Here is a 257,709-nt window from a genome sequence, read left to right on the forward strand (position 1 = left end):
GGGGGAGGAAGAGGAAGAGTTCAACTAGGAGAGAAACACAAACACAGACACCAACTCCCAAAACACACATAAGACTGACACTGACAAAGAGGAAGACAAGACTTCTATAAACACAGGGGGTGACCAATAGAACACAGGTGGGGCTGGAAACAGGTGGGAAACCAAAGAAAGACCAGAAGTAAAGGCACAAAAGACACACCAGGGAAAGTAACTACCAAAATAAAACAGGAAGTGAGCGGAACACAAGGGAACAGAATATCAAATTAAGACAAGAACTGAATATACAAGACACCAGGAGGATAAATAACAGGACAGAAGTCATAGAACACCAGTGGCGGGGGGTCCGGAGGAGAAACCCGAGGGCAGAGAAAGAAAGAAAAACAGGAATCTGACTCAGGAGCTTAGGAGCCAGGGAGAAGAAAAGTGAGCAGCCGACCTGAGGCAGAAGAACCAGGCGGAGCCGGAAGGTCCCCCAGCAGATGGTCCAAGGGTTCGAGAGTCCGGGAGCGAGAGACCTCAGGCGGACGGCCCGGGGGCTGGAGCCACCGGAGGAGCCACTAGGGAGAACGGCCCGGGGACAGGGACCCTCAGAATGCAGGGCATGAAGGCGACGAAGACACAGGTGAGTCCCCCCCTCGGAGGCCTGGCAGGAGGCCGACGGTGACGAAGCAGAACCACTGACTGGAGACCTGGGACTGTAGCTGACCTGACAACTGACGTGGCTAGTGTCAGCCAGGCCGTCGACGTGGAGCTGGCGTTGGCTGATGAGGTTGGTGTCGGACGGTCCGCTGACTGAAGAGGCCGTGGGAGTCGGCCCTACCGCTGACGAGGCCAGTGTCAGCTGTGCTGCCGACAGAAGGTGAGGTGCGGAGGCCGGACCGCCGACAGAAGAGACACGTGAGTCAGTCAAACTGTAGACAGAAGACCTTGGAACCGGAGTTAGCCGGACCGCAGACCGGAAAGATGTCAGCCGGGCCGCCGACAGAGACGTCGGGCTGGAGTCGTCCGGGCCGTCGACACTGGCCATGGAGCTGGGCAGCTGAAGCTCAGGGGTGCAGAACAGTTGGGACTCGGGGTTGTTGGACAGTGTAGACTGGAGGGTGCTGAGCAGCCGGAGCCTGGCATCGCAGGAGTCGACTGGACCGCTGACGGGATGGGTATCAGCCGGCTGCCGACCGGAGACCTGGAGACCTCGCTGAGGCCAGTGTCAGCTGTGCTGCCGGCAGAAGGTGAGGTGCAGAGGTCGGACCACCGACAGAAGAGACATAGGGGTCAGCCAAACTGTGGACAGGAGACCTTGGAACGGGAGTCGGCCGAGCCGCCGACTGGGGAACGCTGGGAGCTGGGGTCGGCCGGACTGCAGACCGGAAAGATGTCAGCCGGGCCGCCATGGACCATGGAGATGAAGCTCAGGAGTGCAGAAGAGTTGGGACTCGGGGTTGTTGGACAGTGGAGACTGGAGGGTGCTGAGCAGCTGGAGCCCGGCATTGCAGAAGTCGACTGGACCGCTGACGGGATGGGTATCAGCCGGGCTGCCGACCGGAGACCTGGAGACCTCGCTGAGGCCAGTGTCAGCTGGGTTAACGGCAGAAGGTGAGGTGCAGAGGTCGGACCACCGACAGAAGAGACACAGGGTTTTGGCAGGGAGCTGGAAGCTGTGGCTTAGGCTGATCTCTGGAGATGAGATGTGGACTGCCGTCTCCGAGGCCCACACTTCCCTCTAAGAGCTCTAGAGGCCTTGGGGAGATGGCCAGGGTCGTCTGGGTCAGGAGCACGATCCAGGGGCGCACACCAGGAGGCAAAGGCAGCAAAAAGACTGATGTACCTGGGGCAAAAACAATCCAAAAGCTCCAGGGGAGGCCAAACACAAAAAGTCAAATTAAACACAGGTGAGGCTGGAAACAGGTGGGAAACCAAACAAAGACCAGAAGTAAAGGCACAAAAGACACACCAGGGAAAGTAACTACCAAAATAAAACAGGAAGTGAGCGGAACGCAAGGGAACAGAATATCAAATTAAGACAAGAACTGAATATACAAGACACCAGGAGGATAAATAACAGGACAGAAGTCATAGAACAACAGAGAACTAATAATTATCAATAGAACCAAAAACCAGAGTCTCTCTGGAAGGGGGGTCACGAAACATTTCAGTGTCATTGCTACGAAATCAGTCAGTCCATGCCCATAAACATTTCAGATTAGGATGGGACAACACTTCTTGTCTGTATTAAAACCAGAGTCAACACTTTGTGTTTGACGTCAGCTGAGGACACGAACTGATTCCTTACTGGATTCATGGATCCTCCAAGGCCTCTGCACCATCTATGTGTCTTTGTTGAACGTCTCTGGACTTCACCCTCTCCTCTCATGGATGTGACGCATATGACATCTGATAATAGAGGAGCCCAGTCTACAGACAACGTTGTTTGAAGCACTAGGAAAGCCTAAAGAGAACAGCAAACCATAATTAAATGCTTGTAGCAATAAGATTTGAGTGTTTACTCAATGATATGAAGGAAATAGATAACAAGCAAAACATCTTAACTACAGTTGAACTGCTAATATACTTTCATAGACTTATTAAACTAGTCCATTAGATTTTAATCACAGAGCATAATGTTCTGTGCTAAATTAACAGAAAAGACAATCATGGGCAATGACTCAGTGGTAGTTCTGGTTCTGCAACCAGTTTATTACATTTTTACCTGTGATCACTGCACCAACACCGCCTAAAGGAAAGAAAAAAAGAAATGGAAAATGATTAAAATCTAACTTTCTCTGGATGAATTAAAGTTAAAGCTTCCCTCTGTGTTTGTGTGAGCTGAGTCAGACGGCGTCATCTGTTCTGTGAAGACTTTACAGATTGTCAATGTGTCAGCAAGGCTCTGGACAGATGGAGAGAATAAATATCAAATCCATGGAAATCTGCAGTATGGCTGCTGGTGAAGCCAGGCATCTTTCCTGTTAGAAAGCAATCCACAAACACTCTGACCACTGGATGATATTTATATTGCTAATATTAAAATTACTGTTTTATATTGTTGTGTATGTGAGTGTGTGATGTTAGACTTATTTGTCACAGGAAATGAAGTACTTGGCAAAATCTCTCAGAACTCTTTAGTCTTTCTGATGGGTTTTAGGCTTCAAGTCTTTCTCAGGGTCATAGGTTCATAGATTCATGTGCTGTTTCTAACCTATAAGAGCCCACAGTGACACGGGCGTAACCAATCCTTCCAGTGCTGTGGAAAGTTCCTTGTAAGGAAATAGAAAGAAAATAAAAAGTATTTAAAAAAATAAAACTTCTGAGAAGTGCTATGTGTGGTCCATTTAGTCTGTTTTATCTCCCACAATTTATAATATTCCTAAAAGCAGAAATGGGTCTGGGCTCTTACGGGCTAATCTTAACTATGTGTTTAGAGTTGCCTTAAGAAAATCCTTAAATCCACAACCACTCTGTAATTACAAGAAGCTAATATATCATTTTGCAGAAATAATTATCTTTAAACTCTTTCAAAAGTAATTCTCTTGGTCAGGTCTGAACTATAAATTCATTAGTGTTAATAACTGTGTTGAGGTTGTACTTGTAAAGTGTTGTCAGGAGTTTTCACACACACGTCAGTGTAGATATATGTAGTGTTTTCTTGCTGCAGCAACTTGTGGACATACAGGTCCATTATTTTTGCAAGTTTTTTTGAAAGTTATTTTTGATTTTTTTGTAGGAAATTAGCACCTAATACAAACTTTGAATTAAGAGAAGTATGTGATGAATTGTTACACGCTATACAATACAGGCTGTCCCGCAAACATCTTGAGATTTGTTGGTTGTCCTCAACAGAAGACACAATAAAACATCTATCTTACAATTATTAATCACTTTGGTTTTCAATGTTGCCCTGAGGATCAAACCAGCAGACTCAAAACTCCACTGCATGGATGGATGGACAACCTGAAAACACAATGCCTCTGTCCATGGCTGTTGCCATAATAATGGCATAAAAATGTGTTTAATGTTGTACTGTAGAGACTACTACAGACAGAGAATCAATGTGGTGTATATGGCACAGTGGAGGGAGTGTGAGATATACAGTAATGTGTAAATGATCTTAAAGAGATGCTTTGTGAAGCTTGTTATTTGTATTTTGTGATGATAACCACATTCAGACAATGAAGCATTATTAATGGAAAACAACACATTTAACAAGCAGAAAATATGACCTTCCTACTTGAGAGCTGAGGCTGACTGTAACCATGGCCTTCCAGGTGACTTCACACACTGACAATCTGTTAAAACAAAAAAGATTTCATTGTTAAAATGGCTTCAAACCAAGGTGACATAAAGTGACAGACTTCACTCAATTCACTGAGAGAAAAAGGTATTGGGCGGTTTAATTAACCTCAGTTTCAAATTTACATTTCATTCACAAAAGAAAAAAAACATTTGGAGACCTTATATTGTAATATATAACTTCCATATCATAGAACAACCAGATCAAAATCTCATTATTATGAGAAAACTATCTCATAATTACGATCATGTACAGAGGGGGAGAAAGTGAAATGCTTCAGAACTTGCCTGAGAATAATCAGGTTTTAAAGATTAATTTAGTATCAGAGTAATTCACGGGTAGTTGTCAGTGCATCTAATGGTACATAGCAACAATGAACTGTACTAAATTTCTAAAATATAAACAAATATGGCCTAAAAATTTGTTCATACAAGTTAAGACTTCTAACTTTCAATGTAACATTTTCCAAAATACTTTGTTGAAAAAAAAAAAAGAGTAAGCATATTGATATTTAAGCTCATATTCATTATATAGATGTATAAACAAAAATAAAATTATAATAAAAACAATCTATGCTCCTCATTTGTCTCCCACTGTTTCAAACCAATCAAATCAGGTGTTAAATCAGGTGGCACCATCTTGACCACCTCTTTTCCCATAATTGTGATCATAATAATGAATTGTGATCATAATAATGAGACATTAGGTCATAATTATATGATAAGAAAGTCATAATTATGAAAATAAGGCCTCCAGATCTTTAGGTCTCTGTACCACATGGAGGCTGTGGGTTGCTGCCTCTCAGGTTCAGGCTTGAACAGTTTAACATGAGCACTGTGGCTAATGTAACATCTGATGGGTCAGGTAATTTGCTCATGATTATGTAGTATTGTTGTCTTATTCTTAAAATACACTGCATTATCAATACTACATCATCAGCTAAAACTAGTTACTGATTATTGTAATAATCCGTAATGTCATCATCTAACTATATCTATCTTTTATAATTTCATTCTTTGTGAGAAAACATTCAACTGATGTGTCTAAGAAAGCAACATAAGACCACTTCCATCAAAGAGGAGTCTAAATTAATGAGTTAGCTCAGTGTTTAAATAATAAAATATAAAGCTGAATTCACAAACAAGAATCAATAAAACACTAAAACAAATAAATTAGACGGACACACACTTCTAAGCTGATAAACTCACTCTGTTCCTCTGCACACACTTCAATATTCTGTCTTTTCTGTCTTCTTCTGGAGTCCTCCCCCCCTCAGGCCGCAGTCTGATTCAGCTTTGATCCATTTCTTCACATCAAAGACTCCACACAGCTCTTCAGAGGTCTGCAGCACATAAACCACAGTGACGTCTTCCTGAGCTCACGCAGATCTAAATCTCCTTCACAGCAGAATCATTCATTTCATTCGCACAGAAGGAACAAGAGGGAAGTGTCTCCTTGACTTTTCTCGGATCTACACAGCAGATTAATCTTCACCGAGTATCAGAAGAAAGTAGAGGAACAGGATCAAGTTCACACTCTGCAGATTTACATTTTGACGTCTGAGTTGTCCACCTTTGTGACCAATGAATATGTTCAGGCAAGGCGACTTGGAGAGCCTGATCCATCTTTTTGTTTTTATTTCTGCTGTATTATGAAAACATACTAACACACCTAATTCACTATACAGGAGACACTTTCATTAAACAAATGCAGACACATCAACATGTATAATAAAGATCTGTATGCAGAACACCATTGTCGACTGAGTCTTCCTGATGGCTCTCTGAGGGCCTAATCCTGACAAATGAATAATTCAACAGATCAAGTCAAGGAGTTTGAATAATCCTCTCTCCACAAAACATGTACTCAGTCTGCTGACTGACTCTATTACCTCCACACTGCTCCATGCTGATGATTAAAAAGACAGAACAGTCCCGTTTCCCCACAAGACTTATCTTGTTTCTGCCCAAACTCGACTTTTCTGCAGCAATGTGCTTCTCACTGTGGGGAGATAAGAGAGATTCATCGGTTTTGTACACTCATGGTTGCCTCATGCAGCAGTGGCCACAGTTCACACTTGTGTGAGTGTGTGGTTGCCATTTAATATTATGTTTCCTCTTGTTTAAAAAAAAAAAAAAAAAAACTGGACTCTGTAAGCAGCAGAATATTTGACTTATTAGTATCAGTGTATATGTCAGCCAATAAAAAACATTCATCCATCAACTGTAAAATAATAATATGAAAAAACAATCTCCATTCGAGGTCCACTTACTTGTTTGTTCCAGAGTTTTTCACATTTCTCATCGACAGATAAGGTTTGCTCAGGTGTGATGGGACTGTAGCTGTTCAAGGAATGTTTAAGACTTCTTGTCTTGTCTTGCTCATGGCTTAAAAGTTGAGCTTGTCAGTACATCTCAACCTTGGAAACAGCAGCTGAAAAAAAAGCTTTCAAATAGATCACACAGAATGAAGAGAAGTGTATCTGTAACGTACCCCATGGCACTGACCGTGGATCAGTGTTTTTACAAGTGCGTCCTCAATTGGTTTATATAGCGCACACTCACGAGGATGCATGAGCATTAGCACAAGCATGCTAGTAATGCAAAAAATGTCTTTCAGTTGGTTTCACACTACGCAACTGATTGACCAAGAAACATAACAATGCTCCAATAAAGGCAGAGAAAAAGAGGACTACAAGCTAGTAAACATGGATCTAAACAATGGATGATTTAAAATAATAATAAAAAACAGACTGATTTTCAGATGATTTATGATGAAGGAAATGCATTCATCAGACCTCAGGGATTAACACAGTGCCTTTTGGTAACAAAGACTGACTGGAATCCTAATTTCTCTTTGTTTACAAGGATTTGTTTGATCAGCTGTTGTTTTCCAAGGTCAAGAAAATGACAACAACCAGTTTAACAATCCTCATTTGTTTATGATATGTGTTTGTAAAAAACAGAATATTAGCAGATATACAGCACTGATTGAATAGCTTTTAAACTCTTAAATATTGATTTCTGTTGGGCTACGTACTTAATAATCAAGTTAAAATCAAACTTAACTCACATTTTCATGAAATAATTAACTTTAAGATTAGAGTGACTTTCAGTGACCTTTGTTCCTGACTGAAGAAATAGTGTGTCTTTTATCAGCATGTGCACAGACAGAGGCAGAAATCAACATTGTCCTTGTATTGTTCTGTAAACTTCACCTTTATTTTCTACATTTGGATCAGCTCAGTGTTGAAGCCTGGACATGTCAGTCAACTGCAAACCCCCGTCCACCCCACCCCTCCCACCAAAAAATCAGAACAATCGATACAATACCCCCTCTGTCTCACAATCAAAAAACGTTCACATCTTCACCACAGTCACTCGCTCAGACATGACAAACACCAGCTGACGGCCTCCTCTTGCTACTGTGTCCACAACAAAGATGAACCAATGACATGTCCTATGTGTAAACCCTTCCTCCACTGGAGGAAGCTGAAATGGTTAAAACTTTTATGAAATCACCTCTCCTGCCCTGACTCGCAGCCCCAGGAGTGATACAAAAAAAGTATAAAGAAAGCATGATGGTTGAAATGAGACACTGATGTAACTGTTCAGCCTGTTTGGCTCGCTGAGATATGAAAAGTGAAAATACTGCAGGTGAGCTTGTAAAGAGAGATATGCAGTCATGGATTAAGATATGTCATCTGCTGCTGCTGTGCTCTTTGTAATCCACAGTTCAACCTTTTCTCTGCCCTCAGCTCTCTACAATTATTCCTCTGTCCCTGATGAATTCTCCTAAATGCACCTCAGCGACGTCTCTTTGATATCCTAACAACTTCCCAGGCATCGTTTCCTACTCTAGATATGTCCTCAGGAGAGTGCAGAGGGTTGGCTCTGCTCTGCAAAATAGAAGCAGCTTTTGCTTTTTTTTTTTCTTTTTTTTTGTACAACGGAAGCAGGAATATGCTGATCTGCTGTCAGTCTATGCTACGGGCTCTTGGTTTGTCCGACAGCGAGGGTTCTGAGAGCTGTTTGTTCTAGTAAACAGGGGAGCTGATGGACTGGGATTAGTACTGAAGACACACGCTCACACCCACACCGACGCATCCATCCACACACTCCGCTGGAGGAAAGAAGCCCTTGGAGTGTATTTTTTAAGAGGTCATTGAGAAGAAGATATGCCAAGATGGATTAAAGTATCAGGCAAATGCAGCCTTTTTCCTATATGTGTACAGGATGTGGATGCGTGTGTGTGACTATGTAGTGTCTTATGGGAGAGCTCCCTATGGTTTAACACTACATTGGGCAGTGAACATCAGTTACATATGCAGAGTCCTCTATGTGTGTGTGTGTGTGTGTGTGTTAGCTCTATGTTAAATATCTTTAAAGACAACAGAGACGGACAGACAGACTAGGATTACTGCTCTGTGGCACTCTCACAGGACTGTAGAAACAGACAAATCCATGTAAAAACTGGACATAGAAATCTCAAGATATCACAAACATCGTTTTTCTCTATCTCTAGATCTCTGCTGATTGGCAGATGTCCGGTCCTCGTGTTCAGTCCTCTTGTTTGTTTGTTTTTTTTTTAATGTGCAGTCCCTTGGAAAATTCCTCAGGAGGCTTCAGTCTGTGGGAATGAAATGCCGAGGAGTAACACCAGGGGGAGACATACACTGCTGCAACACTGTAGGAGGGGCTCTGACACATGCACACATGACACTCTCACACATTCACACACGCACACTCAGATGCTCACGTACTCATGCACCCTTCTTCATAGGAGTTCACCAGAGTTTGTTTTCAAAATCCATTACAAAATTAAATTATAAAAAAAAAAAAGGAAATCAAAAAGGAATTCAGCCCCCTTCTCAAAGCATACATTCATCTCAGAGTACACACACCCATTCACACACACACACACACACACAAATAAGTGCACACACTCTCTCATAAGAGGCAGTCAGTAAACCTTAAGTGATGAGTTGAGGGGTGGACTGCTTTGTCCAGGGAAGCTGTGAGTGCAGAACCTCGACTCCACCAGCCAGTCTCATTATTCACGCCTGAGAGCGAGTCACTCTGCGCAGTTAAAATCTCTTCTTAAAAAACACAAAACAAACGTAAGACAACAGCCATCGTCTCCTAGAGGGAGTCTTTCCTCTCTTCCTGCTCCGAGGAGGGTCGAACACACTCCTCCCTCTGATCTGTGGCAGAGGTAGTACCGTCCAATCCGTCCTCCTCCTCCTCCTCTTCCCAAGTCCCCTCATGGGAAGTCTTTCCTTTTCCCAGTGCCCAATTTCAATAAACATGTCCATTCCCCTCACTGCTTACTCTGGGCCGCTGTGTGTGTGAGTGTGTGTGTTTGTGAGTGTGCGGAGTGTGGTCAGAAGACCTCTGGTAGTGTGACGTTGCGGAGCAGCCACTGTTGAGAGCGCGTGTGCGTGCAGTCTCTGACGCTGGGCACCTGGCTGTCCTCCTCACTGGCCTTGTCCAGACACTGGTTACTGTTGACGTGGACCAGAGTCAGCTTCTGCACGACAGGGAAACACAGAGTGCATGTGTGTGTGTGAGAGGATGCAAATCAGGTTTCTGACTGGTTCATTTGAATTCACACGAGCACGTATATAAATCTTTATTCAAATAGCTCATCTGTACACACAGTTCCTAGTTTAATTTTCTATCTCAGACTCTAATTCTGAGGCACAATTTAGTTTTGGCTCTCAGTGTGAGGGATGCTGTGGTTGGGTTGGGTAATGTTTCAATGAAGACATATTGTCCTAAAACTGTAGACATAAATATCCCACTGACTGAAATGACAGCTAGTCTGAAATATGTGTTATCATACCGTTTGCGTACCGGGAATACACAGGGCTTATTATTTTCAGTTAGAAAAACAGGAAACTCATCTTTTAATTTACTAAGAAACAGCTGAAAACTGTAAGAAACTGTCAAAAAAGACATAATACAAAAAACCAAAGTGAAAATAGGATTAAAAAAAAAATGACATTTGAAGTGCAAAGCCATTTTTCTTTAGTTGCAAAGAAAAAGTTAGGTGAATAATAAGCATCTCATTTGTGTTTGTCCACAATTTTTCTCTTCACTTTCTATCATGGAATGTATTTTCTGGGCTGTGCTCACTGCACGAAGACTCTGTTTACTGACAAAAGCTCATTTCCTTTTTGAAGTTTCATCATCATTTCATCTCCTTTATCGTTTTCATTTCACCAGTGCTGTTTTTTTTTAATTTATATTAGTTTCAACTGGAAGAAACTGAAATGATGAGCCTTCTGAATATATAACTTTCCAGGCTTACTTCTGTATCTGTCAAGACCTGCGTGAGAGCCCACTGTGTATGTTTCTATGTGTACATTTACTGTACCAGCAAATCTGTACATTTATTATATCCTCCCATACAGCCTTAACATGTACATTTTCATCATTTCTTCCACTCACCACAGGGTCGTACTCCCAGAGCTGGTTGCCTTTGAGGTGGTGGCACTTGAGCATCATGACGGGCCCATTCAGCTTGGACACGTCTAGACACAAGTCGTCTGTCCTGATCTCCTTGTTGGCCGTGTAGGAGAAAACCTGCATGTCACATGAACAAAGTCGAGCTTTTAAATCAAACCTTGTGCCTTTTTCTCCTCCTAAACATTTTTTCTGTCTTCTCTGGCTAACAGTTCATTGTATTCATTGTATTTATTTATTTATTTTTTGCTCTGTCTTGGTGCCATGTTACCTGGTTGCCTCCCATGCCGTGGCAGTTGAAAATGCCGACCTTCTCATTCTCCTTGCGGGCCATGTTGTCCAGGCACTGGTTGGTCTCCACATTGCGTATCTGAGTCGAATACAAACAGAAACCACAGTCAGTAATACTGTTACCTGAGCATAAAACCTCATTTAAATGCTTTCTATCCTCTTGGATTTCAAACTAAAGGCAGTGAGTTGCAGATGCATTTGTGTCTGTCTGTCTTGCAGTGAATGACAGTGTCTAAAATATTTTGAGTCAGATAGCGCTATATATATATGTGTGTGTGTGAGTACCTCTCCAAGCGAGTAATAGTGTCTGGGGATCTGGGAGTCAGGGTAGACGTTCTCCAAGTACCAACTGAAGGGTTTACATTGAAGCTTTTGTCTCAGAGAAGTGCGAGAGGTGATGTCACCGTAGTCCACTTTGGTCACACCTGGAGAGACACACACAGACAAAGAGAAAAATAAAGGTCAGTAACTATGGTGCCAAATTACATTTGCATAGTCCTGGGTTTGTTGTTGAAAGGTTTTTAAATGCATTTTTCCATATAAACATTATTTAAAGGGTGTCACTGATGAAGTAGAACAAGGCCACACATTAATTTGAAGCACACAAACACATATCCAATATCACTGAACTGCAGAGCGCACTTATCAGATCAGGCCAAGTGCTTGAAAGGGCATAATGTTGAAGGACTACTCCAACAAAAATCCATTTGTTGAGTATGAAATCATCTTTAGACTACATGGGGTTTGGTCCTTTGCTGAGGGTAGTGGCTGTAGTTGCTGTGGATTCATGACAATTTCAACAAAGACCTGGTTTCAAGGAAAAAGTCTAAACATCTTAAACCAGCCTTGCAAGATCATCCAGTGCTTACTATCCACTGAGTGATCTGACTTGCTTTTTTGGTCTGGCGGTATCCTCGTTGACGGCTGTTTTGCCTGTTTGGAAAAGCAACTGAACCAATCAGAGCTCACCTCTGTAGACGTGAATTAGAATGGGAATGTTCTCTATCTTTGCCAGTATGAGTCCATTTACATGAATAATAATAGTAAAATAATAAAACTTTATTTATACACCACATTTCATTCAGTGTGCATTTTATACAATGTGCTTCACAAAACACAAAAAGACAGATAAGTAATAGCAACATTAAAAAATGTAATGGCAAGGATTTCATTTAAAAAGAGGCTAATCAAAGATATTAAGAAAAACAATACTATCAATAAGCTTAAAATGCAGTTTCAAGGTAAAAGCAATTTTGAAAAGATGAGTTTTAAGTTTTGCTTTCAAGTCAGTAAACAACAGGCTGTCCCTTAAAGCAGCCAGCCAGCCAGCATGATATGTATCATATGTTAATTACCACTACAGCAGACTATGACTTTGACAGGGTGGATGCATCAGTTACTACTCATGGAAAATAATACCCCTCCAAAACCGACAATGGCCAACATGAACACAATGTCCCAGTGTTTAATAACGTGAAAACAAACTGACAGTTCAGTCCAACTACATGCTGTAACTCTAAAAGTCACTGCATGCAGCGGTTTAGTGTTAAGCAGCAGCTATTACTTTCTTTGCCTGTAGGTGGCGATATCAACATGTCTGCATCTGCAGGTGTAAACTGAGTTTGTGAGAAAGTTTAATAACAGCTTCCACATCCAAAAAAATTCTCTATTTAGGGAGTTTTGCTTTAGTTTTGGTTGGGTCTCCTTTGCCAACTTGTGTGAGTGTGTGTGTGTGTGTGTTTGTGTGAGTTAATAGATGCTTTGTAGCGTGAAATTACTCGCCGCACCCCCCGTCCTGCACTGCTGGGTCGCAACTGCAATATCACACTGTCACTGGGTTAATGGATAGATCACACCTGCCACAGAGATTAACCTCCCCACATGAGCACATACATGCATACCAGCATGAACACATACACACAAGTACACACGCACGCACGTCCGCACACACACGCACGCACGTTCCTACTCACCAGGAGAGATGATATAGAAGAAGTTTTTGAATTCATCCATCCACACTTCTGCCAGGCGCCGGTTGTTTTTGTTGATGATCTGTCCTGTTCCCCCTGGAAACGTGTAGGGCGTCGCCTTTCTGAACACGTGACCCACATGAGAGCATGTGACAATTTCTAGAGTCCCACCGCACTGCCAGATCTGTGGAGACCAACACACACGCGTACAGTATACTGTGCAGAATACACACAGTGTAAAGCTCGATCACTGAATGAGCAAAGGCTGACAGTGAACTATGCTGGGAGATGGATTGTTTGGTCCTGTCTGTGTTTTGACAGTCTGAATAAGTTTGATTGAGAGCCAGTCAGGATGATGCCTGACAAAGTATTAGTCAAGTCAACAATTTGGTCAGAGTAGTCACGAGTGTAATGTGCATATATGGGTGTCTCTGGACCCGAGCAGACACTCCTGAATGCCTGCCAGTGAATGGAAGAATGCAGTCATGTCAATTGGCTGCGGGTGTGTTCACTCACTCTGAAAGAGATTTCCAGGTTCTCTCCGCCCCAGATGTCCATGCCGGCATCATACGTGCCGATCTCCTGGAAATAATCTCTGTCTATGGAGAACAAGCCGCCTGCCATGGTAGGAGTCCTGAAGAAAGAGTGAGGTGAGTTAGTGCCACTTAATTCACTTAAGGCCTGCTTTCTAAAGGTCACACAGTATCTATAGATGCCATCAGAGTTTTCTATTTCACCACTCTCAACCCCTGTACTTGGCTATTTTCCTGTTTGTTCATTTTCTGTTTTTCTGCTCACTCCTCTGTTGTTGTGATGGCCGTGTCAGTGTTTAATGGCCTCAAGGCTCTCTGCTCTCTCTCCCTGGTTTCCTCCTTTGTGCATCGGGCCTATGTTCCTTGCTGCCTGGTTTTGCTTTCATTTAACATCGAAGTTCACTTATCAACACACAATACTGTGCATACTGAGAGCACATGGGGTGATGGTTTGTTTGCAGCATTTAAATGAGAGTGGGAAATAATGAGCAACGCAGAAGTAAAGAAAAACAAATATTCAATTGTTACAACAAAACACAGATGACTATAATTATATATGTATGTGTACTTTTCTGTTTACTTTAAATATCAAAGCTGTCTAACTAAGCTTACAATTAAATTATCATTTTTACAAAACACATCACAGCAAAGCAAACAAACCCTAGTAATTTACACAGAATTTTTGACATGTACAGTGCAGCAGAAAACTATTTGTTTACCACTTACAAAGACTGTTCATTACCTAAAAACACACCATGACACAGTAATAAACACTAACATTGTTACAATAAATAAATAAAGCGACAAAAACGATAAACAAAAGGTTGGTATTTTGTACTGAGATCGTAAAACTAGAGGACTTTTCTACAGTAGACTGTTTTTTTCCCAGGTGGTGCTGTGGAAAATTCTCTCTGAGGATTTACAGCATCTAATTGACACAAGGTCATTTAATATGTTCAGAGGATTTTTCACAAGTCTTCCTTAGACCTTGGATACTTGGTGCGTTTTTTCTGTCCAATAGACAATCTTTCCAAGTGACCTCAGAGTTTTGCACAGTACTCTAAATTACAAGGTAGATGAGCCTGTAACAACCAGTTTAGCTGCTGAGGTTTCCTCCTGTCCCATTACTCTCTGAGGCCTCTCAGTGTGTGACAGCAGCAGGCCTGTAGCTTGCTATGCACTGGCTAATGAAGAACAATTCCCTTGGTAACCATATTAACCATATTTCGATAACAGCCATTTAACACCAAATGACAAGGTGAAATCACACCAGTGTACTCAGTGTACGGATTCCCCACTGGCACATCCTCTATTATGAGAAGTATGTTTGTGCTCTTTTGAAACCTAATACATAATGTTCCTTATGAAATCTCTGTTGTTTATGTGCAATAGCTCTTAAGTCTTCCCAATAATATATAACTGCTTTGTGACAGGACAGGGTTTATGTAAATCATGTCATTAGTATAAAGTACTTCTTAATTTCCTGCCCTGACACTACAACCCACTTTTTGTTTTTTAGGCCACTTACAAGACACCCTTAGGAAAATTTTGTCAGGCAGAACTGTGAAAAACAACTGAAAACAGGGGCAAAGAGTGTTACATAAGATATATTATGTGTGTGACCCTGAATAATGGCGTCAAGCATGCTCAGAAACAAGAGCAGGAAGAATAGATGATAGACAGGCAGAAATAGGCTCTTGATTTTACTTCCAAGGCCTGGGCCATGAGAAATGGTACATGGAGCAGAATTACAGAGAATCTTACATTAACATCTTGACTTTAACTATAGAGGAGGGCTCACTGTATGCTTTCAGTATTCCTGCCTTGAGAGCATTTTATGATTATTATCAGCTGAAAATTAAATGGTGAAGTACGATTATGCTGTTTACATCAATCGTGAATGCCTCTCAGTGATGTTAAAGCTTGACGCATATATTATTACCATTAGCTCACTAACACAGCAAGTGAGTATGATCATGTGTGCCTAGATATAATACTGACATGATTAAAGCCTGGTCCCTGTAGGGAAATTCTCTTTTTGCTTGACCCAGCAGAGAGGTCAGAGGTCAGGGTCAGCTGAACAGCAGGAGCCCTTAAGCTGGTCGAGACTGAACTTGCTGAAGGACACCTAAATACCAAAAGTCAAACCCACGTGATTCAGTTAAAGGTTCGTTCAACTGTATCACCCACCTGACAGGCAGCGTGCGGTCTCCTTTGCGGCGGTCCATCTCTCTCTGAGGTACAGGGTACCAGCGGAAGTTGAGCTTCCAGTTGAAGCCTCCGTATGTCATGTCGGATCCCGCCATGTACTCAAACGTGTCATCGCTGATCACGTCAATGATTGGACACACCACTGTTCTCCTATGGCAAAAAGACACACAAATGTATCAACACAGAAATAAACACAGAAACACACCACACCACACACACGCACACACAGTACATCAGCCTGTCATTTATGACCTTGGGTGGTCATCAATTATGACTAAGTGCTTATCTGCAAGGTGTGTCACCTCCAGAAGCAAATGCATCTGAACAATAGTGCATGCTGTGACTTTCCATCACTCATCACTTGTTACACCTTCTTAAACCTTATGTGTTTTCTGTGTGTGTGTATGTGAGTACTTGCTTGTGGAAAGCAGTAAACAGAGAATGAGTAATTAAGCATCAAATAAACACAAGGACAAGCCCCCTGCAGGCTTAACAATAGTTTATTGATTTTTTTTATGCTTGCCAATGGTGTGTGTGTCTTTTGTGTGTATGTGTGTGTCTTACTTGTCTTGCTTGATGCGGGCGAGCAGAGGCTCTAGCCACCCTGTTGTGCATTCACAATGAGCATCCAGGAAGGTTATAACCTAGAAACATGGAGAGAAAACATTAGACAGACCCAACAGTGCATACACCATATGGAGAGTCACTGGGTAGTGGATGTCACATATGTACATGCGCGCGCACACACACACACACACCTGGCCAGTGGAGATAGAGGCTCCTTTGAGACGAGCACGGATAAGTCCAGACCGCTGCTCCATCCTCACCACTCTCACGGGGACTTCAAGCCTTCTGACATACTGCTCCAATGGCCGCTTTAGGAAATCTGAAACATACAAATGAACACATGTGAATTAAAACTGATACAATACACACACATAAACCCACACACACGAGACAGACAAAAACACACACGGCAGAGCCTGGATTACAAGCAACCCCTCCAACCTATCCGTTTTGTACCAGCAGAGATCAAAGCTAAGTGTGTGCTTGTGTTTTTGCTTGTGTGCAGGTGCCTTAGCATGCCTGCTGACATCCCCTCTACCTGCAGAGAGCTCCCCTCGCCACACACACCAACACACACTCAGCCTTGCACCATCAAACCTGAGGTCCCATAGGGTGAAATGGTGCTGTGTGGTGGCGGCTTGGGTGGGGGGGGGATTGAGGGTAATAACAGAGTGTAATCCCTGCGGCTGGCAAATTAAAGACCTAATCTCTCCCAAACAGGGATTAACAGCATTGAAGAGGGTGGAGTGGCACACACAGCACATATATGCTGACTAGCTGTTGGACTCGGACACACACACACACACACACACACACAGGAACCAAGCAAAATCATACAGTAGCTCTCTAAAAAATAGGCTAAGCCTCAAACAAGCAGCACTGAAGGAATTATCTGCAGTGTGTGTGTGTACATACCTCTCTCGCTGGCATCGTCCACCAGGACAATCTCCTCTAGCAGTGTGTGTGGAGAGCGGTCGATGACGGAGTGGACGGTTCGCAACAGCGTGCTCCATGCCTCATTGTGAAACACAATCACCACGCTGGTACGAGGAAGATTATCAGGGTATAACTTGTTCTTGCACCTATGGAGAGAACATACAACAACCAGAATAAAATCTTTAATAACAAAAACCTATGTTCACTGTGGAATGATACAAAGATACTTAATACATCTGATTATTCAAATACTGAAATGACAATGGCGTAAAAACAACAAAAAAAACCTCAAGGTGCAATAAGAGAAAATGTGTGAGCTGCATCAAAAACCAACACAGACATGGTTAGACAAAGACAGCCACATGCGCAATAAGTGAAGCTGTGGTCTTTGAACACAGACAAAACTGAGCTGACAGAGACAGAGGGAGAAGAGAGAAAAACACTCTAGTAGAGACATCACAATCCAGCCTCTGTCTGATTGGAAGAGACTGCTACAGACAGAGCGGCAGCTAAAGTGAGTCTATGCAAGAGAGAGCCGAACAAGAGGGAAATTGCTGGGACTTAAACATCAACTAAACCGCATTAGTCAGTCACGGAGTCACTGCTTAATTAAATCAACATTTATGGCCTCGTGAAAAATCATATTTTTATCGACTTCAAAGAAAACAGAGGGTGAATAATGAGCAAGCAACTGCGCATATATTCCCAAATTTAGACAAGAGACTCGCACAGAAATAGTGGGTCAGCACGATGACAGTTGATTAGTGATGCTAATTAGAGTGTGAGTCATTATCATAGTGGTGTAGAGCACACACACATCAAACTCTCTTATTGAGAGACAGAGACAGATGTAAATGTCTAACAGAAGAGAGCAGGCATGAGTGAATAGACAAGAGAAGATGGATATTAGTGAAGTGAGGACTTAGTCAAATAGTCTCTAAACTATTCCCCAAGAAATACTCTGTTATTAAGTACAACTTCTGAAAGCACAGTTAAGGTTCATTTTCTACCTTCCAGACAGGCAAATATTAATGCTTAGGTTATTTTAGTATGACACTTGCTTGATCTAGCTAGCCTAGCATAGCGAACCGTCACCGTAGTTGGCTTGATTTTTTAAAAAAAGGTCTGCAAGGTCTTATGGAAAGGCAGAACACATCCCAGTAAGGTTATTTTTTGCCTTTATTTTTTTTAGTACAGTGAGAGAGAGACAGGAAACAGGGAGAGAGTGGAGGAATGACACGCACTAAAGGTCCAGCCGGATTGGGAGTCAAACCGGAGTCTGCCTGCTCAGACCACTAGGGCCCACATGGTACGTGTCCTAACCATTTGGCTATGAGGGCGCCCCCCCCCCGCAGTCTGGTTATTTTCTCTATAAATGGATCCTCAAGTGAATGTCCAGAAAATGTAATTCTGTATTTTATGATATTATCACATTTGGGAAACATCATACACTGTAAATTGTATTCTCAGTGTCCATCCCTAGCTTGCAGCTTGTAAACACTTTCATTAGTTTTGCCAGCAAAATCAGTTCTGGGGTTACAAGAAACACAATCTTTTAATTTGCAGGTCCCTTTAAAACAGTGTGTGATTTGACATTTTAGGCAGTTTTATGTCAGTGTTATGCAGACTACACTAGATGGAACAGAGATTAGTGCAGATAGTACACTGTAATACTCTTGTATAAAATACATCTCTAAAAACCACAAGTGTCACAAAGATAGTACACTGCCATTTTGCAAAGGCTTTCCACTTTTTTCTAAGGCATGAGAGTGTTTTGTAATCATCTCATCAACAAAAATGTACAATTAATTTTCTAGGAAACAGCTTCGAGAGCATGCTCTAACCATTGAGAGTGACACAGATATTACAGATGGGTTGATTTGCACAACAGATGGCACAAAATATGGACATAACCCACGCCAAATGAATGTTAAATGTTACTCTCCAATTTTTTAAAAAAAAGCTTAGTTTCACTGGAGAACACACATTAGAATGACAGGAGAGCAGAGCAGAGATGCACATCTGTTGTACAAGAAACCCTGCAGCCTGCCATGATACCTGCATGCGAGCTGTCTGACATTTCGCTGCCTCACAGTCAAAGTGTCTTCTCAAAAGAACCCGTTATCTATTGATGACAAAACTGAAACCAGCCTGTGACTTCCTCCCTCTGACAGATTCAATTCTTACAATAGCCAAGTGGAATATGATCTCTCTTCCTCCATCCTCATAACTCCCTCCCTCCCTGTGATCATCCAGAGCACTGGAACGTTTCCTCTCTCTCGCTTTCTTTCTCTCTCTGCTGTCGATTCTGACAGAAGGAATGTAAGAGCGAGAGCAGAGAGGAGGTCAAGAATATACTCCATCCTGCAGCTGCCTCTGGAGCATGTTAAATAACACACACAGGCGGCGGTGTGCATGCTCATTCCCTCCTCAAAGAAGGGAGGTTGATGAGCACACAAGATGATTCACTATAAAAACAGAGACACCCTTGGAGTCTTTCAAATTTTATACACGTCATTTCATTATTTCGCTCTCCTCTGTTTCACAAACACAAACAAAACAACCATGACTTTCCACTCCCTGGACATGATCTTTGCTGCACAGATGATGGAAAACAAGATTTCTGCGTTTCCACCAAACTAATGTGTTGACACACGTCAGTGTGTCACATGATGTGGATTTTAAAAACTGAGGTCTTGTTGTGAGTCCTGTGTCAGTCGGGGGTTAGTGGTGGAGCAACATTTGGCAACAGCAACGCAGGCTAATGAGCTACAGGCTGTTTCTCCAGCCAGTGCATTGCAGGGATAGTTAGGATGGGATGGGTGGGCAGACTGGTTCTGATTAAACAGCGTCACTCTTGCAATATTACACACACACACACACACACACACACACATATGTGTGTGTGTGTGTGTGTGTATGTTGCCATAATGTTGCAGTCAGGATCTAAAAAAAGGAGAAAATGTCAAGTTTTCTGAAAGGTGTGGTCATGGAAAGCGTTTTCATATACTGCAGATCCACCCAACCACATGAATGCACACACATACATAAAAACACAGGCGTTAACACAGACACACACACGCATATAGGCTTGACTGTAATGTCTGAATGACCTGTTCTTTTGCCATTTTTTTCCACTCAATGGGTGTACTGCTGACAATAATGAAAATAAACCATCAGTGAGTTTCTGCTTCAAAGTTCGAGCTAATGGCGACCTGCTTAGCAATGATGAATTCATTTGCAGAGTTTGCCTACAAACCTGCCGTTCCACACACACACATACAAACACACACACACAGGTGCATACACAGAAATAAACACAAATGTATGAGTGCCTACACATCGCCTTGCTCGATATTGACTCGGTCTTATCTCCTAATTGGAAAAGCAGAGAGACGGAGAGAAGGCTGAGTGAAAACACACCTAGTAATCAACTCTCGCTCAAAGACTAAAACCCATTTCACGGATCAATGTCCTCTTTCTTTCCTGCCTGTCTAGTGTGCATGTGCCCCTGCCTGTCAGTCTTTGCATCTGTCAGTCAGTCTTTCTGTCTGTCTCTCTGAAAAACCTTCATTACTCATCAATGCATGTTCGTCCGCTGAAGTGAAAAAAGGGGCAAAGGGGGATGGAGGGCTGAGCTGGTTTCCACCTGCTTGAACTAACCTTGACATATCTTCCAAGCTGCTGGCCAGAGGCATGTCTGTCTGCTGTTCTGACTGCCTCTGTGTCAGCCTCCCTGTCTGAAGACTGAACAACCTGCAGCCACTGGTACTGACAGACACTTGAGCAACACTAAAATCCTCATTATAGACATGAATTACTTGTGTTTGCACACATAATTTTGTATTACTCAAGTAAAATAAAAGAGTCTACTGTCATTGTTACTCTTAAAAACTGACGATTGTTTATTTTTATTTGTTTTTATTGCTTTATATCTTAGTGAAACTCAAAGGCAGTCAGCTCAAGGCATGGTACACCAGAGGTTAATGTGTGTTGCTATCCTCAAGTTCCCATGACATGGTGTCATTACTTCCTTACTGTGATGTTATTTCCTCTTGAAACTGGACAGTGAGGGATCAAACTTTAGGGGGAACCAATGGGTTGTTAGTTACGTTGTGAAATGCAGTTTGATTTGATAGGACAGGCAGAAAGGCAAAATTGTAATATATATATATATATATATATATATATATATATATATATATATATATATATATATATATATATATATATACATATTTTCAATTTACAATTTACTAGTGCAGCATGAGGTCACTACATATAAATGTATCAGCTAGCTGTGTCCCAATGTGGAGCCATATGGGGAAATACACTTTAATGCTTAATTTATGTTCTTTAGTGTCACAGCAGAAATCACTATGGGTCTCTGTGTCACACACTTTTTAAATGGAGTACTCAGAGAAGGATAGAAGCACAAGAGTTACTATGTTTACCAAATCATTTACATAAATACGCTGCATATACAGGTCGCTTACTATAAGGCTGTTTCCTGAACAGTTCATGAACAGCAGTTGGATCCATTAGCATTGCATCTTTTGAAATCATACTAACACCACATACATACTATGATGAATCCTGTGGTTGAGCCGTTTGCTTTCAGACCACAAACAAAATGTACCAGGGTCCACAGTCCACACCAGACCCTCATTTTCAGGCGAATACACCAGGGTGTGAAAAGCACTCTCCCCAAAAAAGGGTGTTGTTCATGGACTGTGTTTTTCCCAAAATGCATTGCACAAAAGACATTGAGGAGCTGGTCATAGCTGGAAAAAATTAAAATTAACTGTAGATGATAGTGAAACAGATGTGTGAACAACCACAAAACAAAAAAACAACTATAAAAGTCTTTGGAAAACACTGCGCTGTCTATGTGTGAAGTTTACATGGCAGTAGTGTTTCAAAATTGCAGCTAGACTGATATGCATTGATACATGTATTCTATCACTCCTTGTTAGTACAATATATAACATTAAGATATGTTCACTTCTTTGTATCCTAACTGCAGGACAGTATATGAACACAGTCAGTATTTTGTATATACTGTGTACTGACTGTATGGAATTAGGACACGCTGACTGTTTTTCAGGAAGTTTATGTGCCCATGGGATCTTTCAAGCCACCACACCCTGTCTAATTCTCTGTCTAAGTGAGTATGACAGTTTAATCACTTCCATAAACATACTTGTTTGTATTTTTTATCTCATATATATATATATATATATATATATATATATATATATATATATATATATATATATATATATAGAGAGAGAGAGAGAGAGAGCCTTACTAACACTAATAAAATGTTTTCTGATTTTATTTCTTTTAAATATATGTCTTAAATAACACTTAAAGATTAATATAGTTTTAAAATGTAATTAGAATTTTTGTTGTTGGTAATGCTCTCTACTTTGACCTATGTATCCTATGTATCTGTCATCCTCCATGTCATTATTCATGACTAACCTTAGCAGTGGCTCACTGTGTGACTGACAGGTTTTGGGTCAGACATCTGGCTTGTGGTTTATAACAGAATACCACTGTGGTCCATCTCAAAAATGGATGCCACTAACAGCCATTTTAAGGAGAACTTTATGAGCAGAGTAAAAGTAAGTGACAGATATTAGCTGCGGGGAGGCTGCTCACCCTTCCAGGCGGACGTCAGGCAGCGAACGATTGAGGGCAATCATCTCAGAGGCCATGAGGTTGAACTGGTTGATCTTAAACATCTCCTTCATCTTCTCCTGGTTCTCCTTAGGGATCACCACAGGCTTCCCCCCTTCACCGGGCCCGTCCCGCGGCCTGCTGAGGCCATCTACAATAGATACATACACACCATCGATCAGAGAGGATGCTGGAGGAAGTGAGTGTATGTCTCTGTGATCATATGTATATGTGTGTATCAAGGTGCACTCACCGTCTCTCCCGGGCAGTCCTCTCTCCTTCTTGTCGTCGCACTTGTTGCACTCGCTGAAGTAGAGCAGGATGAACATGTCCAGCATCACCCACACCAGAGAGGTGGCTAACACCACCTTGCAGTAGGCAAACCTCCGCATCCTAAAAATGTAATGAAAGGAAGACAAAAACATTAAAACTCTGGCAGAGGTGAGCAGTGACGGTGAGCCCTGAGCTGCACACAGAATCACAGGCTTTTTCAAAGCTCTCCAGAGATCGTTCTCCATTTCCTCTCATATCTCCCTTCGTTTTTTCCTCACTCCCTTCAACCCCCACCCCTCCCACAGCTCTGTGCCGGAGTATCTTCTCAACACCTCCATCTGTCCTTCCGCCTGCATGTCTGTCTGACTCTCGGCTCTTATCTGTCGGCTGTTTATCAGTGCCTCTCCAAATGGTCACCTCCACACTACAAGAGAGCCTCAAAATGGACACTGTGCATTGTTGGATTTCTGTCTTACATCACTCCAGAAGAAAAATAGTAAATAAATCTATGAGGGCATTTGTATAAATTTATCAGTTAGGTTGGTGTCTGATGCCATTATAAACATGCTGAACACTGACATCTGTGTTGTAGAGTGGATGTTTCATGGTATCTAAGCAATGCTTTAGTTATTTTCAAGTGTCAAGCTAAGTTATATGGCAGAAAAAGACATCTACTGTATCAGAGTTCCTAAATACCCCGCAGTATACAAGCCAATCTACCTTTTGTTCATTTAACATACCAAATCCCTGTGTGCTAAAGTGCAGTCACACACGCACACACCCGCAGGTAAGCGCACACACACACATACACAGCAGCAGCAGAGAGAGGAGCTGTGATAGTAATTGCTTTTCTTTGGCAGCCAGCAAGAGACAGACACAGCCACATTAAAATTCCTCTGCTCCCTTTTCCTTCTCTCCTCCAGCACCATCTCTCCTCTCTTTGGCTGATTCTCTGCCTCAATGATCCCTCAGGTTGCAGCAGCAGAAGGGAGAAAATTAATTTGGCCACGGTGATTTCTCTCGTGCTCCTGGGGGAAAAAAAGGTGTTTGTGCATAGCTAGCTTAGCTTAGCTTAGTTTAGCTTTGCTTAGCAGCCACGGAGGATGGAGAACTGCAGAGCAGCATTTCTAAACTCCACCTGATAGGATTCTGGTAGCATAAAGTGCCGTGTACAGCAGAAAACAAGAGTGAGGATCTGTCTGTTCTCACACAGTTTGTCTTTTCTCAGACTTTTGTGCCTGCAGAGCCAAATAGTTTCAGTGTCCTGACAAAGCAGAAGTTTGACCAGTTCTCCCAAGTTAAAGCTATGTACTGCAAGTACCTACTCTGCAGCAGAGCATAAAATCCACACCAACATATATGTTTATGCAGTTATAAGTTCTGTATGTCTGAATGGGGCTTTACCACAAATAGCTACTCGTAATAAGTACTTATAATGAGGTGAATGCTACAAGAAATAACCAATAAAAATGAGCACTGTTATGTGACAAGGTGATGCCATCTGCTGCAGTTTGCTCAAGAAAATTTAAGAAATAAAATACTGTTCTCAGATACACAGCTGCAATTCACTAGTTTTGTAATCCTGCAAGATTTTATCTCTGTCAAAGAGAAAACTGGTGCAGAGAAACCACCAACCGGGGAGAAAATAATTAAATCAAATCAATTACACTACAGCGACAAGCAGTGAGTGCATAATGTTATATCAGTTTACAAATCCCCACCTTCAGTAAGCAGTAGATTGAATCACATTTAAAATTTGACCCTTGGTTTACAAGTCTTTTAGTGAACTGGCATCTACATGAATAACCATACATGTCAGATCATTTGACACCAGCTTTTTATCAGCATTTAGCTTAGCTGTCCTTCACCTCTGGAACACCTCTTAAAAAGAAAATTACACCTCTTTATATGCTTTAAATATCATTTTTATAAACTGTTGAAAATATGGAGAAATGGGTTTACGGAAATTGCAAATGAAAACACCAAAAAAAGATGACAGTATTTAGATTATTTTGTCAAACTAAAACCTTTTAAGATATTCTAATGATACACAATACACCATACAGCTTCACTTCAAGTATATGTTTTGCATTTAAATCATTATCATTTAATGTCTATCGTGATTATAGTAGACTTTAACAGTTGAAATGTAGTTAGATTATAACCATGTCTACAGTTAAAAAAAAAATAATCTAAGAATAACAATAGTTGATGATTTTGATTGTGTGTGTGTGTGTGTGTGTGCATGGAGGAGAGGAAAATGACTTGCTCCGTTCTGTAGTGCTGTCGTTTTCTTCAGTGTTACCTGCGCAGAGTGTTCACACCACTGACACTGGTTATGGTTCACAAACACAGGTGTTACTCCTAGTGCAATAAGTGTGTAGGGAGAACATGGGTGATGATGGTTGAGTGTTATAACAAACTCCATGCTGTACTGTGTGTAACTGTATCTCTTCATGGTTCTCACCCTTGCCTTTATTCTATAAATCTACATTCTTTGATATATAATCTGTCTATTTTTCTGTAAGCCACAGTAAAGCACCCAATGTTTTCTCTATTTTTCAGGGTTCCCACCACATCCCTAACACACTTAAAATTCAAAGACAGTAAGGAAAACAACTGAAAGCCAACATAAACACAACACTACAGTTACAAAACTCATTCTCATATATTTCTGTAAAGGAACCCTTTGGAAAATTCACAGATCCTCCTGGATATCCTCAAAGAATTCATCAAATTGCTTGTCTCATTGTTTGGATCACTCCTCTCAAAAATTCTTGAAATTCCAGGACCAGTAGGAAGCCTGACATTCAGTCCTCGCTCTCCAGTCTCTCTCTTCTGTTTCCCTGACCGCTGCGGGACTGTACCGGCCTTGCTTGACCTCCACACAGTAACACAACACAACCTGATAACACAGCAGAAGCTTGGACAAATCTCTCTTTTCACCTTTCCTGGTGGCACAGACAGAGTTAGGCATGTATGCCAAACATTTAACAGCGCACTCAGACGGAAACAGACACCGACATGGAAGCACTCCGTTAGATAGAGACACACATATATTCTTGCTCACAAAGTCGTGTCAAAATGCTGTCAGAGGGATGTCAACTGGTTTCCCTGAATGCTGTTTGATTACAGAGAATGTAAAAGAAGTAGACAGCAGCGCTCCGAGCAGCAGCAGAGAAAGATTTATATGCATGTACGTTGACTAAACACACACATACACACACACTTTCCCATTGCTGTCTCTCCGCCATGCTTTTCTACTCACTGTATTTCTAATCAGGCATGGCAGAGGACACCTCAGGTCTCCTCTATGCTCACGGCAGCCCCGGGCCCTGCTTCTGTGTGCGTGTGTGTTGCATGTGTGTGAGTGTGCATCAGTTTAGTTTATGTTGGGCGCAAGTCTCTTTGAAGTCTCTTTTAAACAGCCTGGCTCCCTATGACATTAAACAGACACACACTTCTCCATCCCTACATCTCCGTGCTCTCTCACTAATCCATTAACATATCACGTTGCCTCCATCTTTCTTTTATATCTCCATCCTGGGCATCTCGCTCTTTCTCTCTCAGCCACCCCACCCCCACACCCCTGTTCGTCTCTTAGTGATGTCGTCTCCTTTCAAGAGCGGTTGCCATCACTACTTCCCTACAAGAACACAATTTCCCCCTTCACATCCTTCTCTGTGTCTCTCTTCATATCCCCTCCTCTCCTCTTCTCCACAGGCTTAATCCCCCTTTAGAGATTGCACAACCAGTGTTTCTCACAGCCACTTGGAAAAACTGCAAGAGCAAAAGGATCCAGAGTTTCACTCACTTCACAATTTATGACTGAGAGCGAGGAGCCTCCCGTCTGGGGATTTTATGTTTATATCTGTAAAAGAAAATTAAGAGGAAGAGAGGGAGATAGTATTTATATGACTCAGTGCCAATGAGAGAGGAGGATTTGTGTGTTGTTAATCAACACAAAGTTTGTGCTGCTAAATCATATAATATACAGCTAAACATAGTTTGTTTGCTCTCTGTACAGCCTAGTTTACTCTTTATTCTACAAGACCAGATGGGTTTTTATTGTAACCACTTTCTCTTTCATAAACAAGCATGTAAAAATGAATGTTGCTGTTTGACACATCTTCAATAAAAAAACAGAGATGATGCTATTCAAAAGTGCGAGGTGTCCTTGGGTCATGTGGGCTTGATAAGCTCAACAGTTTCCAAGACAACGCTGATGGGAGCGGTGATTTTCTGAGCAGTCGTAATGCCTCTCTCAACTGGAGCAGAACAAGTCACAGGCTAATATTAGGGAAGTGAAACAGAACAAGGTGGCCTGAAGCCCCATCTCCATTGCTCTCTATGGAGTAGCTGTGGTACACAGCTGCTCCTGGCAAAAAAGGCGAGGGTCATTTCATTTCCAGGTCGTAACCTTGACTGCAGAACATAGACTGGTCCCACAGAGGAAGGAGAGCGAGACAAGGAACAGAGAAAGACAGAGAGAAAGACCTTCCATCAGTTAATAGAGAAAAAGTTAGACAGAAAAGATATGCCGTATACTGTATGTGTTTGTATTCATAAAATGCATAGAATATGAATACATCTATATTCATGTCATGCATCCAACTGCAGGGTTTCCCATGGTGTTTTATAGCACAGGTGGATCAGTTTGCATGAAACAAAAACCATCTCTGCTAACATCACAGAAGTTATTGCACATTTATGAAATAAAACATTAACTTGTGGTGATAAAGGGCAGAGGTGTTACTTCCCACAGCAAACGCCATAAACAGGTATTTAATGAGTCTGGTTATTGTTGAGGGTGTAATCTCAACAATCAATCACAAGCCAAGGTGGTAAGCCACAGGCCAAATATTTTCATGGGAAAAACCCTGATTTGCATGTTACATATTCCATTTGACTCATTGCTGACATTGAACATTAGGGGTGTTCCCTAAATGTTGAGCATTTGAATCACCAGTTAAGAAACCCCCTCAAGTCGACTGCATTTTTTCTTCCTTTTAAGTCATTATGGACAAAGCAACACAGGATAACAGAGGCAGGCTATGGACTTTCTCTCAAAATGATCTCACTACAAAACTAACTGTAATGGAAATACAGAGGGGTGATGTAGATGCAGACCAGCTCAGCTTGTTTCTGTTTGCTGCTCAGATACTTTCAGCTGTGCTGCTGAATGTTAGTGAATTTGGCAAACTTACTTTTGAACCAGATACAGATACAAACTGCTCCGCTGGCACCTGGTGTGATGACTCTTCACCCAGCAGCTAATCAGAGGAGACGCTCCTCTGTGCGTCAGGACACTTTTTATTTCTCTATGCGGAAATGTGATATTTTCTGATGATGATGACAAACAAGGAACAGGCTGTTGTAGGAGTTAGAGTGGGGCAGCTGAACTGCACTGGAACTGGGTGAAGATCATGAGTAATACGTTTCTCCTAATTGTGGGTGAGGTTTACAGACATATTTGTCTGTCTAAGTACTTTTCCCAAGGTCAAAAATGAACATTAATACTGAGTTTAGAGTCTTTAAGTTTTATTGGCAGCAGTTTTACTAATTGACTAATATATTTTTTAAATTTTAAGGGGTGCTATGTCTTCATGTGAAGAAAATGCAGTCGATTTACATATCATAATCATATTTTTTCAACCCTAAAATACTGATGTTTATAATGGCCTCAAACATTGAATATTGGTTGGACCCTAATATACTTTTGCCTAATGCCTTTTTTTGTAAGAAAGAGAGAGAGACAGGATGAGAGAGAGAAAACAAAGTTTAAAAACTCAGTATGAAAAAAGCCAAAGAGTATAATGGATAGAACTGCCCATGGCAGCGTAAAAGTCCCAGCTGAAATTGATTACCAATGCAAAGCTTGGCACAGGCACAAAGTGGAATTAAACACTTCAATCTCCAATCACTTGGGCATTTGCAGCCAAAATCAATACACATTACTGTCACAGGGGGTGTTCCCTTGACGGTTGGAGAGAGCACAGCTGCCTGGCTACACCATAAAACTACAGATACACACACAGGCTCACAACACATGTATAAAAATAAATGCATTACAACAGACATAGGAACATTCAAACCACAGAATCATACCTCTTGGTCTGTGTGATGCAAGTGTGCTGTAATTGCTCTATTAACAACTCATAATCCCACGTTTTCTCTCCAGTGATATTCATTTCTGCCTCAGACAGACATGATCTCACCTCTCAAACTTGCAAAGGTACGGAGCAGGGGCTTTGTTGATACCGACTAACACAGTTCACAGCACTAACACAGATAATTTGACAATTTACACAATTAAAATACCACCACAGACTGAGTGTTAATTGTTGTTAACACACACACACATATACACACACACAAAGACCAAATCATAATACTTACAGTGTGAGCTGTTTGACCCAGCAGGTGTGTGTATCTGGCCTCTACTGTATGTCAGCTGCTCTCGGCACTGCTACGCCCACTACTACTCATGCCAACCAGGCAGGATTTATGAGGCTCTGGCATCACAGCAGGGTTTCCCTGCCTACTAACCACTTTAACAGTCTACTTTGATTTTTCATCTTGACATAAAAATGTGAAAGACATGCTTTTATTTTCTAGATAAGAATTTGTTGCGATGCAAACATAATATTTTGTGACTATTTAAATCCAGATCTTTTTACAGCACCGTGAGAAAATAAGGGTAATGTTCCTGACTCTAAATCTAGTGTTTTTAGAATCTCAAATTATTACTTGTACTGTGAAGGCTTTGAGGAGAGAAAAGAAAGACAACTGTGACCTACAAGAAAAAATTTTTTGCTTTGGTAGAGGTTTTGATTCTCTGAAAATCTAACCCTATTGTTTGGGCCTTCTAAGCAGTATCAAAAGACCATTCAATTTGATGGGTACCCTTCAGAGAGGATTCAACCCTATGTACACCCTTGTAATGTCCCTACCTGTTTTAAGAACTACATGCCTGATTTACACAATTCAACAACTGCAGCTGTTGGGTAATCTATAAACCCTCACTGCACACAGACAAGCTGGTGCAAGCTGGAAACCTCATCAAGTGATGACACAGACAGTTTATTTCTCATCCTTAAACTGGAAGCCACACATTCAACACATTGGTCAGGAAGTGTCGCCAATGTGCCAAAGACTCAAGAAAAACAGTTAATCACTAACTATGGATTTGGCTTGAAATGTATATCACATCTTAATCTTCTTAAAAATACAGCTAAAGCATTAAAATCTATCCTCCATGCAATGAATCACTAGGAATCAAAAAATATCTAAAACTTTTTAAATCATAGCAAAAACAGAATGAAAAATACAAAACACTTTAAACATCCATGAACAACATTAACTATTTCAACAACCCGCTGGCAAATATGCTGTCTTATATAAAGTGTTTTAGTTTATTGTTCTGTCTGTGTGTATTTATCTAGGGATTTATATTTATGCTGTGTTGAATCTTGTCTTTTTTGTACCCTGAGCTCATTAGAGTAATTCATAACTTTTGTTGTAATGGCAAGTGTTAAGCTAGGAAGATACGTTCATGTGTTTTTCAAGCTTATCTTAAAATAAACATTGAAATTGTTCCCCTTGCTCATCCTCAGTGTGGGTGATGGGGAACAGAATCTACAGTCCTCATTCTGTGCAGCGGTGCATTATAAAATTTGGCTTTTCCCAAAATTTATCTTTTCAGTCTAAAATTCTCTCTGTGTAACTTTGCCTTCACCACAGCTCAGCAAGGTAAAGGTATTGTTTTAAGATAGACGTGAAAGAGCTGTGAACTCATCCTTCAACTCAGCTCAACTCACAAAGGTTGCCCTCTTCAATTGTATGAATATGACTGGATGTTACACACCAGCTGGGATCTGTTTAGCTGATGCGTCAAAGTGCTACTGATACTGAAGCATGAGAGGAACAACTGATAGCAAATTAGCTGATGCAAACGACTTCAGCGTTCTGCCTGAACTAACACGCTGCTTCATTTCCATACAGTCCCATCCTTTCTGTACACATACCTGTGACTAAAGTGGGGTCTCTAGTCAGATGTGCAGGGTGCTCCACCGGCAGAGGGGGCGGAGCGTCAGAGATCCCACTTCCTCGTTTGCTTGTCACTCAAACATGCTCCTTGAAGAGACAAGAGAGAAACAGAATGAGCATTTGTTACAGATGTGAAAAGCGTGCGAAAAAAGCAACCCTGGTGTGCTATGAAAGATCTAAGTCAAGAATACTCTGCATGAACTGTGACTCCTTGTTCATTTCTCTCTCGTACATTCCAGTTACAGTGTGTGGATTGGGGATTGTGGTTTTTCCAAACGGCCTAGAAAAGAGACCAAGAGCGTTCTGATCGCACAACAAAACCTCAATGTAACCACAGGAAGACCAGCGCGAATCTGTCACTCAACGGTCTCAAACACTCTTCCTGGCCGTGCACACACAATAATAACGCTCATCTCTCTCACATAATCACACAGTCAGAGTCACAATGTCACCAGGCATGCTTCCAGTTGCGCCAACACTTGTGGAAAATGCATCATCAAACACGTCTGAAAAGCGGACATTGGAAAGCTGTCACTCATTTACTAAATTGTCGGCACTGCTCTGCATCTTCTCTGTATTGTGTTATAAATCCATCATCCTACCTCCTTCCACACCCACCCAAAGGTTAAACATAGCCAAAGACACTCTGCCAGCCTTGGAGCAGGATAAAAAGAGAGGGAGGGAGAAAACAGAGGGATGAAGGGGGAGGGAAATAGGGATGGACAACTGACGGATTCTCAGAACTGCTCATTTCACTGGATTAATCTGCTATTTTTGAAAAATCCGCAGAGAATGAAGATGAATGTGAATATGACTCAGTGTGGGTGTGTGCGTGTGTGTATGTCTGTGTGTCCTTCAATCTGGTCCTTGGCCTACTTTAAAGCCAAGTCATCATTCTGGTCCACTGGGACTTCATATTGCCAGCCAGTGTATGTGTGAGTATTAAGAGTTTGTATTACAAGAGGAGCCATACCATAAATCTCTTCCTGCCAGCCCACACACTCCTGCGTTAGTGAGTGTGAGGGGGCTGTGCTGCAGTGCAGGTATGCTTCAGTATGTGAAGGGTCCTGGCCACCAAAGGTGTCTGTCTGTCTCCTCCTGGGTGAGTCATCATTCCTCATCTCCTCCCTGTTTTTGTCTCTCTCTCTCTCTCTCTCCCTGTCTCCCAGTCTCTCCATCTTACAACACACATCTCAAACCGTCTCTGTCTCCACCCCTCTTTTCTGTCCCTTTATCTTTCACACACCTCCACAAAGTTTGAGTGGAATGTAATCCATCTGCAAATTGGAAGCAGGACAAGCAAGAGCTTCTATAAATACTCATCAGATTCCCCTGACAATCACAAAATAAACCTATAGAACCACACACAACACTGCAGTGCAACTAGCAACCCATCTCTGCCCCTCTCTCTGTATACTCTCACAGAACTGGTCCTTGCATGAGTGCTGTATGTTGAGGAGGAGAAAGACCACAAAAAGCAAGGGAGACAGGCAGTGTCTCTATTGTTGGTTTGTAGAGAATAAACATAGGTATGGCAATATTGTACTTATCTACTATTAAACCAAATTTGAATTTGAAAATATGAACGAGAGAGAGGCTCAGTGTGTGTGTGTGTGTTTTACTGGGCTCCAGTCCAGCAGTGCAGCAAAGTTGGAAGGTCTTCCAACACATGCAGCTACCTCAGCTTTTCCTACACCTGGGCATTGATTGTTCTCTTATAAAATGTAAGCCCTGACCTCATACCATGAAAAACCCCAAAACTTGCCATAATAGCTACTGCTGCTCTAAGACAGACCTGATTTCACATGCACACAAGTTGAAATCAGATTTCACATGCACACAAGTTGAAATCAGGTCTGAAATCAGTGTGCTCCTTTCAGCATAAGGGAGCCCACAGCTGATGCACCTACGATGTGATGCTTCAATGGTTAGGCTAACAGATGGACACTTAGTCAGATGTGTAATGCAGAGCAAGTGAGCAGAGGTGGACCTGTCCAAACAGCGAGCTGCGCCAGTGGAACATGAGATTATGTAGGCCAACACTGCACTGACACAAGCATCCATTGAGCAGAGACAGAAATCGACTGTGTGTGTGTGTCCACTTTGTTTAAGAGGACAGGTGTTGTTGTGAAGGTTACTAACTCTCAAACGTCTATTACAATAACACCAGTATCAGTCCTATGATCCACCACTCTTAATAGTACACTTGTCTCTTCTTCAATCCCAAAACACCCATTCTCTGCAGGAATCAGGCATCAGTGCCAACACTAACCTCATTAAGGGGATCAGATGTTAGCCAGACGTGACTGATCCACATTAAAATATAGTTTTCTGTTCTGCTCCATTCATTTGCTGCAGTAAGCTTATTTTGATGCATTAAGCCCTCAAGTCAGGATATGGTAAAATTTTACTTGTGGTGATGCATAATAAGTATAATATCTCACAGACTGTCTAGCAGAAAATAATTAAAACATAGACAAAAAAATTGACGAGTGAATATCCACACTTAAGAGTCAGACACTACCAGTTCTGTGTAGTGAGGCAGTGTAAATTTGAGAATGGACACCACTGGTAGCATAAAGGCATTCTTCATTGGCAGATACTGAGTTTTGGTCTCTGAGTTGGTATTTGGCGAAAAAAAAACTTTTCTGCTTCTCAGAGTCTTCATCATCCCTCCTTACTTCTCTTCATTCTGGCTATGACCAGCTGAGAATCAACGCAGGGAATGTAGCACAGCAGCCAAAATGCTGAGTCCTTATCATCCCACCCTTCTCTTGCCTGTATCTCTGACCCTACTGGACACTCCCTGTTATTAATCGGCAAAGTCCAACTGTCGCCTCTCCCACACAGGCCTCTTTCCATTCAGTCTGGATTGAGGTAATAATTCCTGTCGTAAATCCAAAAGAGCAGCGACTGAGCCAGGCTAACAAATGCAGAGGTGAGGATGAGCTCATGGGTGGACTAACGAAGAAATCTCTGCTTGCAAGCACAAGCCCTCTTACAGGGAGTGGAAATCAACCAACACACACATCATGTGGTTTACGCAGGCCTATATCCACAAAACACCTTGCGAGTTACAGTTGCATTGCTAAAGTTTGAGGGTTCTGAGGTTTCAAAGCAGGACTGAAGCCAAACAAGGTTGAGGAGCTCTGAAGCAACCTTTGTTCTGGATAATTTAGAGGGTGGTGGGGGCTGAGCTAAAACTAACAGACAAACAGTCAAATCAGTTCTTCACAATTCCCCTAGCTCAGAGGGAACACACTGTGACCGACCAGCCATGGCCAAGCATTAAACCTAACTGTTCCGCTCCCTCTCTAAAGACTGCCAGAGAAAGACACTAGAGAGAGCTGAAACTGGGTAGGACAGGAAGAAAGGTCTCTTTTCTTAAGACCGTGTGATTGCTTGCTATGACCATGTGTGTGTGTTTGGGACTCAGCCAGGGTTTCTCTATGTGTTATGTGACACTGTTTGTAGCGTATGCTGTACCAGAAGGAGTCCAAAGATGACATCTTTGGTCTTAACAACAACAAACAGTGCTGCGCTTACCCTGTGCCAACTGCGCCTCCCCTCCACCACCACCTCCTTCCAGTCCTCCCTTTGACCTCCTGCTCTGTCAAACATCTCATGTCTCCAGTGGTGTGGGAAAGGAAGGCCCTGAGGGAGCAGCAGCACCTCATGCACGCACAAACTCAAAATCCATGCTAAATAGAGACTAGAGGAAAGGCAACAAAAAATGACAACAGTATCACAGGTGACTGTTGCTGTAGCTCACCATTTCTGACAGCTTTCCAGGGGAAGCCCAGGGAGGAAAAACAGGAATACCAGGAATAGAGCGAGGAGAAAATAGGTAAGAAGCAGCTGGTCCAACCTCCCTGAACACGCCACCGTGTCACACTTACCCTGGATCAAACAGCTTCCACAACAGCCTGTTTTGCTTTCCATAATAAGGACTTGCTCTGGGAGCCTGTCGCTGTCTAGATATACTGTATGTACACACAGGGAGGCAGGGTAGGAAGGGGAAGAAAAAGGGACCAGAAAGCAGACAGAAGAGACAGATTAAAGGAGAGAGTCACAGAGAGAAAGACAGAGATCTGCTTCCTGTTTATGGAGAGTAGAGAGCACAGGAAACAGAACAGCAGGTCACTAGACCACTGTTAACAGGAATGGCAGCGACAATACACACACCGCACAGACACACACATAGTCACTACCTTCCCCCTTCTGTGTCCTGAATGATTACACAGAACAGATTTAGCTCAAAACTTTTCCATCCATCTTCGTGTGTCCTGGCGACATCTGGAGACTCGCAATTTGTTCTTGGTTCTGTATCTCCCTGCTGTCCCTGCTCTGGCCAGCACCCGCGTTAACAGGATCAAGCTTAAATGCGTGCATGCCCCCAGCTGTGCGCTTAAATGCTCCCAGCAACATCCTTAAACCAGGACAGACTTTATAGCAATTCTACGCAGCATGCGATCTCTTTCTCTTGCGGTGTTGTGGCAAAATGTGGATTCAACACATAGTGTGGGCAGCAGAAACTGTTTTAGCTGCATATTCTGCAATCCCATTAATGATCCTGAAGTTAATTTCCCATGTAGCACTTAACAAAAAGGTATTACAAAGCTTTGAAATTAACACAAACCAAAGTATAGTAACATATACATGTAAAAGGAAGATAATTTCTAGAAAACATCTTCACAACACATTAAAAAAGAAGCAAACACCTAATACAAACAATCATTGCACATAAGAGATCATGACATACGGATTGTATGACACATTTCGCCTTGAATAAAAACTTCCCCTCACTGCAAATCTTTTTTAGAAGTCAGCTTATAGCCATACCACAGCAAAGAGGAAGTTGTCCTGAACTGGTTAAACCTGAATTTGTAAGGATCCTGGATTAGATTATTTTATGTTGGAAAAGGCAGTGATTGGAAAACTTTGCCAGGATTCTTTCAGTTTGATCTTTTTTTTGTGGAAATGTTTCAGGGATGGTGCATAACTGCTAGCTCTCACAGATACAGGGTATGTTGAATCACCGTATTGGATACTGTTTGTTAGAGGCATCTGCTGAAAATTTAACTGAATAAACAAACTAAACTAGACTCATAAAAAGGTTCTTGGCTAATAAATGTTTGGAAATTCCCATCTTACTTAAACATATACAGTGCTGATAAGGCAGAGCAAGCCTTAAATTGAGTCTGGTGCAGGTTTGCTAGAAGCATGCCCACTCACAACTTTATATACTGTATATACTTTGTTCTTTCCTTTTTTCAAGTACTTGCAGGAATGCCATCATTACATTGATGGTGCAAACTGCTATGTACAACTGCTATGTAATGCAATGTAAAACAGAAGAGTACCATTGATGCACCACATCTTCAATTCCCCTGGAGCTATGACAACATGATACATGTGTAGCAGACCCCATATAATGTAACTGGAAAGTCAAGTGTGCTGAGTCACTGCAAGTGTGTATAGTTCAGCCTCTAACAAAAAGCAAATCTGTTACTTCTTTCACAGGGGAGAGAGACATTTTTCATCTCACTGTTCACACAGTGCCATTAAAATGACATATCAACAAATAAAGACATCCTCTATTAACTGCTGTCTGTCATTGGCAGTCAGCAGCATCATGTAACCTACCTGTGCCTGTCTGCACACTTGGTCCTCATTAATCCTGCTATTTAACACTACTAGGCCAGGTCAAGTGGTTTGGTCTATGAGACCATACTTCAAAAAAATGGGCACTCAATAGCCTATCGGCTGCTGCAAAATGCACAATCAATCACTGAGCAAAGATCTAAATATACACATAACAACTCAACTTGCATATGCACACACACATTTCCTAACCAAGCTAGCACTATCAATATTTCATTTAAGCAGCTCCGTCATGAGGTCAATAGCCTCTAGACACACACACACACACACTCCTAGTCACACTACATAAACTCCAATAAGCTTTCATTGTGAGTTCCAAATGTTCAGCAATAACTTTGGCTTAATGACTGCAGGTGAAATCCACTATGAGCCCCAGGCATGACTAATCTGGCCGTCCTCTTTCCAATCTAGCTTTATTAAGATGTCACACTGATTTTCATCTTCATCTTTCATTTCTATCACTATGCCTCTGTAGATCCTGTTCTAATAAGTCTAGCTCCACAGAGTTTTAGATGCCCATGTTGACACTTCCAACACATCTATCTAAGTACACAGGAAAAAAAGGCTAGAATAATTAAAACAGCCAAAGCACTGTTGTAGCATATTTTAAAATACAGTCATATCTCAAGTGCAGACTGGCCCCTGCTTCACTTTGCATTGTTGTGAAGCATTTTTTTAGCCAGGCTACAGCACCCTACAGCAAGTATAGAGGCAGTATCCTGCTGCTGCCTCTCCCTGCAGAGCTGCAGCCACACTGACCCACATCCCAGCCTCTGGCAGATTACACTGCAGCACATACGAGACACACACACACACACACACACACAAATTCCCAAGACACATGAGCGCAGTGTGCCTGACATTTTTGGCTTGTAGAAATGCAATTTCTGATGGCTTAGCATATACACCCGCGCGTGCACACACACACACTCAAAGAAACAATGGGTCGGTTGTTCTGCAGTCCATCAGCTAGGAGTAACTGTTGATATGGCTATCAGTGTGACTGGGCTAGAACAACTCCACTCAAAGAGTCCTTAGACACACAAACACAGAACCACGCACATGCACATAGACATTCAGACACTCAGAGTAGCAGCCCAGTAGCAGATAAGAGCTAGAGATGGATGGTTGTGTGTATGTGGGCCCAGAGGGCAGTGCTGTACCTTGGTCAGGGTGAGCCAGAGGCAGATAGGTTGCTCTGTCACAGAACTAAGACAGAGCACAGCGCTGCCACGGCAGGCAACTGTCCTCTCTGCCCTCCTCTAGTCCTCTTCTTTCCTCTGTATCAAAAGGCTACAGACACATACTTTTCTATTTGGAACAAATTTTGTCTGAGGTCATGTTTGCAACAATTAATGATCTATACAGCCTTATGAGTGCATTCACACCTTTGATTTATTTTCTTTGTGGAAAAATGTTTATACCATTGTATTTGTTTGGGTTCACTTTTAGAAGTAACCCTGGACAAGTAAACAAAAGCTACATGAACTCATTTATTGCTGTTCTTTTGAACAAGGTAGAGAGAGATCAAATTAAAGCTGATCTGGTTGCCAGTAACTACAGCTAAAACAGTTTGGTTTTGGTCGTCACCACAACAAAAACTCAATGGTGTCAAGATCACATGAACTAAGCTGAAAATAAGCAGCAGTAATGGCTGGACCTTGTTTATAGGTGGGGTGTTTTTTTACAACCACATTCCCATGTTGCCCTTGCTTAATTTGGTTAAGCTTGTAGCTGTATCATTCTTAGAGGGAGTTCAAAAAGCAAATGTATTAACTCTTTGCTCTGAAATTCAAAAACAAAACTTACTATGTTGAAAGTTCTTTTTCTTATCTTCTTCCAGGTTGGCAAGTCAGCAACTGAAATTTCCTGACTGAGTTATGAGTAAACTGACAAAAACTTGTTTAAGCCATTTAAGTGTACCTTTATGTTTTCTTGCCATAGTCCTGCTCAGTAGTACATAACAACAGTCACCACAGTCCAATACGCAAAGCTATAGTAAAGGGATAGATGCTGAAGTACAAACAGTACAGCGAAAATCTCTGAGGGCAGACACATTAATAGCACTTCCTGTTACATATTACAATTTTCCCCACCACTAATGACATAGGAGATTGACATAAATAATACACTGCACAGCACAAACACGGCAAGCATATTTGTCAATTTTCATCAATGTTGTCATCTTGATTTCTGCAGCGTAACACTGTACTTTGGCACACGCTCGCTGGTCATCCACTTGTAATATAAGCCCTGAGAGTCATCCGTTATCCACTGGGCATTTTCTTGGATGACCTTCAAAGTCCTTTCACCTCTTCCCTTACAGAGACTGGGTACGTGAAAAGTAATATTCGTTTCATCAATCAGCCGATTAGAGGTTTGGTTTAAAAATCTTAATCAGAGACACTACTAATAAGCATCATGCAAGACTCATGGTCCTTCTTTTAAGAGTGCTTTAAGCAGTAAAGGCCTCCACGTGAAAGCACTGTGAACAAAGACCCATTAAGGGCTGTCATCCAGGTACAAACAGTGCTCTCTTTTTGGGATGAAAGCAGAGAGAATTGAGTCTTAAAGCTCTATAAATCCTCTGGGCTTTTCTAGATTTACCAGCTCCGTGAATACAGTGGCTCTGTGGTTCATTGTTTAGTAAATCAAGAAGCACAGGTCCTGGGTTTGAACCCTACTTCTACCCTACTACTAGGGCTCATCGTGTCCACAGGAATGCTACATTAGGCAGTACTCCTGCCATTGTCCTGGACCAAGGAAGTGGCTCCAAAACTGGAGTTAATCTCTTTGTATTGTTCTGTGGCTGCCTGCTGCTCTTGAACAGTAAGGTTGAGTCAAATATAGAGAACAAGTATCCCTGAAGAGATCAATAAAGAGTAATGCTGCATAAAATACTGTTCATTTTGACACAAAATTATCAAAACAAGCCAGAAAAATAGTATTGAAATTTCCTGTGACATTCAAGTTTTACTAAACTAAGCACCACACAAGCTGGATGGAGAAGCCAACATACGCTCATAAACAAACAGTGTGAAACACATTAAAACGCACAGAAAAATGACTCCAGGCCAAAGTGAGGAGAGATATCTGTGTGTAAGTGTGTGTCTCACAATTGTTTCTACATGAGTCAGCAGATTTTTGGACATATTCCACTTCCTCCTATGGTGGGCATGGGGAGGGGGGTGGTTGGGCAAGGAGTACGGCTGTCGCCATGGAAACTCTTTTCCTGTCGGGTCATATCTCAGACTGAAACAGATGCTGTGAGCAACATACGGACACATGAACAGGACTCTCTTACAAGGAAGGTCATTGTTGAAGCTAAGCTGAACATAGTATATAGGGTTACTCAATGTTGCCACACGAGCTGTTGACGTCTGAATTACTTCACTCTATTCAGGTGTTCAAGGTGACTCATATAGCTTCATACTAACCAAGTGCAACTTCTGCTTCTGAAGTAAACCATGTCATATAATAACTAGCACTACAGTGCAGTACAGTAGACTAAAGCCAACTAGACTTGCAACAACAAGCCACATTGTAATTGCCGATCCAACTGGATTTCATTCAATCTAACATAGTTGCATTGACATGTCGAGGTGTAATAGAAATGTGGGAAAATGGGATTTAAATGTCATCCTGACAAAATAAGTGACAGCAGGATTCAGCATTGACATACACACTGAAATCTGCTCACAAAAGCCAGATTTGAGTGCATTTTACTCACACTTGTAATGATAAGGTCCCAAAACATGCACTCATCTAACCTGTACAGACATTTATGTAACTTTCCAAAAACAATGATACAACATTCACATTCATGTCACGCCATGACTGACCAGCTGTGCAGTGGTGAGCAAGCAGCCAGGGTTTGAACTTCTCTCTCTAGGTTTCATTTTTCATTCTTTACACTATTTCTGTCACTTTTCATTTAAAAACCAAGTGCAACACTATGAAAGTCTTCCAGGAGAGACTGTCTGGAAATATGTGATGTTATCCCAATATTTAAACAATACTGCGTCTTCCCCTTCTCTGCGATGGCCAGCTTTTCACCCTGCCTTCAAGCGTTGTTTGGAACAACTACAAACACTTTTGATTTCCGATGTGGTCAGACAACACGTCGCAAGAGCTAATTCTGATTATACCCTGGCTGCTGAATACCAGGCTAAATCCTATTTCCTTATCATTAAGCCAGCAGAAACACTTTGTCCATCCAGCTGAGACACACTGAGTGTGACAGGCTCTGAATCATCAGTAGAAGCCTTATATTCAGTCTAAACATACTGTGCCATAGCTTAGGCTTGCTGCTCTTTTTGCCTTCACAGCTTTACAATATTTCTGTTTCCAGCAAAGCTGTTTATGAGGTGTCAAAGTACAGTGAACTACGCAGAGACATCACACTCCTCACACTCTGCATCTGCGCATAAACACACACACTGATAATTAATACTCGCAAACAATGCATACACATATGGGTTTATGTGTTTGTGTTGGCCTTTAGTTGGGTCCAGCCTGAGAGAGAGCAGGGAGCTGGCAAGACTCCCTGGTGGCACTGGCTGACCCACTTCTATGCAACTCAATCCCTAATGTGACCCGTTGGAGAGCCAGAGGACACACACACGCATAGGCAAACACACATGCACACACAACTGAAACTGCCTGACTACAAACCCTAGAGGACTGAGAGGTAAAAAGAAAAAAAAACTGCTAAATGCTGCTGATGGCAATCTCTCTCCTTCTCATCCCTCTCTGTTTTCTGTTTCTCTCACTTTGTCTGAAGATCGGCCATTTAGGTCACTGCTATCTGATCTCACTAAACTAACTACAACATCCGGAGTGAGTTACTGTAAGATCTACTATGCTGCCAGTTTCAAGTGCAAAAGTTGATTTAATAATACTGAAAGTTAGATAAACAAGTAGCACATCTACGCTGTTTCAAGTCATAAAGTTACAAATGGGGCCTATGAGTGGAAGGAATAACAGTGTCCCGATTTGAGTAAACTAAATAAACTAAAAATGAGACCATTCCACTACTCTAAACAAACACACAAAAAAAAAATATGTTAATGTGGCTTTTCATTGTTCAGATTATCATAATTGATGGAAAGAAAATTTATAATGGGGGGATCTGTGAGAAATAAATCTGATTTCTTCTGCACTGCTGCATTATAAAACCAATTGATGCAAAGTGTGGAGATAAGTCTGTCTGATGTGCCTGGAAAGAAGTCACTAATCAGATGTCTGATGTTTGTGCAATGTTTTCTTGGGAGAGGGAGATTTGATTAAAAGGATGACTTTGAAGTAAACAAAGTCAATCTGACATTTTGCCAGCTCGAACACATGCTAACAGCAGAGGTGTCGCTACACTTGCTCTAGTCTCTCTATGACAATTTGAATCCATATTATTATTATTAGTTAAATTGTAATTTCAAGGTCACAGTGGTTGCATTTTGGTCTATTATTTTCATGATGAATGAGTACGTTCTTTTTTTTTTTTTTGATTAATCAATTTGCTGTTTGGTCTAGAAAATGACTGTCAATTGTGAAAATTGCTCATTAAATTTATCTGATTTCCAAAAAAGATTTACTGCATCTCAGCTTTGCTGTTGACTGACTGATTTACCAGCTGTTTCAGCACTGGTGACATGTTAATAGCTTCTCAGTCACCGTACATGCCTGTATTAAATCTAAAACAGGTTGTAGATTATCAGCCGAGTTAAAAACAACAGGACAAATAGTGGAACTACAATAAATTCAGCTTATATTTACTGAGCTTTGCAGCTAAAAATACTAACCAGCCACTCAGACAAGCATATTGCTCTGCTACTAATGTCAGGCCTCAGAGGGTGAGCAGGCGCAGGCCTGATGTTTCACTGTCTATTTATGTAAGCAATGACAACATAACAAAACAGGGTGACCTACGTTTTGGGGGACAGGAACTCTGGTATGAGCTCCTCTTGCATGTTGTGTGCTAAATGTGTGTACATGCATGTGTCTGTTTACGTGCATGCATGTGCTTGGATGTGTGTGTCTGATCCGGCCATAGTCTGGAAGGAGGAACAATGGCATTCCTGTGCTCTGAGCTCCAGGTGGCTGTGGAAACCCAATCCCAAACCAAGCCTTGCTGGCACACAGAGTGCCGGGAACGCCGAATGCTGCTGCCTCCCTCCGGAGACATGGGCCAGAATAGAGCTATTGTTCCAGACCAGCTCGGAGCAATAAATGCACCACAGCCACACTCGATGACAAACACAGACACTCGCAAATACCAATCAATGGAGTGGATATCTTTCACTTTCAATTCCATAAACTTAACAGCAAAATCAAAGAGAAAAAAGCCTCATTTCTGACCATAATTAAAAACACAGAGAATGGTAAAACATCTTGGTTGCATTTGTGCACATGCTTTATAATTGGGAGTTTTTGTCAAGATTAAACTAATTTCATTCCAAAGCGTGCTATTATTGTAATTATAACCACCTGTATTGCCATAACACTGTGGAAACACACACAGTCCATTACTTACACATACCCTCTATATGCGCTAAAGCCACAGTGATGTACCTGCACCACACACACATTTTTAACTTCATACGTGCTGATGGCCTTGATTGATGTCATTCACGTCTTAGATGACTGACCTAGTTTCATCATAATCCAAATACTCACCTCTAACAAAATGATTAAGAAGCGTGGCCAAAAATCAGCCCTCACAAATATGAAAAAGTGGAACATATACACAAAACCAGGCACATCTGCTGAAGTCTGAACACACAGTCAACACACACACACACACACACACACACACACACACAAGGCAGGAAACGCATCATGTCGACTCCATGGCCTTGAAATGAGGAACATGATTCATTTCCTTTCTGTGCAAGACAGTCATGCCTTAACACAGGGCTGAGTTCAGACATACAGCTGCGAGGTAGGATCCCAAATGTGACACATACAACCTGAGGTCAGGAAACTGCATGTGCTGAGAACGTGCAAGTCACACGTACTGAATGCGTGTGTTACATTATTGCAATATAGTTGATGCAAAACTTTGCAATACTGACCTACATGGTCAAGTCCTTGCTTCTTTTGTGGTGTTTAGCTGTACCACAGAGATATTATTGCTCAAAACATGATCAAAGTCATCAGCTCAACCAAAGAGACAATGCTACAGGTAGCACAAAGGCACAGCAGCTTCCCTCCAGCAACGCAGCTTATTCTCCTACTGCACACGCACAAGTAATGCCACACACGCAGGGGGATAAATAATACATGCTCCTCTTTTCTCTCCCTTTAAGGAACATGACAGATTAATTTAACTGGTTCCCTGTCAATCCTACATCTTCATCAGCTCTGCTTCGCAACTGCCACCTCTTGGAGGATTGATAGTGAATCCATTTTCTTATCTCTCAAGATAATTACAGCTTTGTTAATGCATGCTCACTCATGCACGCTCATTGTCTCTTTTTTCACTCACTGAGTGAGTCTCTCTTCCACACACAGACAGACACACACAGACAGGTCAGGCCCCACATAATTCGACCAAACCCTATAAAATATCTCTTAGTGACTGAATTATATGAAATGTGATTAACCTCTGTTAAATAGAGGAGGAGGAGGAGATGGAGGAGGGCCCTCAAAATCTACAGTCCAAAGGGAAGGAATGAGGTTAATTGTGGTCACTATTTTTTTCTTCTTATTTGCATCAACCTAAGCTAAATCATCTGACCTCTATCAGGACACAAGAGACACAACAAGCACCAACCAGGGGTTAAATTCCAAAAGTACAGCTCATCTTTCCAGGTTGTGATGCAACACTGAGGTTTTTAAATGTTCAGAGGAGAAAGACTACACCTACAGTCCAATGTAACCATTACATTTAACTTTAACATTAACTGTTTTATAATGCTTTGCCTGGGTATTATCCTGGCCGTTAAGGCAGGGGTACCTCTTAACTGTCTCCATATACTCAATTTGAATAGACAGGAAACTGGCTGCAGTCAAATGCGGCAAGTATGAGATAATGTTAATCTGCCAGTGGCCCATTCAACACAAATCGACAGTCAAGAGTGATGAACGCTAACATCTGATGACTGTAAAAGTATTAACGAGCTTCATTATCGACAAAACAGACATTCTTTCATTAAGCATGTCTCAGGCTGGTTGTGGAGCAGCAAATGCCGGTCAATTAACTGCGAAGTAAAGTGACAATTTCTGTGTTTGACGGTGAGTCGCATCACATCTCCGTTGCTTGGCTGCTCCTGTCAACAAGACCCACTCTGCCATAGCGCAGCCAGTCCGTTGATACAAGATAACGGCACTGTTTCTCCGGCCAGAAACAAGCCTGCGGTTGATAATGAGACTGAGGGGGGAAAGCAGCAATACAAGGTTTTTCCACATATGTTGTTCGCTTACCTAGTGAGTGGCGAGGCACCTCAATCCACCGCTGTGGCGCAAGAGACCGCAGGCTAGTTCCGAGGAAAACTGACGCCGATACGGTACAAAGTATCACTGCTAAGTTAGCGGGCTAGCTAGCTTAGCGAGCTAGCGATGGTGGTGGTGGTAGCGCTGGCGAGGAGGGGGGAGGGAGGGAGCGTGGTCCTCTCCGTGTCGTCGAGACGAACCAGTTACCTCAAAAACCGAACCGGGGATGAGGTGTTTCTCAATGCGGCTAGGAGAGCACCGTCCAGTGTCAAAAGGCGGTGTCAGAGGAGACGTCCATTTGCAAAGACCGTGAGCACCGTGGCTGTCGGCTCAGTCGGCGGCGGCGGCAGCAGCAGCAGCAGCAGCGCTATGCGGTGTGAGCTCCCCCTCTCTCTCCGGACGGACGTGCTGCCTCTGCTTCGGGCTCACTGACAGAGAGGGAGAGGAGCTTGACTGCTGATGTGCGAAGCAAACACGGACAGCATCACTGCTCATCCCCTCTTCACTACCTCAACCCGGAAGAAATACTATAACTGATCCCATCCCGTTTTGCATAGTCTAATAGCGTTACAACTGCATCCAAATGTGTTCAGGACTGCTGAAGATAAAGATAAATTAGCCAAGATAGATTAGTCTTGGCTAGCGGTTTTATTCAAATTGAATCCAGGGATCTTGCAGGAGCCACAGAGCACGATAAATATGGGGTTTTTATTCACGCATTATTTGACTCATTAAACTATTTGACAGAAAAGCTGTACAAAAACGGAAAGATGAAGCCTGAGCTGAACTGCATGGGTAACAGTGATATATGGCCTAATAATTTAACACAAATTATACCAAGGGCCAAGTCAAGAATAAGAAAAAATACACCAAAGTCAAACAGCAAACAGTCAGGGAACATTTGCTATCAGCCTATAATTGTAAATCACATATTAGAATCCACCAGAGGCTAAACCTCTCAGTTTATCTTGCTTGAAGCAAAATGGGAACTGCAACAACAACCATGTTTGACCCTGAGGGAAGCTGCTGCTCCACATTTGCAAGACAGGAATTTCCACTAGAACCCTCTGTAATATAGCTGATTGTTTTATATGAGAAAAAAGACAGAACAGACAGAACTATTCAAAATGATAGTGAAGTGGCTTAAGTATTAAAGAGTAAGATAAAACAATGGATAACTTGGCACATAACTGTGTAAATCATACCTATATCAAAGTTAAAATAAAGATCCTTGACATCCGCCCTTTTTCATTGGTCAGACAGTAGTAAGTGATTGTTAAAGATTTCCATGGGATTGTATCACTAGTGGCTAAAAGGCCTAGTTTATCCTGTTTTAACCAAAAAAGGAAATCTTAAACAGCAACACTTTGAACCTCAGGGAAGCAGCTGCTGTTCACATGGGAAACAGGAATTTCAAGTCACACACTTTAAAAAGCTAACTGCTTTTGTTTCAGATGTGGAAAAGGACAGAAAATACTGAGCCTAAACATAATTTAAACACAACCTCTAACCTTAGAGTAACCTTTATCAAGTGTTATCACACTTGGTTGTGTGAGGATTTAACACCTTACTCTTATTTGTACTTGTTAAATGTCTGTTTTTGAACAAGCCACGCAAACGAAGGCTCTTCTTTTTAAACTTGAGGGCACTGCAACTCCGCTCTTATCACCAAGCAAACAACTTAAAATAAACCATAGAACTCACCTGAAGCTTTGTCTGTCCTTTTGTGTTTGAAGTAAAGTTTTGTAGAAAGTTTGGAATATTTCACTGCCTACAAAAGCAGGATATGAAAAGTGGCTCCTGCATCCGATATCCTTGTCCTATTTTTTCTATTCTTAGTGATCTGGCTATCTGTCGTCTCAACTTATCAGACTGTATTAATCAAAAGCAGCTTCCTGTTCCCAGCTCATTAGATAGTGTGCAAGTAAAAGTTTAATGTCTGAATTACTTGGGAAACTCTCATCTCTCCAACAGGAAGATGCATGCACGTTCCTAGGAACATTTTTGTTTAGTTTTCTATGAAACATATGTGGTTGAGTATGTACAGATAATAAACTGGCCAGGTCAGTATGATAGAGGGCCTTTTACCTCTTTTTATTGGCAACTACCTGCAAACATACCATCAATCCAGTACGACCTCAGATGCAGTTAAGGGCTTGTCATACTGTGTATTGCTATATATTAGAAATTGCACTGAAAAGGAAGAAAAAGTAGAGAAAAGAGAATGGAAAAGAAGATTGTCTCCATTTTTCCACCACAAGGAAAAGAAGAACTGTTTATGGCAAATGGGATCCTCTCAGTCACAAGACGCTATAAATAAGATGTCAACAGTATTGCTCACTATTACCTGTTCCATCAGGGGAGTGTTTAAATGTCTTCACCGCAGGCATAACCTTTTTTTCGTCACGATTTATTACCAGAATAAGAGAAGCACTTGGGAGTGCTCAGGTCGTCGCCAGTGCCAGGCAGAGAGCTAGCTGGCTGACTCAGTGAGTTCATTTTCTTCAGTTGATACCAATTTATTGACTTCTCATTCACAGGGTTGGTAAATTCTGTTTCCGATTGGATGTAATTCTCAGAGAGAGAGTATGGCCGATATGCGATGTGCAAGAAATGGTGTCGCTCCACTTTCTCAGAGTTACACATGCAAATTGGTTTGTGTCAGCATCATTGCCAAACTCCTGTTGCACATAATGAAGTCAGCGAAGAGCCGTGTCTCATTTTTATGACTCGCCGTTTCTACCTGCACAGACAGAAAACACCCTGCGTCGACTTGATGAGATGTGAATAGTGATACTGCTGCACTTCTAGGTCAGGTCACACACAATGTATTCAGGAAACCATATCGAGCACAGTGAATGAGTAAATATGTGATACACACAGCCTATTTGCATCCTCTCCCCGACAAGCTTGCCATCTTGTATTAGTCATTATACATCTGCAAAAGGCTCTCACAACCTTGTTTTTTTTTTGTCATCTCTAATTATATCTTTCATTTGGAAGGGAAAGCCTACTGTCAGCTGCATCAGATCTACTTTAAAGCTGTGAAGGCTTTAATTTGATGGAGCAGTTTGATTTCTGTTATTCTTTCAAAATAAATGTTGTCCACATCCTTTGTACAGCATACATATAGGTTAAAGACGCAGCGCTGGGATTGAGAAATTGTAGTTTTAAACACAGACCAGGTAGGAAAATAGTAGGGCTCTGTCCTCCTGGCCAAAACCCCACTGATGCCAGCTTGAGCAAGATACTAAGCATTGCATAATTTATCAGAGCTGTACAAATTTGTGTAACTGTGATGCAAGGCTAGACTGAAAAAGAGGCTCGCTCAGTTTTCTCTCTATTGATAACTGTCCTTGTTGTAGAATATACAGTTTGCATATGCTTTAAATATCTCAGATGTTTTGACTACTTCAGCTGGGAGGCTAAAAGTACACTTTTTCTCATGTACTTTTTCTCTTATTCACCACACAGACTCATACATATTCAAAGAATCTTTCCATATATACAAATGTCCTCAAACTATAGGCAGGATCTGCCTACACACACACGCATGCACTCACACCCACAATGTGAGAGCTATCCGTTCCCATTACAAACATTGACACATATCCAACACCAGTCAATGGCCTGCTGACACAGATCAATAAGTTGTGCTTCAGGCTGCTGCTTACATGCATACCACCCAGAGCTGCTAGAGCAGAAAACCCCACCAACCGGCTTACATAATCTGCTTTTAAATGGCATCCCTGGGAGCGTGTATGCATATGGGTGCGTGTCAACTCGAAAATCAACTTCATGGTGAGAATGCTTTTTCTATGGCTTTCTGCAGCGATGGGACAGTTTCAAGAGCATAACAGACAGCTGAGAACAGGCTCCCTTGTTTGACAGAAGAGCTCTCTGTAGCACCCAGGTGTGTTTAGACGATGAACTCGAGTACAGATGGTGCAAAATCTTTTACTTTGATGTGGCTGGTTCCAGCCTGCTGTCTGCCTGAAACAGTAAGTGATGTGTTCATAAGGAATGGGGTGTGTGGGTCCAATGGCCCACAGTTACAGCTCATAGTTTAAATTCACCCATAAAACATTCATATCTGTTTGCAATTGAGCTCGCGCAGAGTCTCTAGATATACTTTATTCATGTAGCTGGCAGCAGCAGTATGCCAGTGCTGAAATATGAATGAGACATTTGGAAAGACCTTCCTCTGAATCAGCATTTCCCCTGCGAGTGTGGTCCTCTAGTCACCATAAGACAGGACAAGGACAGAAATGAAGCGGTAAAGCTTCTCTGAATGTGTGTCTCACACACACCTCCACACATACAAGTATTACACCAAGCATCCCTCAGTTCATCAAGGTCTCCGTGGTGGCTCAGAGGGCACTATGTTGAATTTGGATGTGGTACATCTTTGTTGTGTGGAGATGTGTGGATGCTGACAGGGCCTTCCCCGGTGGGCCAGCGCAGATTGATGGATATGCTAGAGGCACTCTCCCCTCAAAGGTGTTTGCGTGAAACGCTTTGACTGAGCGACAAGAGAATAACCGTGTACCTCCCAAGGCATGGCATCCAACTCTAATCACCCAGCAGATAACCGGAGGCCACTTCAGCCTGCAGAGTTATGCTGACAGGTAAGCTTGTTTAATTCCACCTGAACTACTTTATAGATCCCTGTAAGGCAAGCTTTTTCACTCCCACTTTTCCACACACCAGATCCAAGTAAGTTTCCTTGGTTGCTGGATAGTTTTTTCCTCTTTAGGCCTTTAACACTTTCAGTTTCAGATGACAAAATCTTTAAGCCTAACAGGAGCTTTCATCATTTGTTAAAGACAATGAGACAAACAGGAGGTAGGATATATCTCTGAAGCTGTCCTGTATGTTTAGACAAGTGACAGTACATTTAATATTTGTGTATGTGGATTTGATTAGTTCTAAGTTTCTTTAACTGAAAATATTCTTGTATGTTGACATATGTATAAATGAGAGATAAAAGGCAGCAAAGTAAAATGCAGTCAGGTCACTCAGTGCTGAGTATGAACAAGAACAATGTGCATCTTTGGAGGAATGTTAGCATAATCATTTAGGTCAACTGACTAATTGTAAGTAATTGTCTTCACTTTGAGTGTTTATCTATTATGTAATACTCGCCCTGAAACACATGGTGGCAGCAACATTTCACTAACAAGAATGTGTCTGTGTCTGTAGCCTGCACCTCACTATATTATCAATATTAGTGTTTTATCTATTTTTTCTTCATTTTATTTCCACGTGAAATGATTATTCGTGTGCGTGTTTTAATTTACCTAAATACATTATTTGACCACTTAAACTAAAAAGACCCACTGCCATAACCTAGACTAAGTTTATAAACGTGAGCGCTCGTGTGCGTGTGTGTCTGTGTGGAACATTCGGCCTGCCATTCTACAGATTTTTACGACGTCAACTCAACATTCCACATGGAATGTGGAATTCAGGAGTTTGGATTTATATTTCATTTCATTCCTTGATCGCCCAGTGAATTCAACGAAGAAACAAAATTCAAAACCAGCAAGAAAGACCAACTTAAAAAACAAACAAACAAACAAACAAACAAAAAAACGTCGCTACAGACTGATTCATGTCTTCAAGCATCAAAAGTAAGTTATTGTCCCCAACAGAGATCTATAGAAAACTGAAAGCAGAGCAAAGAGACCTCTGTATGCTGTCTGTTGTCTGTAATATAATTAATCCAGTTATGGTTATATGTATATGTATTTGGGTAGGCTAAATGTATTATCAGACTTTTTTTCAATGTATGTAAATAGGGCTTGTCAAACTATTATATATGTGACTATATAAGCTATACACCAATATTTAACTGTTTCAGTCTAAAAAATGTAACTTCATTGTGCAGGATTAAAAACTGGCACTAAGATGAGAGAAGTTAGACACGTGTGATTATGACTGCAAACAGACATAAGTTGCTTTTTTGAAATTTTTCCTGGCTCTTGTGTGTCTGTGGATCTGTACTGCGGTGAGTTGTAAAAAAAATAGTGTAAAATTTAGGAAAGTAACACTGTAAGTTTTGGTTTACAGCCATGTCACGAAGAAGCCATCGACTCGAGAATTCAGGATATTATGATGAAAATATGGAGCCTATAATATCCTATAAAGAGACTCTGCATAGGTAAGTTGTGTGTGTATATGTGTGTGTTTGTGTGTGTGTCACTGTAATGCTGTATGTGCACACATGGCATGTGTGTGTTTACCAGTCATTTCTTCTTTCTCATACATCAAAGCTCTCACTCTTGTCTCATTTTCATCACATCCAGGATTTTCAAGAGGCGGAGAAATCGTCGTCAGCCCAAGAGAAGAGAGGCCATCATCAACAAGAGCGACAACAACAGAGGCTTCACTACATACAACCTGATTTTGTCCCTTCTTTATTGTGGTATGTGATCGTTCCCTCAACAAACAGTTAAATCTAGTACACCACCTGTCTTTTGAACAAAACATCCCTGACCTGTTTATCCCACGCTTTATCCCTCTTCATCCATCAGGACTAGTCTACATGATTCTGAACCACAACTTTGTTGATCATGGACTGACAGAATCACCGGTCTCACCAACCATCACAATTGAGGTACGACCCACAAAACAAACTTTTGAATAGAAGCTTTTTTTTTTATTATTATTCTTCCTGTGGACCTATAAACACAATCATAGTCCAAAGATATTCTCATCTACACGTGAAACAAACTCTGAAGCTGCCAACATGCAATGTTAATTTAATCTCCTCTCATTGACAGGATCCAACTGCGATTTATACAAATATAGAGAAGCGTCTGAGACACCTGCAGGATGAGGTGCTGAGGTTCAAGGAAGAGATGAACTCCCTCCTTCCAGTTGCAGACGTTATGCCCAACTTTGCCCTGGAGTCACTGGGTGAGACATCCAGATCATCTTCATTATCTTTATCTGTCAGATTGTAATTAACAAATGTATTTTTTAACATCTGAGACTAAATTCTCACCGTCTTTCTCTGTTTGTGTTGATATGTGCAGGGTCAAGAGTTGTATTTTCCAGATCATCAGAAGCGTACCAGACACAAGAGGCACACCTGACGTTTTTGGGAATACCTCTGAGGAAACCACCTGTCAGCCCGAGGGTTGTTATTCAGGTAGGAATTACACCCAAATTAGATTGCTATGCAGTGTGACCGTATGATGTTATAGTTGTAATTTTTTATTTCTTTTCGTCCTTTTTTATTCATACAACACACCACCTAAACTCTGCTTTTCACTCTCTCTCTCCTCAGGGACACTCACCTCTGCTCCCGGGTCGTTGTTGGGCCTTTGCAGGTGGACAGGGGCATTTGTTCATCACCCTTTCTGACCCAGTCACCATCAGCCATGTGACACTGGGTCACATTTCAAAGGACATATCTCCAACTGGCGCCATAACCAGTGCCCCCAAGGAGTTTTCTGTCTATGTGAGTCACACATTTATCACTGTTAACAATGCAGACATCCTGTGTACCTGTCAATTTAATAACTGTCACATACATGGAGAACAACATGGTGTTCAACCCGAATGTCTTTCTATCAGGGAATGAAGAATGTAAATGACGAGGAAACTCACCTGGGAACTTTTTTCTATGATCAGGATGGGGATCCAGTACAGACTTTCAAGATACCTGTGAGTATTACATCATGTGATTAAACACATGCACATGTATTTTATTTAAATTTCACCCACAAGCTAATATATTACAAGAGTTACAGTTCCATCTTATCACTTTTACTGTCACTCTAGCTTGACCACCCACATAACTCTGCTCATTTCTCTTGTCTCTCAGAATCATAAAAATGGGTTCAACTTTGTGAAGCTGCAAGTGAACAACAACTGGGGCCATCCTGATTACACATGTCTGTACAACTTCAGGGTCCATGGGAAATTAGCAAACAGAGGAGAAAGATCACCACAGGGTTGTGGTGAGTATTGAGGTGAAGCAAAGTATTGTAAATAATAATCATTAAATTATAGATGTTTTTTTTTATTTTCTTTAATTTATGTCGTGGAATTTGGAGCCATGAAAGTACCAGCAAATTTTTGCTTATTTTTATTTATTTATTTTTTTAGTGGGTTTGTGAAAGGGAAGTCAGTGAGGTAGTTGGGGGTGGGGGGTGGGGGGGTGTAACCTGTGTAGTGGTGGACAGGGTGGGCGGGTGGGTAACGGGGGGAAGTATGGTGTACTTTGTTACACCATACTTCCCCCCAGTAAACCTCCTCCATGCCAGGTGAAGAGGAGCTGCGGACGCAAATGTGGCTGCAGCGGGAGAGGAATCAGACATTTGCTGGTATTTTCCGTCACTCCAAATTCCCCGTCACTATGTGGGCAGCACGGTGGTGGAGTGGTTAGCACTGTACCTGCGCAGAGGGAGGTTTGTCTCTCTGTGTAGAGTCTGCATGTTCTCTCCGTGTCTGCGTGGGTTTACTCCGGGTGCTCCGGTTTCCTCCCACACTCCAAAGACATGCATTTTAGGCCAAGTGGACACTCTAAATTGCCCCTAGATGTCAGCCCTGTGATAGACTGGCGACCTGTCCAGGGTGTACCCCGCCTCTCGCTCCAGTCTGCTGGGATAGGCTCCAGCCTCTCTGTAACCCTGTAATCAGGGACACAGAAATATTAAAACAATAAAGACTCACACTAAATATATTGTTTCTGTTTGTTTCATCATTTATTTGAAACCCTTAAGTGCAATTAACCTGAATGTATAAAAGATTGTCCATATTTCAAGGCAAAGGTAACCAAATTAAAGTCCATCTGGGTGTACATTAACATTCATGTTATGATAGTGTAGTGACACTGTTGATCATGTATATCATCACAAACAAATAATTAAAAAATAAATCACTTACTGAACAACACAAATATAAACAACATCAATCCGTAACCAAGCTAAAAGAATTATTGTAAATAATGCATTCACTTTGATTTCAGAGCTCCTGCTTTTTACTAAAAATTTCCTAGTCACATGTGTGTGTGTGTTTTTGATTCAGTGGTAATAAGTCCAGTGGTTTACACATCAAACCAAAGGACATGCTGTATGTGTAATATACCTGATTCAAAAATATATTTTTTAAACGTTTTGAATATGGATTTTCACACATAGAGAAAACAATTGCCCATGGTCTGCATTTTTCATATATATCACAAAACAACTGGAATTTTTTCAAAGAGAATCAACATTTCTTTGTGGAAAAGAAGCCAAGATATCAAATTAAAATGAAGCAACAGACAAATACTGGTAATGCACGATTAAAAACATGTGCACAGTGTCTGTTTAAACCTTGAAAGTAAAAGCATGAATCTGGTGCTGCTTGGTGAAGAGGAGGCTGATGCTGAAGAAGAGGACTGCTACTCCTCTGCGGATGAAAGTGGAGTGTTTTGGAACTCAAGGCAATACAGTTTGGGGTGTCACAGTACAAAAAACAAAAAACAAAAACCCCACCCAGATCATTAGAAGTTGAGTGATAGTCTCAACTATTAGCTTACTATTAACTAGCTATTCGCATCATATCTCATTATTTTTACGGTGTCACAATATGATAATGAAAAACACTTTTTTTCTTGTAAACACTCGAGACTGTACTTTTAGTTTTTTTCGTTTTACTGCACTCACATTCAAATGGACACACTAAAAAGCGCATTTATTTTTATTTTTGTAATTACACTTATTGAATTAAGATAATGTATAAATATGATTAATACATATATATTTTTTAACCATTTTATAAGAATTAAATTATGTTACCGGAAGTGCATCAATTCTATATCCGGGTGAAGTCATGTTTACAGTCCGGATGGTGGACGGCTAGAGCCGAGTGAGAAAGATTCATTTGCGTCGTTTATGAAAGGATTTTGATGCGGGTTCTTTAGTGGGGAGGGCAAATGGCATCTCAGATCCCCATAACGGTCAGGGCCCAGCCTGCAGCGGCCAGCTCTGCCGCTCTCCGGGGAAAGAAACGCCCCGGTAGTCCGGCGGTCTCAGCCGCTCAGCAGGCCACCGGGAGCGGCAGCAAGAAGAAGAAAGCACCGCTGATAGCGACACCGACAGCACAGACACAGGTGACGGTAAACACGTTCACACAGACACACACGGTAATGTTTGCATGCATGCATTAAAACTACTTGTCAGCTTTTTTTAACCATTAATTAAACAACCAACAAAACAAAAGTACAAAATATGTCAAGTGTAATAGACAAAAAACGTTGTAAGACGCAGCATGTAATGTTAGTGGCCAATATATGACTGATCGACAGCGTCCATCACTATGAAGACACTTCATTTAGTTGTAAATACATTCATAAAGCTGTAAAAAGAGTAACGGACCACCTCTTTTACCATGGCCATTAACAAGCCTTATTGCTTCTGCAATAGCCCAAGTTCATATTATTTATTGTGCATACAATAAAATTCAAATACATTTTAACAGGATGTACTCACAGACTGTTTAAAACAAACTGTATGCAGTCTATTGATGTACCTACTGCAAAGAAACTGAATTTTTAGAAACAGAACAGATGCTGCAGAGCCTTTTTCTCAATCTCTATTTTTTTTTTTTTTTGACATATTCTCATCTGGCCAATTTGTTCATTATTATTTAAGTTTATAAGATAAGATAGATTTTATTTATGCCACTTGTGGGAAATTTACATGTTGCAGTAGCAAGAGACAAGAGTGACAAAAATAGAAAAAGAAGCTAAAAATATAATTAAAAAAGGCACAAGTTAGGCAATTATTGTTGTATGGGCTATTACTATATTACTATAAGTAACAGTAATGGCTATACTATTCCTGTCTGTGTGGAGAGGGTAATAATAATGTAATGTGTTAACTACTGTAATGTAATGCATTGCAATGCAATTACTGAGCATTACCTATAATTAATGTTATAAAGAATAACATTATTAATCTTTAAAACTACTATTAGACTGACAAGTACACAGGGGAATTCAAGACAAATATGCAGTAGAGCACAAATAAACAGTGTACAAAACTGCAGTGTGTATAGAGCCCACTTTAGACTTTGTTTACATCCAAAACACATTTAAACAATGTAGTCTAAAATCAAATGTGACTACTGTTTGACTGAAGAGCCGTTGTCTTCTCATGTTTCATCAGATAACAGCAGCAGAGACGGTGGCAGAGGTGAAGGCAGTGGGATTAGTGGACAGCGGTCAAACTGCCACCACAGAGTCCACAGCAAAGCCTCCACCATTCAAAGACCCCACATTTATGGTGAGTGTCTTCGTCCATCTTGGTTTGTTTATTTGATTCTGTTGCTTCTTCCTCAATTTCTGTCCTCTTTTATTCTTTCTCAATCTTGGCAGCATTCTGGGATTGGCGGAGCAGCAGCGGGCAAAAAGAACCGGACCTGGAAGAATCTCAAACAGATTCTAGCTTTGGAGCGGACTTTACCCTGGAAGCTCAGTGATCCCAACTGTGAGTGTTTGTATCTTATTTTACCTGATACATGTTGTATATTTGTTAGCCCTAAACAATCAGATCCTATTTCTATGGTATATTCCAAATTCTCCCATATACATGTTTAATTAATGTAGAATAATAAGACATTATTTTGTTTAGTGAACCTTACATTTAAAATAGTGAAAGATAGTGTTGCCATTTTAAAGCAAAAGTATGTTATTATTTCATAAAGTGACTATCGATTCTGCCAATGTTGACAACAGACAGTACAATACTTTCTTGACAGTATACTGTATGTTAGAGCACTAATATATTATGACATTAAATATCAGACTACAGTGAAAAGTCAGTGTCAGTTTTAGAAGACATGCTTATAATGGTGCAGTATTCAGTGGATTTTGGTGTACGATCTTTCTGTGTTTACAGACTACAACATTGATGCCCCTCCCTCCTTGAAGCCAGCCAAGAAATACTCGGACATCTCTGGACTCCCAGTGAGTAATTAGTTTGCTAAAACAAGAAACAGCATGACTTTAGCCAGGTCTTGTGTAAAACACACGCTGAACACTCTCTTGTTTTTCCTCAGGCAAACTACACAGACCCTCAGACAAAGCTGCGCTTCACGTCCACTGAGGAGTTTTCCTACATCCGCCTCCTCCCCACTGATGTTGTTACAGGCTACCTGGCCCTTCGAAAGGCAACCTGCATCGTACCCTGACAGTGTAGCGAGGCCTGAAACCTGAAACAGGTTCAGACCAGAACTGAACTGGTGTCGGAGCAGGAAGTTGTCGGGGAGGCCAGAAGAGTCTGAGAGCTCACAGAGGCAACCCAGGCCTGAACACCACTGAAAAGATTGTGGCTCACAGGCTGACCACTGAAAAGCCTCTGCACTGCTGTTATTGAGAAGACAGGATCATAATTGTTACTGTGTGACAAAATAAATGGAACAAATGTGACTTTTTCCCGTTTAGAAAAAACAAAAAAACTCACAGTGATTGCTTTATTGCTCTGTTGGTGAGGCGTGTTTACTGTCGGACAGTGTTGCCAATAGCTGGATCTTATTGTGTCACTCTGCAAGTGAATGTCCAGTCAACTGGACAAAACACGTTTTATTTCTTGAAGGGAAGGAAAGTTAATTCTTAGTTTTTGAGTTAATTGAAAAGTCAGCAATAGGCAGTTTTTTTGCTTTGTCAAAATACATTTCCCAGTGCCCTGAATGAAGCTGGATAAACCATTGCAGTGGACAACTGGTTCTCAAGTACTGAATATAAGCATTACTGGTGAGGGTGCTGTGTGCCCCCTTGTGGTAGAACATCTGTTCCCAGTGGTGTAAACGTCTCTACACAAACTTTAATACCTGTCAGTGGAAATTCAATCTGATTGATGTAGAGAAAAGCAAACATGTTGCAAAGCTGTTGGAAGGAGTTTTCAATGTCAGACTGACTGTCAGTTACTTTTCTATAAGGTGCTTAATAAAGCTAACTTGAATTTTCAGTGTGTCCCTTTTCCATCTGTGGCTCTCTGTGTAAATGTACATTTTTTCAAATGAAAATGGAGATAGATGAAATTGCTGAACTTGGCTGGTTCAGTTTCTGTTTTGTGTATTTGACAACCTGTAATCACACGTGTTGGACACTGATATAAAGCACTTCTCTTGATAGTGAAAGCCTTGACTGAAACATCCACACCTGCTACGGTACTTTGTATCTTTGATCTTCTGTACTGTGCAGCAGTGTGTAAGCTATGTAAATGTAGCTGGGCTAAGACTCTCTTTATAAGCCAAGATTCACCAAGCAGGCCTAATTTCATATGTGTCATATGTAAATGTAGAATTGGTTCCACGTGGTTTTAATTCCACAGCTGCATTTGATGTATGATTTGCTCTCCAACTGGTAGAGTGAGGATGTCCCATTAATCACACATGGCAGGCATCCAGGATCATTTCCATGGTATATTTCATGCTGTTTTCCACAAACTTGATGAATGAGGTCCAATATATTTCTCACGTGAATGATCCCTATTATGCAAATAGAATAGAATAAATAGGATTAAAGGCACCAGCACAGTCTCTGAGGATCAGGGACTTGTGAAAATGACAAAAGCCCTGGGTAAAGAATCAGACCTGCAACCCTTGTAAGTCCACTGCTCACTGAGCTGTGAATCCTTACCTGTTGAGTTGGTTTACTTGACAATAAAATGTGTCAATCATTGTGCAATCCTTTCTTTATGTTTTGTTTACACAGGCCTACCAATACACATTGCCAAGTAGTCTTTGTTGGCACCAATCCCTTGAATATTTAAGTACAATTTACGCAAAACAGTAGGTCAACTGTATATGTTACCAGGAAAGGATGATAACATAATGTGTTAGTATTTAAGCATAAGGCTGGTCATATCCTCCATTTGTTGTATTACCAACAAATCCCATGAATAAGCCATTAATAAATTGATCCCACTAGTGAGTAAAGCCAAAGCCTGGCATATGTTTCTCCTCAAAGACCTCCATTGTTTTTCAAAACCTATTACAACACAAAAATGAGCCACACTGTCACACCAGGTGACAAGTTCCAGAAATATGATCATATTAGCATTTCTGCAGATGACCATTCTTACTCATGCCTGAGAGTAACTTCTCCCAGCTCTGGACTTTGGTGAAGCTGATGAAGGCAGTATAGTATATCTATGAGAGTCAGACCAGCATTTCCATTCCTGCTGTGGCATCAAAACCTCAACATAGTGATTAATGAACAGCGCCAGGGCTTTCTGCTACCCAAGCACACGATCCAATAGAGTGTGTCTGTGTGCGCGTGCTAGTATGTGTGCGTATGTGCTTTAACATTTTTGGACATCTCTGCGGTGTGTCCGCCCAAGAAATTAGTTGTATCGGTTTATCTGTGTGTTCAGGGTTATGGAAATGCAGAGTAACATGCAGTATATTTTTTCACTCAGTGATAACATGCAGCACACAAATCCTGCAGGTACACCTGTCTTTGCAGTCACACTCTTTCACCACCTGGGTGCGCCAGAGCTCTGCTCATTCTGCCATCCAAACTTGCTGAGTGTGTTTGGTGTCCCGTCATGAGTCAGTAAGGTCACACAAGTGTGTCCATTTCTGATCAAAGCCCAGGATTTATCAGCATGTAATGATGCAGGAGAATGTGTATTTATTCAATCACAGGTCTGACTGCCTCTAACACATCAGTGGTGTTTGATAAACACTACCAACTGGTGCAGGGCTGCCATAAATAGCAATGTGATTAATATACTGTAAATATAACGAATGCTACTGTTATAGTTTAGCTGACAAACACACATTCATAAAAGTGACAGTGCATCCTGACAGCAGTGCATATACTATTCATAATAAAGTATAATAAAACATGAGCACACTGATTTAAACAGGCTGATGACAATCATTACTAATTTTAGTATGGGCACGGAAATGAATGGAAGCAATTTAGGACTACAGCTCAATCATATAATAACCATCATTAAGAAATTGATTGTGATGTGCATAAAATGACTCATCTTCCTTTGATGGAGGATTTGGCACCTGCAGCATTGCGCAGGATGTGTGTTTTCAGAGCGCACGCACAGACCAGTAGCTGAAATCAACGAGTGGCTCCTGTGTCGATTTTGTTTTCCAGTGCATACTTTGCTGAACTTCTGCAGGCAAGTTTGTGCAACACCAGGGAGATAGACTCTGTGAACTAATGTCATCTCTGTGCTCATTTAGGTCCTGTCTGCCCTGGGGGGTTTTGTCACTGTCACATTTTTGTGATGATGGAGATGGCATCTGTGCTGTATAATGCCTACAGACAGTAATTATATAGCTTCTCTCACCTCCCAGTGTATGCAATTTTCCAGGGTTGCTTTTCACCCTTGTCATTGGACTTATTGATATATGACAAATGTAACTTTTGCAGAGGTATTTTGTGGACAAACAGGTCAAATCTGAGGCACATCTGGTTTTGCTGTGGTTATTGTTAAATGGCCAAATCAGATCCAGGACTTCATAGACCAGCATGGCTCAGTGTGCCATCAGTGAGCCAGGGAGGAGAAGCTGTTTCTCTCATAGCAAGTTGGGGGATAAGCTGTCGATAGAAGCCATCTTGCATTACTCATCTGACATGTCTTACCCCTTAAATATATGAGAAAAATGAGAACTACCCTCAAATGTCAGGTCGGAGAAATGGACTGCACCACCAGCTCTGGTAAGCTGATCGATAGACCAGCTCCAGTGCCTGCTGAGCCAGCAGGGGAACTTTCATATTTATGTTTTTGACCTATTGGAACAGCAGAAGTAGCATAGTGAACTTCTTTACTGCCTGTTAACAAAGATATAACAGTCTGAATCTGTTAGATGCTACTCCTCCATATAAATTACTTTGCTAAAGCGATTGAAGCACAATGTTTACGGCGGACTTCAGTTTTGCAGTGGCTTCAACATGACACCGAACACCAAACCAAAGACAGGGATCAGCTTTAAACACAAGTAGAATGATCAGAATTTGAACTTTACCTGACAATGATCATTCTCTTGTCAACACACCAAGCTCACAGAAGTCCAGGCAAAGACATCTAGCAGAACTACAGCAGAATACTTCCACTGAAGTACTGTTTGGACAGTTAGAAATGGGAAAAAAAAGCTCCGTACAATGCTTTTATAACTTCCTGAGACCAACTGTCACCCCAGTCACATTCACTTTTTGCAGCAAACGGCAGTGTGCAGGTAGATGTGAAAAGAAGGCACAGCTCCAAGTGCTCTCAAATTCTAGTCTCCACAGTCCTCACACAACCTCTGCGTTAGGGGAGGGAGGAGCGCAGGTGAAATCTAAATCAACTTCTGAGCAGCAGCCGGGACAGATCTGCCTAGAGACAACAGAGGGACCTACCCAGCAAACCTCACTCCTTGCTTTTGAATCACAGCTGGTGTTCAACACAAACCAAGACCTGTGGCTACCAGTGGACTATCCCTGTAAAATGAATATTTTAGCTTCTGTAGTCTGTTTATGGATCTCTTGTACCAAGAACTGCTTCCACTTTATAATTCACTTTGTTGGAACTTGTTCAGACTATATTTATGATTCTACAGCAAAGACAGCCTTTTTCCTCTGGATGGAAATTTAGAGTAGTCAAGGCAGATTTATTTATTTATTTATTTATTTTACCTTTGGAGAGCCAGGCTAACGTTTCCCTCTGTTTCAACTCTTTATGCTAAGCTACACCAACCAGCTGCTAAATGTGCAGCATTGATCTTCTGATGTAACTCTCAGCAAGGAAGCAAATAAGTCTATTTCCCCAAATGTCAAACTATTCCTTTAAAGGTTTCCCCTCTTTGTGCTGTATTATGGGGCCAAGCACCACTCGTGCTTAGGCAGCTGTTTCCCCTGAAACTCCTCTGCTGCCTCTTTTTCCTTCAACATCATCACAATGTCTTCATGTGTGTGTGGTTATCTTTAATCGCTGCTTACAGCTACTGTATATTTGTTCATGTATTTCTGCTTTCTTGAGAAACCTTTGCCCTTCACTGCCTTCATAGTTGCACTTTGTCACTGCTGGTAAGATTTGTCACTCTCTTAACATGGACAAACCACATGAAAACCGATTTTTAACCATAACTGATCATGCCATAGCGGCCCACACAGTGATACAGTTTCATGGTTCATTTAACTGAGAAAAAACACTGATCGCTGCATCAAGGAGGTTGCTTTTTTTTTTTTTCCTCTGCTAGTTTAAATGCAACCCTGAGAAAATGTGATGAGTTACCAGTTGTTATTGGGCTGTAGAGGTCAAACAGCAAAATGTCATCAGATAGCTAATCAACTCATTCAGATATCATTACACTGGGCTAAATCCCTGTTAATCCCACTGAAGATTCAATCAGTGTTCCATCACAGGTCAGCTTGTTCCTCTGTTTGTGTATGTGCGCTCACATGTAGGCATAAGGGACAGAGAGAAAGGTAATTCTTCATTTTGATAGACAATGATTGTCCTTCGATGGGCCACATTCACCGTCTCCTCTCTGTCCTTCTTCTCTTCAGTTTCCTGTCCTGTCTGCTCCTATCTCCCCTCCTCTCCTCTACTGTCTTCCCTCTCCTCACCTGGCTCCTCTTCTGTCTCTGTTGGCTACAGGATTAACACTCTGCTTTGGTCTTTGATTGATAAGTCTTCTGCCAGTCTATCTCTCCCTGTCTCTCTGTCTCTCTCCTTGTATGTTTGTATCATCCTCTGTGCCCTCTCTTTGCCCAGCACTCACATACATGCTCTGTCTCTGTAGTACAAGCACAGGTTAGAGGCACTTCAGGCCTGTTTGTTTGTTTAAAAGCTATATGTTGTGACTGTTGTGTATAGAACAGTGACTATTACAGTATCTGTTGAGCTTCAGCTAAGCTGGTTTGACGTTCAGGAAGTTTTTTCTCTGGCACATTCATACCATATCTCTGAACCCACACGTAGCCTGTGGCTAATACCCTCATACATTAATTTTGAATATGTACTGCAATTAAATGGCCAGTTCAAACAGTGTTACAAGCAGTGTTATTAACTGGATTAAAATGAGTAAAATTTATATATTTATACATCTTTCAGAAAAGGTCAGTAATCTTGCCACCTAGCAAAGCAACATTAAACTGCCAGGTTTATGAATGGAGTCTGGCCTGAAAATGTCTCCCCATAAAACAGAATGAAATGTATAGTATTTCGATTATTCTACTTATTTGGAGTTTTGTATACCATATTATTATATATATAGAAAGAGTGTAAAAACACATAAAAATGTAACATCAACAGAGGAATCATTTGAACCATGTTAATAAAGAACTGTCACCGAGATCTCTACTGATCACAACATTTTAAAGTTGAAAAATAAACTTGTCAGTACTCCCTGGTGACAAACTATGTGATGGTAACAAGTCATGGACAGTAACTAAGTACATTTACTCAAATACTATACTTGGTAAATATAATATGTGGCAAATATTGTACTCTTTACTTCACTAGATTCATCAAATAAATGCAGTAGGGTCAAACATTTCCACATATTTTGTAGATTCAGATTAGTGATACAAAAACAAATAGATTATCTATCTATCTATCTATCTATCTATCTATCTATCTATCTATCTATCTATCTATCTATCTATCTATTATAGGCCCCACCATCTCTCTCTGTTGCTCAGATTAGCTCCATCCATCGCAGACCTACATTCAGGTGAATAAAGTGTCATTGGACAGAGAGAGAGGTAATAGGAGGGATGTGACCCTGCAACCCTCTTCACGACAGATGGAACCAATCTCACCAGTCTGAGACAGACCATCTATTCATACCTACCTACCACGGTGTGTTTGCGTGTAATGATAGTACCCATCCATTTACACTGCTGCTGGTGATGCAACTCAATGCCTCACTGTGCTTAAAAGCTATTACATGTCAGGACGGGATTTGTGTGCTCTCATATGCGTGTGTGTGTGTGTGTATGTGTGTGGACCTGTGTCTCAGACCTGATATTTTATCACCAGCTCAGCTCCAAAAGCCAATTTACTGTCTGAAGGCTGTTGTGTGAATTTCAATCGCTGACTGGAGAAATAATCTTTGATGACTATGAATGAACTTGTAAAATGTTCTGTTCCCCCCTGGGAGAGTATAACGCCTATTTTGAGGCCAAAACATTTTGCGTAAATACATACATTAATCCCATTTTTATTTCATAAATTACAAAAATAAAAGTAGTTTTGCAAAATGGAAATAAAAGGCAACACCTTGCTGTAGATTCCTCCACCCTGTAGCTGTAGAGAAAGTTTATATTGATACTGCAGAGGCAATATGAGCTACAAAGTCTCCAATAACAACTCCCAGACACACACACACAGACGTTTTCTCTATGTCTCCTAGCCATATTAATACACTGGAATCACCTCACAGAGTGGAAAGCGTAATTGCATTGACTTTGGAAGTAAAACAACAGTTACAGGTTTAGTGTGTGTGAGTGTGTGTTTGCACAGTATGTCTTTAAGCCTTTCATCCATCCATATCACTGTGCATAAGAGCTCTGGCCCATTCCCATTCTGCCTTATTCTCGACTTGCCCTTGGAGAACAATACAGCACCCATTGACTCCAGCAGATATAAGCTGATGTCTCGTACTCTGTCATTTACCTTTTAGGCATGTGTGCGTCTCTGTGCATGCTTTGTGTTTGTATATGGATATGTGTGTGTGTAATTGAAACAGCAAGACAAACGCTATGTACCTATATGAACAGAAAGAATGACCCCAAGCACAGACACAGACACACACACATATACACACACACTAACACTCTGATGCACAGTTAGTGTTTTGGGAGAGTGTGATGGTAAATGAAGCATGAAATGAAGAGTCAGAGAACGTTCCTTCCCCAGGGAGCCTCTACAGTGGACTGACACAGACCAGGCCAAGACAGATCAGGACGGCCAAAACCAAACCTACTATTCCACTGAATCAGCATGCCCCCTGTTGGGAAGACTGTGATGTTTTCCAGACCTAACACTAACCCTTTGTGACTGATTTATTTTCTTTCTTTGTCAATTCATTGTATTTATTCATTTGTAACATAAAATCCACAAATAAATAACTGATAATTTTATTTCATTATTCAGTCTGACTTGATTTGGGAATTTTACCATAACCAATTACAATAACTATATAATGTATAGCTGCATTGATCTTGTGCATGCTTGTTGCATTTTTTTGGCTGCTATTTTTCTGGTTGTGGCGCAATCTTAATGCTGCCTACAAAGCTCTGAAGCTCTGATTGGCTCAGTTCTTCTTTCAATTGGGCAAACAGCCAATGAACACCACTAATCTGATTCATTGAGGAAAAAAAATAATTTTCATTTTTAAATTAATTGTTGCTGCAGTGACAGATTTCTTTCCCATAAAGAAGGACCCCGCAGGGCGTACAAACAGCTTATTATGGGCCACAGTTTTATTTTTAGGCGACCTCTAGTGGTAGTGTGAGACAGCACGGGTTTTTCAGCAAATGTGCCAAAACGACCAGCCCTCTAGTGGCCACAGTAATAATGACAGGAGCAAAGGAGGAAGTCCACATAGGGAGAAGATTTGTGGTGAATGGATGGGTTTGGTTCCCAATTCTGACTGACAGTCAATGTCATTTATTTTAACTGTGGTCATTCCATTTCCTTAATCATGTGTTTATTTTTGTAAACATGATGACAAAGGTCCTCTAACCTTAAACAAATATTTTAACCCAAATCATGAGCTTTCCCTTAACCTAACCAATTTGTTTTTGTTCTTAAAACTAACCAAACATTTACTGTAGCATTATCAAATCACAAAAGGTTTAGTCATTTATCTTTAACAGTGATTTTAAACAGCTTATCTGTAGCAAATTACCTTCTCCCAGTAGTGGTAGTGATTCAGGAGATGGCGTATCACAGGGTATGGACAAACAACCTATTATCAATCAAGTTGGAGGACTTGATTTTTTAAAAGGTTTTAAGCCAAAATGACTTAAGAAGGTTCTTTAGCGGTGGATAACTCACCTTAAGAGTCCTCAGAACAGAAGCGTTCTCAGATCATCCCCATGTTTTTCTATAGTCTGTTGTGTCTACAATACCACTGGTTGCTGGATAAGCCAATTAGCTACCTTCAGCACCAAGTGCTTGCTGAGATGTGAGTCTTTGAGGAGTAACATGCACTAATGCAGACCTCTGCCATATGAGTGATGTGCTCCAACAGTAAAAGTAAGTAGTATTCCCCTTTAATGGCCATTGTTAACATTATTATCCCAGACTTGACTGCCATAGCAGGTCACCTAATTCTACTGGAGGCAGCTCCAGCCTCTCTCTCCTCCACCAGAGTCCATTACAATTGGGTCTTATCTTCTCTAATATGCTCTGCTGTTAATGAACAATCAGTCCCGTTAATGTCCTGCTAATTAATGGCCCATCAGCCTCTTCAGAGTGGTAATTAAGTGCCAGTTGAGGCGTCTAATTGGCATGGTTCTGATTGGATCGAGTCACGCTTGACCCTCTGGGACACAGGAAGTGAATTATAGCGTTGTCATCGTTGTGGAGAGGACTTTTACAAAGACTGCTGACTTGCTTGTTTAAGAAATAGAATCATCTTGTTAACCTGCGTAGAAGTGAAGTGAATGACAGTTTCAGTTGAGTGACTCTATCAAAGGACAAACTGTCAAATCTGAATTAAACAACAATCAATGGTAGAGGTCTGTTTTCTTCTACAGTTTCTAAATTGATTGAAAGCTGTTACAATTATATTTTGCAGTACATAAAATCAGCTTTCAGGGTAATGCGTTGCCACTCAGTGCCTCATAAAAGAGCATGAGGGGACAAACTAGTATAATATCTGACAAATTTAATATTAGAAATGTTTTGTTAAATTTGCACTGATTGATTTTTAGAGACTTGGGGGAGGCACAATGAGCTGCAAACACAACACTGGTGTATTACCATCCCATAAAGTTTTTAGACAGCAGACACAGAGTCACTCATTTCATCTCTACTTTTGCTCTCCACCAACTACTAACAGAAATTATTGGCACTTTAATCACTAAATGCCCCTCACTGTGTTCAGAGGATCAAAACAATAAGCTGAAAGAAGCTAAAACCCTCTGCAGAATCAGGTGATAAATATCTGTAGGCTTTCACTGTAAGTGAATCCTTTCACATTACATGTAGTCATTTCATCCACTGTTAACATGTAAATATTGATTTGAGTAACTTTAAGAGAAGTAAAAATGTTAATTATTAAATGTTAGAATGCATAATTTAAAATCCCTTTACGAAGGACAGGAGAGAGCAGCTTATGGCTATCATGGTTTCAGTGAAAACAAGGCTATCAAACAAGCCTCACACATGGCTGATGGTGAGTTCCTTCATTAATTAGTTACAGTTAAACGCAAAAGAAAATATTTCAGGGCAAACATGAGTTCAAAACCAGCTTGAATTGTGAGATAGATTCACATATGGCTGGATGCTGGCTGTGAGCTGCTCGGTTAATTAGTTTGACTGTTAAAAAGAACAGAAATAGCCAAAGGTTTAGGGCAAAGTTTAAGGCAAAGAGCAGACTCGATATAATACAAGCTAACAGTGTGAGGTGGCAGTTTTCACTCACATATGGCTGACTGGTTGCTTCAAGCTGTTGGATAATGAGTGAGAGAAAGGTAAAGAGAAAAGGGTGGAGGGAGGGGTAGAGAGGAAAAGGAGGGCAGGGGTATGGGGGGTGGGGGGTGGTGGGAGAGAAAGAAAAGAGATGGGAGGAGGGAGGAGGGGGGAGATGGGGGTGAGGTGGTTTATATAATGAGGGGACAGAAGAGACAAACACCTGAGTAGGGAATGAGAGAGAGAGAGAGAGAAGGTTGGAGGCAAATAAAGACTCCATTTGGCAGCTACTGTACACACACACACACACACACACACACACACTGATGCACAGAGTATACTGGTTGCTTGGAGCAGCTTGGGATAATAAGAAACACAATAAGGTGGTTTTTATAATGAGAAACAACAGCTGAACCACCGATGGCAGAGAGGAGAGAGTGGAGGGTTGCAGGCAATGGACAGCTCCACTTACTGTACAAAACAAGGTTCTGCACGGAAATAGAAAGTTGCTATGCGATACCTATACTTACTGAACAAAAAGTATGGAGATGGAGATGTTTAATGCATCCCTGACTAAAAGCCTGGTTCTATGTATGATATGTATTATACCTGAGAATTTACAGATGCATCATTTTAACAAACCACAGTGCCAGGTGGAAAAGCTAACAAGATGGAGAATACTGTGGGATAATGGAAATCAGTTGAGCACTGGCTGAACCCCTGTCTGGTGTTTTCAGTTTTGAACAAATTATATTTAGAGTCATAGGCCCAGTTAGCAACGAGGGCACTGAGGTCATGTCCTCTGCATCTGAGGGTTCAGCAACCTGTGTTGAGTTTATATCATACAGTAAACACAAACGCAAACAAACAAATCCAGCAGTAGAAATTTGGCTACTTTTAGGTCAAAGCTTGTCACTGTCCTTACTGTTTAGGTGGTAAAACTTATTGTTGTTACACATCAGTGTTTATTTTTCTAATTTAGTCAATCAATGTATACCCATTTTGTATGCTAATCTTTTTTTCCATTATTATTTTTATTATTTATTTATTTGTTGAGATATAGCAGTGTGTGTGTGGATAGGCTGGAGATTAGGGGGTGTTCAAAAATTTAAAATATTATAAGAAATATGTGCATTTCTCATATGTCTGAATTCTTAATGAGCATATAAAAAAAAGTTATGGAAAAGATGTAAAAAGCAAAGAAATGGTAGCTTTGAGTTGATAGGCCTTTTTGTACAGCAGACCTTATAGTCATAGTAGGAAAAAACACTGCTGTTACTAATAACATTACAATGGCTCAGTTCTATTCAAGTGTCCTACTGGGCCATGACAGTGAGACAGCATGAACAACACCAGGACCCTGAAGCAGATAAATGGAATCCAGCCATCATTAATTTTACTATATTCATTATGATTCCTGCTGTGACATGTCAAAATGTATTTTGCAAGTTTGTACACTACATTAAAATCATTATAACTATATTAAATGTACAAAGTAATTGTGTTGTTGACATTGCAGCAGAGACACAGCAAAGATAGATTACGCGTCTAAATAGTGAGATGAAGACAGATACATTACTGCAAATGTGAGTGGTAGAGACAGAAGGATATTATGAGACAGAGGCATTTAAACAACGTGCATGCACAAGTTAAGAGGCTTGCTTTTCTGTTTATGTTCGTGCATGTGAGCCTATATACTGAGGGGTGTGTGTGTGTGTGTGTGTGTGTGTGTGTTTGGGTGTGTGATCAGAGAGCTCTAGAGCCTTCTTCTTTTTTTTCTCCTGGATAAGCACTTTGTTGTCCTTGGGAGACTGCTGGTGCTTGGCTTCTCGTGCACAGTCGCCAGGCGCTGTTCCACTGAGCCGTGCACGTGAGGTGACCTTCCTTTGCCTCTGGCTCAGTCACGCTTCTGTGCACCACACACACACACACTCACTCACACACAACTACAAAACTATACACACATACCTTTGCGGCCTCAGGGTAACACACTCTGTCCCCTGCGATGTTTCAAACTGACAGACATCCTGTGTTGTTCACTTTAATGGACCAATAGAAACACAAACTACCACATTTACACCAATGAACACATACAAAACCAGTGCACAATACCCTCCCCCCATCACACACACACAGTCACACACATAGACACCATGCAACATACAGTATCCATTTCCATCCCCAGGGGCTTTAGCTAGTGCTGGTCACACAGGTGGCTGAATAAAGACCACCTTCCACTGGCAAATCCACAGTGTACACACACACACACACACACACACACACACACACATACACACCTTGATTCAAAAGTGACAAACAAATTGTGTATTACTCACTACAGTATAAATATCTCAGGACATTTTGCATGTCGTGTCTATGCATTTTAAGACAGGAGGACACATGGTGCAAACAACCAGAACTGTTGTTTGGCTGCACCAACACAAGCGTCGTTCCCCACCTGCCCTACTTGTTGCATTTTCTTCTTCATCCCCAAAATGAAATTCAAGCTAAAGATTTGTCGTTTTGATTCAGTGGAGGAGATCCAGGGCATGTTGAAAATAGTGTTTGATATGCTTACAGAGAGGTACTTCCAGAGGGTGTTTTAGTTTCCTAAAACTTCAGGCTGCAAACAGGCTGCAGGATGCAAGGTACAGGTTGTAAACCCCAGTCTCTGGTATCAAAGTCCTATGATTCATACAGCCACCATGCATCCCGGCCACCTCTGTAAAACTTTTGTGTGATACAAGAACACACTTGTACAATTCCTGTTACCAGTGAACATAATCCAGCCAACACACGCATATCCTTCATAAAGTATTCAGCTAAACCCTTCACTGGCATACAAGCTGAATTTCTAGGAGACACGTGCTACAGATCATATGGGTGCTGCTCCGTTAAAAATTTTTAATGACAGCAGTGATAAAAGTGTTGCAGGGTGTGAGGGTTGTTCTTTTAGCCCAGATGTTGACCTCGCTGTAGAGCCTCAGAGCTGCTGTGAACATGGGCAGAAAATCACCCCGGGTGTTACCATGGTTAACAGATCTGTACTGACAGATGCTCATTAGAACAAACAAGCACACATGCACGCGCACAAAGAAGCACACATACACTGAGCCAATAACTTGATGGTTTCTCCTCACTTGAATAGTTCAGCTGTCTTTCCCATGTTAGCGCTCTTGAAGCTGAGAATGAAGAATCACTCAGGCCATTTAGAGCACACATTTTCATTGTAAAACCTGATTTATACCTGTTGTGACTAGAAAATAATAAAATGTGAAAGCCACAGTGTCTTTTAACAATGTGTGACATGGACAGTATGGACAGTGTGTGGAGAATGTGCCTAAATTGTTTTTGAAACTGTTTGATGTTCAGCTTCGTTCAATCCCAGAACATTTTATGTTTCTCGTTACCAGAAATTTACAACCAATAATCAGGCTGGGAGTTGGGGAGAACCACCTCTTCTCACACCCACACCTCACAACTATGGCTCCCAGAAGAATTCATATAATTTGACACATGTTGTTTGTTTGCTGCATCGTTAATTCAGTCTTTCATGCTTTTGATTCACACTTTTCAGCGACACATCTCCTGTTGAAATTGTTAGTTGTGACTTTGATTTAATTGTGATTTATGCCCCTGAGGAGTATTTGTGATTATTTTCATATTCTTTCCTTTGTAAAATGTTCCATGTTTTGTTAATATTGGTGCTGCAATGTCCCAGTTTTACTCCATAGAGATTATAAAAGTTGAATCTTCTCTTCTTTTCTGACCTTGCATTCTAGGTTAAAGATGTACTACAAGCAGTGTTTTTGCGAGTATAAAAGACAGAGGATGCACAATTTCCTTTTTTTGATTCCAAAATGTAAACACAATTTCTGTATATACAGGATTTTTACAGAACAGTAGCAACAGTGAGCATAGAAGAAGACGACATGAACGTTATTCTCCACAGAGGCAGATATATTTATTCATAGATTCACTTCATCAATGTTTAATGTGATAAGGGTTTTTGGCCATTATCTTATGACTGAATGTGACTACAAATATTCTTTAGACTTTTGATCCAGTCTGTGCATCTTCACAATACACCTGAGTTTCATTATTCTCCATTTAAAAGCTACCAGCAGGTCATAAATGTACATCACATTAGCATACAGTAGTGGTTATGAACAGGCAGACAGGTGTTAATGATCCTCTAAGGACTCACATATTTATTCATGGATTCATTTCAGCCTAATTCTGTTCCTATATCCAAATCCACCATGATGGCCCACCCAATTTTCCCTGTGTTTTGATGTACCTTTACTGTACATCAGGCACAGTACGGCAGACAGAAAGTGTCATATTAAATCTTCATCATCGTTTTACAATGCAGGGTTCTAGCTTTATTGTACAGATGTATTCATGTGCAGAAAAACATGAAAACCATGGTGATTTTTGTTAAGACTTGTTGAGATATTGATAGATTCAGTTCATGACTGATCTCATGAATATAATTATTTTTTCCACCATGATGGATTATAACTTTTAATTGTTCCATTTTGTATGGAGGGTATTATTCACAAATGTCAGTGACTTTATTTGCTTTCAATGTGCATTTTATGCCATTTAAATTGCAAGTTATCTGACTTCATAGATTGTGATCTATGAATTATTATTACTAGAACTTAAAATTATACAGAACTCACTGAGTCTGTAGATGTTTTAACACCCAGAGTTGATACTGAGAGTAAAGAAGAAGAGAAACACTTTCTTGTGTTTTCCTTTTTGGACATTTCTGAATTTCAATGCTTATTCAATCAAGCAAGTTCAGTAAAAAACAATTTCTTATTTAAAGCAAAAGCCTTAGGGAGAATTTTTAAATTGAGTGATTGTCTTCTTCAGGGATTCTCTCGAGCTTTTATTTTTCTCTGTTTTAATTAATTAGAGGTTAACACACTTTTGGTATACAGCAGATTCAAAGAAGACAGACAATATTAAAGTGTCCTCTGTGGAGTGTGTTTTTCACACAGGTCCTACTGTGCATCAGTGTAGCATTAGAAGAAGGACAGTTTAAAATTTAATATATAATATAATTAATATATCTCTCGTTTACACTAAAACCCACAAAGAGAGAGAAGAGAGACAACCAGTGTGAAATTATTTAGTGTGACTTCATCTATAAATTCCATTCAACGACTATTAAAAGACATAACATATGCGACATTCAACACTTTTCAGTTTTTTTTAATAGTGGGTCACGTACCTTTGTTGTACAGTAGGCACAGTAAGCAGACAGACGGGTGTAAATAATCCTCTGCGGCCTCCAATTTTTATTCATAGATTCAGTTTACTCTAATTTTGTCGGCTCATTGTTGTGTCTGTTGCAGGCCCCTCCCTGGCGGCGGCGTGGCTCATGAATATTAATGCTCTAAATCTGCATAATTAGATGCAGTGTTATCATAATAAGAAAGGCCTACAGTATATTGTATCTCTAAAAGGATCCTAGACCTCAGATCAAATCTTTGAGCTTTGACCTAGAAAAGAACAAAGATGACTGTATTGCCAAGATCCCTCTTTGGATCTGCAGCCGTGGGCAACAACAGGCACAGACGCACAAAACTTTATTGTCTCCATGCGCAGGACACAAAGTTGTCTTTGAGCTGAGTTTTTCTGTATAAACATGATGTGAAAATATACTGTATGTGTAGCGTATTACAGAAGAACTGTGCAGTATTATGTTGCAGATTGTAACACAATTCTAAGTTTGTGCTCCAGTAAAATTTGTTTATATTCGGAAAGTGTTTTTGTTTTTATATTGTCTGGCAACAGTTAACACTGGATTGTATCTATCTATATCATTCTTTCTTTCTTTTTCTTCCTTTCTTTCTCTCTCTCTCTCTGTGCCATCTCCATCACTATCATATTGTCTGTAAGACCTCTCTTCAGCCACCTCTTTTTGTCTCTCTCCACCTCATGATGTGGGTTCAGTTAGTGTAAGATATGAAAGATATCTCTCTCTCTCTCTCTCACACACACACACACATACTGATGATAATTGTCTAACCCACAAGGGGGTTGCTAGATTTGAATCTGGTTTCATATTCACTGCAACACTTGAGTCCACTGACTCACATAAATACAGATAACATACATGTTAAACACACACACACACACACACACACACACACACACACACACATAACTGCATATATACACAAAATCCCAGTCAGACACAGGTTCACCTTTGAGCTCGTAAACACAAACCTACCTGTATCCACACACACACACACAGACCTACAGAGGCAGACATGCACATCATATGCAGTTTAAATTAAATACACAAGCATGTACAGAGACAGATATACACACACACACAATACACACGTGTGCAAATAATCCCCTTTACCCCCTACCCCACTGTCTCTCTCTCTCTCTCTCACACACACACATACAATCACACACACACTCGCTGGCTGTGTCCTGTGGTCTGTGTGTGCTGATAAGGGTTTAATCCTGATTGGAGCCTCAGTAAAAGGCTTTGTTATGAACACTAAATAGACTGGCCCTCGGCGAGCACACTGGGACACTGCTGATAACATATACACGTGTGCACGGACACACGCAAAATGGATGTATAGAAAGACACATATGCACACGTTTACATGTATAACCACAACACATAAGGAACTTAAGCTATGTGTGCAAATTATATGAGTATGAGTGTGCTGCAAATGCATGCCTGCAGACACACACACACACACACAGTCCATAAAATCTCTCCATAAAATCACGTGCACGCATGTGTGTCTGTATGTAAATGTGTGTGCATGGAGTTTATCAGTGGCTTGATAAAGCTCTGGAGAGCGGTGAGTGTTGGCAGACTCCAGACTGAATACGCTGTAAATAGACTACTAATAGAGAGAGAGATTAGAGGAGTGGAGGAGAGGACAGTAGAGGGGAGATATGAAAGAGAAGAGGTGGAAGAAGGAGATGAGAGAGGAATAGTAATGTCAGCAGAGCCACACTTTACCTCCATGTTTGACCAAATGCGAGAGGAACCTCTACCGTGTCGCACCTGTAGCAGCAAAGTTAACCTCACTGGAGCTTTCAGAGGTGTGATGGTTAAACCCTTTTATACATCTTTTTGTCACTACACCTGTTCGTTGCCCTGCTCGCAGGTCCAAAGCATAGAGCTGGCAAACATCTCATAGCAGTTTATTTTTGTCTGAATACTTTTATCCATGTCCTGCAGCAACCTAACAGTATCTCTCCCAAAAACCTTCCTCAAAAACGTCCGACAAACTGAATTGTATCCTGTTGTCCTAGATATGTACAAATCATGATTAATGTTTTAAGAACAAAGACAACAAATAGTATGCACAGTAATAGATAGTATACTATTATAAACAAATAACTGAAAAAAATCTTGAAAAAACAACACACGAAAAAGGAAACGCTTAAAACACTTTAAAGGACAGGAAAAGGAAAGAAAGATGTTTTCCTTGCTTCCACACCAGTAGTACTCAGAATGATCAGTATTGATGCTGATACTTTAAAAAAACATCTTATAATGTTGGTGAGAGCAAAGTCTGTTTCAAACAGAAGGGTCCAGTACTAGCAGCACCAACCTATAATCTGTAATAACAGACCTCCAGCTTCCCCCCTCTGTGCTGCTTCTCCTTCCCTCAATTGACTGTCCAGTCAGTTAATCACTAGATCTGGTCCCTTCCTGGGGTCACCGTGGCTGTGGGACATCTGCTCTTGACCTTTCATCAATGACCTTTTCCTGCCCGGGGGTCATTAGATGTATCCCAGTATCATTACAACTGTCCCAAGAGGTCAAACCTGAGGTCAAGGTTACTCCCCGAGGTCAGAGGTGAAAAGTTGCTGCTCTGTCATCGATAACAAACAGGCTGTAAGGCCTATTGTTGTATACAAGTAGTGACAGGTAGAGATGAAAGGGGGTCTGGTCCCACAGTGTAGCTCAGCTTCTGTTTATTTTGTGTGTGACAGTTTTTAAAAAAAAATGCAGAATACATTATGCACTACAGCTGCACTATGTGTTGCCCTTTTGGTGTTGAATCCGCTCGCTTAAGATGAATGTTCACCTTGTGGAGCTCAGTCAGATGTGGTAGCTTTTTCAGGCCACGCATACAAGCTTTGCAGATTCAGTCCACAGGTTTCTTGTTTTGCACCAGCTCACGAAAACACACACACACACACACACACACACACACACACACACAGCGTATACCTGGGTAAACACACATCTTTACTGTCTGGATCACTCAGCTTTCGCTGCCTTGTGTCCTCTATGAACTCTATGAATAATCCTGTTTCTTCGTTTTTTTGGCGTCCCCATCCATCCAACTCAGATCTTTTCAAAAATGTTGCGCAAAATGAATAATTCTGAGAAAGCTGATTTTGCTTTTTTATGTGGATGGAGAAACACGGTTTTTCAAATATGCTGATGTATGAGTGTAATTTAATCTGAGGTGACTGATTGGCATGTGATCCACATCCAAAATGGCTCTCTGGCACAGTCCGCTCTTCATGTTCGCTCTATAAACAACAAACAAAGCTTCAGAAACTGCAGAGAGCTGCTTGCATTCAAGTGGTGTATGGCTGCCGCCTCAAGTGGCCTGTACATGCCCAAAAGAAGAAGAAGAGTGTTTTTCTGCTGGTTTGAAGTTTCATTCCAGACAACAAACTTCTTGTGAAAAAAAAAGAAAAATGTAAAACTGCTTGTGTGGATGGAAAACTTTGGAGTGGCGTTTTCAAATTGTGGACATGGCCTCTATCACCTCGATGCTTGTCACAGTCCTTGCTTTGTTTGTTTCTCTTTTCTTTCTCATTCAACTTTCCCCCTTTTTCATTCTCACCTTCATTTCCTCATCCCCTTCTACCGCCTCTGATTCTGACCCCCCCCCCCCCCCATCTCACCCCTCCCTCTGTGTAACCTTGCAGGGTAAAGCTCCATTGACATCTGCTTCATAAGTATTCAGGACTCAGCGCCTTTGACATTAATCAGCCTACAGTACATTATCTCCCCACTCCTCTTCTGCCCCCGCCCCCCTTTTGCCTCCTGCTCTCCCTCTCATCCCTATCGCCCCTCTTTCACCTCTCTTCTCTCCCCTCTGCTGCCTGTCTTTACCCCCCTTTTCCCTCCTCTCTGTCCCCCCCCCCACCAATATCATTCGTCTCAGTTTTCCATCCAATGTTTTCTTATCATGGTGTGATAACTAGAAGAGAAAAGGGCATTACTAAGTACGTATGTTGCCTACCTGAATGTCTGGCTATCGAGATACGTCGTCTATCTGTTTGCCTGCCAGTCTTACGAGTAAGACAGCAACTTTAATATAGCAGTCACAATACAGTAAAATTAGAGGAGACTTTAAAAAAAGACACAATGTTTCACCAAACAGAGGGCAAGTAAAAGCGCATGAGTGCAGACACGCAAATATTTATCTTAATTTTGGTTCTGGTTCGACTCCAGCTGCCAGACATGTGTCTATGTGATAGACTGTAATGGTCTGGTGCAGAGTGTACCCTGCGTCTTGCTCAGCACATGCTGGGATAGGCTCCAGACCCCCTTGACCCTGAACAGGATAAGTGAGTACAGAAAACGGATGGATGGCTGGATCTCCATACTATATCTTTGCTGCATTAGTACAGGAGAAATGTATGACAGAACCCACTATCATTTTCCTACAGAAGACAGAAACCTTCTGGGTTGTTGAATTTTGCCAGAACTATTAAAACTAAAACTAAGATAAAACTAAACTCACCAGTTCTTTTAGAAAGTATTTCCCGAGGTAAAATGATGCAGACAAACTTTTTGCAAATGGCCGATGTAATGTGGTCCACACAATAAACCAAGCAGGCTGCCCCATATGGGCGTTCAGACCAGAAACAGTGCTGTGTTACAAAAATGCAAGTGACTGTGATACAATCAGGAGGGCCAGTTCGGGTAATAGATCAATGAGTTTGAAGCCTTATCAGATATAACAACACTGCCCAGTAGTTTATAATACCATGAGAAAGGATTTTATGACCCTGGAAATTTATCACATCGACGTTTCATTTTATCCTCCTTCTCAATTATTGTTAAGTAAACGTGGAATCGATTGGCCGGCACAGAGCATTGACGGATGAGGCAACACTGCAAAAGCTGAGCCAGGTTCAACTTTTTTTTTTTCTGGAAAATCCTGCATTATTCTGGCAGAGCTCTCTCTTTGTGCCAACACAGAGGCCTGAGTGAAATATAGGAGAGATCTACTCAGTGCTAATGTCAGTTTGAACACAGCCTTGTGGTGGTTTTAATCCAAAGCCTGATGGCGAATAGTTTGTGTAAAGGTAGAGCGTAAACTGAAGAGATTAATTTTATAACCTCATATACAGATGCACAAAATTAACTTTTTCACGATTCGTTTCTATAGTAAAAGTGTTGCCTTCATAACTTGCACTTCCCAACTATGCCAGAATCCCACTGGATGCCTACTATCTCCACGCAGAAAAACCTGGCGGAAAATCAGTGTAGTACACGCTGCTATATGGCTCGCAAAAGCTCTTTCCATCCACTGAGTCACACAAGGTTTGTGTGAACTTCCATTTTCCAGAGGCATTTTAATACTAGAGAAACCATGAATGTTATACAACATAATGTCGAGTGGATATTGTGCCTATAACAGCTTTTGACCCCCTCTGGCGAGCAGAAAATGGCTAACACCAACATATAAACTTAACATTTTGCACTGTAATTCTGTAGTTTGTTTTAGACTGAAGGGAGATGGTCCAGACAATAATTGTGGTGTATACATATCATCACCAAAGTAGCTGATAGAGCGACAATTCCAGAAGGAGTAGATTATGGGAGTAGATGAGGACAAGGCGAGGTGTGTAGCTGTCACACAGCGCTCAGATCAGCTTGGAGGTGTGATGTATGCCTCCGCTGCTAGCTAACAAGGGATTAAAAAGCTCCATATAATCCTGGATGGGCGGGCTGGCTCAGGACTCTCACTGTTACTGCATTAGCATTAAGCATTAATAGTGCCCTAGCATTAGTGTTAGCAGCTAATAGTGTCCCTGAATACATTAACAACTAATAATGCGATGCTGTAAGATTAGCATTAAGTTATAATAATACCATAGCATGCATTATGAGTGTGTGTTAGAGGACTGAAACTGTGTGTGTGAGTGTAATGAACTGAAGTGTGTGTAAGGACTGTGTGTGTATGGATGGTGTGTAGGTACCTGTGTGTTGATGCATGTGGCAGTGGTGTGTGTAGGAGCATGCATTAGCAGATGATAGAAAATGTACAGAGAGACACAATAGAAGGTTACTGAAGACACTGAAGGAGGGAGGACGGAGGCTGTAGCAGGTGAGGGGTTTAACAGAGTGTGTAGCAGCATGCATTAGTTACAGCAGGCAGTGACGCAGACACACAAACACAAGGTCATCTTGCAAAGGATATGTCATTTTCTCACGTTCCACAGGAAGGTCAATCAAAAAATAGAATAAAATCTACAAAATTGAGGACATTAACACTGTGGCCTCATAGAATGACATCATTTGTCTGTGCCTTCAAGAACTGTTACTGTTCCAGTACACAACAGATTTAAAGATTGTTTTGTGTCTTGGATTCACACAAATTGTTGTTTGACCACATCCACGACCAGGCAGAATTAGTTATAACTGTTCAAATAACGGTACAACGGATGCACAGTATAAGACAGTTCTTCCTCAACAGCCATTTATAATGTTGCACTTGTTTATACACACATAAAAAGTGACAAGTGACAGTAAAAAAAAAAAAAAAAACTGCATGAAGAATGAAAAAGAAAGCCTCTGCACACTTGGCCAATTGCTGTGTGAAGTGGGAGTGATTGCACACAGTTAGATTGGGTTAGGCACAAAATACTTGCTGAGGAAAAGATCATGGTTTGGATGAAAAAAATCTACGGGGTTAATATGAAGGAGACAACTGACTGTGTGTGGAAAAACAGAAAAAGAACGCCATTCTGCTGTGCATCAATTGCATCAACTGTGGCTCTTTAACAAAGTCAAGCCACTACTTTAGCATCTAGTGTTTAGCACAGAAAAGACAGACAGATAGATAGAGCTGGTAAAGTCTGTGGGTAATGAACTCTAGACCTGTCAATAAGGAAGAGGAGGGGCTGGAGTACAGACAATAAAAAAGAGGAAGAAGCAACAGAGAAAATAATAAGAATAAAAGCTGAAAGAGAGAAATAGACAAAGAGGAGCAATGCAGACAAAAATGCAGAAGTGGGGAAAAAAGACAAACATCTCACAGAAAGAGGTATAATCATGCAGCAATTCAGCTGAGCCATTATCGGGCTGTAGGCTGTTCGGTTCTTTACAGAATAACAGCAGGGGTTCAGAGGAGCTTCTAAACCACCCACAGATACGCACCGAGAAAGGTCCTGCCAGCTACAGTACTATCTTTAGTCGCAATTTTTTAAGTGGCATACCACTCAATCTCAGATTTTCTTCCTATGACCCAGGGAAGAATCAGGATTTATGAGCTTGCAGATTAAAGTGTATATTCCTGAGGAGGTGTTGAGCTGCTAAAGAGGTGGGTTTGATTCTAAAGTCTTATATTCTTAAATGATTAAAGCAGAAACAGGCAGAGAGAGACAAAGAGAGACAGAGACAGACTGATTGGTTAATTTTTGGTATCAGATGTTCATGGATAGCATATGTTAATTACCGCTGTTAATGATGCCATAGATTACCACATTAGATGACACAGGAAGGCTTGCAGCTGAGACAAAGTGCAGTCCTGTGTGTGAGTGTGTGTGTCTCACGGTCACCTCCCAGGATGCCTGGAATCACAGTGCTATTAGAGGTGCATGTAAGTATATGTATGTATGAATGTGTGTGTGTGTGTGTGTGTGTGTGCGCGCGCGCAGACATGTTTTTGGTGAGGCCTCTTCTGGTACAAAACACCAACCTTGTCAGGACCAGATGTTCTCATGAGGACCAAAGCCTGCTCTTAATGAGGGATTTCTGAGGTCCTGGTTAAAGATGTGAATTAAGGTTAGTTTAAAGTTTGTGTCAGGTATGAATTGGTTATAATTAAGATTAGGGTTAGGGTTAGGCTGTCCAAAATAAACTGAAGACAATGGATTGTCCTGACAAGGATAGCTGTGCAAACTTGTGTATGTGTGTGTGTTTTTGAAAAATCCAGTGTAATTGCCCTGTCTATCCATATCCGCCCACAGCACCATGTGGGACCCTGGCTAAAGTGGCTGCCACTGCTTTAGAAATAGCCGTCTAAATGGCTGGAGGGAGTTGTAAAATACCCCATTGTCTCGATGGTCACATAGCTCGGCCTTTAGGGACCCATTTACTCACTCACTCCAACAAATAGAGGCCACAGACATTCTTTCTTTGTGCACATTTGTTGGATTTTCAGAGAAATGCATTGTGGAGAGTTGTAGTTGAAGTTTTGGGAGAGACATGATTAGAGTTCCTGCTCTGCACAGTAGACCTTTCGTGTAATCCTCAGAAATCCCAAATGTCTGGTCTGCTGAACAGGAAGTGTACGGTTTGATTGCATGTGCCTTGTTAAAGGGATATCTTGCCATTTTCAATGGTTCACACGGCACAATGCGAGAAAAACATCTCCACATTTGAAGCTCATTTATCCCCAAATGTATCCCTGTACATCCATCAGTGAGATGTGACATTATAAAAAAATTTAATTCCTAGCAGTTAATAGATTGGTTAAGAAAACACTACATCATAAAAGTACACCAACTTTGACCGGCACAGTTGCTTTCCTCAGCTACTGAAGCATTTTTAGAAACCTTAGCTAACAATGAGATAAGTTAGTGTTACTTAGTTATTTTCAACAGAATAAAATTAAATAACTACTTGTATAGAAATAGTTATTTCCCAAATAATATATTGACAAATAGGCTGATGTGTGGTATGGTGGACAACACACTCTTTAATGTCTTTGCGTTAAAGCTGGAGCTGGATCCAGGAGGCAATTAGCCTAGCTTAGCATAAATACTGGAAGCAGAGGGAAACAAATAGCCTGGATCAAACACTACCACTGAGCTCCAACAATCTCACTAGCTCTAGTAAAGTATGGCTGTATCTCCATATTTAATCCACAAATATGAGAGTGGTATCAATCTTCTCATCTAACTCTTAGAAGGAGAGCAAATAAGTGCATTTTCCAAAACGTTTAAATATTCATTTAAATACTCTCTAAAACCTTTCTTTCTCATTAACCTCTCACAGTCTCTTCTCTACTTTCTCTACACCAGTCTTCTTCCTCATCTTCTTCCAATATAGCTGTCTTTACATTTTGTTATTCTTTTCTGTTCCTCTCCCTCTTGCCTCCAATGCCCTGGAGACATAATGAGCCAGCATCACACAGCACTCACATACACACACAAATGCACAGAAACACTTGTTTAATAAGTAAATCCTCTATGCAGCTCTCAGAGAAGGTTTGTGTGTTTAATATTTGCATATGAGCAGAAGTGTGTGTGTCTCTGCCTATAATGTGGATCATTATGCATTTTGCTGAACATCAGCACACACTCACCCTCTATCAGGAGTAATTAATCAAATCCTGTCACCAATCTGTAATCATTTACATCTCCGCTACTTACTATATGTCTGTCTGGCAGTTCAAATGTATGTGTGTGCATGTGTGTGTGTGGGAGTCACCTACACCATCTGGAGTATAGGAGAGTGTGCACGAGCATGTTGCGACACAGAGGGGGTCCTCCGAAAACACACAGACACATTCTAACATCCCCCTCATGCTGCAACACACACACACACACACACACACACCAACACACACACGGATTTATGTGTTCATTACTAACCGTAATCACAGCCTATATCATCTCACACCTGTGTTCTCGGCTCTGTTACATGCTTGGAGGTGTGTGTCCATGTCTGTGTTTGCATGTGAGGAGTGCTACTCAGAGAGGGATGTCTCATTTCAGAAGGCTCTCACTTTGTAGTCTTTGAAACACGCTTGGTTAAATGTTTTTGTCATTTCATTCTGGCTGTCCTAAGCTGTAGAAATGTTGTTAATCTTTTTTTTTTTAATCTATGATTTTGCTTCCAACATGTACTCAGATGTTAACATCACAAACATATCTTTACAGATATTTGTTAATCTATTTTAAAACTCTTTTGTTTTGTTTTTGTTTTTTTTTTGAACATACAGCAGACTCCTGATGCATGTCTCTTGCTTGTGTCATGGCTGAGTGGAATTGTGACTCTTGTTGTTTGTCGCCTTTCAGAAGAACCCAAATGAGCATTTTCCAAATCTGGTGCCCGATGGACAGGATGACACAGTTTATCTGTGCCTTCCAAAAGCATCAATTTTTTTCTGATCTGCTACTTCTGTGGTGAAGTTTTCCACGAGTTTTGGTGACTAAAACTATAGTTTGGGACAAGGAAAGATCAGTATATGGTTAAAAGAAACTTGTGTTGACTGTGGGTAGGAGATGAGATCAGTACCATAGTGTCTGATGTAAAAGCCAGACACACTGAGTGCCCTACTAACCATCCATTTACACATAAAGGGCCAGAATAAATCTATTACCACCAGAAAATTCAAGAAAACTTCAGTCAATTTTATTTATCAATCAAATCATACACTCTGTGTTTCTTTCTGTCTAGCATTTGAAAGCTCTCTGACAACAGTAGCGTCAAAGACAAACAGAAAGTCAGGGGATGTCTGGCAGTATGTGCAGGAGCATGAAAAAAAATTTAAATTCACAGGAGCTGTGCAGACACTGAAAGTTTGCTCAGCGGTGCTCACAGAGATCTGAGGTCTTGAAAGAGATGCCAGCGTGCCTTTAATTTAGTCAAGTCCCAAGGCAAGAGAGGGCTTAGCTTATAGAAGGATGCAGTCTGAGGCAGCATACACACTCGAGGACAATAACCTTGATCACGGGAGCACTTCAGAATTCATCACTGCTTGGAAGTGTGATTTATGTTTGAAAGAACATTTTTCAGGACGCACAGAGAAACACAGGAGGATGCACCAGTCGCAGCCCGGAGGCAGGGGTTCCCTTGTACACTTTTCTCTGAGAAAACACTCAGTAATGACATTACTATAATCCAGAGACTTGTTCAGGAGCAGTTTCAAAAGAAAAGGCTGCAGCTGGGATGTTTCTTCTTAAAATCAATACAGCACAGGAAATAACCTCCCAAGACCAGAGCTGAGTGAAACAGATGCCTCCACTGTACATGTTGTAAAGTGTGAAGATGCTTCAAAATGATGACTAGTGAGATGACTGTGATGAGAGCCTGACACGTGCAGAAGGCCAGTCAAGCAGACATCCATGTTCAGCGTATGAATACAGTCACAGAGGGAGTGGAAACACTAAACTATGCACTGATGGAATTAGATGGAGTTACTGATAAATGACTCTTGATAGCGTTTTACCAGTTCTACATGAATAAGAAACATAGGTAATCAGCTCTTATACACGTGGCACAGTATCAAATTCTCTTCTTTGCTGGCCATTAATGGACTGCAAACGTCTGGTGGCGGTGGTGGGGGTATTCTTTCATCATCTACATGAAAATGAGAGGGGCACCACATTGTTCCTCCACACATGCTGATTTACACACACACACACACACACACACACACACAAACAGATTGGTTGGTCACTGTGTCTGCGAGTGAGTGTGTTTTGTGTGTATCTGTACATATGCTCATGTGTGAATGTGTCATTTTCCACACTATTGTTTACATGTTAATCCCTCCATTCAGCATATAGCCCCACATGGGTTGAGCGTGTGAGTGTGTGCGTGTGTGTGTTTCAGAGCAGACGGCCTATGTATGTATACTGCCATTGTGTTTGACCCCCTGTAGTCTGTCAATTATATACTGACCCCGCTGAGGGCAATCCACTCATTTAAATACAATGAAACTGACATTAAAGAAATAATAAACCAGTTAGTCATTCATGTGAGTCTTTCAGTAGTGTGAAGCAACAAAGGCAAGATATCATATCCTAAATCTTTGATGTCTTCTGTTAAAAAAAAAGTTATCCTGGTATTGGTATGGTTATAGTTCATTTATTATTAGTGCTGGTGGTGTGAAGGTAAGCATTTGCCTTATGGTGTAGTTTTCCTGTCAGCTTTGTCATACATCATTGTGTACATGGTAACTGTTAATTACTTTATATGATAACAAATCAAGCCATTGTATATCCCACTAACGGGAAATGACTTATCTAAACAAGCCTTCAGATAGTCCTGAACTCACTCTCTGATGGACTCCTGGTGTGGCGCGTTTGCACAATCACAATGCATACTGTGCATAGACAGCGCTTGTCTTTATGTATATATGTTGTACATGAATGCAGATTTCTAATGGCGTCAGCATCTTGTGTAATCTTGTCCTTTAATGCAAATGAAGTTCAAATAAAGTTCAGCCAACCTCTAGGTTCAGCAGCAATATTATTATAACACAACCACTGAATACAGAGGTGAAGACACGCAGTGGTAGCCCTCATTCAGCTTAGTGACATAGGATATAAACTAGAGTAAACACAAGGGGTGTGCCTGTCTTTTTTTTTTTTTTTTTGGCTTGTTTTTCATTTTGATTAGAAATCTTGTTACTAAAGGAAACATTAAATAGGACAGTCTCACCACCCACCATGTCAGTTTAGCCCTTCTGCCCTGGGCCCTGCCATGACTGTAAACTGGAGACAGAATGTGGTGACATGTTGCAGGATTTATGAGGCAGGCAAACGGGTGCACTGCAGCAAGTGAAAAGGAGGAGACATCAGGGACAAAGAAAAACAAAGCCATACTTAGATGAGAAGTGGAGACAGCAAGACAAGATGCAGAACTCTGCTCATTGGAAACATTGCTGCCTTTTTTTGGCCACATTACTAAAAGTAATCTAATGACCTGTAGCGTGTAGCATGTGGGGTCTATATTTGGTTTTAGTCATTCAGAAAGGACAATTACTGAAAAAAGTGGTGTCGTGTGAGTGAATAGTAAAATTTGGGGATGTGTAAGATGCAATCTAAGGTGGAACTGCCATCTGGACTATAGAGTTTTTTCCTGTGCTCTTGGTGATTTTTGCTACACTGATATAAAAAGATAAATAAAAAATGTGTGTGTTTTCAGCCGATTTTAGACCAGTTGCCTGAATGCAGCACTGTGCCTGTAGCAGACTTATAAATTCTTGTATCTCGACTAAATGTTTCTCTCCTCATCAACTTAACTTCAGCACTGAAACTTTTATGAGAGAAGCTGACACATGGAGATTGTGTTGAGTATAAACTGTTACCGGATCAAACATATGTACATGTTGCAAATAACAGACTTACACACTGGTAGTGTAATAAAATAGTAGTCTACCTTTTCTCTGTCGTAGTTGACATTTTTGCTTCTCATAATGACTGAGTAGCTTGATATAATACAAATACAAAAGACCTAAATCTTTGTATTTCAAGGACCTATTAATTGGAAAACTCACAGATCCTAACTGGACTCTCTTAATAAAGGCAGGTGCACTGGAAAGGTCAACCAATTATGAGTATATTAGACAGGACTAGCATCAGCAGATGAATATTCAATATGCTGCCTGCTACTGGCACCTAATTAGCGTGATCAAAACACTAGCCATTTCAAGCAAAATTAAAAGCCACAGTTACTTCAAAATGCTCTGTTCTTTATTAATATTCTTGACTTAAGAAGTTACGTGAGCAACTCAAAGTCAAAAATGATATGGAAGGTGTTTACTCTGAGTTACTAATATCAGATTGTCATTATTATTCAGTCTGCTGGAAGTGTACTGAAATGAGATGACAGAGTGTAGAAATCCACAGCTCAAGTAGCTGAAGAACATTTTTTTCATCCACAACGTCAGTTACAACAGTAGCTGATTATTTGACTTGCTATTAAATAGGTAATAACTCTTAAAATATACTAATCCACACCAATATTTGAATTACATCAAAACCTGACTAATACATGAGCCAACTCAGTGCCAAACATGCCATGTTGTTAATTTAAAGGTCTTGTTTTGGAGGACTGAATGTGATATAAGTTTAACATGAAAAAGTACCAGATTTTAAGTTTGTCAGAGGAAACATAGATTGATGTAAATACATAAAGATAAGGAGATAAATTTGGTCTTTGGTACTGTTTCAATACAATAAAATCAAGTGTTCAGAGTGTAAAAATTAAAGTGATATAGATAAAGGAGAAGAATAGATTTTCCAGCTGCTAAGACAGGAGAGGGGAGACGAAAATCAAAGAGCATTAGCATAGCTGCTCTTTGTCTCCAGTCTGTCTCTTTACCCTCTGTATCTAATGAGTAACCAATGGTCTGCCAGACAGAGATAAGGTGTGTGTGCGTGTTTGTCTAGTCCCAGTGTTAGTCCGTCTCTCCCTATGGACTACAGTGTGACAGTTAGATGGATGTTCCCCTCAAACACCAGCTGATTACTACACATGCAGTCAAAACATACGACGACTGAACAGAGCTGAATGACCGTGTGTCAAAATGTGTGCTGCAGATTCATGGCTGTGTTTTCTCCAGTGTAAACAAACACATACAGTAGATGACAATGTATAGCTGCCTGCTTTGAACCCTGCCCAGTCCGACATTTGTCAAGGTCTGTACATCAGATCTACTGGAAAAGGAACATTTTTATTCTAGAAAGCAGGAGATGTGCAACTGGGGAACTATATTTTTTGGACCATATCAGCACACTGTTCCCCTCTTCAAATGATGAGCTTAAAAGCTTCAGGAAATCCTGACTCAACCTCCTAACTGAATACTTTGACCTTTCTGGACTGCTTAAGCAATGAAGAAATAAAGATCAATTTAAAAGGACAAAAGGAAAAATGGAAAAAGTACAGCGTTAAATGTACAGTTTGTCACAAAAAATGAAATTACTTCGTACTAATCTCTTAACTGCAATCTGTCTTGCAAAAGTTTATTTTGGCTGAAGTATTTTCTGAAGCTATTTGGGAGTTTCAATTTGTCCTCTTACTGATGTGAACAGTTAGTTACCAATTAGTCACAAAAACCTATGGCTGAACTTGGAATATAAATGAAAACAAATACTTTATCTAAAGTTGACTGGTTTCAAGGAGAAGTTGTAAGTGATGAACTGCCCCTTGTATCTCAACTTGCTGAATGTTGTGACTGGAACAGATCATAATTACCGAAAAAGCTTCTCCACACCAAGAAGGATCTCTTCCTCTGCATATGGTGTCTCCATCTGGAGACTGTGATATGGGAGACAGTTAGCTGTGTAGCTCTCCAAATTATTCTATAGTTGCTAACTGCATGTGCAAGTTTACAAAGTTTATATAGCAGGTTTTTTTTAAAAATCATGAATAACATCACTTCAATGAATATGGAGACTGTTATGGACTCTTACTGAATGTGGTAATATCATATATTGTTTTCTCTTGTGCTTATTTAACTATCTATTATTACATATCACATATATAGACTGTAGATAATTTATACATTTGTTATACATGATGATGTTATACATGCTCTTCTTTCCATTTTACTGAGAAGATAAACCATGTTGAGCTGTGACTTCTTGCACAGTCAACCACTGCATAAAAACAGAGAAAACTTTATACCAATTCTGCATTGGGAAAACATCCCTCCTCTTAAAGTCCTTATGAAGATTGTTTTGTCCTGTTAGGGAACCCAGCAGATGTCCAGTGAAATGAGTATACTTTGTCTTTATTTCATGTCATCTGAATTTAATACATTCATATTAAATGGGTATTAAAAGATTAAACACTGCACTTAAAAAGTTTGTATTTTTAAATTTCATCTCTCTGGCTTCTAGCTACTGTAGATAAGAACCTTTTCCTCTTAGCTTCGCATGGCGGGAAGCCAGATGCAGCACAGATGACCTTTATAAGTTAAACTCGGATGTAACTTTAAGCTGTTGGCAATTATGTGAGTCTTATTTGGTGGCTACGGACACAGCTTTATTTACAGAAAGGCAACAATATAATTGTATAAAGGTGTGCACAAAGAATAATCTCTCTTTCATGGAAAACTGTCACAGGAAAGTCCTGACATGTTCAATTTCCAAAACACTGTCTCTTTTCTCATGATGACATAATTGGTAAAGGTTTTGGCTCCCATCTTCTAGCTTTGGAAAATTAGTTATGTTATCAGATATGTATTGTGCCAAGATTGTAGAAGTAATATGTGCAAATTCTTTTTTTTTTTCAAGCTGGACTTATGCTCTGTGTGAAGATGAAATTCAAGCAAAACTCTACAGTAGCTCAGATTAATGGCCATGTGCAGCAGAGCAGGCGGCGCGGCTTAGAGCCAACTGTCCCTTCTGCTCATACGGACAGGGCCAACAGCCAATTAAAGCCCTTGTTCAGGTCTTCGGCCAATTAGAGCCATTGGTCAAAGCACTGGGCAAGTATGAAGTATTGGTCAGCGTTTTTAGCCAAAAATCTGGTTTGGAATACAGGTCTTAAGGTGGTTAGTCTGCTTATTGTTCATATCAGTGAATCAGAGCACTTTTTGTCTTCTGCTTTGAACACATGATGATGTTTTCTCCTTGCTTTTAAGGTTAACATAAATACTGAAATACATTCTTCCCCCACACAGAGTCTCCTTTAAAACATGCATTTTCTTTATTATTCACTTTGTCATATTTCAACAACAGCAGAAATGAACATTACAAGCAAATCAGCTATACCTCAGAGGCCCCCACATGTAGAAATGTACAGTATCTGTATATGATGGTCATGTTGAGCTGTACCGTTTGGCTCATCCTGCCTGGTCCTGTTGTGGACAGGCTAAGGTCGAGGCTTTTAGCCAAGAGAGGAGAGGAGAACCATCAGTGAGCAGCTTGAGCCAGTGAGACCCCTCTGCTCTGCACTCACAGCCAGACAGAGAGGTCAGGCCGGGGTCAGGTGGTCAAGACTGGGGTCAAAAGTCAACAGACTCCCTCAGTGACCAGCAGTAATAAATGCTTCACACACACATGAACACACACACGCACTCTCTAATGACTGGCAACCCTGTCCAACAGTGACCAGTGACTGTGACTAATTCTCTCTGCTGCCAAGACCTCCATTTATCACATGATCTGCACTGATTTGAATGAGCAGCTAGAAACAAGGCTCCAAAACATCTTAATAATACACTCAGCACCGGGTTCCCTGTAAGTGTACAAACCCCACAGCGTGAGATCTATATGTGATTACTTGCATGAACTAAGTACATGCTCACAGAAATCAAAACAAGATAAAAAAATGATAAATGGTGATGTACCATAAAGCCGGGAGGAGAGAGTTCGGTTTGATGCTAATCTTTTTCTCCCTCCTTCAAGTGGCCTTTCTCAATAACACATCACGGATTCAAGCAGCATAAAAGAGCAATCACAGAACAATTTAACCTCTCCTGCTTCTGTGCTCACACTCTCAGCGCGTGTGACGCCACAGTAGAAGTGGCAGTAACTGCCAATTCACAAAGCTCCCACTCGACGAATTCCTCACAAATGATAACTTTCGGGCCCCCTAGCGATAAAGTAATTTCTCCATCTCTCCTGTCGGGGGCTTGGGGGACAGCAGAGGGCTGTGATAATCTCATAAACAGAAGCTGTGTAGATATGGGCCATCTATTATGACCGGGAACAGTAGCGTAGATAGCAGCATTTATTATCTGAGACAGCAGACAATACATTCTCATTCTGTGATACTACTGCTGACAGACACAGAGTGATCCATCTTCACCGACCGAGCGGAGTGAGAGGAGGGATGAGAGAGGGAGCGACAGATGGGGAGTGAGAGAGGTACGGAGAGAGTGAGAGGGGAAGGACAGGGAAGAGACTGAGAGAGAGAGAGAGAGGGGGACAAAGTTAGTGTGTGTGTGTGTGGAGAGGGATGGGAAGAGAGGGAGAGTATGTAGAGGAGAATTATTACTGCTCTGTTCTGCATTAGCTGTGCCTCTGTCTGCTGTGGTTATAAACAATCAGACAGACTGTACGCACGCAAACATACACACACACACAGCGGCTTTTCCACCGGTTGATGTAGCTGACAGTGGACCAGTCTGCTGTTGCCTGAGGCTGCAGCTAAATAAATAAATAGGTAGTTACAGTGGTTTTATAGCCAGGCTGTTATTTTACTGCTAATACTAATAATTCAGTATAAACCAACTGCCCACCCAGCTTCTGTCTGAGATTCATTCTTACTGCTTTCCTCGATCGCAGCAGCTGTATTTGTAGTGGCACTTATAGAGGATTACAGGAAACATGCACATTATTACCACATTGTATGTGTATAATAATTATTATGGAATAATTAGACAATGACCACATAACACTTCACTTTTAATGGCCCTGCAACCAGAATAGGTGGTATTTGTTTTCGGGACGGTACAGAGTGTCAGCAGTACAATGGGTAGACATAAACAAATCTGCTTGTAATGTATCACAGCGCTCCTTGAATAAAGTGCTAACTCTCTGGTCAAATAGCCAGATAAAGTCTAGGGAAGTAAGAAATGTACTGAATTGCAATGTTAATATTCAAATGCGTTAAAAAACTTAACTTTGACACTATTTTATCTGAGAGAGCTGGTGAACTTTGGGAAATATGCTCATTCACTTTCTTTCTGAGAGTTAGATGAGAAGATTGGCATCTGATCGGTCATTACATTTAAAACCAGAAACAGGAGGTGTTTAGCTTAGCTTAGCATGAATACTGGAAGCAGGGGGAAGCAGTTAGCCTGGTTCTCTATACAATTAAAAAAATCCACCTACCAGCACCTCTACAGTTCACGTTATCAGTTATTTATTTACTCTGCACACAAACAGACATGTAAAAGTGATAACAAGTGGTTTAAAGTGGCGTCATGTGGTGCAACTATTACTTAATGGACAACAATTTATCCATTCATCCATCACTTCAGTGCAACACCTCTGCCGGCTGCCTCGAGGTGACAACAATACTCCAGGAAGTCATTGCCCCCGGCTGTTGTTCAACAAGCTATGCAAGAAAAAACTAAACTACAAATTGTTTTTTTAGTTTTCTGTTTGTGTCCTGATTAAACAAATACAAAATGTTCATTAGTGAGATTTAGAGAATGGACTTTTTTTTTTTGGACAGAGCCAGGATAGTTTTACGCTCTCTAACCTAAGCTAACCATCTCCAGCTACCAGCTCAACTGGAAAGAAAGCAAATTGGGGTATACAGAATATAAAGCAGTTTGCAGAGCAATGTTCGCCCTCACACCCATTGCAACGAGTAGAGAATACACCTTATTTTATCTCTGCAGGTTTTCTGGCATCTATTCATGGTGATGTTATGGGGGACATGGATGTCTTGGCAACCCTACTGCCTCTTCAGAGAGAGGGAGCAGTGAGAGAGATACAAGTAAACAAACAAACAGACGAGCATAAAAAGAAAGGTAATAAAAGAGAAGTTGGCAAATAGATGATAAGGAGTGAGACAGAGAGGGGATGATGGAACGAGTCCAGGTGATATTTTTATTTGTTTCTCAGATTCTTCCATTAACTCAGAGGTTTGAGCACAGAGACAGTGGACTGAAAAAGAACAGGTATAAACACAGAGAAAGCTGTGGCTTATTATCAGTGTGTAATGACAGATGAGAAGAGATGCAATTAGAATGAGCCATATGGATGATCATATGGTCATTTTATAATTAGCAGTATTCTAAAATAGAAAACAGACTTGCATAAAACAAGACAGGACAAAGTGGTGGTTGATTCACAAATAACTTTTAAAAGACCCTAATTTGAATCAGTTAAAAATAACACAGGAGAGGGAATCTTATTCCTGTCCAGGACCTGGTCCTAATAATCACTCATTATTGTTCAGAAAGTTTTCAGACATCCTCTTCAATTGGTTAATTTTCCATATACAAGTAGTCCAACCCACCAATTAACTTCTGCATTTGTATAACTGTCTGATCCGATCTTTTGCATCTACTAAGTCACTTTTAGACCCTGAATTTCTTGAGTATATAAACATTTTCTTTCCAGTATTGTAAATTCATTGTACATATTCCACCACCAACCACTGTTACTGTTATTTTATAAACTAAAAAAAGCTGATCTACACACCATAGAGACTGAGAGCTGTTTCTTGTGTGTAGGCAGCAATAAAATCTAATTAACACATTTTATATCATGAGTTATAGATTTTGCAATATGCTCCTAATTATGAGCCCCACTGTTTGGAGTATAGTTTATCCTTTCTTTTTTATTATCAAAATGTCATTCCACTCATTACTAGGAGCATCTGCATTTGTCAGAGTGAACAAGTGTTTCCTAAATGAGAAACAAGCAAGAATGAGGAAAAGATTGGCCTCTCCAGCTCTGAGGGAAAGACATTCATCAGAGTAATATAGAGGAGACAAGGCTCTCATCAAAGATGGTGTTACTGTTTACTGTTACTGGCCAACCGATGCACCGCACACTGAACTGTCATTCTTGACACATAATACAAGCGTGAGCAACAACAACAGCTCTCATAACAGCCTCTCTGTAAGAAATTACATTTTTAATAACATGATATTTGTAGATGTTGTCGGTTTTACAATTACAACCATGGCAAAGACATGGAATGGTGTTTAGACACACAGACCTCCCCATTCAAAGAGATTAGAGTGTTTGCTTATAGTCACAGTGCAACCCGAGTGAATCAACTTCTCTAAAAGACACAGAACTGTCCAAATTATAGATAAACCACAAGAGACACTAATTAAAGTATGTCACTGAGGCATCAAAGCTGACATTGGCACAGAGACAAAATGCCTTTCAGTGACTTACATAATCTTTTTCTACTGGCCTCCTGAGGGAAAAGTGATAACGTGGATATTTTGTATTTTTCACTGCATAAACCTAAACATACATTTACTTGCAACCATGTTGCTCCTTTGCACAGTGGAGTTCTTGCATCTATGTGATCCATAAAAGGTCACTGCCACACAAAACGCACTACAGCGGCGACATTTTCACATAACACTCTCCAAACACTGGAGGGAAACCCTGGAGACAAACCCTGACTGCCTGTGTCCCAGAATTAGAAACAGTCAAGTCCTCACTCAACATTCACCTTTACAGTTCACCTTCTCGTAGCTTTCAACCACCTCATTTATGTAAATGTATTTTTTTTCCCTTTTACATCTCTTAACTGTCGACTCTTTTCAACTCTATCATCCCTGAGGTCGTACATGCAGTAGTTAAAACGACTGTACACAATGTTTTTGTGTTGTGAAACTTGAATCAAATCCATAGTCAAGTTAAATACAGAGTGTTGTGGTGCCTCAGAAAGCTCATGCACTGTAAGCTATTCTGACTCTACTGTTTCATAAAGCAAAGATAACATAAAAACGGGCAAAGGCCTAACACTTATTTAAAAAAAAAAAAAACACATTATATGAGGATAAAAAAATATCATGTAATGGGTTCATTCAAAGTTCATTTCATTTCTTTATAATAGAAGTGTGTTTGTAAACTGTTTGGCCTCTGGGGGCAAATAAAGATGATTTAGCAGTATTGACAAAACATTAGAACATTTGAACAGTAGTGTGTTAGAATAGTAATGCGTTGTCCTGCTGATGGAACATCAGGCGACTACTGATGCTACAGCACCGCCTCAGGGGTACATACATACATACAGGCCGCGAGTGTGTGTGTTTGAGCATGAATTGGTGTCGTGCATGCGCCCTGCAGGGTGGTTGTGTGTATCTGTAACAATGTGAGCATGTTTATCTGTGTGTGAACATGTGTGACAGTGTGGGTCTGAGAGACAGATTGCATGTGTGTGAGATGACAAAAAAAAAAAAAAAAAAATCTAAGAAGCAATAGTGGTGTGGATGGAATAAAAGGATGAAACCTCTGATAATATTGGAAACAGAGATGAAGAGGAGGAGGGAGGGGAGGAAGAGTGAGAGCACTGAGCCTGTGTATCCACTGAGGAGTGTTCTGCACAATGCTGGCTGCTTCTCCATTCTTTTAACTGAGAAACATCTGATCCATTTTACTAACTGCACAGAGAGCTGTGAATTGTTTATTGTTTAAAGCATTGAGTAGAGGAGATTAAACAATATTTAACTAACTGCAGGATTCTTGTTTTTCAGTGCTGCTTTGCATCGTCATCAGTTAAACCTGCAACAATTGAGTTTTTGGCCACTTAGGGGCAGTACAAACAAGCTGTGAACAAATCTCAAATAACATGTTAATATGGCAGTTTTGTTAGCAAACAGTTATCTATTTACAGATTGATCAGACACAGAAAAACATTATTATTCATTTGGAGTTTCTGTCCACCTGATGATTCAAAGTTGAATTTCTGCTCTCCTTTCTCCTTTTACCTCTGTTTTGTTCTCCACCAACTCCTCAGGGAGACAGCTGTCTCTTTAGATGCTAAATGCTCCACTATGTTCACCAGCTAATCAATAACTGTGTCAGTCTGTAGTTTGGTGCTGGGCAGGTAGAAAGCAGTGGGTTTTTAGCTGAATTGTTTGTTGTAGCTGAAAGTAAAGCTGTGAGAAAAGAGCGGCTGAATCAGAACAGCAAAGTTTCGAGCTGAAAGAAGGGCTCAGAGGAACCGAGGAGAGCCTCAGAGTCAAGTGATAATTCTCCGTGCTTTTATGATTTGATCCATTGTTAATATAAAAAAAACTAATTATAGAAGCTTTAAGTTGATAATGTTTCATTTGAAGCCTGTTTTTATTCCTGATTAATCTCAAGCTACCGACAGATCTGCCCTGATCTGACATGAATTGTTGGCTGCAGCACAAACTCACTTGTGCTGTGTGATCATGTGATCCAGTCCTGTAACAAACAAAACCTAAAAACATCAACCTGATGCTGCAGTGACTGCCTTTGTACTGTACATGAATACAAGCTAAATAAGTAATGTCAGTTTCAAAGCCAAAGCTTGCATTTGCATACACTGCTGAGACTTTACTGGTATAATGTGCTTCCAAATATGTGATTATGTGTTTGATATGCTTGATCTTGCCATTTAATGGGTATACACAGTCAGAGTGGACAGAAAACAAAAAGAATATGGATTAAATTGTACATCCTTTGATGTATTGTCAAAACTGTGGTTAAATTGATTGTTTCTGACCCGTCTCAACCATTTGGCCTCCTAAATCATGGCTGAAGTGTTGGAGATTGAGGATAAAGACATAACACCTCGCTGCTGCACTGACAGTATTTCAGTTTATCGTTTTGTCTGACTTTATCGACCATCTCTCTGTTCCATGCTCCAAAGTCACTGAATAAATGGCCCAATCTGTAAAACAAATAAAAATGTTACCTGGAACGTTTTCATAACTCTTTTACTTAACTCATCGCTCTGTCTCTCATCCTCCCCCCTTTCATTTTTCCTTCCATCCTTCCCACCTCTTCCCCTTTCTGTGCTTCCGAAATATGTCTCTCTTTATCACATGTGACATCGCAGGATAGGCCTGTCTGAGGCAGGTAATGATTTTTTTGTTCTTATTTCTGTGTTGAGAGGGATCAGAGTAGAGCTGGTTATCGGGCCATTTATTACCCTGCCAGCTCGCCACTCAGCTGTCTGGGTAAATGCAATCTCTCCTGATTCACACAATTACCTCAAGATAGAGAGAGGAAGAGAAATATCTCTCGCAATAGCATTGTGGGTCAGAGAGAGTTTAGGGAACTACACAGAGAATGAGGGAAAGGCTGCTTTGGTGCTTTTCCAACCAGACCAGCAGCTTGTGGGTCCAAGGGTTGTTTGTTTAGATAGTGTGAATATGTGTGCTGTTGATCTCATACAACAGAAGTAAATGTTAAAGGCATTAATCTTCACTCTACTTTGCAGACTGTGAAATCTTCTGTTATGGATTCATTATGAACGCTATACAGTTGCATTATATGTTCTTAAGTGGAGCTCATCAATCCTATAGTTCTTCCAGATTCATTTAACTAATGAAGCATTACATTGGTTTTCTAGATCAGGCTGTAAAGACCAAACTCTGAGAAAAACAACAACAAAAACGTGTGTGTGTGTGTGTGTGTGTGTGTGTGTGTGTGTGTGTCCCACAGTGAGTAATGTAGCATGCTGTCTGAGTCAACCAATGACAGCAATTACAATTTATATGGATACAAATATTAATTTGTATGAAAACTGGTCAGACAGGCTTCCTACAGTGGGAAGCAAATCTGCCCCTTGGTGTTTTAAATAAATACATAAAGTTAAGACATTGGAAATAGGTTTACAGTTACAATTCAGTTGCTACATAATTTATATTATCTTTTTATATGTACTTGATTTTGAAATGTGGTTTCTGATAGAGCTGGTTTTGGAATTAGCTGGTTTTCATCATTGGCAAAGATCGCATCAAAAGCTCTGAAACAAAAATAAGTGGACCTTGAATGGGGATGACTCCAACTTTTAAGCTGATGTAGACAAAAACCCTCGATCAGAGCAATGAAAAGTTTGAACACCTACAGTTCCGTGACAACTGAGCAGGCTTCATCTGCTGATGAAGATGGTTTGATATAGTTGAAAGCTCCAGAACAAGTGAGGGATTCCTGATGTTTAACCTACAGTTCATCTACAGGAATTTATTTCTTTTTTCTTTTACTGTAAATGAAAACTTCTTAGACATACAAGTTTAAAATTAGATGTAAAGGCTGTTGCAGTATGTATTTTGTATCTCCTCTCCTCTCTCCTCTCCTCTCCTCTCCTCTCCTCTCCTGTTTTGGGACACTCTATCCTGTGCTAATGTACGCTGCATTCTGTTTCACCAGTACAGCGGGAGTCATCAAAAACTGCAAAGAAACAGGCCACATTTCTCCCCTAGCCCAGCACTTCTGCATGTGTCTGCAAATGTGCATGTGTGTGTGTGTGTGTGTGAGAGAGAGAGAGAGAAAGAGAGAGAGAGTGTGAGTGTGTGCGTGCCTGATGAGAAGAGCTGCTCAGCAATATTTAGCGTTACTGCGACAGAACAGCTTTAGGACAGAACAGAACAAGGCTCACCTTCAGAAAAGTCGAAATGAGAGGCAAAGAGAGAGACAGAGAGAGAGAGGGAGAGAGACAGAAATATATTTTGACTTTTGATGCTCCTTGATGGAACATTTTGCTTTAAGTAAGAGGAAAAATCTCAATGCCAAACACTGAAACCACCTGCATGCCGGGGGTATAAGATAAGAGGGCCTGCAGCAGCTGCCTGCCTGTCACATGCACCATGCACCATGCACCATGTACACACCCACATCCACCTACACGCACACACATGCACACAAATGTGCACAGACCAGATGGACAGCGGCTCCATGTTTGGTGTACAACACATGTGTCGGCCTTCGATGGGCACTGCATCAATTAGACCAAACAGGACATCTATCACAGCTAACCTCAGAGCAACATCTGACACATACACTCTCTCTCTCTCTCTCTCTCTCTCTCTCACACACACACACACACATCAGATAAACATGTTTCTTCCATATTCCCCTCAAACATGAGCAGAACATATATAACAAGCCAAGTTTTAAATAGGCTAAAATTACAAATTTGCCTCAAAGGGCTTTACAATTCATGGAGTATACAACACCTTCTACCCTTAGAAGTCGTATACAGAAACACTCCCTTCATGGAAAAACCCCCCCCAACAGTGAAAAATATGGAAGAACCCTCATGAAGAGCAACAAACGAGGGATTTCTCTCTCTTCATATAAAAGCTACATCCCTCTACTTTCTCCTGTCTGTAGTGGAATGAAACATTCTTTAAAAAGTAATGATTTCTGCGTGAAAGTCAACATTCAATTCAATACAACTGTACTTGCTTCTGTAAGGGAAATTCTATGCAGCCTTTTTTACAGCTTCCTGCTGAGGCCTTTCTGTATTAAACACACATGCACCTCACACTTTATCTATAGATTAAATACATAAGGTTTCCGCAAATACTTCTCTTGTGGAATAATTCAGACATTGAAATTTACATTTTAAAAAGAGGCAAAACTACAAACATCAATGATTGTTCATGTAAAACTTACCAGAGTTGCAGGTGACATGCTGCAAAAAGCAACATATCTGTATGAGAACACTGTCTTATTCAACTCAAAAACATTGACAAACTGGGCAGATTAAAAAGTGTCAAATCTGTATTTTACCATTCTTTTTAGTTTGCCCGCATGGTCTGCTGACAAGATAAAAATCTCCCGTTTCTCCCAAAAATAAAGCGTGGTGCTGTTAGCGAAGTGTGAGGATGACACCAACGAGAGAACACCCAGAGCTTTCCACTTTTGGCTGCAGTTCACACTCATGTGCGCCGCAGTGAAATATTGTCCCTTCCATCGCTGGAAATTACTCTCACATCCTCAATCTGATGCAGACACAGTGAGTGACTTGCTGTCACTTTGGCACTTAGTCTCTGTTGGTAAAATGTACAGTAGATCTAATTTTAAACTTTGCCAGATGTCAGCGATGAAAAACATTTCATGTCCTTGTTTAGTCAAAATCAGACGAGTGGCTTGTTGAATATTGTGTATGAATAATACGATAACGGACATGTGTGTGGACTCCATCAGCTCTACTCTTTGCTCTCAAACAGTTTTCAGTATGTATGTATGTGTAGTGCATGTATACAAGTGAGCATGTTTATTTCTGTCCATGTTTACCTCTCAGGTTGCGTGTGTGTGTCCACATGGCCTCTAATGATGATGAAAGGTGCTGTTAATGTTGTAGGTTATTTCAGTCGACTGACAGTTGTTGTAGAGGTGGTTGTGTATCGTGTGTGTTGAGCTGGTTGTGCATGTGTGCATGTATGTGTGTGTGTGTTTAATTGGACCTCCCTAAGCCAGTCTCCAGGTGACGGAACTCATCTGCTCTACCCCTGATTAAGGACAACAGATGGACTGGTAGCAAAACACACACACACACACACACACACACACACACACACACACACACACGCACCCACACATACACACGCACACACACACACACACACACACACACACACACACACACAGACACGCACGCACGCACGCACACACACACACACACACACACACACACACGATTCATCATCAAACACACTGAACACACACATATTGTACAAATTATGTGGCCTGTAATCAATACTAAATACACACACACATCTGACTCTTCTGGCCGTAGATATCCATGCATCATGCTAAAATGACCCAGGTGCTTCAGTTTGTTCAGTTTTCATCATTTTCTCATCATCGTGGTCAGCTATGCAAGAAAAATCAGCATCACCCTCATCCTTCTGCAAATCATCCTCACACTGCCTCTTTAAATTGATGTCGCCACTGTCCTTCTCCATCTGTTTGACTGACAGAGATTATGAGTTCATTTATTTAGCCAACAAGGGTAAAGATTAAGAAAGAAAAGTCTCAGTCAAGAAAAATGTGACTGAAAACTAACATTGTCACTGCCACAGAAACTCTCTTTCTTTCTCTCCTTTTTGGCACGAGTCATATTCGACAACAACAGTAACTTAATAAATATTCTTATTATACTTGATTTATGAATAATATTCCTCAGAAAACGTCAAGCACAAGTACAAGTACACACAAACTGACAATCTTTGAATAAAATGTCTTTAGAAATTTAACAATAGTCTTAATAATAATAATATTGCAAGCATAAACTTTATAGACACAGATGAACAGAAAAAATAGAAATCTCCCCGCTCTATGCATATATGACTGTACAAACAACATCTTTGAAATCTGCAGTAAATATGGATATACATTTAAAAATACAGTAAATGCACATATTTGTAGCATGAAATATTTTAAAATCTAAATATATAATACTATGAAAAGTATTTATATTAAAGGGTATTCGTATGTGATGAGAATTCAGTTTTTAATTAATAACTTTAAGGATATTTACGATGCTGTTCACAGCTGAATTCATAATCTATGTATTATATTTTATCCTACACAACTTCTTGTGCATCGTCTCATTTCCCACAGACTCTGAGTCATTATCCAGATTAAGTTTGCAGGTATCAACTTAACAACTCCGTGAGACCAAGTTTCTGCAGCTCCAGCCTCCATTAGCTCCAATAAACTCCAGTGCCAGAGTTGATACGACAAACTCTCCCATTACTGTGAATACTTGATCTTTAAGCCTTTTCTCTGTAGATCTGAGTCATCCACTGAGCTTCTTCTAACCTTTAACAGATGTTCAGCAACTTTCCAACAGCCCACAAACCTGAGTCAGTGTGTCCTACACTACACCTGCCTCATTAAAACACGGCCATACTTTTTCACCCTGTAAGAACACAAACTCAGTAATGTGTACTTTCACACCGTGGGAATAATTAACACATATTTAAACGCTGTCATTCTGGGTCTCAGATTATGAAGCAGTTAAAACCTGCCAGTGCTCAGTTTGTAGGTTATGTAGATTTCAAGATGGTCCATGACTTTTTAAAATGAAATCAGTGGAGAACTCTTATCAAACTTGTTGTCATGCCCCCTGAGGTGTGACATGTGCAAACATATCTGAAGCATAACTTCCTTTTCTTTTTCAAATGTGATATGATTATTACACCTTCTGAGAGAGACACAGCAAAAACAGGCTGAATAAAAAGAGTCAACAGATGATTCATTAATCTCTCAAATGATCTTTGTTGTTGTTACATAATACCGACACGGAGCAGAGACAATCCTCGATCTTGCAGTAAAACTTGTGAACCTGGTGTGACCCTGGAGCAGATATTACTCTACTCCCATATTAATCCGGCAGTCGTTGTAAAACACTCCATTTGGTCTACACCCATCTGCCTTCGGGGCCACATTAATGATAATTACGAGGCTCTCAGCATGCTAGTTAATATTACCCCATAAAATCCATGTCATCGCGACAAAAAAGCTAAGATTGAATATGCTTAGCAGGTGATAAAGGGAGAGGGAAAACAAACAAACAAAAAGTATATGGACTCCCCAAAAATCTTGCACAACGGGACAATATTTAAAATTCATGTTACACGCTGCGATAGCTGAATCAAATCGATGAGTGCTTAAAAAAACCATAACAATAATTTCCATTCTTATCTCCCCAAAACATGGCGCCTCTGCTCACACACTGAGAAACTAACACACACACACACACACACACACACACTCAAAAAAATGAAGAGAAAGGGAGGAAGGAGGGAGAAGGAGAATGAAAGACAGAGAAAGAAAGAGAAAGAGGGGGGTGATAACAGCTTCAATAAATCATCCGGGCCAGTCGCTGCTCCCCGGGGATGTGGGATGGATTAAATTAAGCACTCCCTCTACCCGTGTGTCCATCCATCCCTCCATCCTCTCTCTCCCTCTCTCTCTCTCTCTCTCTCTCTCTCTCTCTGCGCCGTATAAATGCCAACAGCTGATCGCGAGACGGCACACTCACGGGAACACCTCGCGGAAGCCTCAGAAAGAGAGAGAGAGAGAGAGAGAGAGACTGAGGGGAAGAGAGAGAGAGAGAGAGAGAGAGAGAGAGAGGGGGATAGAGAGAGAAAGAGGGGATGCTGTTGATCCACTCGGCCGCAGGGAGTCTTCTTGTGATTTTCTACCGACCCGAGTAGAGTCGCTCTTAACGGGAATTAAGGACTATTTCTGCGGCAAAGAAGAGAGGACAAGGTGTCCGACAATTATTTTGAAAAGCTTCCAAAATCGTACTTCCATTTTTTTGTATCCCTCTTATTTTCTTCGCATCCCTCCCTCCCTCCTCCTCCTCCTCCTCCTCCTCTTCCTCCTCCATCTCTTCTTCCTCTTCTTTAAAGAGGCCCGAGAGTCGTTGCACGCGCTGCAGGGTACCTTCCACCGCCTGTTATTATTTTTGTTTTTATTTTTGACTGCTCGCGAGCCTCTGCCCACCCCCACCCCGGCCCCACTCCCACCCCCCTATCCGAGCTGCCGCCTGCCAGCGAGCTCAGAGAGCGCGAGGCACCCCCCGGAGGGAGCTGTCCGGTGCTGAAGTTGCATTTCTCTTCTTCTCTGCACGAGGACCTACGCGGGAAGACAGAGGACGGCCAGAGAGACTCAGACAGAAAAAGAAATTGTATTTTTTTTTAAAGCAGCGGTTAAAAGGAGACGTCTGTCACCGGATCAGTTCGCAGCTCGCCGCTTTCTCAAAAAAAAAAAAAAAAAAAAAAAAAAAAAAAAAAACATCTGAAGACAATCTTCCTCCGGGTTCGCCTCCGTCTTGCTAGTGTGTAACGGGCGAAATCACCACGCTGGCCAGGCCGTCGGCGGTCGGCTGTGTTTGTGAGTGTGTGTCGTTGTGTTTTGTGAGAGTGTGTGTCGGTGTCGCACCACCATGCCAAGGTCTTTCCTGGTGAAAAAGGTGAAACTGGATGATTTCTCCACCGGGGCGGATTTGGAGAACGCCTACCGGCACAGGACAGACCTCAGCCTGCGGCTCCATGACAAAGGTAGGTCAGGCTGCCTTACTAACAGGTGTCTCAAAAACAAGTCAGTCTCTGAGAGCAGCAGCAGCAGCAGCAGCAGGAGGAGGAGGAGGAGGTGGAGGAGGAAGAGCCTGACACTGTTGCTTACAAAATAAGGCTTTACTGTATGTGTGTGTGACCGAGAGGTGGATTTACCTGTTGTGTGAAGAAGGATTCCCTGACTGTACCTGCTGTTTTAAAAATCGATCAGTTGACACATCGGTGCAGATTTCCAACTCTTAACAAAAGATGACTCACAGTGTGTCAATAGTCCTACTCGGTATCTATAATGAGCGAAGCCTATTTCATTTGTACATCTGTTTTTTTATTTTTTATTTATCTCCTCTGGCGTCGCCTGTTCCATCCTGTAATATTTCTATAATTAAACTTGTGGTTGTTTGCTACCTGTAGGGTGATGTGGGTGTGCTCTCACGGCAGATAAGTAGCCTATAATCACTGACAACAGAACAGCAGACGGCACAGAGTTATGACCTTTCTCATGGGTAATAAAAGCTTCAAAGCCTCGTGCTAAGCAGTGCACTGCAAAATAAGCAATTCTTCATGACTTCAAAGAGTTATTAGTGTAGACTGGAAGAGCCACACACACACACACACACAGGACTGCAGGAGCACAGAGGGGCACGGCTAAAGACTGAAGAACTGCCAGTCTCAATAACCAATACTCCCTGCCCCGTTAAGTGTTACCACACCACATAATCTAGCACTTTATTTACTGAGGGAAGAAAAGCTCTGATTCTGAGCGGTTCGTGGGTTGTCGGGGTTCAGCAGCAGAAAGGTCACATGAGAAATCAGCTAAATCCAGCGAGTCCCATGTTGCATTGATTTTGGCTCAGCGTCAGCAGGGACTCCCCCCCCCCCTCCCACTCAGGCTACGTGTGTTTAAAAGAGATAAAGACGGGACAGAGGTTATTAATATCTGGTTTTGTGAAATTAGAGAAGGCAAAGTTCAGCGAACCTGGTCCTATGTTGACATGCTTCTGCAGGCTCAGTGTGATGGTGATGAGGTTTAAGATGATGCATGAAACCTACACTCTTTCATCCTATAGGCTGGGTGTGGATGTCTTATACAGAATATGATCTGACATAGTGACACTTTAGTTTCTGACGATAGTTTATATGGTTTAAAAGTGGAACAACAGACCTCTGACCAATCTGTCAAACGTCTGCAGGTGCAGCACAAATATTACTTTCTATTATTCATTGTATTTTATGAAACAATGCTGTGGTCAGAAACATCACCACTACTGGACACCTGATTTGTTCTTCATGGCTGCATGTAGAATTATATATTCTACATTCTGCATAGGGGGTTTGTCTGTGCCTCTAGTCCAGGTGTGCCTGTCCCGTTTTTTTGCAGTGTTAGCAGATTTTTGCACGACGATTTCTCACCCAGACTGGAGATTTTGAATAAACGCATGACTCTGTGTTTGCTTGCAACAGCAGCCACACAGCTACATTGTCATTATTATGACATAAAGACAAAAGAGGAGCAGAACTGACATGTCTGACCACTCGTATCTCACTTTACCGTCACCGATGAACTGTTGAATATCCAGTTGAATACTGTTGGAACTGTTGAATACAGTAAGTTAACGGATCCTTAATCTGAATAACATGAGGACTTATTGTTTCACGCTGTGGTGAAGTGGTGAACATGACTAATATTTTATCCTGTATTATTTTTAGATCTACTGCGTAATAAAGCAGGGCCCATTGCAGTTATCCTAAAGCGACAGTGGTTGTTCATTGTTTAGTGTTACCCTCCGCTTCTCTGAGGCTGTGAACTTTCCCACATCCTGAAACTGTGTGCGTCACATTTTACAAGAAAAAACAGAGATGTCCTTTCCATGTAAATTAAGCCACTGCACTGCTTCCGCCCCAATGTCATTGACACGTTGATGCACATCAACATGTGTATTCCGCACGCGCTCCTCTGTATTTCTCTGCTCATAAAGAAAGAAAGAAAAAAAACCTGTCAGCGGTGTATTTATAATGTCGAGGTTAACAAGCCCCTGCTCCGCTTGACACGCGATCTGCCGCCTCAGCAGCAACCGCGCGACGCTGCCTGTCCCGACCACCTTTTGTCTCCATCCCTAACATCTGATAGCAACAGCTTAATGCGGCTTCTACGTGCAGCACAATACAGGCTTTACCTACAACAGCGCACCACGTTAGGAACAACTTTCTGCTTGGACGAACCGGCTTTAGGAATAATTTATGTCCCAACCCGAGTTGCGTGTGTTGTGTGCGATGGGACTGTGTTTTCAGACGGGACGCGGCAGCAGATATGAAGTAGCTGTTAGGCCTATCACATGTAGACAGATATATGGTGTCACACGGAGCTTGTTGCTTCTGCCGCTTACTCAAAAATCCCCCAGAGAGGCTGGATGAATAATCATAACAGGAATAAATAAATACTGAATCTTTACATGCAGCATCATGTATCTTATGATGATGATGCATAGGCTACATTAAAACACATCAGTCTTCCTGGAAACCTGCAAAAATATGTCATGTTCAGTTGATCACAACAAGTTTTAATCTTGAACATGTGAAGCGGACATTTACTTAAAATGTGTAGACGTTATAGCTATTTTCTTAATCTCCTTTTTGTGTTTTGTGTGCGTGTCTGAGGACAGTATGTTGTTTTTTGGTTGGTCCAATGGAGATGTAACCTCTCAAGTTAAATGATGTGCAGGCACTGGGTATGTATTAGGTTTGTAGGAAGTAGATATTCCAGTAAGAGAAAGGTGAAAGGTGTTGCTACTGGATGCTTGTGTTCAGGAACAGTTAAGTCTGGATTTAAGTCATTAACCTATCAACTGTTTCTTCAAATCATCAAAACAAACCTATATTGTTATACTATAAATAGATTCAAAGACAGAAAAAAACTGCCCAGTGTGTTTTTGAGTGTGTATTTAAATATGTAGTATGACCAATTGCATCTTTGTCCCTATGTAAACAGTAAATAAGCAGAAAACAACACATGTAGATTATCACTGAACAACCATGTATTTAGACTGACTGTCTGTCAACAGGATCTAAAGGTATTTTATAATGTGTGTTCTTGCACATAAGTCAGCCAGAATGTATTAATGTGCTGTATGTATAGCAGTGTATGTGATTATGCATTTCTGTATTTAGCCAGTTAAGTAGACACATTCACATATTTATGATGCCCATGAAAAATGCAAGTAAAATAGGAAAGAATTAGCATTTTTTCAGATATGCATGTGTCTAGAGGGAGTGGTAGCACCATCCAACCTGCTCATATACATATATCCTGCTTTAGAATGAGTTTCACTGTCTGTATTTTGCCCATGAGGCTTGCCGTGTAAGTCTCCAGCCCCCTGATCTGTAAGAAATCACCATACTGTTGACTGCACCGACTGTGCCTGTACAGCAGCCTTGCTGTTACTGTGCCATCGACCTGCACTGCACTGGATCTGTCCGTGGTGCTGATGCTCATTTTCACACGCTAAATCAGCTTTCTCAAGTTCAGGGTCAGCCTGTGTGCATTTATCTTCCACAGAGGAACTGTTTTAACTGCAACCTTTGAGGGCTGAGGGGAATTATATTGCTGAATTATCACTGGACTAACACTGCAGGCTTTTTGCACAGTGGCAACAGGTGTGCAGGAGAGAGACAGACGTTCTGTCCTGCAATATGCTTCACAATTCAGTCTTTCACATACGTTCACAGTTGTTTAAAGTGGTTACATTTGCTGCTGCAGTGGTGATGGTGAGTTGACAACCTTCCCTTACTACTTATGCAGAGTAAATGCAGGAAATGGGACTTGGCCTTGTCCATAGTTGCTGCAGTATCATTCCAGGGCAGACACATACTGAAGGTGTGACTATTACTGTATCCTGTGTACTTGTACACTTGAGGGGTAGAAGTTTTTTTATCGGAACATTTAGGGTGAGGGGAAGACCACAACACTTAAATACTCTGTATAATCACAGATGATCTTGCAGTTTAGATATCCAAATTTTCTGATCTGGGATCAGATCTTACTAGAACCTGTTTAGTCTACCGCATTGCCATCTTTGGGTTTCTGCTCTCTCAGTTTAAAATAAGAAAGCATCTGGTTTCTCAACACATCACATCATGTCAGCATTTCTGTCCATCCAAAGCACTCAGCAAATAGCTTAATGGTGTTTCCACATACAACACGCGATGTGAACTTTAACATGTTACATATGGCAACATGTTACTGGTTGATTGAACTAGCTGTTTGAAATATGCATGTCAACCCACTGTCTCTGTGTTTTGCATCATAATAAATGCACTCAAGTGGGCTGCAGGAGCCAAAAAAACCCATACAGCTTTATAAGGCTGGCTGTGTGTCACTAATGGTGTGATACTCACTAATATAGTTGTTTACATCAATGAGGAAGCACTTATTTAATTCCACCAATTCAGACTGTGTAATGCTGCTCAGTACACAGAATCTCTGTCATTATTGTCTCTGTGAAAAAAGATACAGCTGAGAAAGGAGGACTATCTGATTTCATCCTGTTCAGCTGCCTACAGCAGTCTAATGATGTCATTCCAAACTTTTTCCCCTGTTGCCCTCCTGTTAGATAGATTACCAATGTACGAGGGGTCTCTCGTGTGGTGGGTGCCCCTCTGTGCCTCTTAAGGTAGTTTTAATATAGAAAAGTTGCATTCTTTACTACCTATCAAATCATGTTGTGGCTGCACCAGGGACAAATACTGTTGTCTGATTTTGTGTACTGTATCTCTGATTCCCATGCCAGGGTTCAGTGTAAACCCATTTTTATTATAACTTCCACCACATTGTTCTATAACCTAATACTTTTTTCTCTTTTCCATATCAGCTGGTTACATCAGTGACTACATCAGCCCTGTTGTGTACGATGGTGAGAGTGACAGTGGGATCAAGGTGCCCTCGCCTGACCCCCTCTATGATGGTATCCACAGTGACTACGGGGCCCCTGACTCTGAGTCTCCTGACAGCCCCGGCTCAGAAATCACTGATGGCTACATCAACGGAGATGCTGCAGTGAGCGAGGGTTACACAGTCGATGCCTTCTTCATCACCGACGGCCGCTCGAGGAGGAAAGCCCTCGGCAGCCCTCGGAGCATTCAGAGGCACACCTGCAACGAGTGCGGCAAAACCTACGCCACGTCTTCCAACCTGAGCCGGCACAAACAGACACACCGCTCGCTGGACAGCAAGCTGGCAAAGAAATGTCCGACCTGTGGGAAGGTGTACGTGTCCATGCCCGCCATGGCCATGCACCTGCTCACTCACGACCTCAAGCACAAGTGCGATGTGTGTGGGAAAGCGTTCAGTCGACCTTGGCTTTTGCAGGGCCACATGCGCTCCCACACGGGTGAGAAGCCGTTTGGGTGCGCCCACTGCGGGAAGGCCTTCGCAGACCGCTCGAACCTGCGCGCTCACATGCAGACCCACTCGGCCTTCAAGCACTTCAAGTGTAAACGCTGCAACAAGACCTTCGCGCTCAAGAGTTACCTGAACAAGCACTACGAGTCTGCCTGCTTCAAAGGCCCCTTCTCTCCTCTTGGCCCCCTAGATGCATGACCCCCTGCATAGATAAAACAACAGACAAAACTGCAGACATAAATTACCATTATCCTTACAGACTGAACTGCAGACACAAACAATCTATTTTTGGTCAGAATATGACCTTGCTTTCCCTCCTTCCTCTCCCTCTTACCCCCCTCCCCCCCAAACCCCCTACCCTCCACCTTGCTTTCCCTCGGAGCCTATTCATGATGATGAAGATGATGAAGATAGCACAATTTTTCTCCTTGAGATTTGCCCACTTAAGGATTTAACTGATCTACGCATGCACTTCCTCAAAAACTCTTCACCTCCTCTTCCTCTGTCTGTTCTGGATAGAGACAATAATACTAACTCGGCTTCCTTCTGGCATCTAGATACAGTACGACACCATGTATTTTGGGACACTGATGATGATGATGATGATGATGATGATGATGATGATGAGGATGATGAGGATGACGACAAAGACAATAGTAAGCCTATAGTTACTGGGTTCCTCCCTGCACTGAAAAGCAGTGAAAGAGTTTTTCCTTCTGATTTTGTTTTTTGGGGGAATAATAGTAATAATAATAGTAATAATAATGATAATAATAATGTTCTGCTGCACCAAGTGACCATATTCTCTCCACTACTGAGGTAAAAATGCTATTTATTTACTTATGGATTTATTTATTTCAACATTTTTTTTTCTTTTTTATTTATTGTAAGTTTATACTTGATTTGATAACAACAAAGTGATACCATTATTTATTTGTTGCACTTTAATTTCTGTATATGTATGTAGGATATTTGCCAACCTCTTTTTATCACTACAGGCCAAAGCATATGTCACTTTTTTGAGTACTATTTTTTCCTATTATGTTGTTTACCTTTTTCTTATTAACGTTATTGCATGCAAAAAAAGGAAAAAAAAAAGAAATCTATGCCAACATCATAAAAAGCTTATGATTTTTGCCAAAATCCTATAGATAGAACCTGAGGGCAATATTTTTCTCTTGGAGCCTCCGTAGGACTCTTTAAAAAGCAATAATCACCTAATGCATGGTATTTTATGATGAAGTTATGAAGTATTACCTACTACTGTATAGCAGTTTAAAAATCAGGTATGTTTTACTTCACCTATAGTCATAAACAGAAAAATACTAATATTACAGACATCAGGGAACATGCCAATGTAGTGTTAGAGTAACAAAAAGAAAAGTCCTGTCTTTCCTCTCTTGTTATGCACTGCCTGCCTCTTAGTGAGTAGAACTAATGTAGGATGTAGGCTAGAGAGGCTGGGATCAGCTGCCTGCTGGGTGTGAGGCCTATTGTAGGATAACTATAACCCTGACAGACCTGCGCGACGCTAACTCTAGCATGAAACAAGCCTGCTAACAATAAGCAGGAGAGGCCTAACTCTGGATCAGGCCTCTCAACATTTTACTCAGATTGGATCATTGACCATTCATGAGAGTTCAGTGATTTTTTTAAAAAGTTTTTCCTGGGATGAAAACATCTTTCCTGTTTTATGCAGCCAAATAATGTAACAACAGGTCTTTAACAACCTTTTAATAACACTAAGAGACATCTTATCTTGCTCTTGATACAAACAAACACTATGTGATGAGGTTAATACAGCAGCAATCAGAGTGGAGAATTATGCACTGAGATCTCTGTATACTTTCAGTAGAGAACCAAGTCAAAGTTTGCTGCATTGTTGAAGTTAGACTGAGGTCAACGTTAAATGCAATGCATTATTCAGCTACCCTTCCAGTGCACTTCCAAACCATACAGCATGCATTCTTAAACCACAGAAAAAGCATGCACTTAAGCTGGATGGTCTGACTGCAGCTTAACTGTTACAGTCCCATACTGTACATACATACGACAGAGTCCTGATTATTCTGCAGTAGGCCCCATTCATCCCTACTGGTGCCGACCATAGGCTAACTCTATGAGCGATATACCTACAGACAGGCTAACTCTAATCACCCTGGACCCATAGATGGTTTAATCTTTGATCTAGCTGGCCAATACCAGTGTTGCTGAACCCAGTTCTCTGCAGCTCAGAAACCTTTTCTACAGATCCATGGAGCTTCCTGAGAGACAGACTGAGGACACACAGATCTGCACAAATAAAATTAAGCACTTCTTTATGTTCATATGCCACACTGTATGTCCACATTGTAACCTTGCATAGACACATTCACATGTGCACAAGTTTCATGGGTGCATGCCCGCACATGTGTGAACACAGTGTTTGCTGATGAGCTCTTAGAGGTGACACAATATGTGTCTACGGTCAAATTTTCAACAACTGAATAGAAATGGGTTTAATACTCAGATGTGGATCTCTGACAAAGAACTTTTGATAATCGCAGTATTTCCTCATGCATGAGATTACTCAGTTAATGCTGGAGTTGGACTTAAAACCAACTCCATTTAGGGTTAAAGACAAACTGAGAGTCTGTCCTGTTGCATGGGCCCATTATTTAACGTCATTTAAATCTGAGAGATAAAGCTATAAGACCTGTACACAACATCAAAGGTGATCACATCTGACAATGTCCTGCAGTCAGAAAGCCTACACTTTGTGATAAGTGTTTTGTTGCATAATAAGACGATACAATCTTTACGTCTTTTGCAAAGGAGCTTTTTTTTTTTTGAAAAATGTGGCTCACAAGTCAATAAGAAGGAGGCAGTTTTTGTTGTGACTGGAGCAATCAGTATGTGAGTCAGCAAACTGCAGGTCTTATCTCTCTCCCTGATGCGTGAACTAGATTTGAGCTGCAATTACTTGAATTGTATCAGACGATTAGTCATAGAGCTCCGACTTGTTATGGCTTACATTTTTGTTTTTGTCTTTTTATCTGTGATTTGTAAGACTTGGTCACAAGAATCAGCTATACATACAAAGTAGGCTGAAACATTGCATTTGGCACTATTTTAGAAGCAGATAGAATGATGAAGAGCCTATATGTGCAAAGACACAAAAGTTTGGGGACATTGATGGTGTTATTTTAACCACAGACTCTAAAATCTTATTTCTCACTTCTGTCTGAATGAGAAATAAAATCTTAAAAACACTATTGCTACAGTAGTGACTGATGACAGTGTGACGCGTACAAAGTTGCTAACAATACCGCTGACAGTATCTCTGGCTGCGATGTCTCCAGTTGTTGTTTATGTGTCACAGATTGTTTCATTGTGTATTAAACTCTTTGCATCTTTGCACTGCAGTCTAAACATTTTAAGGGTATTTGGCCAAAGTAGTTGTTGTACTGCTGGTTACCGTCATTAAGGCAGAGAAGCTGAGTTTGTGCATTTGTTTGTCTGTGTGTCTGTCTCTGGATGAGCTCCGGATCTGTTCTCTCTAAGCACTTCCATTCTAGTCATTTCCACCTTAAAGAAAGTAGCACAATGAAACTAACTAGAATTCAGGTAGAGAAGAATTAAAAACCTTGTACTAGCTTGACCTCTCTTCTTTTTTTGTATTTCCAAGTTAAAGAATGATGATAACCTAAATAATCATTTATTGCAAGAGGGTTTGTAAAGAATCCTTTGGATTGATACATTTTTACTGCTGTATAGCGATTATCTGACACACCTTATCTCAGGAGGTTTGGATCTCTGTTGCAGAGAGACAATCTCCTGGGGATTTTTTTGAGCCAGTATTCAGACAATGTAAGCACAATGAACACAAAGCATTTTGTGGCACTTCATAATAAAGAATAATCTTAATTAACCAAGGCAGTTTGTTGTAGTTTTCTGTCTTGTCCTCTATCAGTGGCTGCTGAGCCACACTTGAGTGGTGAATAATGTCCTTATGTCATTCCATTTAAACCCTTCTCTCTATACCATTTATCCTCTGTTTAAGTAGCTTTTAACACAATTCATGCTAATAAAGGAAGTTTACCTTTAAGTCAGAAGAGTGCTGAGTTCATTTACACAGAATAGCACTCACTCTGGACTCAACAGCAGTACTTTGTATTAGCTTTGTCAATATTGTATGTTTAAAGAGGGACTGGGTTAACACTGGTGCACAGTGTGCTCATTAGCACTCTTAAGGCTGGAAGCTATCTACCAGTAATGGGCTGCCTGGATGGCTAAATACAGAAGATTGTTAATTCCATATTTGGACCTTTAGCAGTGGTTAAGTAGCTTAAAGCCACTGAAAACTTCATATCTTCAGTATTTCTCTTTTCTGGAACAATTGAAGTTTAAGTTTAGAGAAGTATCTTCAGGTGTAATTGACAGTGTGCTGGTAACACAGGAAAAGCCACCAACTTAGATTTTCATTTTAAATTGCTAAATCCTGACTGGTCCTCAGAAGTATATTAAACCAGTAATAAAAGCACAGGTACAAATCTCTCATAAATCTCTCACTTGAAATAATTAAAACTGTTCTAACTTTGGCTTAAAATTGTGTGTTCTCCAAGGACCACATCACACATCATTAAAGGTTTTCAGTAAACTGAGTCAGTACCAATTACCTAGCCAACAGTTAGTAGTTGACAACAGGTCACGTGCTCAGGAGCTCATTTTGTCTTCTTCAGTGGATATGACATCATGTTACAACTACCACTGACATGGAGCAAATGAGACAGCTTGAAACTCACCACCATAATGTTCCTCTGTGGTGTCCTATTTAAAGATTTTCTCTCATATTTGAATCAAATTAAAATACTTAATACTAAATACTAAATACTAAATTATTTATTTGGGCATTTATTACAAATACAACATCATCGCCTCATTGAAAACATAGTGGTGGACATAGCCAAGTAATGAGATGACATAGAAATAATTAGAAATTTTGTTCCTCATTACTACAATTTGTAGAGACACAAAATGTCCAAGAACTGCAGAGACATAATGCAGTACTACTGTTACAGAAAGCTCGAGAGTGAAAAATACTGATGGATTTTTTTTTTTTTTAACTCTAATAACAACAATAATGACACAAATACAGAGGGACCTGATGATGCTTCTGTGTCCTGGCAGAGGGTCACATTGTTGTTGTGATTCAGGGCGTACAGTACAGTGCTACAGGTATTCTATGGGGCTGTGGTCATGTGGGCTCCCTGTCACATTGGGGACATTATGGGAAAGCACAGGAAACTGACCAACTAACCTTTACCTTGCAGTGACTTTGAATTAAAGGTGACCTGATCAGGCACCGTTTCGGCTGGAACTCACCTCAAAGTAACAACTTTTTGTACAAATGGCAATTTAGGGCACCTGAGGGCTGTATTTCTAATTGTCTCTTTTCTTTTCCTCTTTCTTTTTATTCTGTCGTCACCAGGCCAATGTTTACAATGGTTAGTTTGGATGATTCTGAAATTAGTGTGTGTGATAACCTGTTACATCATATCACACAGTGTGCAGTCAATCCCCTCTTGAGGTTGCAGTCCAGTCTTACTGTTAGTTTCCAGTAAGCACAGACAGCCCAAATCTATTGTTGCTATGCCAACACTTGTGGTATCCAAGGCAATAAACTATCTACAGTATCTATAGTAGTAAACTATCTGAACCGCCTCAACAAAGACACAATGCAGCACTCTGCAGTTTTATGAAGTACAGTACATCTCCCAACCCTGACCAGAAAATTGGTTTCACAGCAGTTGCAAAAAGACAGAAAAGTGACTGCCCACGCCAATGAATCACCTTCTCCTCCCTCCCTCCTGTCTTTCTCTTCTCCTCACCTCTCTCGTCTCTCTTTCACATTTTTACCTCGTCTCCTCCTTTCCTAACATCTGGTATTCTCTCGTCTCCTCTCCTCTTCCCTCTGTCTCCATCACCTGCTTGATTCTTCCTCCCATCTCGCCTCCCTCCCTCTGCGTGCTCTCATCCACCCCTTTTTCCTCCAACCACCTCTTCTTTCTCTCTCTTGCCAAGTCAAACCAGGCCATCAGGCCTTTGAGGACGTGAAAGTCATTTAACTCCTGGTAGATAATAAGTCTTAGAATATAGCTCCTCTCAGATAATAAGCTTTATCACTTGATTGCTCTGCACGCTCCCTACTGTCTTTAGATTCATGTCCAGGGACCTACTCAAGTGAATCACACTATTTCCTTCCTGGCAAGTCGAATTAACACTGTGTGTGAGAGCGTGAGTGTGTGTGTGCGCGCATATGAAAGACTACTCATAATAGGGACTGAGGGAATGCTGAGGAGGCAAAAATAAAATCAAAACGGCAAAGGTTACTTTCCAGGTCTGATTGTTGAAAATAGTTCAACAGTTAAGGTTAAAGTGTCCACAAGTGTGACATCAACCTCTTTACTTAACCTCACGCTGACTTTAATTTTGATCAGCTCTGATAGTCCCAGAGAAACCTCTGTCTCTTCACCTGTCCTCTGTCCTCTCTCACCACCTCTGAACTCCCACTGCATTATTAGCATTTTATTTAATCATTAGCTAGCACTTGTTGATACCTGCTGTAATGCCAGGAGCAGAATAAATAAAATGATGTCTCTATACTGAGATTTAAAATCTCTTTTCAGGTATAATCATGTGTAATTGTCAGAGTTTGCTGAAGTCAAAGACTGGAGAGAGACTGATGACCTTATTTTTTGAGACTTAAACTTAACTAGTTCATCCAGTCTAAGCTGACTGTCCCCCGTCACATCAAGGTTCCTGCAGAGAGGTGTCGAAGGGCTACCATGTTTAATAATGAGAGGAGATGATGTCATGGCTAATAAAAATGACCTCAGATGTGTCTGTGATCAGCTGTGGGAAATGTTTTGCAGGTTAGGAAAGCAGAAATTTAATGAGCACATCACTCATCCTCTCTCCCTTCCCTCCTCTCTCGTTGTGTCTCCTCTCATTCATGTCACTCCCCTTCCACCCAACCTCTGCTATATCAGGCAAAGCAGTAATAAGTCCGGCTTCCTCTGGGTTCTGTGATGTCATCTGTTAAAGCGGGCATCATTATGTGCTTTATGAGCTCAGGTCCCGCCATGCTGTGCTGGGATAGCATGTATCAATTAGACAACGCCTTAAATAATGTTCACATTTGAATTTGATCTTTATCAAAACATTCTCAAAATATTCTTCTATTATAATGTTTTTAGTTTACTGTACTGTGTTACTGTACATAGAATTCATTTTGATCTCTCATACCAAAACACTTAAGTCTTTAAGCCAAATCACCTCTGTTGGATGGGATACATTAGTAATTGAAGTAAACGTATTTTGTCCATAAAACAAGGATATCACTTATCAGTATAAATACTATGGGCAACTAGGGAGGGAGGTTTTGCAGTCCTCAGCACTTCAGCAGCACAGCTGTTCCTCCTCATCTAATCTAACAACACTTGCAGATTGATGATAAACAAACACTAACATGTACTTATATATTTTTGTATCAAGCTTGAGGTTGTAAAAATAATACAGACAGCAGAAACACTCAGTGGCCACTTTATTAGGTACACCTGTACAATTTAATGCAATGCAATACAGCAGTCCTGCTGTAACACCTATCTTTACAAAGCTCATACGTTCAGTTTTTGTTGACATTGTCCAAAATGTCTAAATGTATTATACGTTTCTTACCAAGGTTATAGATAAAGTTGAAGCTGCACTGGACTACACTGTACTGACATGTGATCCTCCTATTTTCATACATGAGGAGTGCGGGATATTAGACACCTCTGAATATTAACACAGTCCAGTGCAACACCATCACTACCTAGTGCTAAACTATATAGGTAAATTGACAGAGGTGACAGTATCAAAAATTATAAAAGCATCATAAAAATAGACACTTACATCAGATTATATTACACTCTATAGGTGTACCTAATAAAGTGGGCATTGAGTGTACTCACCCAGATCTTATTATAAGAGGGTGGTTTTGCACCAGCTTGTGATAATCCCCTGTGAATTTGGATAAATTAACAGTATGTGCATCTACTGTACATATCATACATGTATTCTTCTTTTTCTGCTGCCAAACAACAAATGGTAACATCTTCTACTCTCACTCCAGACGGGCACGATGTTGAGAGTGAAGCAGCGTAGGACAGGGCTGTGAATGTTCTCACCACATCCCAAGCTATTTGCAGAGATGGCAGCTGTCATCAGGAACATCAACGGGCTAAAGACAAGTGCTGTTCACAACTCTGCTAGGTGGAGGTGTGGAACGAAGAGGAGAGACACTGGGCTAGTAGATAAACACTCAGATTTGTTGGTAATCACCCTCTCAATTAACAATTTATCTTTTTGTAATTAAATGAAATGTAAGGCTCCAAAATGCATTTGTCTGGTACAGTTTACTCAATATGCAATGTGCAAATTTATATCATATACTACAAGACATGATATTGATCATTACAATATCAATATTACAATAAGATGGCAACTGGACAACAATTCCTTCCTTAGTTTATCTCTCTTTCCTTTGGTCTTTTACTCTTCCTCTTCCTCATACACACTGTCGCAAACTGATACTCTTTTTCCAGACAGCCAACATACTGTTCTGGTAAATTCACACATTTATTCCAGTAATATTTGTTGTCAGAAAACAACAATATTCACACAGAAGAAAAAAAAAAACATTTACAGAAGAATATTTGCAGGAGGAATGTGCATAGTTGCAGCAAAGAAACCAACCTAACAGCTGAGGAATACGTTAAAAAGATGTCAAAGCTGTATGCACTGTCTCACCTTAAAAATAGCAGCCACAGTAGCTTGTGTAGCAACAGACCTTATATGGGGAAGCTTTTAAACTGGTTTCTAGTCAATATGTTACCACTGATGCTGCTGACAAGATGAAAGGCACTGAAATAAGAAATATGATAAGATACAGTATGTGTATAAGTGCATTGGCATGAACACCCTAACCTGCATACACACGCGTGTTCAAATTTGTGCATGCAACCATGTGTGTTCATCATTGTTTGGCTAGAGGTGAAATAGCTCACCTACAGCTGATGATTCACTGTTTGGGCAAAAAGACATAACCGCTCCAAGGCCAGCTGCGGGGCCAGGAAATAGACTGAGTAGAGAAATCAAGGCCACATTATTTGTCCTACAGTGTCAATCAAATTAGTTCATTATTCAGTAAGGAAGATAAAAGATAAAACAGAAGTGAGAGAGAGAGAAAAAAACAAGAGACAGCGGACTAAAGGTCCAAACACACACATGCAGACACACATCATACGTTGTGTTATCTGTAGCTCCTAATTTGATACCTCTGTGGTGCACTGCAGGCAGCAGATTTGAAGCGTCAGCAGCAGCGGTACCTGCGCTTACAGTGACAGGAGACGTTTATATGTTTTATTTATTGTTCTGTGGCCTATTGTGAAGTTTCCTTCATTCAATTACAAAAACCTATAAATAAATAAAAAAATCTATAGTCTATGATGTTCTAAATTCAAACTACAGATTCGTTTTTGTTTTCGATTATTCCGACACTTGATGCTACACTGAACCACTGAAGACAGATGGCACATTCAAACAGCTTTTGTCTCTTTTTTTTGGCTCAGTTTGTAAGGCTGCTTCTGTTTGATTAAAATAATGATGCTAATATTGTTTCCATAATATTCTGATATGGAATTTCTGTTAACTTTGTGCTCATGGTTAAATTAAATGATCACCATTAGTATCAACAATGACCTCCTGTTTCTCCTCATCTTATTCATATTTAAAAATCTCCACTACCAACACACTGATGCAGATAAGTATGATACTTCTTTATGATAATCATCATCAGCATCAACATGCAGCTAATGCCAGTCAGTTAATGTAGGTGCTCTGCCTGAACTTACACAAATTACACAACAACATAATGTTAAGTATTAGTGGGTTTTTCTTACATGCGCGCACACACACACCCTTGTAAGGACATTACAGTGACTTCCATTCATTGTGGACAGCCTAACCCAAACCCCAATCCTAACCTTAGCCATATCCAATTCAATTCACTGAATTAACCCAGTTCATACTTTACCCCTAACCTTGACCAGGCCCTTAGAAATGATGTTTTGCTTCATTAGGACAAGGGTTTTCCCAGAAAAGATCCCAAAGAGGTAACAACAACGCATACACACACACACACACACACACACACACAAAGAAAATAACAGAAATTATTCATCATGTCTCAAAAATTTATAGGCATCTTTATTTGACTTGGACAGTGGATGAGAGCATGGGGCCTGCCTCTGAGCTCTGTAGCTAAGCAAATACTCCCTCAGATAGAGAGAGAGAGAGAGAGAGAAAGAACGAAAGAAAAAAAGAGAGAAATGAAGAAAAGAGAAAGAAAGAGAGAAAGGGGAGGAGAGAAGAGGAAGAAAAGGAAATGAGATAGAAGGAGAGAGCACAAAGGGAGATGCGTAGAAAGAGAGAAACAGAGAGTGAGTGGGCAAGAGAGAGAGAGAGGAGGAGGAGGAGAGGATGGAGGGATAGAGGTAGCTCAGGGAGGAGAGGAGGGAGACTTGACCCAGATTGGGAGCCTAACAGCAGCAGCAGCAGCTGAGTGAGCCGGTGAATGTTTAATAGCGCCAACCACTTGCACGCTGACACACACACACAGACATATTCACACACACACACACACATCCATCCACCCCCACACACACACACAGACACTGTTGACTGGGACTCTTGTTGCTAGAGTTCAGCTCAGGCCTGTTGAATTACTGTGGTGCTGATGTGATTATCTACATAACCAGAATAAAAACACAGTCTAACCATGCACTGGGTTTACTGGTGATGTACAGTGAGCACGGCCAATCCACATTCTGTTCTGCATTTCAGCTACAGTGATGGTCAAATCCCCCATCCAGCATCTGCAGCATTACAATATATACGTATTTACCGTGTATCAGCACTATAGCTGCCACTGCAAATTCAGCAAAAAAACAAAACAAACAAACAAAAAAAAAAGGTAATTGTACAGTAGATTCTACTTTATACCATTGCCAACATTTTTGTTCTTTACTGTCAGTCAAATCATTAAAATGTCTTAACTGTCTTGACAAAGATCAGAAAACACACACTTTACAATAGAATAAATCTATGCACTGTTGTCAGCATTTTTTTTTTGATGAAATTAATGAATAAGCTACTTCAACACCAGTCCTTCTGCCTTACATCTGCCCAGCAGCAGCACTTCAGTGCACGCTGCTGGAGAAGTGTTTAATCTTGCATCAATACTGCATTAGAGTTACAGCAGCCACTGCAACCTGTTCTGTCTCTAATGAATGACTCCATTCAACAGGCAACCTGAAATTTGAAATGGTGCTTATATTTACAGCACTTTGTAAAACAGTGATTAGAATGAAATTAACAAAGAATCAAATTAAACTGGACATATCATTCTTATTTAATGCTGAGAAAACTTCCTCACATATGAAACTATAGGAGGGAAATATAGTTACTATCTTCTATCTCAGTACATCTAATTTAATATTACAATATAAAGACATGGTGATAACGTAACTTTTCAAGGAAATCATTTGGGAAACCAATCAATAAACATATTGGAATGCTTGTTTTGTATAATTCTGTGACTTACAGCTAAAAAAACAAAACATGTGTTTTTCCTACTGTGACAGGCCTAATGCAAAACCAAAGTCATGTTCAGTGGTGAGAAATTAAAGGTATATCAGCATCTGTGTTGTAGCGACTACCTAACAATTAGCCACTGAGAAGGCTAAAGTAGGAGGGTGCATTTAACATTCTGTTTCCAAACAAAGGGCATGACTCCTTCACTGCTTACTCGCTGTTTATCATAGAGCAAAACACCATCACCTTACAAGAGACTCTGCACAGTGTGATATCGTGCAGCACAACACCAGAAAAATGGATGATAGCAGTCAAAAGAAAATAAGGGCTCGCTACTCATCCCCTCTCAAACAAAACAACACAGATAACAAGGAGGTGATATTAGTGGCGGAGCACGAAATCTGGCCAGTGGACATATGCAGCCTCAGTGGGCCCACTTCCACTTTTCATACATCTATTGCCACACCTGCACAAAAAGCTGCATCAACAAGTAAACACAAACATCTATGATGGTTATTAATGAATTGATTAGAATGCACAATCTGGAATTTCAGCATATTTCCAATCTCTTTTGTCAACATGCTGTAATTAATTGTAATTAATTCTTCATTACAAAACCATCTGACTCTGGCCCATACACTGAGAAAGGTTTACTCTCTTACTATATGTCATGATATAACAGACTAATTTTGAATTCTGTTTATTTGAAGAATTTAGGTGAAATAGAATTCAGTCTGTTGCATTATAGAAGTAGCATAATAAAACTTTACAAACTTAAAGGCAAAATCCATACATATTCAAAAAAGTAGCCTCAGTATTAAACCTGAAAATACAGGCTAACAAACGGCTATTCCAATATACTGTCACTGCTCAACCCTGTATGACTCTGCTTCATGTACTATAGTATACATTATGTAACTTCATTTGATCAGCTTCACCACAACGGTCGAGTTCAAGGTTGAGCCTCAGACAGACTCACGCCGAGGCCGTCTGAGGTTAAACTTCCCATTCTAATCTCTCTACTGCCTAAAAGAAAAAGATCACAAGTTACAGTTAATCGACTGAATCTTTTTACAGCTAAAACTGTAAAGATTGAGCTTGAAAGTTCTCTTCCTAGATCTGGTGGTAAACCAGACTTTTCATGACCAAAAAGTTTGCCCAACATTGGACATGAAAATGCTTCTTAATGTTGAGGCAAGTGCAAGTGAGAGAGAGAGAGGTGAGAGCAACAGTGCAACATGATGAATATGTAAAACAGGAGGGAGGGATTATAGGATGATATGAAGCTACTTCCCCAACACACACACACACACACACACACACACACACACACAGTACACACCTTCCCCTGTCTCTAATACACACATACACATATGCATACAGTACAGTGCATTTGGAATGCAGCAATTCTGAATCTCACTGCTACGCACAACTAAGCAGAAATAAGTCTGAAGTCAAAGCTGCAATTGTCTTTTTCTTTCTTTCTTTCTTTCTTTCTTTCTTTCTTTCTTTCTTTCTTTCTTTCCCTGTCACCTTGTTTCTTTCTCTCTCTGGTTCTCTCTCTCTCTCTGTTTGCCTTGTTTCAGAAGTCAGCATTCTTGTTCATGTTTTCAGCTCCAGTGAGTCACCCTTCTGTATCTGTGTGTGTGTGTGTGTGTGTGTGTGTGTGTGTGTGTGTGTGTCAGGCTGCTATTTCAGCACTTTCCAGCGCTATCGATTCAAACCAGCCTGCAGGGGAAAAACCAGGCCCCTTACAGCCACACACACACACACACACACACACACACACACACACACACACACACACACTTCTATGGTTATATACTACAGCCACACTATTTAAAATATAGTTATACATTCACAGACACATGCAAAATTTAAGTTAAAATATCATACACATATAAAAATAGTAAAATATGTTCACAGTTAAACAGTGTGTATATATTTGTGTGCATACAGTCAGCATGTATGTACACAGCGTTCATGTAGGTTTATATATTTTTGTGACCTTCACTTACAGTGCTATGGACCCAGCAGGGGAGGGAAGAGACAACGAAAGGCGTTACGCACAAGCAGCATGATGACTCAATGCTATGCTAAAGCCTCTACAGTGTGTGTGTGTGTGTGTGTGTGTGTGTGTGAGGTGTGTGTGTCAGAGAGAGAAAGAGAATATGGTAATGTGTACTGATTTGCAAGGTTAAAACTATTTTTGTATTTGTGTTTACATATGTGTGCATGATGAGGTGTGGAAGCATGTGTAGTTATTTGCATTTGTTAATGGGTGAGGCATAAGCTGTATGTGTGCGTGTGTGTGTGTGTGTGTGTGTGTGGTCAGTTCACCAAATGATATGTGTCCAAAACAGTTTGAGACTAACAAGAGTATTTGTGTGTTTGCGAGTGTGGAAGAGAAAACACAAACAGCTGTGTGTTTCCAGTGAGGCAGGACTGTGTGTTTGTATTCCCAGTCAAGGTCATCCACACAAACAAACAAACAAACAAACAAAAAACACATACACACAGACACACACAGTGGACACACTTAAACAGTTACCTATTTGTATTTGGACACATGTGTTGCATATATGCATGTATCCTTACACACACACACACACACTGACACACTCACCCTCTGGTGCTTGAGTGAAGGATACGCAGCAGGTGTGGGTCAAACCAACAGAGCCACATCACACCTCTCAGCGTGGTGTACTCCTCCGCCGCTGACCTCAGCTGAAAATAGAACCAGGAAGTAGTTATTTCAGGATCTCATTTCCACCCACACCAGGGGTAGACCACAATTAGCACAACATCTCTGTCTCTCTGACTGCCTCCTACTGACACTCCACCACCCTCCTCACACTCAGCATTCACACTGACAGCAGCTCTGTGGAGAGTGATGAAGAAATGAATTGATTCTGTCTGTGGATTTTCTGCCTAACATTAAAGTAAGACCATCAGTACTGCTACTGAAATCTAATCTTTTGATTATTTGCATGTGAAGTAAACATCAGGTGTACATCATTGTCCAACCAACCCTGTCTCAGATTCCTAATTTCTAACTTGCTTTGTTGAAGTTTCTCTGAAGGAAACATATTTATGGCCAGCACTGCGAACACTGGCAACACATTTTCAGGTTTTATCATCTTTTACTGAACAGTAATCATATGGAGAGAGGACTTTGAAAACAGACCACGGTTTGTGTCCTTTGCCCCTCCTGTGGTCCTATTTAAAGGATCAGTACGCTTCAAACAAACTACTTGCTGAACAGTGTCTGACAGATTCTGCCCCCCCACACCTCTCCAATGTTGGAATCAGGGTGCTGTGTTCAAAAATGTTTATAACTTTCTTCAAAGGAAAATCTGAGCATGCATGCATTCACACCAACGTTACGCAGTGATTGGCCTGGAATGTGATGGTAAGGACATACAGCAGTATTTGAACTTCTCTCTCAAACTCCTGCTTGTAATTTTTCACACAGCTGCTTTCATCATTCGATCTATGACTGCCTTTGAGGAGAGACAATCAGAAAGTGTTCCTCCCTCTCCATGACGGCAGGCTTTACAGCCCATAACCGAGTATGGCCACTGAGTGCTTTGAGCTAACGATAAAAAAAATAGCCTTGCTTGATTGCAAGGATTGGATACTGTTAGGAAAACAAATCATGTGTTAATGGACAGTTTGCGGAAAGGTTTAATATAAATGTTGTCTCATTTAAAAATGCTCTATTACATCAATGTGATTTTAGAAGACAGGGTAGCTCCATCACTTTCACAAGTATCATCATCTCTTACACTTCTCTTCGTCTAAATCAAGAAGCAGATGGTTGTACCTAAGTGAGAAGACAATGAAAAAGGAGGTAGCACTATCTAGTGCAAATAGAAATTGTTTCAAAAACCTAAGTCCACTGTATATAGCTATTGATGTCACTCTGTTATCTTGACTTATCTTGTCCTTTTATCTCATTTTGTCTCTCTTTTGTCTCCAGGTTTTAGTTGCTAATTCTTCTCTATTATGTCTCTCTCTCTGTCTAAGTCATCCTTTCTCTCTATTCCTCTCACCATCTCTGTCTCTTTATACTGTTTCCCTGGATTTACCTCTCTGTCTTTGTCTGTTTTTTTTTTTGTTTTTTTTACCTGTTCCCTCTACTTGTGTTTTATCCAGCATTTTTGTCTTGTTTCTCATCCATTCTTTACCTTTCTCTCCCTGCCTGATTTCTCAGTGCTTGGCAGGGGTCCTGTCTTCTCTGCAGTCTGAGTGTATGAATGTGAGTTGACAGTCTCCGTGTATACACGCTCAACTGGGTGCTTCTGTTTGTGTGCATTCATGCACATATGAATTAGTGCTGGCCCAAAATGAGTGAACTAATCTTCTCTGTTGGTATTTTTTTTGATATGAATCGAGTTTACACTGGTACCTACTGCCTCCAAGAAATAGCCATATCCTCATACTCTGAAGTCCAACACTGACAAAAACTTTCACCCTCCTCTCACCTGTTATATATTACCAAACTAACAGTCAGCCATATCAATAAAAGCATTACAACCTTAAATAGTGTTCACACTCCTGAGAGTGTTCAATACTACAAGCCTGTACAAACCCATTTACTTAACTTTACTTGGCTGCAGATCTTGTACATACTTACTGCCCTCAACACTTCATGTACATGTTGAAGTGCAGCCTGTACACTTAAGGATGCTGCAGAGACTACATGGGAGCTCAAACAGTAGACTCAGTGCCTGCCTGTTAGCTTGTTAGCCTGTGGATATTACTCCTGATTCCTGCTGCCTGGGGACTTTGGAGAGACTTGCTGCTGCAGTTTGGTGAGGTTAAACAAGTTTTAATGTCTTTTAGTGCTAATAATTGTTTTGCAGCAACACAATACTATTATCACAGTAAGTTAAATAAAAGCACTTTCTGATTCCAGAATTTATCAAGTTTATGTAGCCTGCAGGTTAATATTTTGGGAGTATTGTGATACATATTGTTTTACTTCCACTTGACGCCATCATGTTAGAGTGCAGGACACCTCATGTTTGAAGTGGAACTATAGTTCCAGACTGGTTCTTGATTCCTAGCCCTATCATCTTTTCTTTCAAAAACCAAAATCAGCATCAGAGGAGACATATTTGAAACACTTTAAGAAAACAATGCTTATGGGCAAAACAGATTTGTTAAATTTTTATCATCAAACCAGAACACAACCAAGGGTTTCGTGGTAGCACTTGAGGCAGGAAGTGTCATATTCTCCAAGGACTGTTTCATATCTTGTTTTTTTCTTCAGGAATTGGGTGAGAAGTGTGCAAGTTCATGAACTCAAGTCTCAATCCATGTGCATAATGGAATACTGTTTGGGGATCAATTTAACAGGCAGTATGCAACGTTACTAAAAGTCACTGCAGCAAGTCATTGATTGAAAGATCGGATCATGAATGAATGGCTGCCCACTAATCTGTCTCTGAGAGTGTGTGTCAAGTCAAGTGTGTATTTATAATGCATAGCTGTGATAAAGCCAGTGTCTAGCTGTTGTAAGATGGGATCACAGAGTATATGGCTGCTTGCTAATCTGAGCTTTAGCTGCTTTAGTTAGTCTCATCCTCTCACTGTCTCTGTATAAGGAAACCATGTACACGGTAACTATTACACACACGCACACACAGAAATGCAAACACTCTGGCATAGCACAGCATGAACACACAGCCTCACACACACTCACACACACCCTGCGTCTCCTACTCTCCATTAATCTTCACAGAACATTTAGACTGTAGAGGGAAATAGTGTAACAGTCAGCCAGAGTTCCTCTATCGAACAACTTCCAATATTCACTGTAAACTGATGCATCACTTTCTTGAAGACAGTGACATCACTGGAGACGGGCCTAATTGTTTTCTTTTTTCCCCCCCTTTTTTGTGCTAATCGTAAAACAATTAAAATCCATTTCTCATTTCCTTGCTTATGGAAAGCTGAAGAAAAAATAGAAAGCGTAAATTCTGTTTTTGTTATTGGATTGAGTCACTTGCCAAACTCATTATTTCCCTGCAAGTGCGTGGTACAAAGCTCCTGATAAAACACTGACGAGCTGTGACAAACGTTTTCATTTTTCTTCACGTTTTGCTGACGCACAGATTTTTTTGTAATGCATCTATTGGTTTTCACAGACTATGGTGATATACAGGTATATAGCAATAAAAATACAATTGCATTCAAACTATCACTTTGTGTGACCATCTCCATTTTTCTTCTTCTGCATCTTTCACTTCCGGACAACGCTCTTCTCTCCCGGTGATTAGCTTGCTTTGGTTCACTGCCACGATGAGAGTTGTGCTGTTGAAGCCCATCAGGTTTGTTTCTCTCACTGAGCTGTAACCTCTTGTCTCCATGGACTCAATTAACCCATAGACTGGTACTACATGGCTGTTGTCTCCACTTTTCAAAATGAGTGTATCCCTTGAAAGAGCAAAAAACTCAACAAAAGTAAATTATAGTTTTCTTGTTTTTCTTGCCTGCAAAACTTTTTCATCAGGAATCTTAAATGTTCTTCTCAGAATCATTTTTCCAGATTAATCCAAACAACCATGTCTTGTTGACTAAACAATTTCAACTTCTACAGGCTGATTCTGTAGTGGTTCTGGAGCTTTCCATAACATCACATGATCTTCTGCTGCACATAGAGTCCGTCTAGTTGACATGGAAACGCAGATGTTAGAATTTCCACTTCTTTGAGCACCTTAAAGATTTCAGATCCCTCTTGACGTTGGAAACAGCAGACACTACGTGCTGATGAAGATCATGTGATATGACACATAACTCTCTTGTTTACACTTTGGTTTTTATTTTAATTAAAGACATAACAGGTTAATTAGTGAGACTGCTGGGAGACAGATTTTGATACCTTTGGACACAGTCAAGCAAACTGAGCTAAACTAAGTTAAACTAAGACAGGCTCAGCTAACTGTCTATTGGCTGTAGCTTCACATTCAACAAATGGATCTGAGAGTGGTATTGATCTCCTTTTCTAAATCTTGACAAAAACGCAGATATGCGAATATACCAAGATTATTATCACCAAGATATTCTTTTAGAGAAGACTGACCACCACAGAGTTCAATCCTGGCCAGAAATGCACCACAGCCAGTTACCGGCGTCAGTTGTCAGGCGTCAGAGGTGCTTTAACTTACTGTAATGGCTAATGCCTGGTAGTTGCTGTTGCATGGTCAGTGTTTAAGGTAATGTATGTGGGCAGTTCAACCAACTATTATCCCTATTTTCCCCATTGAATCGCACCTATTGATTTATTGCCTCTCCTCATCCTTACTGGAAAGAAAACTTCCCATCACCATTGCCTCAAAAGGCTGCCCTCAAGACAACACATGCAGACACAACTAGATACTAAAAGCACTCTTATAGCCTCCAGGCTCCCTGCTCTGGTTGTCACTGTTTTGTCTGTTATTTGTTTGGATATTCTGAGATTTCAGTTTTAAAACGAGAAGTAAAAGTTCAGCTCCTGTATGTATTTTCACTCCTGTCTGTCTGTTTGCCACCCACTGGCTCCTCACCATCTTTCTGTATTTATCTCATTTATATCTCTCTACCTACAGAAGTGTGAAGATCTCTTCCTGTTTCCCTGCACCTTTCTATCTCTGCCTGTGTCTCTTGCTTTAGGACAGAGATAATTAATCTCAGATGGAACTCTGAGCCCCTCTCTATGTTTACATCTCCTGTGTGTGTTTGTGTGCATCTCCTATGTGTCAGTGTGCATGTGTGTGTATATGTACGAGTGTGTCTCTGCTAAGTGTTTCACCTTAAATTTGTATGCATGCTTGTGTATGTGAAATTTTGTGTGTGTGTGTGTGTGTGTTTGTGTGTGACGTGCTAATTTGATTAACGGGTGTAAACAGTTAAGCTAGCGGTAATGACTACCAAGCAGTCTGCTGCTATAGCCAGTAGGCTTCACACTGATTACTATCATCATGAAGATAAACCCGTGGAGCAGGATGTGTGTGTGTGTCTGTGTCTGTGCTAGAAGCCAGTAGGCAATGTGTGTTTGTGTGCTGTCTGAATAGGTGCATGACTGTGTGCACATACTGTGTGTTGGCTTATTTGTGTGTGTCTCCTGTATGTGTGTCAGACCAGCGCTTAAGGCTTTATATACATTTTTTTATGACTGTGTATGTACATGTCTTTCTCTGGTTGCGTGGGCAAAAATTTAGTTTGAAACCATTGTTGTGAGGACATTTTGGTATCATGAGGACATTTTGACTGGTCTGTTGTGGCGGTTAAGACTTGGTTTTAGGGTTATGGTTAAAATTAGGTTTTGGGTATGGTAAGGTGGGGGTAGGCATTGAATTTGTGATGGTTTAGGTTAGTGTGAGTGGCCTCACAGCTACAGAAAAGTGTGTGTGTGTGTGTGTGTGCTAACACAAATGGTCTAATCTTGTTTTATTGAGTTAATACTAATATCTGCTGTAAATTTCATGTGAATAGCTGCATTGGAAATATGTTTATGAAAAAAATGCTGGCGTGCTGAATACTTATTTCCCACGCTGTATATAGCTCAGAGAGAACTACATTAGGCAAGGATAACCTGTGAAATTTCCACCACTAATACCCAAATTGAAACAAACAGTGACAGTAAGCATGTCATGCTATCATCAACAATGATATAAACTCCCTCTGGACCCAAAAATACCATGATGCAGAGGTGATGCTCACGTTGTATAAGAGGTATAAAATGATATCATAAACAACACAAGGGAAACTGGTGTTTGTGGCTGTTTCACTGCCTTTACAGGTCCAAGGTTAATGCACTGGTGATCCACACTTCTTTCCTTCGAAAATGACACATATACACCTTTCTAATATGGCATCTGGCAGGACAGACTCTGTTTGTCAGTGCATTCAAAAAACATTACAAGAATGATTCATATTATCTGTTTCTGATACACCACCTCTATGATCAAATTTAGGCGACTAATTGTACTTGGCTAAGGTTAGGGTCATGGTTCAAAGAGACCAAAGTCGGCTGTTGGTAGGAGATGGAATGTGAACTGTACTTTAGTAAGTAAAACACTTTGTATGTACAACCACCCAACCTGGTCTCATGCTCTGAGAGGTTTTGGGGTGCATTAACAACATGATACTATATCCCACTTGGCTTTTGAGAGACAAAAGTCATTAGTGGTTACATGTCAAGAAAAGTGTTGTGTTAACTGTTTAAACAGTTACCACATTCTTACAATTTCCCTTAGATTTTTTGTTTTTAAATTTTCAATTCAATTCAATTCAATTCAATAGCATGTAACTGAATTCTAGCTGTTGCAGAATGCTTTGCATCAATAACCTACTTATACAGTTTAATCTGCAGTGGAGTCGTATTCTGATATGTTCCACAATATGCTCCTCTGTTCCCCTCACGACTCCCTGCTCAGCGTTTAGGTTCACACTACTTGCACACACACGAGTGTACACACACACATGCTTGTACGCGCTACATGCACAAACACAGGCATGAAAGCTCACAAGCAGAGACGCTAATAAACAGAGAACACACACACAAACATGCCAGCACTCACACAGCGGCAGAATGCAACTGGGAGGCTGCTCCCTTTCCTTGCCTGGAGAGGGAGAAGCTTATTATGGAGCCTTATTGAAGGCTTCAAAGAGTTTAAATTAGGGTGGAGAGGAGGGATTAGGAGAGGAGTGAGAGAAAGAGGAGGGGAGAGGCAGAGGAAGAGGGGGTAAGTGAGAAGAAAGGACGAAGACAGAGAGAGGGAGGAAGAAGGGGAAGGAGAGAGGTGCAAACAGAAAGAAAGGATAAGAGGAGAGAAAAGGGATGTGGGGAGGTTGGAGAGGGGAGAGAGAAGGGATGGAGAGGGCATGGGGGAGGAGACAGACAAATGGGAGGAGGTGAGTCAAAGAGTTTGCTGGCTCATGCTGATCTTACACTAGACGATGTTTGAAGTGATTTCAGAGTTTATTTCCAAGTGGGAGTCACAACACATGCTAGGAGTAAAACTCAGTCACAGCAGCCTTAAAACAGTCTTCTCTCATAATGACTGTTCTGAAAAAATCAAACACATCACACACTGTAGGAGATGGCTGCAGATGCAAGGGCTAAAAAAGTCTGCGTTCATCTCGTGATACAGTAACAACATGTGCAACCTTGACTGAGCAAACAAAAGATGCACACTGCGGTAGCCTTAGAAACAACCAAAGAAGTCAAATTTCTCATTGCAGTGTGATACAGTAAACTAACACTCACAGTATCTATCAATATCACTTGGCTTCAGGATATTTTTCAGCTGGTTTGATTTTTTTCCATGTGCCCTCAGGTGAATGACTCAACCTGTATGTTTCTGGTATTAACAAATGGATGATCACGCTTAGACTATTGTTGAATATTTCACAGCAGAAAACAGACAGACTTGGGTGCTTGATGAAGGATCAGTGCTTAGATTTCATAAGATGCTAAAAAAAGAGCAAAAGATTAAAAAATGAATGACTAAAATTAACATACATTGTCAAAATACAAGAGTTTAACTAAACCAGAATCAGGTGCCAAACTGAACACTGGAAACAGATGTATTATGAGAGACTGTGTTATGACTGAATGTATTTAAATGTATGGTTAAGCATTAATCTGCAACATCACCCTGCAGGGTTCAGCAAAACCCCTAACATTTGCTCAATACTGACACAATCCAGTGGACATGTTATTGAGTTTGTACCTGACTTCGTAACATTAATACACTGACATAAATCACTGGTTGTGAATGGGAGGAAATGAAAGTGGGCAGGAGAAGGGAGAGGAGGAGTAGACAAAGGGAAAGAAAAACTGTGTAGTTGCTGAGATGAATGGGAGGAATGGGAGAGATGAGAGGACAGAGACTGAGTTGAGATGGTTTGACCTAGAGGGATGGAAAAAGGCTGTCAAGGTTGCTAAACATGGAGCAAAGAGGGAAGACCAGGAGAAGAGCAAGAACAGAGAGGAGAGGAGATCAGAGGAAAAGGGAACGAGAGACAGAGAGGGGAAAAGGCATTAAAGGGGTGGGTGAGAAAAATGGAGGGGAAGGAGGAACAGAGAGGGGGGATAGTGCGACTCAGAGGGACAGAGAAAGGCTGTCAAGGTCGCTAAACAAGCAGCAGAGACGAGGACCTAAAGGGATTGGCTGCAGCGCTGAACAGCAGCGACCTGTTAGTCATGGTCTCACACACACACACACACACACACACACACACACAAACAAGGAAGAGAAGATGACATAAAAATGAATGAAGTGGCAGTTAACAGAGATACAAAGGATGAGCAAAGAGATGGCAAAGGAGAGGAAGAGAGGAAGATTTTACAAGTGATTTGGCTAAACTTGAATTCTGAGTTTATTTTAAAGGGAAGCGTCTAACCTCTTTCACTATCTTTAAGATTTTTCTGAGAGGGAAAAAGATGCCACATGTAGGAAATAGCTTACGTCTTTCTTGAAACCTAGTCCACATCAACAGCAAATGACTAAAATTAAATTTAATGAGCTTATCTTTTTTCCCTCCTCCAAGCTAAACCAATTTGGGTCAATTCTGTTCGCTTGAAAATCTTGTTTTTCTTAAATGTGCCACCGAAATACTGAACACCACTGGGATGCATAAATGATGCACGGACAGGCAGATAATAGACTGTCAGTGTGATAACCTGTCTGTCTGTCAGTCGGTAAAGAGTTAAAACACACGCAGAGGGAAATGGATGGTATGTATGTCTGTGTGTGTATCTGTGTCCTGTGTGTGTTACTGCTCTGTGATTGCCCTGGGGTGAACAACATGGCTGAAAGCAACAGTCACCTGTGTGTGTTTGTGTGTATGTGCCTTAGGGTAAACAAAGCACAGTGACAAAATCAGCCACAGAGTTTGGAATAATTTTACAAACAGAGCTCAGCTCTCAAAGTAACATACTTGTATTTCTCACACACAGAGACAGACAGACACACACACACACACACACATACACAACAGCAGCAGCTGTAGACCTTCTGAACAAACATACATTGCTAATGTAGAGTACTTCTATAGGGAATAGATGTTCCTGTCACCAGTAACTCCCTCTGATTAGTTTCATTTTATGATTCATAACACAAACCAGGTGCTGGCCTTCTCCTGTTCCTATTGTCTGACAGCTGTTTGTGTAACCCTAACCTTCACAAGTACATTAGCCATCTTTGTAATTAAAGATTCTGGTTTTCAACCATGGTAAGTTACTGAAGCCAGTGAGAACTGCCTTTACACGCTTCTTTAATAATTTAATAATTGGCCATGACAACAAAGCTCAGATAAACCCACTGTACGCGACCTGCTCAGCACCAAATGACAAAGTTAAACCGCGGCCAGCTGTTGAATACAGTAAAGCGTTCAGCGGGTAAAGAGCTTTATACTTCCCTCAGGAGTTGGTGGAGACCAAAACAGAGCTAACAGTCATTGGGTGAGCAGAAACACAGATCCAAATGAAGGCTAAGATGATGAGTGAAACTTCATCATGATTTTCTGAAGTGTATTACCCCAACGCACTAAATATGCATTGATCTGCCACAACATTAAAACCTGTTATCAATGTTATGGCTAGAAGTTGTATAGATGTACACTGAGTGCATGAATGTGTGCTATATATCCATATATAGTGTGTACACCATATATATTTAGAATATATCGATTTATACTGTAAATATAATCCATTTAGCCACAACATTAAAACCAGTGTCTGGTTTTAAATGGCTGGTCAGTGTATATTGCATTACAATTGGTGCATCTTTTATTGAAAATCGAAACTTGGAAACCACTGTAGCATTCATAGTAATAACATTAGAATTTCCTTGTATTTGCAGAAATCATTGGTGATAATTATTACTTTCTGTTTTTTGGTTTCTGAATTTATGGAAATTTTGTGTCCTTGTTCAGTTTTTCCACCCAAATAAGTTCCACTTCATAACAGCACCAGCAGCTCTGAACTGGAAAATGGGCCCATAGCCTTGGAAAATGTGTTTTATTCCAGGCACTGTACATCTAATTGATTTATTTACACTAAAAAAGCAGTTGCCAATTTCTGCTGAATGTTTCATGGTGTGTCTTCTGTAGTCTGCTCTTTGAGGACTTGGCAGCACTATCAACTTTCTTATCATTGTCCCTGTTGGCAGAATAAATCAGACTGTTATGAAACAGGATTGGCGCAGAGCTCAGGGATGACCAGAAATAAGAGTCTGACTTTGAGGATGACTGTAGAAGTAAAAAATTATTAATGGAAATGGAGTTATATGGATATATTTAATGTATTTATGACAAATACCCCAATGGTTTCCTTCTCACTCCCCATCCTTCTTTCTCTGTCTCTATTTGTCACTGACATGCAAAAAACTCAAAAACACACAGACACAGATTTCAGTGTGACTATCAGAAGTGTTATCTCTGCATTGCAGACTATTAAACATTGATGTGTTGTTATTGTAACAGCAGCAATCTGGATCATCCAGGCTGAATGACCCAAAATAAAAACACTTTGGCTTGCGACAAACACGGATTCTCTGATAAACAACTGTTTTGTCTGCAGTGAACAATTAGAGCAGGCTTTGCTGCTGGGACCCATTTCGGTGCAAGATTATCTTTTTTGGGAAGTTATTGTTGTTTTTTTTAGAACCTTTTTATGGAAACTGGTTTCCATTAGCACTATGAGATGCTCAAAAAAAGCGGTAAATAAGACCAAAGCATTACCCGACTACTCTCACCGCTCCCTTCACTGTTTTTGATTCACCAGGACAATCTGAAAATCAAAAAAAAAAATGCAATTGGACTGCCTCTCTGTCCCTGTATCACCGTTCATCAGTCAGTGATGTTTAGTCCATCTCAGGATTTATTTCATGATGAAGTTATGTTTTTCTTAGACCCACTTTCCTCCAGCCATTGTCTTGTACCACTTAAGTTAGTGAACATTTCCTACATTTGCCATAGTGCATTCTGCAAGCTCACCACATCTGCTTCCACAATGTGTTTAGATTATCCAGACACATACATGACAAACACTAATGTTTGCAACTCACACAAGTCTTGTCATGTGTGATGTCATCAGGGTTAACTCGACTTGCTCTTGACGTTTTTCAGAAAGCAGTTTTAAAAGACACTTACCAGTTAAAGAGGGTTTAATGACAGATGCCATTAAGCTGCATCATGGGATATGGAGGATTTTGGATCTTGACAGATACTGAAGACTAAAACTAAGGATATTTAAGCTTCTGCAACATTGATTTAGCCCTGTGGTCTTGATCTTCCTGTGTAACAGTGCCTCTTCAGTGGTAACATCATGTTGCATTAGTAGGTGTAATCGAAACAATAGTCTTCTTTTCAGCAACTCTGTTCTTTTGCTTATAAAGATTGATCCCTCACTGTCCTGTTTCAGCAGTAAATACATCACATGAAGGAAAAAATTTTTATAGTTATAGAAAAAGTTTTTATAGTTATTTTGAATGGCCACACTCAAAAACGTGGCAATCATTCATGGTGCTGTGCTGCACATTAGTAATGACAGAAGTAGTTGTATGAAGACAGCTTAAGGGGGAAGTTCAAATCCTGCTTACTGTCTAAATTCCTCCAATTCTGACTTTGGAAAACTGTTGGAGGAGGAGTCTTTAGATGCTAGTTAAACATCTGATGAAGACTTTGTTTAAAGCATATGCACAGGACGTAATAACATCATTTTACCTTTAATCTGTATCCTAACTTTATGCCAGTGTGATACTAAATTGGTGGAGTTTTCTTCCACAGGTGTCCTGGTGGCTCAGGAGGGACCACTGAGCAAAGACGAAGCACGACAGATAAATTCAAGTCAAAGAATATGTGTGAATGTCTCTCCATAGTGGAATTAAGGAATTACTGGCTTCCAGGGTGACTAATACACAGACAGAAAGGTTGGTTTAATTCAGATGAGACTTGTGCCCTCTCCCTCTGTCTCTCTTTCTTTCTCTCTTCCTCTCAATGTGTGTGTGTCAGCAGCTCACTCAAGCAGGATAATTCAGTTCTCACTCTGCGGATAAGGACTTCTATCCAGCTTTAGTCTGTCACAACATTTGTTCCACATTTAAATTAGACTGCTGCAGTGGGATGATTGCATATAGATTTGCAGGGGAGGAGAGAGAGGGGGGTAAAGGAGGGAGAGATGGGGCAAAAGGAAGGAAGAGAGGGGAGAGGAAACGGGGGGGGGGGGGGGGGGGGGAGGGAGTGAAGACACAAAGGAACAGTACTACTTTTTCTTGCCAGAAACATTCAGTACAATCAACTGTTGTTGTTTCAGCATCAGTCTGGTCCCCATGACAACTGTCCTGGATTCTGATGCATCTCACAACAACACACATCTATTATAAATAGGCTGAAAATCAGACATCACATGTAACTCTGCCTAAAACTATGCAAATGTACTCAGCAGTGCCACATACATCCATAAAACTACTCCAAACAATGTGAGTTGTTTAAACAATGGCTGGTCATATACATGTAACAATGTGGCTGCTACTGGAACAAACCTGACAGACAAACCTTCAACTCACCATCAGTGAGGTAAATATGATACAACCAAACAGTAAATATGATACTATTTGTGCTACATCTTAAATTAAACCATATATTTTTATTTGCTGCCAAAGCATATGGATGTGGCAGTGGTGGAGGAAGCATTCAGATACCACAATGGAAAAATGTAACATTTAAGATAATTATTAATTTAAAATTTAAGTTAATGTCTTGTAAAATAAATTCAAATTCATTCATTTGAAAGAGAAAGATTGCATTATTGGCCTTTAAATATAAAGTTTGGCTTTAAGTATAAATTTGAAAATCATTTTGATGATGATTTCCATCCATCGACAGCACTGGCTGTTAAATTCCCTTTCAAGGTTCTACCATCAAACGGGTTCACAAGCATAAACTGATATAACTAATGCATGTAATTAAAGTGTTGTCTGGTTATTTATCAAGTGGCTAGGTTAGGTTTAAGATTACAACATTACTAAGCCTTCAGTTTTTACAACCAGTGCTACAAATTAAAATCTGTTAGTGAGCTTTTAGAGTATGTGACACAAACTCCACTAAAAATAACAGGCTACCGTTGTAATCTGGTTTACACTGGCTGGTAGGTTCAGCAGGTGTAAATCTAGATAAATGCATCCTTGTATGGGGAGAAGCATAAAGTGGTATCTTCCTGTTTTCACTGTTGAATGTATTCTCACTAAATACATTATAAAGCCATTCACTGTTCATTCCAGAGCCAGAAGCGAAATGTGTTTGCTGTTCAGGGTGTGAGTAAGAGAAAGTGTTGGTGGTGATGTTGGTGTGCTTGTCTTTTTCTATATGTGTGAGACTTGATGTGTACATGTTTTGTACAGTGCATGTATCTTTGTATATATCTGTGTCTACTTGTGTGTGTACAGTATGTGTGAGAGTGTGTGTGTAGGTGTCTGTCATATCCAGCAAGGGAATCTTTGCTTAAGCGTGATCTCCCTATCTCCGTGTCTCTGTCTCTCCCACACTTCCTCTATTTCTCTCCCTCTCTGCCTCTCTAACCGACGGTGACAGTTGTTCTTTTTAAAGCAGAGTGGATCAGAATGCAGGCGGAGCGGCTGTTAATTATGGATGGCCTGTTTATCCTCCCAGGAGCACCCAGGGAGGGAAAACATCCATTCTAACTTTGCCAGCTAACGGCTCATCTGTGCTAATATGACAGGAGTCCACACACTGATTCTGCTAGCCAACACCTCAAAGAAACAGCCCTCTAACCTCTGCTCACACACAGAGAGAACAAACACACTAATTCATCTGGAGTCCATGTACTGAAGTCACTCAGTAACTAACACTCACAATTAAAATCTATCAACTACTGAATGAAATACAAATAACAATAATGACTGATGACTGGTGATATTAGTCAACATTGTTGCTTCGTTGGCCAACACTATGGAAACTTTCATGTTGTATTGAATTTCAATTTCTTGATATTTTTTTAAACAATCACTTGTTAGTTAGACAACAACATATGAGACAACACAGTATCACAGAGCTCAAGGTGACATTTAAATTGGTTGCTTTGTCTGGTCATTAGCCCAAAGCCCAAAGATAATCTGCATACCATCTCACATCTAAGGAAATTCAATCCGCTAAGAAGGCCATGGGATGAAGTGAAAAGCTCCAAAAAAAGCCAATAAGTGAACCTTGAGTTTAGAATATTATTACAGATATGTTTTCCCAAGGTCAAGATCAAATCCCCAATGTTTTTAATGATTTAAACAAAAAAGGGGAAAAAAAGGAAAATAAACAGTAATTAAATAATAATAATTTCATCATTTTGCGTCATAAATGAATATTATGTCGCCCAGCAGTAAGGTTCTAATCCTTAGGGAGTTTCATAGAAAAAAAAAGTAGATCTAGGAGAGAGTCAAGTGAAAAGTATTTTCAAATGAAAAGTATTCTGAATCTCTTATCAAATATAGTTAGGTTTAACTATAAAAATGTGTAAATAGAGTTATAAGTAATTAAAATGCAGCTGCAACAAAAGCAGAAGTGGCTATAGATAAAACCTGAGAATAACATGAGCAGCCAAATACAACGGTTTGCAGAGAGCACACTAACTAACTGTCAAGTTTAATTTTGCTTCAAGTTACAGAATCAACTTTGATTAGCTACAGACATCTGTCATTTCATCTGACAGTCAGCTCTAACTAAAACCTGACACCTGTATGTTTAGTACATTACTTTTTGCAAATAAAAACAATGAGATAAAAGATTCACAGATATATTTGTTAGCCCTGACCAGACCTGTGATTCTGGGTATTTTATCAATCTGTCAATCTGTCACTGGTCTGTCATGTGCCTTTTCAAAAAAAAAAAAAAAAAAATCTTACTATGATAGTTAATCTACATAGGTATTGCATACTCCACAAAAAACATCTGAGAAAGCAAAAAGTGTCACAGATGTTGCAGCACAAGAGAGTTAAATAAGAAGCAATGTGATACTTTATTGATCTCTGTAGGGAGGATCTCACCTCACTAGTCACTGTCTGCAGGCTTAGAAAACAGGGCAGTTGTACAAAAGCACCACTGGAGCTGCCTGGTTTCTGCTTGAACCTGGAGCTTTTAGATGAGTGACAGCTAACACACACACACACACACACACACTCGAAGAAAAGAAGCTACAGTAGTTAAGAACAGGCAGATAATACAGGTCATCTATAATTCACTCATATCATGGTGTTTCCTTGTGTGTGTCTGCGTCTATCTCTACGTCTGTCTCTCACCTCTGTCAATAAAAATTCACTGAAAACCTCTCTGCAATGTTGACTTGTTGTTTTCACTATGATTAATGCAAAAGACTGTTGGATTTTCCCACAGCAGTGGAAATCAGAACATGCCGGAAGTGAAAAATATTTCTGTTTTTAGAGAGAAACGTTTGTCTGCAAAAAGGTTTCCATTAGTCTTAAACAGCAGCCAGCACTTTTCATAAGCGTCTGTGAAGCACTTCTGGCTAAAAGAGGTGCCTCAAGCCTGACACACACCCGGCAAGGACATCAGACCACACACACACACTTACACACACAAACAGCATATAAAAGGGTGTTTCCCATATTTTGCTCTTTTGTCAAGGCGTCTCTGGTTGATTAATCTCTCCAGAGCTTGGTGTGCGTTTCACCTTCATCGAGCAAGCTCAAGACACACACACAATAGATGAAGATGACTTGTTGCATTCTGATATTTGCCTGACCTAACAGCATTTATTTAGTGTATATTAAGATTAACAATCTCTACAGTAACCATTCGTTTTTCAGTGGCAGTCCACACTAGAAAAAATTAGCTATAAATCATACAAACAGATTTGTTGATTTGTTAGAGGGCGTCCTATAAATAATGGCATCTTAAGCTTCAGCTATTCTATATAACAGACTGTTAATAATCTTAACTCAACACCTTGTATTTTACAGGAAGGGAATTTTGAACTGTGATGCCAGGCCTTGCTGAGTGATGTATATTCATAAGACAAAAGCTGTGAGATTTCACTGGCAGTTTAATGTTTGCCATATTATCTGCACAACATGCTTCCTGCTGGCAAAGGATACTCGGGTAAGTTTCATTTGTTTGTGGTGGATGCCTGTGACACAGTGAAAAACATCCACTTTCCCTATGATGAAGATGTGACATCCCCTGAGGCACAAACTGCAGAGAGCTAACGTCAGTGTTGTGAATACAGACAAATTCGCAGTTTCAGTCAGAGCCTGTGCTGCCTGACTTTATATAGCTGTCTTGCAGTTCCTGCTGTATCTGTAAAAAATTACTCATGTGACTCAGCTGAGATTCAGCCACTTTGGTCTGAACATCAGCCTTTGTAAACAAACTCTTTTTCAACATGCGGTCCCAAACTGAAAAGTCTTGCTTGGGGTTTTTAGATGAATGTGTTTCTCAGAGAGTGCCTATCTCATCCTCAAAGCCCCAAACCAATCAGTCAGTCCTCTGATGACTGAGGCTCATTTAGCCCTTCCCTGATTGGTTCTAAAGGCAAGAAAAGAGTTGGGATTGCCCCAGTGGGAGGTTGGGAATTGGAGTTTTGGAGTTCTTTATGTGTTTCTCTTAATTTCCCTCAAACTCTTTAATGTTTGACTATATTTAATGTGTGTGTGTGTGTATGCTAATTCCTTTTAGTGTGTATGCAGTCGACTGAGTAGCAGAGTGTCATCAAAAGTGTTTGTATGAAAGCTTGTGTGCATGTGTGTATATAGAAAAGTTTTTAATTAGCTAATGCTGCAGCACACTGTGGCAATATGTGGTCCACAGAAAACCAGATGTTTATTGTTTTTAATAGTTTAACGATGGAGATCTCTGCGAGTGCTGCATGGTGGAAAGTGTTGCCTACTGAGTCTGCAGTCAGAGCCTTATAAAAGAAATACTGTGGAGATGAAGACATGCTGATTGATGTCTTTTTCCATCTCAGTGAGAATCACATTAAATACAAAAATGTATATATTTAAATGTTTTTAAAGGGCCCCTCAGTAAAATGTCACAGTGGTAGGACACTGCACCAGAATAATGTTTTCATGTTTTCCTGCACAAACAATCTCTGGATTGTGAGACGGATTACAAATTTCACCCACCTACATGAACAGCACATCATAACGTTGTTTAGAGCATTTGCCCAACATTACTACATTTCACTGCAGTAAGCCTGTGGATATTCTCATTCATCCAGGTCATAGTTATATCAAGGAAAGTTTTAATCGAAAGCAACTGGATTTAGTTGTAGTCTAGAAGACGTTTCACCTCTCATCCAAGAGGCTTCATCAGTTCGTGTTCGCAGCTGACCAGGCTGGGACTGTCACTGTTGGACCAGTCCCAGCCTGGTCAGCTGAAACGTCTTCTAGACTACAACTAAGTCCAGTTGCTTTCGATTAAAACTTTCACTGCAGTATGTATTCATGTCCCCACCAGCACAAATTGACTCCAGAGTCAGGAAGCCAGGAGTAAGAGCTAAAATTAGTTTATTCTATATATTTCATTCTTGGACAAAATGTAAATTGTGAAGGCATCAGAGTAAATGTTGTAAGTGAAGCTTGTAACACAATATGAACCCTAAACCCTCTGCGGATATTTGCACAACAAGCAAGGAAACACTAAAACGATACTGATATACCTTAAACATGAGTAAGATGGCTCACTGTTGTGCATATGAGACCCTGTTTCAACAATGTATTGTACATTTTGGGCGCATATATCAGCATGTGGGAGGGTGGAGAGCTGTGTTGTCCATCTGCTGAAATGAGAATAGCAGCCATAATACAGGAAGTCACAACAATGATCACAGAAAGGGACGAGAAACAAAAGAGCTGCGAAGCAAACAAGCGGCAGTTTTGACGGACTAACAATACAGTTTTTGTCTCAAGGTGGAAATAATTCAAACCACAGACTCCAGCTGCAAATGAGGTACAATAGTTTCTGTTAAGCAAAAGGAAATGAACTAAAATATAAAACATATCACACAGTTCTACTTTTGAATGTGTTGGTGATTTTGTTTACCCAAGTCACCATGGCAACAAGAAGTGCTTGTCACTGCTGCTGAGGATAATCAAGTGTCGATGGAGTTTAATCTATTGATTTATTACTCTGGGTCACAGTGTAAGCAGGAGCCCGAAAGTGAGGAACAGATAGAGGTTGGTCTGCAGAGAGTTGATTCAATGATCTTTGTGAGCTGTAAAAGAGTATACTCCGACATTTTAGTGTCCGACATTTACACTTCTATAAAGTTAGGGGGCAGAATATTCAAACTCAGCGCAGCAGAGGCTCGGATGTCCTGACTTAAATCTCTAACATGGGTCAAGCTGTAAAAACACTGGGTCCAACAATTGCCTGGTAAATGCCAAGTCTTTCAAACTCTGCCCTGGTGTGTCTGTTAAAAGCATTTTTCTTCATTTTAATCAAGTCTCAAGTCTCTGCAGGGTTCGCCATGTTAAATTTAAGACCTTTTAATACCACTTAGCACGCAATTTCACCATCATTCAGACCAAAGTCTGTAAAATATCCATGAAAACCTGTTGATATCTATCTCACATTTTTGTCTATCTCCAGTATAACGGCATCGTCATCATCAACAATTGATGGAGAAGAACAAACTGTGTATAAAACCAATTCTTTCTCTCTCTTTTTTAACCAGCCAACTATCTCTTTCCTTGTCTCTCTCATACACACATACACACACACCTTCAGGACAGGAAGAGACCAGGAAGTGCCCATAGGCATCGGCCAATCACAGTCCAGCACACAGCAGGAAAATCCCTCTAGGCCTGCCCACCACAAATGTACACACACAGGCTCATGATCGTACAAGTGCGCGCACACACACACACACACACACACACACACACACAGACTCTCCTATAGGTTGGGTTGCCATATTGCCTAGGGAGTAACACCAGTACAGAGAGGACACTGGGAAGGACTGCAGACACACATGCACTAACATACACACACGCACACACGTGCATACGCATACAGGCTTGCTCTCTCTCTCTCTCTCTCTCTCTCACACACACACACACACACACACACACATACACAGGGGAGCAGGATAAAAATACTGTGCTGACAAGTCAATTAATCAGATGTGAAGGTGCTGAGCAGAACAATCCTTTACAAGGCTGCAGTTCAAAAACACTGTGTATGTATGTGTGTGTGTGTGTGTGTGTGATACTGAAGTTTCTGTGCTTAATAACCTGTGTCATAAGCTGTTGATCGGAACATTTTAAAGAAATACGTTTAAACGGCTGTGTTCTTATTGTGTCGAATGGGAACCGCACTATTTTTGATTTACAGTTTCCCTATTTTGGTCCCAGTCTTTGTTCCAACATGAAAACGTCATTATGCTTATTCAGCACAGCAGGAGTGTAATTTAAAAACATGGAGTGAATAGTCGCACAATAAAACACTCTGAAACATTTTGTTCTGGAAATTTTCTTTCATTAGGTGTTTTGCACACCCACAATGGTGTGATCACTAATCCTCATTGATTAGGTCTTTGCTCAGGGTGAAGCTGGGTGAGGGTACACTGACAATGATTACTATTTATTATTATGATGAAGCTGAGTTTATACCTAAAGCAAGGAGTTAATGGCAGCGCAGCTGTAGATATCTATGGTGTTGGTTTTTAGGGTTCAGAATGAGAATTCACCCACTTATACCAACTGGGATATTCCAATCAACTAATGTCCCAGTCAATTAAATGGAAATTTAAATTTAGACCAGTCGACCAGTCTAAAAGTAAGAAAACATTCATAAAACAGTCAAAATTGAGTGGAATTACCAGTAATTGTTGTGATGAGCTGCACTGTCTTTTCAGACTGAGCAGGATCACGGCATCTGTGGGCTACTGTGGTTAATGTTAGGAGTGCTAGCACAGGCAGCTCTCTTTCCTTGCAGATTAACATCTACACACCATGTGCTTTCACATTGAGTGGTTATATGGCAGTTTATTCTGACACAGCCTACGTGCAACCTTTTTATAATTTTCTAGATCAAAATACCACCAAACCGTGCTGGTTTTACAATCATCTGTCCCACTTCACACCATCCAGGCAGTAACGGAGGAGAGGGAGGCTGCCGTCTGCAGCCCAGGCTAGTGGCAGGTGACTGCATAAAATCTTAGTCACAACAGTTAACCTGGTGTTGTACATTCATAAAATATAACTGATTAGTTTAAACAACAAGTATTCCTGGTGCCAACTAGCAAGGGTAGCAGCGCTTAATCGCTTAATAGTTGACTAATTGTGCACATCCCTAACATCATAGCATCAATACTTACAGTAGAGTGAAAGAGATGCCAATCAGTCAAGTTTGTACATGTCCACATGATCCTGTGAAGATGCATAATCAGGCATAAAAAAAAAGAAAAACACTTGTGTGGATCAAGGTTTTGTTGGGCCTTTAAAAATAAACACTCATAAGATGTGAAAACAAACTGCCATACTGTTCATTTAACAGTATAATTGTGAACTCCACAGGCAAGAATAATCAAAATGTAATTTCTAAGCTCTGCTCATCAAGAGGAGAAGATTTCACAAATGATTCCTGTAATGTAAATACTTAAGGAAGTGACTTTTCTGCAGTCAGTCTATTCTAGCTTACAATGCGTGAACATGACAGGCGAAATGTCCCTGACAGTGGCATCTATTTAAACAAAATCCAATGGTAACACCTTCATTTTTCACTACACTGCAACGTTTTGAGAAATTCTGACTCCACAGGTAGGTCAATAACTTTATAGAGTACAACAGTGTTAATGAAACAGACTTCATAACTCATCAATGGCCAGTCTGTACTGTCAGCACCACTCAAGTGTGTTGACTCTGGCTTGAAATCAACAGTGTGACTGACTGGCTGACATCTCCTGAGCAGAGCTGAAAGCAGTCAATCAGCAGTGGGTACTGCAGTAATGACAGGGATGTGTGCACTCCCTCAGGAAGAGCTGTCAGGTCAATGGATCAGTGCCACTCTGACACACATACGCGCACACACACACACACAGACACACAGACACACACACACACACACTCACACACACACACACACACACACACACACAAAGTGAGACAATACGTCCGCTTCTAAAATATGCTGCCATTTTCCCTGTGCACACACAGTAAAACTCTCAAACAGTTCAGTGTTGACAGACTCTCGTGCTGCTTCTGTCCTGTTATTCATTATGGATTCTTCCCAGGGGACTGACACGCACAAGTACGTGTTTGCATCCACAGAATTGGATTATAACTGACACTGTATTTAAATAACAGCAGTTAAAGGTTAAGGATATCTGAGGATACAAAGAGTAAAGTCTGCACCACATGGCTACCCACAACTGCAGAGAGTGAGCTGAATTGTACTGGCTGATGGATGCTTCCTAATCCTGTTTGTTCCAGGATATTTTATCTGGCCTGTGTCTCAGGCTGAGCAACTACATTTTCTCAGTTTGGGTCCCCACACGACAAGAGCACTAATATGTTTTAAATTGGCCTGAGCCCTCGGGTGAGAAACTACATTCTCTCTGTTTGGGTTCCTGTGTGACAGAAGAGCTATTATATTATAATAGACTTGGAACACAGATTTATTTTCTCATCAGAGGTGAGAAGTGAACATGATTTACTGTTGGTTTTGGTTGAGACAGTTGTTGAGATAACTCTGTGTCTACATTAAACAGCAGAATCTAATGTCATTCACAGTGCCCTTTTCAATATTTTTCACCTATTTTACAATGACACTGGAAGAAATTCCTTGTAAAGGTAAATCATTTATTTAACATCATCAGTTAAAGTCAATGCAGTTTGAGCACAGACTGCTGCCATGATTACAGATTTGCTCCAAATTTAATGTGGCGAGCTCCAGTGCTGGATATGTACACCCCTCTTATCAACCTTGATTGAAAGCAACAAGTTTAACAGCTTCTCTCTGGCAGTCTTAAGGATGAGTGACTAAAGTAGACTCACTACGAGGAGAATGTATACCCAAAACTGTCCCAAAAACTCTCTGAACACCTGGAGAATCACACATTATATATATCTAATATCTGATGGTTTTTGTTGGAGCCAAGGTTTGAATTTTCCAAACAAATCATACAAACAAACCATCATATTCTACAGCTCTCATTTGCCCAAACCTCCAGCTCAAACTCTGTGCTTTACCATCGGCTGCTGAGCTACTCCTTCCCTTCCCAGCATGGATATGAAGCCACTCAGCCTCATCTCCACTCCCTCTTGGTTAAACAAAAGCAGAATAACTTTTTGACTTTGGTCTAGTCACCAGAATTAATTTGTTGCAGTCCTGAGTTTAAAACTCTGCTCCTCCTGTCCTTTCACATATCATCCTCCGCTACTTCTTCTGCAAAATCTTTCTTCCCTCCCTTTTTTCCCCTAAGTACTTTGACAAGGTCAAGTGACCAAGCTGTGAACTTGCAATGATGATGACTTAAGAAAATAAGTTTGCTTTGCTGCAAATTACATTGGATAACACAATCATCTATGGACCTATAATTTATATGTTAATGAAATTTGTCTGTTAAACACCACAGCGAGTTGCAGACAGAGTAGTAGACAGGTTGTTTTAATGACCTTTCATATCATGCAGTGACATGGTTGTTTACAAACAAACAGAAAGCGGTCAGACTTGTTTACCAATTAAACAGTTGTGACAGATGTGTTTACAGTCCACAAACACTGCCAGCCTCTGATGATTTTAATATTCATACCTGGCCTCTCCAGAAAACCTCTAATACTGGAGAGAAATGCATTTAGAATACTTAAAAGAGGTTCATTGTATTTTTAACACTTAAGAGAACAATTGAGGAAAAAACACCTTTATTTTCTTCCTCTGGAACCAACTGACAGTCTCCTCCACAGTATGTTTTGGATCGTTGTCCTACTGGAAGATCCCCCCACATCTCAGTCCTGGTGGATAGCAACAGATTCTTCCCAAGGATTTCCCTGTACATGGCTCCATTCATCTTCTATTCAATAATTTGGATATTGCCGGTACCACGAGAAGAGAAGAAACCCCATAACATGATGTTTCCATATCCAAACTTCACTGTAGGTACAGTATTTATAGGGTCACATGTAGAGCCATTTCTCCTCCAAACATGGCGTGTCGTCTTGTTACGAAAAAGTTCAATTTTCGTCTCGTCTGACCACGCTACATTCTCGCAGTAATCTACAGGCTTCTCCAAATGTTGTGTAGCAAAACTTCAAATGAGATTCCACATACCTTCTCTTCAGTAATGGAGTCTTCTGGGGAGACCATGTGGTAGAGTGCATTGCCTATTGTGACAACTAAACCTGCTGCTTCCAGGTCTTTCTGGAGCTTTTTTCCAGTGGTCCTTGGCTTTTGGGCTACTCTTCTGACTAAATTTCTGACTGCCCGTTTGAAAATCTTTCAAGAGGCTCCTGTACTAGTCAGTTGATGATGGAGTGACATTCTTTCCACTTAGGGATAATAGCCCAAATGGTGCTTATTAGAATATTTAGTTTAGAAATCCTTCTGTAACCAGTGCCAGGTCTTGGTAGTGTGTTGTTTTATTGAGTTAATACTAATATCTGGTTTTCATGTGAATAGCTGCGTTGGAAATATGTGTAATGAAAAAAATGCTGGTGTGTTGAATACTTATTTCTCCTACCGTAATATTGAAGATTTGGAGTTTTGTAACTGCAGCATAAGTATTTCATTTTTGTTCCAAGCAATATAAACAAAACGAGGCGTTCTGGTTGGTAACATAAGACTGTTGAACCTATCAAAAAGCATGAGGTATTAAGGTTATTTCAGTGGCACAGCTCTCTCTAGAGAGATGACTATGGAATAGTTCTGCAGGACTATTGCCTCTGACTCGTGGATTTGCCTTGATTTATTGCTTTTGTTTTCATCATTCTCAGCAGGGTAGTTCACTACAGGTGTAGCTGCCTATAGAAATGATTCATAATTTATTTCATGTTTGCAGCTTTGCCCCGCTGCTGTGGACAGGTGGGGAGTAGGGAAAGGAGAGAGCGGAGGAGACAGAGGGAGAAAGAGATAAACGAAAACAGTGAGGTAGAGACAAAGAAGTTAGAGAGAGGTAAGAGGAAAATGAAGAGGTAGAGTGGCAAATAGAAACAGAGAGAGTGGGGAGAAGTAGGAGAAAGGTCAGAAAGACAGACTAGAGGCTAAGAAACATAGAGAGATAAAGAGTAGAAGAAGAAGTGACTACAGAGATTAATACCTGGATTTACCACTGACATTCTCTGTATGTTCTTCTCAGGTATGTGTGGTCACATGCCCAAGAAACTAAATGTCACATTAATGTTAAATTAAATTTAAATTATTGTTAACTTATCAGACAAAATTGCTACACAACCAAATGTTTGCTCACTTTTTTCTTACAGGTACACTGTGGGTCAAAATAAAGTTGCAACACAATGTCAAATATTTTTGACATACACATTTGTTAACATATAATGAAAAACTGAAGGCCCCTCAAGGGAAAATGTGGTGAAGCAGCAGATAGATATTTCCATTAAAGTGAATGACCTTTGAACCCCACTGTATATGTATATAGTATACACCATTCAACCACATCATTAAAACCATCTACTAGTTTATTGTTTTGGCTGATTGGTGTACATCAGTGCCACACCAAAGTGGGTTTAATTCAATTCAATCTATTATGTTCATGTTCAAGTGATTGGGAAACAAACACTATTAACCACAACTTTAAGTTAAGATCCTCACTCCTCCTTCTTACAGAGCAATAACATATGCAGTGGACAACTTCACATGCATAATAAATCTGTGCATTGGGCCTTTGATATTGCCTTCATGCACTGTCTTTGTGCTCTTGAAATTTTCCCACGCTGCTATACTGCAGAGTGCACCTCGCCACTGTAGGGTATGTTTTCTTTGATTTTGAGAGAGAAATTCATTGTAATTTAATGATCCTTGGCCTTCACATTCCACCTGCTGTCTTTGTATATTTCTCATTTGACTAAAGGAGACAGTAACCATGCAGAAATCCTTGCTACATCTCACTTATTGTCAGCAATAAAGTCTTTATATTATAAATAACCTTGATCAATTTTTCTAGCATTTGTTTTAGTTGAGTACACTAGATTGATGATTTGCTGACAGATCTGCTACATTTGTTTTTAGCTGTTTTTTTTTTTTTTTTAGTTTTCCCTCAAAACTCCTGTTGTCTGCTTAACATCTACAACTTTTCTCTGATAAAAAATACCTAGTAAAAGAAGGAAAAAGAGAACCTGTCACCTAATAACAGCTGAAACTAGAGACATGAGGACAGAGTAATGAGAACAAGAACAAAAGCTTCTCTGCGCTGGCAAACTTTCCTTTTTCATATGTATCACTGCATGAATAAATGAGCCACTTGCCATGAGGAGAAAAGAATGAAACTAACTTGTTTAAAAATGTTTTTTTGCTCATCTGTTGATCAGACTATAAAGGGAGTGAGTACTGTATGAATACAGACAGCTTTAAATATAATAATATCCTATTAGCGAAGGAGGTGTATAACATCCAACATGCAGATATAAAACGTGCAATGGCTGTAATGGTTTATCTTGGTAAGACATGAGCAGCCTAGAGGCAAGCCCTTCTTGAACTATAGATTTTACTCTGTTGCTATGCAGCGCACACACACACAGCACGACAACACACTGTTGTACTGTATGGCTTCATATGACCTTAATGCCCTGCTTGACCCCCTCACAGCAACATGATAAGCGGACAGAAGGACAGTATTTATGGGCACTAAATGCTGCCTTCTGCAGCTGAACATGGTCCAGATTCATTCACGCTAGCATGACTACAGTCCCCCCTTAGGGAGAGTCTGTCTCCCATTCAGTGCAGCATTAATCAATACTTTGAATTAACTACTATAAAACAAACTGAAAAGACAATTTCACACAGAAAAAGTGCACTAAGTATAAAAATAAACTATATCTTCAATTTAAATGCAGAACCACGTCCCTCTGTCTCAGGGTGTGTGTTTGCACGCTGACTAAAGTATGTTTGTCAGTTGGAGTTGTTATTTTTCTTTGCAGCATACGCCTCAATGGGCTGTCTGTCTTTTTGGATGGAGCTGGGCAAGATAAATTGACAGCTTCTCACACAGAAGCACACACACATATACAAATATATATACACAAGCGTGAGTGTGCACTGTGCCACAACGCCCCGATGTGCACACACAACTCTCAAACCTCGACCACACGAACACACACACGTATGCGGTAACACAAGAGCCAGTCATACATTGGCTGATGAACTGAGTGACAGTTTATTTTCAGGATGTAAATGAACAGAGGGATAGACTTGATGCTCTGAGGCAAAGGAGAGCAGAGTAAGCAGAAGAACATGAGCCACACTCACTGCTTGAGGGTGGATAGATTCCACATTAGACGAAACACACACACACACACACACACACACACAGTGGCCTTTGTTGCTGCCGTGCGACTGTCTGCCCATGTTGGATTCAATGACCATTACTGACAGAGCTGCTGAGATAGCTGCACGAAGCAAGAGAAGAAAGAGAGGATATAGATACGTAGATTCAGTGGTCTCCCACACATCACTTTAATCAATCCTGCAGCAGAGCTGCAACAGCTTTTGCAAAGGATTAATCTTGAACGCCACACTGTAATACAGTACTGTATGTAACTGGATCTATTGTAATAGAAAAATTCCTTTCTCTCAGACAATTGGATGTCAGACCCTTCCAGGATCAAAATGTGAAAAGGAAAAAAAAATGCAAATGTTTCACAAATCTCCACTGAGCGTGGATCAACAGCGCAGCAAAAAGAGAGTGACTTTGATCATGGCTGTAGTTTTAAAGTGGATAGTTTGAACAGAATCGGCAACTACTGAGGCAAGAATGTGTTTAATTAGGACGAATAAGGTCTGCAATATTTTCCATTTTGTGAGCATGAATAACATGACATAATGTGAAAAGAGAGAGAACAGCAAAAGCCACGAGAAGAGCTGACTTTGGAGATTTTCCCTTCCAGTAGTCTAACATTACACGGCAAGAGAGGGGAGGAGAGAGAGAGAGAGGCTGAGAGGAATCATAGGAGAGAGGTGAGAGGAAGGAGAGGTCAGAGGGAGGAGGGATCATCCTCTACCCTTCACCCCTGCACACCTCTATCTCACTTTGTGTGAAGGTTTCTATAGGTAACATGTCACATCATCTCTCTATTTTGTCCATCCTGTTTCCTTTCTCCTCTGTCTCCTTCCTCCACTCTTCTCCTGTCTTTATTTAATCTCTTTAACTCTCATCCCCAGGCTACGTATTACATACATTTCCCCTATGTTTCTCCTCTACACTCTTTCCATTCCTTCCCTCATGAGTTTCTCCCACTCTTCTACCCCCCTCCTGTGACTGGATGTCCTCCATGCTCTTGTCCTCCCCTCCTCTCTCCTCTCCACTTTTTGTCTTGTCGTCATCCTCCTCCTGCTTCTCCTCCCTGTCACAGATTTCCATCCTGCATCACTTCCCTTTCTCCTCACCCTTCCTCTCTCTTCCCCACATCTACTTTTGCAGCTTTCTCCCTCCTCCTCCTCTCCTTGCCTCTCCTCCCCACATCCCTCACTTCCTCCTCCTCTCCCTGCTGCTGTCCTCTACCTCAGCTCCCCTCCTCCCCTTCTCTCTCCTATTGTCCCCTCCCCCCTCCCTTTCCTGGTCCCAGGGCTCGTTAAACAATGTCCACATTCACCTGACATCATCTGCAGAGAGCCGCCTATAGAGGTGACAGTGTGTGTGTGTGTGTGTGTGTGTGAAAGAGAAAGTATGTACATGTGGTCTAAATTAAAAGACTGTGCGAGTGCATTCATTGCTTTAGAGAGGAAATAATAAGAGTTTATAAAAGAGTGACTATATGCAGAGGTCCAAGAAAAGTGTGGGCAAAGTTTTCCTTAACACACACACACACACACACACACACACACACACACACAGAGTAAACTTGATTTGAAGTCAAACTGTACAGAAAGCGAGAGGGAGACAAAGACAGAGGGAGAGGGAGAGATAAAGAGACGTATTTTGTTTTGGGAGTTTTTGGAGTTTTGCAGTCAACTTTTTATCACTGCAGAACAATTGGTATTCACCAGAGTTAAGCACACAAGCTGTTGGTCTAGAGACAAGCACCCATCCCTCTGTCACACCCACCCACCCGCCTACCACCCCCACCCTCACCAACCACCTCACACAGTTCTCCATCTTCCTTCTCTAATTCTTTGTCTGTTATCGCTCACACCTCACCTTTCTGTCCACCCATCTTTCCATCGTCCTCCTTTTCTCTCTTTCCCTCATTCCCTTCTTTTTTTTTTGGTCTACAGATTTGTCTTTGCCCCTTTTCGCTCCTTCACTCTCTCATGCCTCCTCTCTCTGAATCCTTTGATGTCAGCTCATACCTGCTGTCACATACCACCTGTTCAGTTCTCAGCTGGACAGGACTGGATTAGACTAAACTACACTAACCTGGATGGGACTGGACTGAACTGGACCAGCCTGAATGAGACTGGACAGATGAAGAAGGGTGGACATTAAGGGAATGAAAGTTGGGATGGCACAGAGGTGAATACAGTTGTTGTCAACTTTGGTGGTCCAGGTTACTCCAAACACATTGTATATGGAGAGGGTTTCTATTAAAAGTATATGTCCAGTTAGTGCTATTTTGATACAGTATGTTTGATACAGCTCATGGTGGAGTGACTTAAACTTCTTGTTATTTATGACAACATCTGATTGACTGTATATTTCAGAATGTGTGTGTTATTTCATGTGTTTTCTCCATAGACAATCTTCTGACAGAATGTTTGAAGCCTTGCTTTATACCACTTGCCAACATCTCAGCAGTTGTTTAGAGTCCAACTTTTGGTAATAGACTGGAGTCTGGGTGAAGCTGAAGTTGGCTAAGTGTGATGGATGTGGTGTCCATCAAAGTAAGCACACCTCCAAATGCACTCCCCTTTAAAGACCCACTGAAATAAAAAAATGTATTTCCCAAGCTTTTAGCCTGCATCCCTGTGTGCTGTGCTATTGCTTGATATGTCAAATAAATGTCAAAAAGTCTTTTTTGAGTTGTAGTAGCTTAAATTTTTGATTGTAGGGCAGCCAGCTAACCCCCCCCCCCCATCATTTTAAACTGCTCTTAACTGCTCATGAGTTGTAGCTGTACAATGGGTTAGAGGTGTTTGGATAACACTTGGCAAAAACTTTGTTTACATTGTCAAAAGAGGTTTGGTTTTAATCTAATTTATGTGATAAACCATATCTATTCTTAAGTGATCCAAACAAAGCCCTAAGAAATGATATTCCATCCACCTTTCCGCCCACCTTCTTTAAAAATGTCCAAAAAGGCACACAAAAAAGTATGTTTGCTATAACTACCTTAAAAGTGTTATAAGCAGGGTTTTTCTATCCCTGCATAGCCAATGTTAGAATTAACAGCTGTTTACTTACCAGTCTAGAAGAAATGCTGTGAGTTCAGCATCAAACTTCATTTCTTTATTGACCAAGAGCTGTATTCAGCAGTGGAAAGCAACACTTATATTAACTTCTGTTTTGCTTCTATTTCTATCACTTCTTTTCTTCTATTGAAGCATTTTAACCAACCCACCTCATGATACCCTTTGCAATAGTGAGTCACTGTAGCATTCAGTCTGCCCTCAGTCCAACATGAGAATATGAAGACGTAGTGCTGCCCAGAGGGCATATTCTATCCTCTTGGTAAGTAACAGCTGTTAATGCTAATGTTGCCTATGTAGCGATAGCAAAAACTTACATATAGCACCTTTAAATTATTGAGGTAAAATGTATTTGTTGAGATATTTGAGGATTTCTTTTTCTCTAAAATGTAATGTTAAGTTCTTGGAGGAACTGCATCTCAAGGCAGTTCCACGTGGAATTCAACATTCAGCTGTGATTTTCGCAGTTTGATTTTTTCAGTCTGAGTTGGCTCTGATCTTTATCATGGTCATTTCAGTTCAATTCAGAGAAACTCGTTTCTGTTTTAATCTGTCCTGCCTGACATTGTTCCGCTTTGCTCTTTGTGTTTCTGGTCTTTTCCTCTCTCTCTCTTCTTTGATCCAAAGCAATAGGTGAGTTGAAAGGTTAGCTTGTTCTTTGACCATGACTACTCTAAAATCCCGAACAGGAACATGAGCATTGCTACAAACTAAAAGAGAGAGGCCAGGATGAGTGTGAATGTGTGTGTGTGTGTGTGTGTGTGTGTGTTCTCCCAGGTGACGGAGCATGGACGAGAGAGATACTCGTTTGATCCCTGGAACAAAGAGAGAAGGGAGGGCAAAGGAGAGAGACAGCAGGAGGCCAAGAGACAGAGAGACAGGAAGAGAGAGACTGATGAGTGAGAGAGACAGATAGCTGAAGGGTGAAAGAGAGAGAGACAGGAGAGAGAAAGAGAGAGAGACAGGAGGTTAGGAGGGATCAGGCCTCATGAGAACAGAGCTTTGTTGAAGGGGGTTTGAAGATCACGAGCAGCTTTGTCAAACACAGTGAGAAGGGAAGGAAAAACATGCGTCCAAAAAGTATGCACACATTCCTAATTTTGGCAGCTATCTGTGCTGTTTACTGTTGCACACAACATGGGAAAAAATTACATAATTTTAAAGGCTTGGTTCACCAAAAATAAAACAAACATTTATTCTGACTTACCTACTGTAGTGATATCTTGCATGCAGAAAATTTTGGTTTTGTTTGTCTAGATTTTGAGATACCTGTGTCCGAGGTTTCTGCCTGGGAGATGAAGATGGATGGAGGGTAATGTTTGTAGTTCCAACAGTGACGTCATATGAAAGAACATCAATGTAAAAACAGCAATATCCCTGACCAGAAACAATGTCCCTGATAAAATTACAGTGACATAAATTTTGTCATCAGCTTATTTAGCTAAAAATCAATGCCTGTGCTGTCATTGGTACTGCTTTCTACCTCTAAGATCTGTCGGCAAAAAGCGCTGCGAGCACCATAAACAAAATTCACTTCACTTTTATCAGGGTGGAAGCAAAAAATTTTGGAGGTGGGAATCTCAAAATCAATATTATCTGCACAGCTAGATACAGTAGCATTGAAATTTAGTGAAGAAATGTTTTTGCTTTTCCGTTGTGTGTTTTTTTTTTTTTTTTTTTTTTTTGTAATTTGAATTAACCCTTTAACTGACGTCCCTTTGACGTCAGTTAGGTTAACCCTCTTTGACATAGCATTAAGTTGTTACAGAATTTGTAGCATCACGCTCCTGTGGTTTTCTGCAGCTGGACAGTTTCATCACCAGTCATGCTGCATGCACAGTACAGTGAATTCCTTTACCTTGCCTATGCAATCAGTCCCAGAAAACAGCCTACACTACCTTCATGGCATTTTACTGATGTCGGAGAAAAAAAAAATTGCAAGGGAAATCATTTTACATCCACTACGGTCATCAAGGCTCCTGATCAGCAGGTACTGTAGTGCAAAGTGTTTCGACATGCTGAAACAACTAAAAGGAGGCAGATGGAGGAGAGGAGGTAGGAGAAGAAAACAGATCTAAACATATTTATAAGGATCTATAACATTTTACAGTACAAATTAATTAGTTATTTTTCGAGGTTTGTTTTGGCTTGTTTTAAGAGTTAATTACACATAATTACAAATGGTTCTGTAATTCTTTTTTCTCTATATAAATAAAAAGACATTGTGTGATGTTTCTAATCCAATTAAAATCAAATCAAGTCTACTATATGTACGTATGTATCCTGTCCAAGGCCACAGCATAGATTATCATACGACTGGATCACCTTCATGCACATATGCACAATATATTATAATGTACACATTAACCAGCCCCCTCAGACTCTCTCTCCTTCAACCCTCCATTTCTTCACCTCCATCAAAGACATTTCACTGCTGTTTATTAAAGTAGATTTGCATGATGAACAACAATATATATATATATATATATTCCTGTGTGTGCTGATATGAAAATACTGTTATTGTTGTTGTTGTCTGCACTACATTTAAAACATTATTCTAGGCAAGTTCTGTGATTGTATAGCAATACATTTCACATTATTCCATCCTGAAAGCTCCTCTACATAAACAAAGACATATGTGGTGGCAGTATGTTCAGGTGACCTTTAGCAATGCATTTTGCTTTGCTGGAGCTGATGGGACAGACCATTGTGTGTGAAGATGCTAATTGTGAGTCTGTACGCTAAAAATGTGCACACACACTCAGTCGAGACAAAGACAAATCACAGATTAAAATAATGAAAGTGCTGTTAGAAAATGTCTTCACAAGATGGTGATACATATGAGTGATCGCTAACTCTCACCCACCCCCCTCATGCTTCACTTCTCCTGACATACTACTGTATACTGTAAAGGGCTTTCATCAAAAGTGCCTCAAAATACCAGGAAAGCATACTGTACATCTTTTGTGTGGATGTGCCCAGAGGGAATTGAAGCAAAGATATAAAATATGTTTTCATAACACGAGTTTCACGCAGAGCATCTAACAACCCAACCCCCACATCTACCTTTTTATTCTCTTCCTTCCTCACAGACACTTTTATTATGATCTTCCAAACATGCCCAAGAGACATGTGAGTCACATAGAGAAATAGACTTGCTACTCTACAAGTTATTAATTTCATTTGAATGTTTGGGTATGATGAGGCATGGCTCTAAAATTGTAATCTACACAATTTATAAAACTGAGTAAAATTGATTTTTGTATTGTATGACTGTAGAAAATGTAGAAAATGGATGGACATAGTGTAGATCTCAACCTGTTCTCTATGTCAAAGGACTACGCTGTATTAAACAGTGAATATAGTAACATGTCTAAAACTGTTTTAACTCTTGTAGGTAGTTTTTTGATCATGTAAAGAACAAGGCTGCAAATTTCCAATGACTTCACTGATTTATTCATTTTAGTTCAAAGAACATAGCTGCTGACTATGTAGTCTGTTCGTGTTTCTTTGAAGCTAAGAGAGCACATCAGTAAGCAATTAAAACATAACTGATAATGATGTTTTGGCACTGCTTTTTTGTCACTCATGCCAGGAAGACACAGGTAAAGAAAGTAATTAATCCAGTAAAATATTTCTATACTTCTGATTGCTGAATATAAACATTCTGATTTTACTGTTTATCACATCTGAGCTGACAATGACGCCTTCACCAGCGACAGTAGTAACTTCAACCAAGTAGTTATCGTGCCTAAACAAAGCTTAACAATAGTGATGGTAGTTCAGAAAAGTCATATGTACAATAACGGCACTGACAAACAACACTGTACTATGATAGGAAGATGAGAAAATACTCATATGGGCCATGACAAACAAAGTGTTTTGTCATTTAGTGTCTGGTACTTATTGGCATAAAGGTAATAATTTGGTCAGTGCTGCTGATGATTTGATACACCCAGTGCAGCTTGAGGATTTGGTGTTTAACCTTCACCTGTTCATGTCCTGAGCAGCTCTGATAAAGAACCTTTAAAGACCGCTGATTATGTGATTTAAATATTGTTTTTTTTTTTTTGTTTTTTTTTTGATAATTCACTGGTGGCCTCTCCCTCTGTTTTCTCTCCCTCCGTTGTTGAACTAGACAGTGTTGAATCTAAGCTGCTAGCCTTTCTCTCTCCCCCTGTCTCTCTGTCAGACAAGAGCAGCAGAGAGTGCTGAATATGAGCTGGTAGCATGGTGAGTCAGCCAGTAGCTTTACATTTAACACATGCCAACGCTACCAGGACTGAAAAGGAAGGCAGTGGGGGTGCTTTCTCTCCCTCTGTCTTGGTCTCAGTCTGTGGCTCTCTTCCTATCCCTTTCTCCTCCTCTTCCTCTTCCTCTGTTTCTCTCTTCTCTTTCCCTCTATCTCTTCTCTCTTTCTGTCCCTCCTAACCCCTCTTGCGATCCATTGCCCACTGTTTCCCTCTCGTTCTCTCTATTTTTGCCCTCCCCCTCTCACTCTCACCCCCTCCTCCTCCTCCATCTCCCTCCCTCTTTCTCTCTCTCTGTAGTCTCCCAGTGGTCTTGCTGTGGGGCATATGCTGTTGCAGGGAGAAGGGGATGTCAGCTTGGATTTCAACACTGTCACAACAGGGGAACACACACATACATACGCACATGCACACAAACACACACGCAGGTATACAGGCACAGGAAGCAAATGGCCACTTAGAAAATATGCTGCGTTTCTGTCTCACACACACATGCAGTGCATGCACAGGCATACACACAAAGGTAAACATGAATCAAATGGCCACTTGTACAATATTCATGCACACACACACACACACACACAATGGAAACAGTCTCACCAGGGTAGAAAACAGTGCTTGTCTGCAAACTGCCTGACAGGCAGAAAATAGCCCTGTCTAAGGAGGTGTGAGAGGAGAGGAAAGGAGAGGAGAGGAGGGGAGAGGAGAGAAGAGAAAGCATGTGAGGAAAGGAAGTGGAGGGGGAAGAGAGGGAGAAAAGGAGAGTAGTTGAAAAGATAATAGAGAGAGAAAACAGAGGACGAAAGAGAAGACAAAAGAATATGTGTGTGATGGATGACACCTTGGGGCTACAGTGCATTATGTATGGAAACCAGATCACACCAGAAAACCAACACCAACTAACTGCTAAATAACAGTTTGTTCAAAAACAACCTATTCTTTCTCTTTTTCTGTTCCCCTCTTCCTTCTCTCCTTACCATCCTTCTCCTGCCAGTCTGTTCCTTTGTTTTCCTCTCTCATCCATCCAGTTGTGCTCCCTCCTCCCCCCAAATTCTCTCTCTCTCTCTCTCTCTCAGCTCCTGATATGGTATCAATGACCTTAGCTTAGTACAGCATGGTCACACTGGCCTGACCAGAATCCCATTACTGACACCCTTCATGTGTAACATTACTGCACTGTGTGTGTGTGTGTGTGTCTGTGTGCGTGTATATGTGTGTGTACGCCTGTATACATGCGTGACATTGCCCTTTCCATAGCAACAACATTATGTGTGGTGCGTAGCAGACAGACACAAACGTAAATATACACAAACACCAGGACACTAACACACACGCATACACAGGCAGACACAGATGAAGCTGACTACAAAATACATAGCTGTGTGCTCTTAGTGGCAAAATCGGTACAGCACATGCCCAACCATACACACACATACACACACACACACACACACACACTCTTTCCAGAAATATTCCATTCTTATTATTACAGCTCCCCTCTCTAAAGTTATTAATCCCCTACATTGGGTTTTTTTTTTTTTTTTTGAAACATTTCCGTCTGGGAGCCAAGCTCATTAAAACAGCACTCATGTGGGTACCGACCAGAAAAAAGCCCTTTGAAACAATCTGTGACTTGACGCTTAGTTTAAAGCAGCAGAAAAGTTTACATGAAACGTTTATTTTTCATCTCATATCACACATGAGGTTTTAAATCTCCACCATGGTTTAAATGTTTAAATAACATCATTTGCCGTAGTTAAACACATTTGTTGTAGATGAGGAGCATCTGCTGCATTGCCTTTGAGGGTTGCAGGGGGGCGGGCTCTGCCATGGTTATGTAAATCAATAGCAAGTTTGCCAATACAAACCCTTATCCGGGGGGCAGTTCCTCTCAACCATAAATCAGGCTTGGAAAAAGAGGCTAAACACAGGAAAAATTGCCTTTATGATGACCTTAATGATTTAACTTTGATGTATGATGTGACACTGCTGTAACCACCACCTGGAAGTCTGGAACTAACCTTACCTTGTTACATTCAAGAGCTGAGATTGAGTGGAGCAGCACTGTTATATTTGAATAATGGGTCTTCCCTCATTCACAATTGAAAAGCACATTACAAAGTTGAGAAATCATAACAAGCTCCAATAAATCTAATTATTGCAAAATGACTCAGGAATAAATCTTTTCTACAACTTGAGTTACCTTTAGGTTCTGTATAACACATACACAGTCACATGGTGACAGACTCTAACTGACTACAATCCTGTAATCTGTTATAGACTACAGGATTGATTAAAGTTGACTTTAACGGAAGAATGGCTTCGATTTTATAGGCTGCTGTTGAAATTGCTGCATCAGCTCTATTGTGGCCATATGGTTTGTGTTATAAGGATGGAACTGGCAGCCATGATGCTCTTAGTCATGATGCTCTGAGTTGAGTTTTGGAAGCAAATTTATACACAGCACATGTAAGACCTGAACACTTTAGGAATATGAGGCATAGTGAAACAGCATATTGTGATTTCTTTCTCCTTTGACTTTGGTGAATTGTTGCCCTAATCAGAAGGGGACAGTGAAATTGAAAAGCACCCACAAATGCACAGGTTTGAATGAAAATTCACGTAAGTTTGGACAAAGAATCGATAAATGTGCGATACTACAAAAACACCTTATGGGTCATACTCAAAGCTTCTTATCTGACCATATATTATGTTCCAGCATATAGATCCAATATGGTGGCTGTCAAATTCAACAAGGTTGGCTGATTTTTCTGCAAATTATTCTCAATGATTAATGGTCTTATTACTATAGCCGCCCCTCCTTCCTCCTCAAATGCACACAAGAGAGATACAAGTATATGATTAGAGGGGTGGAAATGAGAGGGAAGAGAAGCAGGGCAGAAAATAGAGGGAGACAGAAGATGAAAAAGCAGAAAGAGTAGACGAGGAGTGCCTGACAAAACTAACATAAAAATGATCTTACAGTGAATGTGGGAACTCTTGCATAGTTATACTGATTGATTTATTTTCTATTCAGCTTACAGCAGCTCTGAGGTCTTTTACTATTTAGGCCAAATAAACGACAAATCCCAAACACTCTGTATACGGAAACAAAATAAGAATGAACTGTTGGAAGGATCATATAAAACTATATGTCAAGGGTTTGAAAAAAGACAAATTAAAGTAGGAAGAAAAAGAGGGACAAATCTACATAATGCTGATTATTGTTAAGTTAGCTGTGATAACCACTAAGTGCATAATGAAGAAGCACTCTTTTGGCAGTTGGAGGTAACTCAGTGCTACAACAGACAACAAGACAAAAATAAATAAATAAATAAATAAGCAACAAACGTGTACTCCGAACAGAGTCTGGCATTTAGATGCTCTACATACTACAGTGTTCAATGGAAAGCAGAAATCATTGAGATAGTAGGTTTAGAAAAAGACCAATTTAAGTCTATGTGTGTGTGTGTGCATGTGTGTGTATTTTTTTGTATGTACAGATGCATGCATGTTTGGTTTTTATGCATTCACCTGTGTTTGTGTGGGTGTGTATGAGACAACATACTCTGTTAGACAGTGTCTCTGTGGTACCTGACATGTAGAAATATCTGTAAGGTTTTGCAGAGAAGAGATTAATGGAATTTTTTACTGTCATGTATTGTGTTATAGAGATCAACACAGTTAAGTTAATACTCATTCCTGCTCTCTAAAGAAGTGGTTCATTTAGGGTAAAATAACATCTGTTCCCTCTGTTTGCATGATGTGATGTGGCATTTTCATGGTTTGCTGAGCACAAACTTCCTTGTAATTGGTTTGCTTTCCTCCTAGCAAATGCAATGACCCCTGTTGTTGGTGATTGCCTACAAATAACTGTGTGGAGAGATGCTACTGTTTGCAAAACAGTTGATCTACATTTGTTTTTCAGATCTGTAAATGATGTTGTAGTGGATTAGTTTCCATAATACAATAACAATAAAAAAAAAGTATGAAATTAATGTGCATCCTGAATTGTCTAAAACCACAACTACAAGATACTAAACAGTGAATTTTGTCAAAATGCGTTTTCTCATCTTGACTCTGAACTTTCCAGTTGAGATAATCATCCATATTATCATGTTTTGAGTATTAACTCGCTGTTTCGTATCCACAACATGCTTTTGTATCAACTTCTTTTTAATTAACATTTTTAAAAATTTAATACCTTCTTTATGATATAATCTGGTATAATTGTGTATTTATAAATAATGAGAAATTAAAAGCCTCTCTTGCAAGTATAGTGTACTTATACTGTTGCCAACATTGCTCCTGTAAGAATTCCCGTAAGTCCTATTTTGTGTAGAGCAATGGTAGAAAGTGTATTCCTGCAGCACTGAACAGATGCTCAGAGGACAGGCATCAGCAGAGCAGAGAAGCAGACCCACCAGGTCAAGAAAAAGTGAAGAACTGGCCTCACTGATGCTAGATTAGGAATCAAAATAATTAGACTAACAGCACAAAGTGCACAAACAAGCAACTCTTTCTTTGTAATACTGCAGCCGTGCGCTGAGTGAGGAACCGTAACAAACTCTTGGCCTTTGTGCTCTGAGTTTAATGAAAACAGTCATGTTTCAGGTGAGTGCTTTTCTTCCTGTACACCTTTAAACCGCTCAGTCATACTACTGTAACAACTCTGTTGACACAAGTTCTTTGCTGAATAAGTTATTAAGATTTTAAAACTGAACTGGACTGAACAATGGCAAATTTATCTTTCATTGACAATTTGCAAATTCATCCCATTCATTTGTTTAATGAACGACTCACTTGGACAGACAAGGACAGAGGAAAGCTAATGAGGGCCAAAATCACTGCCTCATTCGCAAGTACAGATTTTATTTTCTTTAACCTGAGGAGACGAAACTACTGCTCACATCACTCAAGCTACCACAGATACACTCTTCAAGCTGAAACTACTCAACACTGCTGCAAATGAACTTTTTGATCTTATTGTGTAACAAGAATAGAAGCAGATTGATTCTGTGTCCAGTTGTTGCTCAGCCACTGACAGAAAAATCCAACTCTTTACTGCCACAACAGAACTTTTGTCTGCCAACAATCAAGTGGGTTTCAAAACTATTGAGATGCATGGGACAGATTGTCAGACAACAACATGGGCAATAACATCAGTCCCTCAAAATGGCTGACATATATCCTCATCGTCCTCCTCTGAATACAGGCAAGGGAAGGGAAGAATGTGAGAGGCAGCCAGGAAACTATGGGGGAAAGGTTAGAGAGTGAGATAAAGAGGGAGTGGGGTGAGTTAGAGACAGAAGAATGAATGGAGGAAGAGTTGGTTATGAGTAGCAAGGTGTGATGCAAGAAGCAGGATGAATCTCTAATTAGTTTTTTCAGCTCAAACTTCAATCTCTCACTGTGACCTTAATAAACAGATGATATAGACACACATGCGCATACACAAATCCATGGCTGCGTGCGCACACACATTCTGACACACACACACACACACACACACACACACACACACACACACACACAGTGTGATGAAAGTGTTACCTCAGCATTTTCCAGCTAAATGTACTCATTAGCCTAGTTGCACATGGCTGCCTGGGAAAACAACAAAGTCAGCTCCAGAAAGCAGAGAGCATTCATCTAAGAGGCTGTCAGAGTGGGAGACAGAGAGCAGAGGTCTCAGCACTACCAGAAACTCGTGGCTGCATTATTTTCTCTAAGACTAAGTCAGTTTAGATGCCATTACATACATTTTCATGACATGTTTATTTGAGGAATTCTTGGCTTTTACTCACAAGCAGCCCCAAATAAGTTGTCATAATGAATGCTAAGCATAAGTAATTTGCAATTAACACAACTAACAGTACTCTCAAGGTTTATTTTCCTATTTTTAATCTATGTCTAGCACCAAAAAAACAACCCCTATTAAGACTAGTACTTGAACCAACTCTATTTGAACTCTGCTAAATGCACATATCCTGTAAATAAAGTGGTTTCAAGGACAATGTGCATTTGACAAAGGACACTGTGCCTCATACGCTACCTCTGGATACATACAGAAGCTGGACACATTATGTCTTCTTACCTGTCAACATTTACATTTACATTTTATTTCAGGAAAGAATTTAGCATCATCTGAGCACATAACCTGTCATGTTTATCTTTTCCAGCACCTGTTGCATCAGGATAAATTTTGGATATGTATAAAGATGGACTAGGAGGTAAGTGGTGATGCAAAGCAACATGGCCTATCTTCTCAAACAGCATATCACATGGAGACAGTGAACCAAGCCAGGTCCATGTCTTCATGACTGAAATAATATCAGATTATATGTGTGGAATGGGATGAATGCTCTAATCACAAGACTGTGGCTGTCCCGCATCCAGGTTCATATCTATCCATTCTTCTATTTACATGCAGGGTCGCAGGACGCTGGATCCAATTCCAGTGCACATTTAGTGAAAAGCAGGGTTCACCCTGGACAGTTTGTTAGTCAACCACAGGGCTCACATACAGACAGACAAGGTAACCCTTAACACCTACACAAGAGTTTCAATTCCAACTGATCTGCATGTTTTCCAACTTTGGGAGAAAAAACAGAGCACAAGGAGGATATTCAAACAGTCACTGTGAGAAAACACAACTCCTCACACAGAAAGGTCCCAGAGAGCAGACTGAAACCTGAACCTCTCTCTCTGCGAGGTGACAGAACTAAGGACTGACCCACCATGCCATCCAATCCATATTCAAATTGTTTTAAATGTGTTCATGACTTGGAAAGTAAAGAAGAAAATGTTCTACCTGCCACTTTGACTGAAAAAAAGTGTTGAAATTATAAAACTTGGTGCCCTCTCACTCATGGTGCAAAATGTAACAGAGTCAGAGATTTGCTAACAATTCACTGGTGCAGGTTCTGTATTGAGACAAGGAAATATCTGCTGCATAAATCTGATTTCTCTCACTGGTCACAAGCAGGAAGATAGCTGCATTTCCTGTTAACACATGGATGGTTTTTTGTCGATCTGCAAAGGCAAACTAGGGAGCAGAGCCCTTTCAAATTGTCTTCTCTAGTTAGTGAAATACTGGACTGTCTCTCACACTCACCCAAGTCCAAAGGCGTCCTTTTCTGTGGCAGCAAAGACAAGATGACCATCTGATTCAAAGGCTGAGCTCCTGGCAGAATCTGCTGGGCGAGAGGAGTTCATGAGTGTTCCTGGCTGCTTTTGTGCATATTCCAGCCTCACATAAAGCTTCGGGCTCATGTTTGGAGTCATGGAACTCATGGTTTTCAAAGGGACAAAGAGCAGTGGTAGACCCACACACACAGAGAACATATGGCAAAGAGGGAGGCGAGAGACTGACAGTGTTTGCTGAGTACTTTAATAATGTGGGTTATAAATTATTCTACATTTTTTTCTTTAAGTGACAGAACAGTAACAAAAAGCCAACTGTAAATGAGGTCCTTGGAGACTTTGTGCCCTTCGATTCCTAAACTAAAAGCTGAGGCAAGGTGGGCAACAGGAGTGTCTCTCATCCTACAAGTGGAGGAAGACTACAATGACTTAAAGACTGGACCAGGCTTGCTCTGGGCACTAAGTCTGTAAAGGCCAAAATGCTGTCGGGTTGAATCAGGAGAGAGTATAGACAGGTGGCTAGAGTATTATTATACATTTAGCTTTTCAGGAAGACTAAAAACACCCTAGATGCAAAAGATATATTAGAGGCTGGTGGAAGATTTACTGTATGCACTTTCAGCCTCTCTATGCTCCACCTATGCTCTGTTAACAGTCCGTAAAAGTGTGCAGGTCACAACTAGTCACATCTAGTTTCAGCAACAGTGATGCAGTCGCCTCCAAATCCCTGTCTTCAGGAGATGTAGCACATACATTCACACGCTAAGGTGGCACGGATTATCATTAACCAGCTAATTACACAATCAGGGAAGATCAAAAGTAAAAACTTTGTTTTTTTTTTTTAAAAAAAAAAAGAAAACTGTCTATTTTATCATTGCATCTAGTTAGAAAATATTAGATTCAGGCTGCAGTGAGTTGTGCCAGAGCCACGCTAACTTGTCAAATTTGTCAAATGTTGTTACTCTTGTAGTTCTTCTTGCATTTTTTGGAAAATGTGGTGTTTTCTACATCTGTTGGAGTGTATAGTTTTGAAACAGTTTAGCCTTTGCACAAAGAAAATTTAATTAAGTCAAATCTAACAAAATGGACTGTATTCTCCATTTAGCTCATTGTTTTAAAGAGGGATCAGTTGAAATAAATAAAATAAAAAATTCTATGTATATAAACACAAGACTGAAGTTATAATAGCTATGATATCCTTTTGGTTTAAAATAACACACAGCATATGTGCTGTCTTTGGTTCACTGCTGAACTAAAATAGCTGGAACAGAGGGATACTAGGTAAAGAGTGTGTGCAAAAGTGTATTTTTATTTAGGCTCTGATTGAGAATGAGTTTGATTGATAGGTACAATATATAGAGGATAGAACCACAGTGAATGGTGGATTCAAAATGTTCCAAACCCCTTTTGCTAGATTTAAACTACATTAGAAAAATGTCTGGTTGATTGCATATACAAAACTGTCTGCTCCAGCTAGAAAAGCTTTTTCAGCTTCTGCAGTAATTAACAAGCAACTGGCTGTTGGTTAGTGGTAGAGTCTTGCCAAGTCCCAAGTGTATAAAATAATTGAGGCATTCAGAGGTCACAGTCATTATTTAGATTCACTACCAGACAGTAATGATTCCAAAGGTGTATTTACATATATTACAAATAAGGGGTTAAATCATTAACACTACAGAAATGTGGGTTATGTATTTGTATTTAATACTTATTACTGCTTCCATTGCACTGTTGCAGAGAATAAGTTTCCATTGTTTACATTATAATACACAAGCCTATATACAGTACTTGAATGTTGTTAAAGGGATAAACAAGGACTGTGTGGCATCAGTTTTCAGTCTCAGTGTGATGTAATTTAAAGGTGAATGCTTTTAGATTATGAATGTGAAATATATTTATTTAGATTATGATTAAGAAATACAGTATATTAATTGAGACCCAGTGGTGGTGTGATAATTGAGGAGTTCAATTTATTCATATTCATTACTCCATAATGTGCTGTATATATAATCTGTGTGAGCTGAGCTGGAGATGCAAACAAGCTCCAAGTGAAATGTTTTAATTGGCCTGTTCTATTTCCATTTCAATAAGATGTCCCCTCCTCTCCTCTTCTCCTCCCCTCCTCTCCTCCTTTGTCCCCTCCACTTCTCTCAAGCTGTCCTGTCTGATATTTGACATGTTGGCTCTCTCTCTCCGCTTCCTGTTAATGGATCATTTAACTCCACAATTTGGAGCTGCAAAGTATGTGAGGAGATAAAGATGAGTGTATGTGAATATGAGAGTTTGTGTGCGACTGGATGCAGCAGAACAAGACTAACACAGGAAGTTGAAAGAGGAGGAGATGGGAAGATGAAAGGAGAGACATGAAAGGAGATGGGACGAAGAGAGAAAAGTTGAGATTTCATGAACACTACAAGTAGAGCTCTGGCAACTGAGATGAGATGTGCTTCTGATCAGAAGCCATTACAGACTGACACCACCAAAACTGTAATCCAAAGTTATTCAAAATCTTATCAGCACTGGAATTCAAATATCAAGACAGTTTTGGGTTTGAGAGTTTCAAAACCTTGTTCAAATTCGAATCTGTTTTAAACTGGTGTGATTTTATAATTTGTGATGCCATAACATGGCTTATGTGCTGAGAGTCAAATTCAAAGATGTTCAGATGCAGTCGCTCATTAACTTGCGCACAGCAAGTCAGTCAGGAATATTCTTTCACAAAATGTTTTGGCAGCCCTGGGACAGCCAGCCATAGATGACAACTAAAGCTGAAACAAATCAACATATACAGTGTTCAAACTGCCACATGTAGTCCACATTATGTGTGATATTCTTTAGACATCTTTTAAACTTGGTAATTCATAATATAAACCTGTTCGAAGACAGTAACGTTATTTTCATATAGCAAGAACCAAAATATTGTGTATATTCATACTGTATATTAAACCACAGATATTATCTTAAAAATATATGCTGGAATCAACAACTGTAAAAAATGAGAATGTCTATGAAAAGTATACATGAAAGAAAATAGAAACCACAATGAATAAATGACACAAACCAAAAAGATGTAGAAGTCTGTGATAATCTCATGCTAACTGTAAAAAAAAAATGGAAGCAGCAATATTTACAAGTGAAAACATTCAATGCTGGAGTCCTGTCATGGCTGCACTACAAACAGCACTCTCTCAATTCAGTCAAGTCAGGAAGCACATTTGCTTCAACAATCAACTACTTAAAAACCTCTGGCCAGAACTGAAATAGTCTCAGTTTGATTGCTGATATTTAGATGCAGATGAAGAGGAAGGAGGGAGGGAAAGAGTATGGATGGGAAGGAGAAATGGATCATAAGTGAACAGAGTAGAAAGGAAGAAAACCCTTTCCTGTCTCCTTATTCCAAAATTCCTCTTCCATCACTTTTTGCTTTCTCTGAGTTTGTTTAAATTCCGTCTTCTTTTCCTGTTTCCACTTTTTCTGTCCTTAGTTTTTGTCTGTTATTCCAACAGGCTCTATACTCTCTGTCCCTCTGTTCCCCTGTGTTTCCCATCTTTCCTGGCCTCTTTCCTGGCCCCTTCAACCCTCATATATCTCCCTTATGCTCTCTCTCCTCCTTTCTTCCTCCCTATTTCACCGGATTCCCTATTCCTCTTCTTTTTTAACCCTCAGCCCACTTTCTCATGCCTCCTCTTCCTTCCATCTCAACTTCTCCTCACCCCCCCCCTTTTGTGTGCCCTGCCATTCTCCGTGCTGCCCCAGGCTCAGACATATGGCGCTCTCCTCTCTGCTATTGTCATCCATTAACACAGTTGTCAGTGGGAATTACAGACACATAGTGCAACATGCAAGGCTGTGCTTCTGATGTTGGAGACAGAACAAGGCAGGGAAAGATGTTAGGTGTCTTAAAAGGGCAAAAATAGAAATCTGATTCACTGCTTTTTAAACATTAACTCAGATAAGAAATGCTTTGCAAAATTTATACTTAAAGATTGACATAATACAACATTTTAACAATTACATTTAAACAATTTCATCTTTAGTACATTCAGTAGCTAAACAGGTAATCTAGGCAATATATATAAGTTAATGAAAACTGCCAAATGGCCCTTTAATCTACACTTAGCTGTTGATAGCTACAATGGCTTAACGGCCAAATGAAAGACAGGTTCTCAAAGGAATACTCGTCTTTGTTTCTTTGAGATAAGATCTTAGAAGCTCAGTGCTAACCTATTAATAGCCAACAATATCCATGGTGCTGATACAAATTAGCACTACTCGGAACAGAATATGTTGACATCTGACATCTGATATATATATATATATATATATATATATATATATATATATATATATATATATAACAAAGCAAAGGCATGGCTTTTTAGTTAGATGGCTTGGAGAGATCTTTTGGAAAGCTGACTAGCATTAGCTAGTTGTGGGCTGTCAGTGTGTTAGTGGTTAAATTAATTAAGTTAAGTGTGATTCAGGTGTGCCAGTTAGCGAGCAGTGGCAATGTTACTAATTAACTGAACTAACGTGCTCATTAGATTCTCTAACATAACTGTTGAGCAAGCAAATGCAACTATTATTAAAGCTAATTAAATTGTGTTTAACAGTTTGTATAACAGTGTGATTAAAAGTCTCTTCAAAGGTGGCTTTTATAACATAATTTTTTGGGGGGCTTTAAAGAAAAGCTGTTTGTAGTGATATAAAAAAAAAACAAGATGTGGCCATTCTGATTAGATGCCTCCATCAGATGCCCACATAAAAGTAAAAGTTTGCATCTTTTCTGTCAGCAACAGAGTTGATTACCTCAAGTTTGATTAGACTGGATGGAAAATCACAGCATGAGTGCACACACAAATGCACACATGCACGCACACACACACTCACACACTTCCTCAAAGTTCTAATTAAAGTGGTTGTGATGACAGAGCTCTGAGTGTGATGTACAGTATTACACAGCAGTCAGTATCACAGTCACAATGATGTGTGTGTGTGTGAGAGACACAGACAGAGAGAGAGAGAGAGGGAGAAGGAGAGAGAGATAACAGCTCTATAATAATCAGTCCATAGGGAACAGCAGAGCAGAGAGCTGTGACAGCTTGTCCGCCAGTTAACTGTCAGTTACACAAACACAAATACAAACACACCTATGCGCACTGACGCACACGCCGCATACACACCGATGCTAATCAAACCTTACAGTTGTTACATCTGATCCAATGTCAAAGTCCTATTTAAAGATATTTTTGCTTTATTATGTAGTATGCAGTGGAGATATGGGAAATGTGGTGTTTGTGGAGCAGCTGAATGGGAAACAGGTTTTTAATGACAACTTGACAGCTGATCTCTAATTTGCAACATGAGAGTTTGAACTGGCTGCAGATGCTGCAGCAGCAGTGATGCAGGATAGATGCCACTTTATAAAACAGGTAGATGGCAGAGTGAAAGGTAGACAGACTGACAGACAGTCAGGGATGAAGACAGAGAGACAGGCAGGCAGTGCAGGTAGAGAGAAAGACAGAGCCTGGGGTGGTGGTGTGTTTGCATCTCTCCTTCATCGTCTGCAGGTTTTGGTTCTGTTTGAAGTTCTCCTTTTCAGCGATGGGTTTTGTTAAGTCTTGTCAGATTGTTCGCTCGCCTTTTTTTCCTGAGTTGTCAGGACAAGACGTCTTTAATCTTCCTTATCTACTGTATCTGCAAAGAAAAGACAAATACAGCTCTTTTCCCTTTTTTCGCTCATAATAAGATGAAACCCACTAGCTGTGTCCATATTCCAATGATTTAAGCTTGACTTTGATATTGTAGTTGTTAAAGAAGCAGATGTTAAAGAAATTGACATTTCAGATCTTTAATTGTGCGCGCAGACCAGAGGTATGTGGAGGAGCACATTCAATTATTAAAATTTTGTCTTTACATTATGCAGCAAATCTCTCATTCTCACACAGCTGGGAGTTAAATTACACTTGGTCTTGGGGAAAAATGAACATATTACACATTAAACAAAACTAAGTAATATACTATAGTTTAGACTGTAGAGCTTATATTTAATGACCAGTTATATTGTTGGGAGTGAGATTTCCCTAAACTAACATATTACATACTTTTCACATTACAACTATCACAAAGGATTTAAGTGATTTGTTATGAGTGAAAAATGGTAACAAGTATAAGTAAATATGATATTGCCACACATAATATCAGTCTCTGAAGAGCAATGTGTTTCACACAAATGAGTGTTTGCAAGAGATAACTATCAAGTACAACCTAATGGTTTTCAGTGTAAGCCTATATCTTAATGGAATGCTGAAGTAAATATACTTAAAGCTGCTGAAAATAGCTTAATGGGCAATTACAGAAGGATGTATTCCAGCTCTGAGTCAGTTGGGGAATACAGTGCATCCTTCTGTCATGATCAAGCATTAAACATACTATGTTTAAGGTTATTTATGCTACGTTCAGACCACACCATTTTTTTTCACACTTAAACTGGCACTAGATCATTATGTGTGAGCTGTTCAAAGATGCAACATGAGAGACTTGCCAATGCATCACAGGAACCTGAAAAAATATCTAGCAGGCTTTATATCTGGACCTGTTGTGGAGTGCAAATCCAGTGCTGTGAAAAGTGTTGCGACCTAGCTGTGATTGGCAATGAGTGCAGTCGTGAACTACAGCCAATGAGAGTGTAAACATGGGGTGAGAAGGGAGGAGTTATACAACAACAACGTTGTTTTTTCGCTGCAAATCATTGGACAAGTGACTTGGATCACTCGTTTTTCGTGAACCTCCATTTTGTAATTTATGAACAAACAGTTTCAAGATGACAAGACAACAAGTTGTGTAGTGTGAACAGTACAGCAATCTGAGGACTTTGAAAGTCATGTAGTGTGTACATTGCATTAGGAGAGGAGAGGAGAGTTCAATAGAGCAAACAAAACAGTGCAGGGCTCAACTGAACTGAAAACTGCACTAGTGCAGAGCGGAGAAAAGCGTCATTGAACGTCCTAATCTTCAGTGACTTTGTTGGAAAGATCTGGAATCCTTGACCGTTAAAGTTAATCTCATCATAATATGGGTCTATTTTCCAGCTCACAGTTTGCTGACAGAGGAAATCATCATGCTGGGGAGAAACCAAGCGTTCACACTTCAAATTACCGGTGACCCCAATGCATACACACACACACATGCACAATACAAAGACAAGAGTGCAATCACACACCCACATGCTAACAGAGAGAGAGATACAGTAAATGAACAGATGTACAAAGAGCACATGCTGATACGCACATGCACATGTACAGATGGACACACACACACACACACACACACACATACACACGTCCATACCTGAACATCCCTACAGTTTCATGTATCTACTATTAGCAATACTGAATATGTAACAAATTGAGGCAACCACCTTCACATTTCTTTGGGGGATTCGTAGTTGACCATGTGCAGAGAGATCAGAAAGGTTTTCCTCCAAGTTATAAACCTTGTGCTACAAACATTTTCACTGTGATCAAATCACTACCAAGAGTATCTACATGTACATATATGTAACTAGTGACTCCCAAATAATTCTTCATATTCATATTGCTTTAAACACCAGAAACCAGTCATTAGGGACTGAACTTGAGCAGATTAGGCTATTATTAGCTCATTATGCTATTGCTGATATGTTCTTACCTTTATTACTCATGTATTTTTGCGTAATTATTGTTGAATTAGAAAAATAAAACCCTTCTATTAGACAACCTATTGCCAAATTATTACCTTGTGATTATTGCATTATAGTGTAAAACACTAAAACACATGTTTTCACATTGCTTGCTCGCAGTGTGAACAGGGGAAATGGTGAATTGCCTGATGTGTGCCTTGGATTAGGAGTGGTCAATATGACTAGACATGTGGTCTGAGAATTCACTGTCTATTAAGTGTCAAGATTTTTGTAACTCAGCTCTTTCATCAAATTACACATTGCTATATAGGTAGTAGCTAGTGAATATGGCAGTCTTTGTTGGGATAATCTTTACCTATTTTTATTTAGCAGACTCAGAGTCACCTCACAGTGACAGTATAAGCAGCTCCATTGCAGGATCCAAAATAAGGCCCCATCTGCTTGAACAAAATCTGTGTGCTGATAAAACAGTGCAAGGTCTCACATAAACACAAGACACATACAGTACACACACACAGGGGCTGCTGCAAAAGACACTGTGGTGTGCAGAGAGAATGTGGCAAATGAGGCAAATGCAGAGGAAAGCAGAGTGCTCTAAAAGTCACTTACAATATGGAGAGCTACTTAGTCAAGGTCATTATTGTACAGAGTCTGTGCATGTGTGTGTGTGTGTGTGTGTGTGTTCCTGCATATGTGTATATGTCTGTGTGTGTGTTTTTGTCTAGTGAATACAATAATGCAGCCATTTTCAGCTATACCAGAGCTGAGTGTCTGACAGAAGTGTTGACTGTAGATTACAGTGGCTCTAAATCTGAGACTGTCTTTGTTCCACACAACTATATGTTATTTTCAACACCTATGAATGTAGCAATGTATATGTACAGCAAGCAACACGCTGTGTTACTTATACCAACAAGAGTCGTGCGTTATGTTGCCACGTGTCATTGATAATGGTGTAGGCATCCTTCAGCTGATTTAAAATGAACATACAGAACATATTTGGTCTCAGTTTGCAGGGTGTCTTTGCCAGTAGCAGAATAGAATATGTCACCTTATATGGTTTGTGGTTACATGTTCAATACAATGCCAATACTACAAAGCCAGCCAACTTTTTACAGCTGACCAAAAATGCTACAACTGAAGGACGAAACCAACACAAATGCATAATATCTTTAATATTACCATTACAAAAGCAGCATTTAACCTGCACTACATGTGAAAAGCAAGTGTCTTTTTGAGAGAATTTTATATTACATACATTGATGGATGTGATATTAAGCCATTAGGCCACCCACCAGCCTCTAAGGAAATGGTCTATCAAATATTATCTCCAAATAAAGCTGAAATGTATATAGTGTTTTAAGTAAATCATATTCTTCAAAAAAGGATAATTTTCTCAAGTTAAACTAAACTAAAATAGAATAATATAATATAATTTGTTGCCAACATCTTGTGTGTTGCCAACAACTTATGTGGTCTCCCAAGGATCCCTCCCACTGAAAATGTGTTGAATATGTAATAACTTGCCCTGAACTGCGACTATGAATGACGAATGCACTCATGCAACCACTTGCAACACAACAGAAGCTCCATTTAATGTGTTTCTGCACTGCACTACAGTATGATTAAATAATAATTCAAGTGTTACAAAACCACTCGAGACGGGGATTCCTTACAGCCTGAATGAAGATAGGAGTGGCTCTGTGCTAATGGTTTAGATGTACAGTCTACAAACCGCGCCTGGCGATTTCCTGTTGGCGATCAAATGTTTGGGAGATGACTGATCTCAAGTTCACTCCAACAGCTAAGCCTGGAGGGAGAGAGAGAGGGAGAGAGAGAGAGGGAAGAAGGAAAGAGAGCAAGACAAAAGACTGTGTGGAAAGAGAGAGTGAGGATGCAGTTGGGGGACGAGAAAGAGAGAGATAAGCAGCATGTGTGAGCCTCTAACCACCAGCTGACACTCTTCATCTGTTGTGTTGTGCCTGCACGCCTGTTTCACCATCGGAGCACTGTGGGTTTGTCTGAATACATCAAAACAGCCAGAAAAACAGAGAGCGAGAGAAAGACGGAGGGAGAAAAGAAAGGGCGCTTTCTTAGAGAGACTCCGGCATCAGCTTTCTGTCTCACTTTCTCTTTCTTTCATTTCTCTCTGTGTAATGTAATTTTCCCACTCTGTCCTGCTTTTATCCTCTGCCCCCCTCCTCTCCCTCTCTTTCTCTCTGTCTCTCTCTCAGCGTCTCCTCTCAGAAGTAGAGTTGGGAGTTGGGAGCAAAAGGCAGGAGACAGACAAGATAAAAGCTGTTTCCTGATTCTTCAGCTCCCAGCTTCTCTGCTGTCAAGCAAGAAGACAGCTAGTCAAGACAGAGAATTTCCTGCTAGATGTATCCCTGCACAGCTGCTGTCGCTAACAGGCAGACAGGCTGTGAGGATGGAAGTGGAGAAAGACAGACAGGAGGACAGATAAAGAGGCAGAAAGACTGGTAAGCAGATATGTGGGCAGGGTAAAGAGGTAGACTGAGGATGAGCCTGCACTGTGACCCCTTTGCTAAAATGCAGGTAAGTTTATATGTCACATGTAATCCAATAAAACCTTAGAACAACATCTGTCAGGAGGAAAACAATGATAAAACATGCATAAAACAAATAAAAACCATATTTCAAACTGGTGCCAGGGTCACTAATGATGACCTACAGAGGGAGATGTGTGTATTGATGGTAAGAGGGACACATAAGATCTGGAAACATGCACGCACATGCACATGCACACACACACACACACACACACACACACACACACACAGATATTTACTGGATATCATCATGGTAGATAACAGTAAGATGGTTAATGCTTCCTGTAAGTGATAAAGAGTGTCTGTCTTTGTGTCTCCTTTTGTCTGTGATGGCTGGTGGTATACTGTATATATACACACACACATACAGCACTCACACATTTCTACCCTGACTCTATCTTTTGAAGCCCTGGCCTGAAGCTTGTTGTCTTGCAATTTGTTTGTTTTATCTGTGGGGGAATGTGCCTCCAATTCTCAAAGCAGATATACAGAAGATGAAATGGAAGCATAAAAAGTTCACAAGCGTGCAGAGTGGACTGGTGGGCTGATGACAGTCTGACTGTAATGTCACAAACTTAAATTTAATACAAACAAATATCACCCGTAACAGAGTAAGGTTCCCCAGGATGAGAATCTTTTGCTTTCTGGAAACATTTGGCAGCGTGGCAATTTAAAATATTGCCAGACTTGTTTGCGTTTTTGCTGCATCCAGGTTAACCACACTGACACATCATATTATGGCCCTGCACTGGTTCAAGCCCTCAATCAAGCTGGGCTGATATATTGACAACCTGTATGTGTGGACACACAGGCAACACTGAGGGTGCCATATGTTTTTTTTTCCTTAAGATTTTTGATGTTGGAGTGATCTGTTTTGAGAGCTGTAACAAACTTTATATTCACTGTAAATAAAAATTGTTGTTGCTTCACAATTAACCTTCCTCCAGTGAGGCAATAGAAGGCCTTTGTTGTGACGCAGCTGCAGGAAGTGTTGATTTAGCCAGAGGTTAACGAGTCCTTGTTCCAAGAAATGTGTCTAGATGACAGCTCTCAGCACTTTCTGTTAGCTCATCTACTTTAGAATATTGCATCAGAAGAATGGAAGGAAACACACAGCTAGGACTGACTAAAAAGGTGGAGGCAACAAGTATTATTGAATTTTGGACTCATTTAGTTGATGCATTTTGCTGTGGTCTTCCTGTTGTATGGAAACATGGTCAGTGCAGTGCAGTTATCCAGCCTGATGAAAATTCAACATGTGTTTCACATCCATTGCATGCTGTGGTGCTTCTCTCTCAGTGCGTCCCTAACATAAGCATGTATTTTAGTGCTGCCACTCTGCTTGATGAATACGCACCTGAGTACACATGTACATACCGCCTCTGTCACAGACAAACACACACACACACACAAACCGAGTCGCTTTCGCTTCCAGATGCCATGCAAATACGCATCAGTCACGCTGTTCAGTTCAATCTAACATGTTCCACTTTAATTATTCAATAACAATTTCTCAGTTTGGTCATGTGCAGTGACACTGATGGTATTCTAAAGCACTGCAGAAAAGACAAGCTTACTAAGTGATTTATCTTGTATTCTTATGCGTCAAGCTTGTGTTGAGACACTTAAATTCACATCACAGTGCTGCACACGCCATTATCAGCAAATTTCCAAGCCTCGCAGGACAAACAAGACCTCACAAGTTGGTCACAGCATGATACACGCCTGCACGTTCTCTCCCTGATAATAATTCAAAAGGGGGTTGGTGTCTCTTTGAATGATGCCAAACAGTCAAACCAACCATGTGACACGTGTTTGTACACGCCAGCTGTGGTGATAAAAGTCATTCTACATAGTGAGATTACCTGCTGAGGCTGCTAGCCAGTATTACTCATGCGTTAACCTTTTTGCATCTGTCCATGTCGGTCAACAGTCTGACCCCTATCCTGATGAGGGAGAGTCCTCGCAGCCGTTTGTTCTTCTTTAAAAGACAGCTGTGGTGCTTCATAGCAGCCACTGTTCATGATTTTCCTGCAAAACAGAGGCAGATAGTCTGTCACTGCCCCAAATATCAGAAAACAGTACAGGACCAAGAAATGTCTTTGCTCAACTTGCCTTATCCTTAACTTTCTATCAGACAGGACAGCCAGACACGTCCCGTGAGAGTACAACTTTCCATTCTTTCATGATATAATTCACTTGACACTAGTGTTTTTTTTCCTGACACTGTCTGAGCTACAGTAGTCAACATACAGGAAGAGCACTCTCCCATCAGACATTGCTGCTCTCTCTCAGTGGAGCTGATATCATTTCTGTCATCCCCTCTCTTGTGTCTGTCTTTTATATTGTGATCTTCTGACTGCGGACTGTCCCTCTCCGACTCTCTACTCTCTGCCTTCAGGATGAAGGCCCTTGTTTTTTGGTGTGTGTGCGTGCGTATATGTAGTGTGTGTGTGCATCCCCACCAAACCCATAGGGGCTTGTATACGAGTCTGGCCCTCTCTGCCTGCCATTGTTATGCCAGCTTTGTGCCTTTGAGCAGCTGTGAGTGTGTGTTTATGCCCATGAATGTGTGGATGTGTATATTACGTACATGTAAGAGTGTGTATGAGCATGTGTACCATATGTGCACTCGTGTACTGTATGTGTGTATGTGTTTATTGTGTGTATGCGAGTGTGTGTGCAGCTCCTTTCTGCCAAGACCCAGCTCCTCTCTGTGTCTGTCCATTGTGTCTAGTGTTGTGTTCAGTGGCTCTGGGCATTTGGCCGCTATAGAGGACAATGCAGAACGGACAATGGTCGGACAATAGATGGGATATTCTGTGGAGCAGCGGGATGAGGCACCTACCATGTACTTACAGCATCAGGAGTTTGAATGAACATCACAATCTGTTCTCACGTACCATCACTCGAAACCTCTTTGCCATTCTCTATTGTGTACGAGATGTAATGTCCTAAACACGGCATGTAATGAAACCTAATTAATTATGCAGTATATTGCGGTGCTTAAAAAGCAAAAACCATCAGGTCCAAATCTGACTGGCAGCCAAGGCTGTAAGATGTGTGTGTGTGTGTGTGTGTGTGTGTGTGAGCTCTTTAGCCACCTAGCCATCATACCATACCACCACTCCCCATCCAATGACCTCCTTCGTCCAGCAGAAGCCAACCGGCAGCTTGACATCCTGTATCTAAAATCTATTAGTCATTCTTTTTACGTCGCTCCATCCATCTCTCTGTCTCAATAAGCCATCAGTGGTTTTGGTTCTGATCCAAATCAATCCTGTTCTGACACTGACCCGAATCATTCATCTCTACCCGCTGTCTCTCTCTATCTTTCTGCCTCTCTAACAGTAGGAGTGTGTAGCCAGCTGCCAGCTAGCATCAGTCATGTTGTCAGGGTCTGGCTCTGGGGCTGCTGTTGGCTGTGAGGGCAAGTTCTGCCGCGAGTTTCTCTTTGAGTCTGTCCCTAAACAGCCTTGATGCACTGACGGCATTTAGCAGTGTTGGCCCTGTCACATGGTTTCGAAGAAGAGTTTTAGGCTGTGCAAGCAGAACCTGAGAGACTATTTTAATGCACAGGAACTATTTCTTTGGTAGAAAGTTGCTCCAATGAAATGTCTGTGTATGCATGTGTTTTTAAAGCTTTAAACACTACAGACAACAAGATGTATATCTTAAAACCTAAACACACACAACTATTAGCATTGCTAGATAACTCTAAAAAAATAATTATACACATACATGTATAATTATCAACTTAACAGGAGCTGATAAGGAATTTGTTGTTTTTTACATTTAGAGAAAAAGTCATATTTTATGTTTCTTTAGCACCTTACTGATTAGGGCACAAGGTCAGTATTTTGTTTCAAATTTTGTTTAATATTATAACAACTTTTCATAGTTGTACTATGTTTAAAGGTGTGTCCATGTGTCTTGGATACTACTGAACATGTGCATTAGGAATCTGGGGTTTCTAATACTAAATATAAAAAATGTGGTAGTTAATATTTCATTCCGCTGGGGATGCTGTAAACTGAAAACTGGATTTTTGTGGACCTGTAGTTGTTTAACCTGTCACCTTGCTGCTGTGATGTCGAAGTGTACTCCAGGGTATATCAGTGCCCCATGACATCACTGGTGGGTGTGGCTACAGGTGTTAGAAAGCACACTTCTAACTACACTGACGAGGTGCAACAAACTTGAAACTTTGAACCAGTGGAGGAAGTTAAACACAGTTTTCAACCTTTAAGTTACTCTTTAAGGGGGCTATTTTACTTTGCGAACATTTGCCAATATCCTATTCTTTGCACACTGCTCAACAAAAAAGCTTTGTTGTGATAAAATGTTTTGATCATGTTACATTAATTATGGTATTTTTTCTGTTAGCAGTACTCATTTTAGTCTTTTGTTACTCAAGTGTGTTGGTTAAACTTCCCCCGCTGGAGAAAAACTCCTTTTTGCTGATGTGGCTGGTATGGTAATGCACAGCATGAACAGCTGTTTCAGGTTCATAAAGGCACAGACAGTGATATCTCACTGAAAAAAAACTGAGCTTCCTCTTAGTGTCTGGCTCATATATTACTCTGAGACATTAGTGGTCTTTGAACATAATGTCAAATCACACAAGTTCACCATCTTGACCTGTGTATCATAACGTGTGCTTGGGAAACAGCTGTCAAACTCCTCAGATTCAGTGCCAGAGAAAGCAGCTGCTTCTTCAACTTCTAAGCACAATGATTAGCTAAGTACCTAAACTAACATCATGTTCTCCAATCCAAAGATCAGAGTCACATAAAGTTAAAATTAGACTGTGTAAAAGCAGCTGCATTGTGTAGTTAGTATGTTCTTACTTCTGTTCTTTTCTTTGCTCTGGTTAATCCTCTCCTCTCCTCTCCTCTCCTGCAGCAGATGTCATTTACCTGCTGTCTACTCTCCAGGGACTCCAAAAAAGACTTTTACAAAATTAAGAAAAGATCCACTCCCCTGCACTCATGTTGTCTTTCTCTTTCCCATTTGCCCTCTACTTCTCTCTCCAAACCCCCTGCCTTTCCATTTTTCCTTCTCCCTCCTTCCCTTCCTGTTACTCTGAGATCAAATACGTTCTGTCTACCCAACACGACAAGCAGTTTACAGCTCTTGCAGGCCTTCAAGATTAAAAAATGTAAAACTATTCTGCTTTTTTAGACGTATTTTCCACCAAAGCCCACAGAGTCTCCTCCAGATTTAATTGGCCCTATAAATAAACCGTTCTGCTGCAAAAGTCGTTTAGAGGGAGAGAAATGGTAGGGGAACACACACAGAGAGACAGAGGCACAGAGAGATGGTGAGATGCGGAGACAGAGGAGACAGACAAAGAGTGAGGGTGTGAATTACCACAGTAGATGAATGTAATTCTCTAAGTCTTGCCTGAGCAACGTTCAGACAACTGATTTAGGGATGCAGACAGACAGTGATGGCTTCATCAGAGCAGGGGAGAGAAGGAGGGGTGTGTATGCATGAGAGAAAGAGGATCTGTGTGTGTGTCTCACAAGGAGATGGAGGTGACAGAGAAAAACAGATGCAGAGCGAGGAAAAGACCAACTTGCAGAAAAAGTGAAAAAGCAAGATGGGGAGGTAAAAAGAGGCAAAGACAAATGTTTGTGTGTTTTTAGAGATAGGAAAATAAACACCTTACACTGCAACAGTCTTGCAGTTAATACCAATTTGGGAAAGTTTGTAGTGTTTGCATTTTATCGAAGCTGTCAAAGATGAAAATTTATGATCATTTTTGACACCTGTAGTTTGTGATACTCTTAACAAAATGTCCTCTTACCCAAGCTATATAGCAAATGTATGGCTGTTTTCTATCGTGGGCTAGGTCCTCTGATGAAATACTTCACTATGTGTCGGTATAGTGGCAAACCTAGAAAATACTGTCCAGTCAAAGATAAGTCAAATATAAACACACTAGCAAGCTTCATTTGCATGAAAGGCAAGGGAGAGTCTATGAACAGGCCCAAAATCCTAATGCTCAAGCATACAATGATATTTTAGATAATAATGTATTTGCAATTTTATGAGACATCCAAAAAGAAATAGTTTTGTATTCTCTCATTTTGTGTGGTGGAACTTCTCAATTTCATAGAACATCTCTAGGACCCTAACCTACGGAAGATGAGATATGCATTTAAGTGTTCACATACTTCTGTGTACCTTCGGTGTACCTCTCACTTGAAACACAGATTTTTGTTACCTGTGTGTGTTTGTTCATTATCTTCTTAAGAGTTTATCACATTAATTTTGATGCACCTGCAACTTAAGCAGCAAAACTGTGAATCTCAGGTACAAAGGAATCTGTAGACAAATGACTCCTCAAGTTGAAATTGAAGTTTTGAATACCAATTAGCAGTATGTGAGAGCTTTGATACAACTTGGAAAGATTTTTAAAGAGAGTTCTGAAGGCAATGTAAGGCAACTTAAAAATGAGGCCAGGTAACTGCTGTTTGAATTAGTAGTCCATCACTCATATACATTGTGTAATGTAGCAGTGGGAAAAGCCCATCAAGTGTGGTTGACAAACGTTCCAGAAATATTACTGGCAAAGAGTGGTTATATTGGTTGTGTTCACAAGTGAGGAAAAACAGTGTTTGCATGCATGAAAATATCAGTGTTTATGTGTGTAAGACGTCTGTATATTTGCATGTACATGTTTATGCGTATGGAAAGAAGCTGAGAGAGAGCAAGCATGGCCATGAGATTTGTGTGTGTTTGTGCGTGTGAGACAAAAACAGAGTGTAATCATTGCCGTGCAGGGTGTTGACTCTACAGGGATGTGCAGTAACATGCCGTCTAATTAACAGTGTCCTCTCCATGGCGAGGCTGGTTCCCACAGCCCCAACAGCCATGATTAAAAGAGATGCTCTCAAAGGACGGGAAGCTCTTCCAATTCACTCCAGATACTTCCTGGATGCCGTCCGCACACAATCAACCATCTCATCTTGACCAGAACGGACGCTCTTTTAACTCTCCGTCTCACTCTGTGACTGGGTCCCTCTCAAGTGTGCGCAACACTTTCCTCCGACTTTCTCTCTCATTCCCTTCATCTGTGTGCTGCCTTTTTCTCTCTCGGCTCTTCTTCTCTCCTTCTCTTCCCTCCCTTCTCACTTCTCTCACCCTCAATGTCTGCCAAGGCTTCACATCAAAGCCGATGATTGGTTTCTAACTGTTCAGCAGGCAGTATTTTATCCTGCTTTGTGTGAAGAGACCAAAATAATCAGCATGAATATGGAAAAACCTGCTTCTATGGTAATATCCAGCCCAGTAATATCCATATCAGTCAAACTAACTTGGCTTAATTTGACTTACATACAAACGGATGGCAGTACTTTACTCCAAAGTCCCCTTGGCTCAGAGTCACATTGTAAACACTGCCTTTAACTTGCATGTATAAATATACCAACTTGTCAAGGTTGTTGGCTCTGTGCTGAAATTGACTCATGTACAGAAAGCAACAATTTACTTCATTTCTGTTGTTTTCTTGGCACCACCTCCACCTCCCAATGTAAAGTCTCTTCACCTTGGTTTGACTCCTCCGCACACCACCGCTACCTCAAGGTTGTTGGCTAAGTGTTGTGAGGCTGTTTTAAGATGTTTCTTCAGCAAGGTCTCCAGCTTTAATTTAATAGTTAAGTTGAATTAAATTAGTCTCTTGTCCTTGGGCTCAAGTTTTCTGAAAATATACTAATTTGGGACATGATATCAAAAGTTCTAGGTTTTACATGCAGAGCTGTAGAATCCCTGCAAAACACTATTTTAACATTTGGTATAATATAAAAACATAAATGAACCAGGTGGATGCCCATAATATTAGTACACTTCTGAGTCAAGAAGATGATGATAACTGCTGATGGTTACAGTTAATAAGAATAACTGTAAGGAGGGTTAAAAAGACGAGTAGTAGTTTGTAAGCTAGCTAGCTCAGACAATTATTTAACACAATTTATTCAGCTTTTATGGAGCAGTTTATTCTCCAGCGGTGCAGTGCAGAGAAAAGTTGTGTTTTAAAAGTGAACGGTTCAACAAAGCTAATTAGCTGATAGCCCTCTTTGTTTGGACTCTGGCTCTCAATTGCTTCAAAATCACACTTGCTGAGACTGTTTTCTATTAGTCAACATCGTAATTCTCCAAAGTTCAGTTTAAGAAAAGGATTTGTACTAATTCACTTCACTCTGTGGGTGGATCTGCTAGTCCTGGCAATTCTGCTGAAATTAATTGATTTCATTCCATTTCACTTCACACTAAATGCTGGTGTGATTTTCTGTGAATGTCTGCTCTATCCATTTTCTATTTTCTTTTGGCTGACATAATCTTACATTAGGTCAAGTGTTAACACGTCTTGTAAAGTAAAATATAGATTGACGAATACCAAATAAATCGTAAAATGATCTGCATTTCATACCAACTTTCCCCCCAGAATTGGCACATCAAATTCTGTCATTATGCTATCTAAAGAAGCAAAAATGCTTAACACATGAAAAAAAGTGATAAAAAAAAAACATGCAGCCATGTGCACTTTAAGTTCCCTCCACCCCCACTTATTTCTGCCACAGCTGAGGCAACAACCTATACAAGCAAGCAGACCTCATTTTAATTTAAGTAAAAGCAGGAAAATAACCTTATTTGAATTTTAATTTGGGGTGTTACAGAACAACATTTACAAAGGACTGTACACCGTTGAAGCGGTAACACAAGTCTGTCAAACAGGTTCCAAAAGTTTGCCAAAAAAAAGTGTTCAGTCATGGCACCTGTTACAGTGTTGAAATAAAGCAGCTGCTGACACTTCAAATCTGCCACCTGCAGCGTGTCACAGAAGCCTCAGATTAGCAGCAACAAATGACGCATTTCAGTAAATTGCTTCCAGTGTGCTTGGGCTTGAACTTCAATCAAAGTCTCCCTACAAACCCTGGCCTCCCTGGAAAGCTACACCCTGGTTTCATAAATTCTTAGGTGGAAATGACAAACTGTCTGAACGGAGAGAAGGTACTCGCCATCTGGGGTCTTCACCTCTAGAAATAATAAGTTCTGAGTAAGCGTATTTTGATACTGCAGTATTAGGAGGAATCCCTATAGCTCAGTGGATTAAGTCTTGTGACATGATGTGAATCCTCCCAACCTTTGTCACATTGTCCTCTTTCCTGTTGCTCAGTGAAATGAATGAAGCAGAAATGCTTTCATGTGGCAGAAAATGCAGGGAGAAATACAGAAGGACTGTAACAGATTGAGGGAGAAATGGGGAGGGTGGAAAGACATATTTCCCCCTCAAAGATTGATAAAAGAGAGATATTTCTGTAACTCCAGGCTAATTCAATGAGTAGTGCCAGATCTCGCTGGGGATTTACAGGCCTGGCTTCAAAACAATTAGCTGGAGAAATGGGAGCCGTTTAAAAGACAAGGAGACGAGGAAATCTTAATACAGCTGTGGGTATTTCCCCACGGAGGAGTCATTTTTACAACCTCCTTACAGAGTCTCTCTCTTTCTCTCTCACCCTAATACTGCTAGCCAATCTCTTCTGTCTCATTTCACACAGAAGACAATTTTCTGAAAGCTGCTGTAGGGAAAAAGGAAAGAGGAGAGAGAGGAAGAGAAAAGGACAGTAGTGCCGACAGAAAGTGAGAAGAAATAAAAAAAAAAAAAAAGAAAGAAAGGGATATGAGAGTGTGTGGTCTGAGATGGTGTTAGAGAGACGAATGGAGAAAGTTACAGAGACGGAAAAAGCGAGATAAAAACACAATTGGAAGGTGGAAGTGTGGAGAAGGGGGGGGGGGGTTAAACAGTGGGACAAACAAGAATAGAAAGAGACAGAAACAGAAAGAAACACACCCGTAGAAATAGATAAGGCTCAGCAGAAGTTAGGTTGTGGTTGTCTGGGGAGTTGGAAGATTGAACATCCCTCTCTCTTTATGAGGACTTCCTGCTTGCTGCCCTCTGTATGCCAAGGGCCAATCAGTGAGTCCATCTGTCCGTGGGGGCCAATCAGTTGGAGCGCAGAAGAACTAAGTCAGCATGTCCTTGTCGACACAGGTAATCAAAGACACTGTTAAACCTCTACCACTTTTCACATGCTCTTAACCCAGGGTTATCCACGCTGTAGTGCTCACAGTAGAGGTTGCCTCGAGGTAGTTGAGCTCCTTTTCACATGGTTGTAGCTGAGTTATTGTACTCTATTAACCCTCGGACTATAATATGGGGCCTAATGCTGCGTTCATGTAGACATTACTGTAATTAGCAGATCCATAGTTATAAATACAGTTCACGTTAACTATCAAGTTGTAATTACAACTGAGAACTTGGTGCTTACCTTGGTGCTAAATAATATAGAACTGCCTTAAAAAGAAAACACATGTAGGACAAAGTCAATCAATCAAGTTAATTAAATGCTCATTTAACGCTGCCCTAATCAGTCCTTTTAGATTAATAAAGGCTCATATTGCTATGTGTAATGTGTAAGGTATCACTCATAGTAATGAGCCTACAGAGAATTATCACCTGACTCTGCCCTTTTTTTTAAGCATATTTCAGCTCACTGTTTGGGTTTTACAGCCTGCAACTTTATTATTTTGGTTCACTCTCACTGCTTTCATCGATTGCAATTCCAGGCGCAACAGACAGCTACTTTCAGCAACAAAAGCTCCGACTGAAACCCACTGCCCAGCACGAAACAGCAGATAGACAAAGTTAGCTTTTAGTGGATGAACATTTAGCATTACATTTACCCTCGGCGTTGGTGACGATTGAAACAGAGCTAAAAGAAATAGATGCTCTGTATCTCGTGGATGTGTAAATAGGAAACTGCTTACAAACAAGTTCATCACAACACCTTTGTAAAGTGATATGTCATTGTTATGTTTACTGCTTGTTGTGCTCCCCCATTGGCAAAAAAAATCTGTTCATTCATGGTTCAATAACTTCAGCACTATATGCCCATGCACATTATATTTTAACCCTCATACAAGCAGCTCTGCAATCATACAGCCCATGATCAGGGAATAAAGTCAGGGATAACTCCTTTTTTAATCGCCACTGCAAAAATTTGTTGTCGTAAACACTGCATACAAAACAGCTCAAATCAAATGAAGTTTTTTTAGGCATAACACTCTTTTTGAACAATTATTTTTCTCTGCTATGATATATGATATGATACTAATGTCTCTTTGCAAGTAGCTTTTTGATGCTGTCTGAAAGTGACACAACTGGGAGAGATACAGTGGAGGTTTGTCTACTGACTTGATTTGATGCCAGCAGTGGGCCGGGATACCAGAATCCTACTAGCACTATCCATTACTGTAAAGTGATAGTCACCTGTGTGCAAAGCTGACAGCCTAAACACTCAAAGGGAAATAATCATATTTTCAGTGTAATCTTAAATCTCCATGAAGCGAACATCTAAACAAAATCAAAACAATTCTTCTCGGGACAGTAATGCCACTGGCTACCGGTGTATCACAGAGGAGATCAATCACAGACAATGATTACCTTTTTTTGGCAGATTTATACATTAAGCTGGCCTTCAGGAAATTCCTATTTGACCTGAGCCCTTACTTTGAGCAACTCATTTGTGTTTTTCCAACCAAAACAAAAAGAGTTAGCATCACTGTTCAGCATCACATCAGTAAGGCCTTACAGATTCCCCTGTTCTATTAATCCATCTTCTGTATTTTCTTTGTCTTGCTTGTGTAGTGTGTTTTGTTACATTGTTAGTCTTATTATAATTCTTATCAATATTATTCAGTAACAAACATGTCTTCTGCACATCCTACCAACAGTATATACACATACAGCAGTTCTCTGTGGTGCAGTAGCCCATGTTATCAGACTACTCCCACTCACACTTCCTCCTTTCAGTGTGATAAATGGACTTCTCCCTGGAGAGTAAACAATAAAGTCATCCAACCTCAACCCTACCAGTCACTGTCACTTTCAGGGATACACAGTCACAGGTTACACATAGCAGAAATACAGTTATTAGACATTTAGACACATCGCGATGAAAACATGCAACAATGTCACGCAAGAGGGTGATGATAACCTGAGGCTGACTTCTGACCTGCAGGGTTCATGTAGGAAAAATGCCTTTTAAAATGCTGTCTCTTTCATCACCTTTGGGGGACTAAGCAGAGAATCATCAGGTTTATCCTCTGTAGTAACAGTATTCTGTAGGAATTAAAGGTGAGGTTGTTAGACAGCCTCTTCCTATACTCCTTACTTAATGAAGTATATATTTTTAAGTAGTTTGATACACTGCAGGGGGCTTGCTGTTTTCTTGTTTTTCTGACAATATTACTTATTATCAATAATGTTATTATTGTCAATATCAAGCTATCATATTTAATTAGTTCATACATATTGTAAGATATAGGTAAATAAATTTGATGATCATAAATGCCATCTGTTTAAACTAGTTTTTCACATCAAAAGCAAAGACTAATCTTCATTAATTAGACATAAACATGAGCTTTTGCCTGTTGCTTGCACTTTCAGTGCCTGTGGCTGTACTTTGTTGCCTTGTATATCCCAAGTTGTCCCAAAACTTTAAAATCATCAACATCAACAAAAAACGTGCACATCTCCTCAAGTACTGGACTTGTGTCTTTCTGTTAACCTGAAGCAAATTGAAAACTCTTTAAGTAAGGGTACCACAGTTGTCAGACAACCACTTGTGAATTCAACACATTTTTCTCCCTGTGTATTCTGCATTTAATTCAGAGTTTGTGTATTATTTGCATGTTAAGGTGTCTCTCTCACTGGGGACCAATTAAATGATAAAGCAGTGCTGTTACAGGTTTATGTAAATTTACTCTGCAAGAGGCTTGTATTGATAAATGGTGTGGAATTACAGAACAGCAAATAACTGCGGGCGGTGTACATTATTTTCCTTTTTTTTAATTGATAAGGTTGCAGAGGAAAATTTAGTGTCTTAAGGTGAGTAGCGAGCCTTTCTCGAGGGTCGTTATTTTTAAAGAGAGAATAAAGGAGAACAATGAAGGGAAGGAGAGGAAGAAACACATACTCTAAACTAATGCAGGGGCTCAAGAGCTTGTTCGGCTCAGGACACAAGTGAAAAATGGAGGCTCTTATTGTGGCAGCCAATATCATTAAAGCTGCATTAAGCAATATTTTTTACATTAACATTGAATCAGATAGCTTCCTGAATCAACAGCCCAGTCTGCTCTGCTGCTCTTAGCCACTTTTTCATGCTCATTCTCTCGCTTTGTCGGCCAATGGAGCCAAAACAACCCTGGTTCATACAGAATCAAGTACAGACACTCTCAGCCCACTAGCTCACACAAGCCATTTGTACACTTGGCTAGAGAGGAAGTGACTGGTGAAGGAAGTTTAACATTTAGCAAACCAAAGATAGTTCCTAAGAGTTGGTGAACCAAACCTGTTGGCTGCGGCACCAGCTCTGTTTAACTTCAAATGTAGCTTAGTTTGAAAATTACATTACAAGCAAATTAGTTATAACTCGGAGTTTAGATATAACTTCAAATTTCCACGTCGGCCAAGCAGATGAAAGTGTCAGTGTTGACTTCACACTCCAACTTCAGCTGGTACAAGAAGCTGCAGGACACAAACCCTTGAGAATTTTCGAGATACATTCAACAGGTTGTCGAAACAGAGGACTGGATGGGATATCTTGTTTCTGCCAGATTTGTAAGTAGGCATTTGTTTGCTAATGCATCAGCCGCACAAATTTCATACATTAAAGGCTCAATATTGTGAGGTTGTTCTGGAGACTTTCTGTTCCTTCCTTGTTGCTTTAAATGTTCTGATACTTATCCTATGTGGAGAACCTAACCTGAGTAATTGTCTCACCCAGTCTGATCAATACCAACACTCAATTATACAGTCGGTACATGGTGGGACTATTGTCAGTACGATAAGTATGCTCTGCAGCACGTCAGCAGCTGAGTTCATTTGTTATATGTCAGCATTATGGACTAATACAGAATGTGTTTATTGGTCACGAAAAGAAAATAACGCTACCTGAATGATGAAATAAATGGTTTATATGACTCAAAATTGCAATCACTCACAGCCACATGATCACTTACAAAGAGGTTCTTCCTAAATAACAAAGAGGACTAAGCATCTGGAATTTGTATGAATTGTCATCCACTTAGAAGAGACTGACAGGTACTGAGACAGACAGACCAAAACACACACACACATGCATATAAACACACACACTCAGCCATGAGTCAGAAAGGCCCCTTGATGTTCTCATCAAGCCAGAAGGCACAGCAGAGACTGACGATTCACTGTCAAGAGACAAATCGGCACACACAAATATATACGTACATAGGACAGGGAGAGTAATGTCTAAACATTTCCCCCTGAGAAACACTTTCATCAAAAAGTTAACTGTCTGTGATTCTGTAGGAAGGATGGATACTGTGTCAGTGTGTCTTTGGAAAAGAGACAAGCTATTGTCTTTTCATTTCTTCATAAATCAAGAGTGACAGATAATACAGAAGTTTATTAATGACAAAACTATTGAGTGAACAGAAAAAGTCAAGCTGTAATCAGTGTGCCAGTCAAGGTTGGAGAGCACAGAGGGACAGTTTTATGAGTAAGAAAATTGACAGGTTTGTGTTAAAGACTCTCTTCAAAATGTAAATTTTGCATCTCCATTTACCACCTTCCTAAACTCAAAATGTTTTCTAAACTGCTGTGTCTTCCCAGACTTTGTGTTGTCATTCCTGTAACAGTATCTTCAGTATTCACACTGACTGCTTCACTAGCTCCTCAGAGTAAAAATCATTTTTAAGTCTGCAGGACATGTTGGAGCTGAGCCCATAGACAGGGCCATACATCAATCTAGGTTATCTCTGAAGGTCTAACTATTACTTAATGTCTCGAGTGTTTGATGCTGTATTTTATGACTTTTGTGTAGTTTAGCAGCAAGAACTGTCAAGACCTCCTTTCAACACCACAGCCATTGACTGGTTTTGAAAGTTGCCACTGCACATTTTTCACATTTAGTGTTTGACAACACAGAGAAGAATATGTAATTACTCAAATTAACATTAGCGCACAACTAAAATGATCCTCATGAGCTTAATGAAGCAATGATGCTGTTAAAGACAGACCACAGAGAGGCAATGAGTACTTTCTGTAGCTAACGACTTGAATACCCCGTGACAGTTTGACATGGCTCAGTAGGGGAAGCAAAGGTGTTAATGATAAAACTGGCAATGACTAGATTCCATTTAGCGGCTTCAGCTTCAGGTTCAGGTTCAGATTCAGCGTCCTGGTACAGTTGATACTGTAAGACTGTCACATGGTCTTGAATTAGTATAAGCTCAACAGGTTTCCTACATTACAAATCATTTTTAAAAACCTTAATATCCTGAAACATGTATTTTTTTTAGTTGCAATCTTCTTTCTCTTTACCTTTAATGGTATATCCATCATCAGCAGGGAGCATCAAGATGCTTTCCCAACCTCTGTACTTGGAGAACCTTAGAAAACCAAAGCATTGCTTAACCATGATAGGAAATCTAGGGCTCTCTCTCTTGTGCTGCAAGTATTTCACACAGTTGTGTTTGTGATACTATAATGATAAAATCTAAAGGCTACAGTGATGGTGCAGGTCAAGTCTTCCATTTGTCCCTTTGGTTCATTTCCCACAACTTTTGTATATACAGTATGTGCTTTTAATTGCCTATAATTAAGTACTGGCAATCGTGAACGCCTTCTTGCAATCTGGTGTTTTCCTCTGTGTCTTTAGCAAATGCTATTATCACAGTGCTTACTGTAAGAGCAGCATCTGTTTTCAGTGACTACATAGCAGTGCCGTGCAATTGTGGATCCCACAGAGGTGCTGCTGTTAGCCTGTCAAACCAGTAGGTTTTATTATAAATGAGGGTAAAAAGTTGTTGTATACTATGGTTCAGGTCAGGTAAGAATCTGTCTCAATAATGCACCAAATACCTGTATCATTCTTTCCTAACTATAGGATTGATATAATGTACAGCACAACCTGAAATATCCATATTTTCAACAACAGTAACATTATATGTCCTGATATGTCTAATATAACGATGTAGTTCAAATTAGATTTGAATGTACTATAATTTGGCCTGGAATACAACAGGAGTGTTTATACTGTGATGTTTGGCACCCGGCAGCACTGTGAAGCAGATTTAGAAAATTTTGTTGCAAAGGATGAGGTCCTGTACACCCCTGACTTAGAGGGACAACTGTAGACTTTGTTTTAGACCACACCATTGTAAAATATATTGTCTGTGACACTTGCCAAAGTGCTCTCTACACAGGTGGGCAATTTTCGCACGCCAGCTCAGTGAGGGCAGCATGTGCTTTTGACCTTCATCTTTCCAGCTCATGAACTGTGACAGGATGGGTTGGAGTTTCTCTTTCAAATCCTTTTTGAAGCGCAAATGAGAAGGAGACACTATAAACTCAGACGCACAGTAAGGACTATGAGGCTGCAGCACTCTCTGATACCTCTAAACCTCTGTCTTAAGATCAATAATGCAGCCATAGCTACAGTATAGTGCTGCAACAAACTGACAGGACTGACTGACTAATAGGGTTAGACTGTCTTCACACTGACAGTAGATGTGGATCAGGTGATCTGCTCTGTAGATCTGTTATCATCAGCATGTTGCTCTCTCTGTAGTTCTGTAAACCTTGTCAAGTGGACTCTATTTTATTAACCTTAAAGCAAGAAATTACTTTTTCATTTAGATTTTAGAAGCAACCATGCAGTTATTTAATCTTAATTGATATTGATCAACACTTGCAAGAACTGCAGGACAAAAACATCAGTTCGTAAGCAGCCTTACTGTTTATGAAATGCATTTTCTCTTTGCAAGCATGTACTGTATGTAAGCATGTAAGGTAATTAGGTCTTGTCACTGATAAATTAGCATAAATGATGGCTGATTAATAACATGAAATTGCAGTACAGGAAAGTTATAAATATATTTCAGGTAATTTAGAAACAGTGTTGCCATTTCTTAGTTCACCAGAGAGCACTGACAAGTTCATTTTTGAACTGGTAAATGTTATATATCTATAGTATATATATGGGTCAGAATTCTTTAACAACTAAAGTTAATAAATACTTGTTTTGTTTTTTCTTTTAGGTTGTGTAATTATGTAAAAAAAAAAAAAAAAAAAACATATATCAGTCAATATGGGTTTTTTTTTCAGATTTCTTTAAACTCCTTGCACCCAGATGACAAACTGTAGTTTGTGAATGTATCTTGCAGTGCTGCCAATAAATACTGTAAATTTCAGACTGGGCCAATTCTTTATTTATACTGGTAAAATGTAATAGGTATGGAAAAGTGCATTCCAAACCAGGGCATTACCATGAGCGCATTTCATGGCAGAGAAGACAAGTGATCAGAGAGAACGTTCAGAGGAATAAATGTCTCAGTTCACACGTATGGACTCGCATCCAAACTGGACAGTGATATTCTTTCTCTACACTTCTGGTCTGTTCTACTTTCACATAATTCAAAGGTCGATTAACATCAGTAGATGGAGTTTACTCAGTTTTCATCGAGATGGTTCGCATGTAATTATGTCAAACTATTTTGTACTACTACTACTTACTAATTTGTTTTGCCTTCCTCCCATTGACTGTATGTAAAGCTTGTTGAGCTTTCCTGCCTATACATGCGTTGAACAAATACTGTTAGCTCAGCTTGACTAAGGATAAAACAGGCAGCAGCCTTTACATTTATTCTTTATAGTTCAGCAGCCGTTCTTTAATTCTGTTGTCTTTACAGTTACAGACAGTAGCCTCCTGCTTGGGCTTTAAGTACGTGTGGACATGTGTGTGTCTGATTGTGTGTGTTGGCTTCAGCATGTGTCTGTTGGAGTTGGGTTAGGGGGATTAATGTGTGCTTGTGTGTGTGTGTGTGTGTGTGTGTGTGTGTCTAGCTAAGGAGGAAACTCAGGGAGACAGTTGCCACCACCATTTCAGCACCCAGCAGCAAAGTATTGATCTCTTGTTTCAGCAGTTCTCTCTTCTTCCATCTCTCTCTCATCACTCTTTCTGTTCCTATCTTCAATTGCTTCTCTTTTTAACCATTTAATTACAGCTATGTTTGATTTCATTTTCTTTTTATGCTGTTTCTATTTCTACATATTTTATATTTTTATTTACCCTTCTAATATATAACTATTCCTTCTCCTTTTACTTCTTATATCCTCTTCCTACATCTCTTTCCCTCTCTCCAGTCACTTTTTGGAACCCTCCCCCATTCTATCCTTTCCTGTCCTCTCCTCACACTGTTTTTCCTCCCCTTGCATCCCTCTCTTCCTGACTCCTACAGATGTTAACCTTGTAGCGCAGTTTCCTCAGGTTGGAGAGCCAGAGAAAGAGAGGAGAAGCAATGCAGAGCCCAATACCTCCACCCTCAGGTAATGAGGTGAACTTTCTCTCACAGCTTGACTGTAATAAAAACAAACCTTGATGATTCATGGATTTTTACAGCAGTGCTGTAGAGAGCTGTAAATCATTTTAAGATATCGTCCTCATAAACCGTGGCATGGAATCATCGTTCCTATGCAGACAGAGATGTGTAGCATCGGGATGCTGTTTTCATGAGTCCCTCTTGTTCAGTTGAAGTGTTGTTCACATGAAGCATTTGAAGGCAACTTAAAACCCTTTTAATTCAGGCTATTATAGAGCTGAAATACAATGCTGTAAGCTCTCTGTGAAGTGATAGATAAGATGCCCAGCTCTCTATGGTCTAATGTAATGTAAAATATCTATAAATATTTCAATAGCCAAAAAGGGATCAGATGCAGCCACTGACCGAACAGTATTCTTAATAAGGGTTACATTCAGGTTATGTGATATAATTTAGGTTTGTTTATATCACCCACCAACAGGCCAGACAGGTTAGCACACTGCCTAGATTTTCAATCAAACATAAAGACCAAAACACTTGCACATTAGACATTAAATTTGAAAAAGGTTTTTACTGCATTGTCTGAAAACTGACTTGTGAGTGAGACAGAAACAGCAACAGTACATGAAGCTCCTTTCATTTGTTTATACCGATGGAACCAACAGACAAGGCTAGTGTCATCAACATAGACCCACAACTCTTGGGTCTTTAGATATTTAGAGAGTCTTCGCTAGGGTAGCGTTAAGGCTGGTTTGTTTGTTAGTTCCAGGGGTGGGAGGGGGTGTTGAGAGGCAATAATGGGAAGGGACAGGAGGAGGATGAAGAGGAGAGAATGGAGTAAAAGAGGAGAGAAGTATGGGGATGAGGAGGAAGGAAGAGAAAGGGTGTGTTGTCAGTCTCATTGCAGTTTCTGTTCCTTCACTGTCAGCCCGCGTCAGTTGAAATGCTGAAATTAGCATTTTCCCTGGGACAACACACACACACACACACAGGAGAGCATATGTGCTTTCAGACACACACAAACAAGCAACACAAATACAGGTAGCTGCAAACATACAAAAAGACACATGCATGTATACTGAACTCCCTCCTGTATGTATTCTCTATGTACAGTGGGTGCATAAAGAAAACAGAGGGATAAACCAGGATACACATATGCAAAGCCTGAGACTGCTGCAGACTGAGAAGCTCATCTTCAACAGGAAAACATTCATTCAGTGACTTCATTCATTCTGCTCTGACAGGTTTGAAAAGCTTTGAAATCGTAGTGCCTGATTCATGTTCTGTTTCAGAGATAACCAGTACTGAACAGCGACCCAGACTCCAGTTTACACATGTCAGTGTCACTCCATCACAACATATTGCCAGAGCTAAACAAAAGGTATAAATAAACAGGTGAGGACAAAAGTTTATCTCCAAATCACCACCCATTTAAAAAAACATACAGATGAAGGTTTAATTACTTTTAATTTAATTTATCATGCAATAGAAGATAGAATACAGCTACTGCACTGTCACTGTTCACATTAAATTCAAGAGAGTAGTTCTTCTCTCTCTGCAATTCATAAGTGGATTTAAATTTAACAACCCCCCTCACTATGAACACCCACATGGACATGGATCAGATGTTTCTGTTTCAACCTAAATGATTCAGGTCTTATCCAGTGTTATACAGCAAAGTTCTTCTTTGTTAACAGCAAGTTTTTATGAATCATCACAATTTAACTTTGCTCAGTTTATATTTTACTTTAATAGGGGTTACGTAAATCCCAGTTGGTTCACATTTAATGGGACATTTAAGTGCATGAAAGTTAGTAAGGAATGAAATTCCTGCAGATTTCAAGCAGTTAGCAATAAATTCTCTACAATCAACCCACCCTTCATTAGGAAATTACAAATAATCCCTGCTGTTCCCTGGTAGCACTACTTCAAATAGCCAGAATGCACACACACACACACACACACACACACACACACCACGTATATAATCACTCTATATACACATGCAATCACAGATACACATTTGAATACAAAGGGATAAACAGACGCGCGCATAAAATACACACATAGAAGTTTTCATGTGCACACCTCTTCTGGCTTTAGATCAAGAGAGGAAAGCTTTTGAGTGTGTGCATATGTGTGTGTATGTGTGTGTACGTGTGTGTGTGCATGTGTGTGAGTCCGTTGGAGTATTGTGTGCATTGCGTCTGTGTTTGTGTAGCAAGTAAAAAGAGCAGCTTCTTGGACAAATCCAGTCTAAATAATCATCCTATCCTGGCCGTCCAGATACCAACACTGTGTCCCATGTGGCTTCATTACTGTTGCTGCTAATTAAGCAGCTCCAAATAAACACCATCTTCTGCCTTCATTAACACAAACACAGCAGCATCATCACATGCTTAAACTTGATGTATTTCTTGATGCCAACACAGATAAGTATGGAAATACATTATATGCTGTTAATAGTGTAGGAAAATAACACTATATAATATGAGGTATTAACTATTCCTTGTAGAGTTTATATTCCCAACTGTTTCCATTTACATTTACCATTTTTGCTTTGTCTTACAACTTAGTAATCTATGGCTAACAGCAAGTAGTAATAAAAATGACAGACTTTAATTTGTTGAGTTTTTTGAATAATGGTAAATAATTTCTGTACATTACATTGAGTGAAACAATGCTTTACAATAGTCAAGATAATTCAGTATACTGTGTGGAAAACATGGCTATTTATAATGGATATCAATAGCACAAAGTATTGTTAAATCCAAGTTTAGAATTGAAACCATTAGCTGATTAGTTGATTAGTTGATCAGTAGATCATCATTAGTCTGCAACAATTTCAATAATCGGTTAAGCATTTAAGTCATTTTTCAGGCAACAAGACTAAATCTACACCAATGCTAGTGGCCCTCTGAGGCTGTACACAGAGCACGGTGGTAGTTTGAGTTAAATGCTAACATGGTGATATTTAGCAGGCATGTGTTTATCTTCATTTAGCATGCTAACATGCTGTGGTTTTTGCCATAATGGGCATTTTTCATTATTTTCTGATATTTTAACCAAACAATGAATCAAGAAAATAATTGGCAGCTAGTATAGATCATTTAAATAATAGTTAGCTGCAGCCCTATCCAAGTTTATTTTCAAAGCTATGGCCTATTACTACAATAAACAAAGGCATGAACAAATGAAGATAGATCTTAGTAACACCCTCAACCCCCACATGTCCACTGTTATATAAGCACCTATAAGTATTTGAACTGTGCAAACATTACTGGCTCATAGTGGATGATAAAGCTGTCCTATACCCTATATATTAACTATTAACCTGGTCTATTAACATGACCAGCAACTCACAGTATGGATAATAGGGAAGCCACAATACATCCACCTCCTCAGCTGCATCAGTGGAGACCACTGGATGGTGGTGAGATTTATCCATAGACTGTACTTATCAGCAGCCGCCAAGAGGGTAGACAACAAATGAAGATCTAGTTTAATTAATTTGAGTCTGCAGTCAAAGTGTGTAATTACAAAAGAGCTGAGTGTGGAGAAATCATTGAATTGGGGTGAATTACATCAGAAATGTTCGAGCAAAATGCTTCGAAGTCCTCTAAGGACAAGACACACATGCTTTAAAAACTGTGTCTGGCTACATGCATTTGTGTCAGGGCATATAAATACTGTACATGTCCATACTCACTGTCTGCACAGCAGTGTGTGTGTGCATCTGCGTGTGTATGTATGTAAGTGTGTGAAATAATGAGCAGGAGATAAAACATAATTGTATGCTGAAATCTCAGCACTTCAATTTATTCCTCCATTACAGCTCAGAGTTCAACACAGTGCAGAGAGAAAAAAGCCTTTGATTATGAAGCTGTTAAAAACTAGAACACAATGTAAACAACAGCAGACCAGCCAGACTGAACTTCGTACGTTTTCTTTCATCAAAACAGAATTGATCCCAGATTTGCATACATAGACATTTGGCTACGAAATGCTTGGAATGTGCAAATGTTTGAGGCGTTTGTTTGAAGACTGCAGTGTTGCAGTTTTTTCACAGAGTTTTGCTTTCACAAAGTGTGAGGTTGATAATGTCAGAGGAGCTGCAGAGTCAGAGAAAAGCTGTGATAAAATGCTTCATAACCCCGTGACTAAAGGACACCTCGCCTCTCTTCTTGTAACCCTTCAAATCCCCACCTTTCTCCACCTTTCTCATTTCCAACAGTTTACCCTTGGGCACCCTCTAAGGTGAGAAAACAGTTGTATTACTCTTAAAGTCACAGAAGACTGGACTGTGTTGGAGATAAAGGAGGAGAGATTATCTATGTACGCTTGCACAAAGGTGGAAGTTACAATGAGTGCCACAGCCTCGCATTTTGAGTTTTAAACTTTTTTTCAGGAAATTCAAGGCTTCAGATAAGAGTTTTAATACTGATGTCACAAGCTAACAAATTAGCATCCTGTGTAGAATTTTGCAGTGTTAATGAGTGCTGATTTTTCAGTGACAATTATACGGAGTTGACAAGTTGATTGGAGTGTTGCTTGTTCCATCATAGAGCTGATTTGTAGCTCTTGGGCAAATATTCAAAACTACATCTAAATCTTAAATGAACTCTAAATGGTACATAAACTTATATCAACCCTGTGTTAAAAATGAGCACTGTTTGATTTTTTTTAAAACGTCACCAAATATAATTATTTTGAAGGTAAACTGACGAGTTAGATAGCGGATATGAGTTTAAGTATTTAAATGCACATAACATTGACTTAAGTTGCTTTTCGCCCCAAGCTGCCTGAAACTTCTTGAAACCTCAAAAGCATATCTTGACATTTTGAATTTCAGTCTGTTTTTCATCATCTCACACTTGTCACACTGAGGGAAAAAGATTTTTTCAGCTGCCTAGTCTAATTTATTAGTTCGCTCACTGTATGTTCATGTACACACTTATTTATTTACCATCAGGGGCACTGATTTTGTAAGGTTTTCCATACAACTGAATATGAGTGAATCACAACTGTGAACAAAGGAGAACAGATTAAAATAACCATCTTCTGCGGTAACACAGGGATGTGTCACGATTAACAGCAAACAGATGGAAAAAGTTATGGGGGAAAAAAACTTGTTTTTGTTTCATGTTTCATGTCTGGTTATGACATCATAATGTGACACCCAGCTTAAAATTCATGAGAATGAATTAACGAGTGCAAAAAGTGTCACCTCCAACAGATCAGCAGCATCCTGACATGTTTCCAGGTTTTGTGTGTGTGTGTGTGAGAAGAATATTATTCACTCATTGACAGTAGTAAAATGACTAATGCTGCCACACAGCACAAAGCTGCCTTGCACACTGTCTCTATAAAATCTAAATGCCATCAATGCTGTTGTCACAACACAATAATTATGTGGTGCTTTTTATAGTTATAAATAGTTTTTGTATATTTTAGTAGAAAAATATATATTAGTATGTTGACCTTTGTTGAAAAAATGAGATGCTAATTTTATATATTGCCAGAAACATGATTCCAAATGAATACTAACATTGCTCAGTATTTGCTGTATGTGTAAACAGGCAAAAGTTGTCAGTAACAACTCACAATATCATATGGTGATTTTATGGCATTATATGTGACGATTTTAGGCAAAATCTTCAGCTTGAACATATGTATTAGTGAAGGTTAATCTGACTCAGTCACAGTCACTTTGCTGTAATATGGCCAAAAGCAACCACATGAAGCAGCCATGAATCTGTCCTCATTCCCTCTCATTGTGCTGAACTTCATCAAAATTTTACACCGAAAAAAAACATTCTCTCTAAACCTCCTCCATTTTTTTTTTTCTGCACAGTGCCAAGTTCACACAGCATGCAGGTTTTAACATCCCTCCAGTGAAACCAGATCTAATGAAATTCTTTTAGGCGAGGACACCAAACTCACCTATTTCACGGTAGGAGAAACACTGAGGCTACAAATGAAACAGATAAAATGTTTCTCCATTCAGTCTCATACAAATCGTTTCCCTTCTACATCACTACTCATATAGCGAGTGGTGAATGACATTTCCCCGGGCCAGCTGTTAAACATGGTCTGCTTCACATACACACACGCAGGCACAGATAAAATGCATGTGTGTAAAAACAAACTGTCTTGTCCCTCCCTGCTTATTCTCTCTCCAACTCCCACTTGTGCCCTTTAATAATCTGAGGCAAGTCAGACTATTTTAGGTGGCATTAAACTCTGCCTGCTTCTTGCATATCCCCAATGCACATCATAACAGTGATAAACTGCTCTGATTGTAACCTTCTACATGATTTAATTATCTTTGAGGTTAAGTTCAATATTCTGCCATTTCTTCTATACAGTGCAAGGCTGAATGACAGGGGGGAGAGAGTCAGGGGTTTAGAGCAAATGTGACATCTGACAGGGTGTGATTCATACTCTAACTGACAACATTGTCAACATGAAGCATGTGTTTACAGCCAATGAGACACAGGTATTTACCATCAAAAGGGACCCCGGCATGACAGTGAAAGATCCATGTTGGGATATATCTGGGATACATACAACACCATGCTATGGCCCAAGCACATATCCACTATCATATGATGAAATGGAAGTAACTATTTAATGAGAAAGTAAGCATACAGAGGCAATTAAAAATGTGACACCCAATATGAGTTAATGTATACCTTCTGTATTTCACCATAATGTTTAACATATATATATATTTTTTTTCATCACGGCAAATTATGATGGTGATGACAAGCAAACATTGTGTTGGACTAAAATCTGTTTTTCCTAAAGTGCTGTTAAAGCTATTTTTGCAATATGTTTGTCCAAATCCAATAAACACCAAACTGCTGAAGCTGACAAGAAAGCAGAAACGGTTATTGACTGGCTGTACTGTGAGGCTCTGATGCAAATGAGGGAGTTGCGCTGAATAATCTGATTGGACAAAACACAAATGCTGTCCTCAGTAACAAAAAACTTATCTAAAATATCAGAACTCTCAAAAGCAAGAAAAAAGAACTTTCAATCTTTTATAAACTGGTAAAAAAAAAAATCAGTTATTTGATTATGATAGAATTCTTTACGATCTAATTCTCAACAGAAAAACAAATCTCAGATGTTGTCTGGGAGAAAAAACAATTGCAATTTAACACTTTAGACAGACACTATTAACCAAAATTGATATCCATCAAATTATAATTGAAGTAAAAATCCACAGCATTCTCCCATAACAACAGTCCCATGCTACTATAATAAAAAATTATGTGTGGTAAGAAAAAAATAGGCACAGAAACATAATCTAAGGAGAAAAGGTCAGCTGTTTAAACACGACAGAAGGGTTTCCAGAGCGTGGCATGATTCAGCGAGGAAGAGAACCTGAAGGGTTCTTTAAAGAATAAGCTTTCAGATGTATCACAAAACATACAGAGGTTACTCAGTAGTTTTGACTATCATGGGAAGGTTATTCTACTATTAGAAGACCAAGAGAAGTGAAGGCCTTTGGATGAGTGCAGCTCATTTTTCCACAGGGAAAGATGAGCTAAGACTCCAGTAATACAGCATGCTGCATTACCCAGAGCAGTAGGACGGACCATGATCTGCTCACATGAGGGTGCAGCGCTTCAAGCAGCTGTACAAGCAGATCTCTCCCAGGGTCCTTGACATTAGGAAGTTTGGTATCATTCATTCCTTCACCCACCCTTCTCCCATTTTCTTCCCAATTCTAGCAATCTAACAGGCAGTGCATCCCTTCTCTTTCTCTTTCTCTCTCCCTCTCACCCTTTCCCTCTCTCAGATATGTGGAGATGGATGGACAGTGCGTGCAGGAGTCCTTGGCTGAACTGTAGAAGCGCTGACGTGGCGCCAAGCCCTCTAACAGCGCGATGACGCCTCTATCTGTCTCTCCATGATGCACTCTCTCTCACACACACACACTATACACACACTACACACTCACAGGTGCATGTCTAAATAGGTACTTGCACAAAAACATGCACACTCACATATTAATGTGTGGCTGAGCATATACACAGAAAAGTGCACACTTGGCGTGCATTATATCTGCACACAGATTTATGTGCTCACAGGTGCAAATGCACATGAACAGGAACTACTGTGTACACAAACACACAGGGGTGCATATGCACATGTTAATAGCAAAACACCCCCCCCCACCCCACCCCATCCCAACCCCTCGTGGTCTGTCTATCTAGTGACACCTTTATCATTCTGTCCAGTCTCCTATATAATCAGCATCAGTCTCCATTGTCACACACACTCCTACCATCACCACCACAAACACACAGATGCACCCACACACACACACACACACACACTCAGGTCAGCTGAGTGATGTTAGAGTGTGTATTTCTCTTCTGCTTGTGTTAAAGTGAGTCATCTATCCTTCCACAGCTTCATTACAACCTGCAAGGGCAAACACTATCTCTCGCTCCCTCCTGCCTCTCCAGATGGAGGGGGAGGGGGAGAGGGAGAGAGAGAGAGAGAGAGAGAGAGAGGTGTATTGTGCATGGAAAGTGAAATCCCTCTCTCTCTCTCTCCCTTTGTATCCCCCCACCATGCTCTTTCTCTCTTGTTCCTTCGTCTCTATATTTATCTTCTGTCTCTAAATCTATCGCCTCATATCTATGTTTTCAATCACACGGTCTTTCTCTCTTCCTCGCCCACCTAGCTTTGAGCAAGTACCAGCACGGTTAAGCAACTTGATGTAAACATTTTAACCCACTAGAAGATGCAGCAACATGAATGCAACAGATATGTTACGACAGATATGGCCAAAAGTATGTGGACCCCTGCTGTCTGGATAGTTTTTGCTGGGGATGTCTTTCATAGGTTTGGCCCCTAATCTTAATGCAACAACATGCAGTGATATTTTGGATTAGAGTGAGCTCACAGTTTTGTGGCAACAGATTGTGAAAGGCCTTTTCAACCATGACAGTGTCCCTATGGACAAAGCGAAGTACATAAAGAAATGGTTCTCTGACACTGATGTTGAACAAGAAATTGACTGCTCTGCAAAGAGCCCGACCACATCCCCCAGGAGAGTAGATGCTGTTATAGCTGCACACTTATTCCCATGTTTTTGGAATAATAATAAAACAATAACATGTCACATATAGGTGTAATGTTCAGATGCCCATATACTTTGGCCATATACTTAAGACAGACTATTAAATAGGGAAACTGTAATTTAAAGTTCATGTTTTTGTGGCAAGAAACAGGAGGAAGGACAGAGAGACAGAGACATATGAAAAGAGACAAGACAGCTCGTAGAAAGCTTCAGTTTTTGAGGCCCTACAGAAAGCATGAATAATGCATGGACAAAACCTCTTATTCTCTAAATTTTAAATGGCTCACTGTTATCAAAAATAACTTGATCTGTGGAGCATTAGGACGCTCGCACGCAATAGAGTGGCTTCTCCAGTAGGCTATGTTATAGGAAGGCACTGTCCTAAGTTCAGCTTGGACTCATATTTACAACTAATTTACAAAACCCTCTCCGTTACTTATTAAAAGAGAGAAACTGGTTAGTTATCTTACTGGTATCGAATTCATTCGTGCATTTTTATAATCATGATAAATATTTGGACTCATGAGTATGAAAGAAGATTTAAATTCTCACAAAACACAGACTTTAACTTGGACCCTCAAAGAAGACACAAGACATTTGCCTGACTCACCAAAACGCAGAAGCAGGATTTAAGCCTTGGACTCCCTCTACTGGCTCACACAACAGGCTGTGGATACTGTGGGGCATCGACACGTCTCCTCAGTGGAACAGCCTCCTTGAGGAAGATTATTACAGACTGTTAGGAAAAAAACTCTTGCAACTGCTTAATGCCGAATCTAGAGGAGTGATGTGGATTTTTCCCCTTACAATCAATCAACAGAGCAGCTTTTAATCCTTTAACAGTCAAAGAAAAGATAAAAACAGCAATGTGATAACAATAACGGCAACATGAGATTGAGTTTATAATATAGTTTAATGGTTTGGGGAAAAATAAGGGAAATGTAATTCATCAAGGAGTTTAAGAGTTAAAACAATTAGTCATAAGTTTCCTATTGATCCCTCCCCAAGGTCTCTTATCCCAACAACTGTAGACAGGCTCATTACTCTAAAAGACAACCTTATAGACAGTAAGGACTGATAAAGCTGGATCAATGCCACTGATCGGTTCCCACCTTAGTATGGATAAGCACAGAGAACTGGAAAAGACAGAAAGGGCATTCTCATTAAATGAAAGTTTTCAAACGGTCTTTTGGCTTGTGTACATCAAGAGATGTAACGATGTCTTTTGCCACAGTCTCAGTGAAGATAGTTAAAACATAAACCCAAATCCAATCCACTACAGTGAATTAATAATCCCTAAAATTAAACTGTTAAACTACTTTAGCCAGAGAGTTGAAGGAGCGCTGCATCTTTAACAAGACTAACAGTTCGTATTAGACACCCTTGTGGCTGTATGGGGCTGTGATGACTACAACACACCATAGAACTATAGATGGATGAAAAATTATCCTTACCATTAGTGGGAGAGAACATGTTAAGTTTGGTGGTTTCAGAGGGTGGAACCAGATGAGAGGTTGTGTTGTTCCCTATTTCAAAATGTTTTGTCGCTGTAATAAGGTCATTGCATCAGATTAGACTCAGTCAGCACTATACATTGACAGACTTAGTGGAGATTTCATTAACCTAAACTGTACCTTGCTCAACATCAGTTTCAGCTGCAAGTAATCAGTCTCAACAGTTGTTTTGGTGCTTTCAAGTGTTTACATTATGCTAAAAGTCCTCCTGAGGGACAAATCTACTTGGATTTTTTTTCTTCTACAGACAACACACATAATATGTAATTTTATAGGCTGTTAGGTTATTGTATTTTTGATGTTGAAAGTTCCTTGAGCAGAGTTTATGATTGTATTACATCTTCATCAGCAGGTGGAGTTGACTTACATTCCTTATTTACACCCACTGACCATCAATTTTTAAGCAAACATGGATGAGTAGTCCTTAGAGTGTTCAAAGAAAAGAAAAAGGTAAAGAAAAAGGACTAAATGGACCTTGAGGTCAAATTGTTTTATCAACTATTCTTGTCTTTTCTGCTGGTGTTCTATCTTGCTGACATTCAACCTGCAGGTATCTTGAATTTATATGATGTTTCTGTGTTAAATCAGATCAAAGATAGGATTTATTTCATATTACTGTATTTTAACAAGAACATTCAGTCTATTCTATTGTTGTTTATTCTGGGAGTAGCCTTGCCAGAGAGAGTGAAACCACGTTTACCTCTCCTGAATAAACCTTCAGAGTCTGACTCACCAGTTACACTACCAGTCTTTCTTTAGTCAATGTGGCGTCATGAATACACTCCTACCCCCATGTCAAGTGTACGGAAATCTGAGCTTAGGGCGGATTGTAGCAGCTTCCCTCACTTCCCTCTCTTCCAGGCTACTACGGTTGTGTGTCATAGTAGCAACAGGCATGCTACTATCCAAATCAAACTGCTGAAGTGAACTTTTACAGGTTTAGAGTCGCTGTTTTTTTTGTCTCTCTGTCACCATGGGTGACTCGGACGCGGTCGGGTCCACATTAACTCGCAGGAGAAGGGCGACTCTCGCGGCGGGGAGAGGTGCGAGTTTGCAGCCGATGAACGGGAGGTCTGCAACGGTGTGTCAGAGCTCAGTGACCGCTGACATTAGCGCTGACAATGGCCTGGAGAAGAAACGTGACCGGTCGCTGGAGACGGTCCGGTCCAAATCAAAGACTGAGAAAAAGAAACGCAGGGGTGACATAAGTGACAGACTGAGGTGAGTAACAAAACTTACCGAGGTGTTTCGTTTGGGGAAAGTTTAGTAGTGTTTGTTTTGTCGTGACACAGCTAACGTCAAGCTTCCCAGGACCACCAGCTAACTTCACATTTACTTTAAGCTAATATAATTGCCGTCTAATTTATCTTGTGTCGTAAGTAACTTCAGCTAGCTTAAATGTGCGGCAGACCGAGAGGGGTTAACGGCTGGTCGGCGTACCACAGCCCGGGGGCGTTTGGGGTCGTCCGGGACAACCCCTGCTGGTTTTGTGTATGTTGTCACTCATTTCATATGTTGACTCGCATATCCCCACTGTTGCTTGGCAGAGAAACAAAAACTTAAGCGCTTAACCTTCATGGCTACCAAACGATATATATGGGACTTGTAGGCTTTTTCAGTGATCAAGGGCGTAACTCGGGGCCCCATGAACAAGGGTGAAATGTGGGCTAGTGTGATCTCCGTACACCAGCACGGTGTCCCAGCTGCACAATACTAAAGTATACCCTGTGAATTAATGTTGATACTGTACTACCTGGTGTTTAGTGTGCAATAGATGATTTTATTATGCTCTATTGTACCATCAGGAAATAAAAAAAATGTCCCAAGGGACATAAATAAAACCACATAATATTTGCATGCAACTTTGCAAGTAGTGAACAAATATGTTTTCCCATCAAGTAACCACTTGTACTTTGAGTTGCTGCCACTCATTTGTTGTCAGATGTAGGTCAGCAGTGGTCAAGTAGCAGCCCATGTAGCCCTGCATCAAAAATATTTAGTCCCCCAATGTTTTCCCTTTCACAGTTTGGATGAAAAACATCATCAACAACAACGACAGGGCTTTTATTCAACCAAAAATGAAACCGGCTACGGTTTACTGTGTATGGATAACTACTACTATTACATTTCAAGTCACGTAATGTAACTCAAAGCATATGTTTTGCATAATTTTTGGCCTAATGAACAGGGATATTTGCTGCTTTAAGCCCTTACTTCGTGGTGGCTAAAATGACTTTGCCCTTAGATAAAATCTTAAAACAACCAGATTTAAATTCTAGAAAGCAAAAACAAAAATGTATTTAAAAAAAATAGTAAGTGAGTACCCTGAGTGAGTTGGCGGGCCATCTTCCTCCCTTCCTTCTAAAACTGACAACAAACTGATGTCAGTGTAACAACAGCCATTTCTTTTTCCTCATGTTTATCATTTGGTGTGCAGTTGTTATTATGCATGTGTTAAATATAAATAAACCTAATTTAAGATCATATTATTCTTGAATGACCCATGCTTCCATCTGTTTCTGTAGCTGTCACAAGACACAGGAGTCCCTGCTGAGTTCAGCCAGTGGTTACAATAACTACAGAGGAATCCTCAATTGGTGTGTGGTGATGCTGGTAAGATGTGCACACACACACACACACACACACACATAGGATAAATTTGAAAACACATAGTTGTGTGAATAGGTATACTAGCATAAATGACATAAGATTTACATATACCTCTCAGGTCTCAGTAATGTAGCCAGTGACTGTAAAACCGAGCACTAATCAGAAAATTCATTTTGAAGCCCTCAACTGAATTGTTTAATTCAGTTAGCCTTAGTTTGTTCTCATCATGTCTTTTACATCAGAGAGCCCACTATAAAACAGAAGGAGAGAGTGAATATCAAGAAGATAATCCACTGGCAAAGATAGATACAATTGAATAAATCAAACTGACATAAGATAAAGAAGAATTAGTCCAGATTGTTCTATAAATACCCTCTTATTTTCAAACAGACTCACTGTGTCTGATTCTGTGTTAAATCTGGTTTCCTGCCTTGCCAACTAGATTTGCCAACCCTGTTCTAAGATGGTCTAAATCAAACATGTTACCGTGCAGGCCGATCATTTGGGGAGTTAGATTTCATTTTATGAAGTAATCAAAACAAAAACAAAAAAGTCAAGTTATTCAAGTTTTCTTTCTTCTTTTTTTGAGAAATCATATCAAAATTCAGTTGTTGTTAATTCAGTTCAGTTTTCTCAAAACATAAAAATTATGTACAAGAACAGTAAGATAATATAATTACTGATTTATGTCAAACTCAACATCTTGTGCAGCTCTCACTCTTCTGTGCTCAAGAGAAGCGACAGAATATAAGAGAAGAGGAGGCTAGCAAAGCCTTTTGTTAATGCAGGCTTTGAACACAGATTTTTGTGTTCATCGCAGGAGGTTTTCCTTCATTCCCACTGAACTTCTGTCCCATACCCAGGCATAGAGCCTTTGTGCTGGGTAATGAGATATTACATTCCATTTAGAAAAGAGGAGAGAGAGGAGGAGGGATAAAAAGAACGATGGGAGGGGGATGAAAAGGATGGAGGGTGAGGAGAGGAAAGAGATGGGATATATGCAGGGAGAGGTAGGAAAAAGGGGGAGCAACAGAAGGAGAGAGAAAAACATAGAGGAGGAGAGAATATAAAGGAACAAGTCCATTCAATTAAGATGGAAAAAATGACTATGACAACGATGAAAGAAACATAAGTAGAATGAAAGGAATAGGGAGTATTATAGTATGACAAACAGAAACACATATCTAGACATTTATATCCTTAATTTTGCTTTTTATTACAGGTGCTGAATAACGCTCGCCTCTTCTTAGAAAACCTGTTAAGGTGAGTAAATTTGGGTTCTTTTAATGTTATTTTATATTCCTGTCTTTTTCACCTAAATTATTTCCATTTATTTCAAGAGGCTTCTCTCTTATACCCAGTGTGTTATCCTTAAATAGAAATTACAGTGATATTTGAAATATTCCGTAAAGAAGAACAGGGTCTTTAAATGATAAAAACTTCTCGTCCTTACCGAGTGCTTTCACTAATCCATGAAAGGCTCATTGTGGCTCTATTTAGTCAATAGAGCTTATTCACAGCAGATATTTTGACATGTCAGAGCATGAAAAGCAGAGGTGTACTTAATACAATAAAAACATCTGCATTTCACTTATGCACTCATTGAAATGTCTTACTGGGACACATAATGGAACTGAGCTATTGTTAATATTCTTAGTCACACCTGTGCTTTCCCTGCTATGACGAATCAAAATGTCTACTGTAAAAACCAGAATTACCAACTCATGGTTGTATGCCTCAGCCAACCAGTCACTTTGCAGTTTACATCCATGTCTGTCCAGACTACTGTAGTTTAGTGTATGTAGTGTAGTGGATATTTTGAAATAATGTACTTTGAGTGTTTTGTAAGGTCACATTGATCTTGACCTTTAACCTTTGGCCACCAAATTCTAATCTGTTCATCCTTTAGTCCAAGTGAGAGTTTGTGCTTAATTTGAAGAAATTCCCCCAAGGTGTTCTTGAGATGTGCGGTCACATTTCAGGTGCACGAAAATGTGACCAATGGACAAACAACCTGAAAACATAATGCCTCTGGCCACAGTTGTTGCCGCATAAAAAGACTATGTATGGATATCTACATCTCGTGTCAGCTGTAAACAATTCAGTAAACTTCAATCATCCATTTTCCTTGTATAGTACATATGCATCCAGTGTGTAGTTCTTTATTGTTTGAATAAGGCTGACTTCATGAATTGACTTTAAAATCAATTTCTGCATTCCGACTGTTCACACATGCATCTTAATTTATATTTTTCTTTTTTAATTTGCTTTTTCCTGTTTTTGTTTTGTTTGATTGTTTGTAAGGTATGGCGTGCTGGTGGACCCTATTCAGGTGATTTCCTTGTTTCTACACGACCCCTACAGTTGGCCAGCAGCATGCCTGCTGATTGGTAGGTAAAAAAAAAAACATCTGTCTCAAATATCAACTCCATGGAGAGCAAACAATGCGTTCTTGTGACAAAGATGAAAATGCTGAATGTGAAGTTACTTAATTATTAATTTAAATGATTATGTGATATAGATCATTTTTAGTTGGAGTGGAAAATCACTTCACAATGTCACCTGGTGCAGAGCACTCATGCTACAACTTGAAGGGAAAAAAATAGAATCAAAAGCTCGCACAAACCAGAATAATCAACCACAGTATTTTGAGTGAACAACTGGGGAGGTGTGGAAGTCATATGCAGCTTTGTGGAACTGAGTACCAACATATCTGACAGTGGCCCTAAAAAATTCTGTTGAACCATTTCAAGTGAGGTACACTCACTTTTTCTGACAATAGTTGGTGCGATCTGCCTCATTTCAAGCCATGCCTTGTTTTAAGACACACAGGGGCACATGCTATATTCAAACTTTTTTCAGTATTTATTTTTATGGTATATTGCAGTGAAAGTCTGCAGTGGTGCAGCTATAGAGTGTCTCTAGAGGGACAATCACCTGGCCTATATACTGCACACTTGTACTGTGCTGCAGAGAGAGGTGGTGAGATAAAAATGGGGAGTGTAATATGTTAATGTAAAGTGCTGCATCAACACTGGGCAAGAGAAGAGCGAGAGACAGGGAGGGGTGGATGGAGTTAAGGTAAATGACAATGGGCAAGAGACAGGTGAGAGTGGGAGTGTGTTTACAGTTGCATGGACAGTAAAGCAGCTCATTCCCAGAGGGCATTCAGTACTCCTAGATTCACTGCAGCAACACACACACACACACACACACACACACACACACACTTCCACACACAAATACCCCAACACAGAGTAAATGAGTAGTCTACACTTTATAATAGTGGGGAAAGTTTGGAAAAACAGTCTAGAAAAGTTTTACATACTGACCTGTGAGTGACCAAAAATTGAAAATGAATTTTACTCTAACATGAGGTATTTATTTCACTACATTATAAATGTGTTGCTTTCAAAATGTCTTCCAAAAGCCACGCAGTAGATACCTGGTGAAAGGTTTATGTGCATCGAACAGGTGCTTAATGGTGTTGTTTGTCTCAGTTTGATGCACGAGTGGGTACAATAGTTGCTGTTTGTCAAAGGTGCTGAACAGGCCTGTTTCCTAAAGAGATTAAAAAACATAGCACATTAGCAATAGCATGCAATGAATTTCATGTCATCTCTACTCTTCAGATAGTTAACTCTTAATGGTTGATGAGCAGGCTCCACCCATCCTTTTTTATGTCCCGGACACAGTTTGGACCATTGTTCTCTGTTTGCGGTTTTGAACATTTGACAACCACTTGTACTGTGTTAAAGATAAAATAACACCTGGTCAAAGTCTATTTTGGTTAAATGTGAAACAGTTTGATTTCAGAAACAGCAGTGTTTTTTGTTTTTTAACTGTTCTGACCTTTTTTCAGCAGACCATATTATGCTGAATGAGTGCTAGAATGTTTTGAAGTTACAGTAAAATAATTTGTCATGATGCTGCAGTCTGCATATTCTCTGAAAATCTGAGTTGTGCCTGTGTTAAAAGCCACATGGTTAAAAGAATTACTGTGTGGAAATTGCTGTGAGATAGTTGGTCTCCTGACTGTGATTTTTGTTTACTCTCTAGAGGTGTTTAAGTGTAAGGGTAAGATGAAATATGACGTTTGCTTAAATACAGAATCTCATGTAACCCCCCCCCCCCCCACACACACACACACACACACACACACACACACACACACATACCCATTACACATTACATTAACATTAAACCCACATTTATGCGTTACATTAATGCACATCTCTGCAGACAATCACTGCCACCCTTACACATTTGCACTCTACACTTAACATTTAAATTATAAGTATATTTATGTTCCTTGTAAATATAGTGTTTGTTTTTTGCTTTTACTCTTACTTCTACTTTCTATCCCAAATACCTTGTATGTGCAAACTTACTTACTAATAAAGTCTGATTCTGATTCTGAAAAACAAGCATGTGACTGCACCATTACGCAAACTGATTTGGAATGGCAGTGCTGATGGATAGTTGCATTGATGACAGGATGATAAGGCCCACTAATCAAAATGTCTGGCAGTTTACACATCTGTTCACTCTAGATTAGATGGATTGACATGCTAATGCTCTGATTAGGGTTTTAAAATGGAACAATTGCTGCAATTATGTGTCATCAGTGTGGCTCAGCCTAGTCTAGTCGGGGTAATGAGCAATCTACATACCAGTGGTTTCCTTCAAAGTTCATTCAGCAGTGAGTTACCCTGCAGTTTAACCTGATACTCCTGCAAGATAAAAAGGAAAAATCTACATACAGTTTAGTCTAATTTGCACCTCACAGAATCAGGGTTAGTGACAACAGTTACTGCATAATAAAGTGTTCATTAAAGAAAAAAATGGGCTAATTTTGGCTCAAATATGTCTCAATACTAACCCTGCTTTTCTAAAGTGTGGATATTGTAGCCATTAGATACAAAGCAAGTTCTCTGCTAAAAAGGCATTTGAAAAGCTAAAAGTAGGACATAACAACATAGACTTGTTGAATCCTGCCGAGTCCCAGTCTTTTGTATACAGTGTGTGAAAGATGCAAAATGTCTTCACTTCCTTATTTAATCAGAAAAAATACAGACTGCGAAAAGCTTGACAATCCTGTTTGGTAAGATTTATGTTTTCACTTAGTGAAAACATAAATCTTTCACTTAGTGAAAACATAAAGTGATCTTGTTACTTTATAGGTTTAACATAAGGCTTAGGTTAATGAAGCCTTTCAAAACTCAGTGGATACTGTTAAAATAATCTGCCTGAAATAAGGCGAAAACACACAGCATAGTATTACTGTAATCACAGTTGTCTCAGGAAATTGATAGTTGACTCTTACAAAACAACTCCTGTCTCAACTGTCAGATTTCCTACCAGCAATGTGACTATTAGAGGAACAGAATTAATACTTACTTACATACTCAAAAATCATGGGTTATAGTCTCATTCCACAGGGACCCTTTAAAAGTATGGTGCGAACGATGTAACATGGACTGTTTTGGATGAACTGACACGAGTCTCTCATTGTGTTTTGACAGTGTCCAATGTGTTCATTCTGGTGGCTCTCTACACTGAAAGGCAGCTGTCAAAGGTGAGTAGAGAAACCCCGCCTGCACTTAAACATCAGACCGCTGTGGATTTAAACTGAACTGTTGAATTCAGAGCACTTTCGCAAACTCCCAGGAGGGATTATTTTTCTAAAACTGACTGACTAGCTGACCCTCCCCAACTACATCTGCATATGTTAAATGGGAAAATTAGTTTCACCATCTGCATTTAGGACATATTCAGTTATGCTCTGTCTGTTGGGCATGAATATGGAACATTATGAGCCTTTTAAAACTTTACTAGGCCACCATAACTCAAAATGTAGTTTGGTCTTCAAAAGCAAAGTAAACAAATGCTTAAAAGATTTTTTATGTTTAGCTGCTTTATTCTTGTCAGTTTTTAGAATAAACTCAACAACAAAGTAAAACATTTGCAAGCAAAATAACTTAGATCAACTTAGATCGAGTGACAGTGGTTTAAAACAGGACAACATACTGTTTTTAAGATTTTCTATAAAAACTCCTGCTGCCTCTCTTTGTCTCTGTCTCTACTCAGGGTTCATTCAGTGAACCTGTGGGATTTCTGGTCCATTGCATTAACATGGCAATCATGCTAACATTCCCTGCTGCAGTGGTCCTATTGGTCCCCTCCATGACCCCAGGTAAAATGTGTCTTACTGTTATTAAAATACCATCTCTGTAGCCCTGCTACGAACCACTCTGCATAACTGAGACAAATAGTTGACTGAAACAGCCAACCCATTATCAATTCACTGGTAGTTTACAATGTGGCCATGTGTATAAAATAGAAAATAATGTGATTGTAATGAGGATTAAGAGGACATTCACATCCTTGCCCTTCAGAAAAGCAGTTGACCAGTTTGATAGTGCAGTAAAAGACATGTCTTATACGGAGTCATAATTGGAGTCGGTTAGTGGTAATGGACCAGTTGGTCATGACTGGATTACTTCCAGCTGGCTCTGAGGAGAGGAGAGGCGAGGAGAGGATAGGGGAGGAGACGAAAGGAAAGGAAAGGAAAGGAAAGGAAAGGAAAGGAAATAGCTGCGGTTTGCAGTATGGGGTCATCCAAGGGTCACCTTCCTCTGTCTTCATCAGGCTGCCTGACAGAAACCATGGTCACCCTCCTCAAACCATGCAGTTCCCTTATGATGCATTTGCAATACTCCACACTGCATGATACATAATATGACTTATTGAAAAAGTTCCAGTGCTTTATATGAAAAAATACAGATATTCCCCTTTTATGTGCTGCTGTTTTTTGGCAAGTAAATGACTCAAGATGGCAAGCAACATTGTGTTGCATTCAACAGTCAAGAGTTATTTCTTCACCAAATAAAGCACATTTCTCATACTTCCCATTACCTCAGGCCAACCCATGTTTATTGTGGTACAGGGTTTTATGTTCTGGTCTTGCGTCCTTAAAACATAATGTGAAATTCAAAAATATTTTACCGCTGAGGTCACATATGTCATTTGAACCCACAAATGTTCCAGAGTAGCTGTATTTCACACCATTAACATGATATATTTAGCTCAGATATTTGGCCAATTCTTTTATTCTTTAAGCTTTAGTTTGTACAGCTTTAACTTTATCACAACCATGAGACAGATACTGAGTTTATAGTGTAATTTGGCTCACCTTTTAGTGTTAATGTAGTCCAAGAAAGTCACTGTTTTAATTCTTTGCTCCTCTCCCATTTTGGTATATTCTCCTCTCCTCTCCTCTCCTCTCCTCTCATCTGTTCTCTCACTGGGAGGTGAAGGAGTAAAGGAGTCAGTCCATCTGTCTGTCTGTTCTCCTCTCTGCGCTGCTGTTCACACAGGAAGGGCAATGACAGAGGGCAGGTGTGTGTATGTACAGATATGTGTGTGTGTGTTTGTGTGAGGGGAACTATTACATTTATTGGACATTACTTATGTAACCAGTATTCAGCCATTCTACATGAAGCAGAGGATCTGATATCAAGGTCATTTTAAATTGTATTGAATTTCTTTTGAGGAATACTGTAGTGATGAGGGAGAACTGTTCTCGACTGTCTGCTGACAGTATTTCATTATTTCCACTGCTTTTGATGTCTTCTAGCATGGCAAGTCTGGTGCAAGGAGTGTGTTTTACAAGTAGGTGTAAAACACACTGTAACACTCTGCTTATGCAACCAGTACTCAGCCATTGTACATTAAACAGTGTGCTTAGAGGTATTAAACTGTTGAAAATTGACTCTAAACACTTTTTTTTGGATGCAGGTACTCAAATAGCTCTGACTGAGAAAAGAAGCAGACTAATTTAGTTGGGTGCTGCAGGTCAGCTGCAGTGTTATTTGTGATTTCCAAGTTCCCATCTACTGATCTGATCTTAGATGATTATCCATATTACACAGGCTAGGTGTAGCATGTCAGCTTGGCATCTGAGGTACATGTAGTAGGCATCATGTTACCTGATGGAGCCAAGCCCGGCATTTATGTCGGTGCAACCACTTTGAACTTTTTACCCTGATCAAAGTACTCCCCAAGGAGGACAAACACGTCTTACTGTGAAAAACAAACCATGTCGATTTCAATCAGTGACTCATCACATTCTCTGTCTATGCTATTCCTCTGCTGGCAAAGGAAAAGCAACAAAAATCACGTAGTCACATTTTTGAAAATTCGTCATCGTGTGCGTTTCCAGGCAAATTCATGATTTTTGTTGGGAAATTGTGGGTAGATGATTGTTAGCTCCTCTGGCATGTTTTTCTGTTTAAGCTCCGCCTTTGTGAATCTGTGTTTATATGATCACTACAGTAGCTGTCTGACAGCAATATTGAGCCAGAGAGACAGATGGTTAATGGATAAGATCTGCTTTGGTTTGATATCAGGTGCGCTGACCTCCACCTCACCCTGTGGACACAACATGCAGTTTTCATTTGTGTGTGCATTTGTTCACATGTGTGGGAGAATATGTATGTTGGTGTGTGTCTTCCTATCTGTTCAGCATTATCCTCTATTGCTAATGCCCTGGTGGAGAAAATGCTCAGTTCATTCACGTGTGTGTATGTGTGTGCGCGCGCACATACATGTTCTCAATTTTTAAAATCTGTCTATTAATCTCCCTTCAAATCAGTTTTCCCTCATTGACCAGTAGCAACAAACACTGGCACAGTTTTATGAGCGTGCACATATATACACACACACACACACACACACACACACAGACACAGACAACCACACTGGTAAAAAACATGGAGACTGGCAAAGTTCCGCTGTTTTCATACTTTGAGCTGAGATTATTTATTTTACTATGCTTGTTTTGCTGTTTGTTCAAGATCAAATGACGACCCCTCGTTATCTCTTTCACTTCCTTTTCCATTCTCTAAATCCTCCCTTTTTTCTCTTTCTCTTGCTTTCCATTCTGCCCCTGTCTCTCCCTCCATCCACCACCTCACACTTTTTGTTCACTTCCTTCCCTCCTCCCTTCATCTGCACTATTTTCTGCACTCTATTGGCTTTCCCTCACTTCTTCCTCTCATCTCTGTATACATGAACAAAGTTGGACCATTGTACCAGCTGGTTACATGTTCTTGCACCACAGCCTCATCCACATCACATGTTAACCATGATCTCTCTCTCTCTCTCTCCCTCTCTGTCTTTCTGTCAGTTGGTGGTGCTTTCGTACTTGGTATTTACACCATTCTCTTCCTAAAGCTGTACTCCTATAAAGATGTCAACATGTGGTGCAGAGAGTTGAGCACTGTCAAGGCCAAGAAACTGGCCCGGTCACTGTCTTGTAAGTCACACACACACACACACACACACTTATAAAATTTGGCAGGAAAGAGTTTGCATACCAAATGAATAAATTGTCAATTTTCATTCAAGTTTCTATGAATGCTTTGAATGTTTTCAAAAGTGAGAGTCCTTACCAGAAAGCATCTTCAAAGTTCCTTGCTCATGCTGCTACAGTGACATCTAATGACAGATATGTGACACTGCAACTCTCAGATAAAAAAAAAGTATGATGGTTTAGCAAACAATAACTATTATAGAGCTGTTTTGAAATCACAACAAACATTGTTTTTTATGTTTACAAGATCTGGTCATTATTCTTCTCTCTATTTAATTGTCATGACCCATAAAATGGATTATTACACATCATTTTAAGCATATGTGTTTACATTTAATAAATGTATTAATTCTTCCCACAGGTCCCTCAGCACAGCACTTGAACGGAGGTGACCGTAAAGTGTGTTATCCTGGCAACCTCACCATCAGGGGTACTCCAGTGCTTCTTTCTTGTGTTTGCATGAGACTGAATTGGTCATGTTTCTGTCATGTATCACTGTTTCTGTTTCCATTTTACCACATTTTGATGAATTGTCACATTGTCCTTCTCTGTAGACATGTACTACTTTGTCTTTGCTCCAACTCTGTGCTATGAGCTCAACTTCCCTCGCTCTCCTAAGATTCGCACAAGTTTCCTGCTGAGGAGACTGTTTGAAATGGTGAGTAAGTGTCTCATATGAGCCTCAGCCAGACAAACACTACCTTTACTTCACTCACTTTCCTGATCTTAGTGCTTAGGAGTGATTCCTAAAAGCAATTCTGTGAATGTTTCTCACAAGCATCTCCCAAAAAAGTACTTAAGAGCAAGTACGCACCTGCCATTATGGTAATTTATTACTGTGAAATAATGTCACTCACTTTATCAATGTCTGTCTCTCTCCCCAGCTGTTCTTCATCCAGCTGTTAGTTGGTCTCACTCAACAGGTACAGCCTCATGATGTAAAACAACACTGATGTATGGTGATAAAGTCTTCTTTCAATTCAAATTATATAGTATTTTAATCTCATCATTTATATCAATTCTACAACTTAAATGAAACTCCTGATATACAGTGAAGTAAGTGTATTTCTCTGAGTATTGGACAGACAGACATTGATTAAAAAAGAGAAAGGAAAAAAAACATGCTCTCCTTTCTCTTTCAGTGGATGATTCCCATCATTCAAAGCTCCATGAAACCACTAGAGGTGAGGAAGACAGAATGACTGTGGAGCTCATACAACATGGTGTTTTCAGATGCACTGTTTGCTAACCTATAGGTCTCTCCTCTCCACTCCTCTGTTCTCCTCTAGGACATGGATCTGTCCAGAATGACTGAGAGACTCTTAAGATTAGCTGTGAGTAAAAACCCAACACTTACAGTAAAATTACTAGAACCTTTTACTAAGCTTGTTTGTCTTCATGCTTGTTGTGAGTTGATGACCAGCACTTTACAGGATGAAACGTGTAACACAGAACATTATAGAAACACAGTTGTGTCTTTCTCCCTCATAACGTCTTCCATGTAACGTCTTTGATGCGGGGGATCATGATAAAACTGTGACACTGCTTCACAATCATAGTCGCAGCTAATTAACATACATTATTAAAATCAAAATCACCTCAACATTTACATTTCAGTTGTGTCAAAATGGTTTACACACAAGAGTATGAGAAGGAAAGATGCTTGAGTTTTGAACTATTTCTCCAAACCCTCTCCAGGTTCCGAATCACTTGCTGTGGCTGATTTTTTTCTATTGGTTCTTCCACTCGTCTATGAACTTCACTGCTGAGCTGCTGCGCTTTGGAGACAGACAGTTTTACAAGGACTGGTGGTTAGTTTATGCATCTGTTTGTGTCTGTGTTGTTTATGAATTTTATGAGGAGTGGTGGTGTACTGTGCTGAAGGACTGTCTGGGTCTGTACAGCTCAGAGTTACTGCACACACTGTTATTTACATGCATCAAGCAATTGAGTTTTTATCACATCATTTCATGTATTGTACCTTAGCTGATATAAGTAAATCAGTTTCAAAACTCAGTGTAATGTAGGATAATAACTTATTACTTATTATTTCCTCTTTTCCTTTTTTGAGTTTTTTTAATTTTTCTCCCCCATGAAATTGAATCAAACTGCCATGGATCCATTATTTAGATCCCATAATGCTTCAACACAGTATTTGCGGATTCTTCTTTCAGGAACTCTGAGACAGTGACATATTTCTGGCAGAACTGGAACATCCCTGTACACAAGTGGTGTCTGCGGTGAGTTACTCACACACTAACACTGTGACACACAATAAAATTTAGCGAAGCGACACACAGGGGACAGCAGCGGGTTTGATGCAGGGAAAAAGACTTAACAAGGCTCACTGATGTATTTGGGAAACTGATTCATCTGGCTGTGAGAGAGTAAGTGGTAGTAATAAATACAGTGCCCACAGCCAGTTCCACATACTCTAACATAGCAGCAGGAGCAAGTGAGCAAGTGAGGTTATATTAAACAAGACAAAGTAAATAAAGGGCTATTCAGGGGCTTTAAAGACTACTTACTTTACTTATCAATTAACAAGACACTTCAACATATTAGACAGGAAGGCAGGAAATAAAACAGTAAATGATGGATAGAACAAATGAGTGCTCTCTTTTTTACAATTTGTATCAGTGTATTTGATTTTTCTCATATACCCATTTAAGGTTGTAACTAACTAACAATTTCATCCATCATTAATTATTGATTATCTATAAAATGACAGACAATAGCAAAAAAAAGAGAGAGAGAGATTTTTTCTTATAGTTCTGATCTGTGCATCGACTGGTTTGATAATCCATCCCTCTGTCTTTTAGCCACTTTTACAAGCCGCTGCTGAGAAGAGGATTTAGTAAAATGGTGAGCCAATCAGCTGTCTTCTTCTTGTCGGCTTTCTTCCATGAGGTAAGAGCTGAGGCCATAACAACTTTCAGTGGCTAACTACACACTCTAGACTAGTCTTAGTTCATAGTCTTAGTAGATCAGTCACTCGTGACCCTCTGCCTAATATTAGTGACCCCTCCTAATTCATATCTTCAAAACTGTAAATCCTCTGTCAGGTAAATGTTTCTGTGCAGAGGGTCAGACTATATTTTATCAATACATTATTTCTCACTGTCTGTCTGTCTGTGTGTCTCAGTACCTGGTGAGTGTTCCTCTCAGGATGTTCAGACTTTGGGCTTTCACGGGAATGATGGCGCAGGTAAGACCCAACACATATCATTGATGATAAACTTGCAGCTGTGGTTCGCACAGGCTTTGCACTAAATTATATATATTTTAAAATAAAATTATATATATCTTGTATGAAATTCCTTCTTAATGCTTGAAAAGGTTTAAAAGGGTTATAGGTAGGTTAGAGGTGGTGTGGCATCAAGTAAATAGTTCATTTGTGGAGCCAAATCATACAAAAAATCTAAATAAAAACAAGTGGATGATGTTGCTTTTGACTCCTATAGGATATTTGGCCTTGGCTCCAGTATAATTAACTTCATTAAAGACCTCATTGGCATTACAGGGCGTGTTTGATGTATCATGGAAAATACGGTGGGACAATATGCAATATAAGTGCCTCTTGTACTTTGCTGACTCTGTTAGTTTGTTATTCATTATAGTGTGCTGAGTCGTACAACACAGACAACAGGAATCAGAAATTGAGACTACAATTAATCATTAAAAAAAAAAAACACACAATCACCCACTATGTTTATTTAATTACCTTTTCTATTGACTCATCAGCTTCCATTAGCCTGGTTTGTTGGTCGCTTCCTGCGTGGTAACTACGGTAATGCCGCAGTGTGGATATCCCTCATCATTGGTCAGCCGTTTGCCGTCCTGATGTACGTCCATGACTATTACGTCCTGCACTTCAGACAGGAAGCTGACTGATACACAACACAACACAACACAACACAACACACACAGTTGTACAAACAAACACATAAACACCACTAGTCTACAGTGCAGGTGGTAAGTATTGTCCCCTGCGTGTCCGGATGAGCTGAGCACATCTGCTGCATTATGATCATAGCATGTTTACATTAGACACCTTGGCCATTGTGTCTACCTGCTGGGAAAGCTAACAGTAACTCATGAAAAAATATTTTAACATTTAAAGTGGAAAGTGTAGAAAAATGCCAGTCTTGAAACACTACTGTATGGTAACTAAGTGAAGAAGGTGATATAGAAATGCAGCATATTACTCAGGTGATTTTTTTTGTTCCAGTGTCTTGTTAAAAGGTCAGACAGCACAGTTTAGGCTGAAATGAAATTAGTTGTATTTGGTACGACATAAGAAGCAGCACACAGGGTTACCTTAATTTTTTTTTCTTCTTCAGCTGTGGACAGTATGGTAACTATAGCTGAATTTTATCAAACGTAAATCTGACAACATGATTCAAGTGCCTTATTGAAAGTTATGATAGGAATTTATGATCCACTGTGTTTCTTCCTTTTGTGAGCCAAAGGGGCTTTAATCTGTCTGGTTTTACTGTGAGATGGGGACATCACAAGGAAAAATGAATGTATCCTGATAGGATTTTATAAATAGATGCCTTTTATTTTTTTTTAGGATGTTTTGTTTTGTCACTTATGAAAAAGGCAATGAAAAAGATTTTTGTTTTTATACCTGATGTGCCATTATAATATTACAGCACATATCCAATCACACCTACATATTTTTGTGTGTTGATTTTTTTAGATCAGAAAAACAGACAGTATGCAAAATCACTGAATTAGTGTGTTTTGTCATTTTAGTATCCCACTAGACCACTGCTGCCACAAGTAATAATGTCTCATGATGTGCCTAAATACAATGTGTGTGTCTGAAAATAAACATTCAAAGAGTTCCATCTAAGTCCTGTTATAAAAATGTGTGTTATTTTGTGCCATTGTTTACTTTTTCATGTGTGTAAACAACTGAAACAAACAAGATCTTGAGACTGAAAGACCCAGAAGAGAAAGAGTCAGACCCATACACAAGATTTAAAACAGCAGTAGTGTGACACTTCTGGGCTCTAAAAGATGCATGGTATTTCAAGACTGGAGAAAAGTGAGTGGACAAATGGAGTGGGCAGGGGTCCTCTTTAAACAGGTACATCAGATGTCTTGATGTTTGTTTGCTGATATAAAATATATATATGAAACTATGTGTTAAAAATTCAGGAATGAACACACAGTTTTGAATTCACTAGTATAGTGTCTACCTCATGGGATTTTCAGCAGGGAATTGAGACTCTAAACTGAAGAGAGAGAAAAATGAAAGTTGCCTTTTAGAGATGCAACTGGTCCAGAAGTGTCAGATCACAGATCACAGGAGAGGTGACTGCATGTACACAGCTTGCAGAGCTTTAAAATAAGACTTGGCACGCATCTGATTTCATTTACCAAGTCTGAATACCATAAAAGAACAACTTCCACTGCCTCAGACAGAACTGCTAAGAAAAATACAACCCCCTAGGTGCTGTAATATCAGAATTAAGACCATAATACATTCCTCTCAAACTGCCAATAACCTTGGTGTGACTGAAGAAAAGCCACCTGTCAGTACAGGCTTACATTTCATCCTCAGTCTTGCACATGGATGGATTATTGAAGAGGCCTCCTGGACCAGAGCTCTCTGAAATTACCATTTATATTTCTTGTTGGAAAGTCAATCAAACAACTACAAAGTGACACAAAAGGATCACAAAGAGACTCAAAGTGATAAAAAAAAAAAAAATGGATCCAAAACAACTACAAAAAGACACAAAACGAGCATTCCTTGACACAAAATGAATACAAAGAGAAGCAAAATGACCATAAAGACACAAAATGAGTAAAAGGAGACACAAAACGACCACAAAGAGATACGAAACAACTTGTGTCTCTTTCTGTGGCTCTTTTATCGGAGGGGTGTGGGGCCTTTTACATTTCTGTGCCCATAAGTCTCCATTATCTTGCAGTTTTGCTCTCTACACCATCCAATGAATCAGATCTTTACCATTGGGACTCCGTCAGTCATTTTCCAACACAAGTTGCAACTACTGCAATTCCCTCCTATCTAAAACACTCCCTTCAAGCCTCTAACACTGATGCCTGTACTGCTGCATGTGCACTAATCTCTATGCCATTACTGCAACTGCCTGCAGCTTCTGTTATCAAATTCAAGTCACTGTTGATGGAGGCTCTGTGGAAATCCATACCACCGTTTGTAGAGAAGTCATCCAAGCTCTACAAACCTGTGTGGATGTTGTTTCTTTTCTGCGTTTTGGCTCTTCTCGCTGCTCCTTTCCTAACTGTGGGATGAGGCTTGTGCTTGAGTCAAAACACAAAGGTCATTCCCACTCTGTTTCATTAATTTAAAAAATTTTCTCCCTTAAAATATACCTCACTTCACCCAAAATCCCAATGCATGACTCATATTTAATCTCCAAAACTCACTCTCACAAATGACCCCAAAGTGTCTTTTACACTCTTACTTTTTTTTTTCTTTTATGTGTTTTCTGAGATCACAGTAATACTGTCAGTTTAAACTCAGTTTTGACAAGAAAGTCTGCTAAAAGCCAAAATCGTAAACACATAATGTAAATGACATTTGCCATGTCCCTGTGCTGTCTCCATACACAGACACTTCTAATTCTCTGATACTCCAGTCCGACATTCAGCACACCACACATTAAATGACTTAATACCATCATTAGTCAGTGATATTCATCATGATTAGAGTACCCACCAGGCTGAACACCAACCTTAAGACAAGTGACAAACATCATTTTACCACTTTGCCACTGGACATCCAGGGGCGCAAAATTATGTCACAAATGTGTCTGTGTGACTGTGTGCGCACATGCTCGTCCATTTGTCACCCAGACAGGACTGTGAACCTGCACCTTGTCAGGTTGACAGTGAATTAAACAGCGAGTCTGAGGCAAATCGCAAAGTTTCTGTAGGCGAGTGTGTACATGATCTGCGAGTGTGACATTTGGTTAAACAATCGTCAGCTGGGATTAGGGTGAAGATGTGACAGGAGACGTGGTTTTGCAGGATACAAGATATGATATAGTGTATCAGCTCGCACTAAAAATGTATGAACTTATCTTTTCCATCACTTTTTTCTTTTTTTTTTTTTTAATTCCAAAAAAGGACCTATTTCAGTAAAGGGTGTAAAGCTAGTTTGGGACCTATCTTAAAGCAAGTTAACACCCATGTTGAGACCCGCTGGAAACAAGCACATGACAGTTTATTGTCAAGGTTTAGGAAATGCTCGCTTACTGTGCAACAATGAGGTGATTTATTCTATAAGTGGCACAAACCCCAGACAGAGCATTCTCAGCATCACATTGTAAAAATCACACTAAGTAATGTTCTTCAGGGGTCATTAAACTGACAGGTGCATAGTTTAAGTCTCACTCTGTTGAACATAAATACCCTGAAGTGGTGGGTAATGGCTGACAAGAGATGAGGTGGGCAAGCAGGGTGTTTCTACTCAGCATTTCCACTTGCATCTTAATAAGGGGAATACATCTAAGTATTTGTACAAGCGATTGATTCCTCAAATCTCCCATGACTCCCATCACGCTGAAGAAAGCGGCCACTGCTGCCAAAAAGTGGGCTTTTCCTGTGGGACAGCTGTAATCCTCCATCCATCCCCCTCTCATTCCTGACAAATAAACCATGAGAGGACGGGGGAGGGGGTAGTGCAGTAAAAGAGAGCAGAAACCTCGTCATTTCTTGTCTATCATTAATATTCAGACTGTTCCTGACATAAACAAAGCTTTCCAGGTCCCCTGGTTGGACTGACACACACTGATTCACTGCCTTTGTACTTGCACACCTATATGCACACAAAACATGTCATATAATGATCCATCTGTCATTTCAACACCTATACACACAGACGCTCCTACTTTACTCGCTCTGTCATTCTCTCCCTATCTTGGCTTTGTCTAATTGTGACTTTCACACCTCCCCCCATTCTCTCTATCTTTCCTTTCTTTCCCCGTCCTGCACCTTCCCCTTTGTGCTCGTCGTCCTCAGTAACAGGTTGATCCATGGCTCTTCTCCTGACATCCGTTATTCCGGATCTTTCCAGGGAACGCTGACAGGCCGTGAGTGATGATGATCCTCTAGACAGGAAACCGGGAGACACAAACCTGTCTCATTCTGCGAGATGGATGGAGTGTAGGTCCAGAGACACATTATAAAGAGACAGACTCAGCCTCACAATTGAATACAACTTTTAGTGAGGCGTGTACATAGTTACAGAGATATGTTTAACTGATACACAAAGCATGATCTAAATAGTCATATGACTAGCATTTAGCATTTGAGATGGATTTACATGCACACACTCAATATATATACACCCTGATTTTTGTACATTTTATGCTTTTCTGTAAGTTTGTGCTTGTCAAGACAGTCACTTATTGCCCACATATGACAAAGAACCACAGCACACAAGCATTTTCTGTGTGTCCGATGCTGTCTGGCAGCAGGAAATAAATGGAACATCAATTTTGTTTAACTTAATCTATCTAAAACAAAGCTCTCAGGCATTATTTTCATGCATTTTCTTAATAAAAGTCAGTACAGATAGAAGCTTTTTGCCATTCCCATTCTGTCAAACTGTCTCTCTCCTTCTTAGTACATCCAGAGTGACAAAAACATCACTGTTAACACAGTATTCAGATCACTTTTCACCCTCCTAATCTTTCATTCTCAATCTCTGTCTCAATCATGTCTAATCTCTGATTTCTGTACAGATTTTGTACAGATGGTGGAGGTTTAATGCAACTGGCTGAAACAAGTTTAATCATCACGAGAGAAGTGATTACCCCCATTAAGATGATACTGCCTGTCTTCATTTATTTCTCACTTTTAGTAAAAACAAGTGTCAGAATGAAAAGAACATCAAATCACTTGTTAAGCCTGATGTGTTTTGTTGTCAGAGCTCAGCAGATTAAGATGCAAAGGTCTGTCCCGGTTCAGGATTTTGTGTTTTGAGTTTATTTTTAACATATCACAGAGGAAGTAGTCATGACAGAGCGCTGGTATTGCATCACAGTCATATTTGATCACAAATTTTCTTTTTTTTAATCTTTTTTTTTTTTTGCTTGTGTTCAGATACATGTCACTTTGTGAGTAATTTTTTTTATATAAAAAAACCTCTCACAAATCAGAGAGCTCTCTGTCTTCATCTTCCAATTCAATCCCATATATCACTCTTCATTCATATTCACATTTCTCATAAGATACGGACCAAATCCTTCCTCCTTGATCGAAGACATCTAATTTTCTAGTTTGTTATTTTAAATCAAAAAGGAGGAGATTTACAGAAGCATCAACAACACACACAGTTGACTTTTTCAGATGATTTAAAGATCCATTTTTCTTAACCCACTTTCACAATTCTTACTCACAGTCTATATTTCAAAACAAAACAAAGCAAAAAAAATCATTCACTTTCATAGTCACTTAATGTAAATGTCATTGTTTTAAGATACAAAGTCTTTGCAGTTAAATAACAATACACCTATACATTATACTAGTGGCTAAGATTTTCAAATAGGATGTTGCAGTGTTTAATATTAAAAGAAAATAGATGAACATGTTCTGTTTGTTTGTCAAAAATCCTACTATTATTTTACCCCTGTGTCTCTCGTAATATAATATACTGCACACTTAATAGTATTTTATGATGGTCACATACTACAACACCAGTTACATGAAGTAGCTGAGCTCTCTTACAGATCCCTATAGGTTTGTAGACACTGAAATTTGAATGTACCTGTCTGGAGAAGCCAAGCCTAGCCAGGCACCAGACATAATATGTGGTGAAATTGGCAGTGAAGCCTCCACAATACAACAAAGATCAGTGTAAGTTACGATGCTAATGAGATAAATCATCTTAAAGAAGAACTGCTGCACTTAAAAGAGGTTGTGACTTTATTTTATGTGAGGGAGCAGAACCTCCATCATTTGTGTTTTACAGTAGTCCTTTTAGTATACGCCTTATATATAACAATATTCAATGGCTTGGTGAGGTACTTTATGTACCTACACAGTAAATCACACATTTAATGTATGAGTTGTGCTTGTGATGTTGTGTGCCCGAGCATATTTGGTATTTGGATATATATGTGCAGGTGTGTTCTAACATTGGTGTGTGTTCATGCTGTACATGGGTAGGCGTGTGCGTGTCACAGCAGAATGTAAACACATACTAAGACTTCCTGTCTGGAGCCCAAACTCAAGGAAGATTTAGAGCGAGAGGGAGGGAAGTAGAAAGACAGAGTCATTGAAAGGAAAGAGAGGGATTAAAAATGATGAGAGAAGAAGAGGAGAAAAGACACACAGAAAGGAGTGAGCCCTACAACAGCAGAAGCAGAAAGATCTGAGGATGTTTGAGGAATCTGGCGAGAAAACATTAAACTGAGTAACAGGCTGACAAAGTGACAGAAATGACAGGGAGACCTCTTGATGCACAGACCTGAAGAGGAGTGTTGATTGCTGCATCCGACTGGCATGACTCGAGAACCTGGGAGGCGAGACACAACTGACACACTGACAGGGGAAAAGAAATTCTCAGTGAGATGCTGTGATGCTCCAGACGTACACGTACATTCAGAGATGATACAAGGGTGCGAAGGTCAGTGAAGACTGAAGCATCCTTACTTGGGAAATATCCAGTGTCACCTGGTTCGACACTGACCAAGGATCCTTGGCTTGGGATACACATGAGGACACTCTAACTTCATCAGACACAGATTTGAGTCCAGAGTTTATTTCTCCAGAGGTAAGTTGTCATCCACAGCGGATCTCACAGTTGTGTTTCATTCTGGATACCAAAAGTAATGCCAAAAACCACTAAACTATGGCCACAACTAGTCTGAATATATATTTGGTGTGCAAAATATTATGAGTATATAATCTTTGTATTGCATAGACAGAATAAGGAAGCAAAACCACCCATTAATGAGTTTTTCCATAAAGTGATACTTGTCTGCAAATGAAGTAGAGTGTTTAAAGTAGTTACAACCATGCTGCACTCAGCTGTTTGTAATATATTACACAATCTGAGTACATAGAAAGGCCCCTCTGATCTAGTGACAGTACAACCATCACTAAATTTAGAGTAACGGCAGCAATAAAATGTTCCATTTGCCTGGAGGGGTTCTCAGTAAAGCTATAATTTGATTCAGGACAGCGTGAGATCTGTATACCAGTATCCCATCCTGTCTGTCTCTCTCTCTTTATATATATTTCTTCGTCTTTCACACAATCCTGGGCACACACACATACACACACACACACACACACCCAAATGGGACTCCCACGCTGCTGGAGTTTATTTGGACAGTGTTATTTGTGATCTGTCTCTAGGCCCTCTGCTCTCCTCTCAGTATCGCTTTACAGTCATTGCATCACCACCGTCTTTGATGTTAAAAAGAGCAACAGTAGAAACAGCGATGCATAAGATTATCAAACATTGTGGGTTGACTCAAATTACGGATACTCAAACTTATTCCCGTATTCTGCACATCTATTTTCAATTAGTGCTCCTGTACACAGTTTGTTCTAGGGTTACAAGAAATCCAGTCATCCTGAAACTTTACTTTTTTTGTGTGTTTTATCACAGGACATGTGAAAATAGATCAATTACCAATATGTCAGTCATGTATAATAATTTCAAGATGCTTGAAGGCCTATAGCCACGGCTTATGATGATGAGCTATTGAAAATGACTAAAACCCATACACTATATACTTGCATGCAAAGACAGTCTCACATGTAAAAACTCAAGTTGGTTCTAGTATGATACTTTTTAACTATATTTGGGTTTTATTGTTTTACCCAAGAGTGATTTTGCAGACAACTGTTTGGGCCAAAGGATCAACTTTTTGAGTAGTTATGAAGGAATGGTCACATCCTGTGAGCTTAAGTTTTTTTTTTTTTTTTTTGTCTCTCTCTAGTCTCAAATGAAAGCTGTCCTTTGTCACAGTGGTGCTTTTGGTTAAATGCTAAGACAACTAAGCTCAGTGTGTTAGCATGCTAACATTGGCCGGTTACCAGTTCACACAGACTAGGGTTGAGGATGAAAATGTTTTTGGTGAGCATGAATGTCTCCATGATTATCCGTCCAATAATTATCATAATATATCACTCAAAACCACAAAGATCAAGCTCACGGTGGCACTAAAGGAAAAGTCATGGGGTCAGCAGAGGTATTAGGATACACCCTAATGTCCAGTTGCATGGGTAAAAGAACACAGTCTGTAGCTTTGCATAATTAGGTCAGCTCTGACAATACATAATTGAAAATCACTGAAATACATTATTGTCCTTGTCATTTGTTTCTGAACACATGAAGTAAGTGGTTTAATACACAATTTCCCCAGAGCAGTGCTCCTAACACTCGTTAGCTCTGTTAATGATGATGAACTAGCTCCAGTACGCTGCATAATATCAGGGGATATTACTGTGAAAATACCCATTTATTTCCTTCAGTGGTCTTAATGTTCTATGGCCAGACTGGTCTTGGTAATGCAGATGAATCACATTATTCATGCCTCACCCTCAGCTGAGCATGTTATTCTCATTAGCCTTAACAGACTACATTTTTCATCAGCTGGGTGATTATTTTGCTTTGAGAGATTAGTTGTGAATCATGGACATACACAACACAATATGCTGGGCTTTTCCAGTCTGGGACTCACATGAGCAATTAAATTACATTTGTCATAGAAGGATACAATAGCATGCTAGCCGCCAGCCAGTTTTAGGTTCATGCTCATTTGGACGGAAAATGTGATGTTTAACCTCATTTGACTATACAGTTTTTTGTGTTTTAAATGCCAATGCTCTCCATATGAGTTTGATTTAAATAATTAACTTCATGCATCTCCTTTGTAATCTTCAAATTATACTGTTGCCTATGTAAGTCCTCAGATCAACTCCATTTTAAAGCTTAGCCCAGCAGCCAATGTCAGCTGGACTAGGCTCCAACCCCCCCATGACCCTTATGGATAAATGGTATAGATAATGGATGGATGGAGTAAAATCAATTAACTAAACACAAAACAACAAGGCTAGTTGTTGTGCATCATCATTTTAGAGGTGTAAACCAAACCGCAGTCACCAACAGAAATCACCTGCTGTCCTTTTTTTCTTTCTTTTCTCTTCACACATCTCCATACTCCACCTGAATGCTTTTCTAATTACAACTGACCTTCATGGACCCTTAAGGATCTGCCCTAATATGGCCATTGTCCGCTTTATGAGCCGTGTCAACTGTTGAGGAAACACCTGTAAGGACAAGAAGCAATTCATATCGAAAATTTATATCTATCCTCATATTTTATTCCATTGAGATACATACAGTGCAGTCACTGACTGCCCTCTGCTGTCTATAATATTCACACCTGGTAGAATCTAATTCATATTTGCAGCTGAAAACACCATATGGAATGGGTCACATAGTTAACTCAAGTGTCTAATTTTATGTAACAGCAGGGTTTTGATTGTGCACTGTAAGACATAATCACCAAACTGTGAAATGCAATATATGAAAAATACCCTCTAGATGACAAGTTGAATTTTGTCATGGTGACATCTGTTAACTCTTTCCTGTTTAGTAGTCAGCATTTGTGCTGGCAGTTGTTAAGTACTTATACAGTACATACTGCAGCATTTAACCTTTTATTTCACCACACCAGTTATTTTGAGTTGATCAGTGGATGTTTCATCTTCTGTCAGTATTTTTTAAAACTGGGAAATGTCCTCTCCTGGTTTTGTGGAATATCATGTAAAACGTGATAGAGCGTGCTGCATTTTAATAAGTTAAGCTCAATTAATTTGTGGTCTATTAAGGTGTTATGGGGGTTGCAAAGGTCTCAGTGCTGCACCCATGGTAAAATCACTCAATTTTAAGTTTTCATGAGTTCATTCCTAATAACATATCTGGGAAAACAGATGGTGCAAGTTTAATGTAGACTGCTCTAATTCATCATAAGAAATGGCATCAAGCTTAAAATTGTAAACATCCTGAAAATAAGGCTGTCCTCACATGATTTGTCCAGTTTACCCAGTTCCAGTGTGTTTATTCCAATTACGAGAAGAATTAGGAGAATTTGCCATCACTCTAGGAGATAAATAAACACATACAGGCCATCTCTGAGATTTGGATCAATTCACACAGGCACTGTAGGCATACATAAATAATTATATTAAAAGTAAATAGTCTAAATAAATTGGACACTGGAAAAAAGTGGCTTTGTCAGTGTGACCGTGCCAACAGCAACAACCACAGTGGGGTCAGAGACAGGGGGGGGAGTGGACGTCAGGGCACGGGTATGGATGTCATTGTGTGTGTAATGCAGTGACGGGGTGGTTAGGGTGGGGGGTGGGGTGGGGGTATTTAGGAATCAGCTTCATTAACTGGATAAAGAAGAGCAAGACAGACTCATTATACAAATGACACTTTAGGTTTTAGGCAGATTTGTGCCTAAGCTGTGACAAATGTGTTCACAAAGTTTCCCTGTCACCCTAATGCTAGCTGGGATAGCCTCCAACTCCTAAACAGCCATACATGATATAGAAAATGAACAGATGCAGATCAGAATCCTTTGATAAAATGCAAACTTCAAACTGTATTTTGTGGTTTTAACCGAGACTGAGATTTAAAGTGAATGTTGACTGTATCAAAACATCGTGTCATTTTGTCTGACAGTTTCTGTGGCAGCTCCAAATCATCATCGTTATCATCATCATCATCATTATGATGAACTTCAACAGTACTGAGTCCTGGGTTTTTATCAACACTTCATTTCCCATCCTGCCTGTAATAGCCAGTCCCACTAACAGGAGCGGCATGGAAGCATATCTTCAAAGACTGGCTCATTTAGATGAGGGGCTCTACAATGACTTCTATGGCCTCTGGATTGCACTGATGGTCATAAACTCTCTCATATTTCTGGTAGGAATGTTTTGCAGAATCCTTTTGATGTTAGAGATACTTGTACTTTGACTTGACTAGTGTGTGCAAACTCTAGTTTTCCTCTCCCTTATTTCATATCCCCCTCACTTTTCCAGGTGGGAATGGTGCTGAACACTGTGGCACTTTATGTCTTCTGTTTCCGCACCAAGCAGAGGACTACCTCAGTCATCTATACCATCAACCTGGCGGTGACAGACCTCTTGGTGAACCTCTCTCTGCCGACTCGCATCCTGCTCTACTACAGCGGAGGAGCTTGTCTCACCTGCTCCTACCTGCACATCTTCAGCTACTTTGTCAATATGTACTGCAGCATCTTGTTTCTGACCTGCATATGTGTCGACCGTTACCTCGCCATCGTTCAGGTGGGTTTAGTCTGTAGTTTGGTACCAGAATTGGTCTCAGTTACGTTCTCTGAAGCCTAAACTGGCCCTTTACAACATGCTGGATACCTGCTCATTCTGTACTGAAACACAGAGGGAATCTAAAACCACTTATTTTCTCATGTCCTTGAAGGTTGAAGCTTCCCGTCGGTGGAGGAACTCCAGTGTGGCTAAATGTGTGTGTGTCTCTGTCTGGCTGTTTGCCATTGTGGTCACCTACTCCTTCCTCTCCAGTGCTTTCCAGCATACAGGCTGCTGCCTCTCAAAGCTCCTCTTTCTTACCATCACTGAGTTCTTTCTACCCCTCGTCATCATTGTGGTCTTCACCTTGAGGATTATGTGGGCCCTCGCAGACCGCCGCCTGATGCAGCAGAGCAGGTATAAAGACTGTTACACTGGCAGAAGAAAGTAAAGAATACAGAATATGATTGCATTTGATTTAGGTGCTGGGAATTGAAGCTTTTGGTACAAGAACATATTATACAAGGGGGGAAATGACTGATTTGCAGCTCTGAAAGCACTGGTGGCATACAGCTGATGGGATGTCACAGTGACAGTGTTAACTGTGTTTCCCCAGGGAGAGGAGAAGGAGGGCTGTCCAGCTGTTGACCACAGTGCTGATAATCTTCACTGTGTGTTTCACACCTTTCCACATTAGACAGGTGAGTGAGCAACAGGTATGACACATAGTTTTAATAGTAAAATTATCATTGTTTTTTTGGGGTGTTTTAACCCCCATGCAGTCTCAAAATACCTAATGAAACCAACATTTTTTGTTGAGTGTAATGGCTGTGGTAATGCAGTAATTGTGTTTTTGTGTTGTAGGTGGTGGTGTACTTCTACCCTGACATGCCTCATCATGTGATTGTCTACCACTTAACTGTCACTCTCAGCAGTTTGAACAGCTGCATGGATCCTGTCGTCTACTGCTTTGTTACAAATAATTTCCAGGTAAGACCTGAATCTTTTCCTTACTCTCCCTTTCATCTTTTTTTGTCTCATTCTTCCTCTCTGCCACCTGTCCATCCATCCTTGCCTGCGGCCATCCATCACTCACTTATTCACTTATTTCCTTACTGATTCACTGAATTAATTTACCGCCTTTTTCTCCCCCAGGCCACCATGAGACATCTTTTCCGTCGTGCAGAGCGCGAGCAGACCAGCGGTGACATCATCAGCATGCAGCACAGCTCCAAGGCCTCAGGACCAATGGCCAATGCCATCACTAATAATGTGATCATGATGACAAAGATTCCCACTTCACTACAGAGAGACAACCTGGGGAAGAACCACACAGTGTAAATCCCCTTCATGTGGGTTGAGGAGAACTGAAAGTTACACAGATGCCACATTCGTCTGGGGAAGTGTGGATGATGTGTCTGCAACATACTGACCAGTGATAACAGCATCAGTGTGCAATGGTACAGCGTTAAGAGCTCAGGATTGACAGCTGACAATGTCTGCGATAATTTAATAATGAGCACCAACCTATTCAGAAAAAGTGAGATACTGCACCAAAGCTGGTTCACCAACCTAAAAACCTTTACTAACTACTTAAATAAAATTACAATACTGACAAGAGAAACATTTAGACATTTAACAAAACAACAGAATACAAAACTTATGTGTATTATTACTCATAGGAATCATACAAGTGACAAAGTGCCACATGTCTTTAAACATTCATATTTGATAACATCCAAATCCTAATATATATTTTCTAAGTGCACTTGCACAACAAAATACACTTCCCACACTCAGTTCATTTTTTAAAACTAAAAACTAAAAAAGAAAGTAAAACTTTGCAGTATAGCTGACAAGTACACTTTCCATTTTTGGTAACATAACAGCTGCAGCACAATCTAAAAGTTTTTCCATACTGTATACAGTCCCTAAATAAGTCCTTTGGCTAAGAGTGAGCACAATTACTACTGCAAAAGCAGTAATGATGGCTGTAACTTGTGTTATGCAGAATGTCATGACAGAAGTGCTGACATGAAGATGAAAGTGATTACCACTCTAATACCTGCCTGGGACCACTGCATCATTTTCATCAGAAGGAAACAAACTGTTAAGCAGACTTGGATCAACATCTTACAGTAATGCCCAGGAGGAAATTCAGCAATACACAAGTGGAACATAATGCAAAACAGACCATGCCTGTATCTGTTTCTCATATTGACGGACAGTGATATACTTTTCTCTTGAATTATGTGTTGACCACTGCAAGAGAACATTTGGGAATGATGACCACTTTTGTGCAGCAGAGGGCAACATTGCACTCCCTTTCAAAGACCATTACAGTAAGACATCAAAGGGAACGTTGGCAGTCAGATGGAGACTGCTTGAATGACTGAAATGCGAAATGTTCAAACAGGGGCTGCTGGGCTGTAATAATATTATTTAATTATAACAAAGTTTTACATTATGTGCTGTTGAAAAAATACCTTGCAATTTTTTGTTGTGTCAACAATCATTAGAGCCTCTCTTTGCAGGAAAAAATGTCACATTAAATGTATATTTGAAAAATAGGGTGAAAATTCAGGCAGGCTTTGCTTTTTTTAAAAAAATATTTGCATTGACATGGTTACCAGATCTCTCATGTTGATGGGATCAAGTTCTAGTGAATGAGGGAAACATGAACATAACATTGTGATTAGAGCTCCTCTGTCTGGTTCTCCAGAAAAGTTATTAAATTTCATGTTTGAGGAATGAGGTTTATATTTAAAAAGCTAGATGTTTCATAATTGCAATTTGAAATACCTCTTTTTAAATTATTGATGTAAATATATAGTTATTAACATGAATAGAAGTTGCACTTAATTGCATCATTAACAAGGTTACAAAAGGTAACAAATAATACTCGGAGTAAACCATTATTACTATAAATCCCCGCCCTCGGTAGGTGAATAGCTTGTCGACGTCACCGGCGTTCTCTTTTGACCACGCCCCGCTTTGTTACTGTGGAAACCAGTGATATTGATGAGTGTAGCAAACCAGATGGTCACTCAGTTAGCTGGCAATGCTTAGCCAGATTGCTAACTAAAATCGAGAGTTTTGCCCCAGCGTTATCACAGATATACACAATGCGGAACTGGCTCCACTTCACCATAGAGGGAATAAAATCTCAGGTATGTTTCATCTTTATGTCCTCATTTCCAGTGGGTCTCTGTGTCTCAACTTGCTAATGTTAGCTGTCAAATTTATTAGCCAACCTAGCTCGCTATGGTAACGTTAGCCCCCGCAAGTCAAATCTCAGTCAGCGTCAAGTTAATGTGGCCAGGTGTTCACATCACACTTTTCACTATCACCGTGTGCGCCATCTGCACACGTAAAAATGAGTGATACTGCCCCGTTATTAATTACGTGTACTGTAGGACAGGTCAGCAGGTAGCTCAGCTACTTCAGCGTCAGAAACAGATGTCCCTGAGCAGAACATGTCATAACTGGTTTAGCACGGCCCCTAGACACACATTCCTGTCAGAAATACGCATTTCCAGCTCTGCGCAGGGGAGGTGAAAAACAGTGTACACAGTGGTTGTTACACACAGGAACAGGTTACTCTGTCACTCTGTGAAAACAGAACGACAGAAAATGGCACAGGATTGTCACATTCGTGGTTTTAAAGCTCACTTTATTTTGTTTAAATATTAACTCACGCACGACCTAACATTTTTTTGGGTTACCTGTCCTTTGTCACTTTTATGTCTTTTTCCAGACATAAAGTGATTGAATAAAGACGAGAAGGAAATAGGGCTTAATCAAATTACATCGCTGTTGGGTGGTATGTGTCCATTCCAGGGGGTAGTTTTAAGAGATGAGATATACTGTAGCAATTGTGCAACAGCTATGGTGTTGTAATAAGGGTTGATTTCTCAATCTGAATTTTGTTCCTGCCTCTGATTTCTTTGTAGTCTGCCAGTCTGTAGTGTGTTTATGGTTTACCATGTCACTGACGGTCACTGACTTTAACAGATTCAAGAAAATACCTGAATGAATAGTAATTCGAGATACCTAAGGTGTGGCAAAACCACTTGATCTTTTGCCCCTTTATTCTGCCACATGATTCATATGATAAGTCTATTCCCTCAATAAAATACCAGTTCTGTGTAATAGGAAAACTTTTATAGTACATTTAAACTTGTTAGAGTACTTCATCAAAGCAGGACAGCATTTTTCTAAAGCCAAGAGATTTTTTTGTTTCCCTTCATGGGACCCAACTGCACTGAAACATTTTTACACATGGGAACTGTCTAGTATTTGGCCCTTGACCCCATACTTACATAAAAGAAATATTAAAAAAGTGCACTGTATTCATCTTATTGGTATCTGTGGATTGTGAAAACCATGTTAAGTTCAATGCATTGTTACTATATACTATTTTATAGCTGTAGCTTACTGTCTAACTGGTGTCTGTTTGTCTGCAGGTTGCTGTGTGACTGTGGGTTTCTACATGCTTTGACCTGGACCTGCCCTAAAATACACTTAGATGCACATGCACACACCTCTGCTGACCCACGCTCTGATCTTACGCAATCCAAATACTGCATGCATACAACTGCCAACACACACGGACTAGCAGACCTATTCTGCAGCTTGCCACAACCACTGCTACTGGAACCACTAATACACAAATCGCTCTCCTCCCACCTCTTCTGCTCCTCCCCTCTCCATACCTCTGGAGCTGCGCAGAACTTCTCTGCTCTTCCTGAGTTTTGAATTTGTGTAAGTCACATTGAGGAACACCGCCACTCTCCTGCTGAGCTACTGAGTCTACTGGACACATACCGGCTTGATGGCCACAAGATAAAGTGTATGGAATGGATTTTTACCATATCATTTTTTGGACACATTAATTTTGTTATAATAATGATTCCTTCCTCCTCCTCCTCAGTTATTTGCAATTCTTTGGCTTTAAATCCAGAATGTGCTGACCAGCAGAGATGCTCGCTGATTAATTTTTCTGGATATCTTGGGCTCCTCAACAGTGAGTGATCAACATGAAAACATTACATGTTCTATTACCATATTATAACATAGTACTGTGTGCTTACATATAAAGGCAAATAGCAGCAAGTGATATACACTGATATACACCAAATATCCAGCAAAATAGATGGTTCCTCTTAAGTCAAACCAGACTGTAATGGGAGGAGAAGAGGAAGAGAGGGAGGCTTCTGGCCCTCCAGAGAAGAGAAAACCTAAGGAAGAAGCAGAAGAAAGTGAGAGTGAGAAGGAGATAGAAGAGGAGGGCAAAGGCATGCGGATCCCTCTGCATCGCTGGGTAATGCACGGGGCAGTGATGTTTGGACGTGAGTTCTGCTACGCCATGGAAACAGCCCTGGTGACGCCAGTATTACTGCAGATAGGTAAGGAGACACAATGCAGTCATACAGAGACGCACACTCTTGTTCCTCTCTCACTTGAGCAAACGTTTTAGTGATGTCATAAATTCAGCAACATTGACAGCAGTGGAATTTCAAGTGCTATCAGCATATTCTGTGAATTTGTGACAGTTCTTTTCCAACTGTGATAAGTTTGGGACGCAGATGTACAGAACCTGTAGGTGCCAGCAGTAAGCACAAGTACTTGTCCAGTTAGTTATTGTTCGGCCCATTCAGAGATGGCAGAGTTATTAGACCCCTCCCACTTAAGGTAAACAGTGGTAAGCTAGTAGTTCAGTTTAGCCATATGATGTTTCAAAGCTGGTGTTTACACTATCTGTAATGTATAGCGTGTTCTGTTTACCCTGTCAGGTATCTTAGTTATATTCTGAACTTGTGGCAGTGTTCTCCTGGTTAGCGTCAGGCACTGGCAGTTTGCCCAGATTCAGTTATGAGCATCTTGTTGTTGGTTCATTTTCTAGATATAAGAATAGCTGGGTTTGATTTGTGACCACAAATTTCCAAAAAGAGATGCCCATTAGTCTTAATTTCCAGCTGCAACAGTTGTCAGGCAACAGTAACAACAAGGTGGAATTTTGACTGTCTTTGCGATAGCCAGACTGGATCTATTGATCTCCCTGGCTGCACCACTGTGTCATGTAACCTATGTGCCCAGCGGTAGCCAACAGGGGCTGTGCAGTTAGATGTCAGGTTTGCCACCATAGCAGAAATAGAACAAAGGCATTTTCCCCTAGCTAGGTATTACAAGAATGTCTAACACAGCACATTTCAGTCTCACTGTTTTTCTCCCTGTTCACAATATTGTAAGAAAGATTATGTTTAAAAAACTTTGAACCAAACCCCATTCAGACTGTTTTTGAATGCATCCAGTTTTGCTTTGGTACTGTACCACTATTGTCTGGGGAAAATGCATAGGGTCAGGTAAAGCTGTAGTTTCATTTATCCTTTATGGTGTGTCTGTATGTAAACTGGGTTGTTGTCTTTTTCTGAGCATAGAGTCCAAGGCCAGAACCAAAGATAGTTGTAAATTAATAGCCATATAATGTTGGTGATCAGTGACATTTGGCTATCGTGGCATAGGTTAACTGATCTAGAGTAGTTTACTAGAAGTAACACAACTTGAATGAATGAATATTTTCAGGGAGGGAGAGGCACAGACGGGTGGACCAACCAGAAATATTAAGCAAAAAGTAGTAGAATCTGTACACTGTATCTTTGCTTCCTTGCTCTGTCCATTCAGTGTTGCAACTGTGTGTGACAACACCACCTTCTGAAACATTAACATGGTAAGCATGGCTGAAGAACCACTAGTTTGAATAGTTGAAACATTACCTCTGTGGTTTTGCAAGATTGCTTTAGTCAGCACTGTAAAAACACACATGCAGTAAATGCTTTGCCAAATAAATCTATCTATCTGTAGTTTGCTGAAATCCCCAGAGTAGCTGAAGCTTGACCATACATTTATTCTTGCGGTCTCTTATGGATTGTCTTTCAGCATGGTAGAAACACATTTTTAAGGCTTGGTTAGCACAGTGAGTCCATACTCTAAACATAAATATGAATCAGTTGGAATGGAACTTGTTACCATCCCAAAGCTAAACAGGACCAGAGATCTGTGTTTATTTTTTATATAGGGCAGGATTTTATGATTAGTTATACTGCAATTACACAGATCCTCATTTTGCTAACAACACCCAGGAAACCCATAAAGCAATCCTCCTTTTTGTAATCTGCTTTAAGAGCCAGTAGTTTAGCTAAAGTCATATACTGAAAACTCTTCCAAAAAAGGGTTTGGTTAAATACTGTGCACTGCTGAATGTTGCTGAATCATTTTAACACAACAGTGGAATTCTGTGTCTTATTTTCTTATTTTGGATAGAGGCATTGCAAATTATATTAATAAAATGTGACTCATACTTGACTAATGGAAAAGGTGTTTCTCCAGTGTGAACAGTGAGCTAAAGTGTTACTCCATTGTGAGCCAATGCAAAGTGCTATAGCTTTACAACACTGAACTCAAGCAGGATGTGTGTGCAGCTTCTTGCAACATAGACTTTTGCTGCTGCATTTCTTGATGTGTTGCTCCTACCTGTCAGTTTATGGGATAATGTGAAACCAATGACAAAAGTGTGTATCACGTCACCCAGGTGCACATGCATGTATGTGTATGTCCTTGTTCATATGTATGAAACAAACAAAACAGAGACCTAATCATAAAATATTGCTTCATAGTGCTACCCAAGGTCAAAAACTCCTCAGGGTACCTTTAAGTCTTCCTGGTGGCTTGTTTAGAAAGGAGAGAGTGGGCAGCAAAGGGAAAGACAGACAAAAAGCAAGATATTTTCCTACTGCAATATAGTCATCTGCTGTTTTGTTGACTTAAGGGAGAGGGGAGTCAGGAGTAGAGCAAGGCAGCATGGGTAACAAGTTGTTCCCGTGAGAACCAGTAGGTTTAGCCAGCATTTACATTGAAACTAAAAGTCCATGTCTTTATATGGGGTGGAAAATCAGGAAATCATCATCTAGCAGAGACATTTTTTTTTAACTATAATTGATGTGCATTATCTCACATATATTTTACACATACATGTGTTCCAAACCGGCGCTGTAAAAAAAGTCAGATCACACTGGTATTAAACTGGCTGTAAGGATGAGTGTTTCCTGATTTCAGTGAGTGATAAAGCCTTGCTCTGTCTTATGTCAGGGCCATTTCACCACTTTCCTGGCTGGTTGGTGCATATTTAGGGCCCGAGCAACGAGTTGCGTGGGCCCAACGGGGCCATGCAACGAGTTGCAAGGACCCTCTTGTTTTCGGTCGGTTTATTATTAGGGCCCGAGCAACGAGTTGCGTGGGCCCAACGGGGCCATGCAACGAGTTGCAAGGACCCTCTTGTTTTCGGTCTGTTTATTATTATTATTAGGGCCCGAGCAACGAGTTGCGTGGGCCCAACGGGGCCATGCAACGAGTTGCAAGGACCCTCTTGTTTTCGGTCTGTTTATTATTATTATTATTATTATTATTATTATTATTATTATTTTTTTTCTTCTTTTTCCGCCTCTTAGATCGGCTTTTTGAGGGCCTTAACATGCGTGAAAACTTACCAAAATTTGCAGACGCGTCAGGCACGGCGAAAAATTTAATAATTTAGGGGTCTTGAGCATGGGCGTGGTAAAATGCCCTCGGTAGCGCCACCTACATTTTTAAACGGAACAGCCCCTCAAGCCCGTTGCACCTAAAAATCTGAAAATCTGCACACATATGTAACATCCCATGACGCACCAAAAAGTCTCTTGGAGCCATATTCTAAACCCAACAGAAAGTATTTTTATTTTGACCGGAAGGTGAAAAAATTGTGTGTTTTTGGCCATTTCCAGGGGTCGCTTGAACGCGAACTAGTCCTAGACGCATTATCCCATTGACTTCAAAACTTAATAGTATGTTCTTAAGACATAGACGATGTTAAATTGCGGCAGATTTTGAGTTTTTGTTGAAGGGCGTGGAAGTTATGGCCCCTCAAAGTTCGATTACTCGCCACGAAACAGGAAGTTGCTTTATTTTTGCTATATTTCGGCCATACTTTGTCCAAACTGCATCAAACTTTACAGGATTGTTAATGGTACCTATCTGCACACATCCATATGTCAATATTCATACAATTGTTGTAGCGCCACCTATTTATAGCAGGAAATGACATATTTTATAGTGTGATGTCCAGTTTCTAGACGGGTGACCAGATTCACTTCAAATGTTGTCAGCCCCTCCTTGACAATTTTTGGAAGAAGTCCTCCGAAAATTGTGAGTTTGGGTCGAAGCGTGTGCCGGTTCTGGCCCGTCAAAGTTCGGAAACCCAACTTCCTGTTTGAAACCTCAGATTTTGGGGTAACTTCCTGTTGCGACTCTCTACTTTATCCTACAGATGGAGCCATTGTATTACTCTTTGATGGGTTTTTGGAAGGGGGTCTCTGTGTGTGTGTGTCTGTGTGTGTGTGTTTGAGGGGGGAGGGGAAGAGGAGTTGATTGAGTCTGTGAGAAGCTGCCACAGGGAGGTTACAGTCAGGAGAGCCAAGAGCTGTCACAGATGATGAGCTCTGAAAAATATTATCACAGAAAATAATTAGCATAAAAGCTTTTATTTTAAATTTGTTGCAACAAATTCAGGTTTCTTACAGCATTTTCCTTATTGAAAACTAAATTCTACCTGAAATGTATCAATAAAAATCTTCTTTTGCAGTTAATGTCACCAGTTTATAGTTTAGTTTTAATAGCATTCCCTGTCACTGATGTGCCTTTAATTATCGGTTCTATCAGGGATCATTTATGTGTTTATCTTACGGGGGTGAGCCACCTCACAGGTTGGTTATATTACCTGTTGACCTCAGCTCAGTGAGCTAAGACAATGTTTAATGCAGTGTTTTTTCTGATATGAAAATGGATATTATTCAGCACATCTAACCTCAGCAGGCCCCTCTTCAGAAACTCATATCTGCAGATGTCAAAGCTGGCTCAAACGTTGTCCACAGTCTCATGACATGTTTAACACGAAGCACAGCACGCTGGTTAAGCTCATGGCAAACTGTTACTAACAGCTAAAATGAAAGCTTGTCTGTATGTAGTCTAACTGGTTAGTTTGTCACTAATCTCCAAATTTTGCAAATTGCTATAAACTTCACTCTCTTAAACCAGTAACAGTCTGAGCTGGACTGATAGGGGTCTGTATGGATAAAGATAAAATCCTAATGATACCCATCCCTACAGCTGGTTAGTGGCTTCGCCCTGACTTTAGGCAGATGAGATATTCACTGTTCAAATAACTTCATTATAACCCTTGTTTAAGCATAAATGATTTATATATGCACCCAATAACAGAACTTGCAAAAAAATGCTTTTGCTCAAAGCTCAAAGCTTGTAAACTCAAGTTAAAACTGAGTTTTATCTCCTTTTGGGAGGGGGTATCTGTGTGTGTGTGTGTGTGTTTGTGTTTGTGTTTGTGTTTGAGGGGGGAGGGGAAGAGGAGTTGATTGAGTCTGTGAGAAGCTGCCACAGAGAGGTTACAGTCAGGAGAGCCAAGAGCTGTCACAGATGATGAGCTCTGAAAAATATTATCACAGAAAATAATTAGCATAAAAGCTTTTATTTGAAATTTTTACATCTCGGAAGTGTGAACTGTTACGCCAGCGTGTGCCCTGCGACCTGCGTTGACCCCGCGGTTGCCGGGGTCCCGCGGTCGCCGCTCCCCCGACGGGCGCCGGGTGCGAGGGCCCGTTCAACGCTGCTCGCAGCTTTAATTATTATTATTATTATTATTATTATTTTTTTTCTTCTTTTTCCGCCTCTTAGATCGGCTTTTTGAGGGCCTTAACATGCGTGAAAACTTACCAAAATTTGCAGACGCGTCAGGCACGGCGAAAAATTTAATAATTTAGGGGTCTTGAGCATGGGTGTGGTAAAATGGCCTCGGTAGCGCCACCTACATTTTTAAACGGAACAGCCCCTCAAGCCCGTTGCGCCTAAAAATCTGAAAATCTGCACACATATGTAACATCCCATGACGCACCAAAAAGTCTCTTGGAGCCATATTCTAAACCCAACAGAAAGTATTTTTATTTTGACCGGAAGGTGAAAAAATTGTGTGTTTTTGGCCATTTCCAGGGGTCGCTTGAACGCGAACTAGTCCTAGACGCATTATCCGATTGACTTCAAAACTTAATAGTATGTTCTTAAGACATAGACGATGTTAAATTGCGGCAGATTTTGAGTTTTTGTTGAAGGGCGTGGAAGTTATGGCCCCTCAAAGTTCGATTACTCGCCACGAAACAGGAAGTTGCTTTATTTTTGCTATATTTCGGCCATACTTTGTCCAAACTGCATCAAACTTTACAGGATTGTTAATGGTACCTATCTGCACACATCCATATGTCAATATTCATACAATTGTTGTAGCGCCACCTATTTATAGCAGGAAATGACATATTTTATAGTGTGATGTCCAGTTTCTAGACGGGTGACCAGATTCACTTCAAATGTTGTCAGCCCCTCCTTGAGGAATTTTTTGGAAGACTGGCTCCGAAAATTGTGAGTTTTGGTCGAAGCATGTGCCGGTTCTGGCCCGTCAAAGTTCGGAAACCCAACTTCCTGTTTGAAACCTCAGATTTTGGGGTAACTTCCTGTTGCGACTCTCTACTTTATCCTATAGATGGAGCCATTGTATTACTCTTTGATGGGTTTTTGGAAGGGGGTCTCTGTGTGTGTGTGTCTGTGTGTGTGTGTGTGTGTGTGTGTGTTTGTGTTTGTGTTTGTGTTTGAGGGGGGAGGGGAAGAAGAGTTGATTGAGTCTGTGAGAAGCTGCCACAGAGAGGTTACAGTCAGGAGAGCCAAGAGCTGCTTTACACGCGGTATAAAAACTTCAGTTAAGATTTGAGCTGTCACTTGAGAAAGCATCATGCCAAAAACTAAGGAAGTCACTGTAGACTTGAAGAATTGTCGATGCTTAGGAAGCAGGAGAAGGATATACAAAGTTATAACAGCATTTCCAAGCGTCAAGAACTCAAATGAGAAGCGTCACCGAGAAATTCAAGGAGAGCCACACTGTGCAGAACAAGCCTGGCAGAGGTAGGAAGCCAAAGATTTCAATGACCCTGGAAAGAAAACCAGTTAGAGACCTGTCTAAAGAACCCATAAACGCTGCCAAGACACTAGTGAATGACTTAGTTAAGTCTGAAATTGTAGTCTCAAAGAAGATTACATGAATTCATGTAATCTTACCATATGTCTCCCCTTGACCAAAGCTGAGCGTGGATTGATGCTGTCTTTACAGTTTGGTTTTGATCAGTTAGGAAATTTCACACGGGGTCAGCTGATTTTTTCGTGTTACTCAGTGTACGGCGACAGGAAAAGTTCACTAGGTCCTCCAGCGTCGAGGTGAACCAGCTGAATATAAGCCACTCAAGTTGACGACAAGTGCATTGAAAAGTAAAAGCTGCTGGCCTTTACCTTTTCTTTGTAAAAGCGCCTGTTCGGCCAGTAGTTAGTAAAGTAATATTTTCAGCGTTGTCCACAGTCTCATGACATGTTTAACAGGAAGCACAGCACGCTGGTTAAGCTCATGGCAAACTGTTACTAACAGCTAAAATGAAAGCTTGTCTGTATGTAGTCTAACTGGTTAGTTTGTCACTAATCTCCAAATTTTGCAAATTGCTATAAACTTCACTCTCTTAAACCAAGAACAGTCTGAGCTGGACTGATAGGGGTCTGTATGGATAAAGATAAAATCCTAATGATACCCATCCCTACAGCTGGTTAGTGGCGTCGCCCTGACTTTAGGCAGATGAGATATTCACTGTTCAAATAACTTCATTATAAGCCTTGTTTAAGCATAAATGATTTATATATGCACCCAATAACAGAACTTTAAAAAATGCTTTTGCTCAAAGCTCAAAGCTTGTAAACTCAAGTTAAAACTGAGTTTTATCTCCTTTTGGGAGGGGGTATTTCTCTGTGTGTTTGTGTGTGTGTGTGTGGGTGTGTTTGTGTTTGTGTTTGAGGGGGAGGGGAAGAGGAGTTGATTGAGTCTGTGAGAAGCTGCCACAGAGAGGTTACAGTCAAGAGAGCCAAGAGCTGTCACAGATGATGAGCTCTGAAAAATATTATCACAGAAAATAATTAGCGTAAAAGCTTTTATTTAAAATTTTAACATCTGGGAAGTGTGAACTGTTACGCCAGCGTGTGCCCTGCGACCTGCATTGACCCTGCGGTTGCCGGGGTCCCGCGGTCGCCGCTCCCCCGACGGGCGCCGGGTGCGAGGGCCCGTTCAACGCTGCTCGCAGCTTTAATTATTAGGGCCCGAGCAACGAGTTGCGTGGGCCCAACGGGGCCATGCAACGAGTTGCAAGGACCCTCTTGTTTTCGTTCGGTTTATTATTATTAGGGCCCGAGCAACGAGTTGCGTGGGCCCAACGGGGCCATGCAACGAGTTGCAAGGACCCTCTTGTTTTCGTTCGGTTTATTATTATTATTATTATTATTATTTTTTTTCTTCTTTTTCCGCCTCTTTGATCGCCTTTTTGAGGGCCTTAAAATGCGTCAAAACTCCTGAAAATTTGCAGACGCGTCAGGCACGGCGAAAAATTTAAGAATTTAGGGGTCTTGAGCATGGGTGTGGCAAAATGGCCTCGGTAGCGCCACCTACATTTTTAACGGAACAGCCCCTCAAGCCCGTTGCGCCTAAAAATCTGAAAATCTGCACACATATGTAACATCCCATGACGCACCAAAAAGTCTCTTGGAGCCATATTCTAAACCCAACAGAAAGTATTTTTATTTTGACCGGAAGGTGAAAAAATTGTGTGTTTTTGGCCATTTCCAGGGGTCGCTTGAACGCGAACTAGTCCTAGACGCATTATCCGATTGACTTCAAAATTTGATAATTTGTTCTTAAGACATAGACGAAGTTAAATTGCAAAAGTTTCGGACTTTTCATTGAAGGGCGTGGAAGTTATGGCCCCTCAAAGTTCGATCACTCGCCACAAAACAGGAAGTTGCTTTAAATTTGCTATATTTCGGCCATACTTTGTCCAAACTGCATCAAACTTTACAGGATTGTTGATGGTACCTATCTGCACACATCCATATGTCAATATTCATACAATTGTTGTAGCACCACCTATTTATAGCAGGAAATGACATATTTTATAGTGTGATGTCCAGTTTCTAGACGGGTGACCAGATTCACTTCAAATGTTGTCAGGACAGACTTAAGGATTTTTGGAAGACTGGCTCCGAAAATTGTGAGTTTGGGTCGAAGCGTGTGCCGGTTCTGGCCCGTCAAAGTTCGGAAACCCAACTTCCTGTTTGAAACCTCAGATTTTGGGGTAACTTCCTGTTGCGACTCTCTACTTTATCCTACAGATGGAGCCATTGTATTACTCTTTGATGGGTTTTTGGAAGGGGGTCTCTGTGTGTGTGTGTCTGTGTGTGTGTGTTTGAGGGGGGAGGGGAAGAGGAGTTGATTGAGTCTGTGAGAAGCTGCCACAGGGAGGTTACAGTCAATAGAGCCATGATCTGTCACAGATGATGAGCTCTGAATAATATTATCACAGAAAATAATTAGCATAAAAGCTTTTATTTAAAATTTTTACATCTGGGAAGTGTGAACTGTTACGCCAGCGTGTGCCCTGCGACCTGCGTTGACCCCGCGGTTGCCGGGGTCCCGCGGTCGCCGCTCCCCCGACGGACGCCGGGTGCGAGGGCCCGTTCAACGCTGCTCGCAGCTTTAATTATTATTATTATTATTTTTTTTCTTCTTTTTCCGCCTCTTTGATCGCCTTTTTGAGGGCCTTAACATGCGTCAAAACTCCTGAAAATTTGCAGACGCGTCAGGCACGGCGAAAAATTTAATAATTTAGGGGTCTTGAGCATGGGTGTGGCAAAATGGCCTCGGTAGCGCCACCTACATTTTTAAACGGAACAGCCCCTCAAGCCCGTTGCGCCTAAAAATCTGAAAATCTGCACACATATGTAACATCCCATGACGCACCAAAAAGTCTCTTGGAGCCATATTCTAAACCCAACAGAAAGTATTTTTATTTTGACCGGAAGGTGAAAAAATTGTGTGTTTTTGGCCATTTCCAGGGGTCGCTTGAACGCGAACTAGTCCTAGACGCATTATCCGATTGACTTCAAAATTTGATAATTTGTTCTTAAGACATAGACGAAGTTAAATTGCAAAAGTTTCGGACTTTTCATTGAAGGGCGTGGAAGTTATGGCCCCTGAAAGTTCGATCACTCGCCACAAAACAGGAAGTTGCTTTAAATTTGCTATATTTCGGCCATACTTTGTCCAAACTGCATCAAACTTTACAGGATTGTTAATGGTACCTATCTGCACACATCCATATGTCAATATTCATACAATTGTTGTAGCACCACCTATTTATAGCAGGAAATGACATATTTTATGGTGTGATGTCCAGTTTCTAGACGGGTGACCAGATTCACTTCAAATGTTGTCAGGACAGACTTAAGGATTTTTGGAAGACTGGCTCCGAAAATTTTGAGTTTTGGTCGAAGCGTGTGCCGGTTCTGGCCCGTCAAAGTTCGGAAACCCAACTTCCTGTTTGAAGCCTCAGATTTTGGGGTAACTTCCTGTTGCGACTCTCTACTTTATCCTACAGATGGAGCCATTGTATTACTCTTTGATGGGTTTTTGGAAGGGGGTCTCTGTGTGTGTGTGTGTCTGTGTGTGTGTGTTTGAGGGGGGAGGGGAAGAGGAGTTGATTGAGTCTGTGAGAAGCTAACACAGGGGAGGATACAGTCAAGAGAGCCATGAGCTGTCACAGATGATGAGCTCTGAAAAATATTATCACAGAAAATAATTAGCATAAAAGCTTTTATTTTAAATTTGTTGCAACAAATTCAGGTTTCTTACAGCGTTTTCCTTATTGAAAACTAAATTCTACCTGAAATGTATCAATAAAAATCTTCTTTTGCAGTTAATGTCACCAGTTTATAGTTTAGTTTTAATAGCATTCCCTGTCACTGATGTGCCTTTAATTATCGGTTCTATCAGGGATCATTTATGTGTTTATCTTACGGGGGTGAGCCACCTCACAGGTTGGTTATATTACCTGTTGACCTCAGCTCAGTGAGCTAAGACAATGTTTAATGCAGTGTTTTTTCTGATATGAAAATGGATATTATTCAGCACATCTAACCTCAGCAGGCCCCTCTTCAGAAACTCATATCTGCAGATGTCAAAGCTGGCTCAAAAAATTAAACTGGCTTCAAATTAATTTGAAGGAATTGTAGGTTATTTTGAATTCATGTAATCTTACCATATGTCTCCCCTTGACCAAAGTCTTTACAGTTTGGTTTTGATCAGTTAGGAAATTTCACAAGGGGTCGGCTGATATTTTCATGTTACACAGTGTACGGCGACAGGAAAAGTGCACGTCTACATCCACCGGCGTCGAGGTGAACCAGCTGAATATAAGCCACTCAAGTTGACGACAAGTGCATTGAAAAGTAAAAGCTGCTGGCCTTTACCTTTTCTTTGTAAAAGCGCCTGTTCGGCCAGTAGTTAGTAAAGTAATATTTTCAGCGTTGTCCACAGTCTCATGACATGTTTAACACGAAGCACAGCACGCTGGTTAAGCTCATGGCAAACTGTTACTAACAGCTAAAATGAAAGCTTGTCTGTATGTAGTCTAACTGGTTAGTTTGTCACTAATCTCCAAATTTTGCAAATTGCTATAAACTTCACTCTCTTAAACCAGTAACAGTCTGAGCTGGACTGATAGGAGTCTGTATGGATAAAGATAAAATCCTAATGATACCCATCCCTACAGCTGGTTAGTGGCTTCGCCCTGACTTTAGGCAGATGAGATATTCACTGTTCAAATAACTTCATTATAACCCTTGTTTAAGCATAAATGATTTATATATGCACCCAATAACAGAACTTGCAAAAAAATGCTTTTGCTCAAAGCTCAAAGCTTTTAAACTCAAGTTAAAACTGAGTTTTATCTCCTTTTGGGAGGGGGTATCTGTGTGTGTGTGTGTGTTTGTGTTTGTGTTTGAGGGGGGAGGGGAAGAGGAGTTGATTGAGTCTGTGAGAAGCTGCCACAGAGAGGTTACAGTCAGGAGAGCCAAGAGCTGTCACAGATGATGAGCTCTGAAAAATATTATCACAGAAAATAATTAGCATAAAAGCTTTTATTTTAAATTTTTACATCTCGGAAGTGTGAACTGTTACGCCAGCGTGTGCCCTGCGACCTGCGTTGACCCCGCGGTTGCCGGGGTCCCGCGGTCGCCGCTCCCCCGACGGGCGCCGGGTGCGAGGGCCCGTTCAACGCTGCTCGCAGCTTTAATTAGGGCCCGAGCAACGAGTTGCGTGGGCCCAACGGGGCCATGCAACGAGTTGCAAGGACCCTCTTGTTTTCGGTCGGTTTATTATTATTATTATTATTATTATTTTTTTTCTTCTTTTTCCGCCTCTTTGATCGCCTTTTTGAGGGCCTTAACATGCGTCAAAACTCCTGAAAATTTGCAGACGCGTCAGGCACGGCGAAAAATTTAATAATTTAGGGGTCTTGAGCATGGGTGTGGCAAAATGGCCTCGGTAGCGCCACCTACATTTTTAAACGGAACAGCCCCTCAAGCCCGTTGCGCCTAAAAATCTGAAAATCTGCACACATATGTAACATCCCATGACGCACCAAAAAGTCTCTTGGAGCCATATCCTAAACCCAACAGAAAGTATTTTTATTTTGACCGGAAGGTGAAAAAATTGTGTGTTTTTGGCCATTTCCAGGGGTCGCTTGAACGCGAACTAGTCCTAGACGCATTATCCGATTGACTTCAAAATTTGATAATTTGTTCTTAAGACATAGACGAAGTTAAATTGCAAAAGTTTCGGACTTTTCATTGAAGGGCGTGGAAGTTATGGCCCCTCAAAATTCGATCACTCGCCACAAAACAGGAAGTTGCTTTAAATTTGCTATATTTCGGCCATACTTTGTCCAAACTGCATCAAACTTTACAGGATTGTTAATGGTACCTATCTGCACACATCCATATGTCAATATTCATACAATTGTTGTAGCGCCACCTATTTATAGCAGGAAATGACATATTTTATAGTGTGACGTCCAGTTTCTAGACGGGTGACCAGATTCACTTCAAATGTTGTCAGCCCCTCCTTGACGATTTTTGGAAGACGTCCTCCGAAAATTGTGAGTTTTGGTCGAAGCATGTGCCTGTTCTGGCCCGTCAAAGTTCAGAAACCCAACTTCCTGTTTGAAACCTCAGATTTTGGGGTAACTTCCTGTTGCGACTCTCTACTTTATCCTATAGATGGAGCCATTGTATTACTCTTTGATGGATTTTTGGAGGGGGGTCTCTGTGTGTGTGTGTGTGTGTGTGTGTGTGTGTGTGTGTGTTTGTGTTTGTGTTTGAGGGGGGAGGGGAAGAGGAGTTGATTGAGTCTGTGAGAAGCTGCCACAGAGAGGTTACAGTCAGGAGAGCCAAGAGCTGCTTTACACGCGGGATAAAAACTTCAGTTAAGATTTGAGCTGTCACTTGAGAAAGCATCATGCCAAAAACTAAGGAAATCACTGTAGACTTGAAGAAAAGAATTGTCGATGCTCAGGAAGCAGGAGAAGGATATACAAAGTTATCACAGCATTTCCAAGCGTCAAGAACTCAAATGAGAAGCATCACCGAGAAATTCAAGGAGAGCCACACTGTGCAGAACAAGCCTGGCAGAGGTAGGAAGCCAAAGATTTCAATGACCCTGGAAAGAAAACCAGTGAGAGACCTGTCTAAAAACCCCATAAACGCTGCCAAGACACTAGTGAATGACTAAGTTAAGTCTGAAATTGTAGCCTCAAAGAAGATTACATGAATTCATGTAATCTTACCATATGTCTCCCCTTGACCAAAGCTGAGCGTGGATTGATGCTGTCTTTACAGTTTGGTTTTGATCAGTTAGGAAATTTCACAAGGGGTCAGCTGATTTTTTCGTGTTACTCAGTGTACGGCAACAGGAAAAGTGCATGTCTACATCCACCGGCGTCGAGGTGAACCAGCTGAATATAAGCCACTCAAGTTGACGACAAGTGCATTGAAAAGTAAAAGCTGCTGGCCTTTACCTTTTCTTTGTCAAAGCGCCTGTTCAGCCAGTAGTTAGTAAAGTAATATTTTCAGCGTTGTCCACAGTCTCATGACATGTTTAACAGGAAGCACAGCACGCTGGTTAAGCTCATGGCAAACTGTTACTAACGGCTAAAATGAAAGCTTGTCTGTATGTAGTCTAACTGGTTAGTTTGTCACTAATCTCCAAATTTTGCAAATTGCTATAAACTTCACTCTCTTAAACCAGTAACAGTCTGAGCTGGACTGATAGGGGTCTGTATGGATAAAGATAAAATCCTAATGATACCCATCCCTACAGCTGGTTAGTGGCTTCGCCCTGACTTTAGGCAGATGAGAAATTCACTATTCAAATAAGTTCATTATAAGCCTTGTTTAAGCATAAATGATTTATATATGCACCCAATAACAGAACTTAAAAAAATGCTTTTGCTCAAAGCTCAAAGCTTGTAAAGTCAAGTTAAAACTGAGTTTTATCTCCTTTTGGGAGGGGGTATCTCTCTCTGTGTTTGTGTGGGTGTGTTTGTGTTTGTGTTTGAGGGGGGAGGGGAAGAGGAGTTAATTGAGTCTGTGAGAAGCTGCCACAGGGAGGTTACAGTCAGGAGAGCCAAGAGCTGTCACAGATGATGAGCTCTGAAAAATATTATCACAGAAAATAATTAGCATAAAAGCTTTTATTTTAAATTTTTACATCTGGGAAGTGTGAACTGTTACGCCAGCGTGTACCCTGCGACCTGCGTTGACCCTGCGGTTGCCGGGGTCCCGCGGTCGCCGCTCCCCCGACGGGCACCGGGTGCGAGGGCCCGTTCAACGCTGCTCGCAGCTTTAATTATTATTATTATTATTTTTTTTCTTCTTTTTCCGCCTCTTAGATCGGCTTTTTGAGGGCCTTAACATGCGTGAAAACTAACCAAAATTTGCAGACGCGTCAGGCACGGCGAAAAATTTAAGAATTTAGGGGTCTTGAGCATGGGCGTGGTAAAATGGCCTCGGTAGCGCCACCTACATTTTTAAACGGAACAGCCCCTCAAGCCCGTTGCGCCTAAAAATCTGAAAATCTGCACACATATGTAACATCCCATGACGCACCAAAAAGTCTCTTGGAGCCATATTCTAAACCCAACAGAAAGTATTTTTATTTTGACCGGAAGGTGAAAAAATTGTGTGTTTTTGGCCATTTCCAGGGGTCGCTTGAACGCGAACTAGTCCTAGACGCATTATCCGATTGACTTCAAAACTTAATAGTATGTTCTTAAGACATAGACGATGTTAAATTGCGGCAGATTTTGAGTTTTTGTTGAAGGGCGTGGAAGTTATGGCCCCTCAAAGTTCGATTACTCGCCACGAAACAGGAAGTTGCTTTATTTTTGCTATATTTCGGCCATACTTTGTCCAAACTGCATCAAACTTTACAGGATTGTTAATGGTACCTATCTGCACACATCCATATGTCAATATTCATACAATTGTTGTAGCGCCACCTATTTATAGCAGGAAATGACATATTTTATAGTGTGATGTCCAGTTTCTAGACGGGTGACCAGATTCACTTCAAATGTTGTCAGCCCCTCCTTGACAATTTTTGGAAGAAGTCCTCCGAAAATTGTGAGTTTTGGTCGAAGCGTGTGCCTGTTCTGGCCCGTCAAAGTTCAGAAACCCAACTTCCTGTTTGAAACCTCAGATTTTGGGGTAACTTCCTGTTGCGACTCTCTACTTTATCCTACAGATGGAGCCATTGTATTACTCTTTGATGGGTTTTTGGAAGGGGGTCTCTGTGTGTGTGTGTCTGTGTGTGTCTGAGGGGGGAGGGGAAGAGGAGTTGATTGAGTCTGTGAGAAGCTGCCACAGGGAGGTTACAGTCAAGAGAGCCATGAGCTGTCACAGATGATGAGCTCTGAAAAATATTATCACAGAAAATAATTAGCATAAAAGCTTTTATTTTAAATTTGTTGCAACAAATTCAGGTTTCTTACACAGTTTCCCTTATTGAAAACTAAATTCTACCTGAAATGTATCAATAAAAATCTTCTTTTGCAGTTAATGTCACCAGTTTATAGTTTAGTTTTAATAGCATTCCCTGTCACTGATGTGCCTTTAATTATCGGTTCTATCAGGGATCATTTATGTGTTTATCTTACGGGGGTGAGCCACCTCACAGGTTGGTTATATTACCTGTTGACCTCAGCTCAGTGAGCTAAGACAATGTTTAATGCAGTGTTTTTTCTGATATGAAAATGGATATTATTCAGCACATCTAACCTCAGCAGGCCCCTCTTCAGAAACTCATATCTGCAGATGTCAAAGCTGGCTCAAAAAATTAAACTGGCTTCAAATTAATTTGAAGGAATTGTAGGTTATTTTGAATTCATGTAATCTTACCATATGTCTCCCCTTGACCAAAGTCTTTACAGTTTGGTTTTGATCAGTTAGGAAATTTCACAAGGGGTCAGCTGATATTTTCATGTTACACAGTGTACGGCGACAGGAAAAGTGCACGTCTACATCCACCGGCGTCGAGGTGAACCAGCTGAATATAAGCCACTCAAGTTGACGACAAGTGCATTGAAAAGTAAAAGCTGCTGGCCTTTACCTTTTCTTTGTAAAAGCGCCTGTTCGGCCAGTAGTTAGTAAAGTAATATTTTCAGCGTTGTCCACAGTCTCATGACATGTTTAACACGAAGCACAGCACGCTGGTTAAGCTCATGGCAAACTGTTACTAACAGCTAAAATGAAAGCTTGTCTGTATGTAGTCTAATTGGTTAGTTTGTCACTAATCTCCAAATTTTGCAAATTGCTATAAACTTCACTCTCTTAAACCAGTAACAGTCTGAGCTGGACTGATAGGGGTCTGTATGGATAAAGATAAAATCCTAATGATACCCATCCCTACAGCTGGTTAGTGGCTTCGCCCTGACTTTAGGCAGATGAGATATTCACTGTTCAAATAACTTCATTATAAGCCTTGTTTAAGCACAAATGATTTATATATGCACCCAATAACAGAACTTAAAAAAAATGCTTTTGCTCAAAGCTCAAAGCTTGTAAACTCAAGTTAAAACTGAGTTTTATCTCCTTTTGGGAGGGGGTATCTGTGTGTTTGTGTGTGTGTTTGTGTTTGTGTTTGAGGGGGGAGGGGAAGAGGAGTTGATTGAGTCTGTGAGAAGCTGCCACAGGGAGGTTACAGTCAGGAGAGCCAAGAGCTGTCACAGATGATGAGCTCTGAAAAATATTATCACAGAAAATACTTAGCATAAAAGCTTTTATTTTAAATTTTTACATCTGGGAAGTGTGAACTGTTACGCCAGCATGTGCCCTGCGACCTGCGTTGACCCCGCGGTTGCCGGGGTCCCGCGGTCGCCGCTCCCCCGACGGGCGCCGGGTGCGAGGGCCCGTTCAACGCTGCTCGCAGCTTTAATTATTATTATTATTATTTTTTTTCTTCTTTTTCCGCCTCTTTGATCGCCTTTTTGAGGGCCTTAACATGCGTCAAAACTCCTGAAAATTTGCAGACGCGTCAGGCACGGCGAAAAATTTAATAATTTAGGGGTCTTGAGCATGGGTGTGGCAAAATGGCCTCGGTAGCGCCACCTACATTTTTAAACGGAACAGCCCCTCAAGCCCGTTGCGCCTAAAAATCTGAAAATCTGCGCACATATGTAACATCCCATGACGCACCAAAAAGTCTCTTGGAGCCATATTCTAAACCCAACAGAAAGTATTTTTATTTTGACCGGAAGGTGACAAAATTGTGTGTTTTTGGCCATTTCCAGGGGTCGCTTGAACGCGAACTAGTCCTAGACGCATTATCCGATTGACTTCAAAATTTGATAATTTGTTCTTAAGACATAGACGAAGTTAAATTGCAAAAGTTTCGGACTTTTCATTGAAGGGCGTGGAAGTTATGGCCCCTCAAAGTTCGATCACTCGCCACAAAACAGGAAGTTGCTTTAAATTTGCTATATTTCGGCCATACTTTGTCCAAACTGCATCAAACTTTACAGGATTGTTAATGGTACCTATCTGCACACATCCATATGTCAATATTCATACAATTGTTGTAGCGCCACCTATTTATAGCAGGAAATGACATATTTTATAGTGTGATGTCCAGTTTCTAGACGGGTGACCAGATTCACTTCAAATGTTGTCAGCCCCTCCTTGACGATTTTTGGAAGACGTCCTCCGAAAATTGTGAGTTTTGGTCGAAGCGTGTGCCTGTTCTGGCCCGTCAAAGTTCAGAAACCCAACTTCCTGTTTGAAACCTCAGATTTTGGGGTAACTTCCTGTTGCGACTCCCTACTTTATCCTATAGATGGAGCCATTGTATTACTCTTTGATGGATTTTTGGAGGGGGGTCTCTCTGTGTGTGTGTGTGTGTGTGTGTGTGTGTGTGTGTGTGTTTGTGTTTGTGTTTGAGGGGGGAGGGGAAGAGGAGTTGATTGAGTCTGTGAGAAGCTGCCACAGAGAGGTTACAGTCAGGAGAGCCAAGAGCTGCTTTACACGCGGGATAAAAACTTCAGTTAAGATTTGAGCTGTCACTTGAGAAAGCATCATGCCAAAAACTAAGGAAATCACTGTAGACTTGAAGAAAAGAATTGTCGATGCTCAGGAAGCAGGAGAAGGATATACAAAGTTATCACAGCATTTCCAAGCGTCAAGAACTCAAATGAGAAGCGTCACCGAGAAATTCAAGGAGAGCCACACTGTGCAGAACAAGCCTGGCAGAGGTAGGAAGCCAAAGATTTCAATGACCCTGGAAAGAAAACCAGTGAGAGACCTGTCTAAAAACCCCATAAACGCTGCCAAGACACTAGTGAATGACTAAGTTAAGTCTGAAATTGTAGCCTCAAAGAAGATTTTTCTTTACAGTTTGGTTTTGATCAGTTAGGAAATTTCACAAGGGGTCAGCTGATTTTTTCGTGTTACTCAGTGTACGGCGACAGGAAAAGTGCACGTCTACATCCACCGGCGTCGAGGTGAACCAGCTGAATATAAGCCACTCAAGTTGACGACAAGTGCATTGAAAAGTAAAAGCTGCTGGCCTTTACCTTTTCTTTGTCAAAGCGCCTGTTCAGCCAGTAGTTAGTAAAGTAATATTTTCAGCGTTGTCCACAGTCTCATGACATGTTTAACAGGAAGCACAGCACGCTGGTTAAGCTCATGGCAAACTGTTACTAACAGCTAAAATGAAAGCTTGTCTGTATGTAGTCTAACTGGTTAGTTTGTCACTAATCTCCAAATTTTGCAAATTGCTATAAACTTCACTCTCTTAAACCAGTAAGAGTCTAAGCTGGACTGATAGGGGTCTGTATGGATAAAGATAAAATCCTAATGATACCCATCCCTACAGCTGGTTAGTGGCTTCGCCCTGACTTTAGGCAGATGAGAAATTCACTATTCAAATAAGTTCATTATAAGCCTTGTTTAAGCATAAATGATTTATATATGCACCCAATAACAGAACTTAAAAAAATGCTTTTGCTCAAAGCTCAAAGCTTGTAAAGTCAAGTTAAAACTGAGTTTTATCTCCTTTTGGGAGGGGGTATCTCTCTCTGTGTTTGTGTGGGTGTGTTTGTGTTTGTGTTTGAGGGGGGGAGGGGAAGAGGAGTTAATTGAGTCTGTGAGAAGCTGCCACAGGGAGGTTACAGTCAGGAGAGCCAAGAGCTGTCACAGATGATGAGCTCTGAAAAATATTATCACAGAAAATAATTAGCATAAAAGCTTTTATTTTAAATTTTTACATCTGGGAAGTGTGAACTGTTACGCCAGCGTGTGCCTGCGACCTGCGTTGACCCCGCGGTTGCCGGGGTCCCGCGGTCGCCGCTCCCCCGACGGGCGCCGGGTGCGAGGGCCCGTTCAACGCTGCTCGCAGCTTTAATTCTAACTGTGTTGTAACAGGCCACCTCATTATTTGAAATGTCCCTGCCACCCTAAAAGCCACTCATAGAGGAAGCTGCTTAAGAGCACCAGTGGTTCCTCAGCTATGCATTGGTATGCAAGTGCTGTCATGTGCTATGCTTTTATAAACAGTGGAACATGGGAAAACTTTCACCTTTTGTGCAGAGAAAAAAAAACCTCTCTGCCCAGATTCCCATGTATTAGTTATTCTTGCAAATTCCTACATGACAAATGTATGAAGAGGCTGGCTTCATGATGAGTTTTGTACCGAGATGGCAGTTTACAACAGAGCATATTAAACAAATTAGATACATTTAGAACATTTAAGCTAATAATATCAGTCAGTAGTTCAGTAGTCTGAGTTAAAGACAGGGTTTATGATAAAAACATGAAACTGTTTCCCCATTTGCACCTGATCTTTGTTGATTTATAGAGCCTGTCAGCAAATTAAACTTTTACTGTTTTATCAAGTCTCCTCTAATGTCTTCTTTATCATTCAGCTTTTGCTTAGAAAATACTGGAAAGACTTGAGTCTATAAAAGTTGTAAAAGCTCAGGCAATATATCAGACATATTTACTGTGTGGTCAAATATAAAAAGGTAAGAAGAGTCAAATGTAAGGTTAATGCTATATTTTAAATGTATTCCTGGATTTAATCTGATCTTACTTTATCTGCATACTGCTCTGTTCTGTTCATGTTTGTTTCTAGGCCTTCCTGAGCAATATTACAGTTTAACCTGGTTCCTCAGTCCCATTCTTGGTCTCCTCTTCCACACCCTTGATCGGCTCAGCCAGTGACCGGTGTACTCTGCGATGGGGCCGGAGAAGACCGTTCATTCTAGCCCTATGTGTAGGTGTGCTTCTGGGAGTGGCGCTGTTTTTAAATGGATCATTAATAGGTGAGTAGAAGGCTTCAAAGCAGATCATCACATATAAATTATAGCAGTTATTGTTTAACCCTATCTGTGTTTATTTTGTGGTGTTGTTTCAGGCCTTTCCATAGGTGACAGCCCCAGCAGCCAGCCAATCGGCATCGTCCTAACTGTATTAGGCGTGGTGGTGCTGGACTTCTGTGCCGATGCCTCCGAGGGACCAATCAGAGCTTACCTTCTTGATGTTGCTGACACTGAAGAGCAAGATATGGCCCTGAATATTCATGCCTTCTCTGCTGGTAAGATATATGAACACCCCCCCACACACAGGCTGTCCACATGGACCTATAGAAATATCAGCTGTTCAAGAAAACATCTGCAATTAGTGTACACATTTGCATCCTCAGAACCTATAAGTGATCTCAGAATATGAGCTTTGAAAATGTATTTAACATGTAGACAACACAGCCTTAGAGATTTTTGTCTTTGTTATTGTGTTTGCCCTTGTTTTTTAATCGGTATCTTGTCTGTCCCTGTTGCTCCAGGGCTCGGTGGAGCAGTGGGCTACATGCTAGGTGGTCTTGACTGGACTGGCACAGCTCTGGGCCAAGCATTTAAATCACAGGAACAGGTCCTTTTCCTGTTTGCGGCATCATCTTCATTGTCTCTGTCACACTGCACATGCTCAGTATCCCTGAACGACCTTTCGCGCCATCCAATCAGCTTAAAGTCACAGAAAGTGGGGAGTCTACCAGCCAGTTGTCTTTCAGGCCCGTTGGCCACATGCCACCTTTACTTGATGTGATTGCAGAGGAAGATGCCTCAGCGCAAGCCCTGT

The 257,709-nt window shown here is 40.4% G+C and overlaps 7 protein-coding genes and 2 long non-coding RNA genes across 10 annotated transcripts; 6 read left to right on the top strand and 3 right to left on the bottom strand.

The window, feature by feature from the left end:
• Positions 1-7,476: 7,476 nt before the first annotated feature.
• Positions 7,477-46,041, bottom strand: galnt1 (UDP-N-acetyl-alpha-D-galactosamine:polypeptide N-acetylgalactosaminyltransferase 1). Its single transcript, XM_018686154.2, has 14 exons — positions 45,356-46,041; positions 31,249-31,357; positions 23,202-23,341; positions 22,931-23,099; positions 17,243-17,409; positions 16,519-16,646; positions 16,325-16,404; positions 15,740-15,910; positions 13,533-13,650; positions 13,020-13,200; positions 11,332-11,471; positions 11,027-11,125; positions 10,741-10,875; positions 7,477-9,817 (listed from the first exon to the last, which is right to left on the bottom strand). Exons 3-14 carry the CDS (start codon positions 23,338-23,340, stop codon positions 9,671-9,673), a joined length of 1,674 nt encoding a protein of 557 aa, XP_018541670.1. The 5' UTR covers position 23,341; positions 31,249-31,357; positions 45,356-46,041; the 3' UTR covers positions 7,477-9,670.
• Positions 46,042-49,400: 3,359 nt separating this feature from the next.
• Positions 49,401-53,522, top strand: LOC108889577 (SUN domain-containing protein 3). Of its 2 annotated transcripts, none has more exons than XM_051075927.1 (9): positions 49,401-49,992; positions 51,437-51,527; positions 51,673-51,791; positions 51,901-51,983; positions 52,150-52,285; positions 52,405-52,520; positions 52,659-52,832; positions 52,949-53,038; positions 53,199-53,522. In XM_051075927.1, exons 1-9 carry the CDS (start codon positions 49,983-49,985, stop codon positions 53,343-53,345), a joined length of 966 nt encoding a protein of 321 aa, XP_050931884.1. In that variant the 5' UTR covers positions 49,401-49,982; the 3' UTR covers positions 53,346-53,522. The 2 variants fall into 2 exon arrangements, with proteins under 2 accessions (XP_050931884.1, XP_018541622.1); XM_018686106.2 differs by lacking the exon at positions 49,401-49,992 and adding an exon at positions 50,726-50,997.
• An 85-nt stretch (positions 53,523-53,607) lies between these two features.
• Positions 53,608-205,336, bottom strand: LOC108889636 (uncharacterized). The gene is made up of 5 exons (XR_001962017.2): positions 204,942-205,336; positions 202,799-202,903; positions 164,374-164,452; positions 123,098-123,198; positions 53,608-54,006 (listed from the first exon to the last, which is right to left on the bottom strand). It is a non-coding gene; the product is annotated as an uncharacterized LOC108889636 (long non-coding RNA).
• Positions 55,174-58,329, top strand: ino80c (INO80 complex subunit C). Its single transcript, XM_018686221.2, has 5 exons — positions 55,174-55,472; positions 56,530-56,646; positions 56,739-56,850; positions 57,262-57,329; positions 57,422-58,329. Exons 1-5 carry the CDS (start codon positions 55,296-55,298, stop codon positions 57,551-57,553), a joined length of 606 nt encoding a protein of 201 aa, XP_018541737.1. The 5' UTR covers positions 55,174-55,295; the 3' UTR covers positions 57,554-58,329.
• LOC108889638 (transcriptional repressor scratch 1) lies at positions 102,307-112,710 on the top strand. Its single transcript, XM_018686214.2, has 2 exons — positions 102,307-103,385; positions 108,266-112,710. Exons 1-2 carry the CDS (start codon positions 103,271-103,273, stop codon positions 108,991-108,993), a joined length of 843 nt encoding a protein of 280 aa, XP_018541730.1. The 5' UTR covers positions 102,307-103,270; the 3' UTR covers positions 108,994-112,710.
• On the top strand, positions 204,490-220,549 carry dgat1b (diacylglycerol O-acyltransferase 1b). Its single transcript, XM_018686211.2, has 17 exons — positions 204,490-204,923; positions 206,228-206,315; positions 207,535-207,575; positions 208,617-208,702; positions 211,838-211,890; positions 212,403-212,508; positions 215,503-215,631; positions 216,050-216,118; positions 216,243-216,346; positions 216,573-216,611; positions 216,831-216,872; positions 216,978-217,022; positions 217,387-217,499; positions 217,863-217,928; positions 218,511-218,598; positions 218,834-218,896; positions 219,433-220,549. Exons 1-17 carry the CDS (start codon positions 204,676-204,678, stop codon positions 219,580-219,582), a joined length of 1,530 nt encoding a protein of 509 aa, XP_018541727.1. The 5' UTR covers positions 204,490-204,675; the 3' UTR covers positions 219,583-220,549.
• A 9,903-nt stretch (positions 220,550-230,452) lies between these two features.
• Positions 230,453-232,350, top strand: gpr20 (G protein-coupled receptor 20). The gene is made up of 6 exons (XM_018686103.2): positions 230,453-230,647; positions 230,764-231,030; positions 231,182-231,426; positions 231,626-231,710; positions 231,874-231,999; positions 232,165-232,350. The coding sequence occupies exons 1-6, from the start codon at positions 230,453-230,455 to the stop codon at positions 232,348-232,350; spliced, it is 1,104 nt and encodes a 367-aa protein (XP_018541619.2).
• A 1,651-nt stretch (positions 232,351-234,001) lies between these two features.
• On the top strand, positions 234,002-257,676 carry LOC108889576 (solute carrier family 45 member 4-like). Its single transcript, XM_051076405.1, is given in 8 exon segments — positions 234,002-234,179; positions 235,476-235,861; positions 235,943-236,035; positions 236,157-236,417; positions 256,709-256,773; positions 256,775-256,898; positions 256,991-257,170; positions 257,417-257,676. Coding segments are annotated over 5 exon segments (882 nt in total). The 5' UTR covers positions 234,002-234,179; positions 235,476-235,861; positions 235,943-236,035; positions 236,157-236,164.
• On the bottom strand, positions 239,279-252,647 carry LOC127143339 (uncharacterized). Its single transcript, XR_007814665.1, has 3 exons — positions 251,583-252,647; positions 245,063-246,378; positions 239,279-242,349 (listed from the first exon to the last, which is right to left on the bottom strand). It is a non-coding gene; the product is annotated as an uncharacterized LOC127143339 (long non-coding RNA).
• Positions 257,677-257,709: the final 33 nt, after the last annotated feature.

This window comes from Lates calcarifer, linkage group LG15, assembly GCF_001640805.2.
Source record: "Lates calcarifer isolate ASB-BC8 linkage group LG15, TLL_Latcal_v3, whole genome shotgun sequence".
NCBI lineage: Eukaryota > Metazoa > Chordata > Actinopteri > Centropomidae > Lates > Lates calcarifer.

Excerpts from the sequence above, each read along its gene's own strand:
- galnt1 (XM_018686154.2), bottom strand. The coding sequence starts at position 23,340 with ATGCGGAGGTTTGCCTACTGCAAGGTGGTGTTAGCCACCTCTCTGGTG. Across the intron at positions 11,472-13,019 it reads CTTCTATATCATCTCTCCTG|GTGTGACCAAAGTGGACTAC; the intron begins GTGAGTAGGAAC and ends GTGTCTCTCCAG. Across the intron at positions 10,876-11,026 it reads ACGGCATGGGAGGCAACCAG|GTTTTCTCCTACACGGCCAA; the intron begins GTAACATGGCAC and ends TGTGACATGCAG.
- LOC108889577 (XM_018686106.2), top strand. Across the intron at positions 51,984-52,149 it reads CACCAACCATCACAATTGAG|GATCCAACTGCGATTTATAC; the intron begins GTACGACCCACA and ends TCTCATTGACAG. Across the intron at positions 52,833-52,948 it reads CCAAGGAGTTTTCTGTCTAT|GGAATGAAGAATGTAAATGA; the intron begins GTGAGTCACACA and ends TCTTTCTATCAG.
- ino80c (XM_018686221.2), top strand. The coding sequence starts at position 55,296 with ATGGCATCTCAGATCCCCATAACGGTCAGGGCCCAGCCTGCAGCGGCC. Across the intron at positions 55,473-56,529 it reads CACCGACAGCACAGACACAG|ATAACAGCAGCAGAGACGGT; the intron begins GTGACGGTAAAC and ends ATGTTTCATCAG. Across the intron at positions 56,851-57,261 it reads GAAGCTCAGTGATCCCAACT|ACTACAACATTGATGCCCCT; the intron begins GTGAGTGTTTGT and ends CTGTGTTTACAG.
- LOC108889638 (XM_018686214.2), top strand. The coding sequence starts at position 103,271 with ATGCCAAGGTCTTTCCTGGTGAAAAAGGTGAAACTGGATGATTTCTCC. Across the intron at positions 103,386-108,265 it reads CCTGCGGCTCCATGACAAAG|CTGGTTACATCAGTGACTAC; the intron begins GTAGGTCAGGCT and ends TTTCCATATCAG.
- dgat1b (XM_018686211.2), top strand. The coding sequence starts at position 204,676 with ATGGGTGACTCGGACGCGGTCGGGTCCACATTAACTCGCAGGAGAAGG. Across the intron at positions 208,703-211,837 it reads AGCAGCATGCCTGCTGATTG|TGTCCAATGTGTTCATTCTG; the intron begins GTAGGTAAAAAA and ends GTGTTTTGACAG. Across the intron at positions 218,897-219,432 it reads TCACGGGAATGATGGCGCAG|CTTCCATTAGCCTGGTTTGT; the intron begins GTAAGACCCAAC and ends TTGACTCATCAG.
- gpr20 (XM_018686103.2), top strand. The coding sequence starts at position 230,453 with ATGAACTTCAACAGTACTGAGTCCTGGGTTTTTATCAACACTTCATTT. Across the intron at positions 231,427-231,625 it reads CGCCTGATGCAGCAGAGCAG|GGAGAGGAGAAGGAGGGCTG; the intron begins GTATAAAGACTG and ends GTGTTTCCCCAG. Across the intron at positions 231,711-231,873 it reads CACCTTTCCACATTAGACAG|GTGGTGGTGTACTTCTACCC; the intron begins GTGAGTGAGCAA and ends TTTGTGTTGTAG.